This window comes from Macaca fascicularis, chromosome 13 (assembly GCF_037993035.2).
Source record: "Macaca fascicularis isolate 582-1 chromosome 13, T2T-MFA8v1.1".
Classification (NCBI taxonomy): Eukaryota; Metazoa; Chordata; class Mammalia; order Primates; family Cercopithecidae; genus Macaca; species Macaca fascicularis.
Window position 1 is genome coordinate 83,784,971 of NC_088387.1, and position 288,358 is coordinate 84,073,328.

The following is a 288,358-nucleotide window of genomic DNA, read 5'->3' on the forward strand; positions in this document are numbered from 1 at the left end:
ATATAAAAAAGGGTGCAACTCATATAGAGCTCAACAAATTTTCACAAAGTGAACTCAACCACATAAGCAGCTCCTAGATCTAGAAACCAAGACCTCAGAGTTCTCCTTTTGCTTCATTTTAATAAATACCATCCCCAAGGAATGGTAACCCTTATCCTGAGTCCTACTACAATGAATTATTTTACCTGCTTCTGAGCGTTACATACATGGAATCACGTAATATGTTGTCAGCCTTTTTGGTCTGGCTTCTTTTGTTCCACATGATGTTGGTGAGACTCATTCATATTGTTGCTTGTAGCTATAGTTTTGTTTATTCTCGCTACCCTGCATTATCTTACTGTCTGAATATACTACATATCCATTCTACTATTGATAATCATTTGGCTTGTTTTCACTTTGGCCCTATTATGACTAGAGCTGCTATGACCATTCCTTATATCTTTTGGTGAAAAGATATAAGGATTTCAGCTGGATATAAATCCAGGGTTAGCCGGGTGCGGTGGCTCACGCCTGTAATCCTAGCATTTTGGGAGGCCGAGATGGGCGGATCACGAGGTCAGGAGATCGAGACCATCCTGGCTAACACGGTAAAACCCCGTCTCTACTAAAATACAAAAAAATTAGCCGGGCGTGGTGGCGGACGCCTGTAGTCCCAGCTACTCAGAAGGCTGAGGCAGGAGAATGGCGTGAACCCGGGAGGTGGAGCTTGCAGTGAGCCGAGATCGCGCCACTGCACTCCAGCCTGGGCGACAGAGCGAGACTCCGTCTCAAAAAAAAAAAGAATAAAATAAATAAATAAATCCAAGGTTAGAATTGCTGGATTATAGAATATACGTATATTCATAGACATTACCAGTTTTCCAAAGTGATTTTACCAATTTATTCTCCCATTGTTGATGTATGAGAGGTCCAGTTGCTCCACAACCTTGTCAACACTTGGCACTGTCTAGCTTTCCACTTTAGCTATGCTTGAATGTGGCCCATAATGGATTTTAATATATTTAAATTAGGATTAATTTGATTTTTTTTTTTTTTGAGACAGAGTCTCACTCTGTCGCCCAGGCTGGAGTGCAGTGATACCATCTTAGGTCACTGCAACCTCTGCCTCCCAGGCTTAGGTGATTCTCCTACTTCAGCTTCCCTTCTCCTACAGGCACATGCCACCATGCCCAGCTAATTTCTGTATATTTAGTAGAGACAGGGTTTTGCCATGTTGCCCAGGCTGGTCTTGAACTCCCGAGCTCAAGCCATCCGTTTGCCTTGGCCTCTGGAAGTGCTGGGATTACAGATTTGAGCCACTGTGCCCAGACAGATTAATGTTTTATAATTTTGTAAATTTAACTGTGAAATGATACATAAGAAAACTAAGATTAGACGGAGATTAGACCAATTTTGATGCCCAATTTTATTCTTGTCTTGTTCCCTAGTTCCTTCATGTGTATAGGTTTGGCCCACTCAACAAGATGGTAAACTTCCTGAGGTCAAGGTCTTTGTTGTAGGCTTCTTCTATCATTGCTATGGCCCTTAGCACAGTATTGGCACAGAGTAGGTGTTGAGGAAGCACCTATTGAAATGGGCTGAGCTAAATGACAGAGGCAAGGCCACCAATATCGATGGAATATCTCTCTGTTCACAGTTCTCTGCCTAATCACCCCATTTTCAGGTACTTCTTTTTTTTTTTTTTTTTTTTTTGAGACAGGGTCTCGCTCTGTTGCCTAGGCTGGAGTGCAGTGGCGCGGTCTTGGCTCACTGCAGCCTCTGCCGCCCAGATTCAAGCAATTCTCCCACCTCAGCCTCCCAAGTAGCTGGGATTATAGGCACACCACCAAGCCCAGCTAATTTTTGTATTTTTAGTAGAGACGGGGTTTCACCATGTTGGCCAGGCTGGTCCCAAACTCCTGACCTTAGGTGATCCATCCTCTTCAGCCTCCCAAAGTGCTGGGATTATAGGTGTGAGCCACTGTGCCTGGCTCAGGTACTTCTTAGGGTGATGAAAGGACCGAGAGATAAATTCTAGAAAATATCCAAATCCTTTGTGTTCTTCCAGAGCCTACATTCCAAGTGCTGAAAATCTTTAGGTAGGATGAGCCCTTCAATTTTTTTTTTGGAGACAGGGTCTCACTCTGTTGCCTAGGCTGGAATGCAGTGACACGATTAATAGCTCACTGCAGCCTAACTCTTGGGCTCAAGCAATCCTCCTACCTCAGCCTCCTGAGTAGCTGGGACTACAGGTGTGTACCACCACACCTGACTAATTAAATTTTCTTTTTTTAGAGACGGGGTCTCCCTATGTTGCCGAGATGGTTCTCAAACTCCTGCAGCCCTTTTATTTTCAACTGCATTTTCTGAGGCATGTACCTTAGACTACCAGAAAGGGAAACAGAAGACTGTCTTACTCTGCCTTGTTAGGAAAGAGCACTGTGGTGTCCCTCCATGCTTAAAGAAATGTTTTGGACTCAAAATGTCAGATCTTATAACACTAACCCAATTTCCTTATGGCTGAATCCAGTTTGATAGAAATTGCTCCGAAGGCCACAGTAATCTCTAGGATACTTAGTTCCCCTTTTTGCTGAGTTTTTAAAAAGCCATACTAATTTTTAAGAACTATTTCTGTCATCTCATAAGCTAAAGGATTTGTAATCAATGGCCCATTTCAACATGCAGCACTATGTCATGCTATGCATATTTTTGTTCATATTGAATACTGACTATTTCTGGATTGAGATCCTAAGATGTTAAGCTAGCATATCCTACTAGCTTTACATAGTACTGAGTTTGGCATTAGACACTTATTGAAAATAATTGGTGGAAATACCCCTCCTAGCCTTTCAGTTTTGAGCCCCGCCATCCAACAAGAAAGATGAGTTTCAGGCCAGGTGTGAGGGCTCAGGCCTGTAATCCCATCACTTTGGGAGGCCAAGGTGTGCAAATCACTTGAGGTCAGGAGTTCAAGACCGACCTGGGCAACATGGCGAAACTCTACTAAAAATATAAAAATTAGCCGGCCATAGTGGCATGTGCCTATAATCTCAGCTACTCAGAAGGCTGAGGCAGAAGAATCCCTTGAACCTGGGAGGTGGAGATTGCAGTGAGTGGAGATTGTACCATTGCACTCCAGCCTGGGCAACAGAGTGAGACTCTGTCTCAAAAAAAAGAAAAAAAAAAGAAAGCCAGTCACAGTGGCTCACACCTCTAATCCCAGCACTTTGGGAGGCCAAGACAGCTGGATCATCTGAGATCAGGAGTTTGAGACCAGCCTGGCCAACATGGTGAAACCTTGTCTCTACTAAAAACTACAAAATTAGCCGGGCACAGAGACGGTCACCTGTAATCCCAGCTATTCAGGAAGCTGAGGCAGGAGAATCACCTGAACCCAGAAGGCAGAGGTTGCAGTGAGCTGAGATCATGCCACTGCACTCCAGCCTGGGCCACAGAGCCAGACTCCATTTTTTTTTTTTTTTTTTGAGAAGGAGTCTCGCTCTGTCACCCAGGCTGGAGTGCAGTGGCAGCAATCTCGGCTCACTGCAAGCTCCGCCTCCCAGGTTCAGGCCATTTTCCTGCCTCAGCCTCCTGACTAGCTGGGACTACAAGCGCCCTCCACCATGCCCGGCTAATTTTTTTGTATTTTTACTAGAGACGGGGTTTCACCGTGTTAGCCAGGATGGTCTCGATCTCCTGACCTCGTGATCCGCCCATCTCGGCCTCCCAAAATGCTAGGATTACAGGCGTGAGCCACCGTGCCCGGCCCAGACTCCATCTTAAAAAAAAAAAAAGCCAGGCACAGTGGCATGGTGGCTCACACCTGTAATCCCAACAATTTTGGAGGCCGAGGCAGGCAGATCACCTGAGGTCAGGAGTTTGAAACTAGCCTGGCCAACATGGTGAAACCCCGTCTCTACTAAAAATACAAAAATTAGCCAAGTGTGATGGCAGTCACCTGTAATCCTAGCTACTTGGAAGAGACAGGAGAATTGCTTGAACCCAGGAGGCAGAGGTTGCAGTGAGCTGAGATCACGCCACTGCACTCCAGCCTGGGCAACAGAGCAAGACTCCACCTAAAAAAAAAAAAAAAAAAAAGATAGTTTTCAATGGTCATAATCATGACATGGGGATTAAAGAAGGAAGAAAATTGGACCTTGAGAAACATATATAGAGAGCTAGTAAAATAGAGTCTATCTGAGCCAGTTTCCAGAATCCATTTGGGACAGGCATATCAAAATAGGATGTGTAAGTGTCTGTGGGTAGGGGATGGTAGAAGAAATAAATTCCTGAAAAGCATATTGTGGTAAGATCCTGTGAGCATGTCAGCTAGTAATTGTATACTGTCACTAATGGGAGCAGGCTTGTTCTGCAAGCTGAAATCATGATCAGCAGGTAATCAGATCTAGCGCTCTGGGGCTTCCCATGACTCAGTGATTGTTGTACACTAGAAACAATGTGATGTTTTATTCGCTATTCTTCTACTATCAGTGTTGGCCAGCTTCCCAAGATTTGTGAGGAGAGGGAGGAGGGCTGTGAGGTTCACAGTGTTTTTTTCTTTGGGGATGGGACTCATGTCTCAGATCTCCTGAAATTCCTTCATCAATGTATTTGCTTTTCATTCTCTGAACTGTCTATAACTTTTTTTTTTTTTTTTTTGAGACGGAGTCTCACTCTGTTGCCTGGGCTGGAGTGCAGTGGTGTGATCTTGGCTCACTGCAACTTCTGCCTCCTGGGTTCAAGTAATTCTCCTGCCTCAGCCTCTCAAGTAGCTGGGATTACAGGTGTGTGTCACCACATATGGCAATTTTTTTTTTTTTTTTGAGATGGAGTCCCGCTCTGTTGCCCAGGCTGGAGTGCAGTGGCATGATCGTGGCTCACTGCAACTTCCACCTCCCGGGTTCAAGCAATTCTCTTGTCTCAGCCTCCCAAGTAACTGGGATTACAGGTGCCTACGACCACACCTGGCTAATTTTTGTACTTTTAATAGAGACAGGGTTTTACTATACTGGTCAGGCTGGTATCAAACTCTTGACCTTAGCTGATCCACCTGCCTTGGCCTCCCAGAGTGCTGGGATTACAGACGTGAGCCACCACACCAAGCCAGCTAATATTTGTATTGTTAGTAGAGATGGGATTTTCACCATGTTGCCTAGGCTAGCCTCTAACTCCTCACCTCAACTGATCCACCCTCCTCAGCTTTCCAAAGTGCTGGGATTGCAAGCATGAGCCACCGAGCCTGGCCAACTTGTTTTTTTTTTTTTTCAAACTCTTATTTTAGGGTCAGGGCTACATGAGCAGGTTATATAGGTAATTGCATGTCACTGGGGTTTGGTCTACAGATTATTTCATCATACAGCTAATAAGCATAGTACCAGATAAGTAGTTTTTCAACCCTCATCCTCTTCCCACCATCCATCCTCAAGTCAGCCCCAGTGACTGTTGTTCCCTTCTTTGCGTCCATGTGTACTTGATGTTTAGCTCCCATTTATAAGTGAGAACATGCAGGACTTGGTTTTCTGTTTCAAGGATAATGGCCTCCGGCTCTATTCATGTCCCTGCAAAGGACATGATCTCATTCTTTTTACGGCTGCATTTTTTGACTTTTTAATGATAGCCATCGTGACTGGTGTGAGATGATGGTATCTCATTGTGGTTTTGATTTGCATTTCTCTAATGATTAGTAATGTTGAACATTTTGTGGCTTGTTGGCCACATGTATGTCTTCTTTTGAAAAGTGTCTGTTCTTGTCCTTTGCTCACTGTTTAATGGGGTTGTTTGTTTTTTGCTTGTAAATTTAAGTTCCTTATAGATTCTGGATATTAGACCTTTGTCATAGGTATAGTTTGCAAATAGTTTCTCCCATTCTGTAGGTTGTCTGTTTACTCTGTTGGTAGTTTCTTTTGCTGTACAGAAACTTTAGTTTAATTAGATTCCATTTGTGAATCTTTGTTTTTGTTGCAATTGTTTTTGGCATTTTTGTCATGAAATATTTGCCCGGTTCTATGTCCAGAATGGTATTTCCTAGGTTATCTTCCAAGGTTTTTATGTTTTTAGGTTTTACATTTAAGTCTTTAATTGGTCTTGAGTTGATTTTTATATATGGTGTAAGGAAGGGGTCCAGTTTTGATCTTCCACATATGGCTAGCCAGTTATCCTGGAACCATTTATTGAACAGGGAGTTCTTTCCCCATTGCTTGTTTTTGTCAACTCTGTCAAAGAGCAGATGGTTCTAAGTGTGTGGTATTATTTATTGGCTTTCTATTCTGTTCCATTGGTCTATGTGTCTGTTTTGGTACTACTACCGTGCTATTTTGGTTACTGTACTGGCTATAACTCTTGAGTTAGGTCCGTTAGGTAACTCCATGGGCATTTTTGATTAGGTAGCCAGGGGCTATGAGTTCAAATGCTTGAGATGGGCCAGGCAGGTAGCACAAGTGTGAAATGGAGTCTGTGGCATGTTGGAGAATCTATTTCTGATCAAAGGGGGACCCTGTAGTCAGCTTCAGACAGTGGTCACTATATAAGTAGACTGGCTCAGGTGGTCAGATCTTCAGATAGCTTTTAAAACCAGAAAGCTACTTTTTTTTTTGAGGCAGGGTCTTGGTTTGTTGCCTAGGCTAAAGTGCAGTGGCACGATGATGGCTCACTGCAGCATTAACTTCCTGGGCTTAGCAATCCACCCATCTCAGCCTCCCACGTAGCTAGGACTACAGCCGTGCGTCCCTACATCCAGGTAATTTTTAATTTTTTTGTAGAGAAGGGGCATACTTTAAAAAATATGTGTACTTTTCTGATTTTGTTTGTAATTAATTTAAAAATTTAAAAAATACTTTGTAAGTCAACTATGTGAGTATCAAACAAAACAAACCTTCAGGTTTCACTCAGTCTCCCAATCCTAAGTCCCTTGCCTAAATTGATTTTCTGAAGGGAAAAACCCAACATTTATTCAAGTCACTTCAATTTATGGGGGGTTATAAGGATACATGTGACAATAAGATAAACAGGATTTTCAACCATGCAGCAAGGCCTCATTAAAACCCAGGAACTCTATACACAACCCAGGTCAAGGGAAGAACAAGGACAGCACATGGCTGATGCTTAATGGTAACTGGAAGGTCCTTTCTCACCATCAGTGGTGTAACTTAAGCTTCTCAATTGGTGGCATGTTTCAGTATAAACCACATGTAACTCACATTAATTTCTCTGGGAACTGTAGAATTCTTGACTGGTTCTCAGGGGTTCCTGTTGTATAAAGGCCTTCATTACTTTAGTTATACCCAAGTAAATGGGGCATTTACCTCGTGACAAGTGGATTATAGGAGAAAAAGAGGAGATGGTAGGTCAGAGTGTGCTTAGAAGTCATGCCCAGTGTTCTTATCAATGCCAGACATTACGGGCTGCCCTTCCATCAGCCATTCTACCCTTCTTCCTGCTAACAATATCCCAATTTTGTTAAGACATCAGGCCACTTATATGTTTCAGGGAAAACTGTTTCCAGCCCAAAGCAGTGTGGACCTTGATTACATCAAACTAATCATGGTGAGTCCATTTTCCTTGCCAGAAATTAGTTTAGGAGTGGACATATATATCACTTCTGAGTACACAAGAGACTGAGGGAAAGTCTAAGGGGGCTTCTGGGAAATTTTTCTTCTAATAAGAAGAGATTCAAGGCAGAAAATAGACACTCTTTTGTTCCCCTGTTGTATCTTTATGGGGCACTTACAACTTTGGCAAACAGTTTGAGCTATGCAGGATAAATATGCGAACAAAAGTCAACCTATAGAGGAAGAAAAAAGCAGAAAATTGGAAAACAAAACAGGTGCCTTAATGCTGTAATTGAGCAGTGAGTTAACCCAACCCTGAAACCATCCTACCTTTGAACTTACTGTGATATGAGATATTACCATCTCCTTTTATTTTATTTTATTTTTTTTGAGACAGAGTCTTGCTCTGTCACACAGGCTGGAGTGCAGTGGTGCGATCTCAGCTCGCTGCAACCTCCACCTCCCAGGTTCAAGTGGTTCTTCTGCCTCAGCCTCCCGAGTAGCTAGGACTACAGCATGTGCCACCACGCCCGGCTAATTTTTGTATTTTTAGTAGAGACAAGGTTTAACCATATTGCCCAGGCCGGTCTTGAACTTCTGACCTCGTGATCCACCCACCTCGGCCTCCCAAATTGCTGGGATTATAGGTGTGAGCCACAGCGCCCGGCCTACTGTCTCCTTTTTATTGATGCCATTTCTGGTTGGGTTTTCTGTTACTTTCTCCTAAAGCGTCCTAACTGAAAAATATATTATCAATGATTTTCCACTTAGAATATTGAAAAAAACCAGCTTTCTCCTCAAGACTAGATTGTGTCCACAAAGAACTTACTAGAGGTGGGATATAAATGCTAATGTTGGCCTTTATGCTCAAAGAAAAGGCCTCCACAGGTTACAACTGTCCGTGTGTGGAGGAACCTGCTGAAGGTGTGGGTGTGATCAGAGGTCTCACTGGTGGGAGAAGAGAGCTATTTTGGGTATCTGTGGTGGATTGGGAGCTTGTGCCCCATGCCATATCCCTAGGTGCACTATGTGGGGAATCAAGTGCCATCTTGGAGGGTTTTTTTCTTTTCTTTTTTTTTTTTTTTTGAGACAGGGTCTCTGCCACTTAGGCTGGAATGCAGTGGTGTGGTCATAGCTCACTGCAGCCTCGAACTCCTGGGCTCAAGCGATCCTCTTGCCTCAGCCTCTCTAGTTGCTGAGACTACAGGTGCACACCATCATGCTGGGCTAATTTTTAAATTTTTTTGTGGAGACAGAGTCTCTCTATGTTGCCCAGCTGGTCTTCAACTCCTGGCCTCAAGCAATTCTCCTACCATAAGTGATCCTCCTGCCTCAGCTTCCAAGTTTCTGGGGTTACAGGATGAGCCACTGAGACTGACCCTGCAGTCTCAGACTTAAATCAGCATGCTTATTGAACTGTGTAAAGGGTCCAGATTATCAAAAGATCTCAATCCTACAAAAGTACCTTTTGGCTATTATCACTATTTGCAAGCCCAGTGCAGACACTGCTCCCCCAGGCTGGGTCTACCAGATTCCCGCCCCCTGTAGATCCTACATTTCTTTCTGTTTCCCCAGCAGCACCTCCTAAGTCTCTCCTCTATTAAAGTATTTGCTGCTGTTGTCCTTTCTATTTCCCTCCCACCTTCTTTGTCTGCGTCCTTCTTCTCCCTGCCCCACAAGGGGAAATGAATAGCTGGCCAAATTACTGCTTTGGGGAATTGCTTTAGTGAATGTTGGAGAGGATAAACCAGAAACTAAGATGTTATTCTTCATTCTTTGCTTGTGGGGCTTGGGACCTCCATTATTTAGTGATTGGGTTCGGATTCTCCAGAATCATATTGGACTCGAGTACATTCCATTATTTCTCTTTTTTTCGTTCCAGAATTTTTGGTGCCTAATTTCTCTTTCCTTCCACTGGACACACAATGGACACTCCTTTGCTTCAGTTACACCTTTATAAATCTGACTTCCTCTTAGTCCCTCTTTCCCATTCTCAACTGCTCACAAAGAGCTCCTTTATCCCATAATATTCATTTTCCTGACTTTTCATCAGAGGCCTGTTATTTTTTCTTCCACCCTTCTGAGAGCGTCTGGGTGTGTACCTGGAACCGCAGTGGCCTCCTGGAATTCTCCTGATTTACTTGGGGGAAATAGCCACGTAGCAGTCTTATGACTATAGTGCTTAATCTCCACCACTTTCAGCCCCTGAAGAATGGCTACCAGCTCTCCAGTTTTCATATAAGCATTATGATATTAAAACCACTCAATAGTAGTTCTCCTTGTCAAAGAATTAGACTGAAAGATTCTGTGTTCTTTTACACAATTGCAATTTTTATGAGAGAAATAACCTGCCAATCTTGTAGAGAACAAGTACCCAACCTACAGACATGGTGAATTCCTTCTAGCTTTTTTGTCATTGATCTGTATGTGATAAAATCCTCTCAGTCACCATCAATTAAGGATGAAATAAAGGAAAACATGAACGTACGTGAGGAGAGAGCCCTAATTTGGGATACAAGGGTGGTATAAGTCTTGATCTTCAGATTTAAATATGCCCATGAACTAGAATCTAAAAATGCTGTTTTCCCATATGGACCTGCACGTTCTTGGTTCTCCCTATTTAAAATAAGAACACGAGGAAAATACTTAATCTATGCTGAAATTACTAACTATGATTATTATAAACATCTGTTATGGGGCAACTTTGACCTACCAAGCTGGGGCCAAAATATAGCTGGTGAGGACAATATTTCTTTTTCAAGTCCCTTTCAGCTCTTGCCTCCCTCCTCCCAGTGTCGGTTTTCACCTACTGTTGTCTCCTTGTTTTGTGCTGGATTGGTCAAACATCCAGGCCCTTGTGGGGAAGACAGATAGGATTCATTGCAAGCAAGGCCTGAGAGGTGAATGGTGGGGAACAGGCACAGTCTCTGTTCCCTGCCTGCCCTCTTGGAAGGTGTCAGAGACCCATGGTTAGAACGGTGAGGCCAGAAACAGAGGAATTGGCTTCATGAGACTTTGAGGCATTCCCAGCAAGAGGTGAGAGCAAGAAACTGCAAAACTATTCACAAGAGATTTTGGGACTCTTCAGGCACAAGCAGAATTGCTTAGGAACAAAGCATGGCTGTGTACAGAATTCTTCTCAGCTGTGGTACCCAGTGGACCAAAGACTCTAGGAGCATCAGCAGTCTGCAGGCTTGGCACAGACCCTGGCTTTCTTTACGGGCATTGTCAGCAGCAGCAAGGATATGGCTCTGTCTTGAGAGCGCTGAGGGAAGCAGATGCTGATGGAGGGGGTGTTGGAGGGGATGGCAAGGCTAGGCACAGAATCGCATGAACATCAACACTTGCTCAAGAAATAACCAACCAACAAGCCTATAAATGATACTGGTATGTTGCACTCCCTTCAGTTTTGTGGTAATGAAGGTGCATAAAGGTTAAACACATTTTTTTTTTTTTTTTTTGAGACGGAGTCTCGCTCTGTCGCCCAGGCTGGAGTGCAGTGGCCGGATCTCAGCTCACTGCAAGCTCCGCCTCCCGGGTTTACGCCATTCTCCTGCCTCAGCCTCCCGAGTAGCCAGGACTACAGGCGCCCGCCATCTCGCCCGGCTAGTTTTTTGTATTTTTTTTTTTTTAGTAGAGACGGGGTTTCACCGTGTTAGCCAGGATGGTCTCGATCTCCTGACCTCGTGATCCGCCCGTCTCGGCCTCCCAAAGTGCTGGGATTACAGGCTTGAGCCACCGCGCCCGGCCAGGTTAAGCACATTTTCAAGGGATCTTATCACAAATTCAGAATTGGAATCTGGAGCCCGGTTGCTCCAGTCTCTGGGTTACCCACAGCAAGTGTGGTTATTTCTAAAAATATGCAACACATGGTTGTGCTGGGAGAGAGTGTGCTCTGGAGATGCTGCAGAGGCTTCTCGAATGGAGCAGAAAATGGGTACAAGTTGGAGGGGTGGGTTGCTGCTGCCAGCACAACCCTGCTACCAGGTCTCCTGGTTACCCCAAGAAGGGCTCTTTCCTGTTCGGCACACACAAAAGTGAAAGTGAGTGTCAAGCAGTGCAGGCTTTATTTCATGGCCATGGAATGGGAGAAGTGGGAGCATAGCTCACAAATCAACTTCTCGGCTCCTGGGAACTGGGAAGTTACGCATATAGGGTATTCTTGATGAAGGGGTTGGGCATTAACATCGAGGAGAGGTATATTTCTGCTTTTTCTTGGGAAGAGACAGAGATTTACTTGGAATCAAGGAACTGCCTCCCTTTTGTCCTTTTTTGGTTTCCTCCTGTTGTTATCATGGTAATTGTCAACTGTCATGGCGCCCATGGGAGTGTCATTTAGTATGGAAATTGGATTATAATGAAGTTAGAGGTTCTTCAGAGGTGGAATAAGCTGCCTAAGAAGGAGCCTTTGATCACAGACATCCTGTTTTCTTTTTTTTTTTTTTGAGACGGAGTCTTGCTCTGTCGCCCAGGCTGGAGTACAGTGGCACGATCTTGGCTCACTGCAACCTCTGCCTCCCGGGTTCAAGCGATTCTCCTGCCTCAGCCTCCTGAGTAGCTGGGATTACAGGCGCGTGCCACCATGCCTGGCTAATTTTTGTATTTTTAGTAGAGATGGGGTTTCACTATGTTGGTCAGGCTGCTCTTGAACTCCTGACATAGTGATCCGCCCACCTCGGCCTACCAAAGTGCTGGGATTACAGGCATGAGCCACTGCACCCGGTCCCTGTTTTCTGAAAATATGCAGAGTCAAAGAAGAGTAGGAATTTTGCTAAGTCACATAGGCATTGCATTGGGCAACAAAAGCAGGGTAGAGGTCCACCTAAGTCACATAGGCCCTGCAATGCCTTTGTAACTCAATGCAATGGGTAACAGCCCCAGTGTGGTATCCACAGAGTAGTGACGGCAGGCATACAATGCTTTTCCAGCAACTAAGCAACTTGCGCTCTGAATTTGAGAAGCAGACTGAATACATTGGAGCAGCACTCATTTTATCTTCTGAGATCTGCCATTGATGTCACATGGTGATGGTGGTGGCAAAAAAAAAAAAAAAAAAAAAAAAAGCCCAATGGAAATACTATAGGTATTCAACAAGATCTTTGACTCAACAGTGGAGAGTTGACAACTCTGAACCCTTGGATGGTTTGTTCATCACCTAAATCCTAATTCAAAGAAGGGAGCTGTGGTGGCGAATGGTTAGGCCAACTCCAAGGAGTTATTTGTATCATACATCTGGAGTTCTTCAAGCTACGACAGGCAACAGAGTTTAGTAGTCCGAGTGTGAACCCCAGAGTTCTATCTGTGGGGTCAAAGCCCAACTCCACTATTTTTTACACTGGGTAGTCTGGGGCAAATTATTTAATTTCTCTTGGCTTCAGGTTTCTCAGCATAAAATATTAAATGTAAGAGTGTCTCTGTTTTAGAATTATTGTGAAGTTTAACTGGAAAAAAAAAAAGTAGGCCAGGCGTGGTGGCTCAAGCCTATAATCCCAGCACTTTGGGAGGCCAAGGCAGGTGGATCACCTGAGGTCAGGAGTTCAAGACCAGCCTGGCCAACATGGTGAAATCCTGTTTCTATTAAAAATTAAAAAATGGGCGGAAGTGGTGGTACACATCTGTAATCCCAGCTACCCAGGAGGCTGAGGCAGGAGGATTGCTTGAACCCAGGAGGCAGAGGTTGCAGTGAGCCGAGATCATGCCATTGCACTCTAGCCTGGGCGACAAGAGTGAAACTCCCTCTCAAAAAAAAAAAGAAAAAAAAAGAAAAAAAAGTAATAAATTATTACTTCATATGAATTCCTGGCACATATAAGTACCTGATAAATGTTAGATGTTATATTAAGTATTAGCAGACGATTCTAGCGAGCTTCCTCTGTGACTTGAGAATCTGATTCTGAGTATCTTAGGCTCCGTTGTTTCTACTCCTTCCTAGAACAACAGTTAAAGGAACAAGATTGCAGACAGGGTGGGAAGCTTTCTCGTGTGACCACCTAGCAGTAGGGAGGATGCCTGGGATGTGTGCCTGGATCCTAGTGCTCTTGTGTGGGGCTTTGGTGGGCTCTACTGTGAGGTGGGTTGGCTAGTCTGGTTCCTGGGTCCCTTGTGCTCATATCCCTGGAATTGGAGCTGACCCTATGCTTTGTTCTTTGGTTTTTACCCAGGACCTGGTGCTCCTTTTTGTGATTCAGGTCTCCTTGGTGTACCTGTCTTAATCTTACCTACAGCATCCATCTGATTCCTGGCATAGACTGAACACCTCTGTACCACTATGATGACCTCTGGTTCTTAACTCAGCTACCTCCCTAATCCTCTATAGTGAGTGTGGTGACCTCTGGGTCCCAGCCAAGGGAAGCTAAGAAGGGATGACTATGGCCCATTTCCACCTAACCACCATGAACCATCATTTTTAATTTGCTGAGTCCTTTTCTTTTGCCTCCCTCTCTCCCTCCCTCCCTCTCTCTCTCTTTCTCTCCCTTCCCTTCCCTTCCCTTCCCTTCCCTTCCCTTCCCTTCCCTTCCCTTCCCTTTCTTCCTTCCTTCTTTCCTTCCTTTCTCTCTTTCTCTCTTTCTTTCTTTCTTCTTTTTTGAGATAGGGTCTCATTGTGTCACCCATGCTGGAGTGCAGTGGCACGATCATGGCTCACAGCAACTTCAACCTCCCTGGCTCAAGTAATTCTTCCACCTCAGCCTCCCGAGTAGCGAGGACTACAGGTGCACACCATCACACCTGGCTAATTTTTATATTTTTTTGAGAGATGGGGTTTCTCTATGTTGCCCAGGCTGGTCTTGAACTCCTGGGCTCAAGCATTAGCCCACCTTGGCCTCTTGAAATGCTGGGATTACAAGCGTGAGCCACCACACCCAGACTGAAAGAGAATTTTGTAAGTCACAGATAAATAAAAACTTTATTCACTACACTACAGGAAAAACTGAATTGCCTTTCTATTCTCTGTTTAGAAAATGATATCCCCAAATTGGCATAATATGAAGAGTCAAAGGCTATACAGCAAAAAAGTCAGAAAAAATGGTGTAGGCTGGGCGAGTTGGCTCATGCCTGTAATCCCAGCACTTTGGGAGGCCGAGGCGGGTGGATCACTTGAGGTCAGGAGTTCAAGACCAGCCTGGCCCACACAGCAAAACCCTGTCTCTACTAAAAATACAAAAATGAGCTGGGTGTGGTGGTGAACCTGTAATCTCAGCTATGCAGGAGGCTGAGGCAGGAGAATCCCTTGAACCTGGGAGGTGGAGGTGGCAGTAAGCTGAGATTGTACCACTACACTCCAGCCTGGGCAAAAGAGCTGAGAAGACTCTGTTTAAAAAAAAAAAAAAAAGAAAAGAAAAAAGAAAATGTGGTTTTATTTTATTTTATTTTATTTTATTTTTTTGAGGCAGAGTCTTGCTCTGTTGCCCAGGCTGGAGTGCAGTGGTGTGACCTCGGCTCACTGCAAACTCTGTTGCCTCCCAGGTTCATGCCATTCTCCTGCCTCAGCCTCCTGAGTAGCTGGGACTACATGGGACTACAGGTGCCCGCCACCACGCCCAGCTAATTTTTTTGTATTATTTTCAGTAGAGACAGGGTTTTGCCATGATAGCCAGGCTGGTCTCGATCTCCTAACCTCGTGATCCACCTGCCTTGGCCTCCCAAAGTGCTGGGATTACAGGCGTGAGCCACCTCACCTGGCCAGAAAATGTGGTTTTAGAAAGGTATGCCATGAAGTTAATAAATAAAAAAATTATTTTTCTGTATGTTTGTAATGTTTGTGGTATGTGTTAGATAAAATTTGGGATTTTGAGGGGATTTCTTTTCTTATGCAATAAGCATTTACTTTCTTTCTTTTTTTTTTTTTTTTGAGACGGAGTCTCGCTCTGTCGCCCAGGCTGGAGTGCAGTGGCCAGATCTCAGCTCACTGCAAGCTCCGCCTCCCGGGTTCACGCCATTGTCCTGCCTCAGCCTCCCGAGTAGCTGGGACTATAGTCACCTGCCACCACGTCTGGCTAATTTTTTATATTTTTAGTAGAGACGGTGTTTCACCATGTTAGCCAGGATGGTCTCGATCTCCTGACCTCGTGATCCACCCGTCTTGGCCTCCCAAAGTGCTGAGATTACAGGCTTGAGCCACCGCGCCCGGCCAGCATTTACTTTCACAGTTTGTTTTTTGTGGGTTTTTTTTTTTTTTTCTCAAGACAGGGTCTCACTCCCATTGCCCTAGCCAGGGTGCAGTGGCACAATGTCGGCTCACTGCAGCCTCAACTTCCTGGGCTCAAGTGATCCTCTCACCTCAGCCTCCCAAGTAACTGGGAATACAGGTGTGCACCACCACACATGGCTTTTTGTATTTTCTGTATCGATGGGGTTTTGCCATGTTGCTTGGGTTGGTCTGGAACTCAAGTGATCCACCTGCCTCGGCCTCCCAAAGTGCTGGGATTACATACATAAGCCATCACACCTTGCCTCACAATTTGTTTTCTTAAAGAAATTCCTCAAACTTGTAGAAGCTTCAGGCCCCCCAAAATACTAAATCTGTTCCTGATAGGAGCTACATGGCACATAGGCTCATTTACAGTGGTCACCAATGGATATTGGGTCACACCTATGGAACATGTCCTGTTGGTGAGTGCTATTTGTCATTTGTATCACTGTAAAATAAAACAATATGAAAAAATTAAGAACCACTGCTTTAGACAGCAGAAGCAAACAAGTAATTTTATCAGAGAGTGATTAGCACTATCTGAATTCAGAGCTTATTATTGCTATGTATTTGCTTATGCATTTACCACATATATATGTTTATATATTGGTATGACACCCTGGATATGTGTTCTGGTTACCTATTGTTCTATAACAAATTACAGAGATGAAAGGAAATATTTGGCTGCTCTCCAGTTACAAAACAAAATGTCTTAAAGCAACAATCAGCCGGGCGCGGTGGCTCAAGCCTGTAATCCCAGCACTTTGGGAGGCCGAGACGGGCGGATCACGAGGTCAGGAGATCGAGACCATCCTGGCTAACACGGTGAAACCCCGTCTCTACTAAAAATACAAAAAAACTAGCCAGGCGAGGTGGCGGGCGTCTGTAGTCCCAGCTACTTCGGAGGCTGAGGCAGGAGAATGGCGTGAACCCGGGAGGTGGAGCTTGCAGTGAGCTGAGATCCGGCCACTGCACTCCAGCCTGGGTGACAGAGCAAGACTCCGTCTCAAAAAAAAAAAAAAAAAAAAAAAAAAAAGCAACAATCATTTTATTACATCTTTTTTTTCTTTTCTTTTTTCTTTTTTTTTTTTTGAGACGGAGTCTCACTGTGTTGCCCAGGCTGGAGTGCAGTGGCGCGATCTCGGCTCACTGCAAACTCCGCCTCCCGGGTTTACGCCATTCTCCTGCCTCAGCCTCCGAGTAGCTGGGACTACAGGCGCCCGCCACCACGCCCGGCTAGTTTTTTGTATTTTTAGTAGAGACGGGGTTTCACCATGTTAGTCAGGATGGTCTCGATCTCCTGACCTCGTGATCCACCCACCTCGGCCTCCCAAAGTGCTGGGATTACAGGCTTGAGCCACCACGCCCGGCTATTACATCTTATTATAGCTAGCCTTCTTGGAGGGTGATCAGGATAAGCTTGAAAGATAAATATTTGCCAGGCCGACCAAGTGGCAGTGGCATTACATGCAATATTTGAGTCTGAGCAAAGAACTATTGGGAAAATGAAAAGATGGAACTCATATTCTGAGCATTTATAATTGAAGACAAACCCCAAAAATATTTGGGAAGGGGAGAAATGGTGTGAGGCTGGGAGGCAGTGTTTGAGGTGAGTACAGATTTCACTATCAAAGTATAATGAAACGACTCTAGTGGCAGTGAATCCAATAATTAAATAGGTTATGACATGGACAGTGACTCTAAGACATTGTCAAGGTATAGTGTTTCTTCCTCCCAATCAGCCAGCCAGTTTTTAGAAGTTAGGAATTAAGCTTGAGTGTGAGTTGGAAACAAAGATTTGGCTGCTCTCTTACAGAGAGGTTATGTTGGCTGTAATAAGGCCAATGTAGATATTGTCTTAATCTTAAAAGAGGCCCAGATATGCAGTTGCTTCTATGAAGTCTGGATTTCCCACTGATTTCAAAGGCATTCCTGGGGGCAGGCAAGTTATGAGAAACACATGAGGCGTGGTCCAGATAGGTTGTCCAAGGAGGATACCATTCATTACCCCGTTTTCAGAGGAACCTAAAGCACATGGCAATGTTTGCTTCAAGCTACAAGCACATTTTCTGTGTCCTGGTGTTTACTTTCACTCCTTTATTTTTTTGTTTTTATTTATTTAATTTTTGAGACTGAGTTTCGCTCTTGTTGCCCAGGCTGGAGTGCCATGGCACGATCTTGGCTCATGGCAATCTCTGTCTCCCAGGTTCAAGCGATTCTTCTGCCTCAGCCTCCCGAGTAGCTGGAATTACAGGCGTGCGCCACCACACCCAGCTAATTTTGTATTTTTAGTAGACATCGGGTTTCTCCATGTTGGTCAGGCCCATCTCAAACTCCCAACCTCAGGTGATCCGCCTACCTCGGCCTCCTAAAGTGCTGGGATTACAGGCGTGAGCCACTGTGCCTGGCTACTCCTTCATTTTTATTTTTTAAAATGTACTATAGGATATTATACTGTGCCTAGAGTTCCTGCCAGTGTTCTTTTGTATGAGAATTGTAATTAAAAAACCAGTATCTATCTACTTTTCAGAACATAAACAAGTCCAGTTTCTGGATTTGAACTTTTGTTCCTCCTGCTACTAAATCATTTCAGTAACTATAAGACACCTATGAACTCTATAGAAGTCAGTCGTTCAAGTAGGAGCTACCAATTGCATCTAAGACAGTGCTGGTTATCTTGATCATGGGTGACCTAAATCTGAACCTTGTCCTCTCCAGCTATTCAAAACAGTCTCCTGGACACCCAGAAGCCATACTTCTAGCTATTTAGTTGTCTGTAGAAGGTGATTATAGAGTTTTCAGTACCTAGCCACAATGCTAGTCTGTTATCTGAAGATACATGGTTAAGAACATAGGCTCCAGCCTGACCAATGTGGTGAAACCCCATCTCTATTAAAAATACAAAAAGTAGCCAGGCATGGTGGCATGTACCTGTAATCCCAGCTACTCGGGAGGCTGAGGCAGGACAATCACTGGAAGCCGGGAGGTGGAGGTTGCAATGAGCCGAGATCGCACCATTGCATTCCAGCCTAGTGGACAGAGTGAGACCCTGTCCTTTTTTTTTTTTTTTTTTGAAACGGAGTCTCACTCCGCGCCGGGACCAAGACCCTGTCTTAAAAAAAAAGAACATGGGCTCTCGCCAGGCGTAGTGGCTCTCGCCTGTAATCCCAGCACTTTGGGAGGCGGAGGTGGGTGGATCATGAGGTCAGGAGATCGAGGCCACCCTGGCTAACAGTGAAACCCCATCTCTACTAAAAATACAAAAAATTATCTGGGCATGGTGGCATGTGCCTGTAGTCCCAGCTCCTCGGGAGGCGGAGGCAGGAGAATTGCTTGAATCTGGGAGGTGGAGGTTGCAGTGAGCTGAGATCGCACCACTGCACTCCAGCCTGGGTAACAGAGCGAGACTCTGTCTCAAAAAAAAAAAAAAAAAAAAAAAAAAAAAAAGAAAAAGATAAAAAGAACATGGGCTCTCAGAACAGACAGAATTCAGTGGTTAAAATTTCAGCTCTTCAATTTACTAGTCATATGGCCTTGAAGCAATTATGTAACATTTTAAAGTCCCTGTTTCTGTAGAATGCTGATGGTGAGGATGATGTCAACAATCCTTGCCTCATGAAAGTATTTCGTAGATTAAAGGAAATTATGAACAGGTATTATTACTAATTGTGTTCTTGCTCTTTAATCCCTTCTTAGACTTAAAAGAGCTGTTTTACTGGAGCTCACGATGGCTATCATTTATTGCCATGCGCCAGCACTGGGCTACTTTATCTATGTGATCTATAATCATAATGAAAAAGGCAAGGAAGAGACCTTTACTTTTTACAGCAGAGGAAACTGAAGGTCAGAGAGGTTAATGATCTTGGTCATAAAACCACGAGGTAGATAGAGCTGGGGTGTGAACTCAAAGCTGCTGTTCTTTCCACTAAGCCCTTCTGATACTCATGTATCCCAGTTTAAGTCATTGCCCCTGCAGAGGAATATGGCTAGGAAGGATCATTATTTCCCTCTTGCATTAACAAGGGACAGCTGTCTATCCCTTGCTCTAGAAAAAAAAGAACTTTGGCTGGGCGCGGTGGTTCATGCCTGTAATCCCAGCACTTTGGGAGGCTGAGGCGGGTGGATCACGAGGTTAAGAGATCGAGACCATCCCTAGCTAACATGGTGAAACCCTGTTTCTACTAAAAATATAAAAAAAACTTAGCCAGGCATGGTGGCGGGTGCCTGTAGTCCCAGCTACTTGGGAGGCTGAGGCAGGAGAATGGCATGAACCTGGGAGGCTGAGCTTGCAGTGAGCCGAGATCGTGCCACTGCATTCCAGTCTGGGCGACAGAGCAAGACTCTGTCTCAAAAAAAAAAAAAAAAAAAAAGAAAGAAAGAAAAAAAAAAGGAAAAGAAAAAAAAGAACACCTAATATTAAGCAGTAAACCCAGGCAGAAACCCATCTACCCACAGTGTTTCATATGGGGCTAATACATGCCTTTGAAGAGAGGTATGCGCCCATGTCCAGGCTCCTACAACAAATATTAGCCCCAGAAACTCTTGATGTTCTTTTCCTTTCTTGTGTTTTTTTTTTTTTTTTCTAGACAGGCTGGAGTGCAGCAGTGGGATCTCGGCTCACTGCAACCTCCGCCTCCCCGGTTCAAGTAATTCTGCTGCCTCAGCCTCCTGTGTAACGGGAATTACAGGCACGTGCCACCATGCCTGGCTACTTGTTGTACTCTTAGTAGAGACTGGGTTTCACCATGTTGGCCAGGCCAGGTCTCAAACTCTTGACCTTGTGATCCACCCCCCTTGGCCTCCCAACACTTTGGGGTACCAAAGTAGCATGAGCTACCGTACCCAGCAATTCTTGATGTTCTTAATTTGATCTCTCTTAGAAGGTCTTCTTAGACCCTGAATCACTAGCTTTGGACATAAATAAAATTTTTCTGCCAGTCAATAACCCAGAGTCCCTATGCTATTCTCTTCTATTTACTTACTTTTCAAGTACAAAGAGAAAGCCAAGACCAGAGTCCATTTTCTTGTTCACATCTACTCCAGCAGAAACTCTGACAGTCACTGTACAAGTTCTGGGACAAATCAGTGGTCTCTACCCCTCAGGTCAATGAACGGAGCCTACAGAGTCTATCATGAGAATATCGGCGACTGGGTCAAGCACATTGCTTTGTAGTACCTCCAGTGCTTCAGGTCTCTGAGGCCAATTTACCAGCTCTGTTCTGCTTTTTGTAACCTGGGCCCTGAAGCAGCTCTGCCTGTGTCCAGAACTCCACATAGTCTCAGAGAAACAACTTCTTCATTTCTGTAAACCATTCTTGCACAAGAAATACATATCTTCAGGAGCAACAGTTTGCAAGCAGGGTGTAGCTTAAACAAAACTTCCAGGAAACACATCACTGAAAAGATAACAAGGTCTGCAGAGATGCGATTTGCCCGCAACATAAACAGCCTTTTTCATTCTCAGAGAGTGTAGTTTATCTCATTTCAGCCTCAGCAATATCCAACACCTTTTCTATTGACAACACTGCTTTATATTTGTCTTTGGCTTTTCCCTACTCTAACCTTGCCCTATCCATCTGATACCACCCCAGGCAAGAGAGTGGTTGCCACAAATGGATATCTAAATTGCTACCTCTCACAGGGGGGACCTTTCCTTCTATCTTTTTTTTTTTTTTTTGGTCACCCAGGCTAGAGTGCAGTGGTATGATCTTGGTTCACTACAGCCTTGACTTCATGGGCTCAAGCAATCCTCCCACCTTGGCCTCCTCAGCACCTGGGACTACAGGTGCGTGCCTGGCTAATTTTTGTATTTTTTGTAGAGACAGGGTTTCATTATGTTGTCCAGGTTGGTCTCAAACTCCTTAGCTCAAGGGATCCACCCACCTTGTTCTCCCAAAGTGCTGGGATGACAGGCATGAGCCACCGCACTGCCCGGCCCATTCCTTCTATCTTACACCATCTCCATGAAGGTTAAAATGATCTAGGGCAAGTTCTTGTCAGTTCTCATATTCTCAGTACCCTGTGCTTTCCCATAGGAGACTTATAAGAAGGAATGTCTCCCTGAGAGGTGGCAGGGAAAAAATTTCCTTAGGAATCACTGACTTTTTTCTGGACAGCAAAAAATTAATTAATTAATTCTGTTTTTTGAGCTGGTGGTGTCAGGCAGCAATCTTTTTTGAACGGTATCGCTTCTTGCGGAGCAGGGCTAACTCACAGGCAGTGTACCCAGGGTCAGCCTTTTTTTTTTTTTTGAGATGGAGTCTCACTCTGCCATCCAGGCTGGAGTGCAATGGCATGATCTCAGCTCACTGCAACCTCTGCCTCCCAGGTTCAAGTGATTCTCCCACCTCAGCCTCCCAAGTAGCTGGAATTACAGGCACCCGCCATCATGCCTGGCTAATTTTGGTATTTTTGTGGAGATGGGGTTTCACCATGTTGGCCAGGCTAGTTTTGAACTCCTGATTTCAGGTGATCCTCCCACCTTGGTCCCCAAAGTGCTGGGATTACAGGCATGAACCACCAAGCCTGGTTTTTTTTTTTTTTTTTTCAGTAAGGGTTTGACTTCTCTTGATTCAGGTATAGTAACCACAGATTGGGGAGAGAGTGGGTTTGGGAGACAAGATAGGCAAAACACCAAAAAGAGAAGAACATAGGCAAGGGAAAAAAAAAAAAAGAAAAGAGCAAAGCAAAGCAAAACATGAAACACACAGGGTGGCAGCCTAGATTAGTAGATAGAATTGAAGTCCTTAAAATCGAAGGCACAGTGAAAGAAACCATAAGGTCTTTTATTACATGTAAGATGTTCAATATCTTCCAAAGGAGTGCCTATGCTAAGCATAGAGAGTGATCTGGCTTAGGTAAATACTGCAGTTTGGTAAGGATTCAGGTAGATTTTTGTTGTCATTGACTGTATCAACCTTAATTTAGCAAACAGCCTATGCTGTGCTGTTTGTAAATGGTTTCTTTTTTCCATGTGCCTAAGCAAATGTTGTTTAGTGAGTAAATGACAGCAAAGAAATCTTTGTAGAACAATCCTTGTGAAGATTGTTTGCCCTTCTTCTCCTCCTCCTCCTTCTCCTTCTTCTTCTTCCTTTTCAATACTATGTTTTTCAGGCCAATGATAAAACAGAAAATGTCTTGACAAAGTGAGCTCTCCAAATCATATATCACAAGGACATAAGAGGAATATCACTTAACAAGTTGATAAAGAGCCTGTCACCAATATGAAGGAGGGGGAAGGGTAACTGTTCTTTGGATTGTGGAGGTGGTTCAAGTCCCAGAACTAGAACTGTAGTAACTCAAAGAATATTGCCAAGAACATGTATATAGTTATTCACCTAGATTTATATGACAATGAGAACAAACTCCATATTCTGTTGAAATATATTTGGATGGGCCGGGCGCGGTGGCTCACGCCTGTAATCCCAGCACTTTGGGAGGCTGAGGCGGGTGGATCACGAGGTCAGGAGTTCAAGACCAGCCTGGCCAAGATGGTGAAATCCCGTCTCTACTAAAAATACAAAAATTAGCAGGGTGTGGTGGCGGGGGACTGTAATCCCAGCTACTGGGGAGGCTGAGGCAGAGAATTGCTTGAACCCAGGAGGCGTGAGCCACCACGCCCTGCCTAAAATGGGATTTTGAAAGCTTCAATAACACCAATGCTTTTCTAGAGATCGTGCAGGGTGTGAATTTTAGACTTATGAGAAGACCTGGACAAAACAGCTGTTTGTACACCCGGACATCTGTTTTTACTGGAGAAGAGGAATTTCTAATGCAGCTGGAAGCATGGTAAAAATCCAAAGGGATCATGTTTCACAGACGCCTCCACAGGCTGACTTGTATTTTAAAAAGTGACCTGAACTTTCTACTGGATGTTACTGGATCCCCAGAAGAAGGTTCATCACAATTAGGAAAGAACCTGCCACGATTCATTTTACGATTAGAGTGCTTTGTGGCTTGCTTCTGCTAGGTGCTAGGAGCACAGGGCCAGCGTATACACAGTTGAGAAGATGGGGGAGGGTCTCATAAGTAGATGGGGAACGAATGCAAACAAACCTTAGGATGGTGGCGAGGAGGGGAAGCAGCAGTAGGGACTTGGGTGAGGAGAGAAAAGATCAAGCGGAAAAGCACGGCGCTGGCAACATCTTGGGGGGTGGGTGGGGAGAGAGGAGGGGAATGGCTGTGATGAGGAGGGGGCGATGAAAAGGAGAGAAGGGGTGCGAAAGCCACCTCACGTGCAGGACGCACGAATCAATTAGAGATGTAAAGCGAATTGGGAGGGAGGGACTTAGTTCTGTGGAGATCCCTTCTGCGTTTGCACAGCCTGGCCCAGCGCTAAGGGGGTGTGGTGCTGAGCTCAGGGAGGTGGGGGTGTGAGACGGCGGCGACAGGGACATCCCCGCTCCAGTCCGACCAGAAGCTGGGAGCCGGGGAGACGGATCTGCGGGCGGGCAGGGCGGGGGCGGAGCGAGAGAGCGATGGGCGGGGCGGGGGCGGAGGGAGGGCGAGGAGATACTGGGCGAGGAGATACGGGCCGAGGGAGGCGCTAGGACCCGCCAGCCGCCCCGCCGGCTCCCGGGAGGTTGATAAAGCGGCGGCGGCGTTTGACGTCAGTGGGGAGTTAATTTTAAATCGGTACAAGATGGCGGAGGGGGACGAGGCAGCGCGAGGGCAGCAACCGCACCAGGGGCTGCGGCGCCGGCGGCGGACCAGCGACCCAAGCGCCGCGGTTAACCACGTCTCGTCCACGACCTCCCTAGGTACGGGCCAGCGGGGCAGAGGCCGCGGGTCCCTGGTGGGGAGAGGACGCTCGCTGCTCGGGCTCGCGGGCACCGGCCGCAGGCGGCGGGGTCGGAGTCCGCGGCTGGCTGAGGTCTCCTCCCGCCGCCCCGCCTGCCCGCCGGGCCTAGCCTCAGCCGCGCCCCGCGCTCCCGCAGCGCGCGGCCTGAAAGGGCTGCTCGTGGGCCGCGGCTCCAGTAGCTGCTGCGAGAACCAGTGGCGCGCGCGTCTGCGCCCGGCCCGGCCCCCTGCCCGCCAGACCGCCGCGTGGCTGCAGCCGTGTCCGCCCCGACCTTAGGGGGCGGCCTTGAGCCGTGGCCGCATGCCCAGGGCGCGGGGAGGTCGGCTGCGGCTCCGCTCTGCCCGGCGAGCTCCGGACGTGGCGGGGCGACCCGTTAGCTGGCGGGCGCTCGCTGTCCCTCGCGCGGACCGGGAGGAAGGGGTGGCCGGGGCACGATGGGCCCCGCGGAGGAGGAGGTCGCGCGGGGAGCAGACACCTTGCTGCCGGGTCCGAAAGCTCCCTAGACACCCTTCCTGGAGGGAACCGCAGTCCGCAGGCCAGGGCTCTGTCCCCGGGCTCGCGTTTCGGGGCTCCTCGGCTCCCGAACCCATTCGCGCGGGTTGTGCGTGGCTAGGGTGCAAGTCCAGATTTTCGGTCAAACTGGGGTTATGAGCCGTTTACGAGTCATTTGGACGATAGTAAGGCCTGATCACTCTGAAAGTGTCTGTGGTGTGAAGTCACCTGATCCTTGACTCCCTGCTTTTGCTGAATGTGAGCTCCTACTGTACGTGTACCAGGAGCGCCCCTGCCCCCTTGAAGACGCAGTTGCGTTGGCAGCGCAGTGTTGTGTATCCCTCTCACTCATAACACCCCTATTTATAGGAGTTTAGCATTTGATCTCGCACTGTGGTGCGAATTGATCGCATGAAATCCTGATTGAAAATTTTGATGGTACTTAAGAAAGGCGTAAAGTTTTTTCAAAGGCTTATAAATAGTAAAAGCCTACGGTTTGGTAAGTACGGCCAAGATAAGAGTTTATTATTAAATACACTAAATACGAGCTCGGGTCTTAAGATTCCTTTTTTTACAGTCTGTAAAGGTTTTGCTGGATACAACGTAAAACATTTTGGTATGATATTAACCACAAGGACTCGCTTTAATAGGAAAGTTTATTTGAAATATACTTCATCATTCCCGGTAGTCCTTGGCGCATGTCAGAGGTGATGACAGACCGGAGTTTTGCTAAGGGAGAAAGAAAAGGAAATAAAGCTTATTTTATTATTGTCTGCCAACCAAAACACTTGACAGAACTGTTTGTACAATGGTAGCACTCTGTAGAATAAAATACTACCAAAGAAGAAGCTTCGCCTTAGATCTGTGCTGGTTGGATTTCTTAAGTAATTAGTTGTTTTGGAATGCGGATGGATTAATTTCGCTCTTTTGGTTGGACTCTAGGGGAAGATGTGTGTATTCTTTTCTTTCTTCTTTTCCTTTTTTTTGAGGTAAGAGTTTTAGATGCAGTTTCAAAATATTCTGTGTATTTACCTTATGAAAAGAAACATACATTTATACTTCAGTTATGGTTATCAAAGTTTTTGTGCTGTGGTACCTTGAGAAGAGGTGATACTCTTCAGATTATTGTTGAAATAGGGCCCACCATTTATTATTTAATAAATGCTTTTGTCTGCTACTCATAGGTTTTTGTCCTTTATTTTTTAGGACGGGGAAGGAAGACCTTCACTTGATAGCCATTCCTAGCAAATGATTGCCTAAAACAGCTCCTATATCTGCTTATTTGCTCCGAGTCACTCATTAATGAGTTAAAAACTAAATGAAGTTGGTAGGATTTGTGTTTAAAGTAAGAAGAAACAGGCTGTGAATGAACAGGGAATCATCTATTTTTGACTGTGTAGAAACTATTTGTCTCCCTCTGCTTCCTGGAGAAATAAGCTTCAAACACCAAGTTGGGGTGACTCAAGTGTCACTTTAGTAGTTTAGTGTTAGGAAGATGATTTGTGTTTATTCTTTTAGGAATGTAGGATCTTTAGAAAGCCAATAAGCCCTCATTTTATTTGCTTTTAAAGTTGATAGGATTCTGTAGATATGATTAAATCTATTTAGTAAAGTGTTTTGGAATACTTCAAAATTATTTAGGGAGAAGGAGCTGCCTTACAGTAAAGATATTATAGGGAAAAGAAACCCTGAGTGAAAATAAGATTATGGCCTTAAGTCAAGTACACATAGGTGTATTTCAGGATTCGTTTTTCTGTGACTGTATTGTAACTTTAAAGTTTTGGAATATTCACAAGTATAAGTAACTTTCTTGAAATTGTTAGACCTTTTCCAAAATTATGCTTTTTCCACAGTTGGTATTAGGCAGCTGCTAAGAATACGGGGAGACTGGTTAACTAGTTTGATGATGCTGAAGTTCAACATATGTTTTTTAAATTTGAGAACTTCATAGCAAGATGTATTAAAAAATTGTTAACGGTCATTTGGAAGACCTGTTTGACACACACAATTGTCAGCAAAGCTGTTTGGCAGGCTCTTAAAGTTAACAGCCAGAAATGTAAGGCATAGGAGTAGAAGTTAAACATTTTTTTGGTAATGGTGGTTTAGAGCTTTACAGAGCAAGGATTTTCTCCAGATAGGTGCAGTGAAGCAGTTTTTTTATTTTCTTTCTTCTTTTTAAAGTGTAATGGTATTCTGATTTTCTAGACATTTTGGGTTTTCAAAGTCCAGGTGTATTATTTACTTGCTCGAAAATTTGCGAGTCATTTACTTTAAGGAATGTAGATGTGAACATAGAATAACTGAACTTGATTCCACGGTTAATTCATTACTCTAGTTGGTTTCTTCCTATCCGTTAGTCCTCCACACCACGCGTGATACAGAACACTTGAGGGCTTTCTCTACGGCTTTAAAAATGGATAGCAGTCTGAGTGTGATGGCTCACGCCTGTAATCCCAACACTTTCGGAGGCCGAGGCAGGTGGATCACCTGAGGTCAGGAGTTTGAGACCAGCCTGACCAACATGGAGAAAACCCGTCTCTACTAAAAATACAAAATTAGCCGGGTGTGGTGGCTCATGCCTGTAATCCCAGCTACTTGGGAGGCTGAGGTAGGAGAATCACTTGAACCTGGGAGGTGGAGGTTGCAGTGGCACATGCCTGTAATCCCAGCTACTTGGGAGACTGAGGCAGGAGAATCATTTGAACCTGGGAGGTGGAGGTTGCAGTGGCACATGCCTGTAATCCCAGCTACTCGGGAGGCTGAGGCAGGAGAATTGCTTGAACCTGGGAGGTAGAGGTTGTAGTGAGCTGAGATCATGCCAGTGCACTCCAGCCTGGGCAACAAGAGCAAAATTCTTTCCCCCCAAAAAAAAGGATAGCAGGAAGAAAATACCAACCTGAAAATATGATGGCATTAGGATAACACTTGGTAGGTATTATAGAAAGAAGTAGAACAATTAGTAAAGGAAGTAGAACAATTCTGTTACGGACATGGAGAAGCATGAAGTATTCAGAAGTGCAAGGCCAAAATAACTTTTACAAATGATTTTCTAAGTTATGGAACATGTCTCTATGTGCTTGGGTGTACACACATATTGCTAAACTTGGATACAGTTTTGTAAAAATATGTGTATTTAAGTAGCCACCTTCACTACCTATTCTGAGACAAATGCTGTGTGGTGTATGGTCTGATGATAGTTACTAGAAACAACTTTCAAGTCATAAAAGACTAACATCCTCTGTTTTCCCGAGAAGATAGTATGTACTTTTGATTGATCTTGGATTTGGTCTTCTGATCAGTACAAGTAGAATCTAGGGGATTCCCTTGCTTAAGCTACTAGCTTAATAAAAAGTAGTATTCATACAACTCTTGTTCATACAACTTTATAATTGGCACCCAAACAACCACTTAGAGGCTAGCTGGATATCCTGCTGGCGGGTAACTGTAATAACTTGTTGGAGAAGTATGTAACTGGTGAAAGATACTTATCTAGGATCTCTAGTACATTTTATCTTTTATTGCAAAGATGCTCTGATTGTGGCAGCATTGCAAAGATGCTCTGATTGTGGTGGCAATGCGTCTTTAATCATAAGGAGGATATAATGTAGTGGGAAAAGAACGAGGAGTCAAATGAGTGATTTCACTTAAGCTCTCTGAGCCTTGAGCCCTCATACAGTAGTGATAATCTGTAACAAGGCTGTCGTGGGAAACAGATGATAGGGTACAAGTGTTTTGTAGTGCTTTACAGTTTGTAAAAGTGTCTTAAGGCATAGTAACATATATGTAACAATGTACCAGTGTGGCTACTTGTGTTATTATGCTATTATATATAACGTGTATATTTGCAATAAAAAGTTATAATTTTTCCTGTAATGTGGACAGAGATTTAGTTTGGGCAAGGGTGGTAGGCAAATTTTAAATTTTAGCTGTAAAATGTTGATAATATGTTCATGATAGAGTTATTGTAAGTATCAAATGTGTTAAAAGTGCTTAACCCAGTGCCAAATAGTCTGTTGGAGGTGGTGGTTACTATAACGGGTGGTTATTTAAGATGAACCTTTGAACTAAAAAGTAATTTTCAAAATAGGCAACTTGGAAGGTGTTTGTTCAGTTTTTAACATAAGATATGATTATATATTCATGCTTCTTAGCTATCTTCATTTTAATAAACGTGCATTTTAGACAGTTTAATCCTGGGGGCAAGGTAGTTCTTCTGGAATTGTTTATTTCAATTATAGGATTTCATGTGAGTAGTTACAGCAGTTTCCAAGTATGCTTGTCCCTTGGTATCCATGGGAGATTAGTTCCAGGACCTTCCTCTGATGACAGAATTCAAGGATGCTCCAGTCCCTGGTATAACATGGTATAGTATTTGCATAGAACCTATGTACATCCTCCTATATACTTTAATCTCTAGACTGTAATACCTAATACAATGTAAATCATTGTTATACTGTATGCTTAGGGAATAATGACAAGAAAAAATTGTACATGTTCAGTACAGATGCAATTAAAGAATTTTTCTATTCCTGGTTGGTTGAATTCATGGATGTAGAACCCATAGATATGGAGGGCTGACTTGACTGTATAGTGCATTGGCTTTTCAAACAGTAAATCTGCAAAATCTAACTTGGATCTGTTATGCACAGGATTGCCAAAAAAAAAAAAAAAAAAACAAAAACAAACCCTATTAACTTGAAACCGTACTAACAGTGAATCTCATAAAACCTTATTTTTCCCTTCATTTAATCCTTTAGAATAGAGTCATGGACAGTGATTAGAGCTACATCCATCTTTAACATTTTAACTTTAGTTCTGTAAACTTCCTATGACTTTTGAAATGGATTTAGAATGGAGACTTGGGTTTTAATACTAGGTCTGTAATGTTTTATATTTATTTATTTATTTATTTATTCATTCATTCATTCATTCATTCATTCATTCTGAGACAGAGTCTCCTTTTGTCACCCAGGCTGGAGTACAGTGGCGTGATCTTGGCTCACTGCAATCTCCACCTCATGGGTTCAAGCGATTCTCGTGCCTCAGCCCCCCAAGTATCTGGGACTATAGGCGTCTGCCACCACGTCCAGCTAATTTTTGTATTTTTAGTAGAGACGGGGTTTCACCATGTGGGGCAGGCTGGTCTCGAACTCCTGACCTCAGGTGATCTACCCGCCTTGGCCTCGCAAAGTGCTGGGATTACAGGCATGAGCCACTGCACCCTGCCTGGGTCTGTAATGTTTTTCTGTAACATTTTTTTCCCCTTCCCAGTGGTTAATATCTACCCTAGCAAACTTATAGTGATTTTTTTTTTTCAATTTTGTTTTGTTTCTATTTTTTGAAATGAGGTCTTGCCCTGTTGCCCAGGCTGGAGTGCAGTGGCGTGATTACCACTCACTGCAGTTTTGACCTCCCTGGCTCAAGTAGTCTTCCTGAATCAGCCTCTTGAGTAACTAAGACTACGGGAGTGTACTACCATGCCTGACTAAGTTTTAAAATTTTTTTGTGGAGATGGGGTCTCCCTGTCTTGTCCAGGTTAGTGTCAAACTCCTGGACTTAAGTGATCCTTCCATCTCGGCTTCCCAAGTGTTGGGATTACAGGCATCAGCCACCATACCCAGCCATTTCTTTCTTTCTTTTTTTTTTTTTTTATTAAAGAGGTAAAACCTATAAATGCACTTTAGAAATTTGAAAGCCTTCTATAAAGAAACTCGTTAAAGGAGGAAAGTTGGCGCAGTAAATGGGGAGCTTTTTAAACATTTCAATGAATGAATTTGTGGGATGCCAAAAGTTGGTTTAATTTTACCTTTATCAGAATTGGGGAGTTGATTTTTGCCATTTCCTAATCTTTTTTTATCTTTTTATATTTTTTTCTTTAATTCCATCCCCCCCACCCCCCCGAGATAGGGGCTAGTCTTGTTGCCCAGGCTGGAGTGCAGTGGCTCTGTCACAGCTTGCTGCAACCTTGAACTTCTGGGGTGTGCCCTCCGCCCCCACCACTTCAGCTTTCTATGTGGCTAGGTCTACAGGCTTGCACTACCCTGCTGGGCCAGGGATTGATTGATTTGTTTTGTTTTGAGATCGAGTCTCGCTCTGTTGCTCAGGTTGGAGTGCAGTGGCACCGACTTGGCTCACTGCAGCCTCTACTTCTGGGTTCAAGCGATTCTCCTGCCCCAGCTTCCAAAGTAGCTGGGACTACAGGCACCCACTACCATGCCTGGCTAATTTTTGTATTTTTTAGTAGAGACAGGTCTTACTACATTGGTCAGGCTGGTCTCAAACTCCTGACCACAAGTGATCCGCCTGCCTTGGGCTCCCAAGGTGCTGGGATTACAGGCATGAGCCACTGTGCCGGCTGGGTTGATTTTTTTTTTTTTTTTTTGAGACGGAGTCTCACCCTGTTGCCCAGGCTGGAGTGCAGTGGCGCGATCTCGGCTCACTGCAAGCTCCGCCTCCTGGGTTCACGCCATTCTCCTGCCTCAGCCTCCTGAGTAGCTGGGACTACAGGCGCCCGCCACCGCGCCCGGCTAATTTTTTGTATTTTTAGTAGAGACGGGGTTTCACTGTGGTCTCGATCGCCTGACCTTGTGATCCGCCCGCCTCGGCCTCCCAAAGTGCTGGGATTACAGGCTTGAGCCACCGCGCCCGGCCTGATTTTTTTTTTTTTTTTGAGACAGAGTCTCACTCTGTCTCCCAGGCTGGAGTGCAATGGCGTGATCTCGGCTTACTGTAATCTCCACCTCCCGGGTTCAAGTGCTTCTCCTGCCTCAGCCTCCCGAGCAGCTGGGATTACAGGCGCCCACCACCGCACCTGGCTCATTTTTGTATTTTTAGTAGAGACAGGGTTTCTCCATGTTGGCCAGGCTGGTTTCAAACTCCTGATCTCAGGTGATCCGCCCACCTCGGCCCCCAAAGTGCTGGGATTACAGGTGTGAGCCACCCTCTGGTCTTGATTTTTTTAAATGACAAATCTGAGAGAAGTTTTGACGGGAAAACACCCCTGTTCTTAGATTTTTTTCAAGATGGCTATTAATAACATCTTCACAAATTGCTCTTTTCTTTTTAGCAGCACTTTCTATTTTTTATTTATGTACTTATTTTTGAGACAGGGTCTCAAATATGCAGCCTTCACCTTCTGGGCTCAAGTGAACCTCCTGCCTTAGTCGCCTGAGTAGCTGGGACTTACAGGTGTGTGCCACCGTGCCTGGCTAATTAAAAAAAAAAAATTGGTTGGTGTGGTGGCTCACACCTGTAATCCCAGCACTTTGGGAGGCTGAGGCAGGTGGATCACGAAGTCAGGAGTTCGAGACCAGCCTGAGCAACATAGTAAAACCCCGTGTCTACTAAAAAAAAAAAATTGTTTTTTCTTTGAGACAGAGTCTTACTCTGTCACCTAGGCTGGAGTGCAGTAGAGCAATCTCGGCTCACTCTACCTTCTGAGTTCAAGCGATTGTCGTGCCTCTGCCTCCCAAGTAGGTGGGATTACAGGCATGTGCCACCATGCCCAGCTAATTTTGTATTTTTAGTAGAGATGGGGTTTCATCTCTACTAAAAATGGGCTGGTCTCGAACTCCTGACGTCAGGTAATCCACCGACCTTGGCCTCCCAAAGTGCTGGGATTACAGACGTGAGGCACCGCACCCGGTCTGGCATGTACATTTTCAAGAGTAATGCCACACATGGCTAGATCCATTCAGAAAGGTTTTACCCATTTGTTCTTCATGAGGGTTAGGTTTGTGCTTGTTTGCAAGTACCTTTGTTCACGGTGGGTGTTGTTAATTAAAAATAAATGCCAACGTATAGGTAAAAATGGGCATAGTACTAGTTTAATTTGCAAATTTTTGATTGTAGTTAATGTTGGAATAGTAATATGGTAATTGAAAATGTGAATTACTTAATTTACTTTTTTAGAGATGAAGTATCAGTATGTAGCCCAGGCTAGTCTCGAACTCTTGGGGTTAAGTGATCCTCCTACCTTCACCTCTCAAAGTGCTGGGATTACAGGTGTTAGCTACTGTGCCCAGTATTCAGCTACTGTGCCCTGAATTCTTTTTATTAATTGCTTTTTAATATTTTTTGAGCATTTCTCAGTATTTCCTTTATTGTTTTATAAAAGCCTGTTTGCATGCAGGAAATTATTTTTCATATTTGCTTTTTAATTTTGTATTTTTTGGTGAGAATTGTGTGTGTTGGTTTCTTTTGTGTTTTTCTTAAATAAATTGGCAATTTTTTTGAACGTATTAGTGGTAGTCTGTTAGTCTGTAGGCGTGCTATTGGAGTACTTTTAAAAAGTTGTTTTAGGCCAGGTGTGGTGGCTTACGTTTGTAATACCAGCACTTTTGGGAGGCCAAGGTGGGCAGATCACCTGAGGTCAGAAGTTTGAGACCAGCCTGGACAACATGGTGAAACCCCATTTCTACTAAAAATACAAAAATTAGGTGGGCCTGGTGGCTAGCGCCTATAATCTCAGCTACTACAGAGGCTGAGGCTGGAGAATCACTTAAACCCTGGAGGTGGAGGTGGCAGTGAGCCGAGATCTCACTGTTGCACTCCAGCCTGGGTGACAAGAGTGAAACTCCATCTCAAAAAAAAAAAAAAAAAAAAAAATTGTTTCAAATTGTTTTTTTTTGAGACGGAATCTCGCTCTGTTGCCCAGGCTGGAGTGCAGTGGCATGAACTCGGCTCACCGCAAGGTCCGCCTCCTGGGTTCACGCCATTCTCCTGCCTCAGCCTCCCTTGTAGCTGGGACTACAGACGCCAGCCACCATGCCCGGCTAATTTTTTTTTGTATTTTTAGTAGAGACGGGGTTTCACCATGTTAGTCAGGATGGTCTCGATCTCCTGGCCTTGTGATCTGCCTGCCTTGGCCTCCCAAAGTGCTGAGATTACAGACATGAGCCACCGCACCTGGCCTTAAATTGTTAATGATATATTGATTGTTTATTCCTATCTCTTTTTATTGTCAGAGAGTGGGCATCTCTTTTTAGTGCCTAGTAGTGTGGTAGAAGAGAAGCAAGCTTAGGAGCTGGGTTCAGATCTCTACAAACAAGTTTTAGTTTCCTGAAGTAAAAACAACCTACCTGAAAAGTTTTAAGATTGAAAGATAATGTCTTGGCTATGTGTGGTGGCTCGTGCCTCTAATCCTAGCACTTTGGGAGGCTGAGGCTGCAGGATGGAGCTGAGCCTGGGTGACATAGTGAGACTCTGTTGCTAAAAAATAATAGTAATAGTAATAAAGATAATGTCTTAAAGTGTTTGGCACGTACTGAGTGCACAAAGTTATCATCTCTTCTCTTGAGGGTAGGACATGAAGGGACTGGGGTTAGTTTTCTTTTGGGACTAGAGACCGGAATGGGACAGACAAATAGAGGACCATACTTAGACAAAGAATTAGCTTTTTTCCCTTGATGGTTTTAGTTGACATATTGTGTAGCTACCTTATAAAAGGGCTTTTGAGCTGCTTGTAGCTAATACCTACAAAAAATAATGTGGGACAGGTGCTTCCTCTAAGCTTTCGTGTAGATCATAGAGACTTTATGCATATTTGTGAGTTAAGTTTATTATTAAGCTTATATGTTCTGAAGTAGAAATTGCCACGTGTTAAGAGTTGTAGAGGAACATTTCATGGAAGAGGGAGGCTTTGTCACACTTTGAAGAATGGTTAGATTTTAGAGAGCAAAGTGTAGGCTTTGCCACTGGTTTGAAGATAAAAAGATAGGCAGTATTTTGGTAACTTTTTAATGACATAATTTAAACATTTGACCCTGATTTCTGAGAATTTTTCAATCTAAGAGAGATGCTTAAAAAAATACTTAAAAGCAATTAGAGGCAACTGAAAGACCAAATGGTATTAGAGTATGCCTAATAAAAAAAAAAAAGAAATGGGGCTGTTTTTCCGTAGCCAAATAGAGCAAAGAATTGGTTTAAATAACTGGACAATTCCTGGAAAAACTGTCTGAGGGGCTCAAAATGCAACTTAAAAACTGTGCTAATGTCTCCTTCCTTCCTCCTGTTTTTGAGTGTGTGTGTTTATTTACTACAAGGAATCCTGACATGTACCCTCAAATTGCCAAACTAGAGAGGGGACAAAAGGAGAATATAGTGCGAAGCTCTGACTTTATTTTTGTTTTTTTGTTTTTTTCAAATTAGTCACATTTTATCTAGTTGGAAGGATGTTTATTTGTCTTCTTTTGGCACCATTCCCTTCTTTTCACAGCTGCTCTTGTAGTAGGAATTTTGTCTGTATTGAGCCAAGTCTGGAATTTGAGTGAATACTTACCTTTTGTTTTATTGAGACAGAGTTTTGCTGTCGTTGCCCAAGCTGGAGTGCAGTGGCGCTGTCTCGTCTCACTGCAACCTCCGCCTCCCAGGTTCAAACCATTCTCTTACCTCAGCTTACCGAGTAACTGGGATTTTAGGTACATACCACCACAACCGGCTAATTTTTTTCTTTTCGAGATGGAGTCTCATTCTGTCACCCAGGAGTGATCTCTGCTCACTGCAACCTCTGCTTCCAGGGTTCAAGCGATTCTCCTACTTCAGCTTCCCAAGTAGCTTGAACTACAGGCGCCTGCCCCCACGCCCAGCTAATTTTTTTTTGTATTTTTAGTAGTGATGGGATTTCACTATGTTGGACAGGCTGGTCTCGGACTCTTGACCTTGTAATCCACCCACCTTGGCCTCCCAAAGTGCTGAGATTACAGGTGTGAGCCACTGCACCTGGTCAATTTTTAGTATTTTTAGTAGAGAAAGGTTTCACCATGTTGGCAGGGCTGGTCTTGAACTCCTGACCTCAGGTGTTCCGCCTGCCTTGGCCTCCCAAAGTGCTGGGATTACAGGCGTGAGCCACCGTGCCTGGCCTTCTCTTTTTTTAAACTGCTGCTGTAACAGTCATCAGAGGTAGAGAGATGTGGCAGAATGGAACTTAGTGTCTAAATTTCCAGAGTATTGGCATAAAGCTTTTTGAAATTTGTCATAGTAGCCCTATTCAATCTAAATGTCTATTCTAAATTTAAATATTCTAACTTTAAGTGTGTGTGTGTATATGTATGTATGTATATGTGTGTGTGTGTGTGTGTGTGTGTGTGTGTATGATTCCCTTGCTAACTGGCTATCCCAAATTTCATAGTTCTTTTATGGGCTTGATACTTTACAACTCTTACAAAGTTAGTTTTTGAGCCTAAAAGAGAATGCTTAAACTATATGCCCGAGTCAAGGAAACCTTCTCTGTTTTTGAGTAATTCTTGATCCCTGTGCTACAAAATCTTGAAGCTCTTAGAGTCATTGTACTAAAAATACTTCCGGAAATAGAAATGTAGTAAATTGTTTTTTTATAAGGCATGTAAAAAAGTGAGTGTCTCTTATAACAAATATGGAATAATTTAGTGTTATCTGTGGCCTTAGGCCAAAGAATGATGTTCAAGAACTGGCTCTTCCATTTTTACTGTCACCTCTTGACTTTGGACTTCTCACTTTATATCCAGGCTCTTGAAATTGCCTTATATCTGATTTGCTCATTACACATCTTACTCATCACTTTGAGTTTATCTCTGCAACACATTTTTGAATCTCTCTCTCCTCTGCTCTGAAATTGTCAGTGGTACTCCTCAGGGATGATGTCCAGCATTCTTAGACCATACTTTTATTTTTGTTTTATTTTATTTTTTTTTTGAGATGGAGTCTTGCTCTGTGGCCCACGCTGGAGTGCAGTGGCGCAATCTTGGCTCACTGCAACCTCTGCCTCCTAGGTTCAAGTGATTCTTCTGCCTCAGCCTCCTGAGTAGTTGGTATTACAGGCATCCGGCACCACGCCCGAGTAATTTTTGTATTTTTACTAGAGACAGGGTTTCACCGTGTTGGTCAGGCTGGTCTCCAACTCCTGACCTTATGATCTGCCTGCCTTGGCCTCCCAAAGTGCTGGGATTACAGGCTTGAGCTACTGTGCCCGGCCCAGACTACATTTTTAAAGTTAGCCTGAATCTGATCCTGAGGGCTTAAGAGATGCAGCCGTCTTCAGAATGTCTTTATTGATAACCCTAGTTTAGATAATCCAAAAAGGACTGCTTTTTTTACTCAAATAGCATTTCCTTTATATTATAGTATCCTTTTATACTTGTTTGTGTTAGAACTATTAAGAGTAAGGACTGTTGTTATTGAATTGTACTTCTGTCTAGCATAGTGCCTTGCTCTCTAGTTACCAGTGTGAAGTAGGTATGGTGGGAGGTCTTCCTCGTAATTTATGACACATTGGATAGTAGGTGTCCTGAGAATTGTTGGAGTCAGTGAATAGGAAACAGGGAGTTGCACATTTACTTATATTTAAATATATGTGCATATCTTGCCAAAGATGGGCAAATAGACTTTTATTGCATCCTATATTTTAAAGGTATGCAATTTAACACTTGCCCTTCTAGAAAGTTTATGAAGAAAAAATTGTTCCCCAAATATTGGGAGACTATGTAAATGATTTGCTGACTGTATAAATAAATATTAACTAGGAAATTTTTGGAAAAATAGCTGTATGCCAAGATTTGTTACAAAGATGATAAATAACCCCCCCCCACCTTTTAAATAAACAACTTGTATTTTTGGTAACTTTTTTCAGGTTTCTAGAAATACTAAGCATATAAGAATTCAGTTCTGAGTTTATTCAACAAACATGCTCATTTGATAATGAAGACACTAACAGTTTGGCTTAGTTGGAAGTTGATGCATTTTGACAATTACAAAGACCTGGTTGTGCATCCTGAGCTGACTACTTACAAAATGTGTGTCCTTGCAGATTGCTTAATCTGAGCTTCAGTGTCCTCCTTTATGGAAACGAGGAAACTCATAGCTACTCCACAAAATGATTTTGAGGTTTAAAGAGATAATAGGCACATAGTAGGCACTCTGTGTTTTTCACTCTTTGTAGTAAAAGCTACAACACCTAAAATTATTTCATACAGTAAATTATTTTGAGGGATGAGAAAGTTACTAATAATATTTCCTCTTTTCCTCCAGATGTCCATGTCTTTCAGTTCTTTGCTCAAATGTCATCTTGTAGGAGAAGCTATCTCTGACTATTGTCTTAAATGACAACTCCTGCCTCCATTTCCCTTGGCTTGCTTTGCTTTTTTCTCTGTAGCACTTAACACTCGCTGATGTCATACATGTTTTCTCTTGCTCTATCTTTAGGATGTAAGCTCCTATGGGCAGAATTTTTGTTGTTGTTCTTAATTTTGTTTTACTACTGAATCTATAGTTCTCAGAACTGTGTTGTAGGTGTTCAGTGACTATTGAAAGAATAAAGATTTATGCATCTCCAGTTCTAGACCTTTCACCCCTTGTGTCAGAATTGCCACGGTGCTGATTAATGGGGTGCTTGTTAAAAATGTAGATTTCTGGACTCCATGGATCAGCTGAATTAGACTCTGGAGGTGGGGTCTAAGAATCTGTATTCTGAGCCGGTTACCCAGATGGTTCTTAAACTCTAGTGGGTGTGAGACTCACTGTTCTACGGTGTGGCTATGGCTCATTCAATATTGACAGTATTAACTCAGTCATAGGTCCATGATAAATAATTGAATTACAAATGTGTTGACCTTTCTTTAGTGAGCAGTTTTTTTACCCTGTGATATGTATGGTGAGGAAGGGTTATGTGTATTTGTAATTGTGATTATTTTGGTTACTCTAGTTTTTTCCCAAACATCTAGTTTAATGTGGAACTTTAGGGAGCTAGAAATCTCAAATGCCAGATGTTAGTGAATCCACCTTTCCCAAGCAAAAACAAGCTCTTTAAACCCATTCTTATTCTGCACTTGTAGTTTTGTACTCATAAGAATTTATTAGCTAATATTAGGGATTTATTTTAAATGATAAGCACCATTATGTGGACTGATTTGAATCTCCTTTCTATGGCTGTATCACTGGGGAACAATGATTGATCTGTTTAAGAATTAATCCTATAACATCGAAAAGCAGTTTGGTATAGTGGAAACAGCATGGGTTTAAAAGAAATCTTGATGCATGCATTACCTTTTAGCTGTAGAATCTTAAATAATTTTTTAAAAAATATTTGAATATCCACATTTCCTCTCTCTGAAATGGGACTAATAGCTAAGTTACTGGGTTGTTGAGAGGATTATTTCATTGAGTCATTTCAGTAAATGTAAGTTTTCTTGCCTGTGGGAGTAAATTTTTAGGCAAATTAAAATGTTTCAAAGCAATTGTAATATATTTCAAACTTACAAAAATGACAGAGAAAGATAAAATAGATACCCAAGTAGCCATTGCATTAATCTAATATATAATATTTGCCATATTGATTTCAAATCCTTTTTAAAAGAGAAATAAAATGTTACTATGCAGTTGAATGGTTCTCCTAATAACCTTTCTCTTTTCCCCTTTTTTCATAGATATACACCTGTCCTGAAAGTGGTGTATGCTTTCTGGTTTTTAAATAGTTTATAACATTTGCCTATTTCATAAATAATATACAGTATTTTGTTGTGTTTAAAACATGATGAGTGGTTCAGACTGTATTCTTTTGTAGCTTGATTTAATTTTTTTCATTCCACATTGGTGTGGAAGCTTATCCATATGTAAATATTTAGATCTTATGCATTAATTTCAATTCTCTGACTTTTATTTATCCATGCGTATTTAGGTTGTTCCAAATTTTTTTTTTTGTAATTACAAACAATACTTTGGTGAACAAGGAACCATGTTTCGTTCTTTTTGTATATGTATGCAGGAATTTCTCTAGGATGTAAACAACTTACCTAAAAAATATTAAAGTAAGAAAGTTTCAATATTGTGTGCTCTCATTCTTTAAAAATCTGGTCCACATAACAAAAGTATGTTCTCCCTCATCTCCCCCCAGAAAAGAGCCAGTCCAAGACCCTTTTTTTTGGTCTTGACTTGAGGTGAGATTTTCTTCAAGACTTCTCTGTAGAAGGAAATGAAGAGCCTTAATGCGAGGACTTGCAGAACCTGAATAGAATGTCTGAATTTCTGTCTTGTTGATTATAGAGTTCCCCGAGGCTCGAGGCTGGGTGTGGTGGCCCACACCTGGAATCCCAGCACTTTGGGGAGGCCGAGGCAGGAGGACCCCTTTCGTCCAGGAGTTTGAGACCAGCCTGGGCAACATAGACCTGGTCTCTATAAAAAATAAAATTAGTTGACTGTGGTAGTGCATGCCTGTAGTCCCAGCTACTCAGGAAGTTGAGTTGGGAGGATCACTTAAGCCCTGGGGGTCAAGGCCACAGTAAGCTGTGATTGTGCCACTGTACTCTAGCCTGGGCATCAGAGCAAGACCTCATCTTGAAACAAACAAGCAAAACACCCAAAATCTTAAAAAAAAATTCCCCTGAGCCATCGTTCATTCTAGAATCTCCTGACTAGCTAACAAAGTTGACTTCATAAATTTCAACCTCATTTAAAATACCAAATTTAAATTTACTTAAGTATTCTTTTTTTTTTTTTTTTGAGATGGAGCCTTGCTCTGCCTAGGCTAGAGTGCAGTGGCACGGTGATCTCATCTCACTGCAACCTCTGCTCCGGGGTTCAGGCGATTCTCCTGTCTCAGCCTCCTGAGTAGTCGGGATTACAGGCATATGCCACCATACCCAGCTATTTTTTTGTGTTTTTAGTAGAGATGGGGTTTCACCATATTGGCCAGGCTTGTTTTGAACTCCTGACCTCAAGTGATCCACCTGCCTCGGTCTCCCAAAGGGCTAGAACTACAGGCGTGAGCTACCACGCCCAGCTAACTTTAGTTTTTTTTTTTTAAGTACACTTATATTCAGGTGTATGCTTTAAGAACTGGTTAATATTTGATGACAAACTTTGGGAAAAATAGTTTGAATTTATACATTTATAAACCATTTTACATTTTTCTTCATCTATTTTAATAAATGCATAAAGGCATTTTTATGCTTTAGTGTTCTTTGAGTGGGAACAGCAAAAATTCTGTGACATCAGTGGTAGTTACTATGGAAACGGGGTACATTTCAAGTGGAAAATAGTGTGTGAATCCTATAGGAAAAACAACTCTTTGTTTCCTGATTTAATAGTAATGAAGGAAGATGAATGATATTATATACTCTTTAAAGCTTTTGTTTTTTTTCTTTTCGTGATAGAGTCTGATTCTGTCGCTTAGGCTGCAGTGCAGTGGCGGGATCTCGGCTCACCGCAACCTCCGTATACCGGGCTCTGGGGTTCAAGCGATTCTTCTGCCTCAGCCTCCCAAGTAGCTGGGATTGCAGGCATGTGACACCACGCCCAGCTAATTTTTGTATTTTTAGTGGACACAGGGTTTCACCATGTTGGCCAGGCTGGTCTGGAACTCCTGACCTCAGGTGATCCACCCACCTCAGCCTCCCAAACTGCTAGGATTACAGGCATGAGCCACTGCATCTGCCCTCTTTAAAGCATTTTTCAGAGTCTATTTTAGGGTGGTCTTTTGTTGTTGGCTAGAAAGGGACAAGGCTAATGCAGAAACTACTTGGTAACTGAAATTGTTAATAGGTCCTTTCCTGGAGTCTTTAAAATTTTTGCTTTTGTAATTTGCATTGTAGTTCTAATTTTATATGAGATAAATTTGACTTTATAAGTTCTTAATGTTTTATAGGACCAGATTATAAGTTAAAATATTTTCTTGTAGTATCTGTTTGACTAATAGCTGTTTTTTTCTTTCAAAAAAATTTATTGAAGTCCAAGTTTGTGTCTTTGTCAGTACTTGTAATTCTCGTATCCCAGGGCGCATCGGTCTTGTGGGGGAGACCCAGCACTGTCATAAAAGCTCACCCAGGTGATTGGATGAGCTAGACTAATAGTTTAATAAAGCTCAACTAGCTAATAGTTTTCAATCCTAGCTGTATATCATGTTAACATTTTAAAATAATTTCTATAACTTTTTCCTTTTTAAAGTAGAGATTGTTTTTTGTACCTTGACTGTTTTGAACTTTGGTATATCAAACCCTTGATAGCAACCCTGGAGTGGCTAGTTGTGTCAGAGTATTAGCAGTCTCCCAGGAAAAATAGAGCATTACAGTTTTAGCTTGAAAACTTTTTTCCTTCCTTGAAAATTTTATTTTAATATTGTTAGAAACTACATGAAATAAAATTAAATGAACGGCACTTACCTAAACACTTGTGAAACAGAGTGAACCTTGTTAGTCCTTATATCCTGAGGACCAACAATGTTGGCATCTTCTTGGATTTAATAATGTGGTTTCAAGCTCAAGCCCAGATTTATTGAATCAGAATATGTATTTGAACAAGATACTCAGATGATGTATATTCATGTTAAACTTGATAAGCACTGCTGTAGACAAAATAACATTAAATAAGACCTGGCCTTGATTTCCCCCCAAACAGTGGTTTAATTGTATGTAAATGAGCAAATTGGGCTGCATAATCTCTAAAGCCTGTGGGAGTGATATAATCATTTTAATTTTAAGTGTTGAGGATAATTTTTAAGCCTATGTACTAGAACTTGAATGTTCTCATGTATCTTGATATATATTCTAGGGTATATACGTATATTCTATTAATGCCTAAAACCTTGTAGTTCTTAGAAAATGCTTTTCCTCCCCAATATAAAAAAGTATCTCTAGAGGTTGTTTTTTTTGTTTTGTTTTTTTTTGTTTTTTTTTTGAGACGGAGTCTTGCTCTGTCGTCGCCCAGGCTGGAGTGCAGTGGTGCAATCTTGGCTCACTGCAACCTTCGCGTCCCGGGTTCAGGCGATTCTTCTGCCTCAGCCTCCCGAATAGCTGGGAATACAGGCACGCCACCACGCCTGGCTAATTTTTGTATTTTTAGTAGAGACGAGGTTTCACCATGTCTACTTCTTTTTTTTCCTTAATCCCAAATGTGATAGGAAACATTTGTGACTGAGGGTTCTGTAGGAAGTTAATCATAAATATATTAAACAAACATATGTATAGTAACTATAAACTTTTTATTTTATTTATTATTTATTTTTGAGATGGAGTCTTGCTCTGTTGCCAGGCTGGAGTGCAGTGGCACGATCTTGGCTCACTGCAGCCTCTGCCTCCCGGGTTCAAGTGATTCTCCTGCCTCAGCCTCTCGAGTAGCTGGGGTTACAGGCACCCACCACCATGCTCAGCTAATTTTTATATTTTTAGTAGAGACAGGGTTTCACCATGTTGGCCAGGATGGTCTCGATCTCCTGACCTCATGATCCACCTGCCTCAGCCTCCCAGAGTGCTGGTATTACAGACGTGAGCCAGCGTGCCCAGCCGGCTAAACCTTTTAAATTAGAGTTCCAGCATTAAATTATGTACAGTATACAAGGTACTCCAGTTTACAGGCAACACAAAGTTTTTTGAATTAAAAAACCTGTCTGTAAAATACTGTTTAAGCATCTGATTTAGTATAGAATTAAAGGGACTTTAGGGTGGTAATTTAAATATTTCTTTAAAGCTATCTAGATGGTGAATAGACAGTTCATATAAGAGGAAACACATAGAGAAATGGTTGTTAGTGAAAGAAATGAGTATTAAAGCAGTTTGAATGGTGTGACTGAAGAACTTTTCAGTTTTATTTAATTTTACTAATTTACATTAAAAACAGTTTTGTTAGTATGGATACACATATGAATGGAAAATGATTAATATTTGATTCAGTTATTATGCTGGAAAACTTTGTTGGAACAACTTTTATACATAAGTCTACTTTTTCAGTTGTAAGTTTTATGAAATTAAATGATTATGTGTTTCTGATAAGCATTTAGTGTCTTAAGTTGAAATGTGCTGTAGGTGTAAAATACACAGCAGATTTAGAAGACTGTATGTAAAGTAAAAATCAGCCAGGCATGGTGGCTCATGCCTGTAATCCCACCACTTTGGGAGGCTGAGCGAGGTGGGTGGATCACTTGAGCCCAGGAGTTTGAGACAAGCCTGGGCAACATGGTGAAACCTTATCTCTACAAAAAATATAAAAAAAAAATTAGCTGCCTCACGCTTGTAGTTCCAACTACTTGGGAGGCTGAGGGAGGAGAATTGCTTGAACCCAGGAGGAAGAGGTTGCAGTGAGCCAAGATTGCACCATTGCACGCCAGCCTGGTTGACGGGAGTGAAATCCTGTCTCAAAAAAAAGAAAAAGTAAAAAATACTGAGTAGGTTGAAATGATAATATTTTGGGTTAGTAAATAAAAATATTATTTAAACGATTTTTTAAAAAATGTGACTTAGAAAACTTAAAATTACATATGTGGCTAATTTTTCTTGTGGATAGGGCTGTCTGTGCTATATAGATATACACGCACATATATATGTGTGTGTGTGTGTGTGTATATATATGTATTTTTTTTGAGACAGAGTCTTTTTTTTTTTTTTTTTGAGGCGGAGTCTTGCTCTGTCGCCCAGGCTGGAGTGCAGTGGCGGGATCTCAGCTCACTGCAAGCTCCACCTCCCGGGTTCACGCCATTCTCCCTCCTCAGCCGCCCAAGTAGCTGGGACTACAGGCGCCCGCTACCACGCCCGGCTAGTTTTTTGTATTTTTAGTAGAGACGGGGTTTCACCATGTTAGCCAGGATAGTCTCGATCTCCTGACCTCGTGATCCACCCGCCTCGGCCTCCCAAAGTGCTGGGATTACAGGCTTGAGCCACCGCGCCCGGCCTGGCAGAGTCTTGCTCTGTCGCCCAGGCTGGAGTGCAGTGGTGCAATTTTGGCTCACTGCAAGCTCCGCCCTCTGGGTTCACACCATTCTCCTGCCGCAGTCTCCCGAGTAGCTGGGACTACAGGTGCCTGCCACCACACCCGGCTAATTTTTTGTATTTTTAGTAGAGATGGCGTTTCACCGTGGTCTTGATCTCCTGACCTCGTGATCCACGCACCTCGGCCTCCCAAAGTGCTGGGATTACAGTTGTGAGCCACCACGCCTGGCACTATTCTATATTCTTAATGGTAATTTTTTGTTTTCTTGTTATATTGATTGCTTAGAGTTGTTAAATTCTCCAAATGTGTCCAGGCATGGTGGCTCATGCCTGTAATCCCAGCACTTTGGGAGGCCGAGGTGGGTGGGTCATTGAGGTCAGGAGTTCAAGACCAGCCTGGTCAACATAGTGAAACTGGTCTTTACTAAAAATACAAAAATTAGCTAGACGTGGTGGTGCGCGTCTGTAATCCCAGCTACTCAGGAGGCTGAGGCAGAATTGCTTGAACCCAGAAGGTGGAGGTTGCAGTGAGCCGAGATCACGCCACTGCACTCCAGCCTGGCTGACAGAGGGAGACTCTCAAAAAAAAGAAAAAAAAAAAAAAAAAAAAAGAAAACATCTAAATGCGACTATGCATTTATCTATTTTTCTTTTTAGTTCTCGGAATTTTTGCTTCATGTATTTCGAGTTTCTTACTTGGCATTATTATAGCTTTCTGATGAGTACACATTTTATATCTGGTAATGCTTTTAGTCTTGAAGCCAGCTTTGATGTTTATGTAGCTACTTTAGCTTTCTTAATGATTAATGTCTGTATAGTATACCTTTTCCCCTTTTACTTTGAAACTTTTGCTTGAACCAAGCTCTGTCTTTCTATTAAAAGGGCACCTCTAAAATATAGTATGACCAGGCGTGGTGGCTCACGCCTGTAATCCCAGCACTTTGGGAGGCCGATGTGGGTGGATCATCTGAGGTCAGAAGTTCAAGACCAGCCTGACCAATATGATGAAACCCTGTCTCTACTAAAAACACAGAAATTAGCTGGGCGTGGTGGAGGGCAACTGTAATCCCAGCTACTCTGGAGGCTGAGACAGGAGAATTGCTTGAACCCAGAGGCAGAGGTTGCGGTAAGCTGAGATTGTGCCGTTGCACTCCAACCTGGGCAACAAGAGCGAAACTCCATCTCAACAACAACAACAACAGCAACAACAAAAAAATACAGTATGTAGTGTTGCTTTTATTACCCAATCTGACAATCTCTGCCTTTTTATTGGAGTGTTTAGTGTATTTATATTTGATGTATTTATTGAATTTAGTTGGGTTTAAGGTTGCCATCTTGCGTGTTTTTCATTCATCTCTGTTGTCTTTTGTTCTTATTTTTTTACTTTGGGTTCATTGAATATTTTTTAGTATTTTATTTTGGTTCCTTATTGGCTTTGTTTTTGTTTTTGAGAAAGAGTTTCACTCTTCTTACCCAGGCTGGAGTGCAGTGGCGCAATCTCGGCCCACTGCAACCTCCGCCTCCTGGGTTCAAGGGATTCTCCTGCCTCAGCTTCCCAAGTAACTGGGATTACAGGGATGTGCCACCACACCCAGCTAATTTTTGTATTTTTAGTAGAGACGGGGTTTCTCCGTGTTGGTCAGGCTGGTCTTGAACTGCCAACCTCAGGTGATTCTCCTGCCTTGGCCTCCCAAAGTGCTGGGATTATAGACATGAGCCACCACACCTGGCCCCTTATTGGCTTTTTAAGCTATACTTTTTTGTTTGTTTGTTTTAAAGCCATTGCTCTAGGTAGGGCTAATGATACTCATCTTTAATATATCTGTCTATTTAGAATCAAAGTTTTACCACTTTCCACTTTAAAATCATAACCTTAGGGTGTAATTTCATTTACTTTGCCTCGTAACATGTCTTTTAAAATTTTCTACTTCTACATACTTTATAAACCCCATATTGATCAATTATCTTTTAAGGAAATTAGTTGGAGGAAAGAACTAGTCTTATGTTTGTATCTATTTACTATTTTGGATTCAGAGCAATAGGAAAAATAAAGAGACTTTCCATTTGATAATGTTTCATTTCAGCCTGAAGAACATTATATAGCTCTCATGTAATGCACATCTGCTGATGACAGATACTCTTTGCTTTTTTTTTTTTTTTTTTTTTTTTGAGACGGAGTCCTTGTTCTGTCGCTAGGCTGGAGTGTAGTGGCACGATCTTGGCTCACTGCAGCCTCCCGGGTTCAAGCGATTCCCCTGCCTCAGCCTCCCAAGTAGCTGGGATTACAGGTGTGCACCACCACGCCTGGCTGATTTTTTGTATTTTAGTAGAGACAGGGTTTCACCATGTTGGCCAGGATGGTATTAATCTCCTGACCTTGCGATCTGCCCACTTCGGCCTCCCAAAGTGCCAGGATTACAGGTGTGAGCCACTGCACCCGGCCATACTCTTTGCTTTTGCTGTCTTTATTTACTTTCATTTTTGAATGATCATTTTCACTGAATATAAAAGTCTAGGTTGACACTTTTTTTGAAACCCTATAAAGCTATCAATCCCTTGTCCTCTGGCCTTTAGTGCTTCAGTGATGATGTGATAAGAAGTGGTTATTTGAATTATTCTGCTCTATATAATAAGTGTATACTTGTTAAATGACTATATAATAATTATTTGAATTATTCTGCTCTGTGTCCTGTTATCTTTGGTTTTTGGTTTTTAGCAGTCTGGCTGATGTGGTTTTCTTTGTATACTGGAGGTTTGCTGAGCTTTTTGGACCTGTAAATCTCTGTCATCAAATTTTGGTAACATTATGACTATTACTTCTTCAAATATGTTTTCAGCTCCAGCCTCACTTTGTTCCTCTGGGATTCTAAATGCACGTTGGTTAGTGTTCCATAGGGTCCTGAGACTCTCTTAGTTTTTCTTTATTCTTTTTTCTCTCTGTACTTAAGATTAGAAAATCTCTTTTGATCTCTTTTTAAGTTTACAAACTTTCTTCTGTTACCTATAGTCTGCTGCTGTCCGTCCAGTGAGTATTTCATTTTAATTACTGTACTTGTCAGTTCTAGAATTTTCATTTGTTTTTTTAATAGTTTCTGTAGTTTTTTGGCTGAGACTCCTCATCTATTTATTTATTAAGACTTTATTTTCCTGTAAGTCCTTGAACATATTTACAGTATCTGGTTAAAAGCGTTTGTCTGCTAAATTCAACATCTGGGTCATGGCAGAATTGGTACTGTTAACTGCTTTTCTTTCTTGACTATGGGCTCCATTTCCTTCTTTGTTTGTATGTCTAGTAATTTCTGATTTATATACTGTATGTTAAATGTTATGCATTGTAGAGATTTTGAATTCTCTTACCTTGTTTTTGGTTTGGCAAGTAGTTTAATTACTGATGGATCTTGACCTTGGCTTTGCTTCATACTTCGTTAGTGTGGTTCTGTGGAAAGCTTAGAGGAAATCTCCCTGACTTAGTGGTACTAAATTTCCAAACTGTGTACCTTGCTTGCAGATCTTTTCAAGTCTTGGTTTTTTTTAGACTTTGATTGGATGGATTGTCAGTAGGCCTTACTCTAGAACTTGACCCTCAATTCTAAGATATGTCCATTCTAGTGTCTCAGCTTGATGCCTGAGGTATAGATGTTTCTTTCCACTCTGGCTGGGCCAGAACTCCAAAGCGTCTCAGTAATGTTTGACTTATGTTTCTCTCTCAACCCTGTAGTAGCTTCCTTCTGGTAAGCGTTGCATAGTATTGTGTTCCCCTGCACCTGTGATGCTTGTTGTCCTTGTCCAAGGACTTCTGGGCTCCATGTCTGCATAGATCCTTTTTCTCTGATATCCTGCCTCACAGATTCCTACTGCTCTAGTAATCTTGAACTCAGATTTTTGTGCTCTAGTTCCTCATGCTATAGTTAGGAAATTGTTCCCAGGCGAAGAGCTGGGAATGATCATGGCACTCACCTTGAAAGTTTCCTTGTGCTGCTTGTTGTCCATTGCTTGAAAAACAGTGCTTGAAAAGCTGCACCTGGCCAATTTTATGCTGTTTAAAACAATACATATATTTTTTGGCTGGGTGCGGTGGCTCACGCCTATAATCCCAGCACTTTGGGAGGCCGAGGTGAGTGGATCACCTGAGGTCAGGAGTTGAGACCAGCCTGATCAACAAGGTGAAACCCCGTCTCTAGTAAAAATACAAAAACAGTTAGCCAGGCATGGTGGCAGGTGCCTGTAGTCCCAGCTACTTGGGAGGCTGAGAGAGAAGAATTGCTTGAACCCGGGATGTGGAGGTTGCAGTGAGCCGAGATCATGCCACTGCACTCCAGCCTGGGCGACAGAGCAAAACTCCATCTCAAAAAAAAAAAAAAAAGAAGTTAAATATATATATATATATATGTATAATTTTTTAAGAGTGTAAATGTGTTTTTTAGGCTGCATAATATGTCAGTATATGGCTAAAATAACTGTTGGGCCACTTGCCAGTTTTGAGGTATGCAACATTAATTTTTGCCCCCAGAAATAAAATTGGTAAACTTGAACATCTTCATTAGCGTCTTTATTTCCTTATAATAAATCCCTAGAAATATATTTAACCATGGTATAACCTCTTTAAGGCTCCTAAAAAATATGTGCTAGAATAAACTTGAATACCTAGGTACTGTTTTCACTTGGTTATGAAACATAAATGTTGAGGTTCAAGTACTAGGCACTAACACATTACTTAGCTTTTGTGGGATAACTAATTTTTATAAGTAGACTGAATAGACTGAATCAAGGTTACTTCCCATAAAAATTTGTTTCAAGTTTTTGTTTGGAATGTGAATAATAAAATATACCTTTCATTCCTTTTGAAAGGTGAATTATTCTTTGTTCTCTTTTTATAAGTTTAGTTTTGGATTCATGTAATCTAACATTAATGCTACATTTTATTATAATGTAGATATGTAGCACTTTTTTATTATCTTAGTTATAATTAAGCTTGAATTTTGCTGATGGATCTAGGTCACCCCTGAAGTGTAAATTTTGCTGTTGGAATACAGGCTGAGTGTATGAATTTGGCAGATTTAAGATAAAGTGTGATTAGACAACAAAAAGACAGGTGTCTTATTTAAATAGACTTTTTGTTTTTTTTTAGAGCAATTTTAGCTTCACCGCAAAGTGAAGCGAAAGTGTAGTTCACACATACTGTCTGCCCCTCCATATACACACTCTACCCCGCCATCAGCATTTCACCCACAGTGGTGCTTTTGTTAAAATCGATGAACCTTCACTAACACATTATTATCATCCAAAGTCTATAGTTTTACATTAGGGTTCACTCTTGGGGTTGTACATTCAATGGGTTTTTCACAGATGTATAGTGACAGGTATCAACCAATTTCGTATTATAGAGAATAGTTTCACTGCCCTAAGAAATCTTTTGTGTTATACCTGTTCATCCCTCCCTGTCCCCCAACCCCTGGCAATCACAGGTCTTTTTACTAAGACACCTTCCTTTTGTTAGGCCTTGTGGCAAATAGATATTAGGTAGGTACCTTAGTGTTAATGTATGGAGAGATATTTGAGAAGCAGGTGATCATCTGTAGGTGTCTTTTAGCTTTGACCTTGAAAGACCCATTTGGGGGCTAGAGTAGGGAGAACTGACTTGAAACTGTGAATCACAAAAATGTGCTGGAGGACTGAAATCTACTTCTCCCAGTAAATTTTTGACATTGAAAAATGGAAATAAAATCACTATTTTATACACAGGATGTAACTTCAGTTTAAAATTTTAGTGTAGTGCCGAAATTAAAGACTTTTAATTGTAGGTAATCACTAAATGCTAATACAGTATTTGCAGGTATCCTAATGAACTTTACATGCAAGTCTCTTTTATTCAATTGCTTATATCAGTATTTGATGGAGTACTGTATTTAGTCCATATTTGGTAAAGAAATCACCATGGGGAGTAAGTAGACAGATGCAGGTGAATCACATCATTGTTATGCTCCATTATACCTTTGAAATCTATTTGCTAGCCCTTCTCTTTAAAAGGCTGTAGAATAGATAATGGTGACAAATATGTAGACATATTCTGTCTATTTGAAAGGCCTGTCTTTGTCTATGCTAATAAATTTGGTCGCATAGTAACTGTGGCCAACTAATGTAGGTGAATTTTCAAGTTAACAAAGGTTTTCTGCCCAGTGGGGTTTTTTTTTTCCTTAAACTTCTAAAAAACCAACTAATGCTTTCTTTACAATAAGAACTAAACTGTTTGTTGGTTTTAGCAAAATCACCAACCTCCACATTTGGTCATTGTGATATTTTAGCAGTTATTACTTTTGAGTTCTTTTTAAAAGTGTTTTACTTGGTTCATAATTGTTTTTTTTTTTGGTTTTTGAGACGGAGTTTCGCTCTTGTTGCCCAGGCTGGAGTGCAATGGCGCAATCTTGGCTCACCGCAACCTCCGTCTCCCGGGTTCAAGCGATTCTCCTCCCTCAGTCTCCTGAGTAGCTGGGATTACAGGCATGCACCACCACTCGTGGCTAATTTCGTATTTTTATTAGAGATGGAGTTTCTCCATGTTGGTTAGGCTGGTCTCGAACTCCTCACCTTAGGTGATCCGCCCTCCTTAGCCTCCCAAATTGTTGGGATTACAGGCATGAGCCACTGTGCCTGGCCAAACTTCATAATTTTTATGGAATTTTTGTGTTATATATACTTAATACTCTTGAGTTGCCAGAGGTATTTCCCTAAACTATTTGATTATCACATTTGCTAATAAACTAGGTAAGGATAGGGCCAGACGTAGTGGCTCATGCCTGTAATCCTAGTACTTTGGGAGCCTGAGGTGGGTGGATCACCTGAGGTCAGGAGTTTGAGACTAGCCTGGCCAACATGGGGAAACCTTGTCTCTACTAAAAATACAAAAATTAGCCTGGAGAGGTGTTGGGCGCCTGTTGTTCCACCTACTCTGGAGGCCAAGACAGGAGAATGGCTTGAACCCAGGAGGCAGAGGTTGCAGTGAGCTGAGATCGCACCACTGCACTCCAGCCTGGGTGACAGAGCACTCTGCCTCCAAAAAAAAAAAAGGAAGGGCAGATGTAAGACTCCTGAGTAAAATGCTTAAACTAGACACCTGCTAGGCTAGGTGTCAGGCACTGTTCTCGGTGCTGGTAGAGAATGGTTAATGGGGTGATTGGGATCCTTACTTTAGTGGCACACACATTCTGTGGAGCGGGAGATATAAGGTACACATTTAAACAAATGAAAAAAGATTGTTTTAGGAATTGAAAAGAACTATGAATAAACCTGTTTCATTGAAGTGTTAAGGAAGGGGATCTGTGATTTAGATTGAGTGGTCAGGGAGGGCCACGCTGAGGAGATAACCTTTGAGCTGAAGAGCTGGATGATGGAAACATAAACCATGTGAATTTGTAAGGACAGAGCATTCCAGATAGGGGACAACACATGACAAAAATTCTAAGGTGAGAAACAGGGTTAGCTTCCTCAGGGAACAACAAGAAGGCCAGATCGTCCAGGCTTCGGGAATGAATAGGAGTGTGTTGTAAAATGAAACATGCTTTATAAGGTCCCCTGCTCACTTCTAGAGAGAGGAGGCTGGGCCCAGATCGCATACGACTGTGGAAGCCATGGTAAGGTATTTAAGGGCTTTCTTCTTTTGTTTGTCTATTTTCTGCTTATGATGGGAAACTAAGTGGTAAATTGGCAATCCAAGTGGGGAGACATTTAGTAAGTATGTACTTACATAAATATTCAAGTGATTAAAATTTGGGGAGTATAGGATGACTAAACTTGGTTGGAATCCTCAGGGAAGATTCTTGTTCCTGGAAAGTGACTTTTGAGCTGAGATGTAAGGAATAAGTCTGAATTGATTAGGAAACAACACAGGGAAGAGTACTCTAGGCAGAGGAATATTATAGCAGAATCTAGAAAGAGCTTAACAGCAGCCTGAGGATCTGATGAAAGGCTAGCTTGGCTACCTAGTTTAAACCAGGGGTTCCCAACCCTAGGGCTTTGGACTGGTACTTGTCTGTGGCCTGATAGGAAGTGGGTCGCACAGCAAGAGGTGAGTAGCAGGCAAGCGAGAATTAGTGCCTGAGCTTTGCCTCCTGTCAGATCAGCGGTGACATTAGATTCTCATAGGAGCGTGAACCCTATTGTGAACTGCATGTGTGAGGGATCTGGGTTGTGTGCTCCTTACAAGAATCTAACTAATGCCTGATGATCTGAGATGGAACAGTTTTATCCCGAAACCACTGCTCCACGTTCTGTGGAAAAGTTGTATTTCATCACACCAGTCCCTGGTACCAAAAAGGTTGGCGACCACTGGTTTAAAGAGAAGAATAGCACCAAATGAGGTAACAGAGATTGGAGGTGAGTACGGGACCTTATAGAGCGTGTGTAGGATTTTAGTCATTAGTCCTCTGTAACAATGATTTTAAGGAGGGTAACTTGGTTAACTTTACATTTAACTATATTATTTAGTTGCTACTCTGTGGAGATTACATTGCATTGGGTAAGAGGACAAGAGTATTATTAATGAAGGGGGAGACCAGTTAGGTGCTACAATGTGAGATAAGATGGCAGTGACAAGTGCAGGAATGTTATCAATAGAGATTCAGAAATGAAGAAATTAAGAAGATGGTTATTGATTAGATTTAGGGGTAAGTAAAAGACGCATAGATGTATCTCTGTATGTCAAGGACAGCCAGCAGGTCTGTGCCAGAGCAAATGGGTGGATGACAGTGTCAGTACACAGCTACACTGGTCAAGTGAAAATCACCATAGCATTTTGACATTTCAAGGGGAAAATAAAAGCGTCTGTTGGATTGGTTATTTTGAAGTTACTGTTAACTTACACCTATGGTGCTTACTGTGTAGCATACATATTTCAACTCATTGAATCCTGATGACAACCCTGTGAGTTAGGTACTGCTATGCTTGTTTTACACACCCCCATTTTCCAGATGAGAAAACAGGTGCAGAGAAGTTAAGTGACATACATCGAGGCAGTTTTGCTGCCTAGTTCATGGTCTTAAACCACTAATTAAGCTTAGAAACTTACACCATTTGCATCCTGTTTTGTTATTTATCTGGACCTACCTAATGAGGCATTAGCTTAGAATTTATCTGTATTGGAACTTTTCCTGGAAAGTTCACTTTTTTGCATGCATTCAAATAGCATACCTGACTGTTGCTATATACCATTGATACAGGCAGTGATAATGTCCTCTTTAAATAAATAATGATTGCTTTTACTTTCAGAGATTCTCCTTTGAAGCGGCTTGCTCTTTATAATGCATTGTCATTGTTTGCAGCACATGTTGAAATAGTGCTGTTGACTTCGCTATATACGGTTAAAGGTGCCTTGTGATGTGGAGGTAAAGACTCTAATAGTCCTTGCAAATCAGAGAAATGAGATGCTTCTTTTGGTAATAAGATTAAAAATCCACTAATGTAGTTATATAATCTTTGCTCTGTGAATATTGGTTATGTGGATAAGGTATTATTGAACTGTTGACTAATAATGTACCACACCTCAGTGGACTGGCTTTCTCCTCAGAGTAGGACAGTCATTGATTGCATTGAAAACAGTGGATACCGTATGTGTCCTTAGAGTGGAAACTGACACTTAGTAGACAGGCTCAAGGAGGGAGTCTCTTAGAAATTTTGATGTGGGAGAAGATAAGGTCCCCTGGAGTAACTAGTTGCTACATGGGATCAAGCAGTTGGTAGAGAAGAAAGTCAGACAAGGTATGTGTCCTCTGAAGCTAGGTGTTTTTTTAAAGAAGAACAGAAACCTAGACTTTGGAAGTTTATCTCTGCTGTTTACATTTCTGTACTTCTTCATCACTATTCAGTAAAGTTATGTCTGCAAAGGTTACCTTAATTTTAGTGTGTTGTGGTGAACAAAGGAAGGGTTTATATGGCTGTTTTGGGGAACTATGTAGTCTTAAAGTGGTGGCTGTAGTGTTTGGTAAGAAAGAGCTCCAGTGGGAGATGAAATTCTGAGATATAAGTGCATGTCACTGACTGTTCTTTACTGAACATTAATCCTATGCTTTGCTTTAATGAGGAGGCTGTAGTACTAGGTTACTGTTATTAAATTAGGGACTCATTGTAAGTATCATTTTTGGAAACTTGTTAGAACCCTAATTTTCCTTTTTAGGTTTCAGAATGAAAAATAACATGAATAATTTTTTTTTGTTTTGTTTTTTGAGACTGAGTCTCACTCTGTTGCCCAGGCTGGAGTGCAGTGGCGTGATCTCAGCTCATTGCAACCTCTGCCTCCCAGGTTCAAGTGATTCTCCTGTCTCAGCCTCCCAAGTAGCTGGGACTACAGGCATCCGCTACCATGCCCAGCTAATTTTTGTATTTTTAGTAGAAAAGAGGTTTCCCCATGTTGGCCAGGCTGGTCTTGAACTCCTGACCTCAGGTGATCCACCTGCCTTGGCCTCCCAAAGTGCTGGGATTATACCCACTGCACCCAGCCACATGAACAATTTTAATATACGTTTTTAACGTTTATAAAGGAGAGTAATGTTTGTAAATTTTCTAGGTGATGCTTACAGGAAAATTGGGATCTGAAGCATTAGGTGAAATTGATTTTTCCCCTCTTTAGTTTTTGTGTGCATACAGTTGCAAAAGTTATTTACAGAATAATACAGGGCTCAAAAACAGCTGCTGTTCACATTTAGCTGTTAGGACTTCATTGAGATAGAGGCCATATTTAGTATTATTATCTGTATGTATAATGGTGTATGAGTCCATTTTCATGCTGGTAGTAAAGACATACTTGAGACTGGGCAGTTTGCAAAAGAAAGAGGTTTAATGGACTCACAGTTCCATGTGGCTGGGGAGGTCTCACAATCATGGTGGAAGGTGAAAGGCAAATCTCACTCACATAGTGGCAGAGGAGAAGAGAGCTCGTGCAGGGAAACCTCTCATAAAATCATCAGATTTCGTGGGACTTACTCACTATCATGAGAACAGCACAGGAGAGAACCTCCCCATGATTCAGTTACCTCCCACTGGGTCCCTACCACAACATGTGGGAATTGTGGGAGCTACAATTCAAGATGAGATTTGGGTGGGGACACAGCCAACCATATCAAGTGGGAAATCTTATCAGCATTCTTTGTCCTGTTACAGAAGGAGTGAGAAATCCAAAGGAACATTGTAATAATATATAATGAGGGAAGGGGCAATTTTTTATTTGAAATTTTGCTTTAGTTGTGGTCCTTAATGAAAGTTCGTAATGTAGGGATTAAAGTAACCACTTTCTTTCTTTTTAAATTCTAGGTGAGAATTATGAAGATGATGACTTAGTAAATTCTGATGAGGTTATGAAGAAACCATGTCCAGTACAGATTGTTCTTGCTCATGAAGATGACCATAACTTTGAACTTGATGAAGAAGCTTTGGAGCAGATACTGCTACAGGAGCACATACGAGATCTTAACATAGTAGTGGTATCTGTAGCAGGAGCTTTTCGTAAAGGGAAGTCATTTCTACTGGACTTCATGCTTAGATACATGTATAACAAGGTGAATAGTCTTTTAAATTGAACCCAGTTCAAAAGAAAAAAGTACCAACCAAGCCTGTTAAAAAAATAGACAAAAACCAGAACTGTATCTTTTTTTTTTTTTTTAATTTAAGTGGTCTCACTCTGTCACCCAGGATGGAGTGCAGTGGTGTGGTCATGGCTCACTGCAACCTCAACCTCCCAATCTCAAGCAATCCTCCCACCTCAGCCTCCCGAGAAGCTAGGACTACAGGCGTGTGCCACCCTGCCCAACTCTTAAAAAAACTTTTTTTTTTTTTGGTTGTTGCAATGGGGGTCTCACTTTGTTGTCCAGGCTGACAGAACTGCATTTTTAATTCTATAGAAATATAATTCTTTATAGGACTTCCTGGTCAATACAGTAATGTAAGTTTGAGCTCTTGATTCTTCATTGCCATAATTCCCTTCTGCATATACTGCATAAGGAAGCATATGATTGAGCTTCTGTGTTCCAGGCATTGTAGCTCTAACCTAAGTTGTCTGAGTATATCCTAGAAGTCTCTGAAGTACTATTTATCTTCTTTCCCTTTTTGTTATTTCTTCACACTTTCCTTTTGGCCACCTTTACAGTGAGTAAAGTAGACGGATAGAGACCTTTGAAAAAGTGTGTCTATGTTCCTCAGACAAGTTAGTTTTAGTGACTATTACCTTTGGAGATAAAGTCCAGCTCCTTAGAGTGGCTTCTGCAGGCATCCATGATCTTTGAATCTCATCTCTTGCCCTTCATATGTCAAATAAACTATAGTTTTTGCTGTTCCTTGAGTATGCCATGTTTTTTCTCAAATATTATGGTATTCTTGTCTCATCTTTTCATGGGGGCCTTCCATGACATTTAGGACTATATTACATCCTCTTCCTAACTCATGGTTGTATGTTTTATTGATATTACTTTAGTTGCTTATTTTTTTCTGGCTACTTTAATCTCTGTCATGGGTGTGGGCCCTCTGTTGATTATCAAGCACCTGGCACAAGAATTGGGTCTTAGGAGATACTTACATTTTAATTGATGAATCTCTTTCCCTTCTATGGGTTTTCACTTTGAGTTGGTACCAGACAATTGTTACTTACCTATCTCTACCTGACTCTTTCTCTCCTGAAAAAAAAAAAGGGGAAAAAAAATTTTTCACTTGAATTGGAATGTTTTTCTGATAATTGCAAGTTTGACTGAGGGAATGGGAGTTTGAAAGGGAACAGGAGAAGGAATTGGAAATTTTGGAGTGGAACACTTAGTGGAATTGCTATATAGGGAACTTGTGACATTCAGAAGCCACATGAATTATTAGAAATAACACTTTGACAGAATTATGTAATTGTCTAAACACCTGTCAGGATGATCACCTTTATGAGTTCTGTGTACATTTGTAATTGGGTGTGCATTCTCTTCGAGTAAGAAATAAGGTAAACATTCTCATTTTGTTTGTTTTTCCAGGAAGCTTTTCAGTAAAGTTTTTTCATGGGGATCATTTCAGGCATTCTCAAATATACCCGAGTATCAGTAACATAGTTTATATTAGAGAACAATATTTTACATGTTTGGGACATTGAGAAAGATAAATCATTTTGAAGTTTTTCTCATTGATTGAGACGCGATCTCACTCTGTCACACAGGCTGGAGTGCAGTGGTGTGAACATGGCTTACTGCAGCCTCAACCTCCTCTGCTCAAGTGATCCTCCCACCTCAGCCTCCCAAGTAGCTGGCAGTACAGGCATGCGCCACAATGCTTGGCTGATCTTTAAATTTTTTTGTGAAGATGGGGTTCTCACTATGTTGTCCAGGCTGGTCTTGAACTTCTGGCCTCAAGTGATTCTCCCACCTCAGCCTCCCAACGTGTTGAGGTTACAGGTATGAGCCACCACGCTCAGCTAAGGGTTTCCCATTTAGACTTGATCTAGAATTTGACATCTGAAATACAGAAATGTTTAAGTAGTGACATATTTTTTTTAAAAACTGTACATTTAAAGATGATAAAAGATTTCTATATTTTGAGGTCCCCTTAAGTCCTTAAGTTAGCTTGTGTGTATTGTATTTATCTGTGTCTAAGCTGTTCAGTGCAAATGTATTTTGTTGCAAGTAGGTCACAGACAGTAGAAAGTTAGAAGGGGAGGGAAGCTTAGATCACTTATCTAGGAATGGCAGATAAGTTTCACCTCAGGTGCCATTTCTGTTTCCATCTCTGATCCATTAGTAGTGGCTGTTCAGAGTGGAGTAGCAGCCCCGTTGTCATATATTTGCCATATCTGTGCAAACGGAACTCTCTTTCCTGGGGGAGTTGCAGAAGCCTTGCAAAAGTTAAGGTGGCTTGAGCGAGGTTGTACATCTAGTTAATGGCTTTTAAGCTGAAATATCTTTATTAGCTTTCATTTATAGTATTGCCCTATAGAATTCCTGATATAAATCACCTTATTCTGTCAATCAAAAATTGCATTTAAATGATAATCTGATTTTTGGATAATGTGCCTCCACTACACTGATGATGTGGTGGGTCATGCTTTTCCTATGAGATAAAAGTTAAGAAGGAGAAATAATGGGATAGTTGGATTTATTTTATTAACCTATATGCCTGCACAGGTGGTATGCTAGCTGAAAGAAAACTAGTGACATACTGACAGTGTAAGTTTTCAATGTTGACCTGAGTCAATGTGTGTAAGTATGTAGTTGACGAAAGTAGTGAGTAGTTTTACAAGAGGATATTAAAATCTAATCAAAGACAGAATTGGTGGGTATGGTTCTGGTGTGAGGGATGTTTTTTTTTTTTTTTTTTAATTTATTTATTATTATTATACTTTAAGTTGTAGGGTACATGTGCATAACGTGCAGGTTTGTTACATATGTATACTTGTGCCATGTTGGTGTGCTGCACCCATCAACTCATCATTTACATCAGGTATAACTCCCAGCCGAAACCTCTGCAGACGCAAACGACTCTGTCTGACAGCTTTGAAGAGAGCAGTGGATCTCCCAACACGGAGGGATGTTGACTTTCCCCTCCTAAATAAATGTTACACTCAAGTATTCTATGCCCCGCCCCCCCACTTCTAATTCTTATTTACTTATTTAGGGGTGTGCTTTAGATAAATGTATCTTTTCCTTAAAAAGTTTTTCCCCTTGAAGTATAATTTACATGCAGAAAAGGTGTACAAATCTTAAGTGTACAGCTTGATGAAATTTTACATAGGTATACACCCTTACTACCACCACCCAGATGAAAATATAGAACAACCCCCATTTTGTGTTCCTTCTCAGTTAATATCTACCCCCGCAAAAGTAACTGCTGTTCTGAACTTCTCACCACAGGTTCGTTTAGCTGTTTTTGAACTTTACATGAATGAAATCATACCATAGGTATTCTGTGTTTGGCTTATTTTGTTGACATTCTAACTTTGAGATGTACCCATGTTTTTGCATTATTTTTGTTTCCTTAATCTACTGTATGAGGGCAGTGCGCAGTGGCTCACGCCTGTAATCCCAGCACTTTGGGAGGCCGAGGTGGGTGGATCACCTGAAGTCAGGAGTCCGAGACCAGCTGGGCCAACATGATGAAACCCCGTCTCTACTAAAAATAGAAAAATTAGCTGGGTGTGGTGATGGGCACCTGTAATCCCAGTTACTTGGGAGGCTGAGGCAGGGGAATCACTTGAACCTGGGAGGCGGAGGTTGCAGTGAGCCGAGATTGCGCCATCACATTCTAGCTTGGGCAACAAGCGCGAAACTCTGTCTCAAAAATAAATAAAAATAAAATTAAATATTCTACTGTATGATTATGCCACATTTTACTTATCCATTTAACTGTTGATGGGGTTTTGCTTTGATATTACAATTTTTAGTCAACTGATTTTTTTTTTTTGTTTTTGAGATGGAGTTTCGCTCTTGTTGCCCAGGCTGGAGTGCGATGGCACAATCTTGGCTCACTGCAACCTCCACCTCCTGGGTTCAAGCGATTCTCCTGCTTCAGCCTCCCAGGTAGCTGGGATTACAGACATGTGCCACCATGCCCAGCTAATTTTGTATTTTTAGTAGAGATGGGGTTTTTCCATGTTGGCCAGGCTGGTCTCACTCCCAACCTCAGGTGATCCACCCACCTCGGCCTCCCAAAGTGCTGGGATTACGGGCGTGAGCCACCATGCCCAGACTGATTTTTTTTAAAGTTGTTTTTTCTTTCTTTCCATTTTTAACACAATATTAGAGGTCATATGTTTTTTAAGTTTTCAAACACATTTTTTGTATTGAAATATAACAAAGAGAGCATGTATACCTGTTCCCTTTACCTAGTTTCTTCTGATGTTATCATTAGTGTGATACGTTTGCAAAACTAAGAAACCAATATTGGTACAGTACTGTTAACTAAACCCCAGACTTCATTCAGGCTTCAGCAGTTTTTCCATTGGTGCCCTTCTTTCTATTACAGGATCTGATACAGAATATGATTCCTAGATTTAGCTGTCATGTCTCCTTAGTGTCTTCTGGTCTGTGAGAGTTTATCAGCCTTTCCTTTTTTTCATGATCTTGACTTTGACTTTTTTTTCTGTTTTTTTTTTTTAATTTTTTTTTTTAATTGAGACGTAGTTTTGCTCTTGTTGCCCAGGCTGGAGCGCAATGGCGCGATCTCGGCTCACGGCAACCTCCGCCTCCTGGGTTCAAGCAATTATCTCGCCTCAGCCTCCCAGGTAGCTGGGATTACAGGTGGCTGCCACCACACCCAGCTAATTTTTGTATTTTTAGTAGAGATTGGGTTTCACCATGTTGGCCAGGCTGGTCTCAAACTCCTGACCTCAGGTGATCCGCCCACCTTGGCCTCTCAAAGTACTGGGATTACAGGCGGGAGCCTGGCGATCTTGACTATTTTGAGGAGTACTGGTAAGGTATTTTGAAGAATGTTCCTCAATTTAAGTTTGTCTTACATTTCTGTCATGGTTAGACTGGGGTGATGGGATTTTGGCAAGAATACTACTGAGGTCAAATACCCTTCTTATCACATTGTATCTGGGGGTGCGTATAGTCATGTGATACTGCTAGGAATGTTACTCTTCATCTCTTGGTTAAGCTTGTGTTTGCCAGATTTCACCACTGCAGACTTGCTATTTTTTAGTCATTAATTCCACCCCAACCTCAAAGAATAGGGAAGGAGGAGGATTAAGCTCTACCTTCTGATAAAAGGAAGGCATCTAAATATATTATTTAGGATTCTTCTGTTGGGAAGAGTTATATCTTCTCCTGGTTTATTTATTTATTCAATCCTTTATATCAGTGTGGGCTCATTTATACTTGAGTTATAATTCAAACTATTTACTTTAAAAATAAAAATTAACTTTTATTTTAGAATCAGGGGCTATATGTGCAGGTTTGTTACTAGGGTATGTTTCCTAATGCTGATGTTTGGGGTACGATTGATCTTGTCACCCAGGTATTGAGCATAGTACCCAATGGTTTTTCAACCCTTGCCCCCTCCCTCCCTCTCTCCTCTAGTACTCCCCATTGTCTGTTGTTGCCATCTTTGTGTCCATGAGTACCCTTATTTGGCTTCTACTTTTAAGTAAAATCATGTGGTATTTGGTTTTCTGTTCCTGCATTAATTTGTTTAGGATAATGGTCTCCAGCTGCATCCATGTTGCTGCAAAGAACATGATTTCATTCTTTTTCATGGCTGCATAATTTTAGTTAAACCCTTTCAAAGTGAAATAGATTGTTCTAGTGTCAGTAGGAACTGAAAAAACAGAAAAATGCTGATTAGATTGTCACATCTGGCTGTTGTAAAAATAGTTTGAATTCTAGGAATCAGTTTACAACGGTCAAAACTTAATTTAGTAGAATTACATACATGAAACTAAACACAGTGCTTGTGATATTGATGCTAAGTAATGGTGATAGCTATTATTACTGAATTCTCTTAGATAAGGATTCTTAATTCTCTATAGAGTTGCTTCTACTTTTGTACCATTTCCTGTTTTTTCTTTTTAAAACTTTATTACGAAGAATTTTATTAATAAACACATGTAAAAGTAGACAATAATATAATAAATGCCCAGCTACTAAACAATTTTTAGCACTTATCAATTCCAATCTCATTTCAGCTATAACTCACTCTACACCTGATGTATTATTTCAAAGTAAATCCCAGAAATCATTTAATTTATAAATATTTCAGTATGTGTTTCTTAAAAATAAGGACTTTTTTGAACATTACAACAATTATCATAAAAATAATTTCTTAACATTATAAAATGTCTTGTAAGTGTTCAATTTTCAATTTGCCTTAACTGCTTTTGTATTTTGTTTGTTTTTTTTTTTTTTTTGAGACAGTCTTTCTCTGTCTCCCAGGTTGGAGTGCAGTGGCGTGATCTCAGCTTATTGCAACCTCTGTCTTGTGGGTTCAAGCGATTCTCCTACCTCAGCCTCCCAAGTAGCTGGGATTACAGGTGTGCACCACAACGCCTGGCTAATTTTTGTATTTTTAGTAGACATAGGGGTTTCACCATGTTGGCCAGGCTGGTATCGAACTCCTGACTTATAGTGATCCTCCCGCCTCAGCCTCCCAAAGTACTGGGATTACAGGTGTGAGCCACCGTGCCTGGCCATCTCAACTGCTTTTTGTTTTTTTTTTTTTTTTTTTAATAGTTTGAATCCAGCCAGCTGAGGTCCACATTGTGATTGGTTGTCTTTAAAGTGTTTTAATGCATTTTAGGTTTCCCTTCCTCCCTCTCTCTTTCTTGGCAGTTTATTGTTGAAGATACTGATGTTGGTTATAGGGTTTCCCACTCTGGATTTGCTGATTGCATCCCATTGTTGTAGTTTTACATGTTCTGTGTTCTGTGAATCTTCTGTAAGTTGTTAGTTGAATCTAGAGACTTCATCAGACTCAGGTTTGACACTCTTTTGGCAAGAGTACTTCATAGATGATGATGTGTTCTTCCATTAAGATGCACATACTATTTTATGATGTAACGATTTTTGAATCTGAATTCTAGATATTTTCATTACTAAGCATTTAACAGGCATTATCTTACTTAGTATTCAGAAATAACCCTGTGCAGTGATAATTGTATTTCAACTTGGTAGTTGAAGAAATGAGACTCAAAGTAAGTGGCAAGGCTTAAATTCCAGACTAGGCAATTTGATCCCAAAGCCATTATTCTAAAAACTATTATGTAAAATTATGTTTGGTCATTTTCTCATATATCTACAATATGTAAAGTACAGGTTACTTTATAGGATATACCTACACTAAATTATTCTTTTGTAAATATTTACTTTTATTTACTTCAGAGTTGAACTAGACTGATGGGAGGATATGTGTGAGTGCAAATGTAAATTTCTTGCTATCCACTGGTATCTAAGCTTAGTAAATAAAGGGTCCTTGCTCTATTTGCTACACAAGAGTTTTAACTCCATCCACAGCATATTTGCTAATGGCACTTTAAAAAAACTGTCTTTTATGTTTTTATTCTTTGCTATTTAAAGAGCTGCTCCCCAAACTGTTGCCAGAGACCAGGAGTAGAAAAATATCTTTAAGAATCAATATGCACTGCTACATATAACTGGCCACAAGCACAAGTAGCTCAGAATGAGCCCTAGGAGATGTTGAACTTGATTTTACTTTCTTCTTTAAGGATAACAGTGTCTGAGATTTCATGAGACATGTGCAAAACGTGAAGAAAAGCTTTGTTTTATGTTCTTTCTCAAGAATGAAATGTATTTGGAGAAGGAACAATATTTTAAAATGCTTCTTCCTTGGGTTATTTATTTATTTATTTATTTATTTATTTATTTATTTATTTAGAGACGGAGTCTTGCTCTGTCGCCCAGGCTGGAGTGCAGTGGCGCGATCTCCGCTCACTGCAAGCTCCGCCTCCCAGGTTCACGCCATTCTCCTGCTTCAGCCTCCCAGGTAGCTGGGACTGCAGGCACCCGCCACCACGCCCTGCTAGTTTTTTTGTGTTTTTAGTAGAGACAGGGTTTCACCGTGTTAGCCAGGATGGTCTCGATCTCCTGACCTCGTGATCCGTCCGCCTCGGCCTCCCAAAGTGCTGGGATTACGGATTACAGGCATGAGCCACTGTGCCCGGCCTATTATTTATTTTTTATTGGGTGTAACTTATATACATAAAGTGTATAAACTTTAATATAGCCAGTTAATTTTCATATACATATGCTATTGTAACCACTGTCTCTCAGATCAGGAGAGAGCATTTCCTGTATTCTAGGAGGCTCTCTAATTCCCCTTCCCAGTTACTGCAATTTCCAGCTCTCAAGGGCCACTTTTGTTCTGACTTGTATTAATGTAGATTAGTTTTGCCTACTTCACATAAATGTGATTATAGAGTATGTACTCCTGTGTCTGGTTTCTTTCATTAAGCATTAAGACTGGTGTATGCACGTTGTTACGTGTGTCAAAAATATGTTGTATGTTATTTTTATTGCTGAGTGATATTTCATTGGATGAATATATCGTAATTTACCCTTTCTACTTAGAGAACTATGGGTTTTTAGTTTTTGTCTGTTATGAATAAAACTGCTAATGAACATTCTTGTACAAGTCTTGGTGATGTAAGCAGTAAATTCTGTTGGGTTTATACCCAGGAGTAGAATTGCTGGGTCATGGGAAAATACCCATTTAATTTTAGTAGGGATTGCCAAAGTTTTTTCCAAAGTGGTTTCACTAATTTTACACTTCCACCAGCATTGTGAGAGACTTACAGTTGCTGTATATCTTGTAAACAGTATTGTCAATCTTTTTAATGTTAGCTATTCTGATGTGTATTTTGTTGATTTAAAATTACCTATATACATCTGTATACAAGTTCATTTGCTCATAAAACTGCCAGATTTAATGTAGTTTAGCTTATTCATTTAATTATTACTTTAACTGAATTCACTTTTGAATATTTATTATAAGTGAAACTATAGAACTTATGTAACAAAATGTTGAAAATTTGAATTTTGTATTATTTTTGCCAATGTGAGAAGCAGGCAAACTTTGACCAGAATTTTAAGAGTCAATAAGGAAATAAAAATTGTGGGCTTATTATTATTATTATTATTACCTGAAAATAAGATAAGGGGATTGGGCTGGGCTTGGTGGCTCATGCCTGCAATCTCAGCACTTTGGGAGGCTGAAGCAAGTCAACTGCTTGAGGCCAGGAGTTCAAGACCAGCCTGGCCAACATGGTGAAACACCATCTCTACCAAAAACAAAAAAATTAGCTGGGAGTGGTGGTGGGCACCTGTAATCTCAGCTATTCAGGAGGCTGAGGCAGGAGAATCTCTTGAACCTCAAAGGCAGAGGTTGCAGTGAGCTGAGACCGTGCCACTACATTCCAGCCTGGGTGACAGAGTGAGACTCTTTCTCAAAAGAAAAAAAAGATAAGGGGATTGGATACAGAGGTTATGTGGACTATTTTCCCCTTAGCATATTGGGGTCCCTGGTGCTAAGACTTGGATTTTGGAATCAAAACTAATTTTTAATTCTTCCATATGCAGGTTTTAAATTGGATTAGATTTCAGTTAGAAAAACTTCATCAAATGTTGCCACAGGTAGAGGAATCAGAAATAAACGAGATGGAAGAAAGTGTTTACAATATTGTTTGAAGTCTTTATTGCAGTGTTTCAGGAGAGACTTTCTTGGTTACATTCCTGAACCTGTTGCCTGAAAATACTCTGTCCTTTGCAGCTTTTAGCCCCAAATGTATGTACTGCCTCTTTTGCAGTATCATAAATATTATGGCCCTCCTGTCATCACATGTTTCCATTTTGGATTTGAGAGAACATAAATTATAGATCTTTTTTCATTCCAAAGTCTTTGTTCCAGTAGGTTACATTAACTGTTTCTAAAGTAATTTGTTTTATTTAGGCTGTTTATTGAAAAATACTTCAACAACCCGTTACACATAAACACTGACTACTCAAACACCAGCTTTAGAACATTTAGGGAGTTAAGCCATCTTGTATAATGTAAGTTCCTTTTATGTTAATATTAACTGTTTTTGGAGGAGACTTCTTTTTTTTTTTTTTTTTGAGTTGGAGTCTCGCTGTGTCACCCAGGTTGGAGTGCAGTGGTGCAGTCTTGGCTCACTGCAAGCTCCGCCTCCCAGGTTCACGCCATTCTCCTGCCTCAGCCTCCCAAGTAGCTGGGACTACAGGCATCTGCCACCACGCCCGGCTAATTTTTTGTATTTTTAATAGAGACAGGGTTTCGCTGTGTTAGCCAGGATGGTCTCAATCTCCTGACCTCATAATCCGCCCACCTCTGCCTCCCAAAGTGCTGGGATTACAGGTGTGAGCCACCATGCCTGGCTGAGACTTTTTTTTAAAGGTAATTAACTCCCTACCTCCTTCCCTCACTCTGCCAGGACAGTTTTGCTTTTCAGCTTGTAAATTTTTAAAAAAATTATTATTTGTTTAAAGATATGGTCTCAGTCTGTTGCCCAGGCTGGAGTGCAGTGGCATAATCACAGCTCACTTGAGCCTTGAACTCCTGGGCTCAGGTGGTCAACCCTGAAGGACCTTACTCTTTAGCCCAGCTTGGTCTTGAACTCCTGGGCTCAAGCAGTCCTCCTATTTTGGCTTCCCCAAAGTGCTCGAATTGTAGGTGTGAGGCACTGTGCATGGCCCAGCTTATAAATTTTAGTTCAGAATTTCTTTTTCTTTTTCTTGTGAGACTGGGTCTCATTCTATTGCCCAGGCTGTCCTTGAACTCCTGGTCTGAAGCAGTCCTCCTGCCTCAGCCTCGCAAGTAGCTGGGACTATAAGACATGCACCATTGAGCCTGGCTTCAGAATTTCTTTCCTTTAATAGGATACATTTTCTATGGATTGGAGAATGTATACCATAATTCTTTCATCAAGAAGCAAGTTCAAGCCGTAAGATTTATGTCACATTGCACTAATACATGGACGGTTAACAGAAACTTCAGTGGGCCATTTGTTCTCCCCTAGACTCTGGTAGTGTTATACAAGTGGGTTTCATGTGACTAGGAGTCTTTGTTGAACTTGTACACTAAGGGTATTTGATTTTTTTGTTTTTCCTTTTAACAGTGTTATTGAGATATAATTCACTTACCGTATAAGTCATTCACTTAAAGTGTGCAGTTCAGTGGTTTTTAGTATGTTCACAGAGTTGTGCAACTATTACCACAATTTTAAAATGTTTCCATTGGCGGAGCATGGTGGCTCATGTCTGTAATCCCAGCACTCTGGGAGGCTGAGGTGGGAGGATTGCTTGAGCCCAGAGTTTGAGACCAGTCTGAGCAACATAGGGAGACTCCATCTCTACAAAAAAAAAATTAGCCGAGCGTGGTGGTGTATATCTGTAGTTCCAGCCACTCAGGAGGCTAAGGCAGGAGGATGGCTTGAGCCCAGGAGGTTGAGGTTATAGTGAGCCCTGATTGTGCTACTGTACTCCAGCCTGGGAGAGAGAGCAAGATGCAGCCTCAAAAAGAAACAAAGTTTCCATTATCTCAAAATGAATCCCGGTAACAGCCCTTTAGCTGTTACCCCAGATCCTTTCTCCAAACCCTCAACCTGAAGGAACCACTAATCTATTTTGTATCTCTATGGATTTGTCTATCCTGGACATACATGTAAGTGGAATCTTAAAAAATGTGGTCTTTTGTGACTGGCTTCACTTAACATAATATTTTCAGGGTTCATCCATATTATATTATGTATCAGTACTTCTTTTTATGGCTGAATAATATTCTCTCGTATGGATATACTACATTTTATTTATCCATTCGTCAGTTATTGGACATTTGGTTTGTTTGCAACTTTATGACTATTAGGAGTAATGCTATAAATCATATTAATATATAGTATGTTAATTATGTAAAATATATGTGTATATGTTATAATAATATGAAAGATGGTTCTTTCTTCATTTTTTGGTTATTTGTCCCAGCACCATTTTTGGAAAGACTGTTTAACACTTTATTGAATGCTCTTGGTACCTTGTTGAAAACTAGTTGATTATAGACATGAATTTATTTCTTGAGTCTCAGTTCTATTCCATGATCTATATATGTGTTCTTTTTTATGGAGTCTTGCTGTGTTGCCCAGGCTGAAGTGCAGTGGTGCGATCTTGGCTCACTGCAACAACCTCCGTCTCCTGGGTTCAAACGGTTCTCCTGCCTCAGCCTTCCAAGTAGCTGGGACTACAGGCATGCACCGCCACATCCAGCTAATTTTTTTTTGAGACAGATCTCTCTCTGTTGCCAGGTTGGAGTGCAGTGGCTCCAGCTCAGCTCACTGCAACCTCCGCCTCCCGGGTTCAAGCGATTCTCCTGCCTCAGCCTTCTGAGTAGCTGGGACTGCAGGCACGCACTACCATGCCCAACTACTTTTTGTATTTTTAGTAGAGATGGAGTTTCATCATGTTGGCCATGATGGTCTCTATCTCTTGACCTCGTGATAGGCCTGCCTTGGCCTCCCAAAGTGCTGGGATTACAGGTGTGAGCTACCGCACCTGGCCAGTTTTTTTTGTATGTTAGTAGAGACGTGGTTTCACCGTGTTGCCCAGGCTTGTCTTGAACTCCTGCGCTCAGGCAGTCTGCCTGCCTCGGCCTCCCAAAGTGCTAGGATTACAGGTGTGAGCCACCACGCCAGGCCATGTCTTGTTCTTATACCGGTACCACACTATCTTCATTACTGTTGCTTTGTAGTAAATTTTGAAATGAGGAAGTGAGTCCCATTTTGTTCTTTTTCAAGATTGTTTGGCTATTTGGGGTTCTTTGCAATCCCATATGAATTTTAGAGTTAGCTTCTCAGTTTCTACAGGAAGTTAGCTGGGATTCTATTGGCGATTGGTTGAATCTGAAAGATCAATTTGGGAAATATTACTGTGTTAACAATATTAAGTCTAACAGTCCATAAATATGGGATGTTATCTTTTAATTTCAAAAATGTTTTTTAGAGTTTTTGAGTATAAGTTTTGCACTTCAATTTATTCCTTTTGTGGATGTTACTATGAATGGAATTGCTTTCTTAATTTCATTTTTGAATTGTTCATGCAAGTTCATAGTTCATATTTACTTGACTTGCATATTGATCTTGTATCCTTGAAACAAATCCTGAATTTGTTTATTAGTTTCAATAACTTTTTTAGCGAATTCCTTAGAGTTTTCTATATACAAGATCATGTCATCTGCAAATGGTGCTTGTTTTACTTCTTTCTTTCTAATCTGGGAAACTTTTATTTCTGTGTCTTGGCTAATGGTCCCAGCTAGAACCTCCGGTAGTATTGAGTACAAGTGATAAATAGTGAATATCCTTGTCTGTTTTCTAACCTAGTTTCTGGAAAGCATCTAGTTTCTTACTACTATGTTAGCTGTAGGATTTTTTGTAGATTTTTTTTTTTTTAATTGAAGTTTCTCTTTATTCCTAGTGTGCTGGGAGTTTTTTTTTTTTTTTTTTTTTTTAAGTCCTGAATGAGTGTTAGATTTTGTCAAATAGTTTTCCTGTGTTTATTGATATTATGTGTTTTTCTTTTCTTTCTTTTCTTTTTTGAGACAGTCTTGTTCTGTCGCCTAGGCTAGAGTGCAGTGACACGATCTCGGCTCACTGCAGCCTCTGCCTCCCGGGTTTAAGCAATTCTCCTGCCTCAGCCTCCACAGTAGCTGGGATTACAGGTGTGCGCCACCATGGCTGGCTAATTTTTGTATTTGTGGTAGAGATGGGGTGTTGCCATGTTGGCCAGCCGGGTCTCGAACTCCTGACCTCAGATATTCTGGCCGCCTTGGCCTCCCAAAGTGTTGAGATTACAGGCGTGAGCCACCATTCCCAGCTGATTTTTTTTTTTTAGACTATTGTTATGATGGATTACATTTATTGACTTTGAGTTGTTGAGCCAGCCTTGCATTCCTGGAATAAATCCCACTTGATCATGGTGTGTAATTCTTTTTATACATTGTAGATTTGATTTGCTAATATTTTGTCAGGGATTTTCACATCTATGTTCATGGTATGTACTGGTCTGCAGTTTTCCTTTATTTGTAGTATCTTTGTCTGGTTTTGGTATTAGGGTAATACTTTGAATTAATTAGGAAGTATTCCCTCTGCTTATTTTCTGAAAGAATTTGTAGAGAACTGGTACCATTTCTTCCTTAAATGCTTGGTAGAGTTTTCCAGTGAAGTCACTTGGGCTTTGTAAATCCTTCTTTTGAAAGGTTATTTATTGGTCTTCTTATTTTATTTTATTTTATTTTATTTTATTTTATTTTATTTGAGATGGAGTCTTGCCTATCACCCAGGCTGGAGTGCAGTGGTGCAATCTCAGCTCACTGTAGCTTCTGCCTCTTGAGTTCCAGCGATTCTCTTGCTTCAGCCTCCTGAGTAGCTGGGATTACAGGCTGCCACCACCATGCCTGGCTAATTTTTGTAGTTTTAGTTGAGATGGGGGTTTCACCATGTTGGCCAGGCTGGTCTTGAACTCCTGACCTCAGGTGATCTGCCCCCTCAGCCTCCCAAAGTGCTGGGATTACAGGTGTGAGCCACTGCACCTGGCCTTTTTTTTTTTTTTTTTTTTTTTTAAAATAGATGATCTAGTTCTCCTTGTGTGAGTTTGGTAGTTTGTTTCTTTCCAAGAATTGCTCCATTTCAACTAAGTTACTAAATCTGTGGGCATAGAGTTCTTAGTATTCTTTTTTTTTTAATGTTCATGGAATTAGTGATGATGATGATTCTTTGATTTCTGATATTAGTTTGTCTTCTCTTTTTTTCTGCCCCTCTCTCTCTTCAATCAATTATATTGATCTTTTTGAAGGACCAGTTTTTTGTTTCATTGATTTGTTTTTTCTGTTGTGATTTTCTGTTTTCTTGTTTCAGTTTCATTGGTTCTTGCTCTGATTTTATTCATCTTACTTTAGGTTTATATTGGTCTTCTTTTCCAGTTACGTGAGGTGGCAGCTTAAGAGTATTGGTTTTAGAACTTTTTTCCTTTCCTCCTCTATGCCTCTAATGCTATAAATTCTCCTCTAATCACTGTTTTTTCTTTCCTACTGTATGCATCTAATGCTACAAATCTCCTCTAATCACGGAAATTTTAATAGGTTTTATTTTCATTTTCATTTAGTTCAATGTATTTTAAAATTTCTATTGAGATTTCCTTGATTCCTGTGTTATTTTGAGGTGAGTTGTTTTAAACTCCAACTATTTGGGGAGTTTTCCAGCTGTGTTTCTGCTATTGATTTCTATTAATAGTTCAATTCTATTGTGGTATGAGAGCATACTTTGTATTATCTATCCCTTTAAATTTTTAAAGGTGTATTTTAAGGCTCAGGATATCGTCTACCTTGGTGAATGTTCTTTGTGAGTTTGAGAAGAGTATGTATTGTGCTGTTGTTGAATGAAGTGTTCTGTAATGTCAGTTAGATCCATTTGATTGCTGATTCTGTTCAGCTCAACTGTGTTACTGTTTTTCTACTTGCTGGGTATGTCAGCTACCTATAAAGAGGTGTGGGGTCTCCCAGTTTAATAGTGGATTTGTCTATTACTCTTTGGAGTTCAATTTTTGCTTTACGTATTTTGGTGTAATGCAACTCTAACCTTTGTTCAGAAGTCGTTTTTCTCTTAGTTTGAAAACTGCTTTGTCTGTAATTAACAGAGCTATTCTAGCTTTCTTTTGATTAGTGTTGGCATGGTATGTCTTTCCCATACCTTTACTTTTAACCCGTGTCTTTGTAAAGTGGGGTTTTTCAAATAGATAGCATGTAGTTGGCTCTATTTTTGTGACAATTTCTTTTTTTGAGACAGGCTCTTACTCTGTCACCCAGGCTGGAGTGCAGTGGTGCAATCTCGGCTCACTGCAACCTCCGCCTCCCTGGTTCAAATGATTTTGCCTTAGCCTCCTGAATAGCTGGGATTACAGGCACCTGCCACCATGCCCGGCTAAGTTTTGTATTTTTAGTAGAGACAAGGTTTCCCCGTGTTGACTAGACTGATCTCGAACTCCTGACCTCAGGTGATCCACCTGCCTCAGCCTTCCAAAGTGCTGGGATTAGAGACATGAGCCACTGTGCCCAGCTGACAATTTCTTTTACTTGGTATATTTAAGTCATTCACATGTAAAGTGATTGTTGATATAATTGGATTCATAGCTGCCGTGCGTATAATTGTTTCTGGTGTTTTTTTTGTGTGTGTGTACTTTTTTTTTCTTATCTTCCCCTTTTTTCTGCCTTCTCTAATTTTAGTTGAACATTTAACTTGATTGCATTTTCTGTACTCTCTTAATGTATCTGTTAAATGTGTTTTTTTGGTGGCTGCCTGGAGTTTGCAATATACATTTACAACTAAGCTAAGTGCACTTTCACATATTATACTGCTTCATGGATAGTGCAGTTACCTTAGCGTAGTCCCAGTTCCTCCCTCCTGTCTTTTATACATTGCTGTCATTTGTTTCCCTGATCTATATACTATAACCATCTAAAAGATTTTGTTTTACCTTTTTATCCTTCTCTGACATTCTTTCTCTCTTTATGTAGATTTGAGTTTCTCACCTATATCATTTTCCTTTTTGCTGATGTATTGGCGACAACCTTCCTCAGTTTTTGGCTAAGAAAGTCTTTACTTCTTTTGTAGGATAACTTTACTGGATACAGAATTTTAGTTTGGAGGAATTTTTTTTTTTCACCCAGCTCTATAAACATTTTACCCTATTTCCTTCCTGCTTGCATGATTTTTGTTTTGTTTTGTTTTTTGAGATGGAACCTCACTCTGTCACCCAGTCTGGAGTGCAGTGGCGTGATCTTGGCTCACTATAAGCTCTGCCTTCCGGGTGCAAGTAATTCTCCTGCCTCAGCCTCCCAAGTAGCTGGGACTACAGGTGCGGGCCACCACGCCCGGCTAATTTTTGTATTTTTAGTAGAGATGGGGGTTTTGTCATATTGACCAGGGTGGCTCGAACTCCAGACCTCAAGTGATCTGCCTGCCTCGGCCTCCCAAAGTGCTGGAATTATAGGCAGGAGCCACCGCACCCAGCTGCTTGCATGATTTGTAATGGGAAGTTCAGTGTAATTCTTATGTTTGTTCCTCTATAGGTAAAGTGTTTTGTTCCTGACTTCTTTCAAGATTTTTCTCTTTGTGTTACTTTGCAGCTAGGCCCGTGACATACATAGTAGAGATTTTTTGGTATTTATCCTGCTTGGTATTGGCGACATAAATAACTTTCTGTCTAACTAAGTCTGTTCACGTTGTTGTGCAGCCATTGCCACCATCCATCTCCAGAACTTCATTCCCCAACTGAAGCTCTGTGCCCGTTAAACACTAACTTCCCATTTCGCTCCCCCATCCCTTGGCATCCACCATTCTACTTTCTGTCCCTGTGAATTTGACTAAGCATCTCATAGGAGTGGAATCATAGAATATTTGTCTTTTTGTGTGTGGCCTATTTCATTTAGCATAGTGTCTTCAAGGTCAAAGACACCTTTTAAACACCTATCTTCTTCCTGGATCAGTTTCCTATTTTATAATTCTGAAATATATCCAAGTCTGGTTCTGATGTTTGCCTTGTCTTTTCAGTCTATTTTTTCTTGCCTTTTGACATGGCTTGTAATTTTTTGCTGAAAGCCAGACATGAAGTATCAGGTAATAAAGACTGAAGATTTAGCCTTTTATTATGAGATTATATGTTAATCTAGTTAGGAGATGGGCTGTGTTTAATGTGTTTTGTAGCTGCAGATCCTAGCAGTTTCTCCCTGCTCTCACATTGTCTTGGGGATTTCCCAAGAAATTTTATTGAATTTACTGAACTCTGTGTCTTGCAACTTTTTTATTTGTAATCCACTGTCATTATATTGGAGCATTGTTGATGAGGTGGTAAAGTGTAGGAGAGCAGAAGCATCATATGTCACCTTATGGTTAAATCTTAGTTTTATTTTTATTCTTTTTGAGACAGAGTCTCCTTATGTTGCCCAGGCTGGTCTCGAACTTCTGAGCTTAGTCTCCTGAATAGCTGAGACTACAGACACACCACTGCACCTGGCTCCTTAGTTTTTTAGTGGGCCTGAGTCCTGGTCTATGACCCTTTTTAAAAAAAAAAAACTAGACAGGAACCCTAGATGGGGCTGGAGTTGGCTGATTGCTCCTCCCTAGGGTCATATAAAGCTCTGGTAAGGTAGTTTTCTCAGGAGGGCAGGCTTTTGTTGTGGGGACTGCTGTGTGTGTGTGTGTGTGTGTGTGTGTGTGTGTAGATTAGATAGATAGACAGACAGACAGACAGACAGACAGATAGTGGTTACTTTCCCAGGGTTACTTCCCCTCCCTTGTCAGTCATGAGGGAAACTTTCTTCCGTTATTACTTTGAGAACTTTATGGAGTTCTTTGAGATAATATTCAGGAAAGTGTGGGGTTTGCTAAGACTCTAGGGTTTTTAATGCTTAAACTAGTTCACTCTCAGCTTCTGACAATTCATTCAAATTGTCATTTAAGTGTTCCTACCAGTTGGCTGCAGCAGTTGCTGGTAAGCTGACTTCAGCTCGTGATCCTTTGTGTTAGTTTGTCTGTCATGATTTTGTAGGAGTGGTTTGACTTGTGATCTCAGTTCTTTGATCTGAGAAAGGAGAGTTATTGATTTTTCAGTTCGCTAAGGTTTTTTCTTGTTGTAAAGATGGGTCTGATGACTTCTAAATTTTTACAAGAGAAAGTTGAAACTGGAAGTCCAACGGAAGACTCTAAAGTCAAATCTCAGTTTAATTACCAGAGGTGTCTGCTCCTTCCGTTTTGTTAGCCCTCAAGGGCACCTTTTTTGTTTTAATTGTGGTAAGATAGGCATAATGTAAAATTTACCTCTTTAACCATTTGTAAGTGTACAACTTCAGTGGTACTAAGTCTGTTCACATTGTTGTGCAGCCATTGCCACCATCGATCTCCAGAACTTCTTCATTCCCCAACTGAAGCTCTGTGCCCGTTAAACACTAACTCACTCCCCATTTCTCTCCCCCATCCTCTGGCATCCACCATTCTACTTTCTGTCCCTGTGAATTTGACTAAGCACCTCATATGAGTGGAATCATAGAATATTTGTCCTTTTGTGTGTGGCCTGTTTCATTTAGCATTCTGTCTTCAAGGTCAAAGACAACCTTTTAAACAGAACCTTCTATCAAAATATATTAAATTCCTCTTCAGCGTGTACCTGAGTTGTTAGAGTTGTCCTTTTCCTGGGCTCATGACTTGGTTCAGTCATAATTTCATTGATTTGTCCAGCCTCAGATGGGAAGAGTTGGGTATGGGATGAGGATGGGATTGGATAAGATGTTAGACAGTTTTTAACTATTTTAAAGTCAAGTGTTTTATAATTTGTTCCAGGACTTACAGAGTGTTCTCACATATTCAAATGAAAATAGTAAATACAGTTGGTGGTTAGAATGTGTACAGTATTTATTCTGTCCATCAGTTTGGAGGCTGAGTGTTCATACCCTGTCTCCTGAATAGGTACTAGTTTTATACAGATGAAGATTTTCATTTGTGGTGGTGTGGGGAATGCCATGCAACTAGGGAGGGTCTCGCTTATTATTGTAGTGCTACTTGGATCTTACTTTCATCGTTTTTATTCCTTTTGCTCCTAGTTGTGATGATTTATGGCTTCTGTATGAACCTTTATTTTTCCAGCCTATCCATTGTGAAAGGGAGTCAGCTTGCCAGCAGTCAGGAGCGGGTGTGCTCTGATACATGTAGGCCTGGCAGGAGAACCAACACTTTGTTTGATCACTAGAGCCCAGGAGGTTGAGGACAGCGAGCTATGATTGTGCCACTGCTCTCCAGCTTGGGCGATAGAGCAAGACCCTGTCTGTCTGTCTGTCTCTTTTTCTTTCTAACTAAATAAATAAATGTTTACATAGTTGTTTCACTTTGTTGCTAGGGACTGTACCTTTCCTTTGACAAAATATGAATTTGTTTCTTACTGTTTAGAATAGGTAAGTTTTCTTTATTGCTGATAATTATATTATGTAGGACGTCTTTTTGGCAAGGGCTGTATTTATTCACTATTTGATTATACTTAAACTTTAGGCTGGGCATGGTGGCTCTTGCTTGTAATCCCAGCACTTTGAGAGGCTGAGGTGGGAGGATTGCTTGATCTCAAGAGTTCAAGACCAGCCTGGGCAACATAGCAAGTGAGACCCCATCTCAAAAAAAAAAAAAAAACTTTTGGTGATTTTAGATTGCCTTTGGCAGTTGAGATTTATTCTGTAACTACGCGTTTGTTTGTTTGTTTGTTTTTCGTATTTCTGAGTTTTGAGGCTTTTGTCTCCATAGTAGTAAATAGTATCAGATTAGTGTTTTCAAGTTTTTAGGTTTGCTTTTAGTAAATTATCACAGCAAATAGGGTCTGTTATCAGCAAAGCTGCCTCTAGCTCCCACTAAAATTCTCTTTGAGGGCAGGAATGTTTATTCTTGTTCACTGCTGTATCCCTAGAAAAATGGCTGGCATGTGGTAGATGTTCCATAAATATTTAATGAATGAATGAATGACTGTATTTTATGAAAGCTGTCAGTATTCACTATGTTAGAGAAATTATAGACTTTTACAAGTTTTGAAGAGTCTGATTAGTTCTCTGATTTATTTTTTCATCTTTGTTGTTGTTGTTGTTAAATAGAGACGAGGTCTCACTCTGTCATCCAGGCTGGAGTGTGGTGGTGTCATCATAGCTCACTGCAGCTTTGAACTTTTGGGCTCAAGTGATCCTCCTGCCTTGGCCTCCCAAAGTGCTGGGATTACAAGTGTAGCCACCACACTTAGCTTCTTTCATCCTTTTGCTGACTAATCAGTTTAGTATTTTTTTTTTAAACATTTCTATTCCAAGGTAACTTAGGAAGAGATGATACATAGTAGATTTTTATGAGACACCAATTCTTTTTAAAGTTTCTTTGGAAGAGGCGGCTAGCAAACATATAAGCCTATTATTTCAGTCATCTATACTTTTAAAAATTTATTTTTACTGTCTTCTTTATGTAATTGTTTTGTTTCTAGGAATAATAACAAAGATCATATTTCTTCTGGATTTATTACCCATGCTCAAAAGGGAGTACATCGAAACTTATAAGTAAACTTTTTTGTTTATTTAAGAAATACTTAGAATACCTACTGTGAGCCAGGCACACTATTCTCTGTGCTGGGAATACTTGTGCTGAGAATGAAACTTGTGCTGAGAATGAAACAAACACAACTTTAGTGAAACTTACCTTCTTGTAGAGGAGATAGAAATAAGTAAAATGTAGAGTAAAACCAGAGTTCTCTTAGAGGAGTTATTTGTGTAGGCTGTAACTTTTACAAATCATAAATTCATTAAGTACCAGGTTTTTTTTTGACATTGTGGGGGAATGAGATTCTCCGTGTGAGAACTTACAACAGTGCAAGGCATTTTGATAGGAGCAGTTTGGTGAACAAAGATGATTCTTTACAGCCTTTGCTCTCAAGAGACTCACATAAGAACTGCAAAACTATATAAAGGTAACAACCATGCAGTATCAATAATATGCTTTAATAGTACAGAAAAGTTGAAGTTTCTTGACTGCTGGCTGAGTCTAGGCAGACAATAGCTGGAACAGAGGTATACCTAAGCTAAACAACATATGCGTTTGGGGAATGGTAACTTTTGGTATGGTAGAATCAGGAAGATGTGTGTTGAGATCTGTGGGGAATATCAGGAGCACAGACAAGAAGAGTAAATTAGAGATGGATTGTTACCAGCCTGGGCAACATGGCGAAATCCCGTCTCTACAAAAAATACAAAAATCAGCCAGGTGTGGTGGTGTGCACCTGCAGTCCCAGCTACTTGGGAGGCTGAGGTGGGAAGATCACTTGAGCCCAGGAGGATGAGGCTTCAGTGAGTGCTGATTGGGCCACTGCACTCTAGCCTGGGTGACAGAGTGAGACCCTGTCTCAAAAAAAGAAAAAGAAAAAAGGATTCTTAATGCAGCAGATCTCCAGATGGTCTTATTGGTAGTGGGGAGCCACAGATGACTTTTCAGCAGGACAGTGGCACGATTACATTTCTTGTGAACATTCAATGACTATGGAAAAATGGATTAGAGGATAGAGCAGGAGTTGCATAGGGACCAATATGAAGTATCCAAATATGCAGTCAAGGGGCAGGATCACCAATTTTGCTTGTTTGGGGAGTGTCAAAATAATCTTCTGAGTCCTGTGAAGGGTGCCTCCTGAAACACAAGTCCATCATATATACTGTGAATGGAATTGTCTCAGGTGGCAGCCTTCTGACCAGCATAGATGAGGTCTTTAAGTTGAAGGTATTGAAAACTGAAGAAAAAGAAATGAATCCAAGAGAAGTTTGTAATTGATAGGATTGGTGGGTCTACTGGGGATGGGAGTTTTGTGGAATAATAATAATAATTAATAATTAAAGATGGCTTGAAGTTTAAAGCTATGTTAGGTGATGGTCTGGATGATACTTTTTGTTTTGTTTTGTTTTGTTTGAGACAGAGTCTCTCTCTGTTGCCCAGGCTAGAGCTCAGCGGTGCAATCTCAGCTCACTGCAATCTCCACTTCCCACAACCCATGTGAAACCTGGGTTCGAGCGATTCTCCTCCCTCAGCTTCCCAAGTAGCTGGGATTACAGGCATGTGCTTTCACGCCTGGCTAATTTTTTTTTTTTTTTAATGTCTTTTTAGTAGAGATGGGGTTTCACCATGTTGGCCAGGCTGGTCTTGAACTCCTAGCCTCAAGTGATCCACCCGCCTCAGCCTTTCAAAGTGCTGGGATTACAGGCGTAAGCCACCATGCCTGGCTGACACTATTTTGTTTTTGTTTTTGCCACTGTGTGTCTGCTTTTAATAAATTGCTTCGTCCCTCATTGGTCCTGTCTTAAACGTCTCTCCACTCCTAATTCAGGCTTTGTAATTTGTTTTAGACTAGATATCCAGGCTTATTAGAAGTATTTCTGAAACAAAGGAATTTTTCCTGTGGGGTACATTGAGTAAAGGTTATGTGGACTTTAAGTATACTGAAGTATAGGGATCTTGACGTCTGTCAAAGATACTCGTTTATTATGTCCCAGATTTAATTTTCTAGAAAAATTACCTTATATATTAACTTTCATGTTATTTCATAATAAAAATTTAGCCCTGTGGTTCTAGTTAAAAACTTTTATTGTGGAAAATTTTAAACATACCCTAAAATAAAGAGAATTGTATATAATGAACTCCAGTGTACCTGTCAACATTTTGCTGGTCTTGTTTTATCTGTTCTCTTTTTTCCTCACCTCCCGGAATATTTTAAAGCAAATGCCAGACATATCCTTTCACTACAGATACTTGAGTATCTAATAGATAAAGACTATATATTTTTTTCTTAACCACAGTATCATTAGCACACCAAACAATCTTCTTTACCCTAATTTAACACCATCTAATGAGATAACCAATTTGGGTTCATATTTTCCTATTGGTTTCAAAAAAGGCATTTTAAATAGTTGGTTTGTTTAAATCAGGTTCCAAACAAGTCTTGGGGTTACTTTTTAAATTGATTTTTTTTGAAAATTTTTGAGACAGTTTCACTCTTTTTCCCAGGGTGGAGTGGAGTGGTGCGATCTCTGCTCACTGCAACCTCTGCCCACAGGTTCAAGTGATTTTCTTGCCTCAGCCTCCTGAGTAGCTGGGATTATAGACGTGTGCCACAACACCTGGCTAATTTTTGTATTTCTAGTAGAGATGGGGTTTCACCATGTTGGCCAGGCTGGCCTCAAAAGTGATTTGCCCACTTCAGCCACTTAGGTGATCCACCTGCCTCGGCCTCCCAAAGTGCTAGGGTTATAGGTATGAGCCACTGCACCCAGCCTAAAATTGATTATTTTTTAAAGAGGAAATGAAGGCAGTGTGAAAACTTCTTAGTATAAGCTGTTTCTAAAGAGAGCAATGCTGTTTTGACAGTCTTTCTACCTGAAACTTAGTTTTGCTTATCTGTGTAAGATCATGTTAAAATAATTGGTGCCGAGTTTTTTTTTTTATGGTTTTTAACATTTTAGGAAATCTTTCTCTCTCTTTTTTTTTTTTTTTTTTTTTTTTGAGGCAGGATCTTACTCTGTCACCCAGGCTGGAGTACAGTGGTGCAGTCTCAGCTCACTGTAGCCTCAACCTCCCAGGTTCAGGTGATCCTTCGTACCTCAACCTCCTGAGTAGCTGGGACTACAGGAGTGTGCCACCATGCCTAGCTAAGTTTTGTACTTTTTGTAAAGATGGGGTTTCGCCACATTGGCCAGGCTGGTCTCAAACTCCTGGCCTCAAGTGATTTGCCCACTTCAGCCTCCCAAAGTGCTGGGATTACGGACATGAGCTGTCATGCCCAGCCAGGAAATCTTTCTAAAAAGGAGGGAAGTATGACCCCACTTATTTAGAAGCCTAGAGAGTAGTAGTGTGAGCTGATTTGAGAAGATTCAAGTTTGGAGGAGACTACATCTCTACAAGAAAAAGAACCCCACATGGGATTTAAGGACTGCTTTGTAACTACTTGTTTGTTACACAGTGTTTTCTCTCTCTCTGGATTTAGTTTCCCCATCTGTAAAATAAAGAATAGGTGATTTTTGGGGTTTCTTTTATTTCTTAATTGTGTTTTATTTTACATTTATCCTTAACTTTGACAGGATTCTCAAAGTTGGATTGGTGGAAACAATGAACCATTGACAGGCTTTACATGGCGAGGTGGCTGTGAAAGAGAAACAACAGGCATACAAGTTTGGAATGAAGTATTTGTGATTGACAGACCTAATGGAACGAAAGTAAAAATCTGTTTATACTTTTCTACCCTGTGTTCTTTCTTGGGCTATTTTCTGGTATCAAAAATCAAAACAACACAGAACTAGTAATGTTTGATAACTTTAACATATGGATTATTATGTCAAATGTATGAGATATAAGTACTTTTCTTAATTTAATGACTGATTTTCAAATTTATCATTTGATTTTTTTTATAGTCATTTTTGGCCACTGTTTTACTAAGTATTTTAAATTCTCAAATTCCTAGGTTGCCGTGCTGCTTATGGATACCCAGGGTGCCTTTGATAGCCAGTCAACTATCAAAGACTGTGCAACGGTGTTTGCTCTGAGCACTATGACTAGCTCTGTCCAGGTGAGACACAAGAGTAAGTGGTGCAATCAGTTCACATAATCATTTGACCCCTCCCCCCCCTTTTTTTTTTTCTTTTTTGAGACAGAGTTTCACTCTTGTTGCCCAGGCTGGAGTACAGTGGCGTGATCTCGGCTCACTGCAACCCCTGCCTCCCGAGTTCATTCTCCTAACCCGAGTAGCTGGGACTACAGGCTCCCGCCACCATGCCCAGCTAATTTTTTGTATTTTTAGTAGAGACAGGTTTCACCGTGTTGGCCAGGCTGGTCTCGAACTCTGGACCTCAGGTGACCCGCCCACCTTGGCCTCCCAAAGTGCTGGGATTACAGGCATGGTCCACCGCGCCTGGTGTTTGGCCCCTCTTGAAAATGCCGTTTTAATTTTTTGTGAGATGGATTCTTACTATGTTGCCCAGGTTGGAGTGCAGTGGCTATTCATGGGTGTGATCATACATACTCTAGCTTTTTCCTCCTGGGCTGAAGTGATCCTCCTGCCTCAGCCTCTTAAGTAGCTGGGACTATCAGCATGTGCCACCTTGTGCTGGCAAAATGCCTTTTGATTGAAGGGAAAAAAAGGAATTAAAATTAAAGAGAGCTATTTACATTTCTTGAAAGCTATTTACATTTCTTATTGGTTATTTACATTTCCATGCATGGTTTTCTGGCTTAGGATGTGAAATTTTGTACTTTGGATAGTTAAAAAGGATGCAATAAACCAACAACCAGTCTCTTATTTTTTCTTTATAGAATATATACTGTTTTTTGTTTTTTTTTTTAAAAAAGGAAAAGATATCACATTATCTGTAATTGAAATCAGTTAGATGGCTACCAGACACAGCAATATGGAGAGTATATTTTTGGTTTTTTTTTTTTTTGGCTAAAACAAACAAAAAACCCAAGTAATTAAGCTTAGAAGTCTAGTTTTTTATTCTATATCTGTGACAAGTGGTACTCAGTTATTTGAACTAAAGGAGATAAAAGCAGAATAATTAATTAATGTTTAATTTAGGAAACCCAAATAATGCTTATGTAATAATAAACAGGATTTTTAGCATCTTCATTTAGGAAGGGATAAAATCCCTTCTCTTTTTCACTTATATTCAAATTGTATTTGGTGTTCTATCAGGTTCTAGTTTCTTCAGGCTAGGCCATTTCTTTTCTGTATAATTTAGATGGATTGGACTGAATTAAACTATCACATGTCATTTGGTATTTCTTTACTTTTTCTTTTCTGAGATCATCTGTGGCTGATACATCTCTGAAAAATGAATTATTGAAGTATGGCGGTTAGGCCCAGCTGGTGATGGTGTATCAAGAAGTATATTTGCAAATATTTTTTAAAAATGGGTATGTGATCCTCCCAAGATAAGAAATTGTTCTTATCAATGGTAGATCATAGGTGATGCTGTCACAGTGTCTTGGATTTTTTTAATGCTTTCCAGTAATGTCTGGAACATATGACTCGTCTCTCTAAGCTCCCATTTTCCTCCTTCCTCACTTTGAAGTACCTGGCCATCAGAGTGGAAAGAAGGTTGGCTGTTAACATGAGCTAAAGGAAGTATACTCTTCAGCTTGGCTTCAGTTTATTATAGGGTTGGGATATTTGTCATTACCCACTAAGTGATGCTGGTGGGGACCCTCTAAGTCTCTTTTTTCTCTGATCTTGCAAGATGGCACAACTGTGATTCTCTTGAAGCAAGCAGAAGCCCCTCAGGTTAGCTGGCTCTAGAGGGAGTTCTCTGTCTTATAACTTATCCCTTGGTCTTTTTTTCTTTGTTTATTCAACTTTTTGATAGTAAGAGACCTGGTTTTAGACAACCACTTAAAGCTGTACAGCCACTTTGTTGTCTGTAAAATGAGTTTTAGTCATCTTGCCTATCTTGCATGTGGTTGTTGTGTGCAGTCAGAAATGAGAGCTAAATGAGATAATGCATATGAAAGTGCTTTGTAAAGTATAAATAACCAAGAAGATTAAGATTATGATTATTTTCTTCCTTGCCTTTGAGGGGGTAGTTTTCTTTCCTTGTGTAAGATATCTGGCTGATAGATAAATGTTAATTTGATCTTCTTGTCATTTATTCCTTCAACAAATACATACTGAGCACCTGTTATATACAAGACAGTATGCTAAGTACTAGTGATCTAAGTTAAATAAATCCCTTTCTCTGTTTCCTGGCCCTGACAATGAAAGGATCCAGGCTTGTTTTCTAAAAGCAGAGGCCCACATAGGTTAATCATTGTGTCAGAGTTTATGTTAAAAATATTAAAATCTAAAGTCATCACCTCAGTCATCAATTACTTTTAAATCCTTGTTTGGAATTAGTAGCTAAGAATATTATTTTAGGTTTGCTGGCCTAAATCGACTATATTCTTGACCTCCAAGTGGTTTGGCCAGAGTATCACTTATTTGCTCTTAGAACAGATTGTTTGGTCTTTGGAGTCACCCTGGTTCCTTAAGATGTAAGTTATTTTAGCAGAGGTGATATCTGTTGATGGCCACTTTTCTCCTCTGGCAGTGTAGATTACTTTCTAAAGATCTGTCTTAGAATTAATGGATGAAAATCCCCCTTCCTGAGGATGTTTAGACCCTCCTTTATCAGCTCTAGTTGCCTCCAAAAAATTCTGGAAAGGGCAAGAGTGCCACCTACTGTTATTTTTATTAGCTTCCACAGGCCAGTAAAATTGTCATGTTGAGTGGAAGTAAAAACTGATGAGTAAGTAAACTGAGGAGTGTGAGTAAAAAGAGAACCACACTAGAGTCAGTAGTAGTGGAGGTACCCACTGAGTCACTGTATACTCATTGTACCAGGGAGGAATTTATCTTTGTAAACTATTGCCCCTTATATTCACTAATTTAGAAAAATGGTGGTGGAAATAACCTACACTCTTTAAAAGATGATCATATCATAACATTAAAGAGCTTTGAGAAGGAGTAAAAGAAACCTACTATTTAGCACACTTGTTTTTCTGCCACTTTTAGGCCATGAATATGCATATATTCATGTGTTTTACATATTTTACCACCACTGCTGCTTCCTTAGTATTCTATCTTGACTATTGTTAGGAAAAAAGAGAAAATCCTTTTCACATGTCACTCGTCAAGATAGTAGTTAAGTGATTCCTTTGCGCTGAGGTACAAAATAACCTTTTTTCCACAAGTAAAGTTATATACAAGCCGGGTATTCAAAACAATACACTAATAAAAAACAAAATAAATTTTGTTTTAACAGGTATATAATCTGTCTCAGAATATTCAAGAAGATGATCTTCAACATTTGCAAGTACGTGTTTCTTTTTTTAATTTTAATTTTTTAGTTGGAGTTTCGCTCTTGTTGCCCAGACTAGAGTACAATGGCACAATCTCGGCTCACTGCAACCTCCCCCTCCCAAGTTCAAGGGACTCTCCTGCCGCAGCCTCCCAAGTAGCTGGGATTACAGGCGTGCGCCACCGTGCCTGGCTGATTTTGTATATTTAGTGGAGATGAAGTTTCACTGTGTTGGTCAGGCTGGTGTTGAACTTCTAACCTCAGGTGATCCGCCCACCTCGGCCTCCCAAAGTGCTGGGATTACCAGGTGTGAGCCACTGCGCCCAGCTGCAAGCACATATTTCTTAAAGAAAATGTGCCAAGTATTGAAAATTTAATTCTCACTGTATTGTGAATTTACACTTGGAAGCCTGTAATATTGGTAACACGATTGAATGTTATATGGGTTTAAACTGATGTATGACTTCTTAACTGGAAGAAATTTTGTATATACCTAGTGTGTTAGAAAATTAAATGTTTGGTTTTCAAATGATTTTAAAGGTTCTAGTACCTGGAGCTTTGATGTAGAACAGGTTTACACATGTCTTCTTTGAATCTCTTTAGAGGCATTATTTTAACTAACTCGATTTAATAGTTATTTACAGAGTATGGAAGACTTGCGATGGAAGAAATCTACCAGAAACCATTTCAGGTAAAAAAGTTATTTTAACATTTTAAAGATTTGCCTGTGAGAAGTTGTGAAGCCACCTCAGTTTGTAATTTTGGAGACACCAGGATATTACAACAGACTCATCACTAGCAACAGATTAAGTGCAATTGAAACTAACCTTTGGTAATGTCATCATCAGCATACTTACCAGTAATAGGCTAACAGGATAAATAGAATAAATGAATCTAGGCTAATTCTTAATGCTTTCACTTAGATTAAGGGGAGTAATGTTTCTCTTAATAGATGTTATTCTAAACTTAATAGGAAATATAAGACAGTCATGCCAATTTTTATTAAGTAGTTGAGCAGATTATGGGTGAAATATACCCTATTTGGCCTATATCAGTTTTTTCTGAACTGGGATAATTTTGCCACCCAGGGGACATTTGCTAATGTCTGGAGACATTTTTGGTTGTCACAGTTTTGTGGGGGAGCTTAGCACCACTTGGATCTAGCACATAGAGGCCAGAAATATGGTTCAACGTTTTATAGTACGCAGTACAGCTACACATAACTAAGAATTAACTGACCCAAAATATCAGCAGTGCTGAGGTTGAGAAATCTCACCCTCTATGAGTAAAAACATCCTGTGAAAATGTCCTTATTGACACCAGATCTATAATCAGTCTAGATAGCCATCTAGAATTAGTTGGTCTTGTAGTTATACAACCATGATATAAAATTATGATCTGTATGTCCTGATATACCCGTTTTTCGTTTTTAAAAATTCTGTATTATTGCTTGTGGTGACTCTTTATATTTAGTGAAGTTCTTCACTAAATATATTGCTTGGTATAGGGTCTGGGAATGTTGTTTAAGTGGGTCCTTGATATAACCATGACCGGAAGTAACCATTTGGTTACTATAACTTTTGATAAGCATTGTTCAGGAGAGTAAGGGAGGCTTCAATTGTTAGAGTTGTGATTTTTTTTTTCGTAAATTTTCTTTATTGTAAAATAAACAATTTTTATTTTTGTGTGTATAGACATTAATGTTTTTGATTCGAGATTGGAGCTATCCTTACGAACATTCATATGGTTTGGAAGGTGGAAAGCAGTTTCTTGAAAAGAGATTACAGGTAAGACTTAATTCTTAAAGAGGAGAGCGTAAGCACCAAGCCAGGCAAAGGGGTGGGCTGTCCGGACTGCTGGTCACATTACCAGTATTTACATGTCGTTGGAATAAAGTATTCCAGGTTAGCCCAAGTGACTCTGTTTGTAATTGATGAAAAGTAAAGTGGTTGCATTCCTATCAAAGAAGATAGTGCCTTGAATCAAAATTAAGGATCATGATCCTTTATTCCTAAAGGTAGCCCCCCCATGGAAGTACTTGTGTATTAGTCTGTTCTCACACTGCATAAAGAACTACCTGAGACTGGGTAATTTATGAAGAAAAGAGGTTTAATTGACTCACAGTTTCACAGGCTTAACAGGAAGCATGACTGGGAGGCCTCAGGAAACTTACAATCATGGCGGAAGGTGAAGGGGAAAGCAAGCACCATTTTTTTTTTAATTTTTAAAATGAGGTTAAAAGCAATTCAACATAATTAGATTATTCGAAAGGCATTTCCAGATCCTACTTTTGGAAATAATTTGAGTCATCGCATTTTCTCTCTCTGGCTCATTCAGAAGAAATTAACACAAAGCACAATAGACATACTAACTAAACTCAGAATTATGTAACTGAAAAACAAGAAAGTTGTTTTGAAAAAACCTTACTGAAATGTGATACATATATTCAGAAAATTGCTCAAATCATAAGCGTGTAGCTTGATGAATTTGTAAAAAAGGAACATAGCTATTTAGTCAGCACCTAGAAGCACCTACCTCCATATACCAACCCTCCCCCAAAACCCTCTACTACTATCCTGACTTCTCACAGGCTTTGTTTTTGTACTTTATATGGATGGAATCACATAAAGAATGTATTTGTTTGAGTCTAGCTTTTTTTTTAACCCAATATTATGTTTCTGAGGTTAATCCATGTTGCATATAGTTTAATTCATTTATCCTCATTGCTGTATAGTATCCATTGAATGAATAGACAACAGTTTTTCCATTCTGCTGTTATTGGAGATTTAGGTAGTTTCCAGGTTTTAATTATAAATAGCGCATATTTTGTTAAAATTATTTTCCAGAAAAGTATTTAGGAGACTATGTGAGTTATATTTGGATAAATGAGTAATTATCTAAAATGTTTCTAAGTTTAAGATTTTCTTCCCCCCAATACATGCCAGTTTCCCTTCTCAAAGTTCTGTAACTAGCATAAATCATAAATCACCTAGAGAGGGACCTGAAATCCTAACACATTTCTAAGGTCTTTGTACTGCACTGTAATTTTTTTATCTTAGCTTTTACTTTGCTTAGGGGCTAAACTTTTTATTTGTAGGCAAATTTATACTTTTTTTTGTTTTGTTCTGTTTTGTTGCTGTTATAAGTACTTTAAAGGTAAATTCTTAATTTATTTACTGGTATATAAGTCACAACCATAGTTCATTATTTGGCTATTAGATACTGTGATTAACTACCTTATTTGTAGTTTTTGCTGTTCCAGGCAGCTTACTTGGGAAAAACATCTTTTCTGGTTTAAGAAAATGTGGGGTTGGCTGGGTGCGGTGGCTCATGCCTGTAATCCCAGCACTTTGGGAGGCAGAGGCGAGTGGATCACCTGAGGTCGGAAGTTCGAGATCAGCCTGACCAACCCTGTCTCTACTGAAAATACAAAATTAGCCGGGCATGGTGGTGCATGCCCGTAATTCCAGCTGCTCAAGAGGCTGAGGCAGGAGAATCGCTTGAACCTGGGAGGCGGAGGTTGCAGTGAGCCGAGATCGCACCATTGCACTCTAACCTGGGCAACAAGAGTGAAACTCTGTCTTTAAAAAAAAAAAAAATAGTGGGATCTTAACATAGTGGTCAGAAATGGGCCTTCGTAATTTTTTGTATTGTCAAAAAAGACTCCTTAGGAGTAGCATCTGAGTTAAGTGTGCATGCGAGTCTGTGTGTGTTTTCTTTAAAGAAATTTTTCTTCTGCTGTTTACAACTTCACCTGTCTCTCTCTGCCCTCAGGTAAAAAAAAATCAACATGAAGAGCTTCAGAATGTAAGGAAGCACATACACAATTGTTTCTCAAATCTTGGTTGCTTCCTTTTGCCACATCCTGGTCTTAAAGTTGCAACTAATCCTAGTTTTGATGGGAGATTGAAAGGTGGGAATTCCCATTCTTATTAAAATTTGAACTTATTTATTAGAGGTGGAAAGTTTTTTAAGAAAATACATGACGCCTTAAATGTCCAGTTTTATACTGGAGAATGTTTAGATGCATTGTTCATGTTGTGATTGTAATGCTCTGTGTTGTTTCTCTAGCATTCCATTGATTTGTTTGCAGCTGTCTAGCATATTGATTAACCTATTTTATAATGTCTGTAGCTCAGCACTGATGTCCTGAAAATTCTGAAGGCTGAGAGCATTTCTTTTCAATGGATTGCAGTCTGTTAAAAGGCTTTATCATTTTATTATATTGATGAAATCAGACATAAGTCTCTGTTTCAGGAGTGATAGTATAGTTGATGTATGTTGGATTATTTTGAGTGTGATGGCAAAACGCTTGGGGATTGACAAAACTTTTACAGCATGGCTGGTAAAACAAAATCTAGTAGTAAAATTTGATACAATTTTATGAATTGTTTGCCTCTTGAAAAAGGACATTTTCATTAATACTAAATGTGAAATTTGTCTTGGTAGTCCACAAATTTATTTATGGTTTATTTATTATTTGAACTGGCAGTGTTACTGGGGGGTTGGGGAAAATAGCCTAGTAGAGTAGGGGGGGATTATATTTTTTCCTATGAGATATGGCATATTGGATGAGCTTTTTTTTTTTTTTTTTTTTTTTTTTAAATGAATCCACTTCAGTAATAGATACTATGTATTCTTATTTCATAAAACAGAATTTTATGAAATCGTACCAATAGGGACCTAATTTTTTTTGGACTAACATGCTGCTCAATTTTGTGTTTTCTAGATATTGATGAAGACTTTAAACGAGAGCTTCGAAATCTGGTTCCATTGCTGCTTGCCCCTGAAAATTTGGTAGAAAAAGAGATAAGTGGATCTAAAGTCACTTGTAGAGATCTTGTAGAATATTTTAAGGTAGGTGAGCTCTAAAATGGCTTTGTCTAAGATAGAAATGTAGTTGACTTAAAACTCATCTGTATATATAAGAAATTCCTTGTCTTTATTTTAAAACAAAAAAGTAAGATTTGTAATTTATCTTTCTGACTTGAATTAGATGTACCTGTGTTTAAGGATATTTAAAAGATTATAGCAGATTTCTGTCTCCTAGACAGTGATTTAATTTATTTACAGAATTATCTTACTTTTTCTCCATCTCAGATATGGAGAGAACAAGCCATTCATCATACTATACTACTACTCTGTCATTAGTGAATGATAATAGGAATGGAGAACATAATTTTACATCCTAACTTCTCACGAAAACACTCCCTCAGAGTTCTGAGGACTTGATAAGAACAGCTGAAAGTATTCATATTGGTTCAAGTAAAGTATTCATAGGTTTTTTTTTCCTCTCTATTCTTCTCTAGTCTTTATAGCTTGCCTGCCAGAACAAGACCGTTGTGAAAGGTTGTATTATTTGTAGTAGTTTTAACTAAGAGTGTATTTTGTTCACTTATTGGATACTTGATAGTTACTCTCATATTATCTTTGTTTAGTTATGAATGAATTTTTTAAAATTTATTTTTACTTCTAAAAATTTTTGTGGGTATGTAGTATATATACTTATGGGGTACATGAGATATTTTTGATACAGGCATACAATGCATCATAATCATATTAGAGTAAATATGGGTGTCCATCACCTCAAGCATGTATCCCTTCCTTATGTTACAATCTAATTATACTCTTGTAGTTATTTTAAAATGTACAGTAAGTTATTATTGACTGTAACTACCCTGTTATGCTATCAAATACTAGATCTTATTCTAACTATATTTTTGTACCCATTGACCATCTCTGCTTCCCCTCCAACCTCTAGTCTAGACTAGAGTCTAGGAAAATATAGTTAGAATGAGATCTAGTATTTGATAGTATAACAGAGTACTAGAACAATGGTTTCCTAGACTCTAGTAACCATCATTCTAGTACTCTGTATCTCATGAGTTCAGTTGTTTAAAGTTTTATCTTCCACAAATAAGTGAGAACATGTGATGTTTGTGTTTTCTGTGCCTGGCTTATTTCACTTAACATAATGTCCTCCAGTTCCGTCATGTTGTTGCAAATGACAGGATCTCATTCTTTTATATGGCTGAATAGTACTTAATTGTGTATATGAACCACATTTCTTTATCCATTCGTATACTGATAGACACTTAGGTTGCTTCCAAATTGTAGCTGTAGTGACTAGTGCTGCAGTAAACATGAAAGTGCAGATATATCTTCTGTATACCGATTTTTTTTTTCTTTTGGGTATATACCTAGCAGTGGGATTGCTGGATCATATGGCCGTTTTATTTTTAGTCTTTTGAGGAACCCCAAACTGTTCTCCATAGTGGTTGTACTAATTTACCTTTCTGCCAACAGTGTACGAGGATTCCCTTTTCTCTACATCCTTGCCAACATTTGTTATTGCTTGTCTTTTGGATAAAAACGGTTTTAAATGGAGGAAGATGATATCTTTCTGTAGTTTGATTTGCATTTCTCTGATGATCAGTGATGTTTTCATATCCTTTGTCCCATTTGTATGTCTTTTAAGAAATGTCTGTTCAGATCTTTTGCCCATGTTTTGATCAGATCATTCGATTTTTTTTTTTCTTTTCCCTATAGAGTCATTTGAACTCCTTATATATTCTGGTTACTAATCCCTTATCAGATGAGTGGTTTGCAAATATTTTCTCCCATTCTGTGGGTTGCGTCTTCACTTTTTTGATGTGCAAAAGCTTTTTAACTTGATATAATCCCATTTGTTCATTTTTGCTTTGGTTGCCTGTGCTTGTAGGGTATTACTGAAGAAATCTTTTCCCAGACCAGTGTCCTGGAGGGTTTCCCCAATGTTTTCTTCTTCTTTTTTTCTTTTTTCTTTTTTTTTGAAATGGAGCCTTGCTCTGTCTTCCAGGCTGGAGTGCAGTGGCGTGATCTCGGCTTGCTGTAACCTCCGCCTCCTGGCTTCAAGCAATTCACCTGGCCTCAGTCTCCTGAGTGGCTGGGATTACAGGCACCTGCCACCATGCCTAGCTAATTTTTGTATTTTTAGTAGAGACAGGGTTTCACCATGTTGGCCAGGCTGGTCTCGAATTCCTGAGCTCAAGTGATCTGCCTGCCTCTGCCTCCCACACATTACAGGTGTGAACCATCATGCCTGGCCACTGATATGTTCTTTTAGTAATTTCATAGTTTGGGGTCTTAGGTTTAAGTCTTTAATCCATTTGGATTTGATTTTCATATGTGGCTAGAGATGGGGTCTAGTTTCATTCCTCTGCATATGGATATTCAGTTTTCCCAGCACCATTTATTGAAGCCACTATCATTTTCTCAAAGTTTGTACTGAAATACAACTTTCAGTACTGTGTAGAATAGCAGTGGTGAAAGTGGGTTTCCTTGTTTTGTTTCAGATCTTAAAGGAAAGGTTTTCAGTTTTTCCCAGTTCAGTATGATACTAGCTGTGGGTCTGTTTTATATAGCTTTTATTATATTGAGATCTGTTCCTTCTGTACCTTTTGAGGATTTTTACCATGAAGAGATGTTGAATTTTTATCAGATGCTTTTTCAGCATCAATTGAAATGGTCATATGGTTTTTGTCTTTCATTCTGGTGACACGATGTCTCACACTCATTGATTGATTGATTGATTGATTGATTGATTTGTGTATGTTGAACTATCCTTGCATCCCTGCCTGACCCTTGGTGATAATGAATGATTGTTTTAATGTGTTGTTGAATTCAGTGTACTAGTATTTTATTTAGGATTTTTGCAACAATGTTCATCAGGGATATTGGCCTGTAATTTTTTGATGAGTCTTTGTCTGGTTTTGGTATCAGGGTAATACTGGCCTTGCAGTATTGGTTTAGAAGTATTCCCTCCTCCTCTGGTTTTTGGAATAGTTTGAGTAGGATTGGTAGTAGTTCTTTAAATGTTTGATAAAATTCAGCAATGAAGCCATTAGCTTTCGGGCTTTTTTTTGTTGGAAGACTTTTTATTATGGCTTTGATCTGGTTACTTGTTATTGGTCTGACAGGTTTTAGATTTCTTCATGGATCAATCTTGGTAGGTTGTATATGTCTAGGAATTGATCCATTTCTTCTAGGCTTTCCCATGTATTGGCATATAGTTGTTCATGGTGGCCTCTAATGATCCTTTGGATTTCTGTGGTATCAGTTGTAATGTCTCCTTTTTCATCTCTGATTTTATTTATTTGGGTCGTCTCTCTTTTTTTCTTAGTGTGGCTAAAGGTTTGTTGACTTTATCTTTTTGAAGAATCAACTTTTTGCTTCACTGATCTTTTGTATTATTTTTATTTTTATTTCATTAATTTCTTTTCTTCCAATTTTGGGTTTGGTTTGCTCTGCCTTTTCTGGTTAAGATGTATGGTTAGGTTGTTTATTTGAAGTTTTTCCTCTGTTTTGATGTAGGCATTTATTACTATATACTTTCTTAGTACTGCTTAACGCTGTATCCCATACATTTGGTATGTTGTGCTTCCATTTTCATTTGTTTCAAGAATGTGTTTTATTTCTTTCTTAATTTCTTCATTGACCTAGTGGTCATTCAAGAGCCTGTTGTATTAATACAATTTCCATGTGTCTGTATAGTTTCCAAAATTCCTTGTTACTGATTTTATTCCATTGTGGTCAGAGAAGATACTTGATATGATTTCAATTTTTATTTATTTATTTATTTATTTTTTGAGACCAAGTCTCACTCTTTTGCCCAGGCTGGAGTGCAGTGGAGCAATCTCAGCTCACCGCAACCTCTGCCTCCCAGGTTCAAGTGATTCTCCTGCCTCAGTCTCCTGAGTAGCTGGGACTACAGTAACACACCACCATGCCCAGCTAATTTTTGTATTTTTAGTAGAGATGGGGTTTCACCATGTTGTCCAGGCTGGTCTCGAACTCCTGACCTCAAGTGGTCCACTTGCCTTGGCCACCCAAAGTGCTGGGATTACAGGCATGAGCCACCGCGCCCAGCCCTCTTTCTTTAGTTGCTAATAATACTTGCTTTATATATCTGGGTGCTCCAGTATTGGGTGCATATATATTTACAATTGTTATATCCTCTTCTTGAATTGATCCCTTTATCATTATATAATGATCTTCTTTGTCTGATATAAGTGTAGCTTCTTCTGCTCTTGTTTTGATTTCCATTTGCATGGAGTATCTTTTTCCATACTTTTATTTTCAGTCTCTGCGTGTCTTTATAGATGAAGTGTGTATCACCAGTTTTTAAAACCCATTCAGCCACTCTGTGCCTTTTAATTGGAGAGGCCTATTTACACTCAAAGTTACTGATAAGAAGTTAACCTCTGCCATGTTGTTAGTGTTTTCTGGTGGTTTTGTGGTCTTCCTACCTTCCTGTTTTCCTTTTAGTGAAGGTGATTTTCTCTGGTGGTATGTTTTAATTTCTTTTTATTTTTTGTGTATCTGTTGTTTGTTTTTTGAGGTTACCGTGAGGTTTGCAATTATAATATATTTATTTTAAACTGATAACATTGATTGCCTAAACAAACTAACAAGGAAGGAGAAAACTAATAAAAATTCTACACTGTAACTTTATCCCCCCACTTTTTAAACTTTTTGTTGTTTCTATTGATAGTATACTGTCTATGTCTGGAAAAGTTGTGGTTGTTAATATTTTTTATAGGTTCGTCTTTTAGTTTTTCTACTCAGGATATGATCAGTTTACACACCACAATTAGTGTTATAATATTCTGTTTTTCTGTGTATTTACTGTTACCAGTGAGTTTTGAACCTTTAGGTCATTTCTTATTGCTCATTAAAATCCTTTATTGTAGGACAGGTCTGATGTTGATAAAATCCCTCAGCTTTTGTTTGAGGAAGTCTTTATTTCTCCTTCATGTTTGAGGTATTTTCATTGGATATACTATTCTAGGAAAAATGTTTTTTCCTTCAGCACTTTATGTCATGCTACTCTCTCCTGGCCTGTAAGGTTTCCACAGAGAAGTCTACTCCCAGATGTATTGGAGCTCTTTTGTGTGTTGTTTGTTTCTTTTCTCTTGATGCATTTAGGATCCATTCGTGCTTCTTGTTGTTGTTGTTGTTGTTTAATAGAAATGGGGTCTTGCTATGTTTAACAGGCTGGTCTCCAACTCCTGGCCTCAAGTGATCCTCCCATCTCAGCCTCCCAAGGTGCTGAGATTACAGATGTGAGCCACCGTGCCTGGTCTCTTGTTGTTTTTAATAGAGATGTCATTTCTCTACGTTGTTCAGGCTGGTCTTGAACTCCAGGGTCAGGCAGTCCTCCCACCTTGACCTCCCAAAGTGCTGGGATTATAGGCATATGCCACCATGCCCAACCAGGATCCATTCTTTACCCTTGACCTTTGGGAGTTTGTTTGGTAGGTAGTCTTGAGGCAGTCTTATTTGGGTCAAGTCTGCTTGGTGTTCTATAGTCTTTTGTTCTTAAATATTGGTATTTAGGTGTGAGTAGTTCTCTTGTTATTGCTTTGTATAAACTTTCTACCCCTATCTCTTTATCTACTCCTCTTTAAGGCAGTGAACTCTCAGATTTGTCCTTTTGGGGCTATTTTCTAGATCTCGTAGGCATGTTTCATTCTTTTTCATTCTTTTTTCTTTTGTCTCAGCTGTGTATTTTCAAATTACCTGTCTCCAAGCTTACTAATTCTTCTGCTTGTTCTGGTCTTGTGTTAAGCTCTAAGGCAGGGTGAGGTGGCTCATGCCTATAATCGCAGCACTTTGGGAGGCTGAGGTGAGCAGATCATTTGAGACCAGTCTGGGCAACATGGTGAAACCTCCTCTCTACAGAAAATACAAAAATTAGCCAGGCATGATGGTGCATGCCTGTAGTTCCAGCTATTTGGGACACTGAGGTGGGAGGATCTTTTGAGCCTGAGATGCAGAGGTTGCAGTGAGCCAGTATTGCACCACTGCACTCCAGTCTGGGAGACAGAGCAAGACCCTATCTCAAAAAAAATAAAATAAAATAAAAAAGGGGCTTGGATGCATTATTCAGTGTGTCAGTTGCATTTTTCAGACCCAGGATTTCTGCTTGATTCTTTACAATTATTTCAGTCTCTTTGTTCACTTTATCTGAAAGGATTCTGAATTCCTTCTCTGTGTTATCTTGAATTTGTTAGAGTTTCCTCAAAACTGCTATTTTGAATTCTCTGAAGGTCACTTATCTGTATCTCTCCAGGATTGGTCACTGGTGCTTTATTTCAGTTTGTTTAGTGAGGTCATGTTTTCTTGGATGGTCTTGATGCTTGTGAATATTTGTTGGTGTCTGGACATTGAAGAGTTAGGTATTTGTTATAGTCTTTGCAGTCTGGGCTTGTTTGCACCTGTCATCCTTGGGAAGGCTTTCTAACTATTTGAAAGGACTTGGGTGTTGTGATCTTGGTCACTGCCGCTATATCTGCATTAGGGACATTTCAAGCCCATAATGCTGTGATTCTTGCAGATTTGTAGAGGTACTGCCTTGGTGCTCTTGGGTAAGATCCAGGAGAATTCCCTGGATTACCAGGCAGAGACTCTTGTTCTCTTCCCTTACTTTCTCTCAAACAAATGGAGTTTCTATCTCTGTGCTGAGCTGCCTGGAGCTGGGGGAGGGGGTGACACAAGCACCATTGTGGCCACCATCCCTGGGACTTCACTGGGTCAGACCTGAAGCCAGCACAGCAGTGGGTCTTGCCCAAGGCCCATGGTGACTATTGCGTGGTTATTGCCTGTGGTCAATCAAGGCCCAAAGGTTCTATAATCAGCAGGTGGCAAATCTAGCAAGTTCCCTCTGGCCTTGGGTGGGTCCCAGAGATGCCCTTTGGTGATCCGCCCACCTTGGCCTCCCAAATTGCTGGGATTGCAGGTGTGAGCCATTGTGCCCGGCCTTCCTCTCCTTTACTCAAGCAGAAGGAGACTCTCCTCATAGCTACAACATCTGGGAATGTGCTGGGTCACACCTGAAGGCAACACATTTCTGAATCTCACCCAAGACCCATAGTAAGTACTGCCTGGCTACCACTGCTGCTTATTCAGAGCCCAAAGGCTCTTGAGTCAGCAGGTGATGAACCCTGCCAGGACTTGGTCATACCCCTGAAGACAGTGGGTTCCCTTCCAGCCCAGGGTATGTTTAGACATCTTGTCTGGGAGCTGGGGACTGAAATTGGGGCCTTAGGACTCTGCCTTATGCCGCATTCTACTGTGTCTGAGCTGGTAACCAAATTGTAAAACAAAGGCCTCTTTCCTCTCCCCTCTCCTCTCCTCTCAAGCAGAAGGAAAGACTCTCTCTTAGAGCTGTGAACTACACTGCCTGGGCTTGGGGGAGGAGTGACACAAGCACTCCCTTGGCTGCCCTAGCTGGTGTCTTACTATATCATATGCACCCGAAGTCCAGTGGCTCTGAGCCTAGCATGGCACCAGGACTTGCCCAGGAATTGGTTCTTGGGGCCTAGACTGCCTTTCAAGTTTATTTAGGACCTCAGAGCACTGTAGCCCATGGTGGCAGGGCTGGCTGCCTAGGGCTCTTCTAAATGCTCCCTCCATGGGTGCTGACTGAGTTCTGCCCCGTGTTGCTTTCCACTGTGGCAGGGCAGCACTGAATTTCATTGCAAAAATTCCACAGTCACTGCTTTCTCCTTCCCTAAACACACAGATTCTCTCTCCACACCATGTGGTTGCTGCTGAGAGGATGGGGGAGAGGTGGTGTAGGCGATTCAAGACTATTTTTCCTATCCTCTTCAGTGACTCTTTCAGTGATTTGAAGTTAAAACCAGGTACTGTGATTGCTTACCTGATTTTTGGTTCTTATGAAGGTGCTTTTTTATGTAGATAGTTGTTCAATTTTATATTCCTGTGAGGTGGTGATCACTGGAGGCTTCTATTTGGCCATCTTGCTCTGCTTCCTTCCCAGTTATGAATGAGTTTTGTCAGTAGAAAGTTGAGATGAGCCGGGCACAGTGGCTCAAGCCTGTAATCCCAGCACTTTGGGAGGCTGAGGTGGACGAATCACCTGAGGTTGGGAGTTCAAGACCAGCCTGGCCAACATGGTGAAACCCCGTCTCTACTAAAAATACAAAATTAGCTGGGCATGGTGGCGCATGCCTGTAATCCCAGCTGCTCGGGAGGCTGAGGCAGGACAGTCGCTTGAACCCAGGAGGCGGAAGTTGTGGTGAACTGAGGTTGTGCCATTGCACTCCAGCCTGGGCAATAAGAGCGAAATTCCGTCTTTAAAAAAAAAAAAAAAAGTTGAGATGAAAGACCCTATATGGACTTCTAACAAACTCTCATCTTTTCCTTCTTACTCTTAAACCACAAATTAGGTATTTTTTTTTTTTCTTGAGCTGAAATACAATTTAAGCTGGTCAGAGTAAAATACTGGATAAAATTGTTTCTTAAGCTGGGTGTGGTGGCACACACCTTGTAGTTTTAGCCACTTGGGAAACTGAGGCAGGAGGATCACTTGAGCCCAGGAATTCGAGGTTACAGTAAGCTGTGATCATCCCACTGCACTCCAGCCTCAGTGTCAGGGTGAGACCCCATCTCTAAAGAAAGAGAAAAAAAATTTTTTTTAAATATTAAAACACTGGCAGTAGGGGGTAATTGTGAATTTATTTTCATAAAGAGGATGGCATTTTATATCTAACTTTATGCGTTACAACTTTTATGTTTTATTTGTTATAGAAATATCTATAATATTATCTAGAGCATATAATTTAATAATACTGAGAACAGGGTTAACTTTGTTGGAATAAGGTGATTTTTAAAGCCTAGAATTTACTTTTAATGGTGTGAACTATTTTTAATATTTAATGACTTTTCTTTCTTTGGGGGATGGGAGCCAAATTTCATAACCCATCAGTCTAACAAATCTTCTCCCTTTTTAGGCTTACATCAAAATTTATCAAGGAGAGGAACTTCCACATCCAAAGTCCATGCTTCAGGTAGAGAGAGTGAGAGAGTGATGTGTGTTGTACATATACTTATTTATGAGGGAGAATAAAGATCTTTGCTTTAGAGAGAAATGCTGAAAATGGGGGGTGCTTTTTTGCATGCAAATACATTTTGCTTAAGGCCGTATGTGTCATGGGTCCTAAGGTTTCATACATTTTTTGTAACTGCAGATTGTAGGCCTTCCATGTGTCTAGGCCACCAGAAATAAGAGTCCACAATACCTTCTCTCCTGATGCTCAAAGTACAGGAAAATTTCTGTTTTATAAGATGACTTAATATGGGCCTCTCTGAACTAAGCTGCTTCTATTCTGAGTCTTTGACAATGAATGTTGTTTGAAATAAGTCTTATTTTTATTTGGTGTTAATGATTTAGAGCTACTTCTAGTGAATATATAGTCTTTTTTTTTTTTTTTTTTTTTTTTTTCCCCTCTTTCAAATGGTGTTCCTTTGGGACAGTGCCATTTTAACCCATTCATATTTTTAAAAATTTACTACTTTAGGCTATTTTTCCATTTTATAGTAGATTAAACAGTATTTGCTGATAAAAATTCGTGCAATAAGTTTTGTGGGTTTGAAAATGTCTTGTAAAATACTGATTATGAGAGAGAACCAAATGAGTAATTCTCGATTCCTAGCACCTGGAGATCCACACATTTTAGGGTTATATCTGTTTATCTTTATCCATTTCCTGAGCATATGTGGTGTTTTCTACAGACACACTTTAACATCAACCTAAGTGAAACAAAATTAGGCAGGCAGTCCTATTGGAACCACTTACCATTGTATCCTTTATACCAATGTACCCTTCCATAGGAAAGAAAAACTGGAAGTTACTTTATTTGGTTCATTTTCAGAGTTGATTAGGGTTAGGGTTAAGGTTAGGGTTTATTGTACATAACTTATTATGTTAATCAGAATTTTTAGAGTCATAGAGTATTTTTTGCATAATAATGGCACATTTTATTTTTTAGGCAACAGCTGAAGCTAATAATCTTGCTGCAGTAGCAGGAGCAAGAGATACCTATTGTAAAAGTATGGAACAGGTTTGTACCTAAAATTTAAATTTGAAGCTGGAGCGAGAAGATTTTTAAATTTTTTTAAAAAGTATTTAAAAAAAAAATTTTAAAATAATTGAGCTAATTCGTGCAGCTTTTGGTACATTATTCCCTAATTCCCCTTTATGGTCTTTGCTGGAAATAAACTATAAGAAAATAATTCACATTTTAGAGAACAGAATTTGAGCAGTAAGTTATTAGATAAACTCTACCGAAATATCTTCTGACAAATGTGTGATTCAGAGTGCTGTTATTAGTGACTTCTGATGTTAGTAGCATTAGTTTAAGGCCAGTAGCAGTTTCTGTACTTGCTTGCTCAAACATTAAAATACCTTTTTGGGGCATTATCTTTTACCCACTCTCTTGCCAACAGTTTTGTGTACTATTATGGTGTATGGATGGTCAAGTGAAGGCAGGTACAGAGCGCAGTGTAAAATTTTTTTGTCTTCAGTTTCAGTTAGTCATAATTACAAAATTATTTTGCTTGAGTAGGTTCAACATATAAAAAATAACTAGATTATGATAACCTGTGAGGTATTGTGAGTTTAAAACTGAATCATGTAAGTGGTTTGACTTTCTGAGCCTAAAAACTGTGAACAGGAACTTCTTTCAAGTGTTAATTATTTCCAGCATGTAATACTGTAATTCTCTGTGTCCAGGTATGTGGAGGGGACAAGCCTTACATTGCACCTTCAGATCTGGAGCGAAAACACTTGGATCTCAAGGAAGTGGCGATCAAACAATTTCGTTCTGTAAAAAAGATGGGTGGAGATGAGTTCTGCCGACGTTATCAGGACCAGCTTGAAGCTGAAATTGAAGAAACCTATGCAAATTTTATAAAGCACAATGATGGCAAAAATATCTTCTATGCTGCTCGTACCCCAGCCACACTGTTTGCGGTCATGTTTGCTATGTATATAATCTCAGGACTGACTGGCTTCATTGGCCTAAACTCTATAGCCGTCTTGTGTAACCTTGTCATGGGGTTAGCACTGACATTTCTTTGTACTTGGGCATATGTTAAATACTCTGGGGAGTTCAGAGAAATTGGAACAATGATTGATCAGATTGCTGAAACACTATGGGAACAGGTTGGTATCTATCTTTTGGTTTTTCAGTGGCTAATCTTATTTTCCTGTGATTTTCCATCCTTTGCAGTATTTGTACTCCTACTTTTCCTTCATATGAGAAATGTCAAAAGGATGTCTTCTGTTTTCAGATGTAGAATCTTTATGAATTTAAGATTTTTTCTTTAAAGTTACAATTTTAATGTACTTTGGTTAGCCTAAATCTGTACTGTCCTCTGGACAGATTCTTAGTTGTAGGCCTGATTATACCAGACGGTGGGCAGGGTCAGAGTCTGTAATGATTTTTTTTCTTTGAGTAAAGAAAATATAAACAATGAATGATTTGAAGGTAAGGAGAAGAAGTTTGGAAGTGGTGCTTTTGGAAAGGAAAATAAGTTTCTTCCTAATACTGGCAAGCAGCAATGCAGGAGAAATGCTGGATGGTAGACAGGTCTTCATTGCCTTCCATGAAGATAGTAGTGATTTCCTGATGTACTATGAGGAACAATCCTGTAGGGATTTCTTACCAAGGAAACTTTGACTTTTGTATTATGGAAATATTAATTAGTAAAGCAAAGCGCCATGAGCAGAGAACCACGTTCCATCATAATCTTTTACCTCAAAGCAGAATTCAAAGCCAGGCTGTGAACTCTTGCCCAGCAAGTATCTACTAAGGAAAGCCATTTTGTGTATCTGCCTCCTGTGTGCTGGAATTACCTGTGGACAGAAAATTCCACTTACGGATGCTATTAAAATGATCTTTGTGAAATACTTGAACATCATGTCAAGGACCAGAATGAAAGCTACAGTTATTAATGATGACCACTGTAATAGGCATTTCAGATGCCATTTCTGGGCTCATGAAATATTGCACTTATTTGAAGATCTAGGATATGCGAGTCCGTGTTTGTTTTGGCTATAAACTCCAAGACTGAAGAAGCAGACCATTTTTTTTTGAAGAAAGTTGATTGGATATTGACTTTTCTTGTAATGATGTTATTTTATAAAGTGACCCACTATATTAATTTGGATTTTGTATTTACTCTTTAGAGAAATGCTCTATTTAGATCCGATTGGGAAGTTTATGTTTGAGTATTTATTCTATTTAAATTTTTATCTCAATCTCACTACTTGATGTTTCTTTGATATATTCTAATAGAAGATGGATGCAAAACTATCGCAGCTTCACTTTTAAGAAAAAATTAGCTATTTTAAAATTTTGGATCATTATTTTCTGCAATATAAGTTTCAATAATTGTACAGTATCTTCTTTTGAGAAATATTCATCTCTTAAACAGCATTGATTCTAGGATTTTAGAGGTACCATTATTACAAAACAATTAAATGGAAGAATCTAAAGTGTATAAAATCATTTTCAGTATAGTTGAGGTAAGGTGATCAACTAGTCAGATCTGTGCTGTGTCAACAAACCTTGTCTAAATTTCTTTGCATTTCTCTTTTCTTTTGCTTCAGAGGAGTCCCAGGAAGGTGAGAACCTACAGTCTCAAGTTCTTGTAGTCTTAAACTCTTTAGCTTCGAGGCACTCTGAGTCATTCTCCTAACAAATCACTTCATGTTTTAGGTGTTTTCCAAACTCTTTGAAGTTACTAGACGTCGAATGGTTCATCGTGCTCTTTCATCAGCACAGCGACAGAGACTGTCATCCAACAATAACAAGAAGAAAAATTAGACAGTATTTTTAACCTTTTTCTCTATCTGAAGTGTTCACACTTACACATGTAGGACAATAAGCAGGACCGTCTGGGCCGGTCTGCATAAATGCTGTATACACAATACCAGATTTGATGCTGCATATAGGGTATGGAATTGCACATCCATCTCATAGGAATTGTAAATGGTTTGAATAAGAGGAAAGTAATTTTTGTTGCATTATAAAATGTCTAGTAGCATCATAAGTTTTTTTGAGAGAAGCATCTTTTTATTTCCCATATTCCTGGTTATTTTCATCATTGCTTTGAATTGAATTTTTATATCTATTTTTATATGTAACTCTTTTTTTACCTCATGTTTTTGTTTGTTTTGCACATTTCTCATACCACAGGTATTGAAGCCCCTGGGTGATAATTTGATGGAGGAAAACATAAGGCAGTCTGTAACAAACTCTATCAAAGCAGGCCTGACTGACCAGGTGTCTCATCATGCCAGATTAAAGACAGACTGACAGTTCATCTCCTCACGGACTCCACTCTCTTTTTTTTCATGCTTGCTGTACAATGAGAACTCAAATAAAAATAAACCAAAGTTTACAATCAACTGTAGAAGTAGTTTAGTGTAACTGGCTTCACAGATGGCTGCCACAGAGTGTGAAAATTGTTTGTTAGTTTTAAGCATTCTTTTAATGGCTCCTAAGACATGCAGATTTGCTGAGGAGCATTGGTTAATCATGCACCTTTGTGCCATGTTTAATTCTTTTGTTTCTTTTTACTTAATCTAATGTTAGTGAATTTGTCTTACGTAAAAGGATATTTCAGGGAAATATTTTCAGAAGTCTATTTAGAGTCTCTTTAACACAGTGTCCCATTGAAATTTTAGTTTTTAGAGAATTTATGAATCACTGTTTCAAGAATCAGATTGGAATGACAATGAAGCCTTTATTGAGCCACTACATTAAAAGTATATATTGCTTTACCGCCTTCAATACCAGTATTACATAAATGCATGTATCAGAAACTTCACAGAAATTACATGACAACTCTTGTAGCTAAGAAAGTAATTCTGAGGTGTACATTTGTCTTGCCTTTTTAAATTTATAAACCTGCCCTAAAAGGAGATGCATATCTGGGAAACTGAACTGTCTTTTGCAGTTTAGCCTTCATGTACATAAAATATGCCATTAATTTTATTGGGGAAGAAATTCCATCCAAAAATGTTGCCTACAGCTATGAGTTAAGAGTGTCTGTACAGTGTGTAGCTTTTATTTTCTAAAATCACAGATAGGGCATGTATATGAATTATAAATATATAAATACAATTTTGTATTAAAAGTTTTGTAGTTTATGGCAAAATCTGGTCCTGTGGTAGGCTAAATAAGTACAGTCCCTGTGAAAGGAATGTTTGTGGCTCATGTCAGTGTGTGAATGCATAGACAATTTGAAGTTTTTGATATATTTGTGATATTTATCTTGAGCACTGCAATCTCACCCCCCGCCCCAAGGGAATTCAATGGGAATGTTTATTGTGACTTTGTCCTCTGTTGCATTTTAAAGTTATTTCCTGTAATTTATTTTCAGTACATAATTAAAAATTTGTTGTATATATAAAATGAAACTTGTGATTCTTTTTAAAGGAATTTTTCAAGTATGTATTCCACTACATAAACCACATTTGTTTATAGTGAAGAGAGCATGAGCAGGAAACACCCCAGTTGAGAGCTCTCAGGCATTGTACCTCAAAGCTAAGCTTGTAAAAAGTTACTTTTCTCTGTCTGTCTCTATAAGGGAAATCCTATGATTAACCTAGTTGTAGATGGGGATTATTAATTTCTCTTTTTAAAAAAAATTTTTTTTTTGGTGGTATATGTAAGGCTAATATTTTTTCAGTACTTTTGTAGTCTTCTTTATGAACACCTATTAAAGTACCTAGTTTTGTTTGTTTTTTGAGACGGAGTCTCTCTCTGTCAACCAGGCTGGAGTACAGTGGCGTGATCTCGGCTCACTGCAACCTCCACCTCCTGGGTTCAAGTGATCCTCCTGCTTCACCCTCCCGAGTAGCTGGGGCTACAGGTGTGTGCCACCATGCCCGGCTAATTTTTTGTGTTTTTAGTAGAGATGGGGTTTCACCGTTTTAGCCAGGATGATCTCAATCGCCTGACCTCGTGATCCACCTGCCTTGGCCTCCCAAAGTGTTGGGATTACAGGTGTGAGCCACCACGCCCGGCCCTTAGTTTGGTTTTTAAGCGAAGAAAATGCAGGTGTTGAGTTACATGCGTGAAAACTCTGAATTTACTTTGGTTGATACATCTTCCCTCCCACTCCAGATTCTGTTTTTATATGGATTGTATTTGTTTTCATCTGTATTAAATTGCTAACTTAATCATCTGTTCTTAAAGAATCCACCTGAAAAGTGTCTTTATTCTGCCACCCTGTTTTATGAATGCTGTGGACTGTTTTTTTATGAATGAAAAAATAATTTGTTGTATAATAGCAGATTTTCTGAAATTAAAGACTTAGCTTACCTTTAAAAAGTTAAAATCTAGACCATTGGCTTTCTTATATTTCTTATTGGAAAAGCGTGCTTTCCTCAAAGAAGACAATTCTCTGCAGGATTCCAAGAAAGCACTTTGGTGTTTCTGTTGGAAGATTCCGAACATTGTTAGGCACGAAGCAGTAAGAGGATGAAAGACAAACTGAAAATAGTTGATTGACACATCAGCTTTGGTGTTAGCATCTTTTCTGTGGCAAAGGTTTTAGTAATTATATTACCAGTGAGGTTTTTAAAAAGAGATGAAGATTTTCTCAAGAACAAATGATTTATCTTCCTAATTAAGATACAGATAATTCGCTGTTGTGAAAAAGGCAATCATCTGTGACCCTGCTATTTAGTATTCCTTACATACTTCTCATGAAGATAGCTAGTCTTGCTTGCACTGTGAAAATATTCTACTTATAGACCTCAATAGCAGTATTTCCTTCTTGAGGGCTACATTTCCGGAGAACTTTGGGCTGGGGTTGCTGTATTTTTTTTACTTCAGAATTAAGCTTGGCGGGCTAGAGACCTCTTTTGCTGTAGGTATGAGTGCTGTTTTAATTGCATTGTTTTGTTATGGGATTTTTTTAATTTATTTTTTTGGTCTTAGTGTGGTTAAGAACCTATTAAAATATACCACGAAATTTTGGAAAGCACTGTGGTGATGACTGTTAATGGTCTGTTGTGTATATATGCAAATGGCTTTTTGGAAAGCAGATGCTTAGGCTTTTAACCAGGTAATAAATAGGCTTTTTGATTAGCTGCTTATCTGCCAGTGTGCATTGCTTAAGTCCATTTCACACTTTTAGGCTTTAGCCTAAACATTCGTGTCCTGAATTCCCTCCCTCCCTCTAACTTGACCAGAATGGATCTGCACATCTTGGGTTTTTTCCATTCGTGTCATAGTCGTGGAGTGAGGATGAAAATTAGCTTGAGTTGCTGTGCCTCTGGTAGCCGTCTTCTCACTTGGCCGGAGATTACTCATCAAATGACTGTTAGATTCTGTTTGGAACCTCTGCCAGAAAGAGAATGTGACTCTGGGGAGTCTTCCAGTTACTGGTTCCTGTCAAAGCTAGATGGGGGGCATCCCAAGCAGCACAGAGAATTGCTCCCTTACCTTCTCCATACTGAAGTCTTACATTAGATCCTAGGAACTTCTGTCTTTCAGATTTGCATTTTGCTGGAAGTTAGACTGAGGAATTGAGGTGCCCTTAATGTACTCAGTGAAATACAACTTTCATGTCCTTTTAGGATTGTGACATTTGCTGCTTTTCAGAGCCAAATATATCAGCTGAATAGGTCCAAACTGCCTAGAGATATACAGGAAAGGGCTTAGGGGAGGGAAGTCACAGCCTTTGCATAGCTCAATAAAGCACCTCCATATATACGTTGGTACCCTCCATACTCATGGCAGTCCTGTGTGATAGGTAGGAAACCACTTCAACCAAAAGAACCTTGGGCATCTCAGGCTTGCAACTTAGGACTCTACTATATACACCTCCAGAGGTTTCAATCAGTTAGAAGCTTTAGACAATGACAAGTAATGTTCCCAACTCAAGATGCAAGGACTGTCTTGGCTGCATTCCTAAAGGCAGTAAGTGGAGGAAGTAACATCTTGCTAATACCGAAACAAGCTGAAAATTACCCATAACATTACCACTCTAAAAAATGACGCAAGAAGTAGAAATATTCCTGTCCATTTGATTGTACACCTGAGAGAACCATTACTTTGGTGTGTACTATTGGAACCTTTCCTCTGCTTATTGACATGTCTACATATGCATAAAATATACTCGTTTTTTGTTTTACACAAAAATAGAATTATCCCGCACATGATATATTTTTTTCATGTAACAGGGATATTTTCCTAGGTCATTATATAATTATTTAATGGTTACTTTGATTCTTAGGGTAGGTGGAGTTTTAAGGGGAGAACACTAGACCTGGGATCATTGCTGAGATAGCGTGACTCTGTGTCTCCACCCAAAGCTCATCTTGAATTGTAATCCCCGTAACCTTCATAATCAACAGGTGGAACCTGGTGGGAGATGATTGGATCGTGGGGGCAGTTTCCCCCATGCTGTTCTCGTGATAGTGAGTTCTCACGAGATCTATTTGATAGTTTTATAAGAGGCTCTTCCCCCTTCACTCATTCAATCTGTCTCACCTGCTGCCACGTAAGACGTGCCTCTTTGCCTCCGCCACGATTGTACGTTTCCTGAGGCCTCCCCAGTCATGTGGAATTGTGAGTCAACCCTTCTTTTATAAATTACCCAGTCTTGGGCATGTCTTTCTAATAGTGTGAAAAAGGACTGAAACAACTGCTAAGAGTTTTCTTTTTATGACAATTTTCTTCCTATAATAGGATTGTTGAGAGAATCAAATAAAATGTGAAGGAAGGGTGCTTGGGAAGCAGGTACAAGAACAGAAAATCGTGCCCTCAAGTTTGCTTGTTTTAAGGCTGGATCTGCTGTTTAGCCACCTGTACTTGAAGCTTGTCCATAACTTACTCCCCGACCACCCCCACCCCATCCCCGGCATTTGGGCTGTTATTTAAGAGTTCTCTAACTTTCTGACAAATTTATATGGTAATTAGTAAACAATGTACTCTCATTCTGGAGCCAAATGGGTGTGCAGCCACGGACAGTAAGACAGGTCATCTAAAATGGCATGGTTTAGACTCCTCGGTTACAAAACATGAAGACTACCTAAAAACTCAACCTAGATCTGGAATAATACTTAAATTTCAATTCTAAGCAAAGGAGATGAGCTTATAGTTAAAACTGAACTTTGTTCCTAGCTCCACCACCCAAGCTTCATGAATTGGTGCTAACGCTTATATAGCAGTTGAGCCGCAGCTGCTTCATCTATAAAATAGGACTAATATTACCGCTCACAGATGTTAGGAGGATGTGATGAGAATTTCCACATCCTGGCAGACAGTCTTTTAAATCTTTTTTATGACGCTGATATTTGTAAACAAACACCTATCTTCCAAATTGTACTTATTTTTAACTTCCTCTGTTTCCTGAAGAGGATGAACAAGATGAAGTTTGGAGGGTGGTAGTCATTGCTATTTTTGTCTATGGAAGAAAGCATTTTGTCAGTACTTTTCTCCAAATAGGTTGAGCTCCTTGAAAGAAGAAACCATTCTTTATGCACCTTTTTTACATTATCAAACATTTTTGTGCATACTAAATGCTCAGAATGTTTTAACATGGACTGGATTAGTCAATTTCAACTCCATCCGCCTTCCATACGTAGGCATATGCCACCTACTGTAGGTAAACTTGGTTATTTGGCAACTGTGGGATCCTAAATATTGGTTGCTTTTTCTCCCCTTGGCATCAAAATATCAAAATATGAAGAAATATGATCATTTAAAAAAAAAACCCTCAGTAAAATAACTTTGGGGGGATGGTGAGGGTAGGCTACCTTACAGATTTGGATTATCCTTTTTTTTTTTTTTTTTTTTTTTTTGAGATGGAGTGTCACTCTGTCACCCAGGCTAGAGTGCAGTGGCACAATCTTGGCTCACTACAACCTCTGCCTCCCAGGTTCAAGCGATTCTCCAGCCTAAGTCTTCGAGTAGCTGGGATTATAGGCACCCGCCACCACGCCTGGCTAATTTTTGTATTTTTAGTAAAGATGGGGTTGGCCAGGCTCATTTCGAACTCCTGACCTCAGGCAATCCACCCACCTCGGCCTCCCAAGGTGCTGGGATTACAGGTGTGAGCCACCACACCCGGCCTGTCTTATTTTTAAAACTTTAGTATACTGATTTGATTTAATGCAGTGTCCTGAGTATCTGCTTATATAAATCCTACCAGAATTGGATTTACAGGCTGTCCTGTGAGGACAGGCCTGTATATGTGTGTGTGTGTGTGTGTGTATGAACACACACATATACATATAAAAATGTGTGTGTGCGTTTATCTCCAAGAGGGATGTTTATATTATTTAGAGAGGACAGGGCAGTTTTTCCTGGGAAGACTGAAGGTTTTGTGTGTGTCGGGGGATATAAACATGTTTGTCTCTATACTAAATGCTGCCAGTGCTCATGTAGTAGCCTTGGGGTGGGTTATTCTTACCTCTGATTTTATAGAGGAGTCATTTCAGGCTCAGAGAGGTCAACCACATTTACCAAAGGGAGTGTGTTCTGGGATTTGAAACCAGGTCTACTGGCTTTAGAGTTCAGAGTGCTATGTACTTACCCACCCTGTCACACCACTGTGAAGAGTAAATAGTCCCTCCCAGAGAGGAGGAAAGAGAGAGAAGGGTCAACATCAAGGAGGAATGCAGCAATGGGCCAGCATGGCTCTGCTAGGGAGTTACTGAAGGGCAGAGATGGATGTAGGAGTGGAATTGAAGTTTAAAGACCTGGGCCAGATTGTGAAGGGCCTTTCAGATCAGGTAGAGGGGCTTGATATTTAGATATTAAGGTTACATGGACGATTCCTAGAAAAATAGAACAGCTAAGCGGCCAATTCTAATACTCTAGTTTCTCAAAGTATGAATTTTTATTTTTATTTTTTACGGGCTAGGGGTGGGGTCTCAAACTCCTGGGCTCAAGCAGTCCTCCCACCTCAGCCTCCCAAGTAGCTAGGACTATGGGCATGCACTATTCTACCTGGCTCGTTTTTCATTTTCGATTAGAGTCACCTGGAGTGCTGTGTTGTAAGTGTACACTCTTGGGCCCCACCCACATTGCATAGTGAATTTAAATCTGTATTTCTACCAGGTCTCTCAGATAATTCTAATGCATACTGAAGCTTGAGATCAGTGTTAAGTGTTTCCTAATGAGTAGCAGAATTATGGATTTCTCCTGCTGTTTCTATACTTTCCTGACTAGGAAAGATTTCTGCACAGACAGAGCTGGAATTACGTTGTTGTACTGTGTTCTTTCCCTGGGAGGAAGGTGGAACTTGTATCGGGAGGGAAAGATCTTGGCCATAGATTGGAAGCGTGCGCTTCTTCCATGTTAAAGTAAATGTTGTCTCTCAAATTATAGACACATTCTGAAGCTTGGATATTCTTTTTTTTTTTTTTTTTTTTTTTTTTTTTTTTTTTTTTGAGACGGAGTCTCGCGCTGTCACCCAGGCTGGAGTGCAGTGGCCGGATCTCAGCTCACTGCAAGCTCCGCCTCCCGGGTTCACGCCATTCTCCTGCCTCCGCCTCCCGAGTAGCTGGGACTACAGGCGTCCGCCACCTCGGCCGGCTAGTTTTTTGTATTTCTTAGTAGAGACGGGGTTTCACCGTGTTAACCAGGATGGTCTCGATCTCCTGACCTCGTGATCCGCCCGTCTCGGCCTCCCAAAGTGCTGGGATTACAGGCTTGAGCCACCGCGCCCGGCCGAAGCTTGGATATTCTTTCAAAACTATGCCATTTTGCTTCACAAGCTTTGTACTTGTTCTTTCCTTTTAAATACTTTTGTGAAGGAACACAATAGTTTTAGACATAGCTGATTATTGCAGTCTTCTTTCATTTCATTAGGGAAATGTTTAAGAATGATTGTGACACTTCATAATATTCCCTGTTCTTTCATCAGCTTTGGAATACAGAGAAAAGAACCTCAGGACTAATGGTATAAATCAGCAGACCGTACCTCCTATCAAAGTATAATCCTTAAATTTATACATGACTGTCATCCAGATACACAATGAATACATAAGAAAATGTATTCAACTCCTTAACGAGGAAACCAGAGATGGCAAAAGGCTGGTTCAAAGCAGAATTGGAGAAATAGGAGTGATGTAGTCCACCAGGAAGGGCATTTTGAAATGAGTGTGCTGAGTGATGTGAGCCCTTAGTAGTAAATGGCAATGCCAAACAGATCTAGATCAGTGAGTCTTAGACTTTAGTCGCAGGAACCCCTTTGGCTCTTAAAAATTGAGTCCCCCAAATGGTCTGCCAGTATTTATCTTATTAGAAATTAAAACAAAAATGTTAAAACATCTAAAAATAAGCCAATTATATGTTAACTTTTAAAAATTGTATATATTAAAGGTATGCAACATGCCATTTTTATATACATAGTGAAATGATATAGTCAAGCAAATGAACATATTCATCATCTCACGTGGTTACCCCCTCCTTTTTTGGTACTAAGCACACCTAAAAGCTGTCTTAGCAGATTTCGAATATACGATACAATATTATTAACTGTAGTCTTCATGCTGCGTGTTAGAGCTCTAGACTTACCCTTTGACCTACATCTTCCCATTCTCCTGCCCCTGGTAACCACCATTCTACCCTCTGTTACTATGTATTTGATTTTTCCCCCTTTCTTTCTTTTACTTTTAGATTCCACACATAAGTGAGATCATGCAGTATTTTTCTATGTTTGACTCTTTTCACTTACCATAACGTTCTCTAGGTTCCTTGTCACAAACAGCAGGATTTCCTTTTTTAAGGCTGAATATTTCATTGTGTGTGTGTATATATATATACATACTCTATATATATACTCTATATATATACATACTCTCTATATATACTATATATATATACATACTATATATATATACACACTATACACACACACACCCCCCCCACAATCTGCTAGGATTCAATATATAAAGAAATATATAAATTTCTTTAGCAATTTGCCTAGAAGCCTTCTTGATAGGCATGCTAAGCAATGCCCCAGTATAACTTTGAAAGGACATGATCTACTGCTTTTTCCTTTATTTTTAAGTTTTAGATATTTTTTCAAAGCTCATGTCATGCTCCTTTTGCCAGAAACAGATTGGGTCAGACAGACCAAATAAATTCCATATGTAAACAGTAGAAATTGAGACTGTATTATAAACCCCTTTCTTTAAGCAATCCCCCTCAAACAAATGAAAGCCCTTTTTAAAATTCGATCTGAAATATGCACAAAAAAATTTGAAAGTATAAAGACATTCACCCTTAAGATTCTGATGTACTCATTAGAGATAAACACCGATACCATTTTCCCCCTTCTCATCTGTTATTTGTGTTAGTGTGTGCAAGTAAGTGGTCCTCTGTATTTGTTGGTTCCGCATCCATGGATTCAGCCTACCTCGGATGGACAATTGAAAAGAGTGGTTGCATCTGTACTGAGCATGTACAGTACGGACTTGTATTCCTTGTCATTATTCCCTAAGCAACTAGTTTCATAGCATTGACATTGTACTAGTTATTATAAGTAATCTAGAGATGATTTGAATCATATGGGAGGATGTGTGTAGCTTCTATGCAGGCCATTTTCTATAAGGGACTTGAGCATTGTGGATTTTGGTATCCACAGGGATCCTGGAACTGATCACCTATGGATACTGGGTGATGACTGTATTTGAAAGTTTGGTTACTGTGCTGCGCATACCCTGGCCTTACCCCCTAGAGATTCTAATTCAGTTGATCTGGGTGCAGGAATCAGTATTTTCAAAAGTTCCCCAGATGATTCTGTTGTGCGGCTAGGACTGAGAACCACTACCTAATCTAACCCCATCTTCAGCTCTTCCCTGGCCTCCCACACCTGTCTTTTGTGTTCTCTATATTCCACAGTCTGTTATTAACAATTGGCCTAAACACTTTTTCTCTCTGTGTGCATTCTCTTCATTGTTCACTTTAACTGAAACCCTGGTGTCTTCTATTCCCCTAGTAGAATTTCTCCCCTGCAGCCCTCTCAAGGCTGGCTTTCTCCCTCCCTAGCTACTGTTGGTCCTAACAGAGGTGATGTTCCTGTGCTCCATTGCTCCCTTTCAAGTCTTTTTTCTATTAAACAGCAAATAAAACAGCTTCTTTAAAGTTGTTGGACTTTTCCACTTGTCACCCCAACTTACTGTGGGCAATCTACTGACCTCCCTACCATGCCCCCTCCTTCATTGATAACTCTAGCACCTGGCTTCCAGCCTTTTTCTCTTGTTCCTTCTGTGATCATTCTTGGATCCTTAATGCCACATGAATGACCCATCTCGTCTCTTGATTTCTTCAGCCCCCAAAAGACCTCCTTTCCTCCATGTCTCCTCACTCATAAGTCATACCCTTCTACTGTGTCATTACTACCTCCCAAATCTAGATTTTATGGCTTCCTTTCAGTTCACTGACTGCAGTGTTTCCTTTCAAACAATCCTCTGATCTCATTGAAGCCTCATCCTTTCACCCTACTGCTTGTTCATACATATTGCCCTCATCTCCTTGCCTTCTTACTCAGCTGAGATGCAGTGGTCCAGCACTACAAACATTCCTTAAAAATATCCTTAGCTACTCTGTGTACCCACTTAATGAAACTTCAACTCTGCTTATAAACCCAAGTCTCTACGTGTACCGACACCTAGCAGTTGAATATTGTTGGAGAAAAATCATGGAATCCTGCTGACTAGAGTTTTTTTTTTTTTTTTTTTTTTTTTTTTTTTTTTTTTTTGGCTGAGCACAGAGGACTGTATTGATGATACATGACAAGGTGGGGCTCCCTAGACCCCTCCCTCTTCAGGGGAGTCTGCATGGAAACTGTGAGGAGGGGAGATTCTCAGTGTGGTAGGAGACCTAGTGCAACAGGGAATTCCTAGCAGCTGAGGGCCTGAGGCTGGTGGTCTGGGGGTCTTACTTCTTGGAGGCCATGTGGGCCATGAGGTCCACTGCCCTGTTGTTGTAGCCAAATTCATTGTCATACCAGGAAATGAACTTGACAAAGTGGTCACTGAGGGCAATACCAGCCCCAACATTGAGGGTGGAAGAGTGGGTGTTGCTGTTAAAGCTGGAGGAGACAACCTGGTGCTCAGTGTAGTCCAGGATGCCCTTGAGGGGCCTCCGACGCCTGCTTTACCACCTTCTTGATGTCATCATATTTGGCAGGATTTTCCAGATGACAGGTCAGATGCACGACTGACACATTGGTGGTGGGGACGCGGAAGGCCATGCTAGTAATCTTCCCATTCAGCTCAGGGATGACCTTGCCTACGGCTTTGGCAGCACCAGTAGATGCAGAAATGATGTTCTGGAGAGCCCCGTGGCCATCACACCACAGTTTCCTGGAGGGGCCTGGGATAAATAGAAAGGAAATGTCTAGGTTAAGATAAAAGATTGTGGAGACCAAAGTTCTTATTTGCAGAGAAAGTCTTCAGGTAGCAGGCTTCAGAGAGAATAGGCTGTAAAATGTCTTCTAGGGGGCAGTGATGGTGTGGATGGTGGTCATGAGTCCTTCCGCAATGCCAAAGTTGTCATGGATGAGCTTGGCCAGAGGGGCTAAGAAGTTGGTGGTACAGGAGCATTGCTGATGATCTTGAGGCTATTTTCATATTTCTCATGGTTCACGCCCATCAGGAACATGGGGGCATCAGCAGAGGGGGCAGAGATTATGACCCTTTTGGCTCCCTGCTACAAGTGAGCCCCAGCCTTCTCTATGGTGGTGAAGACACTGGTGGACACCACAATGTACTCAGTGTCAGCATCGTCCCATTTAATTTTGGTGAGATCTCGTTCCTGGAAGATGGTGATGAGATTTCCATTAATGACAAGCTTCCCATTCTCAGCCTTGACAGTGCCATGGAATTTGCCATGGGTAGAATCATACTGGAACATGTAGACCATGTAGTTGAGGCCAGTGAAGGGGTCATTGATGGCAACAACATCAACTTTACCAGAGTTAAAAGCAGCCCTGGTGATCAGGTGCCCAGTATGGCCAAATCCATTGACTCTGGCCTTCACCTTCACCATGGTATCTCAGGATGTGGCTGGTGCTACATGAGAAGATGTGGCTGTCTGTCAAATGGGAGGAGCAGAGAGCCCTGACTAGAGTATCTTCAATTGCATTACCACAATTCTGAAATAGGTACTCAGTTGTCAACCCAAAATAAAATTCTAAGACCTCCCCCAACTATCTGAATGGACTTTGTCCTTGGCCAGGGCTCTCTTAAAATTCAACCTGAAAGACCAGTTCAGGCCATGATGGGAAGTGGGGGTCGGATATGCCTAATTAAACCTCTCAGACATTCACATCAACACAGACTTTAAGTCTGATAGGAACCATTTTACAGCCTGTTCTCTCTGAAGTCTACTACCTGAAGACTTCTTCTGCAAATAAGAACTTTGGTCTCCACAATCTTTTATTTTAACCCGGACATTTCGTTTCTATTTATCCCAGGTCTTCAGATAAACTCAACCAATTGTCAGTCAGAAAAATTTTAAACCTACCTGTAGCCTAGTAGATTTAAAAGGTTGTTTAAAGACATTACTATGAAGATTTTCAAACATGAAAGTAGAGAGAATAATGAAGTTTCATGTACCTGTCACCCAATTTAAATGATTATCAGCACATATCCAGTCTGGTTTTATCTACACACTTCCATTCCCCCCACCTGAAGCTTGACTATTTTGAGGGAAATCCCAGATATTATATCATTTCTATCATAAATACTTGGGCACATATCAGCAACCACAATACCTTTATCCTAAAATAATAGATCATTACTTAATATCAAATATCCAGTCAGCATTCACATTTCCCCAGTTGTCTCATCAATATCTTTGTTATCACCAGTGTCCCTGACCATCCACTACAAGAGGTGAACTTACTATTTATGTGCATTGCCCCATTGGGTGGCACGAGCTCTATGCATCACTGATTTTCTCAAAATTTAAGGGGGATCCATCTACCTTACCTCTTAATTCTTTACAAGTTGCACATCTAGCATGAATCATTCTAGGTTTCATTGATCAGGGCATGTTTTAGTACAAACAAATGAGAACACCCAGTACATTCCTTCTACCTTCTGTTTCTCTTACCCCCCAAACAAAACTGCATTTCAGAATTAAAAGCTTTGTGTTCTTGAGATAGTTATATATACACTCACTTTTATTTATTGATACCCAGACATACATTCTGGCTGTTGGCGAAATACCATTCGATTCCTGTTAAGAGCCTGTCCTGCACCTGGTAGGACAACACCCACTTTTACAAAGTGCTGTTTCTTGGCTGGTACTGGAGAGTTCAGAAAGCCATTCTGCCATTCTAGAAGGTTACCTGCTTCACAGCAAAAGCATTCACTGGTCTTGCCATATATCTTGTGAGCACTGGCTTATTGCATTATTACTTTCATTGTAAAATAAATTTCTTCATAGAAAGCACCTTTGGGGCTTGGCGCAGTGGCTCACGCCTGTAATCCCAGCACTTTGGGAGGCCAAGGCAGTTTGATCACCTGAGGTCAGGAGTTTGAGACCAGCCTGCCCAGCATGGTGAAAGCCCATCTCTACTAAAAATACAAAAAAATTAGCCAGGCGTGGTGACAGGAGCCTGTAATCCCAGCTACTGGGGAGACCGAGACAGGAGAATCGCTTGAACCCAGAAGGCAGAGGTTGCAGTGAGCCGAGATCGTGCCATTGCACTCTAGCCTGTGTGACAAGAATGAGACTCTGTCTCAAAAATAAATAAAAATAAAATAAAATAAAATAAAAGCACCTTTGGGTGGAATATTATGGTCATGATTAAGGTATTTAGTACGTCTGAAAAGGATACCATTCAGGGAAATCTAATCCATAACCAGAATGAGTGTCTCTGTGGAGACAAATTGTAGCCTTTCGGTGATGAAAGCGGTCTTTGTAACCATTTTTTTTTTTTTTTGATACAGAGTCTCTGTCTCTTACCAGGCTGGAGTGCAGTGGCGCGATCTCAGCTCACTGCAATCTCTGCCTTATGGTTTCAAGCAATTCTCCTGCCTCAGCCTCCTGAGTAGCTGGGGTTACAGGTGCACGCCACAACAGCCAGCTAATTTTTGTAATTTTAGTAGAGACGGGGTTTCACCATGTTGGCCAGGACGGTCTCGATCTCCCGACCTCATGATCTGCCCGCCTTGGCCTCCCAAAGTGCTGAGACTACAGGTGTGAGCCACCGGCCCCGCTCTTTGTAACCTTTTAACCAGATGCCAAACTAATCTCCTTTGGCTCCTGTACCATATTGGAAGCTCAGAGACTGGGTGCTCAGCCATGGTCGTAGGCAGATCAACTTTGGTGTGAAGTCTGTTTGCTGAGCCCAAGTGTCCCGTCCATTCCTCCTTCCATGGTAATGGGGTTCCTGAAGCTATCGAGCAGGCACTGGAGTGGCTGGGGAAACAGTCTTTTACATTGTACTCAGGAATTCCTGACATCTCAACTTTATTTAGTGTAGGCCACCATTGAGTCCAGATTTTAGGACATAATTAGAATCATGTCCTAGGGCAAACAATTAGAACCTCTCCTAGTTTGCCTAATCCTTTAACTTTGGAACCTCTAAAGTGAATTCTTGTGACAATGTAGCCCAATCTAGCATGATCTAGCATCCACAGAATCCATTCTCACAAATAGTATTACTCAGGTTTTCTGAGTAAATAAGCAAAACTTGAAAAGCTTTTTTTTTTTTTTTTTTTTGTTTTGGTATGTATTTTCTCTAGGGTTTGACTTTCTAATTGGCCTCATGGGATAAGTGGATATAATTATAGTTTTAGGTCCAGTAGAAATGACATGAGGAAAATTGGCATATCATTAAGGTAGTTATTACAGAGTCTTTAAGCAAGGCAGGCTGGGCACGGTACCTCCTGCCTGGATTCCCACCACTTTGGGAGGCCGAGGTGGGCGGATCACTTGAGGCCAAGAGTTTGAGACCAACCCAGCCACTGCACTCCAGCCTGGGCGACAGAGAGAGGCCCTGCCTCAAAAAAAAAAAAAAAAAAAAAAAAAAAAAAAAAAAAGAGAGAGAGAGAGAGAGAGAGAGAGGGGATAAAGCAAGGTGGGATCACCTTTTATCAAGCAGAGAAGAAAAGTCACTTCTCTCTCCAGAGTGGCTCAGGGCATGCCAGCGCTCCATCTGTCTCTACTCATTCACTTCCCCCGTGTGAAATGCTTGCTTTCTGCTTAGGTGATTCATATCCATGGTTCCCAAGGCTCAGCTTCTTCACGCCTGAGAGCTCAGGCCCATTTGATACTTCCTTTGTGCAGAGTCCTCTAGCCATTGTCTATGTCACATCCATTGCTACTTACCTATATTCCCTTTAGAACTGCCCCACACATGCACATTGTGTTGGCTCCTCAGGGAAGCCTCGGCTGCTCCAAGGAAGGTGTGTAGATAGGTGCAGGCACCCCTCATCTCATTGTGCCTTGCTTTATTGTTCTTTGCATATATCACACTTTTTTTTTAAAATGGAAGATTTGTGGCAACCCTGCCTCGAGCAAGTCTATTGGTATTCTTCCAACAACATGTGCTCAGCTTGTGTCTCTGTGTTGCATTTTGGTAATTCTTGCAATATTTCAAACATCTTCTTTTTTACTATATTGGTTATGGTGATCTCTGGTCAGTGATATTTGATGTTACTATTGTAATTGGGGCACCACAAACTGTGCCCAAAGATGAAGACAAGCTTAATTGATACATGTGTGTGTTCCAACTGTTCCAACCACTGGCCTTCCCCCATCACTCTCCCTCTTCTCAGGCTTCCCTATTCCCTGAGACACAACAACATTGAAATTAGGCCAATTAATAACTCTATGATGACCTCTAAGTGTTCAAGTGAGAGGAAGTGTCACATATCTCTCACTTTAAATCACAAGCTACAAAAGATTAAGCCCAGTGAGGAAGGCATGTTGAAAGCTAAGATTTGTCAAAAAAGTAGGTCTCTTGCACCAGTTAGCCAAGTTGTGAATGCAAAGGAAAAAGTTGTTGAAGGAAAGAAGTGAAGACACAAATGATAAGAAAGAAAAACAGCCTTACTGCTGATACGGAGAAACTTTGAGTAGTCTGGATAGAAGATTCAACCAGTCACAACATTTTCCTAAGCCAAAGCCTAATCCAGAGCAAGGCCCTAACTCTTCAATTCTGTGAAAGCTAAGAGGTGAAGAAGCTGTAGGAGAAAATTTGAAGCTAGCAGAAGTTAGCTGATGATATTTAAAGAAAGAAGCCATCTCTGTAACATAACATAAAATCAAGGTGACGCAGTAAGTGCTAAAGTAGGAGTGGCAACAGGTTATCCAAGAGATCTAGCAAAGATCACTGATGAAGCTGGCTACAGTAAAGGACAGATTTTCAATGTAGATGAGATAGTCTTATATTGGAAGAAGATGCCATCTAGGACTTTCATAGCTAGAGAGAAATGAATGCCTGGCTTCAAAGCTTCAAAGGACAGGCTGACTTTCTCATTAGGGTCTAATGCAGCTGGCAACTTGAAGTTGAAGCCAATGCTCATTTACCATTATGAAAATCCTAGCTGGGCGCAGTGGCTCATGCCTGTAATCCCAGCGCTTTGGGAGGCAGAGGTGGGTGGATCACTTGAGATCAGGAGGTTGAGACCAGCCTGACCAATGTGGTAAAACACCATCTCTATTAAAAATACAAAATTAGCCAGGTGTGGTGGTGGATGCCTGTAATCCCAGCTACATGGGAGGGTGAGGCAGGAGAATGCTTGAACTGGGGAGGTGGAGGTTGCAGTGAGCCGAGATCATGCCATTGCACTCCAGTGTGTCAGAGCGAGACTCTGTCAAAAAAAAAAAAAAAAAAAAAAATTCTGAGACCCCTAAGAATTATGCTAAATCTATTCTGCCTGTTCTCTGTAAGTGGAACAACAAAGCCTGGATGGCAGCACCCCTGTTTACGGCATTATTTACTCAATATTTAAAACCTATTCTTGAGAATTACTGCTCAGAAAAAAAATTCCTTTGGAAAATATTACTGCTCATTGACAATGCACCTGGTCACCTATGAACTCTGATGGAGGTGTATAAGAATATGTATTAATATTGTTTTCATGTCTGCTAACACATCATCCATTCTGCAGTCCATAGATCATGGAGTCATTTTGACTTTCAAGTCTTATTGAGAGGTGAAGCCAGCTGGACTTCCTGGGTCGAGTGGGGACTTGGAGAACTTTTCTATCTAGCTAAAGGATTGTAGATGCACCAATCAGCACTCTGTAAAAACGCACCAATCAGTGCTCTGTGTCTAGCTAAAGGATTGTAAATGCACCAATCAACACTCTGTAAAAACGCACCAATCGGCACTCTGTGTCTAGCTAAAGGATTGTAAATGCACCAATCAGCACTCTGTAAAATGGACCAATCAGCAGAATGTGGGTGGGGACAAATAAGGGAATAAAAACTGGCCACTCCAGCCAGCAGCGGCAACCCGCTTGGGTCCCCTTCCATGTTGTGGAAGGTTTGTTCTTTCACTCTTCACAATAAACCTTGCTGCTGCTCACTCTTTGGGTCCACACTACTTTTATGAACTGTAACGCTCACTGTGAGGGTCTGCAGCTTCATTCCTGAAGTCAGCGAGACCATGAACCCACCAGGAGGAACAAACAACTCCGGACGTGCCACTGTTAGGAACTGTAACACTCACTGCAAAGGTCTGCGGCTTCACTCCTGAAGTCAGCGAGACCACGAAACCACCGGAAGGAAGAAACTCCGGACACATCTGAACATTGGAAGGAACAAACTCCGGGCACACCATCTTTAAGAACTGTAACACTCACTATGAGGGTCTGTGGCTTCATGCTTGAAGTCAGTGAGACCAATAACCCACTGGAAGGACCCAACTCCAGACACATCATGATTTAAGAAACATAGTTTGTAAGATATAGCTGCCATAAACAATGATTCCTCTGATAGATCTGGGCAAAGTAAATCGAAAAGCTTCTGGAAACAACTCACCATTCTAGATACCATTAAGAACATTCATGATTCATGGGAGGAGGTCAATATATCAATATAAACAGGAATTTGGAAGAAGTTGATTCCAGTTCTCCTGGGTGACTTTGAGAAGTTCAAGACTTCAGTGGTGGAAGTAGCTGCAGATGTGGAAATAGCAAGAGAACTAGAATGAGAAATGAAGCTTGAAGATGTAACTGAATTGCTGCAACCTCATTATAAAACTTTAACAGACGAGGAGTTGCTTCTTGATGATAAACAAAGAAAGCAATTTCCTGAGATGAAATCTATTCCTGGTGACGAGGCTGAGAACACTGCTGAAATGACAATGAGGGATTTAGAATATTACATACACTTAGTTGGTAAAGCAGTGGCAGCATTTGAGAGGGCTAACTCCAATTTTGAAAGTAGTTTTGCTTTGGGTAAAATGTTATCAAATAGCATCACATGTGACAGAGAAATCCTTCATTAAAGGGAGAATCCATCGATGCCTCAGACTTCATTGTCTTATTTTAAGAAATTGCCACAGCCACCTCAACCTTCTGCAACCGCCACCCTGATCAGTCAGCAGCCATCAACATCGAGCAAGACCCTCCACCAGCAAAAAGACTTGCTGAATGCACAGATGATTGTTAGCACTTTTTAGCAATAGAGTGTTTGTTAATTAAAGTATATCCATTGTTTTTTAGACATGATGCTATTTCACACTTAATAGACTACAGTATCATGTAAACGTAACTGTATAAGCACTAGGAAACAAAAAAATTTGTGTGACTTACTTTATTGTGGCATTTGCTTTATTTCAATTGTCTGGAATTAAACCCACAATATCTCCAAGGGATGCCTGTATATGAAATGTTGAAATCTTGGCCCTCGCATGACTTCCTTCATATTCAATAAATGTACCCCCAATTAAATATAATGCCTATCTTCCAATCTGTGCCTTCACTAATCCTGGAGAGAGAGAAATAATCACTGGAGGGCTGGCAGCTGCAGGGGTCACCTGGGGCGAGGAATGGGAGATGGCATGGGGAACTTTGCATGATCTCTGTAAGTTCTGCTGTCTTGGAGACAATTCGATAGTTTTATACCTTATGCCTTTCAGACTCTAAGCTCTCAAAAAGTTATTTCTTGACAGTCACATTTAGAAAATTTACCTATATCCTTAAGTCTGAATATTCTAATTAGTTTCTTTCAGCCTAGTGGAATTATTAGAGGATAGCAAGTTTGAATTGCTGACAATGCATACCCAATGAGCACCAAGTTATTTTCAAAAACGTATGAACATTGCAAAACATTTGCATTTTTTTCCTTGGGCCTGTAAAACTTGGTATTATGCCTACTCAGTCTGTAAGCATACTTTCCTTACCTGTATGCTCATTCGCTCAACACATTTATTGAGTGCCTACTATATCCCAGGTACTATGTTACATGGTGGGGGCACAGTGGTGAACCACGTGCTGTCTTTTTTGCCGTAGCCTTTACATTTTAGCAAGGGATGCCAAATAATCTTGTCTACCAATGCTAAATTAGGAAGTCCTGTTATTTACCTAGAGTACAGCAGGGGGCAGATGAAGCCCATCTTTCAAAATCATTTGCTGTAGCTCAGCATATCTGATGTAGCAGGTTGTGATTGTTACTTAGTCCAGCTTTTAAAGGAAACTACGATCTGCTTTTGCGTTTATGCTCATTCAGTATCTCATTTAAGGTATCCCTGGGATCAAATCTGGGGAAAAACAATGAACTACAGGTACATTTCATTTTTCAGAGTAAATATTTTTCTGAAACAGTTGCTAGGAGCGGTTGCTAAATAAAATAATTCTACTCTGATTTTTTTTTTTTTTTTTTTGAGACAGGATCTTGCTCTGTCACCCAGGCTGGAGTGCAGTGGTGCAATCTCGGCTCACTGCAACCTCTGCCTCCCAGGTTCAAGTGATTCTCAGCTTCAGCCTCCTGAGTAGCTGGGGCTACAGGCATTTTACATTTTTTAGTAGAGATGGGGATTTCACCATATTGGCTAGGCTTGTCTCAAACTCCTGATCTCAAGTGATCTGCCCGACTCAGTTTCCCAAAGTGCTGGGATTACAGGTGTGAGCCACCGCAGCCTGGCCTACTCTGATTCTTTTCAAAAATAAAGACTATTAAATTGATTTAATATTAATTTAATACTTTACATAAATCTAAATTTTTATTCAGGTGTTTGCTTAAATTGAACTGCAGCCACATTTTTATTGTTGCTAAGAGGATAGATAAAGAAACCATCATTTTCATTAGTGAATCTTGTGTCTATTTCAGCAATAGGAGCCCCTCCTACATTCTCAGACTTTGAGAGTGAATAAGGGGAAGTTTTCAGAAACATAGAGAAAGTAAATGTGTGTGTGTGTGTGTTTTATGTATCGTTATGTCCACAAGAATGTTGTCCGCATAATGTTTGAAGGGGCAGGAGAGAGGAAGGTCCTGGGGATGCTGGTCTTGCATTTTGGGTAGAGACCTCAAAAGAATATTTCGAATTTTGGACTTTTTAATGCTATGTTAGATTTGCTGGGTGCGTTAAAGCAGTAAGTATTTATTTGAGGTATGAAGCTAGATATTTGAATTTCTTTTGTAGAGGAAAATCTGAGCTAGAGAGCAAATTCACCTAAGTAAACACCTTTTGTTAACCAGTATCCCACTGGGTCTTTTTTTAATCTAAGGTTCCCCTGGCCTTGCTGTTCTATTACTGTCTTAGAAACAATCACAAGAAAACTGTACTTATTCTCTAGGATTATGACTTCACAGGGAGCTAGTGGTTGAGTACATGTGGAAGGTGAGGTTAAATCAATTTCAAGTGGATCTGAGATCCAATCATATCTTATTATTCTATCAAATTATTTATCTTCCCTGATACTTAGTTCTGTGGAACAGGGTCATTTTTCTGTTGCTCACCATTGACTTTCCTATGTCCATTATGTTTTCCATATACCAGTGCTTTAAGATGATAAATAACAGCCCTCCCATCGACTTCATTTTAAAAAGTCTAAAGAGATTAAGAAACATGGATAATCCCAAGCATGATTTATTTGGTAATTGTGTTTGTGTAGTGTGTGTGTGTGTGTGTGTGTGAGAGAGAGAGAGAAAGAGAGATTTCCAAGAGGTTTCCAACCATCTGTACCTGATCCACCTATGAATGCGTTAAAATGAGGAGGTACTAAGTAAGAATAGCTAAGGGACTCTTTGAAATGCCCTCTAACTTGACCATCCAACATTGCAGATTCTTTGAATTAAAAGGCCCCTACCTTGCCCCACCCATCACTGAAGGGAAGTCACCCATATTTATCGGATCAGCCACTAAATCTTAAGGCAACTATTCCATTATTAGACAAGTCTCGTTTCTTTTTCTTTTTGGGGACGAAGGGGAGTTTTTTTGTTTGTTTGTTTTGTTTTTTTAAGACACACTTTCACTCTTGTTGCCCAGGCTGGAGTGCAATGGCGCGATCTCGACTCACTGAAGCCTCCGCCTCCCCAGTTCAATTGATTCTCCTGCCTCAGCCTCCTGGAGCAGCTGAGATTACAGGCATGTGCCACCACACTTGGATAATTTTTTTTGTGTGTGTGAGACAGAATCTCCCTCTGTCGCCCAGGCTGGAGTGCGGTGGTGCAATCTCGGCTCACTGCAAACTCCGCCTCCCAGGTTCACGCCATTCTCCTGCCTCAGCCTCCCGAGTAGCTGGGACTACAGGCGCGTGCCACCACGCCTGGATAATTTTTTGTATTTTTAGTAGAGACGGGGTTTCACCGTGTTAGCCAGGATGGTCTCCATTTCTTGACCTCGTGATCCACCCGCCTCGGCCTCCCAGAGTGCTGGGATTTTAGGCGTGAGCCACCGCGCCCGGCAGATTTTTGTATTTTAGTAGAGACGAGGTTTCTCCATGTTGGCCAGGATGGTCTCCAACTCCTGATCTCAGGTGATCTGCCTGAGATCAGTGACTTAAATAAATTCAGTGACTCGGCCTCCCAAAGTGCTGGGATTACAGGCGTGAGCCACTGTGCCCGGCCAAGGGGCAGATGTTTTAAAACTATTTCAGAAGTCAGAAAACAGTGTAATGACATTCATATGGCCACTGCCTAAGGATTAATAAGCACTAATGTTTTGTCCTTTCAGCCTCAGCTACACATCGCTGGGAAATAATTATTCATGGGTCTCTTACTGTTTTGTGCATCTGTGAGCGAAATACCGACTGTTCCTTATACTGGACTATCTTTTCAAGGTTGTTAGTATAGTAAATAACTTTGGAAGATGGAGATAGTGTTTCTCTTCAGAGTAAAGGGTAGGTTTGCTTACAACCTTGGAAGATACTGCGTCTAGTTATGCTTAATGCTTTTTATAAAACAGTCAGATTCCTAAGCTCGGGATGCCTCTCCTGTGATCCAACCTTTTGTATGTGCAGGTGTCAGCTGTGTCTCTTCACATCGGCCTGGGGGAGATAGGGCTTAGGACATTGGTGCACAGATGCTGATATCTGACTACTGCTATTGCTATGAGTAATAAATTGTCTTTTGTCTCTGATCTAGGAGGGTCGTATCAGTATCCATGAAACAGTAGCAGGCTATTATTTAAACTATCCTAGGCCATAGGAAAATATGAAAATAGCTCCAAATTCATTTTATAAAGCTAGAATAATTAATACTAAAGCATGATAAAGATAGAAAAAACTAGGCAACTTCATCTACAAATACAGAAACAAAAATTCTAAGCAAAAATTGGTCAATAAAATCCTGTAGAAAATTGTAAAAATAATACATGGAAATTGAATCAAGTTTATTTTAGGTGTGTAAAGATAGTTTAAAACTAGAGTATTCATCAAAAAAATATATCTACTAGGTTAACAGATGAAAAGAGAAAACAACTGTATTGTAACAGTAGATAATAAAAGGTATTTCATAAAATTTAAAAATTACTAACAAAAACTCCATGTAAAATAGGAGAATAAAACTTTTTAAACATAATAACTCTAGCAAGTTATGAAATACTGAAGCCATTTTAAAATCAGAAACAAGAGATTGCCTGCTATTACCATTATTATTATTTTTTGGAGATGGAGTCTTGCTCTGTCGGCCAGGCTGGAGTACAGTGGCACAATCTGGGCTTGCTGCAAGCTCCACCTCCTGGGTTCAAGTGATTCTCCTGCCTCAGCCTCCTGAGTAGTTGGGACTACAGGTGTGTGCCACCACGCCCAGCTAATTTTTGTATTTTTAGTGGAGAAGGGGTTTTGCCATGTTGGCCAGGCTGGTCTCGAATTCTTTTTTTTTTTTTTTTTTTTTTTTTTTGAGACGGAGTCTCGCTCTGTCGCCCAGGCTGGAGTGCAGTGGCGCGATCTCGGCTCACTGCAAGCTCCGCCTCCTGGGTTTACGCCATTCTCCTGCCTCAGCCTCCTGAGTAGCTGGGACTACAGGCGCCCGCCACCGCGCCCGGCTAATTTTTTGTATTTTTAGTAGAGACGGGGTTTCACCGTGGTCTCGATCTCCTGACCTTGTGATCCGCCCGCCTCGGCCTCCCAAAGTGCTGGGATTACAGGCGTGAGCCACCGCGCCCGGCCATCGAACTCTTGACCTCAGGTGATCTGACTACCTTGGCCTCCCAAAGTGCTGGGATTATAGGTGCGAGCCACCATGCCCACCCTTATTACCATTATTTAGTATTGTTTTGGAAGTTTTAAATAATGCAATAGTATAATGTGTAAAATATTAGAGAAAAACAAATTATCTCTTTTTTTTTTGCAGAAAATATAAGCATAATTCAGTTACTTAGATAATCTGTTAGAATTTAGTGACTTCAATAACTCACCAGGATGGAGAGGAGAATTAAGGTGACTGAATACGAGAAACATACAAAATCAATAGCTTTTCTCTAAATGAGCACATCCAGTTAGAAATGAAAATAAGAAAAAAACTTGATAGAAACAAAAACTACAAAATACTCAGGAATGAGTCCAATAAGATGAGTAAAAGACATACTTGAAAAAAATATCAAACTGTGTTAAAAGACATGAGACAAAATTGAATAAATGAAGAAATATACACTAATTTTATAATGTAAGATTTAATTTATGTTAATTCTTATTTATAATCATATTAATATGCAAATATAATTAAATTTAATTGGAATCAAAATGATTATTTTCAGTGAGTGGAGAGGAATAGACAAAAAGATGTTAAAGATGATATAGAAGAATAAGTATCTGAGAAGAGTTAAGAGTGGTGACTTGCTTTACCAGGTAGTTAAATTTAAAACAAAACTACAGGATTCAGACAGTAAGGAACTGGTGCTAAAATAGACCAGTGGAGAGAAGAAGAGAGTCTAGGATCAGACTGAATGAATATAAAAACATAATGAATGACAAAGGTGTCATATTCAATTCAATGGGAAAAGGATAACTTTAAAAAACAAATTGTACTATCATACATGGGTAGGCCTTACGACAAAAATAAAACCCTCCTAATTCAGATCTCATTCAAAAATAAATTCCAGGTGGATTAAAAATATTATTCTAGGGCGTGGTGGCTTATGCCTGTAATCCCAGCACTTTGGGAGGCCAAGGCAGGTGGATCGCTTGAGGCCAGGAGTTCGAGACCAGCCTAGCCAACATGGTGAAACCCTGTCTCTACTAAAAATACAAAAACTAGCTGGGCATGGTGGCCTTGTAGTCCCTTGAGGCAGGAGAATCCCTTGAACCTGGGAGGCAGAGGTTGCAGTGAGCCGAGATTGTGCCACTGCACTCTAGCCTGGGTAACAGAGTGAGACTCCATTTCAGAAAAAAAAAAAAAAATTTAAAACAGCATATTAGCAAAAGGATGTTAATAAAAGGAGTTTCCATGTTTCCCATCCTTTCTGCCCCAAGACTTTCACATGAAACTGTAAGTCAAGAATGAGCGCCCCACAAGCAGCCTAAGTACTTTCCTTCATGGGCTCTTTAGTTTCCTAAGGTCCTAGGGAAGCCAGTCATAGAATGGCAGTATGATGACACACAAAAACCAGGGACTTGAGACAGACAGACATGGGTCAGAATCTCAGTCTGGCTCCGTAACAGCTGTGGGGCATTGGACAAGCTATTTAGTTTCTGTAAACTTCAGTTTTCTCTTCAGTGAAATAGTACAATAACTCTTGGAGGTCTTGAAAGGATCAAGTTCACTGCTGTCTTGTGAAAGGCCCCAGCTCACTGCCTGACACATGTCAGGTATTCAATAAATGCTCATTTCCTTCCATCATTTTCAATTTCTGAGGACTTGCCAAAGAATTAAATTCTGGATGTTTGTGAAAGCTTTCATGATAGCAATATTCACTCTCTGTGACTAGGAAGAAAGCTGATATAGAGATACTCATTTTAATTCTTTTGGTTCGTGCTTCTTCCAGAAACCTAATAGCTTTCAACACTGGCAACCAAATGGACGATTCTGCCTTGTACAGAAGAAAATCAATAAACATTAGCTCTTCTGAGGCAGACAAATTACAGAAACCACAAGTCCCACAGTGTTTCATAATCTCATGACAAACACCATCTGAGTTACTTACAGCTCTGGATGAGGAACCTATTCTCACCAGGATCCCAGTGACCATGCCCGAAGCTGGCCATGTCTCCTTCTCTTAGTTATGTTGCTTTGTGCATATGATTTGTTTGCGTTTTGGCCTACTGTGAGCTTGGCCATCTCTTGGTTTGGTGGGTTTCCCAGCCCTAGTCAGCCAATCTCTGCAGCGGGTCCTGGGAGACTGCCTGCACTGGCCACCAACTGTTGGCCCTCAGCTCCAGCAAAAACATGCCAGGCTGACACTTTATTTCTTTGGAACTTTTTCCTGGTGTCTGGCTCAACCTCCTCTGCTCATCCAAGAGTAGTATCTTTGAACATCCTCAGAGAATGATCACTCCCACGAATGATCACTCCCACCATCAGCCTTGGGATTCAGTTTGTTCTGGACCAGAGGAGAATCCTCAGATTTCCTCCTGCCTCCAATGAGTACATGTGCCTCAGCCCTTGTGGGTGTCTTTTTCTTCTCCTTGTAGATAAGATTGTACCTGTTAATAAGAGATTGTATCTTGTTTTCCCAGTGTTTTAATGAAAGATTATTTGAGTGTAAGAGACAGATACTCCAATCCCCATTCCAACCCCAGCCTAAGCAAAGGATTTCTTCTACAATGTCAACGGAAAATCTCTCAGACTTCCAAAGACAAGACACAAAGTACAGTCAGACTGGAAATGTGACTGGAATGTTGGGAACTGAGATCTCCTCTCCAATTCTAAGGCCTAGATGATCTCTCTCATCTGTCTCTCTGTCTCCCCTCTCTTTGGTTGCTTCTCGTGTAATAGACCAATATGCCTGTCCCGGCCATGACTCTACATAATGTTTCTGTTCAGTCACCCACTTTCATCTCATGATTTATTATTTCTGTGACAGTTCAAATACTGGAAGAGTCTGGTTGTCTGTTTGTCAGCCAATAGATGAACAGATTTGAGTTAGGTGTCAACCCTGAATCCAATTGCTTTTGACCAGAGGGCAGGGGCAGGTAATTGGCATTGGCTGTGGGCCAGGGCAGGTCAGCTACCCAGGAACTAGTTAGGTCTCATCCCTGGTCCTTTACATTTAGATCAAGCCTGATAGTTGAAAAGACACTTTCACACACGCTATGTTATTTACTTGCTTGCTGAATTCATTTGTTCATTTAACATTTCTTGAGCACGTCCTATATCAAGTCCCAGAACAGGTATCACTGCACTAGGCCCCATGTCTAAATATGTGTATGTTGTCTCCAAGGCAATTCTATTAATGGCAGGGGTGCAGGTTTAACAGATAAGCAGGGAATGTGATATAAGTACAGTGAAAGAGGAAGTTGGGCTGCTACGGACAGATAGAGAAGGATATAACTTGGGCTTGGGAGTAAAGGGAACGAGTCAGGCTTGATTATCTTTATACATGGCATAAGTCAGGAGGTTGGCAAGGCAGGTAAAAATGTCACCTGATTTGAGAGCTGAGATAACGCAGGCTCAGAGGGGTTAAGTGATTTGCCTAGCACCACACAGCACTGGAACAAGGACTGGGGTCCAGATCCTCAGACTCCTGGTCCAGTGCTCACTCCTTTCACCTGAGGTACAACCCCACCCACTCACCCCCTGTCCTGCCCCAGGTCTGCTTTTATGGTGTACTGGGTAGGCCTTATCACATGAGCAGGTGCTGGGAGACTTGGCTTGGTCACTGCCTTGGCACCTGCTGTGGCCACATTCTAGGCAGATCCTAAAGCTTTCAAGGCTAGAGTGTTGGGGCAGGATGGGAAAGGGGAGGAGGACGAGGAAGAAGAGAAGTTGGGGATTTTGTCACCATTTTTCCTGAGAAGGGGAGACTGGGGCTCAGAAGTCTAGCTCCTGTGATAGGGCACATCCCATTCACAGGCAACATGAACGGGAGAGGAGGGGAGACCTCAGGCAGACCCTCACCATGCCTCTAACAGGCTTCTGAGGAGGAACTGGCAGCACTGGAAATCCAGTGTCTGTGCCAGATGACTGTGTCCTGGCAGGCCACAGGATATCCCCAGGAGGTGATGTGGATTTGGCCTAGGGAAAGGTCTTGGGAGGAAGTCAGGGCAGGTATAAGTTTCACCATCCTTTCCCTTCATCCATCCACTTCCTTTACAGTTGGTTTCCCTTCTGACCCACATCTCTCTTTTCTGTTGCCAAGTAAGAGGTGAGGACCATGTCACATGGACAGTGGTCACAGAGAGTCACATTTAGGTTTTAGAGAGTGCATCCACACTACTTCCTGTTAAATGCGCTTTCCTTAGATTCAGCTCCCCACATTTCTTGCTCTTGCCTTACTCCTCTTGAAGGGTGAGATTATTTGGGTCCGATATGGTTTGGCTGTGTCACCCAAATCTCGCTTTGAACTGTAATAATCCCCACATGTCAAGGGCAGGGCCAGGTGGAGATAATTGAATCATGGAGGTGGCTTCCTCCATACTGTTCTTGTGAAAGTGAGTAAGTCTCATGAGATCTGATAGTTATGTCAGTGGGAGTTCCCCTGCACAAGCTCTCTTGCCTGCCTCCATGTAAGATGTGACTTTGCTCCTTCACTGTCTGCCATATTGTGAAGCCTCCCCAGTCATGGGAACTGTGAGTCAATTAAATTTCCTTTCTTTATAAATTACCCAGTCTTGGGTATGTCTTTATTGGCAGCATGAGAACGGACTAATACAGGGTCTGTTTCTGTTATTATAGAAATATAAAGAATTCTTTTTTCTGTAAGAAAACCAGCACTATGGACATGATCAATGGTAGCTGATGCTGGACCTCCACGCTGAGTAGGCCACAGGACTGGTGCGACCCAAAGAATACACAGCCCTGGAGGGGCCAACCATTTCTCAGTGCCCACCTCTGACTACCTCGGAGGCCTGGAGTCACTAGCTCTTTCTACTTTTTAAGAGACACTGGAAATCTGAATTGGAAAAAATCAGTACAAAATTAATACAACATTTCTAAGAAACATGGGATGGAACAAACAAAACAGGATTTGGCTTGAAGATAAGTCAGTTTGTAACTTCTTATCCACCTGTTCTTCTTTTAAAAAATCCCTTCCAGTCACTTCACTTTTGCCCTTTCTTCCTCAAACCCTATAACCCTAGTCTAATCAGGAGACAACATGAGGCAAACCCCAAATTGAGGGACATTATACAAAATATCTGAGTAGTATCCTTCAAAATTGTGAAGGTCATGATAAATGAGGAAAAACTACAAAACCATCACATGTCAGAGGAAATGAAAGAGACATGTTGACTAAATTCAGTGTGGGATCCTGGATGAGATCCTGGAATATTAATGGAAAAATTGATGAAATCTGAATCATGTCTGAAATTTAGTTGATGGTACTGTACCAATGTTCATTTCTTAGTTTTGACAAATGTAGCATAGTAATGAAAGATGTTAACACTAGTGGGAACTGGGTCAAAGGCATATGGGAACTCTGTACTGTATTTGCAACTTTTCTGTACTTCTCAAATTATTCCAAAACAGAAAGTTTATTGAGAAGAAAAAGTCCCTTCCTAGCCTGAGATAACCTTTGGTTGTTATGGTTCTGAAAATGAAGCTAGGTTTCCAACATCAAAACAAGTGCGATCTCATTGGTATCTTTCCTTCAACCTGTGAATACCCATAGCAGTGATCTATCAACTCTTTTTGTTCAAATGGTACCAAAGACTCCTATAATGGGCCCGTGGGCCCTCGGGTTCAGGCAGCTTTGGTCTCTCCCTTCCTATTAGTAAAGGATGGTCAATTTCTTGGCCTCACACACTACTACCTTCCCACTCTGACCGCCCTACGGTTGCTGGAGTAAGTTTGAAATTCAGACAGAGAGTTTTTAACTCTGCTGTATAGGGAAGGAGTGTGGGGGCTCCCTCTGCGGGTGGTCTGAGGAGCTCTGCAAGGCTCTCTTGCCCCAGCCTCTAATGCTTGGAGTTGAACTCATTGTTCTTGAGTTAGAGTTTAGTGGAGGAGGCAAACATTGATTAGATCAGATACTATGTTAGAATGTAGGCACTGCTCAAATGCTCCAGAACAGGCCTCAGAACAATGACAAAGGCCTTGAGGGGTTGCATTTGAGCTGGTTCTTGCAAGAGTTTAGATGCTGACCTTGTGCCTAAGGATACGGCGGTTTGACCTGTTAGACACGCTATGCAGCTGGATCATTTTCTAAGTGGCCTCAGGCTTTGTGTGGCAGGATCTGAGAAGAACCTCCTCTTTTCTAGGAAAACATTCCCAGTGTCAGGAAAATTGATGAGGCAGAAAGGGCTGAAGTGAGCTGTCAGATGAAAGGAAGGGCCCGCGTGGGAGAGAGGAACCTTCGCATATATTGTCATCTCTCCAGAGGAGTTAAGTTTCTCCAAATTTGTGGTCCCTCCAACTGCACAGGAATTAAATTACTCTGCAGGATTCCCAGGCAATTATCCCTCCTTGCAAAGCAGAGCCTCTCCTTTCAGGACCCAATCAAGCGACCACAAATCAAAGATAGCTTGGACTTGTTCCACTAATAGCATGGAAAGCCATGAGCTGAAGTCGCTTGAAAAAAGAAGTGGTTCAGATATCTCTGGTCTCACAAGGAAAGCTTCTGTAATGTCAGATTATGGTTTCCAAATGGCTAAGTGGAGAGAGGCCTCTTATATTGAGAGGTTATTTATTGCACCATAGAACCAACACTCTTCCCCTTGCTCACTTGCACAAGATAAGACGAAGAGTCCTTTCAAGTTGAATCAAATCTCAAAAGAAGAGCAACACATGCATTCCCAGCTAATGTTTGGTTTTTAATTCTGGTGTGTAAGGAAGGAGAGTGGGGGCTCCCTCTGCGGGTGGTTTGAGGCGCTCTGCAAGACTCTCTTGCCCCAGCCTCTAATGCTTGGAGTTGAACTCGTTGTTCCTGAGTCAGAGTTTAGTGGAGGAGGCAAACATTAATTAGATCAGATACTATGTTAGAATGTAGGCACGGCTCAAATGCTCCAGAACAGGCCTCAGAACAATGACAAAGGCCTTGAGGGGTTGCATTTGAGTTGTTTCTTGCAAGAGCAATAGAGAGAACTGGTCAGGAGGACTAAATTCTTAGTTATGGAATTCAGTTACAGTTACTTTGATTCTGAAGTCAAAGGTACAATCTTTTCGGTTATAGGAGTTTCCAAGAGAGTCTCTATCGAAATATTTAGAACCTGTGCTGTTCACCATCCAGCTAACAGGGAACTACTTCTTCCTGGTCTCCTTGCCGGTGACCGGGAGGGAGCTGCCAGTCCCAGAACTCTGCACCCTGGCCATGGGGAGAACATGTGTCCATCCCTCTGGCTACAGTGATTGGTTCAGGGATGGGCACATGGCGGAATCTGGACCAATCAGAGGCTTTCCTAGGATTGTTTTAAAAGAAGGTGGTGGTGACGGCATTTTGGCTCAGGGAGTGTGGAGGGATGGGAATCTAGAGCTCCCAGAGGCTGTGTTTGCAGTCACACAGAGAAAACCCATCTCTACTGGAGAGAATGAGAGAGGAGAGGCAGAGAAAGAGGGGTCCTCATGGCACTGAGGCCCGATTCTAGGTACTGGGAGCCCAGGTATGTGTGTGGATGTTCCACTATCCTTCCAATAAAGCCCCGTTTTAATTAAACTTATTTGTATTGGGCTTTGATATGGTTTGGATCTGTGTCCTAACTACATCTCATGTTGAGCTGTAATCCCCATGTTGGAGGTGGGGCCTGGCGGGAGGTAATTGGATCATGGGGGCAGATGTCTCATGAATGGTTTGTCACCATCCCCTTGGTGCTGTTCTCATGATAGTGAGTGAGTTCTCGTGAGATCTGGCTGTTTGAAGCTGTGTGGCTCCTCCCCCACGTCCCTCTCTTGCTCCTGCTCCTGTCATGTGAGATGCCTACTCCCCTTTCACCTTCTGCCATGGTTGGAAGCTTCCTGACGCCTCCCCGGAAGCAGATGCTCCCATGCTTTCTGTACAGCCTGCAGAACCATAAACCCATTAAACCTCTTTTCTTTATAAATTGCCCAGTCTCAGGTATTTATAGCAATGTGAGAACAAACTAATACAGGTTTCAGCCACTCTCAAGAAAGAATATTCTGACTGATGCACTCATCAATGTGCCTGTCTTCTCTGGTTTTCGGTAAACACCATTCCCGGATGGGCAAGAGAAGTTCTGCTGCTGGCCTGGCACTGCTGGCTTTAGAGGCACTGCTGTACCCATGTTTGTGTTTGGGCTCAGAGATGTCAGAGGCCTCTGCTTGTCAGGAATGAAAAGGAACTAAGACAGAAGAGTAAAATGATGAAAACATCATGGCCAGATAGAAGCAAAACCAGAGAGCAGAAGTGTGGATTGTTCTTTCCGGGTTTTTATAGGTTTTGCCTGTTTGACTTTCCAATAAGGTTCTTTTGAAGAAAGGTTGGGCAGCTAAAAGAGTTTTTTATTCACTGGCTTAGAAGATCATTAGTTGCCTCCCCCAGTCTAAAATCCTTTATTATTCCACTTTCTTGGTCACCTGGCCTTTGCTGTGTTCATGGGAGGGACTGGCTGAGGCCAAGAATGCGGAGGGGAAGGGGGAAGGGAGGTGATCATGTGGATTGGAAATGGGACTAAGCTTACACTGAAAACTCACAGTGGCCTCAATTCCCTGTCCCCACTTCTGCAGCCCCCTGCTGAGATAAGCCTGGGAGTAAGTCAGCCCTGGCGGAGTTTCCGCCTCAGCTGGCCACCCGGTCCTCGCTCTCAGTCTTTGATGCTCCATTGCAGTCAGAAGGGTATGTGTGGGCGTGCAGGTGGTCTGTGGGTCTCAGTCCAGCAGGAAGGCGGCTGTCTGCCAAGCACAGGTGCTCTGAGGCCTGGGGGATCTGAAAAGCCTGCTGTGAGTGTGGTCGGATGTCAGGTCAGAGGGGGAGGTGGGAAAAACAGAGGAGAAACACGTGGGGAAGGAGAATAATACATTCCTTCATGACTCTAAAGGCTCTCGGAGTCTGAATTTCAATGATAAAGGATCCCAGGGTCTGTTCAGAGTTCAACAGCCCCTAGTGCCCTGCAGCTGGGCAGAGCAGTCCACGTGGCTTTTTGGATCTTACGCGTGTGACAACCTCCTGGTTCACAGCCTTTTGAAGTTGCTGGAGGAGGGGTTCTGGAAACACAACTGAAAGACGTTTATCAAACTGAAATCAAAGTTACAACCACATTTATTTTCTGGGTTTTTGTGCAGGTATGTTAACAAGGAATGTTGTGCTTGTAGTGGAGAACATCCGTTTCAGACAGCAATTATTTACTGAGCATGTAACGTGTACTGGCATACCAGTCCAGCACCAGGCATTTGGGTGGAAGGGGAGGCCTGGAGTCATTGCTCCTGATTTACAGTTTAGTGGGGGAGGCAACACTATGACACTATGCTAGGATACAGGCCCTGCTCAAGTGCTCCGGAACCAGCTTCAGAGCAACGAGGAAGAATTTGAGGGTTTGCATGTGAGTTGGCTCTCGCAAGAGCAGAACTGGACAGGAGGACTGAATTCTGAGTCCTGGTGACAAAATTCAGGAAGCAAATGAGAATCCAGAAGTCCAGCATGTAGGAGCCAGCGGAAGGGAAGAATCCAGCCAAAGCAGCGGTCTGTAGGGAGGGCCGTGTGTGAGCGGGTGGATCTAGCCAGGCCCACAAATCAGCAAGGAAGCCAGAGAGAGGGCCTTTCTTGGTAAAACCCACTGGTGGTGATGGCCTGAAAAGATGTTTTCTGAGAAAGCTTGGGCAGCTTGAATGCTGGGAGAGGGTGCGGTGGTCCCTGGGGCAGGAGACCCTTCTTTCTGACTCTATAACCACAGCCCCAGTCTGCTTCATCACTCCATGGGCAGTGATGGTCTGTGCCCAAAATGCTGTGATTCGGAAAGAGATAATTTGCAGGCAGCATGAAGAAGTCCCAAAAAAGATATCCTTAGAAGAAAATGTCCTTCAAGAGTTTTAATGTAGGTGGAAAGAAGGCAGGGTGAAATTCAAAATCATGTTTTGAAAGGACATGGTGTCCTTTCAAAGCTGCAAGCGTTGCTTTGCTATGCTCTGGGCATGCCTTGCACTGGATGGGAAGAAAAGTGAAAAGAAAGTGTGTGTGCATACATGCATGCGTGTGTGTGTGTGTGTCTGTGTGGTGTTTTCTAAAATATCAGAGGACGGGATGTCTAACAAAAGACTCTTGTTAAGTGTGTTATTGAATCAAGTTGCCTTGGCAAGAATTTCTAAAAAAAACCTTCATAATCAATACTTCTCAGTTTCTCAGCAAGGATTTTGCCAGAGCAATAGAAAAAGACATTGCATTGTTCCCAATTCAGTTCTAGCAATCTCTTTTTTTCCTTGCATACTGTCTTCATAGGAAGGAAAAAGTTGTCTAAGGGAGGAAGACTCAGGGAGTTGCATTGGGACTCCCCGTTCTCCTCTAAATCTCACCTCTTACAATTCTTTTCAAATCTTTTTCCAAATTTTTAAAGGCTTTGTGGACTTCTTAGAAACCAAACGTTCCCAAGAATGGAACACGTGTCCACTGGAAGTCCCCGTAGGTGCCCACGGCTGACAGGATTCTGTTGGTGGTGAAGGATCTTGCTTGGATGTTGAATGTGTGGGAAGGACACCCACTGGGGGAAACCCAGAATGGTGGACATGGGGCCAAAATATGCAGCAGCTGCAAAGGATGCTGGGTACTTGGCTCTACTGCCCTCTAATGTGAGAGAAGCCCAGATCAACATGGGAGGGAGTGGGTGTTAGAGAACCTGGAAAGAGACAGATCTGAGAGGTGCGGCTCCCCGTGGACTTAGTGTCTTTCAGTGAAACTCCTGTTCACTTCTGAAGATCTGACGATGGAGGAAGTTTTTCCCCTTTTAATTTCCTCATCAAAATATCATTTCATCTTTCTCAGTTCATCTTTCGTGTATGATGAATGGATTGAGCTAGATAATCTCTAAGGTCTTTCCAGCACTAACCTCCTATGCAAGGTTGGCTGCATAATTTGCAGGGCCTGAAAATGCAGGGCCCTCCTTCAAAAATCAAGGAAAAAGTGACATGAAAATTACTAAAACATAAAATTCCTTCCTTCCCTCTGCACTTTCTCTCTTGACTTGTCATGAAGTTTTTAAAATTTATTGTTGTTCTAAGAAAAGAAAAATTTAAATTTAATAATATTAGCATAAAATGGCAATTTTAAATGTAAATAGAAGAACATTTAAATTTTATGCAGAATCACTAAAATTATACAATTTATATTTCTTAGTTTTTATATGCATATATATTTTGTGTTTACCAGAACAATGGAAATGCTATACAAAATGAACTCAGATTGTTTTCATTTCACTTTTTGATATGCAGACTTTCTACCAACAGCCTGTACCTTTGACTTACTGATGAATAAAGAAAAACTGAGCTGGGTACACAGGCTCACACCTGTAATCCCAGTGCTTTGGGAGGCTGAGCGGGGAGGATCACTTGAGGCCAGGAATTTGAGACCAGCCTGGGCAACATAGTGAGACCCTATCTCCACAAAAAAATTTAAAATTAGCTTGGTGTGGTGGTGCAGGCCTGTAGTCTTAGCTACCCTGGAGGCTAAGCCCGGAGGGTCGCTTGAGCTCAGGAGTGCAGAGAGCCATGATTGAACCACTGCACTCCATTCTGGGCAACAGAGCAAGACCCTGTCTCTTTTTTGAAAGAAAAGAAAAGAAAAAAGAACACTGAAGGGAAAAGGAAATATGAGTTGCCCCATTTCCCCCCGTCCTTCTGTATCTCCATTTTCAGCATAATTGGTTGGCTAATACAGGAAAATCACACGAATAAGAAAGCAAACAGCTGATACAGGAAAAAAAAAAAATCACCTGTTTCTATAAAAAGTAATAAAAAAGGAACCATCACAGGATCTTGTAATATACAAACATGTTACAACAAGAAAGAAGGAAAGTAGCAGGAAAAACAAATATCAAATGAAGTACAGACTCTAGAAGAATGTTGCAGCCCAGGCCATAAAACTATGACATTAAAAAACGAACGAGGCTGGGCATGGTGGCTCATGCCTGTAATCCCAGCACTTTGGGAGGCCGAGGTGGGTGGATTGCTTGAGCTCAGGGGTTCAAGACCAGCCTGGCCAACATGGTGAAACTCCATCTCTACTAAAAATACAAAAAAATTAGCCAGGCATGGTGGCAGGCACCTATAATCCCAGCTACGTGGGAGGCTGAGGCAGGAGAATTGCTTGAACCTGGGAGGTGGAGGTTGCAATGAGCCAAGCTCGTGCCTCTGCACTCCAGCTTGGGCACAGAGTGAGACTCTATCTTATTTAAAAAAAAAAAAAAAAAAAAAAAAAAAAAAAAAAAAAAGGGAGATACCACTACATACCTGTTAAAATGGCCAAAATCCAAAACACTGCCAACACCAAATACTGATAAGGATATGTAGCAATAGGAACTCTCATTCATTGCTGGTGGGAGTGCAAAATGGTAGAGCCACTTTGCAAGGCAGTTTGCTAGTTTCTTATAAAGCTAAATATACTCTTACCATATGATCCAGCAATCATGCTCCTTGGTATTTACCCAAATGAACAAAAACGTGCACACAAATGTTTATAGCTGCTTTATTTATAACTGTAAAACATGTAAGCAACCAAGATATGCTTCAGTAGGTGAACAGATAAATAAACTGTGGTACATTTAGACAATGGAATATTAATCAGCGCTAAAAAGAAATGAACGATCAAGTCATGGAAATACATGCAGGAAACTTAAATGTATATTACTAAGTGAAAGAAGCCGATCTGAAAAGGCTTCACATGATACCAACTATATGACATTCTAGACAAGACAAAACAATGGAGACAGTAATAAGATCTGTGGTGGGAGGGCTGAATTGGCAGGGCACAGTGGATTCTTAGGGGAGTGAAACTACTCTGTATGATAGTATAATGGTAGATACATGTCATTATGTATCTGTCCAAATACATAGAATGTACAACTCCAAAAGTGAAGCCTAATATAAACTATTGCTTTGGGTGATACTGATTTGTCATTGTAGGCTCATCATTTATAACACGTGTACCCCTCTGGTGGGGGATGTTGATAGTGGAGTGGGGGCTATATGCGCATGCCATCAGGGAGTATATATGAAGACGGTATTTTCTGCTCAATTTTGTTGTGGACCTAAAACTGCTCTAAAAAATAAAGTCTATTTTAAAAAAAATTATGGCTAGGTTCAGTGGCTCGTAATCCCAGCACTTTGGGAGGCTGAGGTGGGTGGATCATTTGAGCCCAGGAGTTCAAGAGCTACATGGGCAACATGGTGAAACCCTGTCTGTACTAAAAGTACAAAAAAATTAGCTGGGCATGGAGGTGCATGCTAGTAGACCCAGCTACTCAGGAGGCTGTGGCGGGAGGATCTCTCTCTCTCTCTTTTTTTTTTTTTCCTTTTCTTAAGGCAGAGTCTCACTCTGTGGCCCAGGCTGGAGTGCAGTGGCACAATCTTGGCTCACTGCAACCTCCGCCTTCTGGGTTCAAGTGATTCTTCTGCCTCAGCCTCCCGAGTAGCTGGGGCTACAGGTGTGCCACCACGCCCAGCTAATTTTTGTATTTTTAGTAGAGACAGTGTTTTGCCATGTTGGCTAGGCTGGTCTCAAACTCCTGACCTCAGGTGATCTACCGGCCTCAGCCTCCCGAAGTGCTGGGATTACAGGTGTGAGCCACCGCGCCCAGTGGATCTCTTGAGCCTGGGAGATGAAGGTTGCAGGCAGCCAAGATCACGCTACTGCTCTCTAGCCTGGGCCACAGAGTGAGACCTTGTCTAAAAAAAAAAAAAAAAAAAAAGGCAAATATTTTAGAATTAATTTACAAAGTAATTAAACCAAGGACCCAAAACAAAGAGACAAAAAGATCGGGGGGGGGGGGGGGGATGTGTTGAATTAAAAGTTGCTGATATATAAATAGGGATAATATGGTTTACCAAATAAGTTTCAAGGGATGATAACATATCTATATAAACCGATTACATTAGAAGCAAGTGAGAACGCTGTCAAACATCTATCATCCCCCACAAGCACAGAGCCTAGAATTAAAACAAAAACAAAAACAAAAACAGATCCTATAATTGAAATTAGAGCTCTGTTGGAAGGAACGTGAAGGAAAACCGACACTGTTGATTGTAGAGGATATACATGAGAAATCTGAGTAAAACAAAAAGAAAGTAAGGATTTCAAAGGCTAGGAGACACTATTAGCCTGTGTACTCTTAGAACAGACTCTTACCTTTTACCTTCTGTAAAATGAGTTTCCTCCTTCTACAAATTAATGTATGGATTTTAAAAAATAGTCTCATTTATAGTACTATATTATCTTAAGGATTTGAAGTATAAAAAGTAAAGGCATGCTTATTTGAAACAGGCAAAACTAAAAAGTAAAAAGCAAATACTTTAAAAACAAAACAAAACAAAAGACTTAAAATTTGGTAATGAAAAAGAAAAAGGTTGAAAGAAAATGATGAAATGGGAAGACAGGGAAAGGAAATATGAATAACTGAAGGATCAAGAGAAAAATTATCAAATTAATGGGACAGAACACAAATTTATTGATATAATTCAACACAACTTCCTGCGATAAGTGACTTGAATGTGTTTAATGGAAAAGTAAATAGGGTTTCAGAGAAAATTGACCAAGAATGATCCACATGAAGACAGATCTTAATAAATATACTGCAATTGAACTCTATTTAAAGACTCCAGGGAGCATTGTCTGAGTTCATAATCGTAACCTCTATGTTCTTTCTGTTTGGCATTTTGCCATTCTTTTATAGTCAGCCTTCCTAAATTTTTAAACATTTTAGTTATTTTCTTATAAGGCAAAAGAAACAATAGATGGAATTAGATTTTTTTTTTGTGAGATCGTCTAGAAGTCTTTTTCTTTAATTTACACAAGAAATAAGTCTGTTATGTTATTTTATATTGTGCTTTTGTTTTGACCACTTCTGTAAATATTTCACGGTATAGACTCTTTGCTGTGTTTTATCATCTAGGCAATAAGATCAAGTCATGTATAAAGCATAAGCAGACTGAGCTTTGGTTTCTGCACAGCAACATTCAATGTTAGAAAACAGGCTGGGCACGGCGGCTCATGACTGTAATCCCAGCACTTTGGGAGGCCAAGGTGGGTGGATCACCTGAGGCCAGGAGTTCAAGACCAGCCTGGCCAAAATGGCGAAACCCCATCTCTACTAAAAATATAAAAATTAGCCAGGAGTGGTGGCGGGCATCTGTAATCCCAGCTACTTGGGAGGCTGAGGCAGGAGAATCACTTGAATCCGGGAGGCAGAGGTTGCAGTGAATGGAGATTGCGCATTGCACTCCAACCTGTGCTACAGAGCGAGACTCTGTCTCAAAAAACAAACAAACAAACAAACAAACAAACAAAAAACAGCAGTGACTCCAAAATCCTCCCAGAAAGAAAGTTTGATTTGCAGATTTTGTATCCAGCCTGTCTTTTATTCAGTTATAGAGGCAACTTACCATTTGAACATGCAAGAACTCAGGGAATATAGTTCCCATGAACCCTTCTTAAGGAATTTACTAGATAAAAGAGTATATTCAACTGCAAGAAGGCTGGAAAACTGATAAAAACATTGGTGGTGAGCACTGAATGAATCCATTGAACTGTAGAACCTAGACCTAGGTAAATATGGAAATTAGGGTGACATAAGAGAATGTAAATATTATTTTCCTTGATGATATGAACCATATGTAACTAACAAAAGTTGGAAAGTAACAAGAGAAAGAAGGCGAAAAGTTATATAAGTGCTTACTGTAATTGCTACATTAAAGCAGGGATGGGCAAGTTACAGCTCACAGGCTAAATCTAGCCCACCACCTGTTTTTGTATAAATAAAGTTTTATTGGAACACAGCCATGTTCATTTGTTACTGATTGTTTATGGCTGCTTTCATGCTATAATGGCAGTTAAGCTGTTGTGATAGAAATTGAACCACAAAGCCTAAAATATTTACTATTTAATCTTTTATGAAATAAATTTGTTGACCACCTGGGATAAAGGATGCTATTTAAAACTGGCAAATTAAGTAATAAAAGTGTATGTAACAATTCTAAGGTAAACACTAAAAGAGTGCCAGGTGTAGTGGTTCACATGTGTAATCCCAAAACTTTGGGAGGCCGAGGCAGGCAGATTGCTTGAGCCTAGGAGTTCGAGACCAGCCTGGGCAACATGGCGAAACCCTGTCTCTATGAAAAATATAAAAACTAGTCAGGCATAGTGGTATGTGCCTGTAGTCCCAGCTTTCCAGAAGCCTGAGGAGGGAGGATCGCTTGAGCCCGGGAGGTGGAAGCTGCAGCGAGCTGTGATTGCGCCACTGTACTCCAACTTTGGTGACAGAAGGAGACCCCATCTGAAAAAAACAAAACAAAACAGGAAACAAAACAAAATAACAAACAAGCAACACTAAAAGAGTGATCCGGCGTGGAGGAAAGGGAGGAAATAGAATGATTATTGATAGCAACAGGAGGCAGCCAAAAGCCTAGACAGACAGGGGTGGGTCCCCAGTGAAACCCCACCTTCAAGCCAAAAACAGCCTGAGGGCTGAAAGACTGGACCGCTGGTCCAGGATGAAACCCACAACCCAGAGTGAGAACCTCTTTTCCTGTTTGCTCTCCCTTTCCTGGTTGATTGTTTCTGAACAACACCTTTTAACCAATCGAAAGTTGCCTTTTCCAATACTATCTCCGGCCTGCCCCTCCCCCATTCTGAACCCATAAAAGTCCCGGCTCAGCCACATTGAGGAGTCTCTCCCACCTTCAGGTAGGGAGATCTCCCATGTCCCCTCTCCATTGAAAACTGTTTCATCACTCAATAAAACTCCCCGCCTTGCTCACTCTTTGATTGTAAGCACATCCTCATTCTTCTCGGCACAGGACAAGAACTCGAGAACCAGTGCGCAAGCTAGAGCTGGCCCCAGCAGGCCAAGTGGGAGCGCCACCTCCTGCAGCAGGTAGTGTGGTTAAGCAAGGCCCAAGCAGGGTGTCACTGGCTAGAGGTCCCCAGCTTGCAAAGTGACCAAGACGAAAATCCTATGTCATTATTTTTATTGATCACAGTAGGGAATTGATAGATTCTACAAATATAGAGTTATAGGGTATCTGATGAAGTTTGAATTTTAAAAGTAGCCTCTAGGATAAAAACACACATGTTTTTAATTATGAGAAGAAACATACAACACAAATACAGCAGATTCTGTATAATAAAATATTTACAAAGGCAATAAAAACAAAAACATAAAAATGAGACACATTGCTTTTATCAATAAAACAAAAAGACTTTTAGATATATCACAAGACAAAACCCAATTTTATGCCATATATAAGAGCATAACTAAAATTTAAAAATTCAGGAAGATTGACTGTAAAAGAATGGCAAAATGCCAAACAGAAAATATCAGGGTTATGATGTTTAACTTCAGACAAGGCTGAATTCAGGCCAAAATGCATTAAATGAGATAAAGAATAATAAGAATATTTATATTGTCAAAGATTGAATCTCACTGTTTATGCTTTTTGGCACCTAGAATGTTTATATTATATATGTATTTATCTCAATATATATAAATTTAAAATATTGTAGGTGCCAAAAAGCATAACATCATCATTTTTAAGCAAAAAAATAAGGAGAAATGGGAAAAAGCATATTAATACTAGGCTATTTTAACTTTTATATATAGATGTCTGAAAGAGTAAATGAACAAAAATAAATATGGGTATGAAAGATGCAAACAATGTAAATGATATACATAATGGAATTATACTAAACATACTGTTCTCCAATCTGCTTTTTCACTTAATATGTGTTAAAGATATTTCCATATTATTACCTATAGCTCTATCTTAAAATGAATTACCTTTTAAAATACGGCAATAGGCCGGGAGCGGTGGCTCACGCCTGTAATTCCAGTACTTTGGGAGGCCGAGGGAGGTGGATCACCCGAGGTCAGGAGTTTTAGAAGAGCCTGGCAAACATGGTGAAACCCTGTCTCTACTGAAAATACTAAAATTAGCCAGGTATGGTGGCGGGCGCCTGTAATCCCAGTTACCCGGGAGGCTGAGGCAGGAGAATCGCCTGAATCTGGGAGGCGGAGGTTGTAGTGAGCCGAGACCATGCCACTGCACTCCAGCCTGGGCAACAAGCGAGACTCTGTCTCAAAAAAAACCCCCAAAAACAAGAAAACCCCACAAAACCTGCAATAAAGTAATAAAGTAGAGCTGACCCTTGAACAACATGGGTTTGAGCTGCAAGAGTCCACTTATACTTGGGTTTTTCTAAACCAAATGTGGATGGAAAATATAGTATTCTTGGGTAGTGAAACCCACTTATAAAGAGGGTCAATTTTTCTTACATGTGGGTTCTCCTGGGCCAGGCTGTGGGACTCAGATTTTGGTATACGTGGGGTTCATGGAACCATCCTCTGCAAACCAAGGGATGACTATATTTTTTTTGAAAGGTTACAAATGAGATTTACAAACAGTTGTGGAAACTAAGTAAATTTAAAAGTTCACATTCCTCTTGGCAAATCATTGCTTACTTGGGTTTTGTTTTTTAAAATCATGTTAAGCTTTTTTGGGGGGTTTATATTTTGTGGCACTAACGGAGGCAATTGTGTCATCTCAGCAAGGCATAATGCCTCATCTTATTTGCAGGGTAAAGTGGGATTGAGGCGAACCATGAGCATGGGGGCAGGAGGACAGATCTGACCATTGGGATGGCTGGAGCAGGAGCAGAATGCCCAGTTGAATGCTGTGTGGCAGCAGGAGAGTAGAGAAGGTGGTGAGGATCAGGTAACAAGGCAAGCAAAAAAGCTGCCAAGTGACGGTGATGTAGATGATGTTGAAAATGGCATTAGCTATCATTTTGAGAGTTTATTACAAGCCAAATATTGGACTAGGCACGTAACTGCAGAACTCAATATAATACATACAAATCTGAATAGATTTTCACAAACCCTGTGCATGTGTTGCTTATGTAAATTGAAGAATTCAAGCCTATTTCACAAAAGTGATATTCCTAGGCACGGTTTTTCAGCCTTTCAGAAACTATGATGTATTTCACTGTGTATGAGCCAGATAAGGCTTAAAAAGTGAAATATTTTATTATGATCATTGTGATTTTTTTTTCTGAAAATGTTGGGATTCCTAGATTAGTTTCCTTAGGAATTACCCTCTGAGACAGACATTTGCACTCAGATACTTTTTGAGGAGCAACAGCTATGAGCCTTGAGGGATCCAAGGCTGGGCAGGAAGAGGAAGTGAACTGTGATGCAGTAGTAACAGAGGTCTCAGCCAATCTACAGGGAGCTTTGCAGCTGGGATGACCCTTTAAACATGTCCCGAACTGAGTCAAAGGGACCATGCCTTCATACCTCTGCAGCAAACAATCATTATACGTGAACTCCAGTAGGGAGAGAACATAACCTTTGGCCTAGCACAAATCCTGGGGAGGGGATCCCCTTGGCCAACACAATTCCTATAAGCCATCAGCAGCTGACATTCCTGGAAGATGATGGAATGAGTGTCTTGGTCCTGACAGGGACATCTGAGTGGTCTACCACATCATCCACTAGAGTCTATCTTTTGATTGTTTGGATCCGTTTGCTCTGCATAGTAAGTCTGCTCCATCTGGGAAAGTTCATCCAGGAATCTGTTTAATCTCTTTTTTTGGGGGAAATTATGATAAGAAGGTTAAAACAACATGCCCTGCTGCTGTGGCTGGTCTCACACCTGCAGAGGTACTCATTGTCTCCTTTCTCTACCACCCATTGTAGATGCCCCTTGGCCTTGGTCTGCTCCTTTCCTCATCTAGGTGGCTTATCTGGTGAGGTGACCCAGACTCTCACTCCTGAGAGCTCCAAACTCCAGGTCACCATGCCCTCTTCAGGCTGTGGTGTTGTGGGAAGTCAGGGACCCTGAATGGAGGGATCGGCTGAAGCCGCGGCAGAAGAACATAAATTGTGAAGATTTCATGGACATTTATTAGTTCCCCCAGTTGATACTTTTATAATTTCTTATGTCTGTCTTTACTGCAATCTCTGAACATAAATTGTGAAGATTTCATGGACACTTATCACTTCCCCAATCAATACCCTTGTGATTTCCTATGCCTGTCTTTACTTTAATCTCTTAATCCCGTCATCTTCGTAAGCTGAGGAGGATGTATGTCGCCTCAGGACTCTGTGATGATTGCGTTAACTGCAGAAATTGTTTGTAGAGCGTGTGTGTTTGAACAATATGAAATCTGGGCACCTTGAAAAAAGAACAGGATAACAGCGATGTTCAGGGAACAAGGGAGATTAAGACTTCAAACTCTGACTGCTGCTTTTCCAGATGGAAAAGAGCCATATTTCTCTTCTTTCAAAAGCAAATAGGAGAAATATTGCTGAATTCTTTTTGTCAGCAAGGAACATCCCTGAGAAAGAGAGTGCGCCCTGAGGGTAAGTCTATGAACGGCCCCCTTGGAGGCGGCTGTCTTTTAAGGTCGAAGCTGAAGGGATGAAATAAGCCCTGGTCTCCTGTAGTGCTCCCAGGCTTATTAGGATGAGGAAATTCCCACCTAATAAATTTTGGTCAGACAGATTGTCTGCTCTCAAACTCTGTCTCCTGATAGGGTTATCAATGACAATGCATGCCCGAAACTTCATTAGCAATTTTAATTTCATCCCATCCTGTGGTCCTGTGATCTTGCCCTGCCTCCATTTGCTTTGCGAAGTTTTATTACCTTGTGAAGCGTGTGATCTCTGTGACTCACACCCTATTTGTACACTCCCTCCCCTTTTGAAAATTGCTAATAAAAACTTGCTGGTTTTACGGCTCAGGGAGCATCATGGAACCTGACGACACGTGATGTCTCCCCTGGACACCCAGCTTTAAAATTTCTCTCTTTTGTACTCTTTCCCTTTATTTCTCAGACCAGCCGAGATGCTTAGGGAAATAGAAAAGAACCCACGTTAAATATCAGGGGTGGGGTTTCCCCTGATACTGTGGCTGTTGCACTTGCCCATTTATTATTAAAATTGGAAAAGAGGGTACCAAGAGCCACCCAGTGGATCACTTGAATGTCAAACACATTCTTCTCTGTTCTCACTGTGTGAAAGCAGCCTACCTCTTCATGGTAAGAGTTGATTACCCTTGTGAGAATAACACCTCCTCTCATTCCTGGTCATCTCTTAACATAAGGAGGCTAGAGTGACAGGGAGGCTGTTTGTAGTTTAACTTGACTCTTGCTGTCACCTTTGGTGGAGATGTTGCCCTTCTGGGAGCTGGGACCTCTAGGCCCACAGAGCCTAGAGTTGGAGGATGGAAAACACTAATTCTCTAAGTAGGTCACTAGAGGTGATTGTAATTGGGGCTCCTTCCTCCCTTTCATTTCCATAACCATGTATTCTATCTTTTGCAAACACAGCACAATATAATGGCTATTGATTTAGGGCACATATTGAGACCTGGAGAATGCCACTCCAGTTTCCCAGGGAGCATCTCCAAGCTTGTACATCTGCTGCACTTTAAAAAGGTCATTCCGTTATCATACCAGGCTGGCAGCTTCTGCGTGGTCCAGAATGTACCAGTGGATCCCATGGTTATGTGCTGATTGTTGTACTTCCTTTAAATAAGCTATAAAATCAGTTCCTATGTCACATGCAATATTACATGGAATTCCAAATTAGTGGATCAAATACTCTGGAATCCCTCAGATAGTGGTGGTGGCTAAGGAAGTCCTATTGATGGGAAAGATAAACCGATACCTAGAATATGTGTCAATTCCAGGTAATATGAATTGTTGTTCCTTCCTGGGTGGAATGGGCTTGATGTAATCAACTTGCCACCAAATGATTGGTGGATGTACTTGAGGAATTGTGTCAGAGCAGGGATCCAGAGTGATTTCTCTTGCTAGAAGCTTGGATATTTGGCAATGCCAGTGGTTAGATAAACTTTAGTGAGATGTAACCCATGAAAATAGGTGCACGTGTAGCCTTCATCCCTGTCACCATTGCTACTTCATTTATGAGTCCATTGTGCCAGCCTCTGGGTGGTTGGTGATAGAGGCTAGCTAATGTCACCTGGTCAAATGATTCTGTCTACTTGTTTTTTATTATCTCATCTGTGGTAGTTAAGTGGGTGTTAACACGTGACACAAAGATTTTCACACTTTATGTCCACTACCATAGGTCCTCTACATGTCTTTTTTCCTTGTCCCGTATATTCTAGTCTTTGTCCTTCCAGAGCCCTTACCAACCAGCCAAGCCATTCCTCATTGCCCATGAGTGTTTGTATATTCTTACCTTGGGACATTTCATTTCTCTTTCCATACAAAGTGATGACCAGGTGTACTGCCCAAAGCTCTGCCCATTGGCAAGTTCTCTCCTCACCACTGTCTTTCAGGACCACACCTGGATGGGGCTATTGTGAAGGCCTGAAACATTTTCAGATTACACCCATGTGCCAAGTAGACTCATCTGTGAATCAAACTTGGCCCTTTCCTTCCTCTGACAGCTGCTCATAAAGAATCCTTCTTTACCCCACTCTGCTCTGCGCCATTTCCTGTGCACATAAGTGAGAGCTGAGGAGAGGCACTCGTGTAAAAGCAGTGGATGACTGGGGAATCAGGGCCACCTGCACATGCAGCATACTTGTGCCCTCTGTCCTTATGGACCACTTCCATCTTGCAATGGATGGTTGCTGGGCCTGACCTCATGGCTTTTTGGGTCCAATGGTACCAAGCTCCTGATGCATAACTTTGGTTTCAGGGTCACTTTGGGTTCCATAGGCAGGTGCTTCATCTCCTCCAGGGTCCAGTGGCATGCCAGGAAGAGATATTTTTTATTTTATTTTATTTTTAGAGACAGGGTTTTACTCTGTCACCAGGCAGAAGTACAGTGGTGCCATCATAGCTCACCGTGACCTCGCACTCTTGGGCTCAAGGGTTCCTCCTGCTTCAGCCTCCCAAGAAGCTGGGACTACAGGCATGCACCACCACACCTGGCTAATTTTAAATTTTTTGTAGAACGAAGTCTCACTATGTTGCCCAACAGAAACAGTTTTTCAAGTATTGTATAGTTCTTTGCTAAAGACAGTATGGACATTCTCTAGAACTTTAGAGGGTCTACACTGCGATATTCCCACTGGAGTTTGACATCATTTCCACATGGTGTCTTTTTCCATCAGAGGTATCCCTAGTAGCAGAGGTTCTGCTCGACATGGGCCTGGACCTGCTGTGGAGCTCTTTCCTCTTCTGGGTTCTTAATCGAAGCCTGTAGCCCTTTGTGCCACGCAGTAAATGGGTCAGAACCTGTATTTCCACGTGTAGAATATGCTGCCTCCAGAACCTGAAGAGGATGACCAGGTGTTACACATCCTTCTTAATAGAAGGTAAAACATGCAGTAATTTGTCCTTAACTTTGGAGGGGAGATTCCAGTATATTTCAGACTACTAGACCCTGAAAACTTCACTGACATGACAAGTCTCCAAATCTTGGTAGGTTTTTCTATCTCCCACGCTCTAGAGTGCCTGTTTTACCAGGGCCTCCAATAAGTACCTCTCCCTTCTTGCTAAGCTGATATGACTGATATGATGTCACAGATATAGTGAACCAATGTCATACCGTTCAGGCTATATTATAAGAAAGGGCAGGAGAATTAGCATTGCTATCGAGCAAATGTATATTGTTGCTCCATAAATATATGGCAAACATATATACTTGTTGATTCAGTATGAATAAGAATGCTTCTGGTTATTCTTCCTGATAGGGTAGCAGAATAATGCACCCCCCCACCCCAGCCAAATATGTCCACATGTTAATCCCAGAGATCTGTTAATATGTTACCTTACATGGCAAGAGACTATGCAGATACGAGTAAGGACCTTAAGATAGAGGAATTATCTAGGTGGTCTCTATATATTTACACGGGTCCTTAAAAAGTGGAGAACATTTCCCAGCTGGGGTTAGAGGGAGGTGCGACTATGGAAGAATGGTCAGAGAAATGCAATGTTACTGGCTTTCTATGAGCCAAAGAATGTGGGTGGTCTCTAGAAGCTGGAGAAAGAAAGAAAGTAGATTTTCCTCTAGGGCCTCTGGAAAGGAATGCAGCCCTGCTGACCCTTTGATTTGCACCCGAGGAGACCCATGTCAGACTTTTAACCTACAGAGCTGTCAGGTAGTAAATTTGTGCTATTTCAAGCTACTAAATTTGCGGCAATTTTTTACAGCAGCAATAAAAAATTAATGCAGATGGAAAAGAACACACCCACCAGTCAGGAGCTGTGCAGTAGATACCTGAGACCGTGTTCATGTGCCCTGGCCACTGTGCCACATAGGCCCAGCAGCTGCAAGTGGGTGACTACCTGGTTGAGTGTTTGGTAGTCCAGTGTCATCCTCAAGGATCCATCTGTTTTCTCCAGGAGTCAGACTGGTGAATTCAGTGGGAATGTGAAGGAGACTTACCACCCCTGCATCCTTTAGGTCTTTAAGGGTAGCACTCTGCCATTTCTCTCAGGATACAACATAGATTTTGATTTACTGCCTGGGCTATTTAGAAGGAATATTTTCGGAGGCCTCTACTTGCCTTTCTTCATTGTAATAACTCTTACCTCATTGATCAAGGAATCAATAAGGGGGTACTGTCAACTACCAAGTGTGTTCATTTCAATTCTACCTTCAGGGACCAAGGACATAACCACAGAGGGTACATAGGCCCAGGAGATGGACTGTGAGACAGACCTGGGCCAGGCCTCTATTAATGACCTGGCACTCACTCTAGCAATGTGTGTGTGGGCAGCTGGGGTGGTGGATGGTATCCCTGGGTCAATTTGTACCCTGTGTCCAATAGTCCTTGAAGTGATGAGGTATAGTCCTTATTTCTGTGTATGGTTACCCAAGCGAATGGGTATAAGTCCTTTGGGGAAGAAATGGGGTAATTATTACTGTATATACTTGCCAAGGCATTGCAGGGTCTTCATTCTTGGACCTTGGCATTATCTTTAGTCAATGGGTTCCAGGTCTGAAAACCGGCTCAGCTCCAGAAGAGATCATGGCTTTTTAATTGAGTTGGCCACCCTTAGCCTCCTGATGGTCCATCCTCAATATCTTTTGATGGTAGAGACTGAGCACTACTTCTTTAGGCTGCCCTCCTGTCCTGCCCATGGGGATGCCAAGCACTATTACCCACCTCCACAGCCATCCGTGGGTCAGGCCCTCTCAGCTATCATCAGGTGAGTTAGGGTTGAAATTTCAACCTTCTCTGGAACTCCTCAACTCCTATGAATGAGTCCCAGGTCTGAATCTCAGTGCTTTCTGCCTTCCAGTGTCAGGTGAGCAGAGTCTTCATAATTTGTCAAGGAGGACTTCTGGCTTTCTTACTTTGCCTTAAATTAGTGATTAACCAATATCTCCCAGAGATGGCCATAATTCTTGTAATCCGTATAATGACTACTTCCCGTGAACTTCTCACGGGAAGTTCTACCCGTGAGTACCCACCATGAATTTACCCACCCATGAGTTCCCTTCTATCTGTATTGCGTTCCAGCTTATGAATAGTGACATTAAAAAACAGCAAGAAGGCTGGGAGTGGTGGATCATGCCTATAATCCTAGCACTTTGGAGGCCAAACCAGGAGGATCTCTCGAGCCCAGGAGTTTGAGACCAGCCTTGGCAACATAGCAAGACCCTATCTCTACAAAGAATAAAAAATTAGCTGGACATGGTGGTGCATACCTGTAGTCCCAGCTACTCAGGAGGGAGGATTGTTTAAGCCTAGGAGGTTGAGGGTGTAATGAGTTGTGATCATACCACCCTACTCTAGCCTGGGTGACAGAGTGACACTCGGTCTCAAAACAAACAAATAAAAAAATCAGCGACAATTGCATTGCTACCATGTGCCAGGGTCTTCCAGCACACCCCCCACCATCATCGAAGGGCTTCTCATTGCCAGCCACCAGAGAGTTATCCAGCTCTAAATGCTATTTCAGAGTCAGTCATCTTGAACCACTCCTGACATCTGCTGTTGTGGGTTGGGTTCCCCAGGAAATAGACTCTCAGAGGGAGATTTGTGTGCAAGCAATTTACTAGGGAATGCTCTCAGGAAAGATATGTGTTAGGGTGTGAGCAAAGCAGGATGGCAGAAAGAGAAGGTGAACAGTGGTGAAACTGAAAGAAGCCTCAGCCTATCATGTGGGGAGCTCTCGAGCTGGAAAAGCCCTTCACAGATGTTCCAAATTAAGGCCCAGGGCTCAGGCCTCTGTCCCTTTGCATCAATCACCCATTGCATGCCTGCTACCTCCCTGGAGGCCCTGTAGCTTTGAGTAAGGCAATTCCCTTTGACTGAGGGCATCGGCAGACAACACCCCTGGAAGCTGGGGCAATGAGCCTTGTTCCTGAAGTGGGGGGTCTAGGCAGAGCCCCACAGCATTCGCTACATTACAGGTTGGAATTTAAAGCTATTAATTTGTAGAATTTCCAACTTGTGCACAGATTTTTGAAAATAAGGAGAAAAAATAATCCCATAGCAAATAATGCTATTTCTATTCCTCTAGAGTTACCAAAACCACGATAAACAAATCTTGGCTGACTAGTTTCGATAACTGAAAAAATGATGAGAGAGAGCAAGAGCTGGAGCTAGAGCTAGCGCTAGAGCTGATAGAACTTCAGAAAGCAAAGCAAGGAAAGGCCACATTTTGCTTGGAGCCCTGTATGATTGATGTTCTTCTACTTCGTGGTGGTTAAAGAACCTTGCTAGACTGACTCCAGGAAGGAGAACCTTACATTCAGAGGCACCTCATTCCTCCATGCAAGGTTCCTGGCCTATCTCCCTTCCTTCCTGAGGACATACAGACCTGCACGTTTAGCTTAGAATCATTCGAATCTTTGGAATGCTATGGTTTCAGTGAAACGAGGCTGTTTTTAGAGCTACTGATGCAGGGCAGGTTGTTGGCTTTGTCCAGGAAGGAATTCAAGAGTGAGCAGGTGGAGAAAGAAATCAGCTTTCCTGAGGCAGTGGCAGTGTGACAGTTTCAGTGGAGCAGGGCTGCACCATAGCCGCATGGAGAGAAGCAGCCTGGGGGCAGTTTTGCAATCATATTTATACCCACTTTTAATGACATGCTAATTAAGGGGCAAGTTATTCAGGAATTGCTAGAAAATGGGTGGTAACTACTGGATGTTGCTATGGTAACAGTAAATTGGCATGACTTTGGTCGGCATGTCTCATGGAGAGGTGCTTTCTGCATCTCTTACTGGTTTGGCCAGTCTTTTTTTATTTTTATTTTTATTTTTTATTTTATTTATTATTATTATTATACTTTAAGTTCTAGGGTACATGTGCATAACATGCAGGTTTGTTACATATGTATACTTGTGCCATGTTGGTGTGCTGCACCCATCAACTCATCAGCACCCATCAACTCGTCATTTACATCAGGTATAACTCTCAGTGCAGTCCCTCCCCCCTCCCCCCTCCCCATGATAGGCCCCGGTGTGTGATGTTCCCCTTCCCGAGTCCAAGTGATCTCATTGTTCAGTTCCCACCTATGAGTGAGAACATGCGGTGTTTGGTTTTCTGTTCTTGTGATAGTTTGCTAAGAATGATGGTTTCCAGCTGCATCCATGTCCCTACAAAGGACACAAACTCATCCTTTTTTATGGCTGCATAGTATTCCATGGTGTATATGTGCCACATTTTCTTAATCCAGTCTGTCACTGATGGACATTTGGGTTGATTCCAAGTCTTTGCTATTGTGAATAGTGCCACAATAAACATACGTGTGCATGTGTCTTTATAGCAGCATGATTTATAATCCTTTGGGTATATACCCAGTAATGGGATGGCTGGGTCATATGGTACATCTAGTTCTAGATCCTTGAGGAATCGCCATACTGTTTTCCATAATGGTTGAACTAGTTTACAATCCCACCAACAGTGTAAAAGTGTTCCTATTTCTCCACATCCTCTCCAGCACCTGTTGTTTCCTGACTTTTTAATGATTGCCATTCTAACTGGTGTGAGATGGTATCTCATTGTGGTTTTGATTTGCATTTCTCTGATGGCCAGTGATGATGAGCATTTTTTCATGTGTCTGTTGGCTGTATGAATGTCTTCTTTTGAGAAATGTCTGTTCATATCCTTTGGGTTTGGCCAGTCTTAAATCTGGTTGGGAGTCAAGTCCAACCTGCCTCCTACCTCATTACAGGTTAACTGGAGACTTAATTCTTTGTGGGGGTCTCAGCTTGCAGGGCTCTCCCACCTTCTTTTGACTTCCTGTCCACAATACTCTTTGTACCTGGGCCCTCCATAGCTGCCCCTAAAACAGGAGGGCAGAGAAAACATCCCATGCCTTCACCTGAAGATGCCAGTCAAATTTTTTCAGATTTAGCAACTCACGTGCTTGTCTTTCTGCCTTCTGCCCTCTCCTCTCAGGATAATTTAACATTCCACCTTTCTAGCCCCACCTGCCTGTTGCAATTCCCTACCACACTCCTTGCTCTCCCTTAGGCAATGAAAGAAAGAGCTTTTGGGGTTGAGGGCCTGTGTCCCTAGTGCTCACTATCACCGTAGCTAAAGTCCTCTCAGTCGTTACCTCCTCTACCCAGTGCTGTGGGGCCCTGAGCAGGTAAGGCTGACTGAGGAGGTCCAAACCACGAGAATTCTTCCCTCCTCTTTCCACCTCGTTTCTTGCATCAGTTCAGTGATGCAAAAAATGCTTTCCTTGAGAGCATGAGACACTCAGGCTCAGCACCTCATCTAATCTGAAGCCAGCAGCAAGCCTGACAGTTTGTCTGAACACCTCCCCTTGCCAGTTTTCCAGTGCACATGTCCAAGCCAAGGTGGGGCAGGTGCACTGCCATGCGCCCCAGGAAATGACTCAAGACAGCACTTTGGACAAGGCACTATGACAGCGGTACTCACTCAGGGAGAGTGCTACTGCCCTCAGGGAAGCATTTTGAGAGTTTTGGGGGCGGAGGTTGTTTTACTTTCACAATGATTGGAAGTATTGCTGGCATTTAATAGGTGGGCTCAGGGATGCTGGTCATCCTGCTATGCACAGCACTGTCCTGTGCTTTTTTTTTTTTTTTTTGAGACAGGGTCTCACTCTGTAACCCAGGCTGGAGTGCAGTGGCACAATCTCAGCTCACTGCAGCCTTCACCTCTTGGGTTCAAGTGATCCTTGTGCCTCAGCCTCCCAAGTAGCTAGGATTACAGGCATGTATCACTACACCCAGCTAATTTTTGTATTTTTAGTAGAGATGGGGTTTCACCATGTTGGCCAGGCTGGTCTTGAACTCCTGACCTTAAGTGATCCGCCTGCCTCAGCCTCCCAAAGTGCTGGGATTACAGGTGTGAGCCCCCGTGCCTGACCCCATCCTGTGCTTTTTAATGTTCCACCACAAATTCACGTGGATACAAAACCATTTGTAAGTGCTCGAACCTAGAGGTGAACTCCATTTTACGTATAAACACAAATACTTTTATACATGGTGGTAAAATACACTTGTTTTCTAAGAATGCAAGTACCTTGTAAACAAATGGACTGTTTTATCTTCTAGTAAAAGTATCCTGACTTTTTGCTTATTTGATTTAGGTGCAATTTGAGAACTACAAACTTTTGCTTTTCATTAAAATTGTTCCTGCCTCAGCACAGATCCATGGGGAATAAGTCTGTGTAGCAGAAATATTTAATACACAGCACATGTTGAATAATGTCTTGAATTATTTTATAAAGCGATATTTATGAAAGAGCAGGGATTAATTAATAGACCACATGTCTCAAAATGTTTTTTGCTTACAACTGGATTTCTCAAACGGGAGAGCTACAGATTTATCCTGCATTCTCTAGAAAATGCTTAAATGTGTTTCTGTTACAATGGCAATCTAAAAGAAATTAAGCATGCTGGTTCTGATTACTCAGAGGATCATCTTCTGATTATTGCTGGCATGCAGTCTGGTGCTTGTGTTTGCAGTTGTTTACGATCATCTTGAAAACAGTAGCAGTAGTTTAGTTGTTGTTGGCCAGTGATAAAGTAACGGAAGGGAACTTAACTTTCAGATATCTGGAAAATTAACTTATTTGAAATACCCATTTCTTTTAAAAGCACACAGATGAGACAGACCTCACTCTAGTTCTCAGTCTAATTTGTTGTTGTGTTCTGACATGGAAGAAGAAAAATGGTGGATGTTACTTGGGTACCATTGGTTTAAACTTTACCCACCTTAGATTAATCCTATCCCAGAATAACTGGGAACAGCACTTTAGTGAAGGTCAGGGGCAAATAATTTCTTGTGGAATTTTGCTCAGGCACATATTTTATATACTTTCCTTTCCCTTTTTATGGTTTTGAAAGCAAAGTTCTCTCAATAAAGCCAGTACTACCCTGTGCTATGAGATCCTGGCAAACACATTTTCCTGACCCTCAGGCTCTAGCTCTATCATAATTTAAAACTCAGTTGCTCGAAAGGCATTCCATTAATTTATTAGTGCTCTTTAAGAAAAGAGAAGTGTGATGCTACCTTTCCATGTGAACGTGGATGCTTCAAACCAAGACACCCTATTGCCTGCCAACTATTTTCCAAATATTGCCATGGAATTTAAGGCCCTATAAGACTGGGCCCTGTATTAACTGGGGTCAGACAGTACATATTTGTGATTCTGGAGTTTGTTCCAGAACCCCAATTGCCATTACTTAAATAAGATGAAAGCTTCTTCCTTTCCCATGTGTCTACAGGTAAGTGTCCAGGTGTGGTGGGCAGCTTTGTCACCCTCTGCCTGTGGATGCCATATCTGGGTCCCAACTGGCAGCTGCGCTAGTTGTCACCACTTCCATCCAGGAGAAAGAGGGAAGAGGGAATTCCTGGGGCAGTGCTTTCATAGCATCTCACTTCAGCTCCAGGACTGGCACGCAGACCGAGGCACATGGCCACACGTTGCTGCAAGAGAGGCTGGGAATGGCAGCCTCCTGCCAGGCACTTGAGTGTCAAGAAAAAAGGGGATTTTCTTACTAAAAGAAGAGGGACAAATGAATACTAGGGGACAATTAGCAGTCTCTGCTTTTAGCCATGTCTCCCTTTACTTTTCCTACATTCCAGCAGCACAAAATACGTTACCCAACACGTGCTTTGTTTCTGAGCCTTCGTGCTCACCTGCCTTTGCCTGGGACATATTTTTTCTTGTCGAAATACTCCTCATCCCTCAAGGCGCAGGTAACAGACCGTTTTCTCCATGGTATCTTTCCAAATTATCAGTCATCTCTCTCTCTCTCCCCCTCTTCTGGCTCTGTTTACATTGGATAAATCGATGGTATATGCCCACAGTACATCTTATAAAATGTTGTTGACTTGTAAATACGATGAATTTTGTTCTTCTGTGACTATGTGTTATTCGTGGTTATGTTTTATTCTTGATGACAGCTTGGACGTTTCTTGGAGCATGGCTCAAAATTTTTGATATTTTGAGTCTGAATCCCAGCTCTGCCACTTAGAAGCTAAGTGACTTTGGCCAAGTCACTTAGCTTGCTAAAATTTGCTAAACTTCATTTTTTCTCTTTCCTCTGGTTAAAAAATAGGTGAATAAAATTACCTGCCTGAAGATTAAATACTTCATGTGAAGGCCTTAGCACAGTGCCTGGAGTGTAGTAAGTGCTCAATAAATAGGAACTGTTATCACTGTTTTTTTTCTTGCTGTCACTTTCTCGTGTTAAAAGACTCTCTTATATTCTGTCTGTTGGGTATCATTAAATAAATCATTGTCCTGAGATGAGATATTTATGGTACATTTGCTATTAGTCTATAATACATAAGATTTGCATGGGTCTTGACTAAGTCATTTGGTCTCACCCCGCGTTATTATGCAGGTGTTACTGCTCTCATTTTCAGATAGGACAAAGTGTAAGGGGACCCTGGCCTGCCTGAGATGCTGTAGGTTGTCTCAGGAATGTATGCCTGGAGCACAGCTCTTTGGAACCCATGCCCAATGCTCTTTCCACCTTTCACCCTGATGTCTGGCACTTTAGAAAAATAAAATACTGCCAAGGTTTATGTTATTTTTGTGAAACATAAGGGAATTTTTCTGCAAGATTAGGAATGAAACATTAAAGCAGTTGAAAAGGAGTGGGCTGTTTTATATTCTTTAAAAGACAGATGCCCGAAGGAGACAAGTAGGGATGGTAGCAGGGCAGGTAGAGCCCTCACAAGCTTCTGGATGTGTGCCTCCCCCAATCACAGAGACCTTGCCCTCCCTCTGCCAGCCGCTTAGGCTGCCAGGCCTACCAAAGCGCAGTGTCTTTTGGCACATACATGTATCCCATGTCTGGATGACAGTTCCTGTGACAGCAGGTCTTAAAGGTGGACCATCAAGATCAGCAACATGAAAAACCAGGCACAGAAGTTGAAGCCTACAATTTCTGGGAATTAAAAACTCAGTTTAACGGAAAAACACAAACATAAGCAAAGTCTGTAAATTGGGCCTTACACATCTAAGTGAAACTGATTTCAAAGCCAGAGACCCTCTGTATCCTGAAAGCCCCACAGAGGAGGTGTAAGTTCAGAAGTTGCACTTGTTGGATTGAAGGGAGAGGACATCAGTTGGCTGTGAGCTGCACCTGCTGCTGGTGCTTCCCAGAGCAGGTCCCCGTGAGCCTCAGCTGAGAAGAAAGCATTCCTCTTACCTGCTCACAGCCCCTTCTGCATGTAGTAGGCAGAGGGCCAAGGTGCGGTGACCAGCTGGGATGGCAACCCCTGTTCTTGGCAGGGCTGTCGTATAGGAAACTGTGCTGAGGCACAGACCCCTGGGAGGGACCTGCACAAACCAGAATCACGAACAAGCATCTGGTCTTAGTACAACCTGCAGGAAGGTAGAGCTTCATCCCAGGAGAAAAGCCATCCATGGTCCATAAACAACTGGTGTATCTCAGCCTTAAGTCTTCATTGGTGCTCCCAGCCAGTGGGCGTCTCAGGACAGAAGCGGCCCATTATTTTGCCTCATTAGAGTATTGGTCTGAGTCACCCAAAATGAAACACATCTGGGAATATAGTTATTGAGAAATGTGGAGATTTGATGAAGAATACAAGAAACTTTACTGAGGGATGTAAAAGAAGATTTGAATAAAGGGAGACATGTCATGAATGGAAAGACTCAAAATTCAGCTCAATGCTCTCAAGAAAGTGTTGAGATAAAATCAGAGAACTTGGCTACTGATCATTGCAGGTGGGAAAATCAGGGCACCTTGGGACACTTGGGTCCCAGCATCCCTCAGGGGAGGCCAGACCCCCGGGTCTGTTTTGTGACCCTTGGCTGCACATTCTCCCAGATAGGAGCTACAAACCAGGGCCTCGCCTCAGGCCCTGGGGATAGGGGAGGTCTAGGAAAACCCCATGGAGGAAGAATAGTGATACCAGAGGGAACTTTAACTCCTAGAATCAGGGACTGGGGAAACCTGAAGTTCGGGAAAGCTGCTAATGAAGTGAGATGGAAGCCACATGCCTTGCCAGGAGCTTACTAACATAATGTGGCACCTGCCAGCCTATTCTGCAGACATATTGGAAGACAGAGTGTTTCCACTGCTCATTCCATAGTCAAGCCACAGATCCTGGCCACTCCTCGCCTTGGAGGCAATACAAACACATTCATAGGGTTTAGCTCCTCTCCCTTGAGTTCTGCACCTTAAACTAAAGAAGTCAGTCACGCAAGGCTGGCTTGCTGGAACCGGCTAGAAAACGCAGCCCTGGCTGCTGCAGGGATCTCCTCCCATATGCCCACACATATGAGTTCTGGCAATGCCCATTAATGACTGTCTTGCTTCCAGGAACTTTTTCTTGGTTTGAAGCCACCGAACCAGAAGAGATAATTTTTACCACTTTGGGGACATCTTGTGACGAATCCAATGGGAATTCCATAATGTTCAGAAACAAAACATTTTGAGGGCCAACAAATTATTAAGCCCTGTGCTAGATCTTAGAGATACAAAGATAAAGAAGACTGGAATTTTCTTTTTATTATCTACCAGACTGAAGGACACTGCCTGGGGACTTGATCTAAGAGAAAAAGTATCAGGAGACCTGGGTTTGGCTCCTGGCTCTGCCAGGTGATCATGGAGCAGTCACGTATTATCCCTGAGCTTCCGTTTCCTCATCTACTTAATTAGTGGTGGGCCTACAGGGCCTCACTGGGGTCCACTTCTGACATTCTGTGTTGCTGAGTGTGGAAGGATTGTGAGTAACTGAAAGACTTTTGTTTCTATATTCTCAGAAAAGCCTGGGCACCTGATTTCTTTCCTTGTATTCTTTTTGTTTTTCTTTTTTGAGACTATTATAAAACTGCAGGCATTATTTATTTATTTATTTATTTGCTTTTTTTTTTTTTTTTTTGAGATGGAGTCTTGCTCTGTTGCCCAGGCTGGAGTGCCATGGTGTGGTCTCAGCTCACTGCAACATCCACCTCCCAGGTTCAAGCGATTCTCCTACTTCAGCATCCTGAGTAGCTGGGGCTGGAGGCATTCACCATCACACCCCATTAATTTTTGTATTTTTAGTAGAGAAGGGGTTTTGCCATGTTGGCCAGGCTGGTCTTGAACTCCTGACTTCAGGTGATCCGCCCTCCTGGGCCTCCCAATGTGCTGGGATTACAGGCATGAGCCACTGTGCCTTGCCTGTTCATTTACTTTTATTTGCTATTATTATGTAATAGCTGATATGTGCAAAATAATGTATCACACAGTTAAGTGATGAGGCATAGTAATAACAGGAAGAAACCTGTGAGTCGTCCTTAAACGAGAATATGATCAATATCATTGCTGTAGCTGGTGGACTTCTTTCCTATGCCATCCCCTACAGGTCCCTAGAAGTAACCAGCTTTCCAAATTTTATTTCTGTGAAGCCCTGGTTAAAATAATGATTTAGGACATATGCAGACAACCTTAAGAAACATATTATTTGATTGTGTCCACTTTATCAAAATGGTATTATGCTACATGCAGTCTTCTTTTCATTTGCTTTTTTTCCACTCAATATTTTGTTTCTAAGATTCATCCATGTTGCATGTAGTTCATTATTTTCACTACTGTCTATAGCATTTTATTGTGTGAGTAGTTATAAATAATTGTTTATTCTTTCTCTGAACACTTTGGACACTTGGGTTGTTTCTGGTTGTTATTTTGATATTGCTCTGAATACTCCTATCCATAAATCACATGCAAGAATTTCTCTAGGGTTATACTTAGAAGTACAACCACATAAATTTGTGTACATATGCGAGGGTTTCTCTAGGGTGGAATTGCTAGGCTATAAGGTATATGAATATATTTAACTTATTTTTTCTGAGGGATTGTACCAATTTAGACTCCTGCCAAGAGTGAATAAAGATTCCAGTTGAATCATACTCTTTCCAAGTTCTTTTTTTTTTTTTATTTTTTTGAGGCAGGGTGTGGTTCTATCGCCCAGGCTGGAGCACAGTGGCATGATCTCAGCTCACTGCAACCTCTGTGTGGGGGTTTGTTCTGCAGATCCTGACCCAACAACGGATGAATAATGTACACTGACACAGATATTCTGCCTGTCAGTCCGGCTAAGGGTCTGGGCCCCTCACAGACACCAAGGAAGGTTCTGTAGAGTAGCAGCCATGGCTCCATTCAGCCAGTGAAGCTCGCATTTATTCAGTGTAAATTAAATAACAAAGGTCTTGAGTAAATACCACTAAAGGGTAATTGACATTGCTGACCTCCCTAGTAGAGAGCAATTATGCACCCCTCGTTGATCAAATGTTGGTCTTAGGACCACATGAATAAACAAACTATTTAGATAAACTGCTCTACATTCCTATGTATCTATGCCCTCAACTTTTAAGAGAATTCAGCTGCCTTCAGCCGAACACTTTATGCAAACCCCCAGGCTTCCAAGAGGGTTTGTGTTTATTTCCTATAATTTTACAATTTCTCCCACCATCCTGACTGAACCCCCACACCTCTGCATCCCAGGTTCAAACCATCCTCCCACCTCAGTCTCCCAAGCAGCTGGGACTACAGGTGTGCACCACCACACCCAACTAATTTTTTGTACTTTTTGTAGAAACGTGGTTTCGTCATATTGCTCAGGCTGGTCTCAAATTCATGAGCTCAAAGTGATCTACCTGCCTTGGCCTCACAAAGTGCTGAGATTACAGGCCTGAGCCACTGCACCCAGCCCAAGTTTTTGACAATATCAGCCTTATTAATTTTTGCCAATTCAGTGGGTAAAAAGTAAAGTCTCACTGGTGTCTTAGTGTCTCTGCAATTACTAATGATGTTGAGTGTTCTTTTATATATTTATGGGCTATTCATATTTTCTGCTTTGTGAATTGTGTATTTATTAACTTATTTATTGAACTTTGAAAAGATTTTTAAAAATACATCATCTTTACATAGATTATATTGATTATGTATATTGCAAATATCTTCTACATTGTTGCTTTTTTGATCACTTTCTTCACGGGTCTACTGTTAAACAGAAGTTCTTAATTTGAATGTAGTCAAATTTATTATTTTTCTTCATAGTTTTGTGTTTTCTTTAAGAAACCTTCACTTCTCTGATGTTCTAAAGATATTCTCCCATGTTGCCTTCAAAAGTTTTAGAGTTTTGCCTTGTGTATTTAAATCTTAAATCTACTAGCATTTGATTCTTCTGCATGGTGCAAAGCAGGGATTAGTCACAGTTTTTTTTCCCCCAATGTAGGTAACCAATGGCCTTGCACTATTTATTGAACAGTTCATTGTTTCCTTGTCATCTGCAGTGCCTTCTCTTCCATCCTCAAGTACCCACTCTTCTCTCTTTCTCTCTGTCTCTGTTTCTGGGTTCTCTAGTCTGTTCCACTGGGCAATTTGTCTATTTCTGTGCCAGTACAGCACCGTCTTTGTTATTTCAGCTTTGGAATAAGTCTTGATATTCCTTTTCAGGAGTGCTTTATTTACTCTTAGGTCTTTGTTCCTCGATATAAGTTTGAGAATTAGGTTAGGTGCAGTGGCTCATGCCTGTAATCCCAGCACTTTGGGAGGCTCTGGTGGGAGAACTGGTTGAGCTCAGGAGCTTGAGACCAGCCTGGGCAACATAGCAAGACAGACATAGACACGTCATTATAAGACCATGTGTAAATATAATAAACATGAAACACTGGGGGAAGTTAGGGAAAGTATTAGAGAAGGTAACATGTATGAAGATTCTCAATGAACAAAGATTCTATATTCTGGCTTCAGGTGTAAAAAGCCTGTCTGTCCCATTTTGTCAAACCCCTCAGGGTTGAAAGTAACTACCAAGGATACCCTCATTGAAACCCAAGGGGGATTCAGTGATTCCACAGTTGGATCAGTTTGCCCTGGACCTGTAAATCTAAACCAGCGTGTCCATCTATTATTTTTCTTTTGTATTCAAATTTGGACATCAGCTCACAGCATCTCTTCTAGTCTTCTATTCACCCACATCCAGAGTGTTTTGTAGATCTGTGTTGTCTTTCTCCGATAGATCTAATTAGAATCTCTTCAGTTTTTCATGAAGCCAATTCTACCAATTTTGCAAGCTCAATTTTCAATAGCTTTGCCGTCATGGTTTTATTCAATTCTGTACCAAATGTTTTGGGTCATACTTCAACAATGAATTAGTGCAAGTCACTGAGTGCCTGTTATGGTGCTAGACACTTCATGGTGTCTGTTTTGGTGCTAGACACTTTTAGGGAATACAGAGTCGAGGCATTTTGAGTTAGGTTGGCCTGGGTTTAAGTCTTGACTCTGCTTTATACACTGGGTGACTTTGGGTCAACCATTTAGCTTTTTTAAATAATTTTATTTTTATTTCAATAGTTTTGGGGTACAGTTTTTGGTTACATGGATAAGTTCTTTAGTGGTGATTTCTGAGATTTTGATGCACCTGTCACCCAAGCAGTGTACACTGTACTCAATATGTAGTCTTTTATCCCTCATGCCCCTCCCACTCTTCCACTAAAATCCCCAAAGTCCATTATGTTGTTCTTATACCTTTGCATCCTCATAGCTTAACTCCCACTTGTAAGTGAGAATATACTATATTTGGTTTTCCATTCCTGAGTTACTTCACTTAGAATAATGACTTCCAGCTCCTTCCAAGTTGCTGCAAAAGGCATTATTTTGTTCCTTTGTATGGCTGAGTAGTATTCCATTTTGTATATAAACCATATTTTCTTTATCCACTTGTTGGCTGATGGGCACTTAAGTTGGTGCCATATCTTTGCAGTTGTGAATTGTGCTGCCATAAACACATATGTGCATGTGTCTTTTTCATATGACTTCTTTTCCTTTGGGTAGATACCCAGTAGTGGGATTGCTGGATTGAATGGTTGTTCTACTTTTAGTTCTTTAAGGAATCTCCATACTGTTTTCCATAGTGGTTTTAGTAGTTTACATTGCCACTAGCAGAGTAAAAGTGTTTCCTTTACACCACATTCATGCCAACACCTGTTGTTTTTTGACTTCTTAATTATGAGCATTCTTGCAGGAGTAAGGTGATATTGAATGTTTTTTCATATGTTTGTTGGCTGTTCATATATATTTTTTGAGAATTGCCTATTCGTGTTCTTTGTTCACTTTTTGATGGGATTATTTGTTTTTTTTCTTGCTGATTTGTTTGAGTTCCTTGTAGATTCTGGATATTAGTCCTTTGCTGGATGAATAGTTTGTGACTATTTTCTCCCAGTCTATGGGTTGTCTGTTTAGTCTTTTGATTACGTGCTTTTTCATGTGTAACATGGGATGATAATTCTGGGTTGTAGATGATATTACATAAGGGGTCTTGCACACATACTCTTTTAATCAAAGGAAGAACAAAATAAAAGTTCCAGAAATTAGAACAGAGGAAGACATCTTGCTTCTGAGATGATTATTTTTTTCTCAAAGGAGCGTATGAAGTAGTGGAAGCTCAGACATCCACAGAGAACATGTGCTGGGAAAAAAACACATGCCAACGTAGTTCTCACATGTTCACTCTATTCTTGTTCAGAAAGAACTTAAGATATAATGTAAAAATAAATCAAGATAACAAAGCAGATGAAAAAGCAAGGCAAAATCAAGGATGGGACCCACGGTGAAGGGGGAAGTGGAAAGTGCACAAATGCCCCCAGGGAGGCTGCTCCCCACACTTGCTTTATGGGGCCTCACATTCGATGCTGAGCTTTCCAGTGGCCACCACCAACAGTCATAGCAACAACTATGGATACCTGCAGCGAATGCCGAATACAGAAGAATAATCAGTGGAGGGAGGTTGGGGAGGGAAGGCTCCTTGATAATGATGAGATTTGAGCAAGGTTTTGAAGGGTGTAAGAGCAACGTATTCCAGACAGAGGGAGCCACCCAAGCAAAATACGCAGGAGGGGAGTAAAGAGGTGGTCCTGGCATACAGGGATCCTTTGGGATAGTCTTGAGGAAGAGCAGATGACTGAGGCCTCTAATGCCAGACTTTAGGTTTTCCTCAAAAGGAGCTGTGACTCACCCTGAGGAGAAAATGACCTGATGGGAGTGGTATTTGGAGGAAATTATCCTGGCACCACACAGCTACAATTTTCCCCTTTGCAAATTATAATTCATCACGGACATTTAGGAAAACCCTGTCACGCATGTCTCTCCTAATGTGGTCCACATCTGGCTCCGCCACTGGCAAATACAGAGTATTTAGAAAATCTGTGCAGCATTAGTGCCTAATAACCTTTGCTTTAAACATAGTGAAGGAAACCACAAACTTAGAAATGGCACATATCCCTCCAGAGTAATTTAGTCCAGGTTCCCTATGTGACTTAAGAAATCCCTCGTTGCAGCTGCATCTAGTAGTCTGGACAACGGCATGAGTGTTGAAATCTAGGGAGGTTAAAATTAATCTTAGAAATAAGAGTAAACTTAGTGATGCTCACTTTCAGTTTGCTTTCCTTGGATGTATCAAGTTTTGAGAGTTTAAAATGGCTTTAGACCTAAAAGCATTCTGCCTAAAATACTTACAGCACAACCAGCAGGGGATTCCTTTCTAAAAGAAAGTTGTATTTGTGTAGGATGTGGACATCGTGATCAGTTTACATATTTGTGTTTCAAATTTAGGCTTGAATTTTGGCTGCACTGAGTTTTCCTTTGCTGTATTTTGAGGGGCTAAAGAGCTCCTTCAGTTCCTAGAAAAATGAGGTTTCATCATTCCTCAGGGTCAGAAGCTGGCAGAAGGTAGGGACACCAAGTACTGAAGGGGCTAAGCTTTTGGGGGCAGGAAAATATTTGAGGGAACATGCACGTTCTCAGTTCAAGAGACATCTCTCTTTTATAAGACTGTACAAAGTTTCTTCTTGACTTGACTTAGTTGTAATCCACATACAGCCTATTCTGTGGAACAGCTGTTACATGGCTATGCTCCTTTTTTCCCTTGGGAAAACCGTGTCCTCGCTAAACTTTTGATGGGGAAGTGGGGAAGGCAAGGCCTTATTACATTGACTGTCATGTGTTCACTTAAATAATACAAGTGACTGTTTTTTTTTTTTTGAGGGGGGGGCATTCCCAATGGACTCCTGTGAAGCAAGTTGAATTCATTGAAAGAGGTTGCAAGATGAACAACAAATCTGACTCCTTGGTTTGTCCCTGGCTCTCCTCTGGGAAGATGATTACATTTGCAAGTAGGAGAGCCACTGGAGAGAGTTCTAGCGAGAAGATCTAGATTTTGAATTCTTCTGTGCCTTGGTAAACTGTCTAAGTTGGGCCGTTTGTTGTGAACCTGGGTGACTTCTTTGCTCTGTAGGAAAGTGCAAGTCAAATCCAAGTGAGAAAAGAAAGTATAGAGTTTTGTAGTAATTCATTTTTCTTAATGAAGTTCAATCATTCACTTATTTGTTTATTTATTTTTATTTATTTATTTTTTCAATTTGAGAGCAAGTACTGTTTATTAACCGACCAGCTAAGAAAAATAATCATGGTAGACACCTTAGTTCATTCTTTTAATAAGCCTGTTGATCTGGTCCTCCCTGTTGCCAACATCTCCACCTTCTACAAAATGGGTGGCTTTTTCTTCATTTCACCTTGTGGAGAAGATAATTTGAAGAGCCACAGGAAGTTATTTGCTTCTTTGAAGCGTTTTCCAACAGTATAGTTCTCATTAATCAGATCCTCCGTGCAGACAATGCCATATTTACCAAGAGATCGATCAATCAAAGCATTATCTGTCAAAGCAATTTTCTTCTTACTGATTTTGCCATAACCACGCTGGTAGATGTATTCGTTTACTGACTTCAGATTTGGGTACTCCTATGCAATATATGGCTCTACAATCCTCAGCATGTTAACTAAAGCCTTGTTGAGCTTCACAAAGGCTCCATTGAAGATTTGACAAAGGCGAAGAAGCTGCAACAACTTTCAGACCTTTGGGCTCATACCACTGACACCTCTGATCCTGATGACAAATGCCAATTTGGGTTCTTCAGGTACCTAGAAGTTGCCAGCTTTTCTTGCCATCCTTGCCATTCGTATTTCAGTTCTATACATCTGCCTATATTCCTTGCGATAGTGCTTTGCTTTTTCGTAGATAAGCTTCCTCCTTGCCTTTTGAAGCATCTTTTGGGCAAACATCTTTCAAAGGCTCTTGATCTTCAGCTCTGCAAAATTCCTTCCCTTTTTCTTAAGGGTTTCTGGCATAGCAGGAACCTTCTTCTTCTCTTCTCCACCCTCCATGGTTCCAGCTGGAAAAAGAGTTCATTCACTTACCTAACAAGTATTTATTGAGATTCTTCTATGTGCTAGCTGCTGTGCTTGGTGGTAGGAATACTGAGAGCTATAGTGACAAACACAATAAATCATAGCCCATAAACCATTGGTGTGACATCTGGCAGAGTAACAGCTGTCCAAGTATGCACCAAATGACACCCATTCCATGAAATTCTCTTGTCCCCACTGGAAAGAGAAAGACAAAGGAAGAAAGAATAAAGGAAGAAGGAAAGAAAGGAAAAGCAGGGAGAATTACTTTTTCTCAAATTTGGGAAACACTATACTCTCTGTTTTCATTGTATCATAGAATAATAAATGCTTTGGTATGTTCTTCTATAAATAATTGTGCTAGTTTTGTTTAATTTAATAGAATTCTACCTACTAATATTTTGAGGACTAGTTTTCTGTGAAACATTCTTTGAGGAAACTCAGTAGAAATTAGTGTCAAAAACTACCAGGATGGCAAAGCTGCCTTGCCATAGTTGTTGGTGGTCACGTGTTGCTGCCACTGAGTGAAATCCACCATGGAGCCACTAAGCCTGTCCTCTGTGACTGCCAAACACACTTCGTGCAGTGCAGGGGGCTCCCTGCTGTGCACCTTCCCTGTGAGAAATGGCTCGTCCTGGCTACTCACTCACCTATTCCAGTTCATTTACTTTCATAATCCTGGCTTCAAATTTACTTCACCTGGTAGCATTTTCTGAAGCGACATCATTAGAATAAAGGAACATTTTATTATTTAATTTTCTTATGACAATAGCAAAGCATGCTTATCATAGAAACACTGTAAAATGATAGAAACTGGTAAAAGGAAATAAAAGCCCATCCAGAAATAACTACTGTTGATGTCTTGGTGAGCATCCTCTCAATGTTCTCTCCCTACCTCTATTCTCTCTCTCTCTCTTTCTTTCTCTGTCTCTCACATACACACATCAAAAATGAAATCATGGCCGGGTGCGGTGGCTCAAGCCTGTAATCCCAGCACTTTGGGAGGCCGAGACGGGCGGATCACGAGGTCAGGAGATCGAGACCATCCTGGCTAACACGGTGAAACCCCGTCTCTACTAAAAAATACAAAAAACTAGCGGGGCGTGGTGGCGGGTGCCTGTAGTCCCAGCTACTTGGGAGGCTGAGGCAGGAGAATGGCGTGAACCTGGGAGGCGGAGCTTGCAGTGAGCTGAGATCCGGCCATTGCACTCCAGCCTGGGCGGCAGAGCGAGACTCCGTCTCAAAAAAAAAAAAAAAAAAAAAAGAAATCATTGGAATTTTTTCACTTAATACTATATTGTGACAGGGGCTGTCTTAGTTTTCACTATACTTGCAGTGCCTCAGGCAGACAGTGACACTCTGTAACTGCCCAGTGGAGATTTGGTGAGAGGACAACCAGTTCTAAGGCCTCTGCTAGCTCTGAAACTATTTGATCTTTATCATTCTTTTTTAAAAATCATTCTTTTACTCTGTGAATCTTACATGTGGCAATTTACCCTGTGTTGATTTTTAAAGGATTATTAGATTTTATTTTTTAGAACAGTTTTAGATTTACAGAAAAATTGAGCTCATAGTATAGAACCTCCTCTCCCCAGATGTTCTACTGTTTCCCTGTTATTAACACCATGTATTAGTATGGAACATTTGCTGTAGTTAATGAAAAAATACTGATACAATATTAGTAACTAAAGTTCATAGTTTACATTAAAGTTTATCTTTGTGTTGTACACTGTATTAGTTTTGACAAATGTATGATATCATATATTCATCATTACAGTATCATAGAGAAAAGATTTATATCCCTAAAAATACCGTGTACTTCACCAATTCATCTCTCCTCCCTTCCCGTCTCCCAACCTCTGGCAACCACTGATTTTTTTTTTTTTTACTATCTCCATAGTTTTGCCTTTCCAGAATGCCATCTAGATGGAATCATATAACATGTAACCTTTTAAGATTGGCTTCTTTCACTTAGCAATATACATTTAAAGTTTCTTCGTATCTTTTTATAGCTTCATAGCTCATTTCTTTTTATGAAAAGAAAATCATCCCATGTATCTCTATACCACTACTTTTTTTTTTTTTTTAGATGGAGTTTCGTTCTTGTTGTCTGGGTTGGAGTGCAATGGCATGATCTCGGGTCACTGCAACTGCCGCCTCCTGGGTTCAAGCGATTCTCCTGCCTCAGCCTCCTGAGTAGCTGGAATTACAGGCATGCGCCACCACACCCGGATAATTTTTGTATTTTTAGTAGAGATGGGGTTTCTCCATGTTGCCCAGGCTAGTCTCAAACTCCCAACCTCAAGTGATCCTCCTGCTTCGGCCTCCCAAAGTGCTGGGATGCGTGAGCCACTGCGCCTGACCACCACTACTTTTTAATTCATTCACCTATTGAAGGACACCCAGTTTTTGGTGATTGTGATTTTACTTATTGCAAAAACTGCTATAAGTATTTGTCTGTAAGTTTTTGTGTGGACATACATTTTAAAACCAACCGGACAAAAAACCTAGGAGCATGATTGCTCGAACGTATGATAAAGTTGTGTTTAGCTTTGGAAGAAACTGCCAAACGCTCTTCCAAAGTGGTTGTACAATTTTGCATTCCCAGTAGCAAGAAACAAGAATTCCTGTTTTTCTGTGTTCTTACCAGCATTTGGTACTGTCAGTACTTTTTGTATTTTAGCCTTTCTAATAGGTGTGTAGTATCTCACTGTTGTTTTAATTTGCAACTCCCTAATGACACATGATACTGAGCATCTTTTCATGTGCTTATTTACCATCTGTATGATTTTTTTTTAAAGTTAGGTATTGATTCAGGTCTTCACTCATCCCTCCCTCCCTCCCTCCCTCCCTCCCTCCCTCCCTCCCTCCCTCCCTTCATTCTCCCTCCCTCCCTCCTTCTCCTCCCTCCATCTCCTTCCTTCCTTCCTCCTCTCTCCTTCCCTCCCTCTCCTCCCTCCCTCTTTCTCTCTCCTTCCTTCCTTCCTCCCTCCTTCCTTCTTTCCTTGCTCCCTCCCTTTCCTTCCCTCCCTCCCTCCTTCCTTCCCTCTCTCCCTCCCTCCTTCCTTTCTTCCTTCTTTCATTCCTCCCTCCCTCCTTCCCTCCTTCCTTCCTCCCTCCCTCCCCACCTCCTTCCTTCCTCCCTCCTTTCCTCCTTCCTTCCTTCTTTCCTCCCTCCCTCCCTCTCCTTCCTCCCTCCCTCTCCTCCCTCGCTCCTTCTTTCCTTCTCCCTCCCTCCCTCCTTCTTCTCCCTCCTTCTCCTCCCTCCTTCTCCTTCCTTCCTTCCTCCTCTCTCCCTCCCTCCCTCTCCTTCCTTTCTTCTTTCTTTCCCTCCTTCCTCTCTTCCTCCCTCCTTCCTTCTTTCCTTCCTTCCTCCCTCCCTCTCTCCCTTGCTCCTTCTCCTCCTTCCTTCTCCTCCCTCCCTCTCCTTCCCTCCCTCCCTTCTACCTTCCTTCCTTCCTCCCTCCCTGCTCCCTTTCTTCCCTGCCTCCCTCCCTCCCTCCTTCCTTCCTTCCTTCCTTCCTTCCTTCCTTCCTTCCTTCCATCTTTCCTTCCTTCCTTCCTTCCTTCATCCCTTCCTTCCTTCCTTCCTTCCTTCCTTCCTTCCTTCCTTCCTTCCTTCCTTCCTTCCTTCCTTCCTTCCATCTTTCCTTCCTTCCTTCTTCTTTCTTCTTTCTTTTACTTATGGATGTCCAAATTTTCCAACATCATTTGTTGAAAAGACTATTCTTTCTTGATTGAATTGCCTTTGTTCCTTTGTCAAGGATTAGTTAACTATATTTGTGTGGGTCTATTTCTGGACTCTCTATTCTGTTCTGATCTATTTGTCTCTACTTTCTCCAATATCAAGACATTTTGATTACTGGAGCTTGAAGTTGGGTAGTGTCAGTCCTTTTACCTTATTCTTCTTCTGTATTCTGTGGCTAATTCATAAAATAATAAATGGGTCTTTTGCCTTTCCATATAAACGTTTGCTTTTCCATATAAACTTTAGGAGCAGTTTGTTGATAGTAACACAATATGTTGCTGGGATTTTGATTGGGAGTACATTGAATCTATAAATTAAGTTGAAAATAATCAATGTTTTAACAATATTGACTCTTCCCGTTTATGAACATAGAATATCTCTAATATTTAAATACCAAACTTACAGATAAATATTTTGTAAATGTGTATATGTGTAAATTTGGATATTTATGGATGATTAAATATCATTTATTTCGATCTTTAAAATTTTATTTCATCAGAGTATTATAGTTTACCTCACAGATCCTGTATATATATTGTTAGATTTATACCTAGGTATTTCCTTGTGTGTGTGTGCTAATGGAAATTGTATTGTGCTTTTAATTTCTTATTCCAATTGTTCATTGACAGTATATAGGAAAGGTTTGTCTTTTATATATTAACCTTATTTCCTGAAACTTTGTTATAATCACTTATTAGTTCCAGGAGGGTTTGTTGTTGTTGTTGTTATTGCTGTTGTTGAGTCTTTGGAATTTTCTATGTAGACAATCATGTCATCTGCAAACAAAAGACAGCTTTCTTTCTTCCTTGATAATCTGTATAATGTTTGTCTCCTTATTATTTCATAAATTATGACTTCCAGTGTGATTTTGAATATGAGCGGTGAGAGGAGACATCCTTGCTTTACTTATGATCTTAGGGGGAAGTATCTAGTTTTTCATTATTACATAAAATGTTAGCTGTAGGGTTTTTTTGTAGCTGTTCTTTATCAAGTTGAGGATGTTTCTCTCTATTTCTACTTTGCTGACAGCTTTATCATGAATGGGTATTGAATTTTTTCAGATGCTTTTTCTGCATCTGTTGATATGAGCATAAGATTTTTCTTCTTTAGGTTGTTAATGTTATAATTACATTAATTGGTTTTAAAATGGTAAGCCAAGCTTGCATACCTGGATTAAATTTCATTCAGGCATATTGTATCATTCTTTTTACATATTGTTTTATTTGATTTTCTATCATATCTATATTCATGAGAGATATTGATTGGTCTAAGTTTTTCTTTATTACAATGTCTTTATCTGGTTTTGGTGTTAGGGTAATGTTGGCCTCATAGAATAAGTTAAGAAGGTTTCTTCTGCTTTTATTTTTTAAAGAACTTGTAGGAAATTGTTATTTCTTTAAAAATTGTTCAATTTATTGGTGACATTTGGGCATGGTGCATTCTTTTTTTGGAAGGTTATTAACTGTTGATTAAATTTCTTTAATAAATACAGCTTATTCAGATATTCTATTCTTTATGGTGAGTTTTTGGTATTAATAGTTTGTGTCTTTCAAAGAATTGGTCCATTTCCACCAAGTTGTCAAATTCGTGAGCATAGAGTTGTTCATACATATTTAAAAGTATCATTTTAATGTCCATGGGATCAGTAGCATTGATCCCTCTTTCATTTCTGATGTTAGTAATCTGTGTCTTCTCTTTTTTGCTCTTGGTTAGCCAGGCTAGAAGTTTATCAGTTCTACTGACATTTTCAAAGAACCAGATTTTGGTTTTGTTGTTTTCTCTGTTAATTTGTTTTCAATTTCATGATTTGTGTTCTAATTTTTATTGTTTTGTTCGTTATGCTTGTTTTAGGTTTATATTGCTCTTCTTTTTTAAGTTTCCTGATGTGGGAGCTTAGACGATTGGTTTTAGATCTTTCTTCTTTTCTAATATATGGATATAGTGCTATACATTTTTCTATTTTCTTAGCATGTCAATCACACATCTTAAAAACTGTTTTCTAGTAGTTACCCTAGAGTTTGCTATATACATTTACAACTGATCAAGTCTGCTTTCCAGTAACAGTATACCGCTTCCTAGATAGTACAGTCATGTTATAACAGAGTATTCAAATTTCTTCCCTTCCTTCCCTTATAACATTGCTGCTGTTTGCTTTACTTATCCATATTTTATAATCACCCAGTATATTGTTACTATTAGTACTCTGGACAAAATTGTCATCTATTAGATCAGTTAAGAGTAAGAAAAATGAAGAATGTTACTTTCTTCTTCATTTGTTCCTTCTCTGGTTCTCTTCCTTTTTAAAATGTTGATCTGAGTTTCCGATCTATATAATTTTCCTTCACTTGGAAGGCAAGGCAAGTCTTGCACAGGCAAGTCTACTCACAACAAATTCCCTCAGTTTTTTGTTTTTCTGAGAAAGTCTTATTTCTCCTTCACTTTTGAAGAATATTTCACTGGATACAGGATTGTAGGTTGGTGGGTTTTTTTTTTTTTTTCCAATACTTGCAATATTTCACGCCACTCTCTTCTTTTTTGGATGGTTTCTGAAGATAAGCATGATGTAATTTTTATCTTTCTTCTTCTATAGGTAAGTTGTTTTTTCCTTCAAAATTTTCTCTGTATCTTTGGTTTTCTGCAGTGCAATATGCCTAGGTATACATTTTTAGCTATTTAACGTGTTTAGTGTTCTCTGAGCTTCCTGGATCTGTGGTTTGGTGTTTGTCATTAATTTGGGGAATTTCTCAGCTATTACTATGTCAAATATCTCTTCTGTTCCCCTTTCTTTTTCTTCTTTCAGCAGTTTCATATCACATATGTTATACCCTTTATAATTGTCCTACAGTTTTTGGGTATTCTGTTTCATATTTTTTCATCCTTCTTTCTCTTTGTATTTTTGTTTTGGGAAGTTTCTATAGGCATTTCTTCAGTCTCACTGATTTTTTTCCTCAACTATGTTCAGTCTAATGATGAGCCCATCAAATGCATTCTGCATTTCTATGACAATGTTTTTGATTTCTCAGATTTCCTTTTGGTTCTTTTTAGATGTCCCATTCCTTGTTTGCATTATTCATCTGTTCTTATATGTTGGCTAAATTTCCTTTATATTCTTTAACTTATTAATCATAGTTATTTTCAATTCCCTATCTGATAATCTCAAAATCTATGTTATAACCAAGTCTTATTCTTATGCTTGTTTTGTCTCTTTAGCCTGTGTTTTTTTAAAATTTCCTTTTAGTATATCTTTTAGTTCTTTGTTGAAAGCTAGACATGATGTACTGGGTAAAGAAACTGAGATAATTGACTTTCAGAGTGAAGTTTTCTAGCAACAGGCTAGGACCTGGGCTGTGTTTAATGCCTTTAGTAGCTGTGGGTGCCAGAGGCTTCACTTTCCTTTATCTTCTTTCCTGTTGTCTTTACATCTCCGCAAGAACTCCTTTTTAAATGGAATCGGGGCTGTGCAGCTCTCTCTGTTGCATTGCACTGTTGTTATACTAGAGCCCTGCTGACATGAGGATAGAGAGTGAGAATAGGGAAGCGTTGTATAATTTTAAGATTAATCCCCCCTTTTAAGAAAGTGGGCCTCCATCTCTGGACCGTGACCTTCAGAAGCATTCCTAGCCCTTTCCCTTTGCTTACGTGAGACAAGAAGGCCAGAGGGGGTTTTTGAGCTGGCTAATTTCTCTTCCCCTAGATCAGATAGGGCTCTGGTAAAGTGATTTCTCTTAGAGCACAGGCTTTTGTTATGAAGAATGCCCCGGGCATGGCTCCCCTCTGTTACTTTTGCCCTGTTGTATTCCCCTGTTTTTTACCCTCCACTACTAGAGATTTTTCCTTCATTCTGCACTGTGAGGATCTGCTGGAGATCCTTGAGGTAAAAACCAGGAAAACTTGAATACCCCTACCACCACCCCAAGGCTGGGCTCCCAGGGTTTTTAAACCTCAAGTAGTCCACACTCTGCCTCCATCAATTCTTCAAAATTACCAAAAAATGTTCCCAGTTACTGGCTCTAGTGGTTTCTGCTTCAGGAAAGCTGATCTCAGCTGTGATTTTCTGTATTTACCAGTCCCTCCAGGTTTTGGGATGGGTGATTTGCCCAGCAATTTCACTTCTCTGATGGTTCCAAAAAAAGTTGTTGATTTTTAATTTGTTCAGCTTTTTTTTTTCTCATTGTAAAGGCAGGAGTGATGACTTCCAAGCTCTTTACATGTGAGCTTAAACTGGAAGTCCTCTACTGATTTTTACTTGATCCATTTGACTGTCATTTATTGAGCACCCTCTGTTGCTAAGACATTACACTAGACCCAGCGGGGGCCACAGGCATAAGCAAATTCAAGCCTTTGTCCTCAGGGGCCATCTGAGGTCATTTTCACAGTGCGTACTTTGCCTCTCAAACTGCGTCAAAGTTCGCCTCTCAAACTGCGTCAAAGTTCTCCTCTCCTGGTGTGTATCCATATTCTGGCTTCCTCGGGCAAACCCTTCTCGAACAAGTCCCTAGATCCACCTTGTCAAAAGTTCAACAGTTCTGTTAAGATTTACAATTTTATGTTTGTATTTTAATTATAATACAGTAGTCCCCCATTAACTGTGCTTTTTCTTTCCGTGGCTTAAGTTACCCATGGTCTGAAAATATTAAATGGAAAATTCCAGAAATAAACAATAAGTTTGAAATTGCATGCAGTTCTGAGTAGTGTGATGAAATCTTGAGCCATCCTGCTCTGTCCTGCCCAGGATGTGAATTGTCCCTTTGTCCAGCATTTTCACAATGTATTCACCACTCAACCAGTAGCCACATCTCGACTGTCGTGGTATCACAATGCTTGTGTCCAAGTAACCCTTATTTCACTTAATGGCCCCAAAGTACAAGAGTAGTAATGCTGGCAATTCAGATATGCTAAAGAGATGTTGTAAAGTGGTAAAGTGTTTCCTTTAAGTGAAAAGGTAAACGTTCTTGAGTTAATAAGGTAAGAAAAACAATTATATGCTGAGGTTGGTAGGATCTGTAGTGAGAACCAACCTTCTATCTGTGAAATTGTGGAGAGGGAAGAAAAAATTTCTGCTGGTTTTGTTGTCATACCTCAAATTTTAACATAGGTATGGTACATACAGAAAAAACAGTATGTATGGTATATATAGGACTCCGTACTATCCAAGGTTTCAGGCATCCACTGGGGGTCTTGGAACATACTCCTTGTGGATAAGGGTAGACTACTGTATAAAATATAAGACAATTTAAGGGTGTTCTAGACACAGCTCAGCCAGCTATGGCTGGACTAAGTTTGGCCCACCACTTGTTTATTTGTAAAACAAGTTTGACTGGAACACAGCCATGCCTACGTGTTTACACAATGTCTATGGTGCAGAGTTGGGTAATTGTGACAGAAAATGTATAGCCCGTGAAGCCTAAAACAATTACCATCTGGCACTTTACAGAAAAAGTTTCCTACCTTTGCTGTAGAAGATCCTCAGATATTATGATCTCATGATTTCAGAGTTGGTGCTTGTGTTTACGATCATGAGGTCAAATAACAATTTCAAATTTAGGTTTCTTGGGTTTTGAAAATGGAAAAGTGGAGATTAATTTTATCATATGGGCAATTTGAGAACAAGTTATGGAATATGCAAAAGGATCTTCCTTGAAGCAGACAGAACCATGTTTATGTTGGGGGCTGATAGGGTTTGGATCTGTGTCCCCACCCAAATCTCATGATGAATTTTAATTCCCAGTGTTGGAGGTGGGGCCTGGTGGGAGGCGATTGGATCATGAGGGTGCACCCATCATGAATGGTTTAGCACCATCTCCTTGGTGCTGTTCTCTGGATAGTGAGTGAGTGTGTTATCAGCAGATCTGGTTGTTTAAAAATGTGTAGCACCTGCCCCCAGACTTTCTTGCTCCTTCTCCAGCTGCATGAACTGCTGCTCCTCCTTTGTCTTCCCTCATGACTGAGGCCTTCCCAGAAGCAGAAGCCACTATGCGTCCTGTATACGCTGCAGAACCTCAATCCAATTAAACCTCATTTCTCTATGAATTATTCAATCTTAGGGTTTTGTTTTGTTTTTTTGAGACAGAGTTTCGCTCTTGTTGCCCAGGCTGGAGTGCAATGGTGCAATCACGGCTCACCACAACCCCCGCCTCCTGGGTTCAAGCAATTCTCCTGCCTCAGCCTCCTGAGTAGCTGGGATTGCAGGTATACACCACCAGGCCCAGCTAATTTTGTATTTTTAGCAGAGGGGTTTCACCATGTTGGTCAGTCTGGTTGCAAACTCCCAAAGTCAGGTGATCCACCCACCTTGGTCTCCCAAAGTGCTGGGATTACGGCATGAGCCACCGCGCCCGGCCAATCTTAGGTATTTTTTTTAAAGCAATGCAAGAACAGACTAATCCAGGGGCCCATACAATGTGGATAGCCTGCCTGGGTATGTACTGACTTGCTCCCATTCAATAAACAACTGCAGTGATTATGGCAATAAAAAGTTTTTCTATTCGCAATTTCTCTTCCAGAAATAATGAAGGTAGATATACATTTCATGCTGCTTCTGGTAATATCACAATGCTAATCTTAAATTCAACTGAAGCTCATTATCTTTACAGAACTAACAGGTGATATCTCATTAAAATTGGCATTGGAGAATTACTTGCTGGCAGGGTTTTAGTTAAGCGTGAGGTCTAAATATCCTCAACCAGCAAACAAAGCTGTGCCTCAGTCATACCATTTTATACAGTATCTTTATTTTTTGCTCTGGGCAGGAATTCCAGGTTGTCCTTCTTAGGAGGCTTTCCACTGTGTAGACACCTGAGTCCCTGAGTGTTCTTTACCATCTTTCTTGCTCCTGTCTTGGGACCATGAGGGACACCTGGATGGTCTCTACTATTCCCTCTACCACAGCCAAGGGCCTGCCCCTGAGCCACTCTTTGCTCTAGACTCCTTTCACACCTGTTGAGATTCTAATTGGTGTCCTTTCTTGACTGAGAACATCTGTTAATGCTCAGTATATTACAAAGAATCTAGTAACATTGGTTTCCTTAAGGGAAAAACTCTAGGGCTTGGTCCATTTCCTCCTTAGAAGCATCTTGAGCCCCATTAACATTTCCTGTCTCTTTCCTCCCGAGTTCTGTACCAAGTGGTGGGTGTTGGGAATAGCAGCTTTTCATAAGCCACCAAAATGTCCTGTTACATTCTTCATCTAGGACAACCGACATCCTTAGGAGTCCAATGAGTATAATGGGTGGACCCTCGGTAAGACCCTGAGTATTGGCAGAAGTCAGAGGTAGTGCAAACATTTTGCTTACTCTTTTTATGTGCACAGAAACCAGGAAAGGCCAGCCATGTACTTCTGGTCCTTCTGTGGGATACAAGGATACCTAATGCACAATTCAGCTAGATGAAATTGGAAGCCATTTTTTTTTTTTTTAGGAACATAAAGTGCTCTAACGCAATGTTCACTTCCGTTTTTTGTAATAGCTTTATTAAGATATAATTCACATGCCATACCATTCACCCACTTAAAGAGTACAATTCAATGGTTTTGATATACCCATGGAATGGTGCAACCATCATTCACCCACTTAAACAATACAATTCAATGGTTTTAATATATCCATGGAGTGGTGCAACCATCACCACAATGAACTTCAGAATAGTTCATCAACTCAAAAAGAAGCTCTGTACACATTAGCTATCTCCCTCCAATCTCCCCATCCCCCTCAGCCCTAAGCTACTCTACTTTCATCTGTATGTGTTTGTTTATTCCGGACATTTTATGTAAATGGAATCATATAATATGGCTTTTCTGTGACTGGCTTCTTTCACTTGTTTTCAAGGTTCATCTATGTTGTAATATGTATCAGTACTTCATTCTTTATTATGACCAAATAAAATTCCATTGTGCGTATATACCACATTCTGTTTATTCATCAGCTGTTGGACATTTGGGTTGCTTTTAGCTATTATGAATGATGCCATTGTGAACATTCACATACAAGTTTTTATGTAGACCTGTTTTTATTCCTTTTTTTTTTTTTTTTCCTGAGATGGAGTCTCACTCTGTTGCCCAAGCTGGAGTGCAGTGGCGCAATCTTGGCTCACCACAACCTCCACCTCCTGGGTTCAAGCGATTCTCTTGTGTGAGTCTCCCAAGTAGCTGGGACTACAGGCACACACCACCATGTCTGGTTAATTTTTGTATTTTTAGTAGAGGTGGGGTTTTGCCATGTTGGCCAGGCTGGTCTCAAACTCCTGGCCTCAAGTGATCTGCCTGCCTTGGCCTCCTGAAATGCTTGGATTACAGGCACCAGCCACCATGCCTGATCCTGTTTTCATTTCTCTCGGGTATATAACCAGGAGGGGATTTGCTGGGCCAAATTGAAAGTCTATGATTAAATTTTTGATGAGCTGTTAGACTGTTTTCCAAAGTGATGGTGCCATTTTATATTTCCACCAGCAGTGTATGAAGGTTTCAATATTTTCACATCCTCACCAACACTTGTTATTATTTGACTTTTTTAAAACTACAGCCCTGTTATTGGGTGTGAAGTGGCTATATCATTATGGTTTTGACATGTGTTTACCTAATGACTAATGATGTTGGACATCTTTTCATGTTCTTATTGGCTACTTGTGTATCTTGTATGGAGAAACATTCAATTTTTTTAACTATTTTCAAATTGGGTTATTTGTCTTTTTATTACTGACTTGTAAGAGTTCTTTATATATTCTAGGTACAAGTCCTTTATCAGATATATGATTTGTCAATATTTTCTCCTATTCCTTGGGTTGTCTATTCACTTTCTTGATGGTGTTCTTTGTTCTTAATGGTGTTCTTTGAAGCAAAAAAGTGTTTAATTTTGTTGAGGTCTAACATTTATTTATTTTTTCTTTGGTTGCTTGTACTTTTGATGTCATGTCTAAGAATCCATTGCTAAATCCAAGGTCATGAAGATTTACCCCTATGTTTTTTTCTAATAGTTTTGTAATTTGGGCTCTTACATTTAGATCTTTGATGCATTTTGAGTTCATTTTTGTATATGATATGAGGTATTCCCCTGTCAAAGCATCTGGCAGTATTTGCAATCTTAGCTTCTCTGACATTTTGGATTTGGGAGAGAGGGTATGAGGAGCAGAGCCTCTAGCTAACTCATGAGTGACACATAGCATAAGCGAAATAAACCCTTATTGTTTCAGCTGCTATGATTTGAGGGTTGTCTGTTACTATAGTATAATTGGATCTATACTGATTGATGCAAGTCTCTTATCAGATTCTGTTATATTTGGTTTTATTCTCTCCCACCTTGACCATTGTCCATCTTGTATGCTGTTTGCAAATTTATCTTTCTGAAATATATCCCCAGTCAGGACACTCTATCACTTACTTAAGCTATTTGGTGGCTTGCAAACTTCTTAGTGTGACATTTAAGGCCCTTAAGATCCTGCCCCAATTGCATTGCCAGAATTATTTCCTTCCTTCATATAATTTTGTTTTTAGTCAAAAAGAAATCACTCACAATTCTCACTCATATGTTCTGCTTTCCCTTCTCCACTTTTGTTAATGCTTTTCCCTCCACCTGGAATGCTTTTTGTTTCTTGCTGGCCTGTGGAGGTTCTACTCTTCACCTCCTCGATGCAGACTGATTTGCTGTAGCTGGGTCCCTTCCTTTGTTGAGTGCTCAATGTGCATGAGATGCACAGATACAATAGTTACTCACAAATACAGCCTTTGCCCCAACACTTGTCTAGAGGACTCAGACCGTAACCTCATCTCATTTTTTTCTCTTCTTTACTTTGCAAAGAGGAGGTGCTCAATACAGATTTGTTGAACAAACTAAGGAACAAATGAACTCCTGATTTTGCTTCCTGTGTCCTCAAAATAACAGCAGCAGCAGCAGCAGCAGGATCCTTTTCAGTTCATTAACAATCATGTTGCACAAAACAGATGCTGGTGAATAACAGATGTGCTGCCAAATACATGTGCTGCTTCTGGAGTTCTTCATTTTGACAGAAAAAATGAGTCCTTGTGTACAGCCACTGCCTTTCCCTGGAAGCAACCACCTTTATGACAGTCTCCCCATGAGGAGGAGAGGTGCCTCCAAGCCCCAGGGGTTTACAATCCCATGTGATTCCTCGTGAATAGTCCTGCCTGCTGGCAGGGCTGGGGCAGCACAGAGAAGTTCTGGGGACACTGACCCAGAGCAGATGTGTAACAGCTCAAACTGCAAAGCCTCTCAGGAAACTGTCAGTCAGAGGCACAACCACAGCCATTGTCTGCTATCCCCTGCCAAACCTCCACCTTTCCTCTGTTGTCCTCATCTTTGATTCCCCAGGGGACCTGTCTCTGACTACCAGACCTCAGCAGCCCCATCCATGCTAACTGTACTCAAACTCTCCTCCCTGGGAAAGGCCCCCAGGGAGGATTTGCCCCTGACTCCTCCTAAACATCCCAAACCAGCTAGACAAATGGAACACATTTTAGTAAAGTATTGAGTGTTTTTATAATAAAGGATAAGGGGAAAAAATGTATTATTTCAGGCAGCCGACAACAGCAAGTGAAGTAGCTGAGGCGCCTTCTCCCTGTGAGGGCACAGGGAGAAAGTAACAGTCTGTGACCTGGAGGAGCACCCTCACCAGGGCATGACCTTGCTGGCACCCTGATCTCAGACGTCCAGCCTCCAGACTATGAGAAATAAGTTTTTGTAGCTTATAAGTCAAATAAAAAAAAGAAAGAGAGACAGAAAGAAAGAAAGAAAGAAAGAAAGAAAGAAGGAAAGAAGGAAAGAAAGAAAGAAAGAAGAAAGCAAGAAGGAAGGAAGGGAGGGAGGGAAGGAAGCAAGGAAGAAAGAGGAAGGAAGGAGGGAGGAAGGAAAGAAAGAAAGAAAGAAAAAGAAAGAAAGAAAGAAAAGAAAGAAAGAAGGGAAAGTAGCTAAGTGAGCCTGTAGCTTAAACGGGACTGAATCTTAAGGAGGACAGGGCAAAACTCTGTGGATGTGGTGCAAAAACATTGACTCTGGGTGCCAGCCTCAACCCTGCGCCTGTGAGACCTTAGGCACACTGTGGTTAGTTAATTCAGTTAATTAACCCCCTGAGCCACTGATTCCTTATTCTAAAAGCAGGGAAATGCCTACCTCACCCAATCTTCTATTAGGGAAATCAGTGAACTAACATAGGAAAATTACTGGCACATGGTGAATACTCAGAAAATATTAGATTCTTTTCCTTTGAAGGAGTCATTGAGAATGGCAAAGAAGCTGTTACTCAGATTCAGGGACAGGCAAAATGAGGACAAATATTGATGGAGTTCCCACCAATTGCAGGAGCCCAGTGTCTGCTGGCCGGTACAGGCAAGCACACAGGCAATTGGAGACAGGGTGATATGGACTATCTGGAGCTTGTGAGCTTCTATGTGGGGCACCTCCTCTTGGGGGTACAGGGAAGGGAGGGTTCCTGGAGGGGTCCCTATAAGCCAGGTTAGAGGATTAGTAGGAATTACCTGGGAAAAGTGTATGAAACAGCACTCTGTACAAAGGGAACGGTTAATATGAAGACTTAGAAGCTGGAAATCCTTGTGAATAGTGGACTGCTGGTAATAAAAATAATAATAACACCAGCTCTGGACCTACTATGTACTAAGCACTCAGCTAAATGTTTTGTATACATTGTTGCACTAATTTTCACAACTCTTAGAGCAATGTATCATTAATCACACTATTTCACAGATGAGGAAACTAAGATCCAGAGGCATAAAGGAATCTTTGTAAGATCATGGAACTTGCAGAAGATGGGGAAGGGCTTTGATCGAGACTCCTTGATCAAAGAGTCAGTGCCAGCTCTTGCTCCTAACCACTGTACAGAGCTGTCATTAGTAACTGGCTGTGACTGAGGAAGTACTTTCTGTAGATGTTGGGGTGGCCACTCCTCTAGGCAAGCCTGTTAAATCAATGGTTAGGTGAACAGAACAGATCCATGAAGCCAATCTAACTCTGCCCTTACACCCTACCTGGTCACCACGTAGATGCCTGTTGGGCCAGTGCAAAACAACTCCCATGATTGACCAAAGTACAATTCACAGGGATGCAGCCCATTAAAGGTGTGTTGGGGGGGGGCCTGCCTCCCATGGATGCTAGGCACACAGACTCGCATGTGAATCCTGCCCTCCAGGGTGGTGTGGAGTGGCAGTCTTGTGCCATTTGGATGATCTGGAATGTTGGCATTTATTGAGAAAGTGAGTTACTGGCTAGGTCTTGGAGCTCATTTGTTTTTCAGAATTTTGAAGAAAACATCTTTCTTGCATTAGAGTTTGGCCCAATTTGAAACATAATAATGGAGTTAGGTGATTTGGGAAGGGGGGTTGAATATTGGAGGAGACAGACCGTTGTCATAATTTAAGCAAAGATATTTTCCAATCTTCAAGTGAGAAGTACACTTGACACATAGAAAATGATTGATGCTTGCAGAGTTCTATCTATCTTGATACTTGATTCTCTGTTAAATTTCCTGCCATTATCTTAAAAAGTAAAGACCCATTATAAGCACATGAAAAGATCCTGAACATCACGAGCCATCAGGAAAATGCAAATCAAAATCATCAGGAGATACTAGTTTGCACTCAGTAGGATGGTGAGTACAAAAAGGAAGGTCAAAAAGATGGGTAATAGCAAATATTGACAAAGATATGGAGAAATTAGAACCCTCATACACTGCTGGTAGGAATGTGAAATGGTGCAACTGTGTTGGAAAACAGCCCAGTAATTCCTCAAAAGGTTAAACCCAGAGCTACCATATGACTCAGCAGTTCTACTCCCAGGTATGCACCCAAGATAAGTAAGAACACACATCCACAAAAACAAAAACAAACACAAACAAAAAACCACCCTGTACGTGAAGGTTCATAGCAGCATTATTCATCATAGCTAAAAGTTGGAAACAACCCTAATGTCCATGACTGGTAGATGGATAAACAAAGTGGGGTGTATCCCTGCAATGGAATATTATTTTGCAATAAAAATAAAATAGTGATAAATCTTGAAAATATTATGCTAAATTAAAAAAATTTGTTACAAAGGATTGTGTATTATTCCATTTATACAAAATGTCTAGAATAAGCAAATCTATGCAGATAAAAGGTAGATCGGTGGTTGCCTGGGGCTGCGTGTGGGCTGGGGAGAAATGGGGAGTGACTGCCAACGAGTATGGGGTTTCTTTCTGGCATAATGAAAGCATTTTAATATTGAATGTGATATTTGTGCAACTCTGTTAATATACTAAAACCATTGAATTGTATACTTTCAATGAGTGAATTGTATGTGAATTACATCAATGAAGTTGTTTAAAACAACAACTATTATGAGCTATAATCCTTACACATGGGCTTATCAACACACTTGCCTCTCTATTCCATATTGATCCTCATTGTAGCTCCTTGGGGCCGGTGGAAAAAGGGAGTCATGTTTACTAGATAAGGAAACCAGGCACAGTGAGACTGTGGCGCTTCCCCAAGCTGCATAGTTTTGCAGAAGGTTCATCAGGCACCCTGGTCTTCTGGCAACTAGTTCCAGACATATGTGACAGACCTGATTTTCAAGCTATGCTCTACAGAACCTCTTCAGGGAAGGCTCTTGGGTGGGGGTTTGGGATGGGGTGGGCATGGACAGGTAGAGTTGCTGATCAGGCCAAGCTCTGACCTCCTACTTAACTTAAAGCACTTCTGGTTTTAAATTAACACATTGAGCTCGTGCATATGCTTTCTTTGGAAAAAGGATTATCCAGCCAAAATTCACTGCCCTTAGACCTATGATTCTCAGATTGAAAAGATAATGAAATAACACTTCCCTCAGCCTCAGCATCCAAACTGCTGATGTGTCTTCAGAAACGATGTCCACATTTCAAACAAAAAGATGATAACTTGGGCTGCCAAGGTCTTATTGCTTTCACGCTGATTCTTTGCTGCAGAATGCATTCACAAGGTGTCTATTTACAGCACTAATTGACAATAAATAAGTGAGAAATATTGCTCTTGGCCAAAATATATTCTGTTGCTAGAAAACAACACAGTGTGTTTATGAAATTATCATAAAATAGGCACCAAACACTAATATTGTATAAGAAGTCCTTGTCCCCAGAAATGTTCCTATTCTCACCCCAGATTGTTTTTAGAAGCAGAAGTTGTTTCTCAACAAAATCTAGCTCTGTTCTTAATTTGTGTTAATAAGGAATGACATAAGTTTACCAGACTAAGGAGTCCATTTTTCATTCCCTGGGTTTAATCTGTGCAGACAGAAAGCTGTAAATATCATAAGTAGTTGTAGCTGGCTGGTTGGCCTTGAAGGGGCCCATTTGTTAAAGACCATGGTTCGTTGGTTTCATGTGTGTCTTCCAAGGGCCAAGAGGCTGTTTGTCCATCATCACTATGCGGTCTGGGGAACAAAAGCCGGGGGCCCAGAAGCCTGTGTTGAAGGATGACGTGACCTTTGACCGCCACTAGAGAGGCCTGAAGGGAAAGAGGCAAAGTCAGGCTCCAGTAAGGTTTAATGACAGATCTTGTTAGGGTTAAAAAAACAGCTCAGGCATCCAGCTGGGGCTTCATCTGGGGAGGTACTCAAAGGGCCTTCTGTGACAGCCACCCAGGCACCATGCACAACTGCACCAGGTCTGCTAAGCTGTCATTCTGAGCCTGCTCTGCCGCGATTCGCCACTCCACATCAATCTGAGTCAACAGGAAGATTCATTCATTTTTTTTTTTTTTTTTAATTTCCCATTGCCACCAGCATGTGTCATTCCTCCTGATGCCATAGTGAGGTTTTGACTGTGGAAAGGCACTAATGTTGGTTTTTCTTTTATGAGAAATAATCATCAAGAGCGTGATACAGCATGCCTTTGTATCACAAGAGAGTCATACAGATTTAGCACTGTGGTTCTCACTGATCAGGAGCCTCCCTGGAAGCTCATGCTTCGTGGCAATTTGGCATTTTACTGAGGCATGGATTGTAGCAGCCCAGGACCTGGCACTTGCCCCCTGCAGCAGCACCAGGCTCTTGATTTTCTCTGTATCTATTGGCTCTGGAGGAATAAGGATGATGTTGTGGAAAATGAACATAAAGGCAGGAGGAAGCACCAGTAAAAGCCAAAATGTAGTGAGGTGGTATGAGGATGTGTACAGGGAATGCGTGATGCTACAGGAAGTGTGATGTGAGAGAAAGCCTGTGCAAACATGTCCACTTCCCAGTACTTGAGGATTCTTGAAGGTTTGGACATATTATTCTTAAATGTCAAGGGTCTGCTATAAAAAGAAATGTGACACATAAAACACTTTTTATTTGGAAACTATTATAGATTCATATACACTTGTAAGAAATAATACAGAGAAATCTTGTGTGTCCTGTACCCAGTTTCTCCCAATGGTAACATTTAAAAAATGATAATACAATCCTACATCCAGAATATTGACATTGATAGAGTTAAGATATGTAACATTTTCATCACCACAAGGATTCCTCTTTTTTTTTTTTTTTTTTGTTTGAGACAGAGTCTTGCTCTGTCACCCAGGCTGGAGTGCAATGGTGTGATCTTGGCTCCCTGCAACCTCCACCTCCCAGGTTCAAGCAATTCTCCTGCCTCAGCCTCCCAAGTAGCTGGGATTACTATGCCCAGCTAATTTTTGTATTTTTAGTACAGACGAGGTTTCACCATGTTAGGCTGATCTCAAACTTCTGACCTCAGGTGATTCACCTGCCTCAGCCTCCCAAAGTGCTGGAATTACAGACGTGAGCCACCGTGCCCAGCCAGATTCCTCCTTTTATAGCCACACATACTTTTCTCCCATCTTTATCCCCTCCATAATCACTGGCCAACATTAATTTTTTCTCCATTTCAATAATTTTGTCATTTCAAGAATGTTAGATAAATGGACTCACAATGTATGCAACCTTTTTGACTTCTCTTTTTTCATTCAGCATAATTTTCTGCAGATTCATCTAGGTTGTTTTATGTATCAGAAGATTATTCTCTTTTTTATTTCTCAGTAGTATTCCATAATATGGATGTACTACAATTTATTTAACCATTTTCCCATTGAAGGACATCTGGGCTGTTTCCAGTTTTTAACTATTATGAGTGAAACTGCTATAAACATCGGTGTACAAGTTTTTGTGTGAATAAGAGCCTTCATTTCTCTGGGATAAATGCAATGCCCAGGAGTGCAGAAGAGTAACAGCTGGGTTGTATGATAGCGGCATATTTAGTTATTTAGAAACTATTAAACTGTTTCCAGAATAGCTGTACCATTTTCTGTTTCCATCAACAGTGTATGAATGATCCAGTTTCTCCACATGCTGGCCAGTATTTGGCAACATTCTATTTTTTTTTTTAGTCATGCTGATAGATGTGTGTAACATCTCATATGTGATTTACTTTCAACTTGCCTATATATTATTTGGAGTGAGTTTCTTGTAGACAGAATATAGTTGGGTCATGTTTTTTAATCTACTTTACCAATCTCTGCCTTTTAATTGGTATATACAGACCATTGACAGTTCATGTAATTGTTGATAGATTCAGGGTTAAGTCTGCTTGTTCTCTCTGTTTTTCATTTCTTTGTTTTCATTTTTCTGCCTTCCTATGAATTAAACATTTAAAATAATTTTATATTGATTTATCTACAATTTTTAAAGTGTATTTCTTTGTTTAACCTTTTAAATGGTTGCCATAAGTATTACATTAGATATACAAACTCATCACAGTTTACTGGTATTGTCATTTTACCAGTTTGAGTGAGATATAGAAACCTTACCTCCATTTATACCCCTTTCCCTTTATCTGTTTATAATTGTCTTAAATATGTTCTCTATACACATTTAGAACATTGTCAGGCAGTGTTATAAATATCAAATATCAAACATAATTTAGAAAATTCATAAGGAGAAGGAAAGCCTATTGTATTTACCCATATTATTGTTTATTGAGTTCTTTCTTCCTTCCTGATATTCCAAGTTCCTTATTTTTTATTTTTCTTTGGTTCAGAGAACTTCATTTGGCCTTTCATTTTAGAATGCCTCAGTTTCCCCTCCATTCCTGAAATATATTTTCACTAGGTATAGGATTCTCAGTTGACAGTTCTTTTCTTTTAGCCCCTGGAAAATATTATGCCTCTTCCTTCTGGCCTCCATGTTTTCTGATGAGAAATCTGCCGGCATTCTAATTGTGTTCACCCTAGGGAAGGTGTCATTTTTCTCTAATTGCTTTCAATCTTTTAAAAAAATTTTTAGCTTTCAGAAGTAGGTTTATATCTTTTTGCCAAATCTAGGAAATTTGCAGCCCTGATTTCTTCAAGTGGTCTCTTTCAACCCTCTTTCTCGTCTCCTTCTGGAACTCTGATGACATACATGCTAAATCTTTTGTTATTGTCCCCCTAGTCTTTGAGGCCTTATGCATATTTTCTCCCACTCTATTTGCTGAGTAATTTCTATTGTTCTATCTTCCAATTCACTGATTTTTTCCCTCTGTCTTCTCCATTCTGCTGTTGAGCCCATCCCCTGAGCTTTTTATTTCAGTTGTTTTATTTCTTAGTTCCAAAATTTTCATCTGCTGCTTCTCTATTTCTTCTACTTCTTTCCTGACACTTTGTTTTTTTTTTTTTCTGGGAATTTATATTTTTGTATTCATTTCAAGTATGTTTATAATGGCTTGTCAAAGCATTTTTTATGTGACTACTTTTAAATCTTTGTTGAAAACAATTTAACAGCTTTCTCATCTTGGCATTGGCATTTATTGTTTATCTTTTAAAATTCAATTAGATGTATTTCCAGTTCTTGGTAGGATGAGTAAATTTTAAAGTTAAAATCTGGACATTTTATATTATCAGACTCTGGATTTTATTCCAATAGTTTACTTTAGCTGGCAAAAATTGGCTGGCTTTCCCTGATGTCACTGTGTCAGGGAAAGGCTGCAGAGTGCTATGTTGTTAATTTCAAGTAGAGATAGAAGTCTAGGTTCCCCACTCAGTTTTTATTAATTCTTGGTAGGGTGACTCCTCATTACTGCTGGGCAGAGGGAGTTCCAGCTCTCCATGTTGTCTCCACTGACACTGTGGTAAGGGTAGCCTCATTACTGCTGGGTGATGATTAAAGTCCCAGCTCTCTACCTGACTGATACCACCTTATGGGGAGAAATCCCTTGTTACTGCTAGGTGGGACGGGAAGAAGTTCATGTTCTCCACAAGCTCTCCACTGGTACCATGAGGGAGGAAGGTGGGTTGTTACTGGCCAGCTGGAATGAAAGTCCTAATTCCCTTTTCGGCCTTCTCTAATACCACCCTGGCAGGGGAGGGGTTTGGAGTGTCTTGATACAGCCTGGCAAGGGTGGAAATCTAGGCTCTCACTTGTCCTTGCCTGTGTGGGTGAGGATGGGCCCACATGGGCCCACAGGTATTTTTGTTGTTGTTGTTGTTTGTTTGTTTTTGTGATGTTTAGCTAGGGTAGAGTGGTTATTGTCTAAATTGTCTAAAAGTTTTTTTGTCTTTCTATGCTGCTCTTTTCTTAGTCCTTTGGCTTGAGGAGAGTAGGCTTTTGTTGGGGGTGTTTTTTGGTCTGTGTTTGTTGGCATTTCTAGGTTACCTACTTCTTTAGTTCCAAGTCTGGAGTATATGAGGCAAAAAGAAAATCCATGGAACTCACCATATTTTTCTATGGGCATCACTGTCTCTAGCTGGTCTACTGTCTTCTCTTCACCTTTTAAAATGTTCTTATGTTTGCTTTATATACAGTATCCAGCATTTTCACTTGTACTTAGAGAGAGGAATGAGAAAAGCACATCTGTTTCATCTTTCTGGAAGAAGGAGTCTTTTTTTTTTTTTTTCAATTGTTCATTTTTAAAAAATGTTTTATTATATTTTAAGTTCTGGGATACATGTGCAGAACATGCAGGTTTGTTACATAGGTATACATGTGCTACAGTGGTTTGCTGTACCCATCGACCTGTCATCTACATTAGATATTTCTCCTAATGCTATCCCTCCCCAGCCCCCCACCCCATGACAGGCCCTGGTGTGTGATGTTCCCCTCCCTGTGACCATGTGTTCTCATTGTTCAACTCCCACTTATGAGTGAGAACATGTGGTGTTTGGTTTTCTGTTCCTATATTAGTTTGGAAGCAGGAGTCTTGACACATTTTTGAGAAAAGAAAAAACTATCCACTCATTATCTATTCCTGACTTTTTTTTGTTTTTATATGTTCCTTTTGATTTCTTGTCAACATGTATACAATATTGTACAAAATAGTAATCAGTCTATGTATCTTTTTATTTCCTGTTTTTTCATTTATTATAAGACATAATAAACATTTCCCTATGTGTTTATATAGACTTCATAATTACTATTTTAATAGCCACTAATACTTATGCTGTTTTCAGCCCTGTTTTTAAAAACTTTTTTCAATTGGTTATTACTTCCACTTCTTTTTTCTATTACAATTAATACTGCAAAATTACATATAGCCCTTTTGAACTTCTTCCTTAGGATAAATTTCTAGGATAAGTGTATCCTTTCTTAGGACACATTATTTTTAGGTCAAAGAATTTTTTTTTTTTTTTTTTGATACGGAGTCTCACTCTGTCGCCCAGGCTGGAGTGCAGTGGCGCGATCTCGGCTCACTGCAAGCTCCACCTCCTGGGTTCACGCCATTCTCCTGCCTCAGCCTCCTGAGTAGCTGGGACCACAGGCGCCCGCCACCACACCTGGCTAATTTTTTGTATTTTTAGTAGAGACGGGGTTTCACAGTGTTAGCCAGGATGGTCTTGATCTCCTGACTCCGTGATCTGCCCGCCTCGGCCTCCCAAAGTGCTGGGATTACAGGCGTGAGCCACCGCGCCCAGCCTCAAAGAATATTTTTAAATGAATTTTGTGATATATTGTTTGGCACTCTCTACAAGGAACATAGAAATTTATGCTCAGTGTTCAGTGTAGTAATTTCTTCACAATGTCATCTCTTTTGGATTTTACAATAGTTCTCTGTGGTTGTGGTCCAGTCTCATCCTTACTTGAAAGCCTGAAGGACTCAACTCGCAATACTTAGTTACATCAAGTGCATTTTAGCCAGTGGCCTTCCAATCAGTGGTACCATTGGGAAATAAACTTTAGATAGAACTGTTAGTTGGCCTTCTATGGACAATTACTCAGGACTTCTCTTCTCTCTTTTCTGTGATGCATTTTATTGGAGAAACTTCTTAACCTGAGAAACAGAAACTCACCCCAGGCATTACTTCTATAAGGTGAGTATTTCTGCTTTCAAACTTCCCAGAAAACTGGAAAAAACCAATGTTTCTTTCTGGATCAGATGACTTGAGGTTCCTTCCTAATGGGGACCTGAGCCAATCTGTAGCCTCCACAAGTGAGTACTTTGGAATTAGAAAGGTTGGACATACTCTAGTGTCATATTAGAAAGCTGGAGAATCAATTTGTGGCCTTTTGGACACTGGTTGCTCATTAAAATCCTCTTTTTGCATCTACTTTCTCACCATACTTTGTAGCCTGATTCTAGCTACTAAATCCAGCAAACTTTTTTTTTACTTCTCATCTTTTTGAGCTTTCTAGCCACTGTTCAAATGAATTAACTTTATGAAGTAGTATCAACTAGTAGCCCCATTTTATAGATGAAAATTAGAAGATTTGAATCCAGAAACTCTGGCTCCAAAGCCCACACTCTTAACCACTGTGGTGCTTTTGTGTTGATGATTAGCTGCCCCTCTCTTTTCTTTGAAGTGTTCTTTAGCCTGTCTTCTATGTGCATTCATTTCTTGGTCTGTTTCCACCTCTTTGTTTTCTTCTTCCAACACCTACAGGTAAACATTCACCAAGATTCCTTGGTGATGACATATTTATCTCCAGTAATAATCCAGTAATAATAACAATAATATACTTGTACAACTACAAGTGTACGTCACTTTTCTTCCCGCTGGTTGAACATCTGTTTTTCCACAAAACCCAACATTTTCAATTTTGACTGCATCATCTAACCTCAAAACATGCTTTTACAGGGTATATTTTTTATTGACATATAACATAAATGCAGAAAAATGTACCAAATAATAAGTGTACTTTGAGGAATTTTCATAAAGGGAACACACTCTTGTAGCCAGCACCAAGATTAAAAAAACAGAACATCACCAGCACTTCAGACACACCTTTTGTGCTTTTTCCAGTCACTATCCACTTCACCCCAATAATAAGCATTATCATAATTTTTAACATTATGAATTAGTTTTTCCTGTATTTGAACTTTATATAAATGTAGTTGAACTTTTGTGCTCTTTGGTGACTATCTTTTTTCATTCAACATTATGTTTGTGATATTCCATGTTTTTGCATGTAGAGGTAGTCCATTTACTCTATAACGGCAGTCCCCAACCTTTTTGACACTAGGGGCTGCTTTCATGGTAGACAATTTGTCCATGGACAGTGGGTGGGGGGCGGCGATGGTTTAGGAATGAAATTATTCCACCTCAGATCATCAGGCATTAGAGTCTCATAAGGAACATACAACCTAGATCCATTGCCTGTGCAGTTCACAATAGGGTTTGTGCTCCTATGAGAATCTAATGCCGTCACTGATCTGACAGGAGGCGAAGTTCAGGTAGTAGTAATGTTTGCTCACCAACTGCTCACCTCCTGCTGTGTGGCCTGGTTCCTAATAGGCCACAAACTGTTACTGGTCTGTGGCCCAGGGTTTGGGGACCCCTACTGTGTAATATTCTGTTATGGGAACATACCACTATTTATAAAGTTCATTTTATTGTTGATGGACATTTTGGGTGGTTTGCTGTGTTGGGTTAATATGAATAATGCTGCTTTGAACATTTCTGTATAAATGTTTTTAGTGGTTATATGCATTCTCTGGGTTCATGCCCAGGAATGAATTGTTAACTCTGTATTGCCTGTTTTTGTCTGTTTTCTTTCATTACTCATAATGATTTTGTGATTCGGCCATTTTGCTTATGTCAATAGTTCATCACTATAATTAATGAATAGTATTCCATTGTATGGATATGATACCATTATTTATCTATTCACCTGTTGATAAATAGTTTCCAGTTTGGGCTATTACAAATGAAGCTGCTAAGAACACTCATGTACAATCTTTGTGTGGACATACATTTTAGTTTCTTTTGGTTAAATACTTAGAAGTGAAATGACTGAGTTGCAAGGTAGGTGTATATTTAACATTTTAAGAAGCTGCCAAATTGTTTTGGTGGTGGTTGTATGTGTTAGTCCATTCTCACGCTGCTATGAAGAAATACCTGAGACTGTGTAATTTATAAAGGAAAGAGGCTTAATTGACTTATAGTTTCTCATGGCTGGGGAGGTCTCAGGAAACTTACAGTCATGGCAGAAGGCATCTCTTCACAGGGCAGCAGGAGAGAGAATGAGTACCAGCAGGGGAAATGCCAGATGCTTATAAAACCATCAGATCTTGTGAGCACTCTCTATCATGAGAATAGCATGGGGAAAATCACCCTGTGATTCAATTACCTCCCACAGGGTCCCTCCCAGGACATGTAGGAATTACAGGAACTACAATTCAAGATGAGATTTGGGTGGGGACACAGTCAAACCATATTATTGTACTATTTTATATTCCCCTCATTAGTATATGAGTTCCACTTCTTCCCCATACTCGCAAACACTTGGTAAAAAGATTAGTATGTTCAATATTTTTAATCTTAGGCAATCTAATGGGCATGTAGTGTTATCTCATTAAGATTTTAATCTTCAATGTATACATATGTCATAACAAGTGATGTTGAACATCTTTTCATGTGTTGATTGGCCATTCATATCTTGACTTTGGTCAAAAGTCTGTTTACATTTTATCGAGTTTTAAGCATTCTTTATGTATTTTGGATGTGAGTTCTTTACCAGATAAATATGTTGTAAATATTTTTATGAGTGTTTTGCTTCCTTATTGGTTCTTTCCAAAGAGTTAAAGTTTTAAATTTTGATAAAGTTCAATTACTAACAGTTTTTCTCTTATGGATAGTGCTTTTGGTGTCATATCTAAGAAATCTTTGCTTGCCCTAAGATCTCAAATATTTTTCTGGTGTTTTCTTCTAGAAGTTTCATACCTTCACATTTCACATTAAGATGTGGAATACATTTTTAGTTGATTTTTGTGTATGGTAGGCAGTAGGATTGATTTTTTAATAAAATATGGGTACTTAGTTTATTGAATGACATTTGTTAAAAAGACTTCATTTTCCCCCATTGAGTTGCCTTGGCCTATTTGTCAAAAATCAACTGGTCTGTTTCTGGACTATATTCTGTTCCATTGATCTATATGCCTACCTGTACCATAATATTAAACAGAATGAATTACTATAGCTTTATAATAAGTACTGAAGTCAAATAGAATAAGTCCTTCAACTATATTCTTTGTTCAAATTACTTTGGCTCTTCTAGGTTCCTTGAATTTTCATGCAGACCTTAGAATCAGCTTGTCAATTTTTATAAGAATGCTTATAGAAATTTTGATTTGGATTGTGTTGAATATTGGGAGGAATTTGGGCAACATTGCCATTTAACAATATAGAGTTTTACAATCCATAAATGTGCTATCTCTCTGCATTTATTTAGGTCATAGAAGTTGGGATGGGAGACAAGATGTTTTGACTTTAGTGCTAAGCCACCATAAGCCTCAGTTGTTCAACTGTTGGTTTCAAAAGTTGGAAATAATTCTCCTCAGCTATGTCCACTGCTACTTCTTTCTCCTTTCATCTCTTCCTTTTTTCTTCTTCTTCTTCTACATCTTTTTCACTGAAAGCAAATTTACCACAGGCTTGGTGTTTAATTCATATCCTATCTCTGTCCTTCTATTGTTCAGAATTTTTATATTATTTTCTAAATATCAAGTTCACTTTCCCAAAGAGGTGGATCTCTCCATAAAATGAATTCTCAATCAGCTGATTAAGATTTTCTTCACCTTGTTGCTCTTGGATTCCCTATGCCTGGCACGTTGATGAATGGTTGTAGACTACTCCATGGATATGCACTGAAAAGGAAGACTGCAGTTTTCTGGATGTTTTAGGCCAAAAATCCTGCTCTTGAGATCAAAAGGGAGCAAGTTGTTTCAAAAAACATTGTTTATCTACTAAAATCAATTTTTCTTGACTAATCTCTTAATTTATCTCTTCACTTTGGTCTTACAGGTGCCACATGTAAACACATATCAATTAGTACAAGAAAATATTTTCAGTCAAATGGAATATACATTCTTTACAAAGTGTACCATAGAGTTCTTTGTTTTTGTCTCACTTGTAGACTTTTGGCTGACCACATCGATGATCACAGTTTTTATATTTTTTGGTCAGGTGAAGATACTTTAAGAAATACTTTTAATAAATGTGATGGCCAGCCTGCAAGATGGCTCCCAGAGATTCTTGCCTCCTGGTATTCATGCCTGTGTGTATTCCCCTCCAGCACTGAATAGGGCTGACCTGTGTGACTACTAGGATATTGTGGAGATGGTGGGGCATGACCTTGGACACTAGGTTAAAAAAGAATTTGTGGCTTTTTTTTCCTCTCTTGGATTATTGCTCTAGGGGAAGCTAGCTCCCATGTTGTGAGGACACTCAGGCAGCTCTATAGAGAAGCTGATGTGGCAACAGAGGCCTCCTGAATAAAACTAACAGTAATTTGCCAGGCATGTGAGTGGACCAAATTGAGAGGAATCATCCGGCCCCAGACAAACCTTCACATGATATCACAGCTCTGGTCAACATCTGCACTGCAACCTTATGAGGCTGCCTACAGAAACTATGTGAGATAATAAGTGTTTATTGTCATCGAAGCCACTACATTTTGTGGCAATTTGTTATAAAGCAATTAATTAACTAGTACAGCTAGGTAGAAAAGCTTGAAAAATCTTTCTTAAATCTCATTATAAAAATCTTTATGTAATTTTGTTTTCTACTGTGATGTCACTAATGTTTGAGTTAATTTATTATTCAGCAATCAATAACTAAAACAACTAGTTAGAAAGACTTGAAAGAAATGTTCCTAAATCTCATGACAAAACCCCAGTATAACCTTGTTTTATATAGTGATAAACTCTTCAAATAGAAAGATCTGAAATGTTTTTGCAAGACATGAGTGATTTTTGTTTTAGCGACATGGCAAGTGGATAGGTGTTCCTTCCAGTTTTCCTGGGGGAGGAATTAAGATAAGCAGTATGAGGTGCACTCTCATCCTCACCTCTAGTATGAGGTAGAGGAGAACATAATGGTGATCTCTTTTCGGAGTCCCAGGCACTAAATGAAGGTCAAGAGAACTCCAGGGTTTCTTGTGTAAATATCTCTGACTCTGAAAACTTGGGACATTTCTACATTGTTTCATGGATGTATTTTGATGTGGTAAAAATCCTTCCTTTGTGCCACATATCGGCATTAAATGATTGAGGTGTAGACTCTTGTGAAACTTTCATTTAATTACGCATGAAGCTCTGTAGAATTTCACCCACAGAACAGGGGTTGTTTTGTCAAGTGTTCAAGACCTCAATTTGCCGTTGGCTCACCCCCAGCGCAGTCATGCGATTAGTCACGCAAGTAGTCACGAACACCCTTTACCATAAAGGAATAATCGCTGATGGCCCCACCGGTGCTCCTTCCCCCAAACATGGCTCTAAAAACTAAATTCAAACATGTGTGTCAGTTCGGACTTATTTTTCATGTTTGTTTTGCCCAAAGCATGGACCATGTCAGAGAAGATGGAGACACCTTCACGGCCTGTTAGTCACATCTCACCAAAGCTTCTCAGTGGGCTGTCAGACAAGAAAGGAGCCTCCTGTAGCCATCTTAATCAGCATCCCCCATCTGTGAGGTCATCGGGATATTTCAAACAATCTTCAGCTCTCATTAGTTGAGTGCGTTTCACAGGCAAGTCCTTATCTTTTGTAACTTTTGCTGCCACATCCTGAGAAAGCCTCTCTGCAGAATGACACTTTCCCTATGGGTCAGCCCGCCATAATGAGCCACCAACTGATGTGCCCTTTGCACTCACTAGCCGTATATGTTGATATTAACCTTTCGTGTTGCGAGATGTCGCTTTTACCCTTGGCTTCTGCCATGTAAGTCTCATTATTTCTAATAGGCTGTGGCAATTAGGGTCTTGGGGCTGTTGATCGCAGCCATGTGGAGCGGGGAAGGGGCACTGGGGAGAACAGTTGCTTTTTCTTTCATGAACAATGTGATGCATAGCTCAGCCCAGATCTGCAAACAGCGAGCTGTAGTAGACCTCCGGCCGAGGATGGGAAATTCCACACCCAGCGCTTTCACATGTCCTTTCTTCACACCAACTACTGGCTATTCGCAAATCCCTTTTGTGTAGAATGACATGCTTGGCAGATATTTCAGCACATTGGATTTGGCCCAATAAGGAATTTATTAAACAAGATTATTTGGGGGAAAAATGGGTACATTCAAAGGCATTCTTTTTTTTTTTTTCTTTTAAAGATAGTTGTCTGGAAAAGGAAGAGGATAACACTGATGACCAGCCATCTTGGGTGGCTCACAGGCTCACTAAGGAGGCAGTGTTGAGCCTGATGGATCCATGAAGGCCCCTCTGACTTGTAACTGTAAAATCATGGCTCTTGATGGAGCTCTACAGTCGTTGAAACCTGGTGGGCCACCTACAGCTGAAAGTAAATAAAAAGCTGTTTCTTCAAGGTTAGAACAATAAATTGGTAGAATCCTAATAGGGATAAGGGAATGAAGAGGAAAAAGTCCACAGTAGGGCAAGTGCATAAGGAAGCTACAAATAAGTAAAAACATAATATAAGGTCAGCTCTCACATTCTCTTTAGTTCTTTGACCTGAAGCTCTTACTATGTCAGAAAGAGAGCAAAACAAAATTAAGCATGATTTTTGCTTCAGACTAGAAAGGGTTGAAGGCTAAGGGACAACAGCTCAGAGGAAAGACATTAGCTTATTTATACGTAGCAGAGCTTGAATATTCTACATCAGGGCAAGATTTTTCCAAAGAAATGCAAGAAAAAGCCCCTATATTAATCTGCTCTTTATGAAAATAACACTTGGGAAAGCCCCTGCAATGAATGTCTCATAAATTAAGGGCATAAATTCAGAAATCCTAGTGTGATACTGCTAAAATAATCCCTCCTGGCAATGGAGCAGTATGGCCTGCTGAGAGCCCCTTACTCCTGAGAGCTGATTTATTACTTGCTCTGCAAAATGACTCATTTAAAATGTAAGTTCATTTCAGCTAGGTTGGTCACAGTATAACTATGTTGTAGTGGCAAGGTGGAGAGTTCAAAATATATAGCCAGTAAACATCAAAAATTAATTCTTCTTTGAATAGGTGAGAAGTCTCCAGTAGAAAGCATAAGAATCAATTTTCCTTCCTTCCTTCTCTCCTTCTTTCTTTCCTTCCTTCCCTCCCTCCCTTCCTCCACAAATATTTAATCAACTTGTGCTATGAGCAAGCACTGGACTGGGAGCCGATGATACTATGCACCTGGTAATGAAATCTATAGCCTCTTTGCTTTCATAAGTGCCTTTTCCAGGCTACTACCCCAACCCCACCTGGCTCCAATTTCATTCTTCTCCCTTAGTCCATGCCTGGGAAAATAGAATATAACCCACATGGAGGAGAGGAAACTGTTGGGGCACAGAGGAAGTCTCAGTGGAGTTCAAAGGCATTTACATATTTATGGCATTGGCTCTTTGGTTTCTCTTTCTTGGATCCTTTTCCTCCCATTGGAACATTGCTCCCCAGACCTCTGGAGCAGTACAAAAGGCCTGGGGCTGCCTCACACATGGCAGGGAGGATCCTGTCCTGGGAAGTCCAAGCAGGAACAGAATAGGACTCAGGGAAGGATGGCTTGGGCCAGCTGCTCTCAGACCCAGGGAGAAGAGTTCTGGTTCCTCTTATTTCTTGGGATCATCCTTCCTTACTTTTTTGAGTTTTTAAGGCTTTCCCACCTATCTGCCTATCTATCTATTATCTATTATCTATCTATCTATCTATCTATCTATCTATCTATCTATCTATCTATCTATCTATCTATCTATCTGTCTATCTATCTATCTATCTATCTTTCTGTCAATCATCTATCTGTCTGTCTGTCTACCTCTCCATCACAGTACCTAAAGGGGACTTTAGAAGGTAATAAAAATGATTGCAAATGACTAAACCCATTGAACAACTGCCAGATGAGAAAACTGAAGCTCAAAGAAGGCAGGTGACTTTACCAGGGTAATGCAGTGTCTGGTAGAAGCTGCTCACAATCTTAAATCTGTAATCTTTAAATGCAGCATTTATTGCCTACGATGTTATGACTCTTGGAATAGTTACTAAACTTTTTTGTTCTTCTGTTCCCAGTTGGGATCCCCCTAGTGACCCTTATTGAGAAAAGTTTTCTAAGTTCAAGAATAGAGGACATGTGGGAGAGGGTGAATTATGAAGCTGGAGCTGGAAAGAATTCAGTGGCGTGACTGCTGTGTGTACTATTGTCAGCTATAATTCAACCGGAGCTCTTACAGAGAACTTTCTTAATTTATGTTTAAAGTTTTTTTTTCCCTCTAGTGCTGTGTCCATAAATGGCCAGATTATATGGGACCATTTTCTTTGGTGTTGTTTATAGTTATCTTGTGCCAATACACAAAGTTGAAGCACTTCTTTCAGAAAACGAAATTATATTATGATAAACTACAGTTTGGAAGTAAATTTGGTGGTAAGTGAGCATTTCCTGGCCCCGAGGAGACTATGTAGGGCAGCAGTGAGGTGATCAGCCCTCTGACCTTAGAAGGAAGAACTTGGAGGAAGAGCACACACACCTCACAGGATATTATCACTTTCTCTGTAACTATTTCCACATTGTGTTGCAAACTACAATTCATGTCTGTTTCTAAGAGACCGTGAGATATTTTTCAGTTCAATTTCAAGTTGCTTCTGACAATTGAGAGGGCTTCACAGCTTTACAAACTGATCAGTGGTTGGGGCTTTCGATTATTTGATGCACAGAGAATTTCATGAAGGAGTGTTTTAAATGAAACTTTCACATTCATTCCTGTTCCAATGGGGGGGATGCACAGCAAAATTCAGTGGTGTAGCATCTCACAGTGGACAGATTCAGTGTCCATTTGACATTTGACAGTGGGTAAAATTTCATTCCCTAGGTTTTAAGGTTCAAAGTGAAAAAACAAACCTTGTATGGAAATAACTGATTGTGGAATGCGAAGGACCTGTGATCATGCAAAGGTGACAGAGCAGGTAAAATGCTTTGGACAGGAGGGAGAGAGTTTGCAGATAAGGAACCTATAAGGGGCAGGAAGAGGAATGTAGGACACTTAGGGATGTGGGTCACATTTTGTCCTGGAATCAGTACTTACCAGCTTAGTCCGAGGTCTTGAGACAGAAGTGCTGCTCATAAAAGTAAATTGTGTTTTTGCAATGAAATCTCTGAAACTTCAGGAGAACAGCACTTGGTCAGCTTGCTTGGGGTTACTGGTTCATGGTGACATACAAGTGTGTGTATGTGTGTGTGTGTGTGTGTGTGTGTTTAGAAGGTGGGTGCTGATTGCTTCATAGAGCAGTTTCAGGGCCACCTGTTTTGAGCTTAGTGTGACTCCAGATAACCAAGAGTAGGAAACAACTCCCAGGGTGATGATGGCAGCAACAGTGACCCCAAAGTAAAGTGGTGAGTTTTTTTGACTATCTTCCCCGATTATGTGGGACCCTCAAATATTTCCCCCAATTATTTCTGGGAATCCCAAAGAGCTACCTCTTGAGTCCTCTAAACAAATTATCTCAGCAGCCTGAGAAAAGGGACTTGCCATTTTCCCTCTTCTCTGCCTCTGAATCCATTTGGTAATTATGGCCAAGAAGTCACATGTAGACTGCACTGCAGTGGGGTGTGGCTGAGAGGACTTGCTTTAGGGTAGAGCGAAGTAACGTGCTATTTATCTGTTCATGTAACACAAGCAATCTGTCTTTTATTCTTCATATTGTCACATTGTCCATAGAGCATTCAAGACCTGGAAAGGTAAGTTAGAAAAGAACAGTAACAACAAAACCAAAACAAGTAGACAAACAGAACAGCTTTGAAATACAGCTCCTGTTCTGTAAGAGCACATAGTCCATTGGAGATCCACTTACACATACACACACACACACACACACACACACACACACACACACAAGGGTGTGTAAACAGTGGTGCTGGAGTCTCCTGACATTGTGCCTGGCAGCACTGCATGAGGAAAGACCCTACGGGAGCAGAAATTTTGAGATTGGAGCCATATTTTGAAGGAAGAGTAACATTTGGACAGGTTCAGGTGAAAGGAGGGGTAACTTCCTAGGTAGAGAAGTGGCACGTGGCAGGAACTTGTGTGAGAAGCTGAAGCCAGCTGTTTGGTTGGAAGGAAGATCAGTTTTTCAGGAGAAGACAGTCAGTGTAGACAGTCCACACTGGCAAGGTAGCCTGGAGTCAGGCTATGGAGGACTTCAAGGACACCCTCATTGGATTTGGGGCCCACCCTAATGCAGGATTATCTTATTCCAATCCTTACCTTAATTATGTCTGCAAAGATGGCATTTCCAAATCAGGTCACATTCTGAGGCTTTGGTAGAGGTGAATTTTTGGGAGATGTTATTCAATTCACTACAGATGAATTAAGTTTGAGGCTGACTATAAACTGCTATAATTGGGGCAACAAGGAAAGGCATTTTGGAAGGAATCATATTTGAGTTGATACTTGACTGAGGACAAAGAAGTAGTCTGTGAAGTTGTAAATAAGCAGAAGGAACACCAAGAGGCAAGACTTTAAGATGACAATAAGTTTAGGGTTTAGAAAGAATGACAGCTTTTTTTTTGTCCTCCATGATGTGAATTTTCTCCCTTGAAATGGTGCTAAAGCATTTAAGCCTGAAGAGACAAAATAGGAGACAATCTTGAAATTGAATCCACTCCATCTATCTGCTGCTCTTGCTAAGGTCAAGGTTGTGCCGTGGATGAACATGACCTCGGCTGAAAGTATTTGAATACTATTGGTGTCCCATGAAATGAACTAAATTATTTCACGATTCTCTTCCTCTGCTAAACTTTGTTCTCAGAAATTAGAAGCCCAGAAAAGTAGCTCACACTCAGTATTCAAACTCTCATTGCAATGGAAGCAGCACTGCAGAATTTATTTAATGCAAAGAGTTAGGAAATTTGGGTGTTAAATCCCAGCGTTAACAGTGGCCAACTGTGCCTTTTAGGTAAGTCTCTTTACCTCTCTAGGCCGCAGTTTTCTCATCTGTAAGGCAATGTTGGACCAGATCACGTGAGGGCTGAGGCAGAGTTGGACTCTTCCAACTCTAGCTTCCTAGCTTCCCACAATGCCCCAGGAATTGTCTGGCCTTCGCAGGATCTTCCCAGAGTTCATGGACTCATTTGGCTCTTGGGTAGCCAAGGCTCTGAGTGTGGAATAGTTGTAAAACCACCATGTACAAGGGTTCTTGTGAATACACTTTCACTTCAACTTGACCTCTAATGTGAAGCCCAGTTTCTGAGTGTGGATTTACAAAGGCTTTCCTCTATACGCTTCTCCTTGCACCTGGAGAATCTGCTTGTGGACTTTCAGATCTACCAACTACCTTCCACAGAGCTCTCTGAGATAGGGAAGGAAAACCGGGCTTTACAGCTGAAAGACCAGGACTTTGTGAATAAGACAATTGTTCACAGCTGTATGTTTACCCAGCCTCTTCTAACTTTGCCTGTAATTACCTTGGCCCTATGCACTGAAGAATCTATCTGCACTGCAGTGGGACTCTTAAGTTCCCGTTGATTCTGAATAAGTCCCAAATATATTTTTATTCTGTCTTCTGGTATTCTGCTGAGCAGAGAGCCTGCTCTGTGCAGGAGGTGATGAGCTCCTTGAGTGGCTCTGCTATTAGCTCACTGGTGACCTGGTGACCATCTCATTCTAGTCAGCCCAGGACAATCCCAGCTTGAAAATGGAAAATTCTGGATCCTGGAAAACCCCTCAGTCTTGAGCAAACTGGGAGATTGGCACTCTACAGCAGTGCATGAGGGCTTCTCGGAGTCCAGGAACAAATTTGGAGAGTAAAGAAATAAACTGAACACAGGCTGGGCGCGGTGGCTCATGCCTATATTCCCAGTGCTTTGGGAGACCGAGGTGGGCGGATCACCTGAGGTCGGGAGTTCGAGACCAGTCTGTCCAACATGGAGAAACCCCGTCTCTACTAAAAACACAAAATTAGCTGGGTGTGGTGGCACATGCCTGTAATCTCAGCTACTCAGGAGGTTGCGGTGAGTGGAGATCGCGCCACTGCACTCCAGCCTGTGGAGTGCAGCAACAGCAAAACTCTGTCTCAAAAAAAAATAAATAAATAAATAAAAAAGGAAAGAAATAAACTGGAGACAAAGCACCAATCCTAATAGAAGGAAATAATGATCCACAGGCAGTGCCATGGAGCCCGCTGTGAGCCCTACTGCTGCTCCCTTCTCCCAAGACAATCCCCCTGCAAGGCTGCACAATGCTATGCTGAGCACAGGGAGTCTCTGGACACCTTTGCCTAGCTGCTTGGCTGGAAATCTACCTACATTTAGATTTTCTAGTAATACTCACTCTGTTTTTCTTAAGAGACCCTGCCTGGCTAAAACAATATATAGCAACATAATACATTCTGTAAGGAAAATCAGTAGGAATTCTTACCCTGAAAAACATCTTTTCTGGCTCTGTCACAAAATAGGCCCTAAGTGGCGGTGGCGAAAGGACCAGCACTTCTCGTCACTGCTGATGCACAGGTGAGAAACTTGGATTGTGATTTCTGATGCTATTCTTTTCTCAAAGCAATCAGATTTTCTTGGAAGTTAGTTAATTGCAGTCTTAGGGGAAAAAAAAGCGAAGATGGCTTGGAACATTCTAGTGTTGTGGACTGAATAAAAGGAGTTTTCGAGAATATCAGAGGCAGTGCTTAAAGGAGTTTCTCCTAGCCCCACTGTGAAAATGTGAACATCAAACAAAAGACAATCACAGCTTCATTAGTCCAAGCTGAGTTGCTGAAAGGCTGTATATTGGTATAATACTCTAAAGAGATGAGTGTATAAAAACATAGCTAGCATACAAAAAGAGGCGAATATAACAGACAAGCAAATTAGTATATATAGATATTCTAGCTTTTAAAAAATATTAAGTATATATCTTTTAAAATATTGATTCGTATTTGTTTCTTTCTGCACAAGCAGGAGAGAATAAACTGAGGGACCTACAAGTCAGCCATGATGCCCCTGGAGATGTCTGTTTCAGGAGCAGGAGGGATTCCTCGGCATTGTGCCATTTAATGATTAGGAAGGAATGGGGCTCAAGAAATCAGGAGTAGCAGGAGAGCTCCACAGTGTACCCCACCCTGATGAATTATCCAGTATCCTAAGGAGGGAGGTCATCTTTCATTTCTTAAGAGATGCAATCTCAGCACGGGTCCACTAATGAGAAGCAACTACTACTAAATAGAGTGTTCTTTTTTTTTTTTCTTTTTGAGACAGAGTCTCACTCTGTCATACAGGCTGGAGTGCAGTGGTGCCATCTTAACTCACTGAAACCTCCACCTCCCCGGTTCAAGTGATTCTCCTGCCTCAGCCTCCTGAGGAGCTGGGATTACAGGCACCTACCACCACGCCCAGCTAAATGTTGTAGTTTTAGTAGAGATGGCGTTTCACCATGTTGGTCAGGCTGGTCTCGATCTCCTGACCTCAGGCAATCTGCCCGCCTTGGCATCCCAAAGTGTAGGGATTACAGGCATGAACCACCATGCCCGGCTACATTCATTTTTAAAAAGGCTGACAGATCAGGCCAATATATCAAAACTAAAGAATAATGCATGAATGCATAAGGACATGCAAATTTAATGAACACTTTATTTCTGGGAAAGAAAAGTCATGCAAAAATGAAATCTCTACGAAAGTCAGGGACATAAGAGTGCCACGTGGTGAAAAGAGGGCTATATTAGGTATCTATCACAGTGCAACAGATTATCCCCAAACCTTAGTGGAAAAGGGAGAAAGAGAAGGGCAAGAGAAAGAAAACCAAATGTCTGCTCTGGTGGCCTAGGAATATTGCCTAATGTCAAAACAAGGAACAAGGGAGGCCCAACACTCGGGATATTTCAGGGCAAGAGATGATTGTGGCAGCCAGGCATGGTGCTTTGTAAAGCTCCCAGGTGATTGTGTCAGGCATCAGGGTTGAGAAGCTTTATCCCAGAGTGTGACTTGCCAATCTACATTTACTTTAGTCACAGTCAACTTGGTTAGTAGAGGTGTTGGTGGGGGGGTATAATGAACACTCACTGAGCATCAGTGATGTATCAGGTACTGTGCTAGGGCTGTTTTGTATATTTCCTCATTGACTCCTCACAATAGCTCTGGGCGAGTAGACAGCACGACTGTATTATCACCATTTTATAGAGGCAGGAACAGAGGCTAGAAAAGTTTAGTAAACTGAGACTGTCTCCTCCTCATGAAGGAAAATGGCGAGCAGTGGGCTGCAGAAAACAGAGTGTTTGGACTTAGAAAGTGATACCCGAAATGAAGTCCTCAGAAGCAAAAGTTTTGTCCTGACCTTATCCCGCCCTCCTGACTCAGTCCCATTCTCCACCTAGGCTAGCCGTACAAACTAGAATCCCTCTTCCTCGAGGTGAGTCATAGAGACCAGAACCACTTTTCTCCAAAGCCAGCCACAAAACCTGTAAATATTACTCTGACATTCCTCTGCCTTTCTGTGTAAAACCTGGCCACAAAGAAATTATCTGGCCCACTTTGTTTCGACTGCAGGTCATAAGACCCCCATTCCAGTGAGGGTCCTGCCCATAATCAGAAGGAAGGAATGCTGCACGGAGGCCAAGAGGAACCTAGGCAGACAGGCCTAGCTGGATCCCCACTCAGTCTGTTAGCGTTAGATTACAGCCTTTTTGTCGAATCATATTTCTACATGGCTGTACATACTTTGTTGAACCTAAGCTGTCATACTTTGTTGAACATGGAAAATTTCCCTTGCATCTTTGGGTCTTCATTCTGAAGGCTCTCATGTACACATTAACAATAAATTTGTATGCCTTTTCTCCTATTAATCTACCTCTTGTCTTTGATTTTCAGTAAACCTTCAGAGGGCAAAGGGGAAATTTTCACTTGGCCCCTAAAAGGATGAGGTTCAACCACCGGGAGCAATGATGGGTGCTGGAAGGGAAGTGATGGGGGTGGGAGGGTAGAGGAGGGAAGATCTCTAGGCTTAAATCCAAGGCTGGGATGTAAATACGGAGCTCTTTCTCCTTCTTTGCCCTTGGAACATGGTGCTGTGGCTCTGGTGAGCTCCTACTGGGTGTTGAGTAACTTTGTGAGAAAACAATAGAGAAACTGAGAAGAAGAGGCCCAGGAGGAAGGGTCAGGAAATGCAGATTTCAGGTCACTGAAGAGGCCAGGCCAGTGAGGACATGGATGATCCTATGGAACATGTCATTGCTGCTCCAGGAGCAAAAAGATCATTTCAGGGTGGGGAGAAACTGGGTGTCTGGAGGCTTCAGGTTGCTGTTGTCAGCAGTTATTGGAAAATGTTTTAAAGCAAATATGCACATGCCCACTCTCCCATGTACACACACATCTGCTTCTAGAAACAAACTGCATTTCTTTGCTACAACAAAAGGGTCTCATTACTTTATTTATGTGGAGAATGACATAGAGAATTCCCTTCCCGTAAGAACTGCAAGTTCACCTTGAAATGCAAAGTGGTTGATTGTCCTACACCCACTGAGTTTCTCCTTTTCTGAACATTTGACATCATTCAGTCTTTGCTGATAGGGAATTCTGCAGCTGTGTATCTCCTCACGTGGCCTCAAAATCTTAGCTGTTGGGGCCATTTCTTTACTCTGGCAATTTATAAGGCCTCTTGTGCTAACCTGTTAAATGACTTGGGAAAGCCATTGGTGCCCAAAAAATGATTGAAATCAGGAGCCAAGACAAACTTGGAAAGAAGGCCATGGTGCTAGGTACCAAATGAAAATAAAGGAAACAAACCGACTACAAAATTAACTTCAAATGCCCTGCATTGTGCCTTAGAGGCAATGAAATAGTAGTGCTGGCTTCCTAAAATAGGAACCCTTCACCAAGCAAGAACTGCCCATTTCAGAGCCTGAAAGGTGCTCTTCTAAATCACAAAAGAAACAAGAGGAAGTGAGGTCATTGTTAGAGGTCTGAGTCTGGGATCAGAACGAGCCCCTATGTCTATGATACTAGGCTTGTGACCTAAGGATGTTTCAAGACCTGGAGAGCTGTGCTTGGCTAGACCTTGTCGCTTCTCATCACTGAAGCTGTTCCCAAGCACCACAGGCCCCTCTGGGAAATTAATGATGGTTGGAGAGAAAGCCAGCTCCACAGTCAAGCTGGGGGCATTTGAGGAGCCCAACGTGAGGAAATGAGGGAGGGTATGAATGAAAGAGGCAGAATATTTGCTTGGGTTCTGATCTCTGAGGCAGTATGTGGCTCAGATCCAAACTCTGTGGAGCTATTTCCTATGCTGGAGGGAGTTCTCTCTTACAGTATGAAAGCTTTAAGTACTGAATGTACTGTCAGCTATCTGGTGAATCTCTCCTATGCACAGTGTTGTAATATATCCAGGTGAGAGATGGAGCCCAAGGTGTGTCATACAGGCTGGTTTTTCCTTTCCAGAAAAAAAAGGTAAGAATATTTTTGTTTAAGATGAAAATTAATGAAAGGCCTTTCTTAAGGGTTATGGACTGAATATTTGTATCTCCCCCTCCCCAAACTTATATGTTGAAGCCCTAACCCCAAATGTTAAGGTATTTGGAGATGAAGTTTATTGGGAGGTAATTAGGGTTAGATTAGGCCATGAAAGTAGGGTCCTCATGATGCAATGAGTGGCTTTGTAAGAAGAGGAAGAGAGAGAGGAAAAGACCCTATGGTACTTAATGAGAAGGCAGCTGTCTGAAGCCAGGAGGAGAGCCTTCACCAGAATCTGACCATGCTGGGACCCTCTTCTTGTGTCCAGCCTCCAGAACTGTGAAAAAATCAGTTTCTGTTGTTCAAGTCTGTGGTGTTTTGTCATGGCAGCCCAAGCTGACTAGACATTAAGTATCCACCTTTGCCCATGCTGGCCTGGGCTGTACTGAGAACATCTACCTTTTCATTGACTTTATCTGTCCCCAAATGGAATATTCCTTCCCTCTGATTGTGGCTTCTCCAGTGGGGATCAGATGGCCAATCTAGTAGCAGGTAGGTGGCATCATAGGAAACTGACATTTTGTAGGTCAAAAGTTATTTTTAAAAAAGCCATTGAAAATTGCTGCCATTTGGCCTATAAAATGGCTTTTCCACGTGGTTTGCCTGACATTGTGTACCTAGTCTATGCCAGGTGTTGTGGGTGCCCAAAATGTAAGAAGCACCTTTGTCTGCAGAAGATTTATATTATACCAGGATTCAGCAAACTATGACCCACGGGCCAAGTCTGGCCCATCACTGGTATTCATAGTTTTCCTGGAACACAGCCACACCCACTTGTTTACTTAATTGTCTATGACTGTCTTCATGCTACAAAACCAGAGCTGAGTAGTTGAGCAAAGACTGCACCACCCACAACACTTAAACTATTTACCATCTGACTGGTTAGAGAAAAAGCTTTCTGAGCCCTGCATTACACAGTTGTAAGATTCAATGATCACTCATAAACACTGCCATTTTTCTTAGTGCAATTTCACACATCTACCTTACCTTTTTTACCTTTCGTCACTATTTTTTTCACTCCTCTACTTGTTTGAATTTCCAGTCTCTCCTTTCCCCACTCTTCATGATTTTTGCTTGTTTCTGGCTCCCGTTCCTTTCTACTCTCTTCTGTTTGCTTTTCATTCTTCTCTTGATTGGCTTCTGCTCTCCCATCCTTGCCCATCTCTTCCCACCTCTTCATTCACTTCTTCTTCCACTTTGTTCCTTCCTCTTTTTCTCTGTGCCTCCTCCATGGAACTGGTTGGATTCTTTGACTTAGGATGGATGGATTGACTCACCTTCTCACCATTCACAGCGGCATTTCTGGCCCCTACACAATCTTTAGATTTCCCTCTTTAGATCTCCTCAGTCTCTGAAGCAGGACTGATATTTAACTGGTAAGGAAGGTAGCCTTGTAAGAATCAGTGTTTATTTAGACTGTCTGCTCTGATTGGTCAGTGTTGAATGTTTTGCAAACCATTCTTGCCATCAGATCATCTGCCTCAACCAGCCAGACAGCTCAAAATTTAGAAACGTTGCCCAGATACTTTTCTCTTAGAGACTCTATGAATTACTGTTTGTGGGCTCAGCCTCTGGGGTTTTAATGAGGCTCTTGTTGTTTTTATAGCATTGTGAGGCTGTGTCTAGAATTCAGAAATTAAGTCCATTCAAAATTAGGATGGGTGTGTATACTGGGTGGTGCCTTTCTTCCCACAAAGTAATGTGTTTTGAATCTAAGATATTCTGTGGTCAAATGCTTCTCAGAAGCCTGTACCAGCGGTTGCTAAAGACTTTCTTATGCAATAGTGTTGAAAAAAAATACACCAAAAAACTGGGTAGTGTGGTATTTCTAAGCACTCATCATTGATGCCAGACTGACAAAAGACTTTATATTTCAGGGTTATTAACCATCAACCCAACCTACGATTGAATTGAGAGGAAATGGCCCCGGCACACAGCAGCCACAGGCTTTGCTTAGCTTTGAAGAATGTTGCCTAGAATATGTTTTAGTGACAAAGACTTGGCTGCATTTACCTAATTTTTATTTATTTATTTATTTATTTATTTAAAGAGACAACGTCTTCTCATGTTGCCCAGGCTGGACTCAAACTCTTAGTCTCCAGGGATCCTCCCACCTTGGCCTCCCAAGTAGCTGGGCGGAACTGCAGGCACATATCACCATTCCCAACTTTGTCTAAAATTTGAATTTATTCACCCTAATTACTTTTCTTTCCCTTTAAAATGTTTTTGTTAAAGCTGTGCTCCCTGTTTTCCATGGTGAGTATGGCAATTCTGATTTCTGTATATTTTTAAAACTTGTGGACAAACCACTTAATCATTGTATCTAACAATAAAAGTCACAAACTTGTTATGGAAAAAAGAGAAAGGGATTTAGTCAAGCAATGTGTAATAGACATTTGTTGGTTGACTATGTAGGTTCTGTTATTTTCCTCCTAGCAGCCCTCATTGAAGTTTGGGAATCCATTTGGCTCTATGGAATCTGATTCCACCTGGGGCTCCGGGGTAGAACATGTGACCCAGAACAGCACATTTGGCTCCCCAGTTGTGTGATTGGCCCTGGGTGGACATATGACCAAGCAAATCCTATTAGAGTGAATCCCAGGACTTTTGCTTGGAATTCTAGAATAAAAACCTTCTTTCTTTCTTGCTGGATGTAAACGAGAAAGCACACAGCTCAGGGACCTCTTGGTGAACATCTTGGAACTATGAACAATATTGGGCAGAGGCTAGACAAAAGGAAGCTAGGTGCTCAGTGAAACTGTTGAGCTGTTGGACAATGCCTTAACTGAAACCTCTGGACTTCACAGTTATAACAGCCAATAAATTCCTCTACTTACTCAGGTCAAATTGGGTTGGGTTTTCCATCACTTGCAATCAAAATATTTCTACCTTATGCACAGGACAATTAAATAATGATCATAGGCATAGAAACAAGAGACCAAAGACTAGGTACTAGTGTCTGCTCCATGCCAACTAACTGGGACCTTCAGCCGGTCCTTATCCTCTCCTCTATGGGCCTCAGTCTCTAACATACAGAAAAGAAGTATAAAATTGGGCTTGGTGCCTTCTAAGATCTGTTTTAGATATAAGAATCTCTGAGTTCAACCCTCATCTTGATCCATTGCAAACTAGCTCTTGGTTTGCCATTTCTGTCAATGGCCCATCACACTCCCAGCCTCTGGATAGAAACTTTGAAGTCATCACTGTATCCATCTCCAACTCCATCTCTCCTCACCAACTCCAACTCCTCTCTCCTCATTATCTCCTACATCTGCTCTGTTACCAAGGCTTGTCAGTTCTTCTTTCTAAAGATCCCTTTTAATCTTTCCCTCCTTCCCATTTTTATGAACATTATTCATGTCCAGGCCTTCATCCACTTGCTACATCTCCCTATAGTTCCTAATCCCTTGAATCCATCTTCCTCATTCCTGCCAAATTAATATACTCAAACAGACTTTTAAAAATTACAGGAGCCCCACAATGGAAAAATGAAGTCTACACTGCTCAGGAGGCCTTCAGTGTGCTCCATTCATTGTAGCCATCCTGGCTTTTTAACATGGGTTACTTATAGCCTTGATTGAAACACAGAAAGAGGACTGTTTTTTTTTTTGTTTGTTTGTTTTTTGTTTTTTTTGAGGGTATTTGGAAAGGACTTTTTCAGGAAATATTGGAGGCTCATATAGTAAATCCATTGCTGGGCCCAAGTTGTAGGGAATACATGTTGGTGAATGAAGCATGGCAGCTTTAGAGCTAACAACCTGGGGCTCCATGAGCACTGCGTCCTCTACACACTCCCTCAGATGAGTGTGCCCTGGAAAGTGTGTGGCACTTTTAGGTGTTAAATACACTTATTAAAGCAAGATATATCTTACATGTGCTCGACTCTGAAATGATGGGCATTTTAAACATTTGTGACTTTAACATAACCAAAACAGATATTGGTTAAGGTCTAACTGCTCTTCTTTTTAAAGCATATGTTAATGTATCAAGTATATATTTTATTGGGACATTCTGTAGTAGGTAGCCGTGAAAAAAGTGACTGTTGACTTATTATCTTCTGGAGTTATTGCTGGATTAAGAGGAGACATTCTCTGTTTTTCTTTTCTTTCCTTATTTTTAATAACAGAAACCCTGGCCCATAAAGGCCTGTGTGCTCTGAGAGAATGTGCTGAGCCGGCCTTGTTTTTCTCCTGCTTCCCGTGACAGGGCGCTCCTCCCCACAGGACTTGCCAAGTCCTCATGCATGTTGAGTCAACATTTTGGATATGAGCTCATTACATGGGAAAAAGTGTTTAAACAACAGCTTAACATGCAAGTGTACTATGGGCTCTTTCCTGTCAATGTTTCAGTTCAAATTTCCTGAAGCTTGGAAAATTGCATGTATTTGTACAGTATCTCAGCATTCTCCCTCTGGCCTGAAGTGGGGCAGTTGGCTTCCTGCTGTAGACTAAACAAATGAATAAAAGATTCATGCCATGTATATAGTGTATCTACAGCTTTAGGCATTGTCTATTTTACTGACCGCCTTGTGGGTGTACTTATGTGTACAGTGGCCCATTGTGCTAATCCAGTGGTCAGAATAAGAATTAACATTCTTGAAAACCACTTCAGCTGGCCAATTTTGATTTCAGCTAGCAATCAAGTCAATTTGAACATCTAAAAGAACTAGATATAGTTATTTTCTTTATATTCATGGGGGAAGGAGGGGATCTAGAAGTGAATTAAGCTTCTTTGAGGAATTAGGGTTAGGAAAAAACAGGTAAGAGATGAGAAGAAGATAAGAATGACTTGGGAGGAGAGACTGGGGAGTTGAATGGTGAATGGGTAAAGATGGAACTTAATCTTCACTGCGTTGTCATGTCACAGACCAGGTATCAGTATCCACTGAGTACCCCCTTATTCTCTCTGGAGGAATATTTAGCCCAGAATGTCGTGAGTACCCCAGGCAGATGTTCATTATCTAATTGGTGCTTGAATAACTGAATTTAACTTTCTGTGTGTGTTGCCCTAACCTGAATCCCTTAGACATTGATAGTAGAACTGTGGAGAAGTATCCCTGGAGATAAGCCACAATCTCAAGAAGGCTGAAGAGTAGAGGAAGAAAATGGATAACAATCAGAAGAAGTGATTTGATGATCAAGGCCGTATAAGCCATATTAAGTTTAATAGTAAATAATACATAGAGAGAAATTTCTTCCTCTGAGTCATATGTGTTTATCAGTTTTCTATAGATGTTGATTGCCTTTGCCATGTATAAAATTTTATGCTTTTATGAGACTTTTCTTAAAAATATCTCTTGGTCAAAGTTGAACAAGTAATGAGTTGCATTTAGGGGGTAAACAGTGGTTGCCCTTCAGAAGGCAGGTGTGAGCTCAGTAAAATGTAGATTCACAGGTGAAGAGTTTCTGAAAATGTGGGACTCTGGAATACACTATATGTCTTTCCTTTTCTCTTTACTTCCTCTTTCAACTTTCCAGTTTTCAACTGAGAAAAAAGCTTATCTTTTTTTGTGTGCCTGACTCTGAAGCAATGTTTACCACCAAGGGTAGGGGCAAGAGGTACACTCTCTTCTAAATAATTTGGGATTTTCCCAAATAACCTAAGGTGTGGGGCTCTTTGGGACTTAACACGGCTGACGCCTTTGTGGATGCATGCTGATGGGCTGAGTTTCCTCCTAGGTTATGGGGCATGCCTGGCATGGAAGGCACTCTAAATTCCCTGATGGTTATGGCCAGTGTGGTAGGAGAGAATTAGAATCCATGTCCTGATAGAAGAGACTTTCTACATAGAACTTCCCACCCCCTCAGATCTTGTCTTTCTTCCAAATCACATTTGTAATATCCCTACACACCTCAGAGACATTTTTCTTTTTATCCAGCCATACGTCATCTTGCTTGATAGACGTTTGCTCTTTTTTTCCCCTCCTCTCCAAAAAGGAAAGGAGAAACAAACAGCCAATATTAGGTGAACAGACTTCTTTCTGCCTTGTTTTATAGTTTTGTAAATCATAGTAAAACCTCACTTATTCAGATTTAAAGGTTGAAGGGCAGTTCAGGTTCATGAATAATCTCAAACATTGAAAATTATAAAAATAATGCATTGTTAAAAATATTATGTATTTACAACAGTATGAATTAGTGGCTGAGAAAGTGGCCTCACTACTCCCAGGTCAAGGTTGTTGCCGGCTTGCTCTAATGAATTGAGAAACACCATTTGTATTTAGTGTGTTTCTTGTTGGTTTGCAAATCTTTACTGCTAAAATGTTTGAAAACAGCTTATCTTCTTGAGTAGTTTGAATTCCTCTTATTTACATTATTACTGCATCATAAAATATTTTGCTGGCACAAACTTCAGACCGGTTTGTATCCAATTCGTGATTAACACATTATTCAGGATTGGATGAATCAGACCTTAGCCTAGATTTCCTATGGGAAGTTGCTAAGACTCCACCGAGGAATATTTAGGAGAAGGAGCAAAGCTGAGTCAAACCACTCAACAAATGTTTGTTGAGTCTTTCTCTTTTGTGCCCAAACAGGACTGGATGTGGTAAACTGGGGTAACATAAGTATAGCAGCTAAAAGCAAAACCAACCAGACAAAAAATACTCACATATTTTACAAATCACACTTAGGTCACAAGCACCTCTTCACCCCACACGTCTCTTAGTCAAATGGCCAAGAAAAAGTAAAGTAAAATGATTTGAGTTTCACTTCCTCTCTCTTATTCTGTCCAAATGCTGGAGATCAGAGGATAGACAAGAGGAGGGAGCGAGAAGAGAAACAAGATTTGAATAACCACAGAAACAATTGGCTTTTGGGTGAATTCTAAAGCAGACCACAGGAAAAGGAAACCATTAAAATATTTTTGTTTTATCCGTCTTTCTCTCTGTGTGTGTGAACCTTAATTTGAATCTCACTTTTTTCCCAAATACCATCTAGTTTCTCTTGGCGTGCATCTCTCTGCTCATAATTCCCTCCACATCTTGAATGAACTTCATGTTCACCTCTTTGAACATTATTTTCATTTGAAGTTCAATGCTTTTCTCTCAACTTAGCTGAAATTGCTACTGCTCATGAATTCATGTCCTGTACTCCAGCTTCCAATTTTTTGCTAGCCTTTGAGAAGTCAGTCATAACTTACAGATTCTGAACTACAGTCTTCCCTACCTTCTTACTTCTCTTTCTCATAGTTCAAGTTTTGGTCTATTCCTTTTACCCACTCTCTCTCTGGGCACACTGATATGGTTTGGCTGTGTCCCCACCCAAATGTCATCTTGAATTGCAGCTCCCATAATTTCCACATGTTGTGGGAGGGACCTGGTGGGAGCTAAGTGAATCATGGGGGCAGTTTTCCCATACTGTTCTCATGGTAGTGAATAAGTCTCATGAGATCTGATGGTTTTATAAGGCAAAACCCCTTTTGCTTGGCTGTCATTCTCTCTTGTCTGCTGCCATGTAAGATGTGCCATTCACCTTCTGCCATGATTGTAAGGCCTCCCCTGCCACGTGAAACTGTGAGTTCATTAAACCTCTTCTTCTTTATAAATTATCCAGTTTCAGGTGTGTCTTTATTGGCAGTGTGAAAATGGTCTAGTTCATACATGAAGGCTTTTTTTTTTTTGACTGTCCCTCTCTGAAAAGTACTCTGACCCAAAGGTGCCCCTATGCTCATCCAAAACCGTTGAAGTGAGAGAAATGAAGGCAAAGCGTCATTCAATATGGTATTATTTTTAGATGAGGACAGGAGATCCTGACTCATCCATAGAAAGTCAGTGTCATACCAAACCAAGTTCAGAGACTGTGGCTGCCGTAAACAGCTTTCAGCATAAAGGGACTGTGGATAGAGAAAATAAAGAAGGTAAACTCTTCCTACCACCCCTCTCTCCCATCTCCTCACTACTGCTCTTCCCTGCTGGTCAGGGTCTCTGAGGGTTTTGATGGGCAAAACTGTCATTTCTGCTGTTGAGAATACAACACAAGAAGCAGCCCGACCTTTGTTAATTTTGGTATCAGGATCAAGAATATTTTCCTGATGGATTCCTGTTTTCCTAGGAATTGCTTGAGAGCTGGGAGGCTGTGGTGGTGTCAACTGGTGATTTAATGAGGTGTGAGGGCCCCAATCTTTAACAGCTTCTCTTAAAATCACTCACAGCAGGTTCTGTGTGGTTCTCAGGCCTGTAATCCCAGTGCTTCGGGAGGTCAAGTTGGGAGAACCGTTTGAGGCCAGGAGTTCAAGACCAGCCTGGGCAACATAGTGAGACCCCATCCCTACAAAAAATTTAAAAATCAGCAAAGTGTGGTTGTGCACACCTGGAGCCCCAGCTACTTGGGAGGCTGAGGTGGGAGGGTCAGTTGAGCTCAGGAGTTCGAGGCTGCAGTGAGCTATGATCACCACTGTACTCCAGTCTGGGTGACAGATAGAGACCCTGTCTCTAAAAATAAAATGAGAATTAAAACATCACTCACAGCAAGCATGTAGCAAAGCATGTGGTTAACATTACCATATAAACATATACATGTAGTAATTGGCAAAGCATGTGATTAAAATTATCATATAAGTCTACATTTTAAAAAGAATTGGCAAAGTTTGTGTTTAAACTGCATCACACCATCATTTGTAGAAGGAAGATGCTAAGAAAGTGCTGTACTTTGACACTGGGAAAATGCATTGTTTGAAAGGGGGAGATATTCTACATTTAATTTTACTGAGTTCGTTTAAGAAACCGTCTACATGGATTTGTATTGGTGGTATTGGCTGAGGGGTCGCTGGCAGATCATATCCACCACCTAAACACAGCTTCAACGGAGTGTCTGGTTACCTCCTCATGCTCCTCTCTCATTGCCTTCTCAAGCCCCTCTTAGTTAACAATTCCCAGGCTCCCACTGGTTGCTGCTGAGGTGCACAGGTGGATGCATCAGAATCGTAGGACTCAGAACTCAGAGTAGAGAAGGATTCTGGGATCTGTGGAGTCTTAAAACTCAGGAGTCGGCCTTCATCTTTGCTCCTGCTACTGCTACTAGCTGACATTTATTTGATATTTCCCATCTGCTGGGAACTTTATATACTTTTCATCTGTAGTCCTTCCAACAGCCTTGAAAGGGAGATTTTCTCCTATTTTGTTGAGCTAAACTGGAGGGTCAGACAAGTTAAAACACATTTAATGTGGCACAGCGAGTTAGCAGCAGAGATCCCACAAAGATGTCTGACCACATACCTGACCCCTTTCCCTGCACCCACGTCTCCTTGATGATGGTGGACTGACCTGAAGAACGTACAAACCACTGCAATCATGAGATGACTATGACCAATTTTAGCCTTGTTTGATGTCCAATTCCATCTGATTATTCAGAGATAAACTCTCATTTCCCTTTGCAGGCACACAGGGCCATCCTGCAGCCCAAAACAACACTGCAAACTCCTATCCAATTTCCTGTTTCTATATCTTTTAGAGTAATTATGGCTCATCTTTCTGGGTTTTCCCATTGATATTTATGCTTTGTTGATTTTTCTACAGATGCGTTGGGGGCACATGTCCAAATTAAATAGCATTTTATTTTTTCCTGCCTCTTATTTTAAGTTCTCTTTGTCCTTTACTCTCCATGGGATTTGTACTATATTCCAATTAGTATCCTACACATTTAGGCTGTAGACTATTAGCTACACTTCCATATCACTAGACAAGCTCACGGCATTCAATTCTCTCTGTTATTTGATTTTGGACTCTTCGAAATTAGACCTTGATCATAGGTAATGCTTGGAGTCAACCATTGAAGACCACCTTTTACTTTCAACTTGAACACTTAATTCACCATTCTCACCAGCCCTCCAGGCCAAAAGGCTGGGTGTAATTGTCTATAGCTCATAAATAAGAAAGTCAAGGCCAGCAAGGTTGTGAGGCTTGCCCAGGCTCATGCAGTGATTATAACCATAAGCAGGACTAAAAGCTTTTGACTATAAAAGATCAAAACCATTCATGCCCTAACTACATTTTATATAAAAATGATTGACAATTTTTTTTTTATTAAACTGCACTTTATTTGTTGGCATAAAACAGCTTTCAGGTTTTTAAGTGAGTTATGGTCACCTTGGAACGGCTCTGGGTGAGATACTGACATCGCTGAACTATGTTTTCAGCTTCTGGAGCTCCTACTTTCATTCCTTATCTTGGGTTTGGTCCCCACCTCCGTATTTCCCTGGTAGAGCAGAGTCTCTGGCTGCTCCTACCCTCCCCCTGCCAACTCCACCTTCTGGGTCCGAACTTGGAAACTCTGGCCTCTTGATGCTCCTCAAATCACAGCCTGACTATGGCGGTCTTTTGCCCCTCAAGTCAAAGGTCCAGCTTTTGGTGGATTTCTCAGTCTGGGGCATCTAAGCTCAAAGTTCCTTTAACAGAGAACAAAGCTTTTCATTCCTCAATCAGAGCTAAGATGCAAGCATGTGCTTGGGAGAGGTGACACTTTGATTTAGAGCCACATGAAAAGGTAAGTGACTGATGGCATATCTGCTCTTAAGCTGGTTTTAATGAGCATGGAGAAGGGAGGGCAAGGGCATGAGTATCTAGGGGGCTGGTACAGAATGGATGTCCCTGAGAGAGTGGAGGAGGGACCCAGGAAGCAGCTTGGGAATGCTCATCTCAGGGCTACTGGCAATGAATGGGCTTAAAAATGCTGCTGACTTCACAACTGCACTGAGTGTGGCCTCCCCGCCATGGGTTACCACTTTTCACCTTGATCCTTCTTCCCAAGAATTCTTGGCATCAATGTAAACAAATCAAGTCAATTATTTATCACCAGAAAGGGTGTGGGGAAATAGTGAAAATTAGTGCATCCCTTTGAAAAAATCTTGGCCTAGAGAATTTAGGCCAAGAGTCATAAAAATGTTCATGCCTTCTGAATCAGTAATCTTTCTTTTGGGAATCTAGCCTAAGGAAAGGATGCCAAATAGAGCAAATGTTATGTAATCTGTTCCACAGTGTAGGGGTACAAATACCAACCTGTTTCCTAGTTAGTCGCTTGAACTTCCAATGCCCTATTAGTAGGAAGTCTAATGATGACTTTTGAGGCCCACCTCTGTTGGTCAAGAATACTGGGAGCTTATTTAGTCCAAAGAGGGTCAGAGAAAGAAGATAATGAGATTCATCCACAGCGGATCTCCCAGTTTCCATTTCTGTTGCTTCTGCTGCCAGCACCTGCTTCACTATTGAACATGGTGGGCCTGGGCATCCATGGCCACTGGCATCCTGGTCACTGCTAGGTCCAGCACAGGCTACAAGAGTCCTTTGAAACCTCAGAGCTCAGCTTATTAATAGCCTCCATATGCCAGCTGTGAGGCCTGTGTGGCCATGTTTAGTTGTCCTTTCTAGAGCAAGCATGCTGTACCAGGGTGGCTGGATCCAGAGTCGCTTCCAGCCTCAGCTGCATAGTGAGTGCAACCATGCCCCGTGTTTCATCTGCATCATAGCCGGAGACTCCCTTTCTTCATCAGTCTTTGTCTCCAGGGCCATAATCTTTCTCAGTGATGGGATCTTGGGTGGTCATACCAGTACACCCCTCCTGGGTTTCTCTAACTTTGAACTGTGGGAGGAAGCTTCGAATATTAGTTTCTTCTCTCTTATGGCCTTGCTTTTAGACAATTTAACCATCTCCTTTTAGTCATCAGCTTTGCACTATGATGGCTCTCATCAAAGACAATTTTGTGACAATTTTGATAGAATTCGACTTTACCTGAACACCAGAATAATAGACACTTATTTCTCTGTTGTTGCATAACTAAGGCAATCACTCAGTGATATTTTATAGAGCAATAATAACAACAGCAGAAATCAGCTTCTCTACTTTAAAAACAAAAATAAAACATCTATATAGGCATGCAGATATTCATTGAAATTTTTTTATAGAAATCAAATGTGAGAAGACTCCAAAGATACAACATTAGGGGGACTGTAAAGTAAATTAGGATGTGTCTACTCAATGAGACAGCATGTGCTATTAAAATGATAATTATGAAGATTATGAGAAAACATGGGTGTTATCTCTCCTATTTTCTAAGCTTTTAAAAATTGTCAGGTTAAAATGAATAAAAGATTCTTAAAATTAATTCTTGACATGAAACTGTTGCCAACGGGACTTGCCGATGATTCATTTGGGAAAGTGAGGGAGAGAGAACTTAAGGATGACTTCTAAATGTTTGCATTCACCAATGGGGTGAAAATTGCTGCTGTTTGCTAAGATGAGGGAGAACATAGAGAGTCTAAGATAGACACCGGGAAACCAAGACCTTTGTCTATACTACATTTGAGAAACTTCTTAGACATCCATGTAGTGATATAGAGAAGTCAGTAGGATATATGAACTTGACCTTAGGGGACAGGTCAGATAAATCAAGACTAGAAATTTAAATTTTGAGAGCCATCAGTATGTAGATGGTATTTAAAGACATGAGACTGAATGAGCTGACTTACAAAGAGCATATAGATGGACAGTATAAGAAGATCTGGGACAGAGCCTAGAGTCATTCCAGAAGAGATCAGACAGAGAAAGACAAACAAGCAAAAAGGCCTGAGGCAATGCAGCCAGTGAGGTCAGAGGAAAAGGGGAGAAAGTGGTGTCATGGAAACTGGGAGAGGAGACAGCTTTAAGAAGGAGGGAGTGATCAACTATGTCAAATATTTTCAAAAGTTGAATAAGATGAAGACACAGTGGTGGCCACTGCATTTGGCAAAAGAGGTTATTCATGGCCTTGAAATGAACAGATTCAGGGGCGTGGAGAGAAGGAAGTTGACCAGAGTTGGCTGAGCTAAGAAAAGGAGGTAAGGAAGTGGAGCAGTGACTACAGACAATTCTTTGCAGGAAGGCGTGCTGTGAAAGAGTTGAGAAACAGGATTGTGTCTGGAGGGAGCTATAATGTGAGAGGATGTTTTTTTTGGAAAGTAGGCACCAGAACACATCTGACTTCTCATGGAAATGATCCAGGAGGGAGAGAGAAATTGATCATGTCGGGGAGAGAGGGGTTTATTGCAGGAGAAAAGTCTTTGGGAAGGGCAAGGGGATGGTATCCAGAGTATGAGTGGAGAGATTGGTTTTAATGAAATGGACATGCTTGCTCTGCAGATCCCTGGTGTCTGTATTAAGAATCCTGGCATACATACTAGGTGCTCAGTAACTCCTTGTTATTACAAGCATTAGTCTCCTTGAATCACTGAGAGGAATGACTGCTTGCTGGTCCATCTCATTGCTCAAAAGTCAGGCCTTGAATGAGGCATTGGCAATTAATATGGCCCAGACAAAGAAGAAAATGATGAAATGACAGAGAGGTCTGCCCTTCTCTCCTGTAGCCCCACTCAGACAGGCTATACACAAGGGGTGTTGATATGATATGCTTAAAAAATGAAAAGATCCCAGTAATTGAATAACTGATATAACTGTCTTTAAGTTGGGCTCTTCAGAGCTCCTGAGAGCGGCCACCAGGGAAATGGGCAATGTGGAGAAAACTACAACCTCAAAACCTCTGCTATTGTGCAATCAGGATGAAAACCACTCGAACTGCCCAGAAGCGGTCATGTGGTTGAACCCTGAGGAGAGAAGCTCCTAACCAACTTGTTTAGCAACCTAAGAGAACACAAGTTATAGCTGTAGTTCCAGAAAGTACATATTTAAGCTGGGAAGTCAGAGCTTTTATCTACACGGAATGTTATCTTTTATCATTAGGCTTCACTGTTGAAATAGCGTAAGTAGATCTTCATTGCCAAATAGCTCATGAAGAAAATGTCTATGTCTTCAAAAGCGTAGTTTAAAAAGAAGAATTTCTACAAAAAACCCCGAAATTTTCACTTGATTTCTTAATCAATAAAAAACCTAGGTAACCCAATACAAATTTAGAATTGAAACAAATGTGGATCAGGCAGGATTCTTAGTTGCAAACATCAGAAACCACTTCTAACAGATTTCTGCAGAAAAATAATTTGTTAAAAGAATAGTGGAATAGTGGAAATAACCCTGATGTCCATTTAAATAAAATATACTGTGATGTAGTGATACAATGAAATATATGACAATGAAAAAAGAACAAAACACCAATACAAACAACAACATGAATATATCCCACAGACGTAATATTGAATCAAAGAAGCTATGCAGCATGTATTGAGTATAAACTGTATATTTCCATCTATATAACGTTCAGAAAAAGGCAAAACAAACCTATGGTGCTGGTGTCAGGGTAGTGGTTACATTTTGGTGGTAGGAGTGGTAAAAGGGGATATGAGGAAGAATTTGGGGTGCTGGCTACATAGGTGTGCTCACTTTGGAAAATTCATTGACTTGTGTACTTTTTTTCTCTATCTATGTCTTCATCAAAGTCACACAGGAGAAATCAACCCGAGAGCTATTAGGTAGGTCAAAATGTCACCCAAGTGCTGGAAATGCAGATTTGGGATGTTAGATTCAAGCAGGCTTCTCAAACATGGCATAGAACTTGAATGAGCACATATCTGAGCCGCACTAGATGCTGTTGTTTGCTCTGTGGACCCTCTCCCTGGGTTACACACAAATCACAACCAGACATCCAATTATAAATGCGTGTGTTTGTTTTCTGTCTCCCCAGCTGGAATGTGAGCTCACTGCTGGAACACAGTAGGTACTCAACAAATATTTATTGAATGCAGTTGCCTTGTTCATAACTGAGCAGAATTCTCCTTCTCACGGATGTGTTCTTTCTTTAGATGTAGTAATCTCATCAGTCAGGTTCCAGTCAAATATTGCTGTCCTAGGAACACGTTTGTTATTTAAAGTGATTTCCTGTATTTCTTCTCTGATTCATTCTCATAAGGCAATCTAATTTCTTGAGGTTCCAAGTTCATAGCACAGGGGTCATCCCATGGTAACCCCTGCATACTCACAACAGGAACATGTAATATACTCATGAACATGCAGTTTGACACGAAAATGCACATTGGATGGAGCTGAGGGAAGTAGTAAGGAAAATGGTAAACTAAGAAACAGGAATCTGTCCATCAAAGAAGAGTGATGAGGTGATTTCCTTGACCCAGATGAGATTGCACAAACACCATCTGTGTTTATTGCTTCACTTTCCCTCCCATTGACACTATGTCATTCATTTTCAGGGCCTGCTGAAGAATTCAGCAGTGGAATCTTGCCCTCCTACTGCACTTCCTGTTGTTTAGAATGGTTTAGTAAAGAACTGACTGACTTCTCAGACGGAGAATCTCAGAGGGCGCTTATGCTACCAGCTTTAAGCCTCACCTCACCCTCCAAAACAAGGCCCTAGGCTCTGTGGCCTGTGTTAGCCTCTCAGAGCCTGCTCTGACCAGCACTGGTGGTGGTACCCTGGGATACTGACCAGGCTTTGGCACTCTTGTCTTATTCTGGGGCAAGAGAAAGTAAAGAGAGAATGGGTTGCCCTTCATAATTTTACTTAGACAGCCAGGAGTGGTGAGGCACGCCTGTAGTTTCAGATACTTGGGAGGCTGAGGTGAGAGGATCTCGTGAGCTCAGAGTTTGAATTCAGCCCAGGGAACATAGCAAGACTCCATCTCTAACAAAGCTCATTTAAATTTTGCTTAGAATCTTCACACTTCTACTAAAGCTGCCTCTCTTCCTCCCAGAGATGGGAAGTCAAATAATGATTCGACATGACCATTTTGTAAAATTTTGACCTACATTTCTCCATTTCATTCCTGAATGGGAGTAGATAAAAACTCAAAAGTCATCTCTATTCCGAGCTGAGTAAGAAGAAAAGAAACACCTGGGATGATTTTCTTCTGCCACCCTCCCTTGCTTATTTGCCCCTCTATTGCTTGCACATGATGCCTCAGTTCCTCTTTCTAGCTCCATCTCCCCTCTTCAGCAACCAAGCTACATTTCCAATGGCTGGATAGACATTTTCACGGGGATCTACTAATGACATTTCAAACTCAATATAACTAAAACCATATTAATCATCTTTTATTCGATATCAAGTCTTTCTTCTGGTTTCTTTGTTTAGGTTAGTAACAGTATCATTCTTCTTTTCACCCAGACGCCAAATCACAGACCTCCATAGGCTCTTGTTGGTGAAGTCTTGCCAATCCTACCTCTAAGAATTTGATCCCTCTTTTCCATTATTATCTCCAACTTCCTAATTCAGACCCTTGTCACCTACCACCCATTCTAGCGTCCTTAAGAAGCAGTCAAACATAGTGATTAAGGGTCAGTACCTGTGTCTAGATTAAAATACTACCTCTTCTGCTTTAGCTGTGTGAATTTGGGCAAGTTGTTTAATCACCCTAAGCCTCAATTTTATCATCTGTAAAGTGGGCTAATAATGTTTCTTGCTATGAGAATTAAATCAGATTATGTATATGAAGTGGTACCTGCAAAGTCCTCAGTACTGGTAGTGATTAGTACCACCTGTTCTCTCATCACTCCATTTCATTTGACTCACCACTGCTAGGTTTACCTTCAACAAGGCAGCTCTGATCACGTTTTAAAAATCCCCAGTGCCCCCAACTGGTATCGACCTAACACCTAACAGTCCCATTCTGGTATTCCAAGTTTTCCATAAGTCTTATGACCTTCTACTGCCTTAAATTTACCCTCTGTTCCAGTCAAATGGACCTCTTCCCTCTTCCCCACATCCTCTCCACAGTATAGCCTTTGTGCATTTGCTTACATTATATCTTCTGCTTGATTCCCCCTCCCTGTCCTTCAAGGTCTAACTTGAATGGCTGCTCTCTGATGACTAAATGTCTTTTTCTATTCTTTCAAAGTCTCTGCACATAATTGCTCCTGTCTAACATGATGACCTGCTTTCTTGCTGGTCCTGCATGTTCATCTTACCTCTCTAGCTGGAGGAACCTTCATTCAACTGCTTCAAGTTGCCACATGTCAGCATTAAGGTTGAAACATTCAAGCAGTCATTTCCCCTTCTGCCAACAAGATGCTAAAAAACCAATTTGAGCAAATTCTCCATTAAGCTACTTGGCTAGATCAATGTTTAATACACAAAGTCTTGCTCAAACAACAGCCAAAGCTGGAAAAAAATTGTGGCTATGAGACATGGAAAGGATCTAATTATTCTTCCTTAAGCAATGTTCTTAACCCCAGCCTGTTTCCCAGCTTCTGAGCACTCTGCTTGAGTGATTAGCAATGCAAGATTGCACATTGGCCTTACCTCATACAGGATGAGGTAGTTCAATCCAAATTTCTCAAATAGGTTTTATTTTAACATTTTTCTTCCCAGTATGTCTGTAAGAGCTGGAAAATCATTGAATAGTTTTTAAAGAAAATTTGTGCCTTTAGCAGCAACTGGATGCAAACATCAGTTCTCATTAAAAAAAATTTTTTTTCAGCTTTATTGGGGCATAACTGACGAATAGAAATTGTATATATTTAAGATATATGACTTCATGTTTTGATATATGTATATGTTGGAAAATGATCACCTCAATCGACCTAGTTGACTTATCTATCACCTCACATAGCTGCCTCTTTTCTTTTGTGTTGAGAACACTTAAGATCTACCCTGGTAGCAAATTTCAAGTCTACAATACAGTATTGTTAACTGTTGTTACCATGCTGTATGTTAGGTCTCCAGAAGTAACTCCTCTTGCATGGCTGAAGCTTTGTACCCTTTGACCAACATCTCCTCATTTCCTGTATACCCCAGCCCCGACAACCACCATTCTACTCTGTGCTTCTATGAGATTAACTATTTTAGATTCCACATATACACGAGATCAGGCAGTATTTGTCTTGCTGTGACTGGTTTATCTCACTTAGCATAATGTTCTCCAGGTTTGTCCACATTGTCACAAATGGAAGGATTTCCGTTTTCAAATATCAGTTCTCTTCAAACTCTTTGAGTACCCTGAGAAAGTTTTTGGTTTCCAATGGCTGCTCATTTCAGAAACTATGCTGCTTTCTAAAATCTCATTCAGCAATAGTTTCCTCCAGACACTGGCCCCAGACCAGAGAGTGTGGGAGGAAAGCCATGAATCCTTACAGAAAGCTATGCTTTAAAAGTCTCAGGTTAAATTCCATTTTGAAAAGTTTTAGCACAACTTCCCTTCTCCCTAGAGCTGAACTTCACTTCCTGCTATTTTTTACTCAGTTCAAGAGTATTTTTTTAAACGACCTGTCTCCTTATAAGTTTTAAATATGTTAATTAATAGGATATCGCTAGTTTAAATTGTAATATAAATTCAGAAAATATTTTATAAATAGGCCTATACCATTCGGACTGAAAACAATTATAAAGGCTTGAAACGTTTGTGTGCATAATCCTATTTTTATAATTTCAATATTTTGCATTGAAATATACCTCACACTACACTGCTGACCTGACAGTGCTATGAATGGCACTCAAAAAAGTCAGTCTTGTTTGATGAATTTATCTGTCAACAAAATGCTTCTTTTATTATTGTTTTAAAATATATTTATCTGATTTACTTTTGCCTTATGACATTCTGAAGATATTTGCATTTGCTTTCCTCCTTTTTTTTTTTTTTTTTGAGACAAAGTCTTGCTCTGTCACCCAGGCTGGAGTGCAATGGTGCCATCGTGGCTCACTGCAACCTCCGGCTCCTGGGTTCAAGAGATTCTCTGGGACCTCAGGTGTGTGGAAACATGCCTGGATAATTTTTGTATTTTTGGTAGAGATGGGGTTTCACCATGTTGGCCAGTCTTCTCTCGAACTCCTGGCCTCAAGTGATCCGCCCGCCTTGGCCTCCCAAAGTGTTGGGATTACAGATGTGATCCACCACGCCATTCCTTCTTTCTCTCTTTAGAAAATAATTTTTAAATTCTTTAAAAAAATGTTCAAGGGAAATTTTCCTAGAAAATAGGAAAAATTTCAAGCATACACAAAAATGGAGAATATAGTATTGGACTTCAAACATCAATCACTTAAATTCCAGAATTATCAGTATTTTCCTACTTTTACTTCTATACATTTTTCCTTCCTTCCTCCTTTATTTTGGTTGATGTATGATAAGTGAATCCCAGAATTGTGTCATTTTACCTTTCTGTATCTAAGTGTTGACTGCTAAAAATAGTGTTTTCTTACATAACCACAATACAATTAATCACACCTATCAAAACTAAAAATATGTTATTGGTATCATCTAATACACTCTCCAAATTCAGATTTCCCTCATTGTCTTCAAAATGTTGCATTGAAGATGGTTTGAGGCCAGGTGTAGTGGCTCATGCCTGTAATCCCAGCACTTTGGGAGGGCGAGGCAGGCAGATCACGTTTGAACTCAGAAGTTCGAGACCAGTCTAGGCAACATGGTGAAACTCCATCTCTACAAAAAATACAAAAATTAGCCAGGCATGGTGTTGAGTACCTGTAGTATAAGGTACTGGGGGAGGTTGAGGTGGCAGAATCACTTGAGCCCAGGAGGTTGAGGCTGCAGTGAGCTGTGATTGTGCCACTGCATTCAGCCTGGGCAACAGAGAGAGATGCTGTCTGAAAGAAGAAAGAAGAAAGAAGAAGGAAGGAGGAAGGAGGAAGGAGAAGGAGAAGGAGAAGGAGAAGGAGAAGGAGAAGAGAAGTTGGTTTGCTCAAATTAGAATCTAAGCAAGGTCCACGCAGTGTATTGAATTGTCCAGAGATGGAGAAGAGGCTGAAGAAGAGGCTTAGGTAAGCAAGAGCATCGGTGCAGGGGAAGTCCAGGAAACACTGAACTGGAGGAAGGGATAGAAGCATTACTTGAATAATGATCTCTGAGAGGTGCAAGTCGTGATTGGAACAATTTTAGCTATTATTTAGCCACTAGATTTTGCCTCTTTAAATGTAGTTCCATGCATAGACCGAAACTTGGAGGATCCCAAGATTTATTCTATTTAGAGATGTGACTTCCAGAACTATTCTACCTCCTCTATCACTTCTTACTCCAGTAAATATGATGGAACACCCTTCTCAGGTTGAAAAGAAATTTAGAGACTTCCAGAGTAGGCATTGTCACAGCTTTTGCTGGCAATCCATTACAAAATTAGCTGTCCCTATTTTCAGAGGAGTGTTATGTGAGATCTCAATTACTTTACCTAGTATTCTATTTCCAGCAAAGTAGATGTTGTGTTTGATAGTTCTGAATGTATTCTGTGTTGATATTAGGGTTTCTGAGTTTGCTAATCATATGAGAATATATGTCAGCAACTCTGGTGTTAATAATTTAGCCTATACAAATCAATTCTAATGCAATCTTGGAATATTGTGCAACCCACCTGTTCATTAATATTTCACCATCTGTAGATCCTAGTAAAAGATGGGTCAAATTCAAATATATTTTATTTGGCTCTGGAGACAAAAATAATTGGCAATCAACAGTGGTAGGGACAGCTTCTGTTAATGCACAGTAGGAGTCATGGAAGAACCCTCAGCTGCCTCCTACAGCTCTTCCCAGCAGACTTCAAACACATTTTTTCATCCAACAGGGAGCCCTTTAGGCTTCTATTCACCAACCCAGTGGGATCTCCAATTGCTGGAAATTTCATAAAGCAAAATTCCCCAGGGAGTTTCAACAGAGGTACTTGGGAAGCCAAAACCCCACTAGCTCTTTGGCCCAACTCAAAAACACAGCCACAGAATAGCTTCCCACACTCTGTGCTCCTAGCCACTTGAGATTTAGCAGCTGCATTGTTCTCCTTGGTGTCAACTCCTGTCCATTGCAGGTGACTCTTGAAAGGAAGGGTAGTCTAAATGGAGGTAAGGCTGGGGAGAAAAATGTCATACTCGTTATCATCAGGCCACACATTTCTATAGCACTCTATGGTTGTACATGATGTTTATGAACATGGTACTCTTGATCCTCATGGTGACCTTGTAAAGTAGGAAATGCAAGAAATCTTTTACTCTGTTTTGTACATAAGCAGACTGAGGCTTACTGAAGTTAAGTGCCTAGTCCAATGTCCTACACTTGGCAAAGCTAGAACCAAAATGTTGGTCTTTGCCCTCTAGTTCAGTGCTTTGTTCTTTCCCCCAAATGGCTGCAGTATAGGTTTTGCCTTATAGACAGTCTTTGACTTGGTTTCTTAACTAGTGGATCCAGCTCACTTGTATGCAAAATAGGTATTCCTCAGTCTTTGCGGAGCCTGGGTGGACCTGGCACAGGCCAGCAATCTCTGCCTCAAATGACCTCGTCCATTTACCATAGTGTCATAGAATTGTCACTTTCTTTGTACATAATAATGTGAAAAATGATGGAAACCACTATTTTAAAGGAAAGTTTAAAAATGTTCCCTCTTTCTGCAGTGCTTAATATCTGAAAGCCACTTAATATGCCTGACCTTGAAAAGTCATGTCTATCAACCGTAAGTAGAAAATAAAATTTAATTTGCCATTTTTTAGTGAGCTTTTAAATTATACATCTCCCTGCAGCCTCTCATAACATGTATTGTGGATTAAAGTGCTACTTGAATACCTCTTTTTTCAAAACTTTATGATCAGTCACTATAGAAGAACTTCTTGTTCCTTTTTCTTCTGTCCTCCAATTGAATGACTAAGCTCCGTCTTCCTGACCCCCACACACATATTTAGGCCAGATTTCCTGACCTACCCTCATGGTATTTAGCTCTGAAACAAAGTAAGTCAGTCTCGTTGCGTGAAGCAATTTCTTTGTTTATGCTTCAAATTGGATTAGTTCACGTCATTACTCTCACTTGGGCTACTATGAAAATTTTTCTTCTCTTCATGGGTTTTGTTTTTATTAGGTTTTCAATTCTGCTATTCTTGGTTCAGATCCAAAAGCCAATTACTGGAAACATGGCCACAGGCAAAATTAATATGTTCATTTTAACATCCATCAATTCCTTCTCTCTTTCCCTACTCCAGTCTTTTCTCTTAACACCCATTTGAGCACCCCTCAGGAACCTGTACCCAAAGCCTCATACATTCTCTGTCTTCACTCAGCTCTCATATTAAGAAGGTCAATTCACACTGAGTTATAGGAATGTGACTTTCTATTGACACCTAGTTTACGATTTACAAAGCTGTTTCTCATGCGTAGACGAGATTCTGGGTGTTGGGGTGCATATTAGGGAAGAAATGCTTTTGGGTTCATCTGTTCCACACAGTGTCTGGACAACAATTTTGCATGAGGCCATCCAGTGATCCATGGGAAGAATGCTGTAGTCTTTAGGAACCTTCCCCGCCAAGTGACAGAAAATGAACCCAACTGCTTAACCAAAGAGACAGTGCATTTTCTCATGTAACTGAAAAGTCCACCAGTACACTTGAGTCATGTCTGAATCCAAAGTCTTCCCACACTAGTTCTCAGGCCTTAGGACTCTAACTGAATGACACCTATCCTGGGTCTCCAGCTTGCAGTGGCATATTGTGGGACTTCTAGGCTTCTGTAATTGCATGAGTCAATTCCCATAACAATCTCCTCATATATATATATGTATACACACATGTGTATACATATATGTGTTAAATAAATCAGAACTGCAAATCCATCAAGATCCTTTCTCCTTATGTGACCTTATGCCTGCAAATAGATACGTGGTGAGGGTGGGGGGAAGAACACAGCCTGACAACATACAACAACATGTGTATACATACACACACACAAATATATATATATACACACATATATAAAAAAAATAAATATATATACCCATATATAAATAGATATATATTTATCTGTTTCTCTGGAGAACCCTAACACAAGACATTTAGTAGACCTATCCCCTTTCAATGTCCTCTTTACCACAAAAATTCTTCTGACTCAACCTCTAGAAAACTTTTTCTATGTTTGTGGTTAGGGAAACAAGTTCAGAGAAGCACAGGGAGGAGAAAATGGGGTACCTGTGAGAGATCTGGAAGCTTAACTTTTACATTCATAATACAAGGGCACCATAGAAAGACTAGAACACAAGGACATTGTGTTCGAGATCTAATTAAAGAGCAGAGAGGCTGGCTGGCAAAGGCCTCTCCCATCTCAGAGAGAATAGGACCAGGGCTGTAAGAGTGATAAGGTCAAGAAAGTAGTGACGGAAACTGTGATGAAAACACAGAAACATAGCAAGGGGTTTCTCCAGACTCACTGCAAGGTCAGCCCAGGTCAGAGCAGCAGCAGCAGTTAATGCAATAAAGCACAGCAGGTACAGTGTGCAGTTCTAAATCCAGACACACCCTGAATTATATCCTCACACGTCCTAATTGGGTAAACTTGAATGCATTTCTTCCTCTTTTAAGTGGGGATGGTGATGTCGTGTCCCCCTCTGTGGGTTGTGTGAGGACTGAGTAAGATTTCATATGTAAGGGGCTTAGCAACATACTGATTAAGCGGTAGGTGGTAGGAATGAGATATTAATGTCTTTGATGTTCCCATTTTAAGTTCTAAGGACTGTTTCAGGGGAAAATGTCTGGAAATCTAGGAAAAACAACTTGAGTGGTCCTTTTGGGGCTTGCAGTTTTCAGGCAAGTATCCACCCACTGGAGGGCATTTTTGATTTGAGGCATGGATGCTATTGTTGTATGTTGTCAGGCTGTGTTCTTCCCCCCACCCTCACCACGTATCTATTTGCAGGCATAAGGTCACATAAGGAGAAAGGATCTTGATGGATTTGCAGTTCTGATTTATTTAACTATCTGATCGTCAAATCTGGCCCTAACTAAGGCCATGTGGCAGGGGAGGACTACTGACCATTAGGGAAGGGGAACATGTACTGGTGATCCCCAATTCACTATCAGCATCCACCAGCCCATTGCAAATGATGCACCTTAGAGGAAACGTGTGTGTGTGGTGTGTGTTGAAAGAACCTAACACTAGGAGCCATAATACTCCAGACTTAGACAGTTTTATTGTCAGCATCTGGGACTTGGCCTAGAACAGAAGAAAGAATGATCTTTCCTCACATCTCAAGGAAGCAGCAACAAGATGGGGCTGAAGCCAGCAGAAATGGGGGACATTTGACATGACTATAAATGGGGTCGAAACAGGCAAAGAGGAACCGGCTTGGTCTCAAATCTCGTGTTATTCTTCTGCCTTTAGTAACTGGGGTCAGATTTAACATTGCTTTTAAAAAGGTCACATTGAACTTTTTTTTTTTTTTTTTTGAGATGGAGTCTTGCTCTGTTGCCCAGACTGGAGTGCAATGGCATGATCTTGGCTCACTGAAAACTCTGCCTCCTGGGTTCAAGCGATTCTCCTGCCTCAGCCTCCCAAATAGCTGGGATTACAGATGTGTGCCACCATGCCCAACTAAGTTTTTTGTATTTTTGGTAGAGATGGGGTTTGACCATGTTGGTTAGGCTGGTCTTGAACTCCTGACCTCGTGATCCACCCACCTTGGCCTCCCAAAGTGCTGAGATTACAGGCTGAGCCACTGTGCCCAGCCAGTCACATTGAACTTTATCTACCCAAAGGCAAATTTGGAGGTCATTCTTCCATGACATTTAATCGTCCTAGGACAAAAGATTTTTCTGAGTCTCTAACTTCAGTGGTGACATATTAACAGTCATTATCAGTTATGAAAACAGGCTTGAGGACTGTTGACAGTAATTAACTTTCCCAGTGCTGCCCTGGCACTGCTACTGGCAAATAATGTTAGCCACTGAGACATCTGCTAATTAGAAGGCAATTGTTTCCAACTTTCCATTGCTTCTTTGACCCATGCATGCCATATAAATGAAAAGTTGGAAAATAATAAAAGCTGAAATTCCTATGCTGGAACAATATTTAGAAACCTCAGGGAAGAATCAAGATTAAAAGCAAACTTGATGCTGGTCCAAGGATCTTCCTCTTGAAAATATACAACAATAGGTCTAGAGCTTTCTCCACTGCACCTTAGCTACTCCCAGAGTGCTGAGTCAGTGGTAGCCAGGGATTAAGTGGAGAAAAGAACTAGACTGAATCTTGCCCTTTCTCCCTTTATTATTCTTGCCCTGACCCCCACAGCCTCAAACTTTTGAATTAGGGGATTGGAGGAAAGATAAAAGCCAAGAGCAGAAGTTTATGGGAGAATTCAGGAAAATATTCTGAATCCATGGTTCTCAAACTTGGCTGCACATTAGAGTGAACTGCGAACTTTAAAAAACACTGAAGCCTGGGTCCTAGTTCAGAAGATTCTGATGTCAATGGCATGGGGTGTGGCACTAGGGTTTTAGAAGTCTCACTAAGGGTGCAGCCAAGGTTGAAAACCATTGTTTTAAGTTTCTTGCATTTAACCCAAAAGTGAGGGGATTAATTTGTGGTTTCCTCTTACCTTGCAAGATTTCATAATGGTAGTGTTTCCTAACTTTAGATGAATATTAGAATTACCTAGGCAGGTTTTAAAACATGCAATGCTAGGGCTTCACTGTAGTTGAAACTGAAAATCTCTGACAGTAGGGCTTGAACAATGGCATTTTTAAACATTAATTCTCACATGAGCCAGGGTTGAGTGCTACTACTAAGGCAAAGGTTCTAAACTTTTAGTGTGCATGAGAATCACCTGGTGAGACTATTAAAAATGTATATTCTTGCTAGCCTGGATCTCCTTGGTGACCGCTCTGCTTCTAGTGCTGGGCCTCAGCACCATCCTGGGCCTGCTGCTGCTGAGGTGGCAGTTTCCTGCACACTATGGGAGACTGAGGCATGCCCGGTGGCCCTCACTTCCAGATCTGCACCGAGTCCTAGGCCAGTACCTTAGGGACACTGCAGCCCTGAGTCGGCAAGGCTGATTCATATGGCCTGCATCAAAATCAAAGCATTCTCAGGGGGCACGCCCAAGATGGCCGATTAGGAACAGCTCCAGCCTCCAGCTCCCAGCATGAGCGACACAGAAGGCGGGTGATTTCTGCATTTTTAACTGAGGTGCAGACCGACACCTCACACCTCACATGGCTGGGTACACCCCTGAGATGAAGCTTCCAGAGCAAAAGTCAGACAGCAACACTTGCTGTTCAGCAATATTCTATCTTCTGCAGCCTCCACTGCTGATACCCAGGCAAACAGCATCTGGAGTGGACCTCAAGAAAACTCCAATAGACCTACAGCTGAGGATTCTGACTGTTAGAAGGAAAACTAACAAACAGAAAGGACACCCATACCAAAACCCCATCAGTACATCACCATCGTCAAAGACCAAAGGCAGATAAAACCACAAAGATGGGGAAAAAGCAGTGCAGAAAACTGGATTTCAAAAAATCAGAGCGCATCTCCCCCTCCAAAGGAATGCAACTCATTGCCAGCAATGGAACAAAGCTGGATGGAGAATGACTTTGACGAGTTGAGAGAAGAAGGCTTCAGTCGATCAAACTTCTTAGAGCTAAAGGAGGAACTATGTAACTGGCACAAAGAAACTAAAAACCTTGAAAAAAGATTTGACAAATGGCTAATTAGAATAACCAATGTAGATAAGTCCTTAAAAGAACTGATAGAGATGAAAACCACAACAGGAGAACTACGTGACAAATGCACAAGCTTCAGTAACCAACTCGATCAACTGGAAGAAAAAGTATCAGCAATTGAAGATCAAATGAATGAAATGAAGCGAGAAGAGAAGTGTAGAGATAAAAGAGTAAAAAGAAATGAACAAAGCCTCCAAGAAATATGGGATTATGTGAAAAGACCAAATCTACGTCTTATTGGGGTGCCTGAAAGTGATGAGGAAAATGGAACCAAGTTGGAAAACACTCTGCAGGATATCATCCAGGAGAACTTCCCCAGCCTAGTAAGGCAGGCCAACATTCAAATTAAGGAAATACAGAGAACGCCACAAAGATACTCCTTGAGAAGAGCAACTCCAAGACACATAATTGTCAGATTCACCAAAGTTGAAATGAAGGAAAAAATGTTAAGGGCAGCCAGAGAGAATGGTCGGGTTACCCACAAAGGGAAGCCCATCAGACTAACAGCAGGTCTCTTGTCAGAAACTCTACAAGCCAGAAGAGAGTGGGGGCCCATATTCAACATTCTTAAAGAAAAGAATTTTCAACCCAGAATTTCATATCCAGCAAAACTAAGTTTAATAAGTGAAGGAGAAATAAAATCCTTTACAGACAAGCAAATGCTTAGAGATTTTGTCACCACCAGGCCTGCCCTACAAGAGATCCTGAAGGAAGCACTAAACATGGAAAGGAACAACAGGTACCAGCCACTGCAAAAACATGCCAAAATGTAAAGTCCATCGATGCTTGGAAGAAACTGCATCAACTAATGAGCAAAATAACCAGCTAATATCATAATGACAGGATCAAGTTCACACATAACACTATTAACCTTAAATGTAAATGGACTAAATGGTCCAATTAAAAGACACAGACTGGCAAATTGGATAAAGAGTCAAGATCCATCAGTTTGCTATATTCAGGAGACCCATCTCACATACAGAGACACACATAGGCTCAAAATAAAGGGATGGAGGAAGATCTACCAAGCAAATGGAAAACAAAAAAAAGCGGGGGTTGCAATCCTAGTCTCTGATAAAACAGACTTTAAACCATCAAAGATCAAAAGAGATAAAGAAGGCCATTACATAATGGTAAAGGGATCAATTCATCAGGAAGAGCGAACTATCCTAAATATATATGCACCCAATACAGGAGCACCCAGATTCATAAAGCATGTCCTTAGAGACTTACAAAGAGACTTGGACTCCCACACAATAATAATGGGAGACTTTAACACCCCACTGTCAACATTAGACAGATCAATGAAACAGAAAGTTAACAAGGATATCCAGGAATTGAACTCAACTCTGCACCAAATGGACCTAATAGACATCTACAGAACTCTCCACCCCAAAGCAACAGAATATACATTCTTCTCAGTACCACATCACACTTATTCCAAAATTGACCACATAGTTGGAAGTAAAGCACTCCTCAGCAAATGTAAAAGAACAGAAATTATAACAAACTGTCTCTCAGACCACAGTGCAAACAAACTAGAATTCAGGACTAAGAAATTCAATCAAAACCACTCAACTACATGGAAACTGAGCAACCTGCTCCTGAATGACTGATGGGTACATAACGAAATGAAGGCAGAAATAAAGATGTTCTTTGAAACCAATGAGAACAAAGATACAACATACCATAATCTCTGGGACACATTTAAAGCAGTGTGTAGAGGGAAATTTATAGCACTGAATGCCCACAAGATAAAGTAGGAAAGATCTAAAATTGACACACTAACATCACAATTAAAAGAACTAGAGAAGCAAGAGCAAACACATTCAAAAGCTAGCAGAAGGCAAGAAATAACTAAGATCAGAGTAGAACTGAAGGAGATAGAGACACAAAAAAAATCCTTCAAAAAATCAGTGAATCCAGGAGCTGGTTTTTTGAAAAGATCAACAAAATTGATAGACGGCTAGCAAGACTAATAAAGAAAAAAAGAGAGAAGAATCAAATAGATGCAATAAAAAATAATAAAGGGGATATCACCACTGACCCCACAGAAATACAAACTACCATCAGAGAATACTATAAACACCTCTAAGCAAATAAACTAGAAAACCTAGAAGAAATGGATAATTTCCTGGACACTTACAGTCTCCCAAGACTAAACCAGGAAGAAGTTGAATCCCTGAATAGACCAACAGCAGGCTCTGAAATTGAGGCAATAATTAATAGCCTACCAACCAAAAAAAGTCCAGGACCAGACGGATTCACAGCCGAATTCTACCAGAGGTACAAGGAGGAGCTGGTACCGTTCCTTCTGAAACTATTCCAATCAATAGAAAAAGAGGGAATCCTCCCTAACTCATTTTACGAGGCCGACATCATCCTGATACCAAAGCCTGGCAGACATACAACAAAAAAAGAGAATTTTAAACCAATATCCCTGATGAATATCGATGCAAAAATCCTCAATAAAATACTGGCAAACCGAATCCAGCAGCACATCAAAAAGCTTATCCACCATGATCAAGTGGGCTTCATCCCTGGGATGCAAGGCTGATTCAACATATGCAAATAAGCATAATCCAGCATATAAACAGAACCAAAGACAAAAACCACATGATTATCTCAATAGATGCAGAAAAGGTCTTTGACAAAATTCAACAGCCCTTCATGCTAAAAACTCTCAATAAAATCAGTACTGATGGAACGTATCTCAAAATAATAAGAGCTATTTATGACAAACCCACAGCCAATATCATACTGAATGGGCAAAAACTGGAAGCATTCCCTTTGAAAACTGGCACAAGACAGGGATGCCCTCTCTCAACACTCCTATTCAACATAGTGTTGGAAGTTCTGGCTAGGGCAATCAGGCAAGAGAAAGAAATAAAGGGTATTCGGTTAGGAAAAGAAGAAGTCAAATTGTCCCTGTTTGCAGATGACATGATTGTATATTTAGAAAACCCCATTGTCTCAGCCCAAAATCTCCTTAAGCTGATAAGCAACTTCAGCAAAGTGTCAGGATACAAAATCAACGTGCAAAAATCACAAGCATTCTTATACACCAATAACAGACAAACAGAGAGCAAAATCATGAATGAACTCCCATTCACAATAGCTTCAAAGAGAATAAAATACCTAGGAATCCAACTTACAAGGGATGTAAAGGACCTCTTCAAGGAGAACTACAAACTACTGCTCAGTGAAATAAAAGAGGACACAAAGAAATAGAAGAACATACCATGCTCATGGATAGGAAGAATCAATATTGTGAAAATGGCCATACTGCCCAAGGTAATTTATAGATTCAATGCCACCCCATTAAGTTACCAATGACTTTCTTCACAGAATTGGGAAAAAACTGCTTTAAAGTTCATATGGAACCAAAAAAGACCCCGCATTGCCAAGACAATCCTAAGCCAAAAGAACAAAACTGGAGGCATTACGCTACCTGACTTCAAACTATACTACAAGGCTACAGTAACCACAAGAGCATGGTACTGGTACCAAAACAGAGATATAGACCAATAGAACAGAACAGAACCTTCAGAAATAATACCACACATCTACAGCCATCTGATCTTTGACAAACCTGACAAAAACAAGAAGTGGGGAAAGGATTCCCTATTTAATAAATGATGCTGGGAAAATTGGCTAGCCATAAGTAGAAAGCTGAAACTGGATCCTTCTCTTTCTCCTTATACGAAAATTAATTCAAGATGAATTAGAGACTTAAATGTTAGACCCAAAACCATAAAAACCCTAGAAGAAAACCTAGGCAATACCATTCAGGACATAGGCATGAGAAAAGACTTCATGTCTAAAACACCAAAAGCAATGGCAACAAAAGCCAAAATTGACAAATGGGATCTAATTAAACTAAAGAGCTTCTGGACAGCAAAAGAAACTACCATCAGAGTGAACAGGCAACCTACAGAATGGGAGAAAATTTTTGCAATCTACTCATCTGACAAAGGGCTAATATCCAGAACCTACAAAGAACTCACAAATTTACAAGAAAAAAAACAACCCCATCGAAAAGTGGGCAAAGGATATGAACAGACACTTCTCAGAAGAAGACATTTATGCAGCCAACAGACACATGAAAAAATGTTCATCATCACTCACCATCAGAGAAATGCAAATCAAAACCACAATGAGATACCATCTCACACCAGTTAGAATGGCGATCATTAAAAAAATCAGGAAACAACAGGTGCTGGAGAGGATGTGGAGAAATAGGAACACTTTTACACTGTTGGTGGGACTGTAAACTAGTTCAACCATTGTGGAAAGCAGTGTGGTGATTCCTCAAGGATCTAGAACTACAAATACCGTTTGACCCAGCCATCCCATTACTGGGTATATACCCAAAGGATTATAAGTCATGCTGCTATAAAGACACATGCACACATATGTTTATTGTGGCACTATTCACAATAGCAAAGACTTGGAATCAACCCAAATGTCCATCAGTGACAGACTGGATTAAGAAAATGTGGTACATACACACCATGGAATACTATGCAGCCATAAAAAAGGATGAGTTCGTGTCCTTTGTAGGGACATGGATGCAGCTGGAAACCATCATTCTCAGCAAACTATCACAAGAACAGAAAACCAAATACTGCATGTTCTCACTCATAGGTGGGAATTGAACAATGAGATCATTTGTACACAGGAAGGGGAACATCACACACTGGGTCCTTTTGTGGGGGGGGGCGGGTAAGGGGGAGGGATAGCATTAGGAGATATACCTAATGTAAATAACGAGTTAATGGGTGCAGCACACCAACATGGCACATGTATACATATGTAACAAACCTGCATATTGTGCACATGTACCCTAGAACTTAAAGTATAATTTAAAAAAATGTATATTCTTGCATCCTACTCCCTGAGAGGGGGGCCTGAGAATCCTATTTTTAACAGACAACACAGGTCATTTTGGTGAAGGTGGTCATTAAGACCATTCTCGTCCATCATTGTGATTGCTTTCTTGTGCTGACCAAGATGCAGTTTGCTCAACATAAATGCAACCTTGCCAACTGGTCTTTGGTGATCCTCAATTGAAGGGACAGGAAAATGAGGCAGTACCACCCTCCTAGGTGGCAGTTGAAAATATCCCCACTTGTTTTCTTATAATCATGCCTGGAGATGCAACAGATATTTAGTGAGCAAAGGCCAGGTATTCCAGTCAGTCAGTCCTGCAAACAAGAATTGTCTTGCCCAAAATTTTAATAGTGTTTCCAGTGAGAGACACCAGAAGGTGGAAAGGTTTGAATTGTGTGTGATCTAAAGATGAGAGGAAAGGTCCGACTGTTCAGGAAAGAAACCAAGACATGTAACAAAGCCTACCTCCCAGCTGTCTCTATTTCTCTCTTCTCCTGTCTCCCAAAGGAGCAATTCTAACCACACAAACCCTGACCCAATCTCTATTAGGATCCCAGAGATGGACCCAGTAGTCTCATATTCATTTCTGGTGAAATCATAACACAAGCTGTCTTTTCACTGGCCCCAGACCCTGTCATTCCTAGCTAGGTGTCCTTGGGGAGTCACTGTGTCATGCAGGACCTGGAGTCTTCATTTGTAAAATCAGTAGCTCGAGTTGGATGATTTTTGACACCTATTTTATTTCTGACATTCTGATCTTATTTCAGTCTAGAAATTCTTAGTCCGTGTAGAGAATAGCCTTCAGTATATTATTCCTAGTTACTCAGTTGATACGTGAAATACCCTGTTAACTGGAGCCAAACTTAAATCCAAAGTGAAAGACCAGGCTTATGCCATTATTTGTTCTAAAGAAGGAGTACATTTACTTGAATTCCTTCTCATGATCCAACAACTGTCACATGGACCTTACTTAAGGGCAGAGTTTGGTTCGGTAAAATATATTTACTTTTTATCGTTCATTAAGCAGTATTAAATTCGTAGTCTTTGTCCTAGATTAAGATTTCTATTGACACTTTGAGGCCAGATAACTTTTAGTTATGAAGGCTGTCCTGTGCATTGGAGGCTGTTTAACAGCATCCCTGGCTTCTACTTACTTGGTATTAGTAGTACCCCCATCTAGTTATGACAAACAAAGTCTCCAGACATGGCCAAATATCCCCTGGGGGACAAAATCACTGTCCGTAATGTTGGGGATGTGATGACTAATACCCATTCCCTGTTCTCTAGGATCTCACAGTCTTTGGTGAGGAGAGAGCTATTGCACAGTTAGTTATGATACTTTATGGAAGCACACTGATGGTGCTATTCATCACAGGATATTTTGGGAGCAATCAGTCAGGGAAGTCCCCTGGTCAAGCCTTCATGGATGAGTAGGGTTAGCCAAATGAAGCAGAGGCAAAGGGCAAAAGATGACAGCAGTTGCAAAGCCACAAAGGTGAGCAACAGCTTGGTGTGTGTGAGGGACTTTTTGCTCATCTGCAAGGCAGCAGGCTGGCAGAGGTGATATTGAAGAGGCAGGCAGCACTTTGTAAGGCTTCTCAGATGTTCTCTTCTAGAGAATGGGGAGTCTCAGGGAGGTCTGAGGTAGAGGAGAAACATGGTCAGATGTAAATCGTAAAAAGACTGGATTTGCAGCAGACAGGCTTGGAGGTTGTTGGAATAGGTAATCCAAGAAAAAGAAGATGAGGGCCTGAGCCCAGGCAGAAGGTGAGGGGCTGGAGAGGAGAGACGAAGAGGGGCCTGAGGGAGCACCATCATGGAACAGTAAGGGAGGCCCTTTTGCACCCACGGCCAGAGTTTTCCAGTTGCCCACATTCTCAGGGAAGGTACACAAACCATCAAGTATACACATATGTTTATATATATTTATATTTATATGAAGTACACTATATATCATTTATATGTATATGTGATGAAGGTACATTCAATGAGAAGATGATTAACCTAATTTTGTAATTAATTGTATTAGTCCATTTTCATACTGCTGTGAAGAAATACCCGAGACTGGGTAATTTATAAAGAAAAAGAAATTTAATGGACTCACAGTTCCACATGGCTGGGGAGCCCTCATAATCATGGCAGAAGGCAAAGGAGGAGCAAAGGCACATCTTACATGGTGGTAGGCAAGAGACCATATGCAGGGGAACTGCCCTTCATAAAACCATCAGATCTCATGAGACTTATTCACTATCATGAGAACAGTACTGGAAAAACCTGCCACTATGATTCAGTTACCTTCCACTGGGTCCCTCCCATGACATGTGGGGATTATGGGAGCTACAATTCAAGATGAAATTTGGGTGGGGACATAGTCAAACAATATCACTAACCTAATTAACCAGTGAAGCTTTTGACCAGTTTTTAATGTGTCAAGAAAGATAGGCCTACCTCAGTTTACAGATCTGCAGCAAATGGGTGATGTTTTGCCAACAAACTATTCTCCGTAAGAGAGCATGCCCTTGAATTTCCACATGCTCCTCAGCAGATCCAAACTGTAGGGGGCCACCCTGGGAAATTTCTGGAATCAGGAGTTCTTCCACCACCACCAGCTGCTAATGCTGCTGCCACAGTTTCAGTTAAATGGAAATTGAGAGATAGATGAATGTTTAAAGAAGATTGCAGAGAGAATGCAAAGTGCACACAGTGTATCCTGGAATGACTGGCAATTGGCTCTCAGGTGTCAGGAGTGTTAGGTTGGTACAAATGTAATTGCAGTTTTTGTCATAATGGCAAAAACTGCAATTACATTTATACCAACCTAATAGATTATTTCTCCCAGAACCTCCAAAATAATTCCCTGTTGGTAACTAAGTTAGGGCACAGGTTACTTTCAAGTTCCTTTAAGTCAGAGAACATGCATTATGTACCGCTCTGGCCCTTCCACAGAGCTGGGCAAACAGCAGACATTTAATAAGTATTTGTGAAAATGAATCAACATGATGATTGCATTAAGTTCTTCCCAGCCTAAATAATGCTCCCAAGAGGAAAAATCTCCCAAGAAGGAAGCAGAGGTGATAGCTGAAATCTATGGGAGTGCAAGTGGAGTCAAGCCAAGCCTAAAAAGTTGGTGGAAGGGGGTATTTCGACATGCAGAGCTGACCCCAAGCAAACCCAAGAATTTGACAAACTGTGTCTCTCTGCCTTTATTCTGAAGCAACCCCTGGCTTCCCATGCTTCCTACCTAGGTTCTTAGGTTGGACCATTCCAGGTGGCGCTCTGGGTCCCTCTACTGCATGCAAACAGCTCCTCTATGATGTATGCTGAAAAGTTCTATGATCTTGGAGGAGTAGCTCCAGAGCTATTATTAGGTGATAGCAGAGACCTTCTTTCTTCTAGGACTGAAAGCTTTTCTCTGCTTGGCTAACCCATATTATCTCCGTCCTGCTGCGAAGTTTGATTATGTAAAGAGAGGATGGATGGGATTTGAATTAGTTACACTGATTTCATCTGAAGGAAGTCTCTTATTCAAAATATCTTCCTTTTTGGTAGATCACTGAAGATTTTTCTTTAGTTGAGCTCTGTATTTAAAAAGAGTTGCTTTATATTCGAACATAATATTCTTAGCAGATTGAGATCACCGTCCTGGGAATAGAAATTTTGCCTGGGACAGAGAGGAGAAAGGAGAAATGTTGCATGTTTACAGCAGACTTAGATGGCAAGGCAGTAAAAGGTTGGGGAGAGGTTCAAAAATGGAGATAGGAGAACAACAAGAGAAAGTGTGGCTTATATTGGGATTGTTCTCTAGGGTCGTGGTGGCAACCAGTTCTTCCAGGGCTTTGTGGTTGAGTTCCAAAGGTCACACAAACCCCTTGGCTCAGAATCTCTAATTGAGGAGAGGCTGTCTCTACAGATCAGCACTGAGTTTCTTTGCTATTCTTGCCCCTGCTTTAGGGAAAGTTGGAGAAAGTGAAAAGAGACTAACAACAAGCCAGGGAGATATTTCCTGAAATTCCTTAATGCTGTATGTAGAATTGAAGAGAGCTAGAGCTGGGAGGGTCCTTGGTGAGCCCCTAGTTTAATGCTTTCTTTTTTTTTTTTTTCCCATAGCTGAGGCCCATAGAAGGTAAGAGCCCATTCTAGGCATGCTGGTTCTAAGACTAAGGTCTGTCCAGTACCTGAATGACTGGTGCTGAGAATGGGGTATAGGATGGTTTTTTTGTTTTTTGTTTTTTTGTTTTTTTGTTTTTTTTGAGACTCTCTGTCACCCAGGCTGGAGTATAGTGGTGGTGCGATCTTGGCTCAACCTCCGCCTCCTGGGTTCAAGCAATTCCCTGCCTCAGCCTCCCGAGTAGCTGGAATTACGGGTGCCTGCCAGCATACCTGGCTAATTTTTGCATTTTTAATAGAGACCATCTTGGCCAGGCTGGTCTTGAACTTCTGACCTCGTGATTCACCCACCTCTGGCTCCCAAAGTGCTGGGATTACAGTCGTGAGCCAGTGTGCCTGGCCAGGATGGTCCTTTTTTAGGAAGCAAGAGTACTTGTGCACAAAGAAAGCCACATTGTGGCTGGGTGGCTTTAGTTAGACCTTTTGCAATTATTCATGCCATAGTTGAGACCTGGATTTTTGCTTCCCTTTGATGTTTGCTATTAGATGTATTAAAAGATCTTATGTCAAGCTGACAAAGGCTTCCGAGTTGAGAGAGGGTGGGGCTTGAGGGAATGAGAAGAGGAGCCCAAGCCCATGCCTGAAGGAAACAGCCTCAGAAAAAAGCAGCTTTGCCCAACACTTATGAGGTCATTGCCAGATGAAGCTCTATTTCATATCTGCATTTAGTTTCAATATGAAAAGATGTACTAGATTTATCCTGCAGCTAGAAAAATCCCAATGTAGGCCACCCTTTCTCTTGTTGGTCCCCTACCTCCATTTCTGAACCCTTCCCCAACTGTTCACTGCTTTCCTTTCAGAAGACCTCCCTCATCCCTGCCTAGTGCATCTGTGTCTACTGCAAAATGCAATGTTCTTCCTTTCTCTTCTCCAGACACAATTTCAATTCCCAGAATGTTGATTTCAATCCACTGAGGATATTAAGTTCCAATGTAAAGCAACTCATTTTAAACAAAGTTTTAAAAAGTTCAGCTGAAAACTCCAGCTGCAAACCTCCCAGAGTAGATGCATCTCGGTTTAAGATGTGTGGCCTTAGAGCAAGTAAGTGTATTCCTCTCTCCTGAAAATACCTTAATACAGATTCTCATAGAAACAAATCAGACAGAATTATTTTATGAACTATCCCAGCTTTCCTCCAGAACTGAAGATGGGCTGTAACATTCCTGCCTGGAAGTTTTTTGTTGTTAAATTCTGGTTGTTTGTAATTGATATTTATTCCATGCCTAGAAGTTTTTAGGGAATAGACTTCAATGGATTGAGAGATGAAACAGTAAACTATATAGACTGTAACAAAATGCCTTAGGCATGAAAGACGTGTGACCTACAGGTGTAAGACAGAATGTCTGAAAAGTGCACACTTATTTTCAGTATCCTAAATGGCATGAGTGAAAAGATTATGAAGATTTATGAAGATAGCCCAAAGGTATGTCTCCTAAAGTCACTGAGAAGAGACAGTCTCCAACTCAGGCAAGGCAGAGAGAGCAAGAGAAAAATACTCAGAAAAGAGCATCACACCAGGCTGTTTTCCAAACAAGTCTTCTGCCCCTTCCCAAATGCGAAAGGTCTTTCTCTACAGCAGGTGCCTAACATGAGCAGCCTCATGGTGTTTTCAGTTTCCACAGCTGGATATAGAATTCACTGGCTCCAGGGGAAAGCTGGATATTAGATCATTCATATGAAATCATGACATGAAATTTTCAATGGAAATCCATCCGATTTTCATTTCTCTTGTTACGCACAGATGAAAAGTTGCCCCAGAATGTAAAAGGTCACTTCTATACCTTGGTTTTTCAATTTATCAACCTTATTAGGAGTGGGGCAATTCAACCCACATGTCTCACTTCGCATATCCTTCCCCTAAGCATCCCTGGAGACCACCTCAGCAGTCCCAGGACAAGCCCCCAGAAACTGTAGATCATCTCATTAAATGTGTATCACAGTAGTTTGTCAATAGCTTGTTTGGTGCATGAGTCTGTGCTAAAATCAGTGCTTTGATTAAAACAATAGGGGAAGAATTCATTGAATGCATTTGACTCCACCATACCCATTTGTGTCCACAAGGGAATAGTTTGGGTTCAAAATCATCCGGTAATAGGGAATCCTAATTACCTTCCATCCCATCCCTAAGGCCAATTCAGTTTTAGTATAAACAGCACAGAGGTGAAAGCCTATTCCAGGCTAGGTTTCGAGAGTAGGGACCTGCCCAGAGGTTATCCCCCCTCCAAAAAGAACCCTAGTGCATTACATTCTATACCCTCTCCCCTAGTCCATTTTATTTTCTGTATCAAAGAGAATGCTCAGGATTCAGCCCCCTCATCAGTAGCAAGACCAACTGACTTGGCCAAAGTCACAGCTAGAGTCTCTTTTACTCATAGAGTTCTTCAGGGACAAATCACTTAGCAAAGCACAGGGTGTTTTTTTCAACAACAGTCGCTTCTAAGAAAGGGCTAGTGTTCCTAGCAAGTATTTGACTTGCTTCACTGCCAATAAAAGGGGTTGGAGTGAGCAGCATTTGGCAGCCTCTCGATCCTGTTCACTTTATTAGAAAAGGCCTTCTTCATTTTCAGCCTTCCCGGAACCTTAATTTTTTTGGCTTCCCCTCCAGAATGGTTTTGCTGGTCTGCCCACCGTCCTCTGAGAAGGGGGGCTGAAAGCAAAGTTGGAGTCACTCCCAACCCCAATACCCTTTCTCAGCCTCTGATCCTCATATCTAGACCCCTCCAGGGTTTGGTCTGCCCTCCAAACAGCGAACCTCCAATATCATGATAGGCATGTTTGTCTTCAGGCCTTCTGACTCCTCGCTGGAGTTAATACAATATAAAGTACCACCGGATTTATTGCTTGCATTTGGCTTGGTCAGTGCACTCATTTTCTGCCAAGGGAAATAGCAGGGAGTAGAGACGAATATGAGAACCAAACAAACATAGGTTTACTCCTTACTAAACAGAAAGCAAACCCATCATCTGTGTCCACATAACCATCTCCAGGAGGCTCACAAGTAAGTTCTCTTGACTTGAAGTTGGCAATTCCATATGCTTGGCAGAGGTTCCCGTGCCTTCCTTTGTGCATAAGAAGCTCTCTAAGACCTTGCAGAATTAGGAGAAATTGCCCTCTGAATAGCCTATGCGTTGTCTCCAATTCTCAGGGTTTTAGGAGGAATTTATTATAATGAATTTCCCATTCTCTCTTGGCTGTGTGGCCGGCTCAGCTCCTCTCACTAATATCCCATTCATCTCAGGCTCTTCTGCCCAGAGTTTCCTTTATCAGTTGCTAGTGCCTGGGGCCAGCTGCTATTGCTGAAGCTCTTATGTCAACTTTTCTTTTGTTCCTGACCTCTGCTTCAGTTGGCTTCATTTTCTTAATATATTTTTATCTGAGATGGAATGAGAGTGCTGAGAGCGTAAAAACTGTTCTCCCGAGGCCATGCCTACTTCTCAAAAATGAACTGAAAAATTGTCCAGTTAGCTGAGTCTCTCAGGCCTAAAAGCAATTTTTATCCTCAAATAATGAAAACTGAGCAAAAAGTATGAGTCTAAGAAGACCAAATTCAGCAAATAATTGTCTCCATTTGCCATTTTCTTCCTGCCTGTAGTGACAAAGAAAAACTCCTCCAATGTTTTTCCATCTGGGCTCATTCACATGGAACCTTTGCTCAGGATGTGGAGAGGTGGGGAGGTTAGGCTTAGAGTAGGCCAGAAGCACTCCTGTGGAAAAGTTCAGCTGGGATAAATGCGCAGATAATAGGGAAGCTCAGACCTCAGGAGAGCCCTTCCCCTGAATTCCCCGGCATCCTGTCCTCTGCCCCCACTCTGGGTTTTATGGTGGCCTCACTGCCTTTGGTGTATTTTGTTTGTTTGTTTGTTTGTTTCCCAAACCCAAAGGAGTGAAGAAAGACGCTGTGTGCTTTTCTTCTGATTAGAACCTTGTACTATCTGGCCACATAAACCAAAAGATTTCACCAATCCTCTGTTCATCAAGTTTCTGCCATTTCTCCAGGAGCCAGAAGCTTCCTTTCCCAGGAAATGGCAAAGGATATGCCAGTGAGCCCTGGTCTATATAAAGATGTCACACTTCTCCTCCTCTGGCAAATACCCGACCTTTGTGTAGAGCTCTGAGCAGCTGGACAATTCTTAGTCTGTTATTGGTGTCCCTGGATTCCTCTCAGTAGAACTATAACCAAAATACAGGTTTGGTCACTTGCCACTTGCATAGTCCAATGAACGTGAGCGAAGTCTGCTATAAGGAATGTGATTTTTGTATTCCAAAGCTAGCTTAGGGGAGGAAGTACAGGTTGCCTGCCTTATGGGTACCACTTTGCTTTTGGAGCAGAAAGCAGAAACTTTTAAAAGGGGACTCGGCATGAATGGCATGCAAGAGAGGACATGAGTAGGTGGGGGTCTGTATGACTCAATTTGTGCCTTATTTACCAGGTGGTCCTTCTCTACCAGGTAGTTGAGCTGGCACCATCCTGGGCAGAACTAGGTTGTAAAGTGGCCTTGTCTTGAGATATTCTGCAGGTGGGAGAGGGTTTCATAGTGGGTGCACTTTAGGTTGCATATTGACTATTGTCTTTTGAGGAAATCTCCTGGTAGGACAGAGTTCCATCCTGGAGCTTTTACGTATGCACATAGTCAGATAAGCTTGCCCTGTAGGGAGTGTCTGGTGAAGGGAAGGTAAAATGTTATCATTGCATTTCTAAAGAACTAAATAGGAAGTGGGGAACCGGGGAAAAGGGGGAAAGAGAAACTAAGAGAAACTAAAAAATAATTCATTCTCTATCTCTTAGAAAAATGGGGGATACTTGGTTACAGAACTTCATGGAGTTCTAAACATTAAAAATTCACTGCACTCTTGATGGGATCACCTCCCAGAAGCTGAGGGATATGGCATCATTTTTCTTTCCTCTACTCTGACTCACAACATATATATCTCCCAACCCCCAGAGTTTGCCTTCCTATGTTATGAGCAGATGAACCCATTCATCCTTATAGCTGTAGTACACCCACCTAATGGGGTAAATTGCCCTTAGTAGGTCCTTACTAAGCTCTAACCAGAATTCAGTAAGTGGCTACTTTTGGTTCTTGAACACCATCACACAAAAAATTGGATGGAACCATGATTTATTCTCATTCCTTGTCAACTTAATTTCAGTCTGTTCCTCAGTTCCTTGCTAACATTCCTGAATGCCCAGGATTCTCAAATAGATCTATCTCTTTGCATTTTGCTTTGACTATAAAATTTTCTCTCCTCTCTCATTCCACAATAAATCCCCAGACAGCTGCTTCCCTCAGAACTGGTATGTTAATGGGTGATGATAGCTGAATTATATTAGAATCATTGCATTTTATCTGATGCCTCCATGTAAAAACAGAACTAGGCACCACCAAGAGCTATTGAGGAAGTTACTTTTGACCAATGGTAGGCATTGCCAATTTTATCGGTTTTATTTCTTAGAAGCTTATCTCTTCAGTGTGCTCACAAAGATGCACCTGGATGATTTGATGTTCTCTGATATTTGAGGACAAGTATACCAGGAGCTGTGTCTGTGTAGCTCAAACTTGCCCAAACAGTTGCCCCCATCAATAGAAACCAGTGAAACCAGTAAGCTGAAGAAACTGGTTAGATGTTAGCGTTTGGAGTCAAACTGAATAGTTTATGATGCGCCAGTTGGAATCAAACCAAGACATGGGAGTTCAGGACTTGCCACTGGCAGCAAAAAGAGGATTGCTCCCTCTTCCCAGGGACTCTATTTTGGCTCAGCTTTAGAAGTCACACTTCGTGATCTTTTCTTCTCTCTCTTCCCCCATGTCTCTGTGCAGACTGACCTCATCCTGACTGTCTGCATCAGTTTAATAGGGCAGCCATAATAAATCACCACAACTTGGTGGCTTAAAGCAACAGAAATTTATTCTTTCACAGTTGAGAAGGCCAAAAGTCTAAAAATCAAGGTGTTGGTAGGGTTGGTTCATTCTGAAAGCTTAAAGGAGAATTCATTCCATTCCCCTCTCCAGCCTTCTCTGGAGTGCTGGCAATCCTTGGTGTTTTTGGCTTGGGGGTGCAGAACTCCAATGTCTGCCTTCATCTTCACATGGCCCTCCCTCTGGGTCTCTGGGTCTGTCTTCCCTTTTCTTCTAAAGATGCCAGTCATTGGATTTGCCTCCTCAGTCCAGCCCCTACCTCCAGAATAATCTCATCTCAAGACACTTAATTACATCTGTAAAGACTATTTCCAGATAAGATCCCATTACAGGTACAGGGATTTAGGACTTGGACGTATCTTTGGGGAGAGGGGTGGCACAATTCAACTGACTCCTCCGTCTAAGGGAAGCAATGTGAAGTGATAGTAAGAGTTAAACATAGGACTTCGGATATGTTTTCCTCAGTTGGGGTCCCACTTCTGTCACTGACTGACTCTGTGGATTTTGCTTAAGTGTTTTACCATTCTGTGATTCATTTGTAAAAAGGAATGACACTCTCTTTTCATAGAAGTATGAAAATCCTTTTTTATAGCAATAGGAAGTATTGAGATGTAATTAAACAGATTTAGTGTCTAAAACAGTTCTAGCACAGAGAAATGGCAAGCAAATAGGAGATTCCTTTCCTTTGATCTTATTCCGTCCTGTAGAGTGCAGCTTTGTGGGCTTCTTGTGTCTTGCTGTCCTCCAGTACCTGGTTTCTGAGACATTTATTGGGCACTCACATTGGTCAGAATGATCTTTTTATGTAAGAAAATGCCAAATTTCCCAACCACATTATAAGTAGACATCTAATTATTCTTTGTATGTTTTATAGAATCCTGTATGGTGTGTTGCATTCAGTAGGTAATCGATGTATGTTTGTTAATTATTATTTTATGAAAAATGAAAATCTCACATGTAAAGACTTCCAGAGAGGGAGGGGGAAAAAAAACCTCCTTGGAAAATTCTTCCTGTGTGTAAATGAAAGGTAGAGCGGAGCCCACAATTTAAGCAGGTTGATGTTCCTCCTAGTCCAGTGGTATTTTGCTTTAGGGATGTGACCATTACAGGCTGCTGGGAATTAAGTGGGTGGAACCAAATGGTATCAGAAATCAGGCCAGTCAAGATAAAGTCTAGGCAGCAGGAAAATATGAAGTAGGGTATGGAGTCTGAGAGAACATAAGAGAATTCTCAGGATGTGGGCAGAAATACTAACAGAAAGATTTGGAAACAAGGTTCCCCTAAGCCTGGAGACTTATTTTCCAAGAAGGTTTCTCATCAGATTTTAACAACTCTTTGAGAGAGAGTCTTATGCTTTTCTTTGTTAAAGTGTCCAGATTACTTTTGTGTACTTGCTTGGTAAATCCATCTGAGGCTTAAATCTTTCTAGTCAGGCCCTCTCATTCTTGAATCAGACACCAGAGATGTGCTCAGGAGAAGATCTGGAAAGCCTGCAGAGAGGTCTGCACTCTATGTTGGCTAAGGGACCATCCCTCAGGCTGTTCATTACTGAAATGCACTCTGCTAAAAGTTAGCATGAGTGTGGCTGCAAGGACCATGACATCCTTCTCTGAGGCCCTCTTGCCCAGCCCAGTTTGGGCTGCCCTCTGAGAAAGTTGCCAGCCTACTATATTGAAGATAAATGTTGCTTGGCTCTGTCCAGATGACAGAGATTCAGTCATGCCAGGTTCACACTTGCTTGGGCAGTTCCCTCTTGGAAGCCAAAGCCTGATGAGGCAATGGATATCATTAGCTGTCAGGGGTGTGCTGAGATCAGCTTGCAATATCTCCTGAGAGCCAATTGTGTGCCTCTCTTCTAAACTCTACATTCAATAACATCACATTAACAGCTTGAAATCAACTCTGGTAAGAGTATTTTCACCATGGAAATTGGCAAACTCTACAAATCAGGGCTTTCTCTCTTCCCAGTCCTCATCCTACCCCACTTCTGGGCATGCTGACATAGCAATCATTCACTCTTTCTGGGAAGACTCTTTTCATTCAGCTTCCAGGAGGCCACGTTTCTCAATCTGCTTTTCTCATTTCTTCTTTTGACACTGGAATGCCTCAGGATTCCATTCTTCAACCTCTTCTTTTCCTACATTGATTCCTTGGTGGTCTCATTCAGTTATATGTCTCTAAATTCCATCTTTATGCTGAGGACTCAAAATGTATATTACCAGTTTGAACTTCTTTGAATTCCAGCCCTGTATATCCAGTTGCCCACCTTATTTTTCCACTTGGATATTAAGTAGACATCTCACCTTAAAATGAGTAGAATTGAAATTCCCTTCAAAATCTGCTTGGTCTACAGTCTTTTCCATCTTAGAATGGCAACTTCCAGCTTCTCAGGTCAAAAACTTTGGAGTCATGTTTGATATCATTATTTCTTTCATAACCACACATACAATCCACCACCAAATCCTGTTGGCTCTGCCTTTGAAGACGTGCGGAACGTGACCACTTCTTATAATTGGTGGTAATTACCCCCCAAGTCTAGATTTTTGCAACACCTTTTAATTGCTCTGTTTCTCCCTTGGATGCTTACCATCTTTCACTCAGCGTGAAAGCCCCAGTCATTACAATGGGCTGCCAGGCCCTATTGAGTTGACCCCTTCTTCTCTGACCTCATCTCCTATTGACTCCACTTGGGGTACATGAGCCTCCTCCTGGTTTCTACAACATGGTGGGTTTGTTTCCATCCTCAGCCTGTGTACTGGCTGTTCCTTTTGCTCTCCTCCAGGAAATCACTTAGCATGCTTCCTCATCTCTTTCATCAACTGTCTCAACTGTTATCTGATTCTTACTGAGGTCCACCATGACCATTTTTTGGGTAAAGAAACAGAAAACAATAGTAACAACAACAAAAAACCCTGAATATCCACCCCCACTTCTCATCCCCTGCTTTATTTTTTTCCCATAACACTTATTACCTTCTAACATATATATCATTTATTTGTTTATTTCATTTATGTTTTCCCCTCTCCTATAAACTCTATGAGAGCAGGGATTTTGGTCTGCTTGGTCATTGTTGTATCTCCGGGGATTATAAAAGTCCTGATCTTCAGTACAGGTGATTCTCATTATTTGTAATGTAAGTTATGCTCTATAAAGTCACTGTAAACAATGAATTAGCAAATATTGAACTACTGTTCCTAAGAGAAACGCAGTGTTAGGTTCCTGTGAGCCTCTAGTTACATTTTTGTCAACTGACCAATAGATAACCTTATTTTATGTGTGTTTCTGATTAAAGATGCCTTACTTAATATATGTTGTTGATTCATTGGCATTGAGCTCACAGCCAACTGCCCTTTAACTCATGCCTGAGCAAGGGGTATCTAACACATGTATTTTTTCTGTAAGGCACATCACAGCCTTATTGTTTTTAGGAATGCTAGACTTGGGGGCCATTTTTAGAGGTGAAATTACTGACAAAACCACAAAACTTTGAAAAATAAAGCATTAGGTTGACCATAGAAGGACACTTGTTTACAGTATGAGAACGGAAACAAAAGGGCAGAGCATTGCCTTGTTCAACTTCATCTGTTGACGTGCACATAAGGTAACCCAATATTTTGCCACTCAGTGGATGCCAACAAATGCCTGCAAAAGCTTTGTGAATACTGATTTGAGGGTTACAAATAAATTTTAGTCAGTAGGCAAATTTACAAATACAAAATCTTCAAATAGTGGGGATCAGTTGTATATTCTCAACATCTACTTATTGAGAATATAAACCTGATTCTCTGGAAATCTTAAACATCTGTAGGGCCTCTACCTAGTGTAATTTGGATAGTTCCTTAGAGCTGCATGTCTTAATGTCTTCTTCCACTTTTTCCTTATCTTGGTTTGAAAGGCTAGGAAAGGATTCATTCTTTTGGGATTCAAAACATCCTTGTTATATTGAACATGTGTTATAAATAATCAGGACTGGAAACACAGACGGCAGGGTTAGCTGAGGAGGGGAGAAGAGCAGATAGCACTTCCTCATTTGTGCATTAACACACGATGAGTTGCAAATTGTATTTTCCAAAGATGGCCAATGTCTCCTATCATCTGTGCTTTTCTACAATGTGACCTTAGTTCTCCCTCATCAAGACGTGGAGTCCACTTGAATCTGAGTGGGCCTGTAATTTTTCAAACAGTAGAGTAGGGAAAATGATACCGCTTGACTTCTGAGGCTAAATCATAAAAAGTGATGCAACTTCCTCTTAGTTTTCTAGAACACTAGTTCTTGGAGCCTTGAGTCTGACTATCTGAGGCGACCATGTTGTGAACACACCAATCCATGTACAGAGGCCGTGGGTAGGTAATGAGTCACCTGTCCTAGTCTTTGAGTCCTATTAGCACAGGAACCAGACCTGTGAGGGAGGGAGCCTTGAGATTATATTTGCTCCCAGCCATCGAGTAACCGTTGGCCTTTGCTTCTTTCCAGCTAAGGTCCGAGACATTGTGGATCAGAGACAAGCCACTTCTACTGTGTCCTTATTGAATACCTGGCCCACAGTATCCCTGGCCATAAAAAAATGATAAGGGATTAAGTAGTAAAGTCATTACATGTTTTGAAGGTAGTTAATTCTACAGTAAGTGACCAGACAGATGGTTCTAAATTCACTTGTATTGCTAGTGTCATAAGACAAAATTACAACAAATTTGGTTTAAAGATCTTAATTGTTCCCTGTGCTTTTGAGGTCTTAGCCATAAAATCGTTGCCTAGACCAATGTCCTAAAGCATTTCTCCTGTGTTTTCTCTAGTAGTGTTATAGTTTCCGATCTTACATTTATGTCTTTAATCCATGTTGTGTTGATTTTTGTATATGATAAGAGATAGGGACCCAATTTCATTCTTCTGGACATGGATATCCAGTTTTTCCAATACCATATATTGAAGAGAGTATTTTTTCCCCAGTGTATGCTCTTGGTACCTTTGTTGAAAATAGTTTGCTATAAATATATGGATTTATTTCTGGGTTCTCTATTCTGTTTCAGTGGTCTATATGTCTTTTTACACCAAATAACATGCCATTTTGGTTATTATAGCTTTGTAGTATATTTTGAAGTCAGATTGTGTGATGCCTACCACTTTGTTCTTTCTACTCAGTATTGGTTGGCTATTTGTGGTGTTTTGTAGTTCCATATAAACTTTAGGATTATTTTTCTATTTCTGTGAAGAATGTTATTGGTATTTTGATAGAGATTGAATCTGTAGATTACTTTGGGTAGTATGGCCATTTTAACAATATTATTTCTTCCAATTCGTGAGCATGGAATGTCTTTCTATTTGTGTCTTCTTCAATTTCTTTCATGAGAAAGAATTTATTAAATTTGATTAAATTTATTCCTAGACAATTAATTTTTATAGCTATTATAAATGGGATTTCTTTCTTGATTTCTTCTTCAGCAAGTTAATTATTGATACATAGAAATGCTATTGATTTCTGTATGTTGATTTTGTATTCTGCAACCTTATTAAATTCATTTATCAGTATAGCCATTATAGAAAACAATATGGAAGTTTTTCAAAACATTAAAAATAGAAGTACCATATGATCCAGAAATCCCATAACTGGGTATTTATCCAAAGGAAAAAAATCATTATATCAAAGGGAGACTGTACTCCCATGTTTATTGCAGCACTATTCACAATAGCCAAGATACAGTATCAGTCTAAGTGTCCATGAACAGATGAATGGATAAAGTAAATGTGATACACACTTACACACACACACACACACACACACACACACACACACACAATGGAATACTATTAAGCCATAAGAAACAATGAAATTCTGTCATTTGCAGGAACATATATGGAATTGAAGGGCATTCTGTTAAGTAAAATCAGCCAGGCACCGAAAGACAAACATTGCATATTCTTTCTCATATGTGGGAGCTAAAAAGATGGATCTCATGGAGGTAGAGAAAAGAATGGTAGCTACTAGAGGCTATGAAGGGTGTGTGGGATGAAGAGAGGTTGGTTAATAGGTACAAACATACAGTTAGATAGATGGAATAAGTGCTAGTATTCAGCCTCTCAGTAGGGTGGCTATAGTTAATAAAAACATTGTATATTTCAAAATAGCTAGAAGAGAAGATTTGAAATGTTCCTAGCTGAAAGAAAGGATACATGTTCAAGGCGATGGATATCCTAAATACCCTGATTTGATCATTACACATCCTATGGCTGTATCAAGATATCACACATGCCCCATAAATATGTATAATTATTATGCATCAATAAAAACTTTCAAATATATATGAAAAAACATTAATTTGCTATATTTTTGATTCTATAATTGGGCAGCACTTTATTCCATACAATAGAATGAGTGTTCTGATGAGCCAAGAAGAGGAGGTTGGTTTTACAGACAGGAAAGGGCTGTGGAAAGCAGAAACAAACAAACAAAATAATGTGGATTGGTCATTTCAAAGTTTCCTTTCATGTAAAAGTTAAAGTAGAGGGGACTTTCTTGTCATGATGGCACTGGATCTAGGTCAGTGTTGGAGACAATGTCTGGGACTCAGGGCCTTTGCAGATCACAGAGGCTGGTCTTGCACAACCTCTAAAAGGCCAGACCAGGCCATGGCTCACCCAAGGGCATGAGCCCAGGGAAGCCCTAGGTCCTTTCCTGGCATCTCAGAGGGAACCATGTCTCACTGGCTCAGGCTAGACTTGTACATTAATCCACTGAGTTGACTTTGGATCTTACAGGCTCAAGGGATAGTCTTTGGGAGCAGGAAGCGATTAGGACCCTGGTCAGATTCATATATGTGCAACTGAGCCCACTCAAAGAAATAAATGGGAAAATTATATTTTTTTGGTTATTTGCCTTAATGTCACACATTATCATTAGGCCAAAGGCTTTCTGAGGTATACGTGTGCAAAGTGATTTTTTAGTATTTTTTTTAAAATTCTCTCTTTTTCTATAAATTTTAATGATGACTTGGGTATAAGACAAGATGATCCGTTCTGCAGCACCAAAAGTGGGCAAGAGAAGAGATCAGAATCTGGTATGAGACTGAAAATCACTGTGGCAACTAGCTTCAGTGGGGCAGCTGGGGTTGGTTCTGAAGAAAGTCTGTTCCATTTATATAGCAGACAGGAGTCCATGGGGTTCCCATCAGTTAGCACTGGGAGAGGGCTTCAGAGGCAGCACAGGCTGCCGCTGGGCTGGTCTAGGGGACTGGGGAGGAGGGAAGATGCAAAGCAGAAGGGCCTCTAGACCTCAGATTGGGGGTCAGGGAAGACCTATCTTCCTAAATGTGCTGAGGAATAGTTAGGAGGCAGATCAGAACAGGTCAAAAGAATAAGCACTATGGCAGAAGCTACTGTGGGTTCGGGGAAGGGGAGAGAGGATAAAGGGAGGAGAGATCTGCAGCTTGTGTGCCTACACTCTTTCTCATAAGCCTAGGCCTGGGAGCTGGTTGGCAGCAAAAACACACAATAGGGAGAGCCCCATAATTGTCCTGGCTCCTGGTACTGGGAGAGTGACTTAGTTCTCATGGCGAGGAGCTCTCTGAGAGTATCATCTGGGCAGAAATGTAAGGAGCACACCTGGTTTTGGCCAGTCATTGCCATGTTTGCAATAACATGGCTGTGGGCCAATATCATTATGCAACTTTGTGACTTGGTCATTAAGCAATGAACAAGGTCCTATTTGAAAGCTAAGGTCAAGCTTATGAAGCAATGCCAGCTTGTAACATCGTCCAGGTTAATTTAACACAGACGAAACAGACATATCTTTACCATCCAGGAGTAAATTATCCCAGGCACAGGAAAAGATGAAGTAGGAATGTTTCTTTTGGTGTCTTCCATGTCTAGTTTCAGAGACCCCATTCAGTTCTCATCTCACTCTGTATCTCACCCCTAGCCTGTGCTGTATTCTCTCAGGGCCATGACCTTTCCTTTAGTCTTCCTCCATCTCTCCATCCCTCTCTCCTTCCTTCTTTCTTAAAATATATTTTTTGAAACAGCACTCATGATTTTACTTGTTTATGTTTCAATTTCAACTTTTATTATAGATTATAGGGTATACCTGCAAGTTTATTACATGAGTAAATTGCATGATCCTGAGGCTTGGGATCCCAATGATCCTACCACCCAGGGCATAAGTATAGGACCCAACAGGTGGCACTTCAGCCCATAACCCTGCTCCCTTCCTACCCCATCTAGTGATCCCCAGTTCCCATCTTCATTATTATGTGTCTTCAATGTTTAGCCTCCACGACCCCCAGTGCCTATTGTTCCCATCTTCATTATTATGTGTCTTCAATGTTTAGCCTCCACTTACAAGTGATAACATGCAGTATTTTGTTTTAGGTTCTTACATTAGGTCATTTATGGAGGTCACAATGCCCTCCAGCTCCACCCATATTGCTAAAAGGACATGATTTCATTCTTTTTTATGGCTGCATAGTATTCCATGGTGTATTTGTACCTCATTTTCTCTATCTAATCCACTGTTGATGGGCTCTTACGTCGATTCCATGTCCTTGCTATTGTGAATGGTCCTGCAATGAACATATGAACACATGTGTCTTTAAGATAGAATTAATTATTTTCCTTTGGGTATATACTCAGTAGTGGTATTGCTGGGTAAAATGGTTGTTCTATTTTGAGTTCCTTGAGAAATCTCCAAACTGTTTTCCACAGTGGCTGAACTAGTTTGTGTTTCCATTAATAGTGTATAAGCTTTCCCTTTTCTCTGCAGCCTCACCAGCATTTATTATTTTCTGTCTTTTTAATAATAGCCATTCTGACTGGTGTGAGATGTTAGCTCATTGTGGTTTTGATTTGCATTTCTCGAAATTATGGAATGCTGCATAAATTTACATGTCATCCTTATGAAGGGACTGTGCTAATATTCTCTGTATCATTTCAATTTTAGTACATGTGCTGCTGAAGCGAGCACTTGAATATTTTTTGAACACCCACTATGTGCCAAGGGTAGAGCAGAAAGTCTCTTCTGGCATGGATCTTGCATTCTAGTCATGCGAGACTTACTACAAACAAACATAGACCCATTGAACGTATTAGGTGGTAAAAGGTGCCATGAAGGAAAATGAAATAGGGGAAAAATATACTCAGCGTGGCCAGGAAAGTTCAGTCTGACAGGATGTTCTCTGAGCAGAGCCTTGGAAGCAGTGAGGGGGAAGCCAGATGGGTAAGCGGGGGCAAAAACAAGGGGGGCCCAAGGCCTCAGGTGGGAGCCATTCTCGAATCAGCAGGGAGGCCTGTGTGGCCACTGCTGAGTCAGACAGAGAGGAGGTTGGAAGAGATGAGGTCAGAGGGAACTGACGGTCAGGTGGTGTGGTAAGAGCTGGCTGTATCTGACTCAGCTTCAGGAATTTGTCTTCCCAGGGTCAATTTTTCTTAGTGGCTTCCTAATTACTGAAGAAACATCAAAAACTAAAATTAATGAATCTGAAGTGTCCTTTCAAGTTTGGGGAAGAAATACTCGAACAAGGGGCCCCTCCCTTCAAACACCACAGGTATGTGCTTTTGAAAGCTTCGCTTCCCTTCTCCTCTCTAAAAGTGGTTTCCAGGCTGAGGAGCTGTGGGGGTGGCAGGAGAAGGGGGACTTCCTGCAGCAGGAACAGAAAACACCAGACTGTTCTCTGGCAATGAGCCTCCTCCCACCCAGCAGACGTCTCAGCGGGGGTGGTGAGGTAGGAGGTGGGTGACGCGCGGTATGTGGCCTGGCCCCGCTGCCCGTGCCCTCCTCACAATGGGCCTCAGCTTCTCATGGCTTAAAACCTGTTAGGTGTCAACCAGTTCTTTTTCCTGAAGCAAGGGCAAGCTCTGGGATTCTGTAAGCCTTGAAAAAAATGTGCTCACAGACTTGTAGTAATCTCATGGCTCTCCCTTGCTTTTCGGGAACTCTTTCACTTTATATCTGTGGGGTTAAATCACCAAAAAAAAAGGTTCAGCTAAGTTTGCATGTCGAAATAAATTACTGACCATTTTGTTTTTCTACTGAGAATGGGGAACCCAAGGGGCCAAGTGGCATTTTAAAAAGCATGCATTTGACCTGTGGAACAAGAGACAGCCTTTAGTTCCAAACAGGAAAGTCAATGGCAGTATTTAGTCAAAAGAGGGAGAGAGCTCATGCTTTCTTTTCTTCCTTTTTCCTTTTTAAAGGACCAAATTCTTGATTGAAAGTTCTATTTTCATGAGGAATGAAGGCCTTTGTATAAGGAACGATCAATCTCTCCCAGTATTTTTCTTCCTTACAAAAAAAAAAAAAAAAAAAAATCTAAGAACTTCTATTACCAAAAAACTACCTAAGAACTTCTGTTCTGTCTTTCTTCTTGTATGTGTTTGAGATACCAAAATTCACCCAAGAAACAGAAAGAGAAAATATCACACGAGCATCAGGAATAGATAAAAACGACTAAAACCAATAAAGCCAACTTACTGAAGAGATTCTGCCTTGTGTTCCAGATGGGCATGTCCTTGGCCTCACTTGCCTGGTGATATATTTCTACCCCTGACATCTGCCTTTTCTAGTACACATAATTTCTGAATCATCTCTTGTATCCCTTACTTGAGTTTTTAAATCCTACACTATTTACTGGATTTTCACCTTTCTAAGCTATCACCATCTCTGTAGAAATTTCTGACATCAACTCATTTCTGGTCACCAGTCATTGCTTCAGAGTTGGTCTTAATAATTACCCTCTCCTCCCCAGGGTTACTCTTTTCAATACAGTGCCCAACAATATCCTGCTCTTACACATGCTGATCCTATTCCACCAAGATAATTATATCCCAGCCTAGCCAGGGGCTAGACAATATAGTATGGAATCCCTTGAAAATGAAAGTGCTTGTGCTAGACGTGAAGCATTAAAAATGAGGTGAAGATCCAGGATTTGTAATGCCCTTGATGACGGAATCATTTTGATTCCTTCTCATGGCTTACAGGAGGGAAGGACAAAGTGAGCCACCAGTCCCAACAGTAGATGCTTTTTGATGATGGTTTGTACTTCATCTTCCAGGGACCAAAAGATCAGTTTTAATATTCCGGCTTCATTTTGAAGGCAGAAACAAAAATTTCTTCTGAGAATCCTAAGGGCAAAGAACCAACTGACTCTGTTTCTGTGTTACTTGATTTTCTTGCTGCCTTAACAGCCCCTTTACCATCCTCCTCTGCTTAGGCCATTTGTTAGAAACGCAGAGTGAGAGCTAAGCATGAGTATAAAAAAGAATCGTGGAGGAGTACTTTTTATTCATTATTCACTGATTCAACAAATATTTATTGAACATCGACACTATGATTAATACTGGAAATATGAGTGTGCCAAAACAGACACAATCCTTAGTTTCATGACAGTTATAATTCAGTAGGGGTGTCATACCTGAATGAAAGAATCATGGAAATAAATGTGAAATTACAAATGTTATAGGGACTACAAATGAGAGGTACATTGTGCCAGTGTGAGTATAAGTGTGAGATTGACTGGCCAAGGAATTCAGGGAAGGCCTCCCCCAGAAAACGACAATTAATTTCAGGTTTGGAGGAGGTGATGAGGAGATGAAGGAACATTTAATGCAGACAGAATAGCACAGGCAAAGACCAGAGGCAGATATGCTCCCGGAAATCCAGAACAGATAGGACCAAGACAACAGAGAGGGATAGGAGACAGTAAGGAAAGCATGGTAACATGAGTCAGGTAGGGACCAGCCCATGTTAATGATTTTTGTTTTCATCCAAAAAGCAATGGACAACAATTGTAGACTTATTTAAAACTGTATGTGTGTGTGTGTGTGTGTGTGTGTGTGTGTGTGTGTGTGTGTGTATGTAGACAGAGAGACACAAATACTGAGAAAGAGAGAGAATGAATTAGATTTGCATTTCAAAAATGTAATGCTGGCAATGATTTGGAGAATGGATTGTAGCAGGGCGAGATTAGATGTGCACAATAAATTTGGAGCTATTTCATAATGCAGGTGAGAGGTGGTGGGAGCTAAAAACTGGATAGTGGCAGAGAAAGATGGCAATGGAGAGAAGTGGAAGTATAAAATCAACACAATTTCAAGATGGAATGTATATGGGGGATAAGGAAGAGAGAGGTGTCAAGGTGCCTATATTTCAAACATGCATAATTGAAGTGATGGTGGTATAATTCACTGAAATTTATATCACTAGAAGAAGTTCCCTATTTCATTGCGTGTATATGTATGTATGTGTGTGTGTGTGTGTGTTTGCACATGTAGGCAGGCCACAGAAATCACAATATTGGTTCTGGACACAGCGAGATAGATGTGTTATTAAAACAAGTAGCAATTAGTCTGGAGTTAGTCAGAGAAGAGGTCTCAGCTGAATTTATATGGTTTTGAATCATGAGTGTATAGGTGGTGATTGAAGCACAGGGTGTAGATGAGACTGCCTAAAGAGAAAATATAGTGTGAGACAAGATAAAATGTAAGATTGAGCCATGAGGATCTCTGACATTTGGAAATCAAGTAGAGGATAATGAGTGTTAAATAAGATGAACAGAATTCCAAAGAAGTAGTAGGAAAACCCAGAGATCATTGTGTCACAGGAGCCAAGAGAAGGAAGTTTCAAGAATTTACAATAACCAGCACACAATCAGAAATTACTAGTTATGTGAAGTAGTAGCAAAATGTTACCTATAGCCAGGAAAAAATTAACAAAAAATAGAAACAGACCCAGAGATGTTGGAATTAATAGACACAGACTTTAAAACAGCCATTATGCATATGTTTACAGGTTTAAATAAAAAGATAAAGATAATGAGTAAACAAATGGATATTCTCAGTAGAGAAATGAATATGATAATAATAATAAAATATCTAAAATAAAAAGTTCACTGGATGGGCTTAGCAGCGGAGTGGACACTGCAAAAGAAAGGATCAGTGAACCTGAAGACAGAGTAGTAGAAACTATCCAAACTAAAGCTAATAGAAAAAAGGCTAGAGGTAGTCTCTGTTATTTGTGAAATGGTATTAAGCATTCAAATATTAATGTAATTAAAGTCCCCAGAAAAAGAGGAGAAAAAGATTTGAGATAAAAAAAGAAGAGAGATTGTGATAAAAAAGTTTTGAAAAACTATGCAGTCAAAATTTTTTCCAAATTTGATGAAAAATATCAACATGCAAATCCAAGAAGTTCAATGAACACCAAACACGAATGGAAAATGATGGCAGCTGCTTGACTTCAAATCTCCCCATGCAACTTACAAAACCCTTCAAATAAATAGAGTAAAAATAGAAAATAACATTATGGCTTTAGCATTACTAAGAATTGGAGAATACTACAAGCTGTAAATTATCAGCAAGTAGAAGAATGTACCATATTCTAACAGTTACCTTTTGCCTACTGCTTCAAGCCTATGGGTATGAAAGTGAAGTAGGGAAGTATTAAAGAATGGTATAGGCCGGCCGCGGTGGCTCACGCCTGTAATCTCAGCACTTCCGAGGCGGGCGGATCACGACGTCAGGAGATCGAGACCATCCTGGCTAACACGGTGAAACCCCATCTCTACTAAAAATACAAAAAATTAGCTGGGCGTGGTGGTGCGCACCTGTAGTCCCAGCTACTTGGAGGCTGAGGCAGGAGAATGGTGTGAACCCGGGAGGCGGAGCTTGCAGTGAGCAGAGATCTCGCCACTGCACTCCAGCCTGGGCGACAAAGTGAGACTCCGTCTCAAAAAAAAAAAAAAAAAAAAAAAAAAAGAATGATATCAAAAACAGTAGAGGGCATTAAGGACTTACATAAGGTATGCATACTATCAAAAGAAAGCCCAACTAAGTTAAGAAAGGCTCTGCACAATTTGGAACTTGGCAGTTCACACCACCAGCTGCAGGCAAAAGATTTGAAATGCATGAGGCTCAGAAGTGGTAGCCCTGGAGAAGCACTACTTCTTAGGGAGAATGAGATACAGAGAAGTGGAGGTATTCCTTGGTGAAATAGCCGTGAAAGGAAAGAAAAAAGAAAAGATAAAATTAATGTTTCTAGGAAAAAAGACACAGTAGTCCCCTTCTTTTTCTTCCTAACTTCACCATCAACATCTTCCATAAAAGAAACTTCACAGAAAAGGGCAGAACTCAAAGGAGATGCTGCTGTCACACGAGGAGCTCTCTCCACAGAATGAAGAGGCACAGAAAAACAGCAATCATATCCAAATAAAATTGTTGTAAAAAGTGAACCCAGGTAACTCAACTGAAGAAAATACTCCCTCACCTCAGGGGCGGGGTGTGGTGGGGGGAACCATGAGCTGAGGAAAATTGTAACATAATACTCCCACAAAAATTAATTTTCCTCAGAATAGAGTTTGGAGATACATAAAAAGAATCCAAAATATAAAACTGAATCAGAAATATAAATCTCAGCAACACTAATGGATCAAGAAAGAAGAAAAGGAAGAAATGAAATGATAGTCATTGAACATAGGAAGAATATCAAAGAAAATGGCAAAATCATACCAGAAATGTAGACAAAATTATGAGACCCAAGGGAGAATAAATTTAAATGGAAATTTAATAAAAGGCATTGAAGAAAAGCAGGAAAACAAGAGAGCAAAAGGGAGGTAAAGAAAGAAATGAAAAAGGTCAGAGGAAAGTGATCGAAGTGGAAGACCGGCCAAGGACGTCCAACTGGAGTTCTTGGACGAGGAGAGCTAAACAATGGAATATAGCTATTATTTAAAATTATAATCCGAGAAAACTTTCTGGAAATAAATCAGGAATTGAATCTACAAGTGAAAGGGTTCTTTTGAAAAAGTTGACCTGGCATGATTATATCGGAGCCATATCCTAGAACTGCCAAGCTTTAAAGAGAAAGAAAGGAATCCATATGGCCTTTTGGAGGAAACATAAAATAGCTTGAAAGGAGAAGAGGATTTGACTGACATTGGATTTCTCAACAACAACATACAAAGCAAGATGTGAGTGAAGCGCACTTTGAGAAGCTTGAGAAAATGCAAGTCAAGAACTTTATATCAAGCTGAGCTGTTCTTCAAATATTAATGATATAGAAAAACAGTTTTGAAGATGCAAGAACACAAGAATACTGTGCCCACATGCCCTTCCTGACGAATCCACTGCAGAATTAATTGTACTTTATTCAACTAAGAGCTGACTGCGGACACTTCAGCAGGAGGATTGAAGGTGGGCATTTCATATATAGATCTAGGACTAATACAAGGTTGGAGATATGGATATAAGAATGGTAGTTAAACATTGCATTTTCTAACAGAATAGAAATAGTACAATTTTTAAAATGGGAGAAGTGGGTAAGAAAGAAGAAAGTAGAATAAGATCATTGAGTTTACACTGTAAGTAATAGGGACCCAAAGGATACCATTTAAAACTGACAGACCAGAGGGTAAAAGATTAAAAAAATTTTAAAAAGGTAATAAAGAGTCCTACAATGGTAGCCATTAGAACAAAATTAAACATGTTCCTAAATATCAAAAGGAATTTTCTAAAAAGGAAAGAAAGTACACAAAGAGCATTTTAAAAATAGGTTCAATGATTAAATTCTGCCAAAAAAAGAACTGGTTTTTCAGTTTATTTTATACAAAAAAAGAAAATTAAATGCAAGTGGTAAGCTGCTATGCACCAAGTGTTTAGCTTAGAAAAATAAAATACTCCTAGGAAACAATTTATCTTTTGTTCACAGGACAGTCAAATAGATGTAATAGCACATCAGTTCTAGATGAGTGCTTAAACAGAACGAAACCTAAGCATCCCAGCAGCAGCTACTTTGCACCAACCACTTACTATGTCTAGCTGCCTGCTGGTCACTTTATAGGAAGCCTTCACGGCAACGCTGAGGCATTCTTTTTATGGATGAGCAAATTGAGACTCAGAGAAGTTAACAATTAGCAGGAGGTCACTTCATTGTAAGTGGCAGAACCAAGCTTTAAGTATAAGTGTGTTGACACCAAGGCAATGTGTCTTTGCTACTTTGTGGCAGGACACTGTTTTCCTTCTATATCTCTTTCTTTCATCAGGTTCTAGCGCAGAATACTGGCCATTTTTGAGCTATTCACCTCTGTTGGAATTTGTAAGCACTGAGTAAAATTGTGAATTTGCCTGTCGCTGACTCCAGGGAAGAGATGAGTCAATCAACTCTGAAGAATCAAGATTTCCAGAAGATCTAAAGCCCCCTTGCCTTCCTCTTTCTCAGCTACCCATCAAATAAGAGGCCCCGTTGGAGAACCAGAAAGGACATTTTCCAAGCTGTCTGAAATCCCGGTTGGTACTCCAGGCTTCAACAACTTCAGCACAATGAGAGACAGCAAAGAATATCCTGGCCTTTGACAACCCCCTGCCTTCTAACATACTGAGGTTAATCAGACCCAGGACAATTTGGAAGGGGCTCTTCTGCCACAACTTGGGGAGTGGAGGTAGGGAAGGCCATAGGAGCCCCAGCAGGTAGGCCACATAGCTGAGTTATGGAATCTAACTCCGGTCTGTCTTCCAAATGTTTCTGGGGTGTCAGATCTATGGCAGCCTGAGGGGCATATTCTGAAGCCATTACCCTCCCAGAGATCTCTGACTTCTTTCAGCTTTTTGATGTTATTACACTAAGAGAATATGAACACCTCCTTACAGCCAATGCTGTAGTTATAAAACAGTTCACCAAAGAACCTATATTTCCTTGAAAACAAAAAGACAATGCAACAAGAAAAAGCATTTAAAAAAGATCTTCAAAAGAGGCTTGATAATTGCATCATTTAAAGGACCTCAGGGAAGTCTCAATGCTACATAGGTCCTGGGACAAGGCACCTGAACTCCATGCCTTGGTGAACTGCATTTCTTTTAGCTTCTCTGCTTGGAATCATGATATCCCCAGTGTATGCTGAATTTTGAAGGCCAATTAGCATTTTTGGCTCTTCCCCGCTGGCATCACCCTATTTCCTTGGGGACCCCAGGCTCTCAGCTGTAGAAGACTCTCAGACAGATGCACATTGCCCCAACATACTACCCTGCACACGTACTCAACTCTGAGGCTCCTGTGGAGTTGTGTGTTGTACTCCTTAGCTCCAGACCACTGTGTCCTGCCCTGGCCTCTACCCAGTCCTGATGGAGGCCCCAACATATGTGCCTCAACCCACACAGGCCTCAGAGTTTGGCAAAGTGTCCCACGCACAATAACTTTTGAGTCAGTAGTGCCTGCCCACCCCCCGCCCCCACCTTCCCCACCATCTGCAAGGTCTTGAAGCCTACTAATGAACTAATTAATGTATCTTACATATTCTTGATATGGTAAATTCATGGGCTCAGGGAAGCCTATTTTGTATTTTTTCTAATTCGTGCTTCCCCTGGACAGTTTACCAATACCCTGCTGCAGGCATTTACATTTAATGTCATCAGGAGGCAGTGAATATAAATGTGCAATAAATGTGCAGCTGTCCTTGGGTTCTGCACAAGCAGTACTTTAAAAGTAAATAATGAGCTAAAAGAACAAACTTAGAGGGTAATTTCCGACCTCCTTCATGTCTCTAACACCATGAAGTTTTGCTGTATTGGTTGCATCTTTTGGCATTGTTCATATACTACGTGCCTGGATTCTGTTTCTTGAACTTGTTGGGAAATGGAATCATATTGGGGATGACTCTGAGTTCCTCATAACCATAGCATTAGTTTCAGAGTGTTCCCTATAGTAATAATAAAAAAGCTTCAAAACATGCTGAAAATGTTTTAGAACATGGTAGCTTCAAAGACATTCATTAAAAGGATAGGCTGGTCTGCATGCTGGCTATTTTACTGCTTTTCTAAACTTGGGTGAACCCCTGGAGGAGAAGCCCCAAACAGGGGGTAGTTCCAGTAGCCCAGGATGGAGTAAAGTGGACAAATTACAGGTCTGCTGGAGACAAGTGGTCAAGAGAGCATGGGTCACTGCTGAGCAGAGCTGGGATCAGGCTGGTTGAAGGAAAGGCACAAGAAAAGGACACCTCTCTGTCTGCCATAATGCCAAAGTCATGCTTCTGCTGCATGGAACTTTCTGTCTGGCAGGAGAGGCTCATATTTCTTTTCTTTAAGACAGGATGATAATACACATTGGGTGATACAATTAAGAAACATGATATTGGAAAGTTGCTGACCAAGTGCCACCTAGCATTCTTTCTCCTGTACTAGCCACATGCCCATTCCTCTTGGCTACTGCGAGCCACGTCCAAGAACTGGGGCCCCAGCCTGGCAGGGTAAGTGTGGCTCCATGCTTTAAGCCAGAGAATTTAGTCGACTATGATCTGTTACTCTGTCACTCTGAAAGCTGAGGGCTCTGAAGGGTACGTGGTACCCATTTTCTGACTCTCACTCCCAAAAGTCCTTTTCTCCCTGAGTCAACATATGGTTGGTTCCCAAGGCCCTTCCTAGGAATTGGAAGCCAACAGTGACACAAAGCACTTAGGAGGCACACAACCACAAATGTGTGAGGTTTGCCTTCCCGTATTTTCTGGACCCATGTTCAAGCATGGAACTCTCTAGTTCATAAAGGGTTTTACTCTTGCAGGAGTCAGCAAACTATGGCCTGTGGGTAGAGGGCCAGATGGGGCCATGCTCATTCATTGACATACTGTCTAATGGTTGCTCAAAATCACAGAGTTGAGTAACTGAGACAGACTGGAAGGCCCACACAGGCAAAAAATGTACTATCCCGACCTTCACAGAAACAGTTTGCAGGCCCCTGATTTAGAGTAAGACCAGTTCTCCTGGGGGCAATGGATTGTCTTTGCTTTCAGCTTGACCGATGCCCCTGGGTAGGGATGGAGAGGGAGCCCATCTCTCTAGTCGATTCTGATGAGAAGAACCAGGGTGCTCCACCTGGAATGTGAGCCTCTGATCTTCCGGGCATCTGGCACGCCTATGTCTTCCACGGAGCAGGAATAGAAGCTCCTCCCAACAGGGGGTCTTGACTATTTGAGACCACTGTAAAAGAAAAGTAAGAACAAGTGATTCGTGTTTCTGTTTCCTGTAAAATGAACATGGTTATCAACACTATTAACCTGGTTTACCACTCACTTTGATGCAGATACAGCTATGTTCATGTTTCACCGCTTCGTGAAACAGGCCTGTGCCTTCAGTCGGAGGCAGTCCAAATGACAAAATTGCCAACCTTTCTATCTGCAGTGGTCCAGGAATTATCAAATAACCTTAATTCCTATTAAACTCCTGCCTATTTACCATTACCTGAACCTTAAGGCAAAATCTAAATCCAAACCATCACAGGTAATCTCCAATCTCACATATTTTTCCAAAAGAATCATGTGTTAGGAAAGGATGATTGATAGCTCAAAAGTCACCAGTGCTGATTCCTGTGTTAGCAACCATAGCTGAGGTCAATGCTTAGAACGGGCGTGGGAAGATGTTCTCAAAACTGCAGCTTTGTGCCTTTGTGGTTATGTAACAGCCTCCTCCATTCAGAGGATTACCACAAATTGGTGCTTCCTGCTGTTCTCTCATGTTGACGAGGCGTTTTGTATTCTGGAGGGAGGAGGTTGGTGAAGATTGGTAAAGTGGAGAAGACAGACATTTTAACAAAATATTCATATTTATCTGGTCTCTAACATGAAATCTGCATATTTTGTGGTATATTAATTAAGTCATTTTTGTAAGTTATAAATGATACTAGTACAGTAAGTCATCACTTAATGTCATCAATAGGTTCTTGGAATCTGTAACTTTAAGCAAAACAACATTCAGCAGGTTCATAAATAATGTCACTTCCTTTAACGTTTTGTTATGACATTAATGAGAAAAAAATGCTTTTGTTATATGTCATTTTGCTTAAAGTTGTAGTTTCCAAGAACCTATCAATGCCATTAAGTGAGAACTTACTGTATAATAACATTATGTTAGACTTTAGTGGGCTCCCAAAAGATCTTCTCTCACCAGGTAGACAGTTCTCTCTTTTAGAGATAAAAGAATTGAGCCTCACAGAGACGGTATAACCAGTCAGAGTCCCACCACGTTCCCACCTACCATTCACCACTAAATCCTTAGTCTGGCTGCAGAAAACAGAAAAGATTTATTTTCTCAAAAGCCAACTTTTTTAGACTACATTGATCCTAATAAGCGAATTCAGAAAGCAACTCTTAGACTCAACTTTTTCTGCTTATTGCCACCACCACACTCTCCCAGTCATATGACAAGAGTCGTTTGCAGTAGGAAGCAAAACCAGAAATGCACTTGAGCAGCCTTTCTGTGTCCTTCCTCACCTCGCCCCCACTGGGGGCCTGCATGATGGTGAGTGGCCACATAAACAGTCCCTGTGTCTCCAGGAGTCCTTTTCGCCATGGCTGCTGGAATGACTCATCCTTCTCTATCTGTAGCCTAGGCTTTCCCCTTCTTAATTTCCATGAGGGAGCAGTCTTAGATCAGAGCTTCCCCCAGGGGACAGGACCACGGCCCTCCCTAAAAGGTCCTGGATCTGGTATAAATCTAACCATGGGAGAAAACAGAATTCAGTTAGAGACAACATCAAGGGCAAACTTGAAGGGGAGCAAAACTCACAATATGGGTGTGGGAACCGGACCACAGAGTTACAGTGGTCATTTCTCCCCCACCACATCTTCTTTGTGAACTTTACCTTGCCCACTGCCCCAAGGGGCAACCATGTGGCTCATGGCCCTGGCCACCAATAATTGAACTGGGAGTAGACCCACTTTAGACATGACCCACTGTAACCAATCAGACATCTTTATCTAGAACTTGGAGCTGAGACACAGAAAGCCTGAAGGCATTTATTGTCTGTGAGTGCTAGACTCAAGATTCTGTGGGCTCAAGGACTGAGTTACACAGTCATTTAAGGTCATGTGCTAAGAGTATGCTTGACTGTGGGGAGAGGATGGAGCAGACACAAAGATAACTGAGAGAAAGGGAGGAGGAAGAGCCGCTCCAGACTCTAGCCCTTCAGTGATCCAGGTGCAATTCTTCAAACTGGGTTTCATAGTATTCCCCTATCACTGTGCAAGTAATTCCCATTTACTTAAGTTATTCTGAGTGGGTTTCTGGCCCTAGCAACTGAATGCTCCCCGACCATAAGATGAAATGGCTAGGGTGGAGCTAGGAGGCAGAGGCAGTGAGTGAGGGAGCTAGAAGGATTTTTCCTGAGAAAGTAAATCTTAGAGTCCAAGCATATGCATGCTATTCACACATTCCAAATTTTAGGAGACAGCCGTGTTTCAAATGTGCCAGCTTGCCCAAATTTCTGTTTAGGCAATTGTGGTATATCTGTTTACATACATAATTTTAGCATTGGGAAGGCCCTCCTAAGTAAGACACAAACCTGGAAACCATAAAGTAAAGACAAGATTGACAGATTAGACTACCTAGCCCTGAATTTTTAAATTGCCTTTGACAAAAGCCACTGTGAGCAAAATTAAAAGTGAAGAGGCAGCTTGGGATCTAAGTGACAGCTGTAGACCCGCTGCACACTACAGACTCCCTCCTGTTGCAGACCAGACCTCTGTACAGGTCCAGCCCTGGCTTTGTGGCTGTCACGACTACTGAATATGTCGAAACTGTTGGCAGCAAGAACATGACCTCTTGCTGTCCCAGAATGAGGAAATGAAAGGGAAAAAAGAGGAAATGGGATGAAATGAAAAATGGATGAGAACAACATAGAGGGAGCAAGAAACATTGAGAAAGATGAAAAAAATGAGCTGCTTATTTCTCCTCTGGTTCTGGGCCCTCTCCTTTGTGCTACCCTAGTGATGTGCTCTATTAGTCCATTCTTACATTGCCATAAAGAACTACCTGAAACTAGGCAATTTGTAAAGAAAAGATGTTTAAGCAGCTCATGGTTCCTGTGGGCTCTATAGGCTTCTTCTTCTGGGGGAGGCTTCAGGAAACTTACAATCACGGCAGAAGGTGAAGGGGAAACAGGCCATGACCAGCAAGAGAGGGGGCGAAGGAGATGCTACACACTTTCAAACAAACAGATTTCCTGAGAATTCCATCATGAGACAGCACTGCGGGAGTGGTGCTAAACCATTAGAAACCACCCCTGTGATCCAATCACCTCCCTCCAAACCCCCACTCCAACACTCGGGATCACAATGCAACATGAGATTTGGGTAGGGACACAGAGCCCAACCATACCATTCCACCCTTGGCCCCTCCCAAATCTCATATCCTCTGATGTTGTAAAATATAATCATCCCTTCTCAACGGTCCCCCTCATTCCAGAATTAACTCAAAAGTCCAAGTCCAAAGTCTCATCTGAGACAAGGCAAGTCTCTTCCACCTATGAGCCTGTAAATCACAAACAAAAGTTAGCTACTTCCAAGATACAATGGGGGTACAGGCATTAGGTAAATACTCCCTTTCCAGAAAGGAGAACTCAGTCACAACAAAGAGGCTACAGGTCCCATGCAAGTCTGAAACCCAGCAGGGCAGTCATTAAATCTTAAAGCTCCAAAATAATCTTCTTTGACTCTGTGTCTCACATCCAGGCCACACTGATGCAAGGAGTGAGCTCCCAAGGCCTTGGGCAGCTCTGCTTCTGTGGCTCTGCAGGGTACATCCTCTGTGGCTTCTTTCATGGACTGATGTTGAGTGCCTGTGGCTTTTCCAGGTTCATGGTGCAAGCTGTCAGTGGATCTACCATTCTGGGGTCTGGAGGATGATGACCTTCTTCTCACAGCTCCACTAGGCAGTGCCCCACTGGGAACTCTGTGTAGGGGCTCCAACCCCACATTTTCCCTTTGCACTGCCCTATTAGAGATTCTCCATGAATGGTCTGCACCTGCAGGAGACCCCTGCCTGGACATCCAGGCCTTTCCATACATCGCCTGAAACCTAGGTGGAGGTTCCCAAGCCTCAACTCTTACCCTCTTTGTACTTGCAGGCTTAACAGCATATGGAAGCCACCAAGGCTTGTGGCTTGCACCCTCTGGAGCAGCAGTCTGAGAAGTATCTAGGGCCCTTTTAGCCACAGCTGGAACTGGAGCAGGTGGGATGCAGGGCACCATGTCCCAAGGCTGCACAAAGCAGCAGAGCCCTGGGCCTGGCCCCATGAAACCATTTTTCCCTCCTAGGCCTCCAGGCCTGTGATGGGAGGGGCTGCCCCAAAGATCTCTGAAATGCCTCATAGGCATTTTCCCTGTTGTCCTGACTGTTAGTATTTGGCTCCTCTTTACTTATGTATCAGGCTTTAATTTCTCCCCAGAAAAATGAGTTTTTCTTTTCTACCATATGACCAGGCTGCAAATTTTCCAATCTTTTATGCTCTGCCTCCCTTTTCAATATATAAGTTCCAGTTTCAGGTCATTTCTCTGTTTATGCAGATGAGTTAGGCTTTTGGAAGCAGCCAGGCCAGATCTTGAGCACTTTGATGCTTAGAAATTTCTTCTGCCAGTATCCTAAATCATTTATCTCAAGGTCAAAGTTGAACAGATCCCTAGAGCAGGAGCACAGTGTCACCAGTCTCTTTGCTAAACCATAGCAAGAGTGACCTTTCCTCCAGTTCCCAATAAGTTCCTCATCTCTATCTGAGACCTCATCAACCTGGCCATCTCTGCCCATATCACTATGAGCATTTTGGTCAAAACCATTAAACAAGTCTCTAGGAAGTTCCAAACATTTCCTCATCTTCCTGTCATCTTCTGAGCTTTCCAAACTATTCCACCCTTTGCCCTTTATTCAGTTCCAAAGCTGCTTCCACATTTTCAGGTATCTTTGTAGCAAGGCTTCACTTCTCTGGTACCAATTTTCTTCATTAGTCTGTTCTTGCATTGCTATAAAGAACTACCTGAGACTGGGTAAGTTATAAAGAAAGATGTTTAATCAGCTCACAGTTCTGTGGGCTGTAAAGGCTTCTGCTTTTAGGAAGGCCTCAGGAAACTTACAATCAAGGCAGAAGTTGTAAAGGAGAAACAGGCACACCTTCACATGGCCAGCAGGAGAAAGGCAGGGGAAGTGTTACATGTTTTCAAACAACCAGATCACCTGAGAACTCTATCATGAGGCAGCACTATGGGGATGGTGCTAAACCATTAGAAATCATCCTCATGATCCAATCACCTCCCACCAAGTCCCATGTCCAACACTTGAGATTACAGTTTAACACGAGATTTGGGTGGGGACACAGAGCCAAACCATATCATGCACCAACTCAATTAAGCTGTTGTCATCTTAGTCATGGGCTCACTGTAGAACGGGAGTGGTAGGAAGAAACATTAAGTGAGTGGTCATAATGGTGGCTTAGAATTCAAACCCAATCCATGTGACCCCACAACCATGCTTGGGCAAATTAAATCCATGATTATCCAAAGGGTTTCAGAATCGATTTTTTTAGATCTAACTGTTTCCTTCCTATTCTTATCATTTCCTCTTCCCTCAAAGAAAATTCCCTTTATTCTTACCACCCACTAGAATGGAGACTTGAAATTTGGTTCTTTTAGCTTGCCAAATGATAAACAGCTCTCTCAAATTAAACCACATCTCATCCAGAGAGAAGGCAATAAAAATAGTGATTTATGTGGTCGAGAGTACAGTGAGACGTTTTTATAGCATCACAGATGGTTTTCCAAATTGCAGAGCAGCTTTATTTCTTTCTGCATATCTCAATTTCTCAGTCCGCAGTTTGAAAATAATAAAGCTGCCCTCTTCCTACTTCTCGGGTGAATTGGTTAAATCATGAAAGTCTATAAATAAAAGCACTTGAATCCTAGAGAGAAGAGTCAAATGATAAAATAATCCCATTTTTCATCCATATGATGACATTTCATCCATATAATGAGAAGGCTAGGCATATTGCAATGTTTGTGGGGAAATGATCTGGCCCAGAGAACACCTGACTCCTTGGAGTGTCAAGCTGGGGAAGAGAACTCAAGTATATGCAGAGTACCGTTATTTCAGATATATGTTTGATAGCTCTGAAGTAACTACTGGAAGCACCTATGGGGTGGTATGATAAGATAACTGAGATTTACATTTCTACTTTACTACTCCTATTGGTTTTTAAAAACAAAACTGCTTGAGTTTGGTTTTCATCATGCTGGCTTCAGTCTTAGCCCAGGCTCTTTACATACTCTCTGTTCCAACTTCCACCCTAGGTGTACATGACATGCATTCTCAGCACCTCTGGGCCCATTCCCTTCTACCCAAGCCAGGAGTGCTGAGTGCTAAGATTTGACAATCCAGATCAGAAGCAGCACGATGCAGTGTTGAGAACACAGGCCCTGGAGCAAGTCTGCTGTGTGTGAACCCCAACTCGCCTCTCTGACCTGGCATATCTCCTCATCCGTGACATGGGCATGGCACTAACATGCCTACTCATAGGGCTCTGGGGACAGTTAAATGAGGCAGGGTCCATAAAGCACTTAGCTCACTGCCTGGTACAATGAATGGCAACTACTTTTCATAGGCAATTATGAGAAATATGGTGAAGGTAGGCAGGGTAAAATAGTGGGATTGGTGCTTCTTCTGCAGGTGGCATTCAACTTTTTTTGTGTATTTGTTTGTATTTATTTTTCTTATAGCAAATTTCCTCTTCTAAACTGTGACCAAACAAATAGAATGATTGCTATGGTTTTACAATTTGCATGGCTGAATGAATATACCTTTGGTAGTTTTTTAGATCATGTTTCTAATTGTTAGAAAAAAAATTCTTTTTTTATCTTCTGGGATTTCAGGGGATATCTTCTGGGATATTATCTTCTGGAAAATAGGTATTAAATTGATATGGGACAGAGGCCATCGCATATATCCTACAAAATCTGTATCTACACTCTTATATTATACTTACTTGCCTGTATCTTTGAACTTGGGACCAATCATAAGATCCTACATTCTAGAGTTCCCAGAAAAAGAACATAGTAATTGAGTATGTATTGAATATTGTTGGCTGGGTGTGGTGGCTCACGCCTGTAATCCAAGCCCTTTGGGAGGCTGAGGTGGGTGGGCTACTTGAGGTCAGAAGTTTGAGACCAGCCTGACTAACATGGTAAAACCCTGTCTCTATTAAGAATTCAAAACAAATTAGCCAGGAGTGCTGGCGTGTGCCGGTAATCCCAGTTCCACAGGAGGCTGAAGCAGAATTGCTTGAACCTGGGAGGTAGAGATTTCAGTGAGCTGAGATCGCACCACTGCACTCCAGCCTGGGCAACAGAGCAAAACTCTGTCAAAAAAAAAAAAAAAAATTTATGGGTGAGTATTGAGCTAAGTGCATTATCTCATTCAATCCTCAATCTTATGAAGCAAATACTGTCATTAGCCCTATTTTACAGATGTGGAAACTGAGCCTTAGAGAAGTAAGTAATTGCCATAAGTCACACATCTAGGAAATAATGAAATGAAAATTTGAACCAAAATCATCTGGATCCAGTGCCCACATTTTAGGAACTTGCTGTGGCTTTGATGCATCAGAATGTGGGAGCTGCAGGCCTGCGTAGACTAGTCTTGGACTCTTAGCTGCTCTGCCATCCCACAGCAGCTGATAGGTTCATATGAAGCCACCGGCAACTGCTGCCAAGTTACCAGTAAGAAAATCAGACACTTTGATCTATCTATCAATTGGAATGTGCATGTCCAGAAAAGATCTAGGTATTTTTTAAAAAGCATTCAATGCCTGATTTTTAAACAAACTTCACATGCAAAGAAAATGCCCATGCATTTCTTGAAGCAGAAATATAAGTTAGTGAATTTGTTTCTTCTTGATAAAATGGTTAGAATTTGTTAGAAATTCCTTTTATCATAAAGTAAAAATTATCAGCTTTAACCTTCTCATTTGTCTCCTACTGCTTCTTTTCTTGTTCTTTATTCTCATCCATCCCCTTCTCTGTCTTTGCCTCTTCTCTTCCTCTATTACTTCATAAGAATCTAAGCAACTCCTTTAAATCTCAAATCAAATGTTCGTCCCTTGGATAGAGATCACTTCCATCCCCTTCATAACTAGCTGGGCCTGGTACCTTTTGGTTAGCAATTTTGCCAGAGATGTTGGAGAAAAAGGTGGCATTTCCTCTTGAAAATCCAGCCTGCAAGGCATTTACCATCTCATGCTGGTTTCGTAAGGCCCTGCTGTCCCTCCAGAATAGAGGCCCACAGCACTCGCTAGGTACCGGGCATGGTGAACTTGCTTGCCCAAGCTGTCTAGTAGGTGGCAGATTTACCCAGGTCTGCCTGACTTTAGAGCCTATTCTTTTAATCATTATACCTTACTGTCTTTATAGACAAGGTCGGGTTCTGTGAGATAACTTTCCATAGGAATGTACATAGTTACTGTAGAGACACTAGGTGCCACCTGCTATAGCCCTCAGAAGTGGCATCAGACTGTGCCTGGGCTTTCTGTTTTTAGGACAAGGAAGAATGAGTGTGACAGTGAAAGGTTCTATTTGTAGAGGATGGAAAAGCAGAAATCCCCAAATGCTAGATAAAAGAATGTGGACAAGTATATTGTATCCAATCATAGTATGTTAGAGTTGAGTTGGGCCTTAAAGATGATCTCCTCTAACCCCTTTATTTGCAGTTGAAGAAGTTGAGGATCTGAGACATTAAGTGAATTGTCTGAGGACACACAGCCAGTTTGTTAGATGCAGAGCCAAGAATGATTTTTTTTCATTCAGAACAAGCTATTTTTTGCAGTCCACCTTCACTCTACTTGGGGTCCATTTCTTTTTAAGAAGTCTCAAAGATTAGAAAATTGAATCGTTTTGAGCAATATAATGTCACAGTGTACAATTCTGCTGAAAGTAATTATAATAGCAATGCCAGCAGATCTCCTAAATCCATGGGTTCCAAAATGTTCCCGCCTTTTGCTAAGCTAATATATAGAATTTCAAAACCATATTTATACCACATAAAATTTCCAAAGAGCTGGGCAATTTCCTATAAAAACTCAGTTGTGCACTGATTGCCAAGTTGGAAAACTCAGGGTTTCCTGGCAACACCCACTTGGGCTCTAGGGAATGCAAACTTCTCAGCAAACAACTTCTTCTGACTTACCAGCTCCATCAGCAGCCATGACCCGAGTCACAGTGGCCCTTTCTGATGTTCTTGTCTCTGTTGCTTATGTTTCTCAAGAACCTATAATCTTGCCTTAATCCCTTACCAGCCGAATACCTCCTACATGCTAAACTCCTGGAACGAAAGGTCCACATTTCTCTCATGCTAAGAGTTTGGGACTAGAATTCAGATGAACTCATTTCTGGTACTGGTTCAAAAGCAAATGAGCCCTGTAAATTCCCAGGTCATTAGTTACCTCATGGGTAAAATATAGACAATAACTCCTACCTGTTCATCTTTCAGGGCTGTTCTGAAGATTTTCAACATCTGAAATTCACAAGATCATGGAGATGAACTAAACCATCATGGAGATGCAACATAAACCAGATGCATCTAGCCCCTCATGTTAGAGTTGAGAAAACAGAAACCCAGGGCTTGAGGACTCCCTTGAAGTCATCAAGGTCCTGGTTGATGACAAAATCAGGACCAAGTTTCTGATCCTCCCAAATATTCCTTCACTCCTCAGTGCTGCCTGTGATGAGAAAGATCAAAGCATGCCTGCAATTGTAAATCATGCCACAGAGGCAACATGCAATTATTTAAGTACTAATTAATAGACTGTGTACCAAGTCAGCACTAATCAAATTTTTCATGCCTTGACAGGGTTGTAGCTTGTCAGGAATTTCTGAAGATGAAAAAACTATTTGTCTCAGGACAAATCCTTCTCCTTCCAGTAAATACAAGGAAAGGAGAAAGTGTAACCAGGGGTATTTAAGCTCATCCTCCTCCAGCAACCATCTGCTGTTGCTTTTTTTTTTTTAACGTTACTGAGATGTAATTTACGTACCATAAAATTCACCATGTTAAGGTGTGCAGTAGTATATTCACAAGGTTGTATAACCATCACTACCCTCTACTTCTAGAACATTCTCATCATCCTGTTGCTTTTAGAACGTCAGTATTGTCAGCTCAAGTACAGCTTCACTCACATGTGGCTCTCAGTTCGGGTATATTCTGTGCTATCCCTCGTGTAGTGTTCATCTTGACCTACATGATCAGATGTCCCAAGTTCACTCTGTATTTGAAGAGCTCTGTGTCTACTAAAGGTCTGATTCCCTACTGTGGGCCAGCAGTAGGAATGAGATGGTCACTAAGCCTCAAAATAAGCCTTAGCAATGAGAATCTAAAAAGCAAAGCTCAGCCACCAAGGCTAATTTGCAGGGCAAAAAGAGGAGAAAATTTCCTAAGCCAAGAGTGGGTAGAACTGAAAGTGGGAAGTGGGGCTGGTTTAAGGACTGTGGAGCGTTTTCCAAAATGCACTCTCTCCTGTCTTAGAGCTCATATACATGCTGGATCATCCTCCACCCCATCACATCCCCCATTTTCGCTTCATCTAAGTCCCCTGGGATGCTGGAGCACCCACTGCAGGAGGCACCTGAACTTCCCTATCACAGTCCATCTCACCTGTGCACACCATGATTACCTGCTGACTTGTTTGCATTCCTGAATAGACTGGAAGCTTCAAAAAGGAAGAAGCCCTGCCTTTTTGGTTACTTATTCACCCTGCTTCTCAGCATCCTCTGGCACTATCTCAGTAAAGGCTTCTTGAACGAGTGATTAATCTGGCCACAAACCCAAATGTCTTTCTATATCCCTCTAATGCTCAAATTAAGGTTTGAGTGTGAGAATGTACCCGAGCCTCACACAGTTATTTATGATGGATACACAAAATAATAATAATGCTGGGTCAAAGCTGCTTTCCTGTAGCTTTCACTAAATAGTCCTCATTTTGATCCAAAGACCAAGAGAGAATACATCCTTTCCCTCTTCTCTGTGGTACCCCTTTAGGTATGTGACACGAGCTGTCGTGTCCTCTATACCTTTTATTATTTGAGTTAACCAACTGTACTTCCTTCAACAATTAGGCATAACATATGAATTATTTACTCATTCCTTCAACAAATATCTTATGGCATGGTCTATGTATAAAGCACTGTGCCAGGGCAGTGGGGGTGAGCAAAGGCATGGCACAGACGCTGCCTTAAAGAAGTCTACGGTCCACCGTGGTTGTGCTCTTCCCACTCTCTGGGGTTTCTTGAATGTCCCTTTCCAGATGTGGTCTCCGGAAGTGGACAATATATTTCCAAGTAATCTGACCAACACAGAGTTCAGAACTATAACTCATGATCTAGGTCCTCTGCTTCCAAAAACTTTTGAGTGTTTGTGTTATCCTTAGATAAATGCTCAGGGTGTACTAATGGTGTGTGTGTGTGTATGTGTGTGTGTGTGTGTGTGTAATGTAAAAAGACACTTGGCTAACATTTTTGTAAGATGCTTGTTCCTTATGCTTAAAACAAATATGTGGTAGTATTTCTGGTGATCAAATTTCAAGTTAAACACATCCTTATCTCAAGTCCCTCTCCTGCTCCGAAAATCTCTTAGGAATAAGAGGATTGCAATCTTCTTCATATCAAACTGAACTCATAAGAATGGACAAATTCTTTTAAAAAACAACACAGGATATTTTGCACTGCCACTAATGGTTCTTTATGATGTTTCTGAAAATAATTGGAAGGGAAGCATGGACATCTGGCATGTGAATGAAGCTGTTTCTAATTAGGAGGGCTGTTTGTCTTCAAAGCAGAGTGAGCACTGGGGTACTCTTGGATGTGCTCTTCTTTGATGATGCTTGCTCAGGGCCTGGCAGCCTCCAACCTTCACCTATTTGAAGCCTGGGGTCCGTGGGTAGGGGGTAGGCCACCTCCTTTTAGCTTCTGACCTAAATAACTTTGGTCCTTAAATTCCTTCAGGCATTGGGCTTTTAACTTTGGTGTTTGCTTTGAAGCTGAAAAAATGTGATTTTTTTTTTTTTTTTTTTGTCATGCTGTTTCCTGGGTACTTTCCGTCTGTGCAGGAGACAGTATCACCAGGAGCCAGAAGGTCAGCAGAAGAGAAAGTGCCTCTCATCTGTGACAACTGGGATAAATGTGGGAGAACTCTGTCAGACTTGGGTGGTCAGGAGACCCAGGAACAATTCCAGGAAAAGCGGAGTGCCTGAGAGTCATTGTTTTCTACTCCTTTTTTTTTTTTTTTTTTTTTGAGACAGAGTTTTGCTTTTGTCGCCCAGGCTAGAGTGCAGTGGCAGTCTTGGCTCACTGAAACCTCCAACTCCTAGGTTCAAGCAATTCTCTTGCCTCACCCTCCTAAGCAGCTGGGATTACGTGCCTGCCACCGTGCCCAGCTAATTTTTGTAGTTTCAGTAGAGACGGGGTTTCACCATGTTGTCCAAGCTGGTCTCGAACTCCTGACTTCAGGTGATCCACCCACCTTGGCCTCCCAAAATGTTGGGATTACAGGCACGAGCCACAGCCTTGTTTTCTACTCCTAATATAATTTGTAGAAGGCATTGTGCTGAGGATACACTAGTCATTTCACTGTTTAATATTTTCTAGTAACTTTTCTTCACATAACATCTTTTTTTTTTTTTTTTTTTTTTTACAGAATCTCGCTCTGTCGCCCAGGCTGGAGTGCAGTGGTGCGATCTTGGCTCACTGCAAGCTCCACCTCCGGGGTTCACGCCATTCTTCTGCCTCAGCCTCCTGAGTAGCTGGGACTACAGGCACCCGCCACCATGCCCGGCTAATTTTTTTTGTAGTTTTAGTAGAGATGGGGTTTCACCATGTTAGCCAGGATGGTCTCGATCTCCTGACCTCGGGATCCGCCCGCCTCGGCCTCCCAAAGTGCTGGGATTACAGACGCGAGTCACTGCGCCCGGCCAACGTCTCTTTATTTAGCCAATATTTATTAGGCAACAAATACGTGCCAGGGACTTTAAACTTTAGAAAGAGCTATTCTCATAAGTGTCTTAAAAAGAATCTGTAGTTTCCTGTTCTCTACATGGTTCCCAACACACATACTGTGGCTCACTGACATTGCCCTGGATACAGTGACCCCTCTTTGAGGGCAGTTGAGGTCAGGAACTTGAGAAAGCTCCCGAGTGTTGTTTCTTATCCAAGGAATTCGCGGGCGTGGAGGACAGGCCTTGAGGAGGCTTTTCCCATCAGCTCCCCACTGTATTTCTGGAAATTCCATATGGAACCCTGTGGTACCTATAGCTATTTCTGAAAATCAGTGTTCTTAGTGAAAATAGAATTAATTTTAAAAAATGGTTACCCAGACATTTTTTCTGATTGCAATGTTCTCACCAACAATATTCTTTGTTATATATTCTCAACCAAAGAAATCTGGAAAAAAGAAGCAAAAACTAAGGGATTAAAATCATCTACAATTCCATCACGCAGAGAAAACTACAGGTAAAATGTTGCTGTATACATCTCTTAATGTTTTCTAGATCTGTTTTTGTTTAGCAGCAGTTTTATAGCCTACTTTTTATGTAACAATATATTATGAACATTTTTCCAGGCCATTGCCTTTTCTTCTATGGTATAATTGTAATGGCTGCATAGTATTTCATTGTATGTATGTACCATCATTGATTTCACTAATTGCATATTATTAGACTTTCAGGTTGTTCCCTTTTTTTTTTTTTCACAGAAATATACTGGGGTAAAAATTATTGTTTCTAACTCTTTATCCCCATTCATTATTTCCTTACAATAATTCCCAGAAGTAGACTTTCTGGGTAAAAAGATAAGCCAAAATTTAAACCTTTTGATATGTACATGAAATGACCTCGGGTTTTGAATAGAAAGGTCTTTGTCCCTAGCACTAACCCAACTGTGTGACCTTGGGCCTAACTACTCCATCTGTTAAATGAGGAGCGTGGTCATACGCCCCACTGCATTTCAACAGCTGATTCTGACAACGTACCGCTGACTGTCTGCCCAGCAGCCATTCTTCACTTCATTCCAACAAACCCTGATTTTTTTTCAAACATTCACCCCTTCCCCATTGCAGTCTTTGTACTTCCAGATTAGGCCTAAATTGTCTAAGTATAATCTCATCCCCCTGCTCCAGTGAGAGGTTCAGGAATAGGCACATGGACCAATTAGGTTTAATAAGATTTATGGGGAAGTTTGCTGGGGCTTCTGGAAAATTCTCCACCTTTAAGAGAGAGCCATAGGAAAAGAGTCTCTCCCTCTGGATGTTGTCAAGCTTGGCCCTATTATTGCAACAGCCATGTTATCCCTAGTCTGAGAATTAAACTGAACGCAGATGAGGCAGAGCTGAGAATCCTAAGGAAATGGGATTGGAACTGCTGAATCAGGCAAACTTGAAGCTTGCCCTGCCTCTAAATTTCCAGTTATGAGACCCAATTTTGATGGCATTCACTCTTGGAATCAGTTAACTTTAATTTATAACCCCAGTTCTCATCATCATCTGTTTAATTTTCTTTCTTAATTATAGTAAATGTTTTTTTCTCTTATAGACTTTCCTTCCAACTTCTTGTATCCTTCTCTTCTCCAATTTTGAAAAAAAAAAATGATGCCTCAAGGGAATATTTGAGTGAAAAAGATAGGACTTATGCCGACAGTTCAGAAATGACTAATTTAAATCTGTGGAACTAAGAGAGCCCAACCCACGCCTTCCAATTTGGTCATAGAATCAGAAGATTTTTCAAGTCGGAAGGAACCTTGATGCTCAACAAGTCCTAATCCCACTTTGTAGATGAGGAAACTGAGGTTCAGAAAGATATTATGAAAGTGTCAGACAGCTGGGTACTCCCCAGGCAGCACCTTCACAAGACTTACCTGGTACCCCAGTTTGACTCCGGTCATATTTCAGTGGGGGGGATATAAAATATATCCCACAACTGGTTATTTGAACCCTTTGTTTCCTGGCAAATCAAAGTTCCCCATTTGTAGCAAGGACTCAACAAGTAATGTTCCTGTCACCACATTGGAAGTCCAGTCTTCTTTTAGACCTCACTAGTGATTTCTTTCTAGAAGTCCCTAGGGAGAGTCCTCACAAATAATCCAGAGTTCTCTCTGCAGTGCCTCTGCTCTTGGTCTACACCCCTTGCTACCTTCTGCTACTTCAATTATTATTTCTTCGTACTCCTTGCTCACAATCCAGGCTGCTGTCAACCACCACCCAGCCCCCCGCCCCCCCACCTCCTACAACTTCATCTCCACTCAGCCAGTGAGCCATTGTCCAGGTTCCTTCTGGCTGTCCCTGGATTGCCACCTACTCATGTTCTTTTCCCTCTCTAGCCTGAAGAAAAACTCTTGTTCCACAGCAGCCGATTCTCCCAGGAGAGCTGAGTCTCTGGTGGGCAAATTGCTGCTCTCTTCCCCAGCAAGCTTCTCCCTGGGGCACATGTGTGCTTGGGTGAATGGGTTTGACCAGGGCAGGTTCCAACCCAGCATCACGCTGTCTGGGGGATCACATCTCTTTCCAACATGCAGCCCTGAATCCCAGTCCCCTCTGCTTAGCTGCTTCTTCACACAGGATGCTTCTCAGAAACTTCACTTCCAAATTATGGGGTGAGATTCAAGCTGGAATTCTTCATCTATGATGAAATTTTAAAATGGTATTCAAAGCTTTGTGCAAAATAGCATTTTATGGTATGTAAACCTCTAATTTTTATCAGACTCTCAAAGGGGTCTGCTAGAGACCACAGGCCTCTAAAGCTCTTTGAGTTCTAATGTTCTGTGACCCTGTGATTGCATAATACGATTTTGTGGCAAATTTGCCAAAAGCGGAAGCGTTCAGTCACTCTCCCAAACTGCTCTATTACATTCCTAAGTGAGTACAAGAGTGTATGCAAGAATTTTAGCCTTATTCGCACAGAAGATATTATATTAAGAGAATAACCAAGGATTCAGCATCAAAAGCTTTATCAGCAAGATATTAGTACCCTACCTAGAAGACTATTCTAACCTCAAGTACTATAAATATTAGGAGATCTTTATTTTCGTAGCAGCAAGATCTCGGAAACTGTACTGGTGAAAAAAAGACGGTGCTTAGAACTCCTGCTTCCCTTTTTAGTTGCTCTTTCTGTTCAAGGAGTGGGATGCATGGGAAAGGTGGCCTGGCTCCTTTCTCCTCTGCGTAGCCTGTAGTTCTACGATTGGCCCCTAGACGGCGATCTTGTGTTATCGAGGGGCATAGTAGCTAAATGAAGTGGGAGCCTGCAGTGACTGATGGCTGAAACTGTCAACTGATCAAATGGTAAGAAGTGAATAGAAGTGCTTTTTAACCATAGTTGCAAGATGCAATTGGAAAGTAACACAAAATCTTCCCATATTACTTACAAGGAAATTTGGGAACACTTAGAATTAGTCTGTGGATTGAAAACATTATTTGAGTGTGATATTTAGAGGAACTTGTCAATTAAAAATTTTTCAAAATTATGGTAAAATACATATAACAAAGTTTGCCACGTTAACCATTTTACAAATGTGCAGTTTTTAAATTAAGTGCAAAATCGGTAGTGTTAAGTGCATTCACGTTGTGCAACCAATCTCCAGAACTCTTTCCATCTTGCAAAGGTGGAATTCTGCATCCATTAAACAGCAACTTTCCATTCCCTCCTCTCCCAGTCCCTGGCAAACAGTATTCTATTTTCCATCTCTATGAATTTGAGTGCCTCAGAGAAGTGGAAAAAAGTACTTGTCTTTTTGTCACTGGCTTATTTCACTTAGTATAATATTCTCAAGTGGGACCTGCCAATTTTCATTACAAAATTATTTTTAAATTTGTACAGAAAAACTGGCAATTAATAAAGACCATGTGATTGGACCATTGTCTCATGCTCACAGCTTCACTGGCAAATGCACTCATTCAAACCACTGAAAGTGAAAACCTCCATCCACAAGACCCACCAGGAGGTCTCATAAGGCTCTATTAAACATGCAAACTCGCGAGACTGCCAAGGCCCACTCTGGACAGCAGCTGACCCAGAAGATTCATAGGCCAGGAGGCAGAGCATGTCAGTAGGGCACATCCAGCCTTCCTCTTCTATGGGACCTCACAGCAGACCACAAAGCCATCCACACAGTGGTCAGAAGCTATTCTCTTTGGCCCCCATGTGGACTGAGTTGTGACGAAATGAGACTCATATCAGTGGGATGTGGAGACCACGCTGTATCAGAGGCCTTGTATTTCACAGCAGCTAATATCTTTTGGAGGAACTCCATGACCATAACTTTCATGCTCTTCTTAAGGTCATGCAAGTTACAAGGGTCACTGCACTTAGGGCAACTCAAAAATATGGCTTCCTCTCTGGTATTTGTAAGTTGTCCCTATCCAGATAGGATTTACCAATCAGGGTCCATTTGTACTTTCCTTTATCAGGTTTCCATGGGAACAGAGCTAGGAAGTTAGCCAAAATTCAAATGCTCATGTAAAACTGGAAAGGGTTTTGTTAATCCTTTATTCACTGCCCTTCACACGGTTAGATTACAAAGTCTGATAAAGCATCTAGTTAAATAGAAGGGAGTCAGAATGACAAACTGATATGAAGAACTAAATTACACAATGGCATTTGTCATCTCTTATTTGTTACAGCTGCTTTGGTTTTCAAAATGGATGTGACTTTGCACAATGCCTGGCTGCTTCTGGGGAAAAGTTTCCATTTCAAAACTTCATAAGATAATAAATTATATTTTGGGGGTGGATTTAAATACAATTGGAAGAGGGTTTCTCTCCTTTAGAGATAATTTCTATAGAAAATAGTAAACAGAGATTAAGAGAGCGAGGGAAAACAAATCTGGGCTCCAGAAGGAAGCCAGTTAAGGAAGTTGATTGCCAGAGGACTGGTGATTCAAGATCAAGATGAGAGATATGGTTTGGAGGAGCCCCTTTCTTTCTACCTCACCTCTTTGGCTCTCCCTACACCTTCTGCTGAAGTTTGGGATTCTGTAACTAGAGATAAATCTGTTCATTCCACAATGACATGTAAAACTTAATATACAAATACCTTAAGAGAGAATTATTATGTAGTAAGGTATAAAAGTCTAAGAATGCAGCATCACAAAATGTTTAAGTAGAAAGAAGTCACAGAGCTCACCTAGCAAGCTCTTCATCTTATAATGAAGAAACTTGATCTCAAAGAAGGTAAGCAGCATTCCCCAAGCCACACAGACTGGTAGTAATGGAGCTATGGTTAGAACTTCAGAGGCCTGACACACAACCCATCCAATATTATATTTTTTTTCCCTAAGAGGCGGAAGAGGAAGCATGTGGAAAGGGAAGAGAGGAGTGCTGACTTAGGAAGAAGGCAGCAGGGCAAGAAGGGGGAAGGCACGAAGGCATTTCTTCCTGGCAGTGGCTGCTCCCTTGCTGCAGGTTAACTGCCCTTTTTGATGCAAGGCGAGGATTCAACATGGGTAGAAAAGGGCATGGGGCCAGTAATTTGTTAACTCTGATCTTGCTAAAAAGGAGTATCCTTTTAATTTTTAAAAGAGAAAGTAATTTGCTGCACTAATCATTCTTCAGGGACTTTAAAACTGCACATAGAAAAACTACGACTTCCTCAGGATACAAAATCAATGTGCAAAAATCACAAGCATTCCTATACACCAACAATAGACAAGCAGAGAGCCAAATCATGAGTGAACTCTCATTCACAATTGCTACAAAGAGAATAAAATACCTAGGAATACAACTTACAAGGGATGTGAAGGACCTCTTCAGCGAGAACTACAAACCCCTGCTCAAGGGAATAAGAGAGGACACAAACAAATGGAAAAACATTCCATGCTCATGGATAGGAAGAATCAATATCGTGAAAATGGCCAGTAATTTACAGATTTCAATGCTATTCTTGTCAAGCTACCAATGACTTTCTTCACAGAATTAGAAAAAACTACTTTAACTTTTATATGGAACCAAAAAGGAGCCTGTATAGCCAAGACAATTCTAAGCAAAAAGAATAAAGATGGAGGCATCATGCTACCTGACTTCAAACTATGCTACAAGGCTACAGTAACCAAAACAGCATGGTACTGGTACCAAAACAGATATATACACCAATGGAACAGAACACAGACCTCAGAAATAACACCACCCATCTACAACCATCTGATATTCAATAAACCTGGCAAAAACAAGCAATGGGGAAAGGACTCCCTATTTAATAAATGGTGTTGGGAAAACTGGCTAGCCATGTGCAGAACACAGAAACTGGACCCCTTCCTTACACCTTACACAAAAATTAACTCAAGATGGTTTAAAGTCTTAAATGTAAAACCCAAAACCATAAAAACCCTAGAGGAAAACCAAGTCAATACCACTCAGGACATAGGCATGGGCAAAGACTTCATGACTAAAACACCAAAAGCAATTGCAACAAAAGCCAAAATTGACAAATGGGATCTAATCAAACTAAAGAGCTTCTGCACAGCAAAAGAAACTATCATCAGAGTGAACTGGCAACCTACAGAATGGGAGAAAATTTTTGCAATCTATCCATCTTACAAAGGGCTAATATCCAGAATCTATAAGGAACTTAAACAAATTTACAAGAAAAAAACAACCCCATCAAAAAGTGGGCAAAAGGTATGAACAAACACTTCTCAAAAGAAGACATTTATGTGGCCAACAAACTTATGAAAAAAAAGTCATCATCATTGATCATTAGAGAAATGCAAATCAAAACCACAATGAGATACCATCTCATGCCAGTTAGGATGGCGATTATTAGAAAGTCAGGAAACAACAGGTGCTGATGAGGCTGTGGAGAAATAGGAACGCTTTTACACTGTTGGTGGGAGTGTAAATTAGTTCAGCCATTGTGGAAGACAGTATGGCAATTCTTCAAGGATGTAGAACCAGAAATACCATTTGACCCAGCAATCCCGTGACTGAGTATATACCTAAATATATACCTAAATGATTATAAATCATTATCCTATAATGACACGTGCACATGTATGTTTGTTGCAGCACTATTTACAATAGCAAAGACTTGGAACCAACCCAAATGCCCATCAATGATAGACT

General features: G+C 41.0%; 1 protein-coding gene, 1 non-coding gene and 2 pseudogenes across 11 annotated transcripts; 1 reads left to right on the forward strand and 3 right to left on the reverse strand.

The window, feature by feature from the left end:
- The first annotated feature begins 24,325 nt into the window (after positions 1 to 24,325).
- Positions 24,326 to 103,823, forward strand: ATL2 (atlastin GTPase 2). Of its 10 annotated transcripts, none has more exons than XM_045369477.3 (14): positions 24,326 to 24,473; positions 55,969 to 56,213; positions 80,809 to 80,943; positions 81,189 to 81,293; positions 84,520 to 84,570; positions 85,190 to 85,246; positions 86,250 to 86,342; positions 88,330 to 88,468; positions 89,285 to 89,412; positions 98,352 to 98,408; positions 99,390 to 99,461; positions 100,133 to 100,564; positions 102,014 to 102,028; positions 102,123 to 103,823. In XM_045369477.3, exons 1-14 carry the CDS (start codon positions 24,356 to 24,358, stop codon positions 102,228 to 102,230), a joined length of 1,755 nt encoding a protein of 584 aa, XP_045225412.1. In that variant the 5' UTR covers positions 24,326 to 24,355; the 3' UTR covers positions 102,231 to 103,823. The 10 variants fall into 10 exon arrangements, with proteins under 10 accessions (XP_045225412.1, XP_065383240.1, XP_045225414.1 ...); XM_074011956.1 differs by lacking the exon at positions 24,326 to 24,473 and adding an exon at positions 25,397 to 25,505 and having other exon boundaries at positions 81,189 to 82,636; XM_045369481.3 differs by lacking the exon at positions 24,326 to 24,473 and adding an exon at positions 25,397 to 25,505.
- A 9,492-nt stretch (positions 103,824 to 113,315) lies between these two features.
- Positions 113,316 to 114,428, reverse strand: LOC102146070 (glyceraldehyde-3-phosphate dehydrogenase-like; annotated as a pseudogene).
- Positions 114,429 to 166,880: 52,452 nt separating this feature from the next.
- Positions 166,881 to 167,643, reverse strand: LOC102146438 (large ribosomal subunit protein uL30 pseudogene; annotated as a pseudogene).
- Positions 167,644 to 258,333: 90,690 nt separating this feature from the next.
- Positions 258,334 to 258,440, reverse strand: LOC123568455 (U6 spliceosomal RNA). Its single transcript, XR_006691835.1, has one exon. It is a non-coding gene; the product is annotated as a U6 spliceosomal RNA (small nuclear RNA).
- Between the last annotated feature and the right edge of the window lie 29,918 nt (positions 258,441 to 288,358).

What these genes read in the sequence shown, in the direction of transcription:
- ATL2 (XM_045369477.3), top strand. Translation starts at nt 24,356, where the DNA reads ATGGCGGAGGGGGACGAGGCAGCGCGAGGGCAGCAACCGCACCAGGGG. An exon ending in CTATGACTAGCTCTGTCCAG is followed by an intron (nt 81,294 to 84,519) that starts GTGAGACACAAG and finishes TTGTTTTAACAG; the next exon opens with GTATATAATCTGTCTCAGAA. An exon ending in ATGATCTTCAACATTTGCAA is followed by an intron (nt 84,571 to 85,189) that starts GTACGTGTTTCT and finishes TCGATTTAATAG; the next exon opens with TTATTTACAGAGTATGGAAG.